The sequence below is a fragment of the Leptopilina heterotoma genome, unplaced genomic scaffold (assembly GCF_015476425.1).
Source record: "Leptopilina heterotoma isolate Lh14 unplaced genomic scaffold, ASM1547642v1 Lhet_90, whole genome shotgun sequence".
In the NCBI taxonomy this organism is placed as follows: domain Eukaryota; kingdom Metazoa; phylum Arthropoda; class Insecta; order Hymenoptera; family Figitidae; genus Leptopilina; species Leptopilina heterotoma.
Genome location: NW_025111194.1, coordinates 1 through 226,935, shown reverse-complemented (window position 1 = coordinate 226,935; position 226,935 = coordinate 1). Strand labels below are relative to the sequence as shown.

General features: G+C 29.2%; 25 protein-coding genes across 51 annotated transcripts; 12 read left to right on the top strand and 13 right to left on the bottom strand.

The window, feature by feature from the left end:
- Positions 1 to 874: 874 nt before the first annotated feature.
- LOC122511808 (synaptogenesis protein syg-2-like) lies at positions 875 to 30,999 on the top strand. Of its 2 annotated transcripts, none has more exons than XM_043627296.1 (15): positions 875 to 1,977; positions 5,851 to 6,305; positions 11,928 to 12,060; positions 19,065 to 19,273; positions 21,146 to 21,256; positions 21,550 to 21,753; positions 22,952 to 23,097; positions 23,181 to 23,331; positions 23,435 to 23,565; positions 23,900 to 24,059; positions 26,053 to 26,349; positions 26,783 to 27,103; positions 29,432 to 29,722; positions 29,967 to 30,076; positions 30,435 to 30,999. In XM_043627296.1, the coding sequence occupies exons 2-15, from the start codon at positions 6,131 to 6,133 to the stop codon at positions 30,546 to 30,548; spliced, it is 2,553 nt and encodes an 850-aa protein (XP_043483231.1). In that variant the 5' UTR covers positions 875 to 1,977; positions 5,851 to 6,130; the 3' UTR covers positions 30,549 to 30,999. The 2 variants fall into 2 exon arrangements, with proteins under 2 accessions (XP_043483231.1, XP_043483232.1); XM_043627297.1 differs by having other exon boundaries at positions 5,848 to 6,305.
- LOC122511809 (mediator of RNA polymerase II transcription subunit 6) lies at positions 28,942 to 35,022 on the bottom strand. 4 transcript variants are annotated; one of them, XM_043627299.1, is made up of 6 exons: positions 34,882 to 35,022; positions 34,370 to 34,529; positions 33,887 to 34,067; positions 33,391 to 33,637; positions 33,125 to 33,249; positions 28,942 to 29,082 (listed from the first exon to the last, which is right to left on the bottom strand). In XM_043627299.1, exons 1-5 carry the CDS (start codon positions 34,907 to 34,909, stop codon positions 33,170 to 33,172), a joined length of 696 nt encoding a protein of 231 aa, XP_043483234.1. In that variant the 5' UTR covers positions 34,910 to 35,022; the 3' UTR covers positions 28,942 to 29,082; positions 33,125 to 33,169. The 4 variants fall into 4 exon arrangements, with proteins under 4 accessions (XP_043483234.1, XP_043483236.1, XP_043483235.1 ...); XM_043627301.1 differs by lacking the exon at positions 28,942 to 29,082 and adding an exon at positions 31,138 to 31,454; XM_043627300.1 differs by lacking the exon at positions 28,942 to 29,082 and adding an exon at positions 31,685 to 31,922.
- A 328-nt stretch (positions 35,023 to 35,350) lies between these two features.
- Positions 35,351 to 37,441, top strand: LOC122511894 (transcriptional adapter 3-B). The gene is made up of 3 exons (XM_043627449.1): positions 35,351 to 35,850; positions 36,049 to 36,685; positions 36,772 to 37,441. Exons 1-3 carry the CDS (start codon positions 35,662 to 35,664, stop codon positions 37,326 to 37,328), a joined length of 1,383 nt encoding a protein of 460 aa, XP_043483384.1. The 5' UTR covers positions 35,351 to 35,661; the 3' UTR covers positions 37,329 to 37,441.
- A 3,050-nt stretch (positions 37,442 to 40,491) lies between these two features.
- On the bottom strand, positions 40,492 to 44,399 carry LOC122511893 (ATP synthase lipid-binding protein, mitochondrial). The gene is made up of 5 exons (XM_043627448.1): positions 44,332 to 44,399; positions 43,775 to 43,850; positions 42,635 to 42,748; positions 42,350 to 42,455; positions 40,492 to 41,436 (listed from the first exon to the last, which is right to left on the bottom strand). Exons 2-5 carry the CDS (start codon positions 43,814 to 43,816, stop codon positions 41,273 to 41,275), a joined length of 426 nt encoding a protein of 141 aa, XP_043483383.1. The 5' UTR covers positions 43,817 to 43,850; positions 44,332 to 44,399; the 3' UTR covers positions 40,492 to 41,272.
- Positions 44,400 to 44,691: 292 nt separating this feature from the next.
- LOC122511892 (juxtaposed with another zinc finger protein 1) lies at positions 44,692 to 48,322 on the top strand. The gene is made up of 5 exons (XM_043627446.1): positions 44,692 to 44,903; positions 45,434 to 45,610; positions 45,694 to 45,790; positions 47,384 to 47,515; positions 47,734 to 48,322. The coding sequence occupies exons 1-5, from the start codon at positions 44,804 to 44,806 to the stop codon at positions 48,119 to 48,121; spliced, it is 894 nt and encodes a 297-aa protein (XP_043483381.1). The 5' UTR covers positions 44,692 to 44,803; the 3' UTR covers positions 48,122 to 48,322.
- Positions 48,323 to 51,809: 3,487 nt separating this feature from the next.
- Positions 51,810 to 68,317, bottom strand: LOC122511890 (AN1-type zinc finger protein 6). 4 transcript variants are annotated; one of them, XM_043627444.1, is made up of 5 exons: positions 68,043 to 68,317; positions 58,949 to 59,088; positions 58,459 to 58,837; positions 53,893 to 54,061; positions 51,810 to 53,782 (listed from the first exon to the last, which is right to left on the bottom strand). In XM_043627444.1, exons 3-5 carry the CDS (start codon positions 58,741 to 58,743, stop codon positions 53,634 to 53,636), a joined length of 603 nt encoding a protein of 200 aa, XP_043483379.1. In that variant the 5' UTR covers positions 58,744 to 58,837; positions 58,949 to 59,088; positions 68,043 to 68,317; the 3' UTR covers positions 51,810 to 53,633. The 4 variants fall into 4 exon arrangements, with proteins under 4 accessions (XP_043483379.1, XP_043483377.1, XP_043483380.1 ...); XM_043627442.1 differs by having other exon boundaries at positions 58,459 to 59,088; XM_043627445.1 differs by lacking the exon at positions 68,043 to 68,317 and adding an exon at positions 66,164 to 66,313 and having other exon boundaries at positions 58,459 to 59,088.
- A 421-nt stretch (positions 68,318 to 68,738) lies between these two features.
- Positions 68,739 to 70,985, top strand: LOC122511889 (vacuolar protein sorting-associated protein 72 homolog). Its single transcript, XM_043627441.1, has 4 exons — positions 68,739 to 68,979; positions 69,120 to 69,523; positions 69,669 to 70,029; positions 70,166 to 70,985. Exons 1-4 carry the CDS (start codon positions 68,846 to 68,848, stop codon positions 70,398 to 70,400), a joined length of 1,134 nt encoding a protein of 377 aa, XP_043483376.1. The 5' UTR covers positions 68,739 to 68,845; the 3' UTR covers positions 70,401 to 70,985.
- Positions 70,986 to 73,145: 2,160 nt separating this feature from the next.
- On the bottom strand, positions 73,146 to 76,679 carry LOC122511888 (ras-related protein Rab-11A). The gene is made up of 5 exons (XM_043627440.1): positions 76,335 to 76,679; positions 74,576 to 74,771; positions 74,202 to 74,476; positions 73,803 to 73,959; positions 73,146 to 73,364 (listed from the first exon to the last, which is right to left on the bottom strand). Exons 1-4 carry the CDS (start codon positions 76,372 to 76,374, stop codon positions 73,823 to 73,825), a joined length of 648 nt encoding a protein of 215 aa, XP_043483375.1. The 5' UTR covers positions 76,375 to 76,679; the 3' UTR covers positions 73,146 to 73,364; positions 73,803 to 73,822.
- A 675-nt stretch (positions 76,680 to 77,354) lies between these two features.
- LOC122511876 (serine/threonine-protein kinase Tao) lies at positions 77,355 to 89,794 on the top strand. Of its 5 annotated transcripts, none has more exons than XM_043627419.1 (11): positions 77,355 to 77,675; positions 80,418 to 80,864; positions 80,969 to 81,317; positions 81,618 to 81,793; positions 81,879 to 82,041; positions 82,229 to 82,575; positions 83,533 to 83,778; positions 84,008 to 84,235; positions 84,422 to 84,661; positions 84,738 to 84,995; positions 85,071 to 89,794. In XM_043627419.1, exons 2-11 carry the CDS (start codon positions 80,571 to 80,573, stop codon positions 85,446 to 85,448), a joined length of 2,679 nt encoding a protein of 892 aa, XP_043483354.1. In that variant the 5' UTR covers positions 77,355 to 77,675; positions 80,418 to 80,570; the 3' UTR covers positions 85,449 to 89,794. The 5 variants fall into 5 exon arrangements, with proteins under 5 accessions (XP_043483354.1, XP_043483358.1, XP_043483353.1 ...); XM_043627423.1 differs by lacking the exon at positions 77,355 to 77,675 and adding an exon at positions 77,683 to 78,127 and having other exon boundaries at positions 82,250 to 82,575; XM_043627418.1 differs by lacking the exon at positions 77,355 to 77,675 and adding an exon at positions 77,684 to 78,127.
- Positions 89,795 to 90,054: 260 nt separating this feature from the next.
- LOC122511887 (protein NipSnap) lies at positions 90,055 to 92,322 on the bottom strand. The gene is made up of 5 exons (XM_043627439.1): positions 92,170 to 92,322; positions 91,783 to 91,965; positions 91,320 to 91,488; positions 90,865 to 91,132; positions 90,055 to 90,457 (listed from the first exon to the last, which is right to left on the bottom strand). The coding sequence occupies exons 1-5, from the start codon at positions 92,235 to 92,237 to the stop codon at positions 90,309 to 90,311; spliced, it is 837 nt and encodes a 278-aa protein (XP_043483374.1). The 5' UTR covers positions 92,238 to 92,322; the 3' UTR covers positions 90,055 to 90,308.
- Positions 92,323 to 92,555: 233 nt separating this feature from the next.
- Positions 92,556 to 107,849, top strand: LOC122511886 (putative protein FAM10A4). The gene is made up of 5 exons (XM_043627438.1): positions 92,556 to 92,800; positions 93,239 to 93,502; positions 93,595 to 94,007; positions 107,231 to 107,431; positions 107,598 to 107,849. Exons 2-5 carry the CDS (start codon positions 93,247 to 93,249, stop codon positions 107,838 to 107,840), a joined length of 1,113 nt encoding a protein of 370 aa, XP_043483373.1. The 5' UTR covers positions 92,556 to 92,800; positions 93,239 to 93,246; the 3' UTR covers positions 107,841 to 107,849.
- LOC122511877 lies at positions 95,018 to 102,680 on the bottom strand. The gene is made up of 11 exons (XM_043627424.1): positions 102,063 to 102,680; positions 99,108 to 99,197; positions 98,961 to 99,040; positions 98,728 to 98,881; positions 97,705 to 98,526; positions 97,383 to 97,640; positions 97,134 to 97,250; positions 96,886 to 97,058; positions 96,632 to 96,823; positions 96,296 to 96,559; positions 95,018 to 96,204 (listed from the first exon to the last, which is right to left on the bottom strand). Exons 1-11 carry the CDS (start codon positions 102,133 to 102,135, stop codon positions 95,824 to 95,826), a joined length of 2,604 nt encoding a protein of 867 aa, XP_043483359.1. The 5' UTR covers positions 102,136 to 102,680; the 3' UTR covers positions 95,018 to 95,823.
- Positions 104,972 to 107,222, bottom strand: LOC122511879 (UDP-glucosyltransferase 2-like). Its single transcript, XM_043627426.1, has 5 exons — positions 106,675 to 107,222; positions 106,166 to 106,585; positions 105,738 to 105,969; positions 105,298 to 105,523; positions 104,972 to 105,232 (listed from the first exon to the last, which is right to left on the bottom strand). The coding sequence occupies exons 1-5, from the start codon at positions 107,149 to 107,151 to the stop codon at positions 104,986 to 104,988; spliced, it is 1,602 nt and encodes a 533-aa protein (XP_043483361.1). The 5' UTR covers positions 107,152 to 107,222; the 3' UTR covers positions 104,972 to 104,985.
- A 2,354-nt stretch (positions 107,850 to 110,203) lies between the features above and the next one.
- LOC122511881 (UDP-glucosyltransferase 2-like) lies at positions 110,204 to 113,256 on the bottom strand. Its single transcript, XM_043627432.1, has 5 exons — positions 112,636 to 113,256; positions 112,050 to 112,472; positions 111,515 to 111,746; positions 111,207 to 111,432; positions 110,204 to 111,101 (listed from the first exon to the last, which is right to left on the bottom strand). The coding sequence occupies exons 1-5, from the start codon at positions 113,041 to 113,043 to the stop codon at positions 110,816 to 110,818; spliced, it is 1,575 nt and encodes a 524-aa protein (XP_043483367.1). The 5' UTR covers positions 113,044 to 113,256; the 3' UTR covers positions 110,204 to 110,815.
- A 310-nt stretch (positions 113,257 to 113,566) lies between these two features.
- LOC122511882 (UDP-glucosyltransferase 2-like) lies at positions 113,567 to 116,656 on the bottom strand. Its single transcript, XM_043627433.1, has 5 exons — positions 115,923 to 116,656; positions 115,031 to 115,453; positions 114,329 to 114,557; positions 114,007 to 114,232; positions 113,567 to 113,927 (listed from the first exon to the last, which is right to left on the bottom strand). Exons 1-5 carry the CDS (start codon positions 116,337 to 116,339, stop codon positions 113,651 to 113,653), a joined length of 1,572 nt encoding a protein of 523 aa, XP_043483368.1. The 5' UTR covers positions 116,340 to 116,656; the 3' UTR covers positions 113,567 to 113,650.
- LOC122511885 (lipase 3-like) lies at positions 115,318 to 134,804 on the top strand. The gene is made up of 9 exons (XM_043627437.1): positions 115,318 to 115,414; positions 129,256 to 129,316; positions 129,556 to 129,760; positions 132,114 to 132,228; positions 132,348 to 132,591; positions 133,541 to 133,699; positions 133,867 to 133,954; positions 134,030 to 134,175; positions 134,504 to 134,804. The coding sequence occupies exons 1-9, from the start codon at positions 115,407 to 115,409 to the stop codon at positions 134,654 to 134,656; spliced, it is 1,179 nt and encodes a 392-aa protein (XP_043483372.1). The 5' UTR covers positions 115,318 to 115,406; the 3' UTR covers positions 134,657 to 134,804.
- Positions 122,188 to 160,669, bottom strand: LOC122511880 (UDP-glucosyltransferase 2-like). 4 transcript variants are annotated; one of them, XM_043627429.1, is made up of 9 exons: positions 160,533 to 160,669; positions 154,258 to 154,489; positions 126,279 to 126,392; positions 125,747 to 126,000; positions 124,906 to 125,243; positions 123,756 to 124,178; positions 123,400 to 123,631; positions 123,094 to 123,319; positions 122,521 to 122,812 (listed from the first exon to the last, which is right to left on the bottom strand). In XM_043627429.1, the coding sequence occupies exons 5-9, from the start codon at positions 125,191 to 125,193 to the stop codon at positions 122,536 to 122,538; spliced, it is 1,446 nt and encodes a 481-aa protein (XP_043483364.1). In that variant the 5' UTR covers positions 125,194 to 125,243; positions 125,747 to 126,000; positions 126,279 to 126,392; positions 154,258 to 154,489; positions 160,533 to 160,669; the 3' UTR covers positions 122,521 to 122,535. The 4 variants fall into 4 exon arrangements, with proteins under 4 accessions (XP_043483366.1, XP_043483363.1, XP_043483364.1 ...); XM_043627431.1 differs by lacking the exons at positions 154,258 to 154,489; positions 160,533 to 160,669 and adding an exon at positions 127,078 to 127,186 and having other exon boundaries at positions 122,188 to 122,812; XM_043627430.1 differs by lacking the exon at positions 125,747 to 126,000.
- Positions 136,072 to 139,228, top strand: LOC122511883 (lipase 3-like). The gene is made up of 8 exons (XM_043627434.1): positions 136,072 to 136,393; positions 136,658 to 136,856; positions 137,112 to 137,226; positions 137,343 to 137,589; positions 137,973 to 138,131; positions 138,220 to 138,304; positions 138,412 to 138,554; positions 138,630 to 139,228. Exons 1-8 carry the CDS (start codon positions 136,166 to 136,168, stop codon positions 138,804 to 138,806), a joined length of 1,353 nt encoding a protein of 450 aa, XP_043483369.1. The 5' UTR covers positions 136,072 to 136,165; the 3' UTR covers positions 138,807 to 139,228.
- LOC122511884 (lipase 3-like) lies at positions 140,353 to 145,170 on the top strand. Its single transcript, XM_043627436.1, has 8 exons — positions 140,353 to 140,632; positions 140,818 to 141,016; positions 143,525 to 143,639; positions 143,775 to 144,021; positions 144,223 to 144,381; positions 144,475 to 144,562; positions 144,699 to 144,841; positions 144,914 to 145,170. The coding sequence occupies exons 1-8, from the start codon at positions 140,465 to 140,467 to the stop codon at positions 145,079 to 145,081; spliced, it is 1,287 nt and encodes a 428-aa protein (XP_043483371.1). The 5' UTR covers positions 140,353 to 140,464; the 3' UTR covers positions 145,082 to 145,170.
- On the top strand, positions 147,617 to 169,470 carry LOC122511873 (low-density lipoprotein receptor-related protein 4). 7 transcript variants are annotated; one of them, XM_043627414.1, is made up of 26 exons: positions 147,617 to 148,094; positions 148,884 to 149,201; positions 153,152 to 153,376; positions 153,618 to 153,911; positions 154,936 to 155,192; positions 155,614 to 155,824; positions 156,099 to 156,228; positions 159,641 to 159,750; positions 160,069 to 160,231; positions 160,330 to 160,480; positions 160,551 to 160,755; positions 160,838 to 161,004; positions 161,077 to 161,229; positions 161,302 to 161,455; positions 161,528 to 161,737; positions 161,843 to 162,574; positions 162,698 to 162,859; positions 162,988 to 163,209; positions 163,311 to 163,597; positions 163,715 to 164,011; positions 164,076 to 164,570; positions 164,640 to 164,962; positions 165,027 to 165,492; positions 165,570 to 165,828; positions 165,903 to 166,333; positions 166,552 to 168,424. In XM_043627414.1, the coding sequence occupies exons 2-26, from the start codon at positions 149,126 to 149,128 to the stop codon at positions 166,639 to 166,641; spliced, it is 6,270 nt and encodes a 2,089-aa protein (XP_043483349.1). In that variant the 5' UTR covers positions 147,617 to 148,094; positions 148,884 to 149,125; the 3' UTR covers positions 166,642 to 168,424. The 7 variants fall into 7 exon arrangements, with proteins under 7 accessions (XP_043483349.1, XP_043483346.1, XP_043483345.1 ...); XM_043627411.1 differs by lacking the exon at positions 166,552 to 168,424 and adding an exon at positions 168,464 to 169,470 and having other exon boundaries at positions 147,621 to 147,910; XM_043627410.1 differs by lacking the exon at positions 166,552 to 168,424 and adding an exon at positions 168,464 to 169,470 and having other exon boundaries at positions 147,621 to 148,094; positions 148,935 to 149,201.
- A 3,278-nt stretch (positions 169,471 to 172,748) lies between these two features.
- Positions 172,749 to 175,033, top strand: LOC122511878 (jerky protein homolog-like). The gene is made up of 3 exons (XM_043627425.1): positions 172,749 to 173,467; positions 173,631 to 174,284; positions 174,360 to 175,033. Exons 1-3 carry the CDS (start codon positions 172,888 to 172,890, stop codon positions 174,782 to 174,784), a joined length of 1,659 nt encoding a protein of 552 aa, XP_043483360.1. The 5' UTR covers positions 172,749 to 172,887; the 3' UTR covers positions 174,785 to 175,033.
- A 124-nt stretch (positions 175,034 to 175,157) lies between these two features.
- Positions 175,158 to 182,679, bottom strand: LOC122511875 (sorting nexin-25-like). Of its 2 annotated transcripts, none has more exons than XM_043627415.1 (11): positions 181,677 to 182,679; positions 181,011 to 181,321; positions 180,611 to 180,780; positions 180,079 to 180,473; positions 179,538 to 179,961; positions 179,068 to 179,366; positions 178,565 to 178,822; positions 178,229 to 178,362; positions 177,805 to 178,053; positions 177,313 to 177,595; positions 175,158 to 177,227 (listed from the first exon to the last, which is right to left on the bottom strand). In XM_043627415.1, exons 1-11 carry the CDS (start codon positions 182,007 to 182,009, stop codon positions 177,141 to 177,143), a joined length of 2,943 nt encoding a protein of 980 aa, XP_043483350.1. In that variant the 5' UTR covers positions 182,010 to 182,679; the 3' UTR covers positions 175,158 to 177,140. The 2 variants fall into 2 exon arrangements, with proteins under 2 accessions (XP_043483350.1, XP_043483351.1); XM_043627416.1 differs by having other exon boundaries at positions 177,805 to 178,050.
- Positions 182,680 to 183,061: 382 nt separating this feature from the next.
- On the bottom strand, positions 183,062 to 188,329 carry LOC122511776 (protein transport protein Sec24C-like). Its single transcript, XM_043627249.1, has 6 exons — positions 188,177 to 188,329; positions 184,712 to 187,415; positions 184,444 to 184,638; positions 183,774 to 183,965; positions 183,434 to 183,627; positions 183,062 to 183,321 (listed from the first exon to the last, which is right to left on the bottom strand). The coding sequence occupies exons 2-6, from the start codon at positions 187,347 to 187,349 to the stop codon at positions 183,181 to 183,183; spliced, it is 3,360 nt and encodes a 1,119-aa protein (XP_043483184.1). The 5' UTR covers positions 187,350 to 187,415; positions 188,177 to 188,329; the 3' UTR covers positions 183,062 to 183,180.
- Positions 188,330 to 188,737: 408 nt separating this feature from the next.
- Positions 188,738 to 206,288, top strand: LOC122511777 (calcium-binding mitochondrial carrier protein Aralar1). Of its 5 annotated transcripts, XM_043627252.1 has the most exons (19): positions 188,738 to 188,902; positions 189,436 to 189,535; positions 189,774 to 189,841; positions 198,104 to 198,160; positions 198,769 to 198,911; positions 199,052 to 199,167; positions 199,304 to 199,443; positions 199,685 to 199,831; positions 200,062 to 200,203; positions 200,382 to 200,475; positions 200,937 to 201,027; positions 201,194 to 201,269; positions 201,437 to 201,555; positions 201,631 to 201,801; positions 201,886 to 202,026; positions 202,242 to 202,436; positions 202,598 to 202,700; positions 203,658 to 203,748; positions 203,872 to 206,288. In XM_043627252.1, the coding sequence occupies exons 3-19, from the start codon at positions 189,803 to 189,805 to the stop codon at positions 204,041 to 204,043; spliced, it is 2,037 nt and encodes a 678-aa protein (XP_043483187.1). In that variant the 5' UTR covers positions 188,738 to 188,902; positions 189,436 to 189,535; positions 189,774 to 189,802; the 3' UTR covers positions 204,044 to 206,288. The 5 variants fall into 5 exon arrangements, with proteins under 5 accessions (XP_043483187.1, XP_043483185.1, XP_043483190.1 ...); XM_043627253.1 differs by lacking the exons at positions 188,738 to 188,902; positions 189,436 to 189,535; positions 189,774 to 189,841 and adding exons at positions 194,381 to 194,497; positions 194,717 to 194,827; XM_043627250.1 differs by lacking the exon at positions 188,738 to 188,902 and having other exon boundaries at positions 189,486 to 189,841.
- A 3,582-nt stretch (positions 206,289 to 209,870) lies between these two features.
- LOC122511797 (venom allergen 5-like) lies at positions 209,871 to 213,719 on the bottom strand. 2 transcript variants are annotated; one of them, XR_006302556.1, is made up of 7 exons: positions 213,436 to 213,719; positions 212,119 to 212,240; positions 211,797 to 211,878; positions 211,557 to 211,713; positions 211,042 to 211,142; positions 210,746 to 210,840; positions 209,871 to 210,107 (listed from the first exon to the last, which is right to left on the bottom strand). XR_006302556.1 is itself a non-coding variant. In XM_043627281.1 (7 exons), the coding sequence occupies exons 1-7, from the start codon at positions 213,524 to 213,526 to the stop codon at positions 210,061 to 210,063; spliced, it is 699 nt and encodes a 232-aa protein (XP_043483216.1). In that variant the 5' UTR covers positions 213,527 to 213,710; the 3' UTR covers positions 209,872 to 210,060. The 2 variants fall into 2 exon arrangements, 1 of the variants encoding a protein (XP_043483216.1); XM_043627281.1 differs by having other exon boundaries at positions 209,872 to 210,107; positions 211,557 to 211,717; positions 213,436 to 213,710.
- Positions 213,720 to 226,935: the final 13,216 nt, after the last annotated feature.

Genomic DNA, 226,935 nt, shown 5'->3' with positions numbered 1-226,935 from the left:
CTTTCAAAAAGCGAATTTACTTTTGGTTCTTAGGGGCAATTTTAGAGGATAGTGTCTTTATATCTCTGTAGTATATAACCATCAAGTTTAGGATTTCTATACAATTTATTGCCTGTCAGAAAAAATTCTCCCCCTTTCAAATTTACGGTAGTTTTACTGAAAAGATATAAAATTTATAGCAAGGGGTTGCCTCTAAGCATGTGTGAAGCATTCCGAAGAAAGCAGGTACCTTTGAAGCTAATGAATTATAGGTTATGTTCGTGACAGATTTATTTTAATTAAAAGTTCTCTTTTAATTAGTATTAATAATTTACTATTCCTTAATCTACCGATGTAGATGGTTATACAAGAAGAAGATTTCGAAGTTTGCAGTCAAGTTAATTTCAACCATTAGTAAACTTTCAGTGCATTGTGGGTGGATTTTCCCTTAAAAAAATTGTAAACATAACCGAAAATATTTATGTCTTTAATGTAAAAGGTGCCTTAAAGGCAAGAAGTCCCACAAAAAGAGTGCTGTTTTAACTAGTGAAGAAAGTTGCCACTGAAGAAAAGTGGATGTCACTGAAGAAATCGGCAGATTTCTTACACTTTTCTTATGTTTTTTCTTATGACATACACTTTTCTTCAGTTGTTAAAACAGCGTTCTTTTTGTGGAACTGAAGTTGCCACTGAAGAAATGTTCCGATTTCTTCAGTAACATCCACTTTTCTTCAGTGTCAACTTTCTTCACTGTCCACCTCAAAAAAAGGCGTTCCTGGAGTTCGTCTATAACATTTTTTATTATTTAATATTTTTTGATGAAAAAATTTCAACAAGCACTTAGAAACATGTATTATTCGACGTTGACAAAAGATTTTGAATAAATATTTTTTATAATGTCAAAAAAAAATCGGAGACTCATTGGGCCAGCGCCTATCCGTTTAGAGAGTGGTTGTTCCTAACCTAAAAGTGTAACAGTTACCGACTGGGTAACCTGTACTAATTACAGTCGGTAATAATACTTGATAGCTTAGTTTAAATTTTTTCTTTTTTGCAATAATGGAAATAATTTTACAACTTTCTTTTTCAAAAATCGCAAATGGAGATTTTCTTTTTTTGAACGAAACCGCGGCGCATGGGGGTTGGAAACATGACGCGTTTCCACCCCTCACTTCTGCCCCCAACCCCGTATTTCGATTCCAACAGTTCGCTACCCCTTCGTCTAACGATCGGCTGTCGGAAACTGCCGAAGGCTCGGGAAATGAGCCGAGGGCGAACACACACGGTCCGCCAACTCTTAATTCGGGACGTCGCGACGTCGTGAACGTCCTTTCGACGACTGGATCGCGCGCGCCATCGTCTCTCTTCCTCTAAAATTCTCTGCCTCCCCTCTAAAAAAAAAAATAAAAGAAAGGGATTTTTTCCCCAAAAAAAGAGAAAATTCGTAATCAGCAGCTTTTCATTGATAAATCGCTCAGGACACGAAAAATTTCTTTTCCTTTAGTGTTTCTCAATTGAATTTCTTTTTTTCTTCACGCTCCTCTTGTCGTGCATTAGTTTTCTATATGGAACGCCCGGACGATTTTTATTGTCCATCCGGAAGTGCATTCAGTTTGGTTCAAGTTTCCTCCTCTTCACACGCGAGTCGCTCCCAGGACCGCGTCGACTCCTTCCTTCGGGAATCGTTGAGCAACGGGATTCTACCTCATCACGGAAATACTGATCGATTTCACGGAAAATACAAATAATTTCTAGCCTTCTTTCTCTTTTAGTGAAGATTTTTGTAAATTTGTTGATTTTGTTTATTATTCATCTCGCGCGTTTGTACGCATAGTGATGGTAATTGTTCGACGGGCTCTCAAATGAAGGGTAAAGGACCTTTGAACCGTGGCGTGAAAACGAGCATGGAGGAGGAACGACGGGATTTTATATGAAAGTGCCCTCAACGACGAGTGATGGTGGTTCATGAACTGAATCCGGCATTTAATGAACATACGAGTAAGAATTGTGCTCGAAAAATTATTTTTTGTCTGACCCCTTTTTTTGCGCAATTATTCTTTTATCTCTCTGCAATTTTCGAGGAGAAATTCATTATTATTATTATAATTGTTATTACCAATAATCGAAAAAAGAATTTTTTGCTTCTTAAATTTTTTATTATTTCGCTCTCGAGTGTTATTCTTTAGGATTATATAAAATATTAATATAATAATTATATTACGTGTTCTATTGAATTTGTAATATAGCTACTTTTGCCCCTTAAGCCCAAAAAACAGTCTAAATTTCGTTTTCGAAAGAAATATTTTTTTTTCAAATTATCAAATTTATTGAGAAAAAATTTTATTCGTAAATTATACACACAAAATAAAAAAAAAGTGTTTTAAAAACAAATCCTGAGTGTTGAAATGACTCTTGTTAAAAAAGCAAAGACTATTTTCTACGGTCTGCGTTTAAATAACAATTAAAATTATTTATGATATTATTCAAAGAATCGATAGGTTGAAAAATTCTAGGAAACATTTTACTTTTTTTCTATGAAAACAAATTTTTTTCAGAAGATAAAATTTCCTTTTTTCACAAAATGGTTTTTTTATTATATCAAAAAAGTAAAAGAAGAATTTCTTCAATTAATTTAATATGGAAAATAATAATAAAAATGATAAATAAAAAAAAATAAATAAATAATAATAAAATAAAAAATAATAAAAATATAAAAAAAATAATATAAAGAGGATAGAAAATAAAGTAATAAGAAAATAATGTAAAAGTAATTACTACTACTAATTACTTACTATTTTTAACCAAATTGAAAAAATATATTAATATTTTCATTATTATTTGTTCATTTATTTTTATGTTTAAAGGGACTTATAAAAGCTAAGAAATAACTTTATTATTATTTAATGAAAATAATTTTTATTATTTCTTCTTAATATAATTTTTTTAAAAACTAATAATAGAAGTGAATGAATAAAAATAGCAAATAAACTTAAATGGAAATATAAAAATTCGTATAAGGAAAATTTTAAAAATAGAAAATTCAAGGTAACATAAAATCGTAGATAATCTTTAAGAAAAAGAAGAGTATTTAATGAAATTAGTATTTTATATATATACAATAAAGAGAGACAAAATTTCCGTTCTTTGAATGAAAATTTTTACGAGTCGGTTAAAATTAAATCTTCATACTTTCTTTTTCTACCCTAACAATGTCTGATGAGGTTTTTTTTCTCTCTCTTTCTCTCTCTCTCTCACTTCTTCCCTCGAGACGTTTCAATTATTAAAATCTCTCCGCCTGACCGTACGCGACATTTTCTACTTGCAGTCACTTTTAGCGCCACTTCTTTGCTTTTAGTTAAAATTTAATTCCTCGAGCGCAAAATCGCAAAACGTACATCTAAAAAAATCTAATGGTTCTTCGCGGCTCAATAAATTTCTAAAATGAATTTTCAAAGAAAAAAAAAGAACGAACGAAATTAAAATTCTCTCCGCAATTTAAACTCTTCTAATTGTCATTAATTTATTATAGTTCTCTCCAAGGAATATGGAAAGATTTATATACCATTTGTCGTAAAAAGTTTTTTCAACTTATTAAAAAATATCTTTTCATATGTGGAATTTATGAAAATAATTATTTTTATAATATTATTATGATTATTTACATTATTATTATTATTATTATTATTATTATTATTATTATTATTATTATTATTACAATTTTGTTATTTGTTAATTACAATTTGTTACTATTTATTATTACAATTTTGTTGTTATTATAATTTATTGTTATTTGTTAATACAATTTTGTTTTTATTTGTTAATTAATTATTTATCATTACAATTGTGTTAATTACAATTAAAAGTTACTACTATTATTATTATTAGTTATTGAAAATATGTTACAACTATAAAAAAATGTTTAATATTCTGAAATTTGTAGGTTTTTCGTTAAGATTTTTTTCTTGTTATATTGTAAAATTATAAAATATAATAAATAATAATAATTACAAAATAATTATAATTAAAATTTAAACAATAATATAAATAATTATTGTCATCCTCTTCAGTCGTTTTGAATATTTCTATTTCTGTTATTAATTATTTACCTTATCTTTCTTTCGTATTTATTATACAAAAGGAAGAATTTCTATTAGGAAAATCAAATTTTCGAATATAATAATTTTTTTCCTTATCTCTTAAGAAAAATTGATTATATACGAACTTATTCAAATAAACCATAAATAATAACGATAGGGTAAAGTATATAAATTAAGGAACATTTGTTTTCTTTTTTTTTGAATAAGTGAGGAATTTATTTTTTCACTGCCCACGAAAGTTATTTTTTTTCAAAAAGTTTCGAATGTGCTTTTTATCAGCATAAAGTCACGTTTCAGTGCTTGACGGTTTTATATATATATGTATATGTACGAGAGAGGCAAATATATAAATGGGAGAAAGCTCAAGTTTCTCCTCCGGTGAAAAATTAGTGAATTAAATCATTCATGAAACACGAAAGAACTTTGATTTGAAAAATAAAGTACTCCATTTATAAATAAATTTTGTTTTTACCTTTAAAACTTTTAATATGTTTGCTTGTGTTTTTTTTCTGTTCGCAGATACGAAGTTGATTTAATAAAATTAAAAAAAAAAGAAAAAAATTTTTTTTTAATTGGAATTTGAAAACTTGTGAAACAATCGTATTATATTATTGTTACAATTTTTCAATATATGCTTGATTTTTAATTATTGTTACACATTGTTTTTTTTCACTATTTTTGCTTTTTTTATGTTCTTTATTTGACAAAAAATTCTTCATTATTTCGTTTTATCGTTTTTTCATGGTAGCGTTTTTTTTTATTATTTCATATCATTTTTTTTTTATTTCTTTTTTCATTATTTTAAATTCTGTTTTTTATTGCTGAATGGTTATATACAAATAATGTCAATGCGAATGAATATCTGAAAAAAAGTTTGAAAATTGTATTTGGAATTAAATTTATAAAAAAAACTGAAAGTGTATCAAAAGTTTTGTGGGTATCATTTTTAATTTCAAAATCATTTTGTAATTTTATGACAAGTAGAATAGAAATACAACATGTCCATTTTAATTAAATTTCTATCATTCCCCTTATTTAAAAATCAATTTTTTCGGGAGGAAAAAAAATCTTTTTCAAATTGACTGCATTTAAAATCTGCACAAATTTGCTTTTCCACATTAAACGAATAATTTATATACGATATTGACATATGGCAAAATTGTTATTTGGCATAAAATCAATCATAGTCTTGAAATATTGATCAACTTTTCCGAGCGAAATTAAATTTCGATATTACCTATCTTTTTTTTATTTGCAAAAAAATTTGTTATTATTAAATCACTAAATAAATTTAAATATAGTATAAATATTATTCTATTATTTTTATGTTGAAAAATTTATTCACAAACTCGAAATATAATCAAGAGAGAAAAATAAATTGTGCTTTAAAAAAAATTCTTTCAGCTTCAATGCGAAAATAAAATAAAAAAAAACATATAAAAGAATTTAGAAACTATTCACGTGTCTCTTTTATACTTTTGTTTACAAATTTATTTATCTCTTTTTTTCGGAACATCATTTTAAAATATATATATATCGAAGAACCATAAAAAATAACAGATTCAAATTATATTTTCGAAAGTATTGCAACAGATGCGAAAAAAAAAAAATTCCATCCAGAGAAGCAATTTGACACCGCGTTTTTCACCGCAATATTTTTCTAATTGCAAACGCGCGCAAGAGATGAAAGAATATTGTGAAAAGGGTTTTTTTTTTCATTTTGCTTTCCCAGCAAAAAAATATAATAATGTTTTTTTGATTTGATTTCAAGCAGATCTACACATGACTCATGAAACAACGGAGAAAAAAGTCTTTTGGAACCTGAGAGAGAAGTGAAAGAAAGAAGAAGAAGAAGAAGAAGTTTGGATGACTTTTTATAAATCTTTGAATGACTGGAGGAAATTTGAAACTGAAAATAGTTGTAATCATTAGAGTATAAGGATAGAAAAAGATGTTAATTTCCAAGGGAAGAGGCGAAAGCGTGGAATGACAATAAGGTTTAAGATAAAAGTAGCGAAGGATCGCGACTTGCGAAGAATAGGTTGTCTCATGTTATGTGCAAAGTGGATTTGAAACTTCAAGCCGGCCCCAGGAGAAGAGGATTTCGATCTGGAATGGCATTTGGAACACTGACAGTGTTTGCAGTGAGACTCGTCCTCAGCGCTTATATACTCGCTGTGGCCGTTTATGTCAACGCCACCGGCAACTGGGACAAGGACGACGACCTAGGTTTGATAAACTTCAATTATTTTTATCATTATTATACTATACCCTAATGTCGCTTATAAATATATAGCCACTTATACACTTAAAATAACTTGTATATGAAATTCGCGGGAATTTTTTTTTTCATCTAAACTATCAAATTTTTGCACAGTTTTCTTCAATGTATCAAATTGATATCGAAAATTTTGATCAATTTATGATTTGCAATTTGATACTTTTAAGTTAACAGTGTGGTCAATGTTTTCTTAATCATCTTTAATGAGATGCAGTAAGTAAACATCATAACCAATAAAAATTAAATAACAAATTTGCGGGAATGGGAATTGTTTATAGTAGAACACTCCGATTCCTATATAAAGTGTGTTAAAGTATGTTTTTATATGCTTTTCTGCAAAATGACACTACTTTACAGCAATACGGAGAATTTTCTGAAAGTTAAAATTATCTCTCCCCCTCTCTCTTTGACATTTATCAATAATAGATTCGCGAAGGCAAAATGAGATACAAACGGATCATATACTCAAAAAAAATGTTCTATTACTAATTTACGAATTTCTTCAAAAGTAAAATTATTCGAAAACATTGATAACCTCATTTTTAAATAAATAATTAATCTGTTAATCATTATTATTTTTCCATAAGAATTAAAATTTTTCAAAAGATTCAAATTCAAACCTTTTTGAAATTAAAGAACTTATAAAAATATTTGGTATAAAACATGAAGATATCGATTGCTCCGAGTCGAAGACTCGGAGTGATCGGTTTCTTCATGTTTTACAATAATTATAAAGATGACCGAATGATTAAATTATTATTTTATATTATAAGAACATCAATTATTTTTAATAATTTATAAAAAAATTTCTTTGACAATTTTCAAATCCATTTGTTTACAATTCAATTTTACGCGTGAAATTTCGATTATTCGGAAATTCTTCAATTAATTATAATCTTAGAAAATAAAAACTTTAAATAATTTCAAAAGAAATTCAATTAAACTTTTTGAAAAACATTAATTCTTCAAAATTGTTAGTAAAAAAGTTTGAAAGATTCAAATTTTCAAAGATTTTAATTTGAAACCTCTTTTCAAAATTCAATTGTTTCTAAAAGATCTCTTTATAACCCTGTTTAATATTTAATTATTATTTAAATTTTCAACTGAAATTTATATTTCAATCAATTTTTACTAGAAAATTTTACCAGAATTCAATTATTTAAATACAAATAAAATGCAAATAAATAATTTATTGAATAATTAAAAGTTTCTCAAAATTGAATTCTCATTAAAATTTTTTAAATAATTGACTTCTTTCAAAGAATTTTAATAAAATTTTTAGAATAATTACATTTTTCAAGCAATTTGAATAAAATTGTATTATAAATAATTAAAATTATGCCAAAAATTTTGTTAAAATTCTTTTAAATAATTGAATTTCGCAGAAAAATTTTATTATTTATAAAGATAATTGAAATTTTGTAAATTTTTTAACATAATTGAATTTTTGCGAAGAATTATATTATTTTTGAAAATAATTATGCATTATTCAGACGAATTTTATTAAAATTTCTTTTTAAATAATTGAATTCTTTTGTGAAATTTTATTGAAATAGTAGACATTGAAAATATATTTGAATTTTGACAAATTTTTGAAATTAATTAAATTTCTATGAAGAATTTTATTAAAATTTCTGAAAGTAATTAAAGATCAGCAAAAAATTTTGTTATTTTTAATTTATACAAAGATTTTATTGTATTTTTTGTAAATAATTGAATTTTTTCTGCGAACTTTTCACAGGAGTTTAATATTTTTTTGTGAAAAGTTTAATAAAATTCTTCGCAAAAATTTAATTATTTTCATTAATAATAAAACTTTTAGCAGAATTTGAATTAATTTAAATAAAATTTTAAGCAAATTCCTCAAAAAATGTAATTATTTTAAAATTATTTTAAAAGATATTTTTAAAATTCGCCAAAAGAATTCAGTTTGAAAAAATTTTTAATCAAATTCTATTCAAAAATTTAATTATTTTCATAATAAAACTCATAATAATTCCTCGAAGAATATAATTATTTTTACATATTTTTTTATAAATTTTTTTGCAAAAATCAATTATTTTCTGGAATTTTAATATTAAATTATTATCTAAAATTTCAAATTAAAATTAATTAATTTCAAATCTAAAATTTATTTTTAAATTAATTTTTATTAGAAAATTCGCGAAAATTCAATTATTTAAATACAAAAATAAATAATTTATTGAATAATTGAAAGTTTCTAAATACTGAATTCTCATAAAGAATCAACAAATTTTCAAATAATTGACTTTTTTCAAAGAATTTCAATAAAATTTTTAGAATAATTACATATTTTTCGAGCAATATCGATTAAAATTTTTGTATTAAAAATAATTGAAATGCTGCAATGAGTTTTATTATTTATAATAAGAATTGAATTTTCTTATTCATGAAAATAGTTGAATTATTGCGAAGAAATTTATAAAAAATTTGTAAATAATTTTAATTCCTGCGAAATTTTTGTTTATTTACGAAAATAATTAAATTTTTGAGTGAAAGTTTATCAAGAAAACTTTTTTTTAAATATTGCATAACCATTAGTCAAAAATGAAATAAGTTTTTATTCATTAATTAATAATAAAAATATTGATATTTTATTCTCAGTGGTCACTAAATAAACATTTCGCACGTTCGCATTTAATCTCGTAAATATATTCTTCTTTATATCTTATAAATCGCAAGTTTCTACCTATAAAATAAGGGGGAGATTTATAAAGGCGCAGTATTAAAGATTCTTTTGTGGCAAGTAGATTGTGGCTGCGAGGCCTCCTTGTGGATTAAATTTACGACTAGAAGTCGAGCGCAATTGCGATTAGGGGCTTTCATTAGTCGAATAAACGCTGAGAAGTCAGAGGCCGTGAATGGAAGTAAAGAGCGAGTGAATATATATAACGTCGCGAGGAGACTGAGGGAGCAAATATCAAGTTTCACGAATATTAGGGGTTCGGGAATGTCATGAGCAGACTGTTTAGTCGTACTTATCGTTTTGCAAGATACTCGAAGCGTATATCCCTTTTCTCAATCCAAATGATACAGGCGGCCGAAAGTAGTAACGGTAGTAATAGTAACCGACGAGCATGTCGAGACGCTAAAGAAATATTGCCTTTCAGGAGATTAGGAAAGTTATGATCAGACGCTCCCACCCCTTCTTCCCGACTCTTATACTCGGGATTACGATTCGTCGATTTTCCCTTCCCCCGCACACACTCGAGAGAAAAAAAAACTTTTTCGCAAACTTCGAGATATGTGCACGAGAAACTAAGAAATTTCCTTGTTTTCTCCTTTTTTTCACTTTTTCCCATCATGAGACAACTTTTTACTCTAAAAAATTGAAATCAAACATTTATATTATTAAATTCATGCAGTTTTTCTGCAGATATCGAATTAAGACAAAAAACTAATCAAAAGTGTTGCTTAACTGTGTTGTAAAAATAAATATATTTATTTTTCGCAGAAGAGAAAATATTTCAGAATCAGTAATAAATGATTTAGATGGGGAAAAAGCTTTGTAAATATTTCACTACTTGAGTCTAATAAATACATTAAATAAATATAATGTATTATCTAAATTATATACAATTTGAAAACATTTTTTTTTACATATTCTCTCCCCTATTTCATCGCCCCATAGCTCCCGAGAGATATTTTTGCTATTCTAAGTAGAAAAGATCCATTGTGGTCAGACGTGATAAAGGGGAGCCCTGTCAGTGGAAAAGGTATCTCTTTGGTCAGACCAGGCGAATCAATTTTTATACTTTCATACTAAAGGAATCATTTTTGTTCCACACTGTTTTTTATTCAAAAAAAAAAAAAAAAAATCTATCATAAGAAATAATAGACGATTATCAAAAGAATTTTTGAAAAAAAGAAAAACTTTCTATACTCATTTTATTATCTCAAACTTATTATTAAAACCTTCAATTTTTTCTATTACTGACAATAATTTATTTTTAAAGACAAATTCTTGAAGAATTTTCAAAAAATTATTTATAATAAATCATTTTACTTAAATATAAAAGTAATTCAATTTTAAAAGAATTTCGTTTACAATTTTCGTAAATAGATGAACTTCCAAAGGTTTTAATTAGAAATTTTAGAAAATGTCAATTTTAAATGAATTTAATTAAAAATTTCTAAGAACTTAGATTTTTGAAAAAATTTTCAATAATTCAAATTCTTCTGAAATTTGTTAAATTTGTCAAAATGTATACTTATACTTAATTATTTTAAAAAATGGATTTATAGAAGAATTTTAGTTAAAAGCAGAAAAAAATTGAATTTTGCGTATAACATTCGACTTTTTATTCTTATTTTTCAAATTTTTTTATTTTCCATTTAATTTTGCGCTAATGAATATAATTTAATCACTGATAAAATATAATTTTTAATCTGCAAAAATGTATAGAAAGTATTTTTAAAATAGAATGTGAATTGTAGGAAAATTATTAAATTTTTTATTGAGTAATGTTGAGTTCAAATTAAAAGTTTTTAATTCAATTTTTTAAAGTGCTTTTAAATTGCATTTCGTATATTATTCATTTTTATTATTTTACAAAAATGTTTTTGTAAAAACATTTTAAATTCATTACATCAAAACGAGATTTTAACTATGTATGCGCAGAGAGTTTTTCGTTTTTTTAATATTACTATATGTTAATCGCAAGTAAAAGTACATAAAGTAAAATTATAAAATTACGTAAATTTAAATATTAGATAACTTATTTAATTTTCACTTTATTCGGGTTTTAATCGATATTCTTTTTTTAAACAAAATTTTTCGTTTATTATATATATTCTTTTTTCTTCAATTTCTGTTGGAATAATTGAAGTCAATTGATTAATGTAACTGTTTTTTGTGTTTTTATTTAAAAATTCGTATAATATAATAATTATGTCACCAGACAGTTCTTTTTTAAAATTTTTTGTAAAAATGTATTTATAATTTATATGGAACAACGAAAAAGAATGTTAAATTTTTAAGTTACTCTGATTTTTATAATAGTATTAATAATGATTACCTATTTTTTATTAATAGGGAATTTTTATAATTTATAATTATTATATTATAATCTAACTCGGGGTGATCGATAATTTCAACTATTATTAAAGTTTTGCCGACTCTCTAAATCTGAATATGTGAAATTTCACTTATTGTACGTTATAAGTCGTCCTCTCGATCAATAAGTGCATATACACTTATAAATAAGTGAATTTTTCACTTATTCTGAGTGAAATTTCACTTATTATAAGTGTATATGCACTTATTGATCGAGAAGACGACTTATAACGTACAAATATGTGAATTTTCACATATTCAGATTTAGAGAGGAGTGATCATTTATATAATTATTAATAATAGTAAATAATTTACTTAGAGTTGTCATTATAGTATACTATTTTATACTATTATTTATTTATATGTAATTAAATTAAATAAGTAGCATTACGTTGTTATTAATGTTTTTTAAATAGTAGTAAATAATTATAAATATAATATAAATAATAATTGAGTGTAATTATTTTTAACTTTATAAAATATTGTGTTTCAGTCTCTTCAACGGAAGTGAATGCAGTTGTTGGACACACAGCATCTTTGCCTTGTGACATTGAACCGTCCACGCGAGAAGATCGCGTTTACATGGTGCTATGGTTTCGCGAGGATGTAGTCAAGCCGATTTACAGGTAAATCGCTTATCGGTTTTCCATAAAACTTATATTATATTATATCATATCCACCTAGTTGATAAATAATGGCTTTACCCTCATACGCTAGATTTCTCCACGAGATAACAAAAATACATTATTTTTATATTCATTTTATGAAAAAAAAGAAAAAGAAGGATTATATTAATCTTTCTTGAAAATGAAATATTCTTTTTTTCCCTACTGACATCTGTATTTTCGGACTCGTTTATATAATCATTCATATAAATGAAAGAAAAGTGGGAAAAATATCTATATTGTATAAAGAAGGGCGCTTGGGAATAGAAAAAAAAAATTACCCATTTTCTGTGTTGAACTTAAACAAATAATTTTCACGTAAAAAGGGACTTAAGAGGTGCCAAACAACGGGGAGAATTACTTGCACGCTTTTCTTCTCGACGTGAAGAGCTTCTGTATGAGTTATGAAAGCCTCGTCTTAAGGTTTTTTTTTCTAGTGGGAAATTGCTTTTTCCTTTTGATAGGCTTCCTGCGTAAAAATGCGACTTACGTGGCCCTGCGCGAAAAGAGAAAAGTTCTCATTACGTTCACTCCCCTTTTCGTTCTCAGCAAACCCTCTATTTTTCTCTCTCTCTCTCTCTCTCTTTTACACGACACTCTCTTGGCTTTTTCCTAGCTCACTTTGAGATTTTTTTTTTTTTTTTTTTTTTTTTTTTTTTTTTTTTTTCTCTCCAGTGGTGTATACATAGTAACACATGCATATATGTTCACGTATACACCGAAAAAGAGCTTAAAGCCCCTACCAGTTGAATGTCTACTTCTTTGATATTCAGAGCAAATGTAATCGTGTTTTGTAGTGACTAAACGCGTTCTCGTCAAGTCAACGCGACGACTGACGCCAGTTATATTGCATTCCGAGGGAAAATCAGTCGATCTGTGTAAATCGCATATTTCCGTTGTATAAAGACGTCGTTATAGGGGCAAAAAAAAAGGAAATACCGAGATGTATTTAATGGAATGTGTCTTTTTTTTTTTTTTTTTTTTTTTTTGTAGTTTGTAGTGTGTGCATAGCCTTAGGACATATTGCTACATGATTTATTTCTTTTGCGAAAAATAATGGTATTGTTGTTCTTTGATAAATGTGATTAATGATATGTGGCATAAGGGATCGTTCGGACAATTCTCGACTATTTTCATTTCAAATTCGAATCAACAGACCACTTTCTATTAATAAAATAAGATCTGGGAAAAAAATTAATCTTGGTGTTTGAACTGTAGTTGAAAATGTAGGGAAATTTTTTTATATTTGCTTAGTGGTAAGATGAATGTTATTTGCTAATTTCAACACAGAAAATACAAATCTAGAAAAGCTATTTTTCTCTAAATTGGATTTGTTTTGGTAAACCTTAATCATGGCTCGAACCAGTGAAAGTATTTAAAAATACGGACTTTACATATTTACATTATTTTATTTTTACATATTTATATCCTCCGAAATTCAATTATTTTCAATACAATTTTAATAAAATTTCTCGAAAAAATATACAATTATTTTTAAAAATATCATTTAAATTCAATTATTTTCAACAATTCTGATAATATTCTTTGAAACAATTCAATTATTTTTGTAAATAATAAAATTCTTTGTATTTTTCAATTATTTTCTAAATTATTTTAAAAAATTACATTATATTTTTTACGAAATTTAATGACATTCTTAAAAATTATTTACAAAAACTCTAATAAAATTATTTAAAAAAATTTAATTTTCTATAAATAAATATTTATAATATAATTTAATAAGAAAATTATTAATTATAATTGATGATAAACACAATTAAAAGAAAATGTTCATAAAATTCAATTACTTTCAAAATTTTCAAGAAAATTAAAATAAATTCTTCAAAACGATTCAATTTTTTTAAAGAATTTTAATAAAACTCTTGCCAAGAATTAAATTATTTTCAATACAATTTTAATTAAATTTTCTCGAAAGAATTCAATTATTAAAAAAAAATGATGATAAAATTCTGTAAATGAATTCAGTTATTTTTAAATTTTTGGATAAATACTTTGCAAGAATTCAATGATTTTTAGTATCTACATTAATTTTAAAATTGAAAACATTTAAAAAGAAAAATTATTATAAATAATATAAAATTTTAACAGAAATTCATTTTTAAATCAATTTTTATTAGAAAATTCTACTGGAATTCAATTATTTAAATACAAATAAAATGCAAATAAATAATTTATTGAATAATTGAATGTTTCTTAAAATTTAATTCTTATAAAGAATTTTATTAATAACTTTTTAAATAATTAAATTCTTTTGACGAATTTAAAATTTTAAGAATAATCACATTTTTCGAGGAATTCGATTGAAATTGCATTATTTATAAAAATAATTGAATTTCTAGAAATAATTTTATTATTTACGAAAATAATAATTTAATCCCTGTTATTATTTATGAAAATAATTGAATGATTGAGAAAAAATTTATTTTAAAAATTTGTAAATAATGAAATTCCTGTGAAATTTTTATTATTGTATGAAAATAATATTAAAGGTTTGAGTAGAATTTTATCAAATTTTCTTTAAATAATTGAATTCTTTTGGAAAATTTTATTAAAATAGTAGATATTAAAAATCATTGAGTTGAGAAAAACTTTTAATAATTGAAGGATTGCCAAGAATTTTAATAATATTTTTATTGAAAATAATTAAATTTCGCAGAAGAATTTAATTATTTCTAAAGATAATTGAAATTTTGACGAGAATTTTAAAAAAATTTTTGAACATAAATGAATTTCTGTGAAGAATTTTATTACTTTTGAAAATAATTCAATTTCTGCAATTATTTGTAATTTCTCTAAAATTCTCCAAATTACGAACTTTTCGTCTTTTCTCAATAAAATTGCGAACTTTACGGCCCTTTTTAAAAAAACCTGACTCTTACGTAATAGATAGTACTAGATAAATACTACGCTCTGATAGTATCTCTTAATAGCAGTGTTTAGATGTTGAGATAATATATCTCACTTTAAATTTTCTTCTATTGATCTTTAATAAGCTTTTTATACTTACGCCTAATTGACATTTTTGGTCTAGAATTCAAATTTTTTGAATTAAAATTGACAATTTTAATCTAAGAAAAAATTTCGTTGAATCATCACAAATTGTCAGAATTAACAACACACCTTCAATTTCACTTGATTTTTGTTTTTAGTTTGAGTTGGTCTGCTGCCTATTCACTCCTAACGTACCCTATATTTATTTTTGTTTCCCTCCTCAACCAAGGAAAAATTTCTTTGTTTTTCTCTCACTCTTATTTTTTCTTCTCATTTTTCCTTTTCTTTCCTTATTTTTCTTTTCCAGATACCAATTTCCTCTCTTGTTGATCACAATCTTCCTGTACATTTCTGACCCCTCCACTCTCAACCTAATAATAATATTGATTATTAATATTTTCACTAATATAATATCAGTGGTAGGGAAAAAAAATATTATGAAATATTTTTCTTTGCTTATAAAAACCAAAGAAAAATATTTCGTAATTAAGTAAAAAAAATTCTGAAATAACAATTCAAAAATTGTGTTTAAATTTTTTAAATAAATTGTTTTTAAGTAGGTAATTATAAGGAAAAAGAAAAGATTTGATTTGTTTGCATAGAAATTGTCAGTTATTTTCTACTTTATGGGATGACAAAAGAGTTTATATGTATATACATTTTTCCATGCATATATAATAGAAAAAAAATGCACCCTTTTTTGCACACTCAACTTCTAACTGTTGTGTATTTTTCTATATGAAAAGAATAAAGAAATATTTACTCCATTTTTTGGAGAAATAAAAACCGTGTGTGATATATGGGACATTTAAGAAAAAAATGAATGTAACAAAAATATCAATACGCGATTATTTCCCTTTTGAAATTTAGGAAGAAGTTATTTCTTGGGTATATTCGCTTTTCTGAAATAACAGTCATTATAGTTTTGAATAATAAAATACTTACACTAGCGGAAATTGAAACAATATTTGATTGCCTATAGAAGAATATGTAGAGACACTCTTTTCGAGTGGCGCTTGCGATTAGAATTGTAAAGTTTATTATATTAGTGCAGTTGGTGGAATGTGGAATGTGGAATGTCAATGTAGGTGCATATAGGGTAAATGCACTAGTAGTCGGACACTTAAGGATACAATCTTAAATTATGCTTTTTTTCTTGAAATAGCAAATATCTACTGTGTTTATAAGCACATTATTAATTAAAGGAGTTCTTCAGGATTAAAAATCATATAAATTTGTTACAAATAGTTGAGTATTTAATAAAATATAAACATTTTAATAAAAAATTACGAATGCTTTAGTAGTCGGACACTTTTTCCCCTTGTTTCTATAGTCGGACATCTGTCAGATATTTTGGATTTATAAAGTAAAACAGATAATTTTTTAATTGCTATCTGCTGGAAAATGGAATTAAAGCATATTAGAAGTTATTAATATAATATTTAAACCCTATACGTTTTAATATTTATGATTAATTATCAACAAAACTTTATGCCACTCATCGCGCTACTCGAAAATGGTTGTATCTATAGTCGGACACCATGATTTTTAAAACATTATATAAAATATTTTTTATTTAATTATTTTCGAAAATAACACTATTTTAATAAAATATAAACTTCACACATTCGTCTAGTATACTTTTTAAAGTAATTATCACAATGCATTATTATTTATTTGACAAAAAACACGAAAGTGTCCGACTACTAGTACTGTCCGACTATACCCGCACTTACCCTATGTAGATAGTCATCAATGAAGGTCGTTAATACTTTGTAAAAGTTAAATAAAACTAGTTACCTGTCTGATACAACCTCTCAATCAATAAGAAAGTAGGATCTTGCACTACAGTGTATATATATGGAAGAAGATAAATACCTATACCGACAGTTACAATTCTTTGACCTTTTGTTAACAACGATCAATGGATTCCAACTCGTGAGCTTTCAGGTCATGACCTAAAAGTACAGCTGTATGTTTTCCGAAAAAAAAATTCAAGTTTCATTGAAAAAAAGCAACTCTCGGACACTCTATATACTTCCCTTGAAAAGGAACACACAGACGCTACAGAATTTTTCCAACAATAGAATGGACTTTTTTAAACTGACAAATACACTAGGATAGTTTTTCTACTCTTTACTTTCTTTCTTTCTCTCGCTCTTCTTTTTTTTATTTTTGTTCTATTCGTGTACATCGGTGATAAACAGAAGTGCTTTTTTCAAAATGAAAAATCGCCTCTCAAGAGAGCCGGAAATATCAAACGGAAATTTTTGTCGCAATTTTGTATGCGTGATTCTTAGCAGTCGAGAAGAACGATTTTCGAAATTTTTTTTTTTTCGTTTTTCGTCTTTCGTGCCAAGAATTTTATAAAAATTTTTGAAAATAATTGAATTCCGGAGAAAAATTTTATCATTTATAAATATAATTGAAATTCTGTCGAGAAATTTTGTAAATTTTTGAACATAATTGAATTTCTGCGAAGAATTCTATTATTTTTGAAAACAATTGAATTATTGAGACGAATTTTATTAGAATTTCTTTTTGAATAATTGAATTCTTTTGTGAATTTTTATTGAAATATTAGACATTGAAAATAATTGAATTTTGACAAATTTTTCACAGGAATTTTTTTACAGTATTTCAATAATTTACAAATTTTTTATAAATTTCTTCGCGAAAATTCAATTAATTTCATAAATAATAAATTTTTTTGCAAAGATTCAATTATCTTCATAAATAATACATTTTTTATCAAAAATTCAATTATTTTCGTAAATAACACATTTTTTTACAAAGATTCAATTATTTTCATAAATAATATAAATTTTTTTTAGGAATTCAATTATTTTCATAACAAAACTCATCGCAGAATTTTTTCTTAATTTAATGATTTTCAATATCTACTATTTTTTGACAAACCCAAAAGATTTCAATTGTTTAGAAAAAATATTGATAAAATTCTGCATAAACATTCAATTATTTTTATAAATAACAAAATTCTTCTGGGGAATTTTATTATTTATGAAAATAATTGATTTATTGCTTAGAAATTTATAAAGAATTTGTAAATAATTTTAATTTCTGTGAAATTTTTATTATTTATGTAAATGATGAAATGTTTGCGTAGAATTTTATTCAAATTTTTAACTAATTGAATTCTTTTGAGGTTTTTTTTTTATTAAAGTATAGTAGATATTAAAAATCATTTAATTGAGGAAAAATTTTTGAAAATAATTAAAATTTTGCCAAGAATTTTATTCAAATTTTTGAAAGTAATTGAATTTTAGAGAAGAATTTTACTATACTTTTGAAAATAATTGAATTTCTGCAATCATTTGTAATTGTTTCAAATTCAATTTTTTTTAGTGTTCCTAACTGAAATGTTTCTATAAATTCATTATTTTTAATAATCAATTAAATATACATTAAAAAATTTAACTAATTTCAGAAGAGTTTTAGTTATTAAAATTTTTTTAAAATCTATAGGTTTTAAAAAAAAGAGAAAATTTCTAATAAAATTAATTTAAAATTAAAATTTTCCAAAATTTCAAATTAAAATCTTTTGAAGTTCCATTTATTTATGAAAATTGTAAACGCAACTCTTTTAAAATAATTTTGAAATATTTAAGTAAAATGTAATATTGAATTTGATTGGTTAGAACAAACGGTACCACATTTTTTTTTCCTCGATTTTTTTATTCCTATAGTCATATAATCCTCAATTGAAAGTTGGTCCAATAAATGCAAAAAGTAGATCAATTTCCCCCGTTTGGATGACAATTTAAAGTCTTGGGAAAAGTTTTTTAAGACTTTAAAAAGCCCCTCTCGTCGTTGGGGTGGGTGGGGAGGGGGGACTTTTGAAAAGTGAAAAAGGCAGAAAAAGGCGCAGAAGATCGAGGAATATAAGTTTTTCTTTAGTTTTGATCATAAAACGCGGCGATTTTCTTTTTCAGCTTCGACGTACGTGGAAGAGCTTTCAATAAAGCTCTGAACTGGTCGGAAAACAATGACGTGAAATCCAGAGCTTACTTCGTAACAGTGACGAAGCCGGCTACGCTCTCCCTGGAAAAAGTGCGACTCGATGACGAGGGCATTTACCGATGTCGGGTGGACTTTAAAAACTCACCAACTCGAAACTTCCAAGTGAATCTCACTGTGATCGGTACAAAACTTTTTCTTATTCTTCATTTTTTTTCTTTTGACTTTTTTTTAATTACTATTTTTAATTATACCAAGAAAATTATTTAAATATTTCACAAAATAATGTTTAAGGTAATTATTTGTAAGGAACACAATGGTCATAAAATAAATTCGGTCAAAAATTTTTATTTTGCTTAAAAATTGGTAGATTTTAAAATCCATTAGTAATTGCATTTTTCAAACTAAAAACAAAGTTAAAATTCAAAAAGGGTCAACATAGGTATTTTCTGACCGATTTTATTTTATGACTATTGAATTCCTCACAAAAAAACTAATTAAGTATTGAAAGACAATAATAATAGCAGAAGTATGACAAATTTTTCTTTTTAATTATTTGTCAGCTTTTTCTTTAATTATCAAAATTTAAGTAACTCTTGATATTATAAAATTCAGAGGTAATTATTTCCCACACATTTAAAATATCTGTCAAAAGGATTAAAAAAAAACTTGAAAAAGCTATGGCTTAATTAAATTCGAGACTTTTTTCAATTCAAGAATCCTTACAATTTTTCCATAAGGGAAATTGTTCTTTTTAGAGGTATCTTTAATCTTCTTTTTGACAAAATAGTATTTTTCTCATCTTTTATTTTATAAAAACATTTTTTCTTTCTCTTGATTAAAATTTATATATAGTTTGTTTAACAGAAATTTAATTTCGTTCTTATTTTACCAAAATTATATTTTTTTCAAAGAAATTTCTATTGAAAAATGTGTTTTTTCTCTTTTCATAGAAATTCTAATCTAAAAATAATTTTAATGCGAGAGAAATGTTAATAAATTTTATGAAAAAATATCAGGTACAAAGAAAGTTTTTATAAATAGAAAACAATATAAAAAATTATTATCTTCAAAAGAAAATGAGATTTTTTCAAATTAAATTCTATTAAATAATTAGATTCCTGCAAAAAATTTGATAAATTATGAAAATACATAATTCAATTCTCATAAATAATTTTATCAAAAATTTTCAATGGTAATTGAATTTCTGCAAAGAATTGTATTAAAATTCTTTATTAGAATAGGTAATTAAATTCCTGCGAAAAATTTTATAAATTACGAGAAAATAATTGAAATTTTGCAAAGAAATTAATAAAAATTTTCGAAAATAATTAAATTTTTCGAGGAATTTAATTAAAATTGCATTGGAAATCTTTCAATTTTTATATAAAGAATTTAATGAACATTTTTCAAAATAATTGAATTTTTGCAAAGAATTTCATTAAAATTTTCGAAAATAATTGAATTTTTTGAGGAATTTAATTAAAATTGTATTAAAAATATTTCAATTCTCATAAAGAATTTTTGCAAAGAGTTTCATTAAAATTGTTTAAAATAATTAAATTCCTGTGAAAAATTTTGTAAATTATAAAAATAATAATTGAAATTTTCCTAAGAATTAAAATTATATCGAAAATTTTTCAAAATAATTGAGTTTTTGCAGTGAATTTTATTAAATTTTTAAAAATATTTGTGAATAATTGCATTTTTTTCTAATTTTGAATCTAAAATTATTACAAAATTGAAATTAATATTTGAGAGTAAAAAAGTTTGTTTAATTAGCAAAATAATAACAATAATAATACATTATTAATATTATTAGAATGATTTTTCGAAAATAAACAAGTTCATTGTTTGAATTGTTTCGATATTTTTTTTTTGAAGAAGAAGAAGAAAAAGATTAATTTCTATCGAGTGTATCGAAAACCACATAGTATTAGATCCAATTAAAGATTATTTGAGATTTTTCTTTTACTTGGAGAAAAGATTATACTTGATATTTTTTTTTTATTTCAGAAGATAAACTTTAATTACTTGATATAATTCCTCTTTTCAGTTCCTCCACGTGAGTTGTTAATTTTCGACAGTTCAGGAGTCGAGGTGGAAAATGTCGTTGGACCCTATCGAGTTGGGGTTGAGTTTGGCTTATCTTGTCAAGTTAGAGGAGGTAAGATAAGATACAAAACCATTATAATTAAATTTCCAGGAAAATTACACCTTTATCTCATTTTATTATCTCCGTCTCACAAATCCAATTTCGGTTTCCTAATATTCTTGCGGCGAAATATTTTGCAAAGCCCCTTTTCATTAAATGCAAAACAAAGAAATTAGAGTTGAAATTTTCAATTTAAAGCCAGACAAATATTTTTTTAAACATTTTTTAAAAAATATTTTGCTTCTTTCTTTTGTGAATGTAGAAAAATTGTATTTTTATGAATTTGTTATTAATTTATTTAAAAGGAAAACCGACGCCAATCGTCACGTGGCTGGCGAATGGTAAGGAAACTGTTGGACTATTGAAGAAATCGGGAACGACTCTCGTGGTCAATGAACTGACAATTTCTCAGCTAAAAAGGGAGCACCTAAATACAACGTACAAATGTAGGGCTACTAACACGAATTTGATTCCTCCCTTGGAAAAGAACGTCCTTTTAGACGTATACTGTGAGTATATAGAAAGCTTTTCATATCGTCGGTTCAAAGAAACGTTCTCGACTTAAAAAAAAATTGCAAAAAAAAAGAATAAAAATAAAAAAAGCTTTACACGTTTTCCTATAGCTCGACTTCTTAAATAGCCCCGCGAGAGAGTCAGGTCCAGACCTTTATTCAACGAGAGACTTTTTTTTTTGTATAACACATTTCAGTCTCTCTCTCACTCAGATATGTGTCAACGAAATTCAAGAGATGCAAGCAAGATTATTTCACTTTGCAAGATTTTTATCGCTCGTTTTATAATTTTCTCCTGTACGTGACGAGATCAACCCTTTTTTTCCCACTGAGAAAATTGCTTCAAGCAGCAAATTATCTTATCGTGATTTCCCAGTGACTAAGAAAATTCTTTTTTTTGTCCTGCTTTTCATTCTTCTGTATTTACAAATTTTCTTGGTTCTTTTCTTATTTTATATTTTTTCGTTATTCTTTTCTCGTTTGTGTTTTTAGATATTTGCAATTTTTTTCACGGTTTTTGTTAATTTTTCGCAAAAAATTACTACTAGATTTATAATTTTTACTGGAAAATTAATTTGTGTATTTACTTTGTTCCGAATTAATTTTTTTTTGTTACCTTGACTTCATTATTTTGCAATTGAAAAGTTTTCTGCAATTTTTCTGAAATTGAAAAATCTATATTAATAATCGTTTTATTCAGATAATCTCTTCGCATTTTGAAGTTAGTTGTTTGCTTTTTTGTTTCCTAACTTTTTAAATAATTTTTCTTTTTTAATAAATTTTAAAATTAATATATTGAAAATCAATGAATTTTGTCTAAAAATATTCCTTACAAGAATTTTGCTGTTTATAAAAATAATTAAATTCTCTCTTAGAATTTTTAAATATAATAAACATTAATACCTAATTAATTATGTAACTAATAAGTGATTTTTTTTAAATTTTGAATCTAAAATTATTCAAAAATTGAAGTTTCTACCTATTTAAAAATTAAAAATTTTGTAATTTACAGAATAATAGAAATGAACAATATTTTCTGGAAATTGAAAAGTATTTTTATTTTCTCGTTTTTCCGAAACTGAAATTCTTTATAATATCATATTCTTTTAATTGAAAAACATTCGATTTTCTATATAAATTGATATTGAAGAAAATTATTTTTATCTGAAAAGTCTCAAGTTCGCTTTGATTTCAGTGAAGCCAATTTCGGTGAAAATATTGACGAAACCTTCGATCTTGGAAGCCGAGAAGGATTACTCGATTGCCTGTGAATGTATGGGATCTCATCCTCGAGCAAAAATTGTCTGGCTAGATGGACTTTTGCCCTTTAAAAGTGGAAAGGTAAGTTTTCTCTTTCTTGCGCTCTAAAACTAAATTTATTTCTCAGTATTAGTTAATACTTTTTATTGTCAAATGTACTGTAGGTAATAAACGGTGAGGGCTCAGCGGCTGTTTTAAGTACTTTGATCTTTTCTCCGATTCCTGAGGATCATGGGAAGACTCTCAAGTGTCGAGGGGAAAATCCTGAATTGGCCGGAGCGTTTCTAGAAGACCACTTTCTGCTCAATGTTGTCTGTAAGCATTTTCTTTTTTTCTCTATTCTGCGCTTTTTTCACTGGAAATAGTCTTTTTTTCTTTCGAAAAATTTCAGTCAGTAATTAAAAATTTTTATTTTCAGTTCCTCCCAAGGTTCAATTACATTTGGGCAGCACTTTAAATGCAGAGAATATAAAAGAGGGTGACGACGTCTACTTTGAGTGTAAAGTCCGAGCGAATCCTGAACATCATAAAATAACCTGGAGACACAATGTAAACATTTTAATTATTATTCCCCTTTGTAAATTAGTATTTCACTTCATATTTTAATTTTATTTTCTTCTTCTTTGAGGAAAAGAAATGTTTATTTTTTTCAATTTTATTGTTATTAAAATTTACTTTTATTTTCAAATTTTAATTTTAATATTTGTAACAAAAGGAAAAATTGGCAAAAAAAATAGAATGATAATTAATATTTTGTAGTTTTTTGTTGAAAAAGTGTTGAATTTGATTGTTAGCGAAGGGCTTTTTCCGTCTGTTAACGATGAATAAGAAATTTCATATTTCTCGTCTTTTTTTTCATTTTTCTTCCCTCGCCCGTGAAAAGGGAGTCGTCCTCGCTCAGAACTACTCGGCTGGAATAATAATGAGCACTCAAAGTTTGGTTCTGCAAAGCATTGGACGGGACAACGCCGGAAATTATACCTGTCTTGCCAGCAACGATAGGGGAGAAACTTCCAGTTCTGCTGTATCTTTACGAGTTCAATGTGAGTTCAATTTCCAATTAATCATTCACTTTAATTAATTTCAAATAGTCGATTCACAGAAACGGCTCTTACATTCCATTTTTTATTCGCATTTTTTATGAATATTATTAAGATATTAACAAAATTATCCGATTAAATTTTAATTCACTTTATTCACTTGAATAATTACAGGGTTACCACAAAAAAACCACAAAAATGATTAAATACTTCTTCTTTAAATATCTAAATATTTAATCATTATTATTTTTCAATTGGAATTAAGATGTTGAAAAATTTTTAATTTAAACTTTTTTGAAATTTAACAACTGTGGAAATTATTATAAAACATGAAGAAATCAATCTCTCCGAGTCTTCGACTGGGAGCAATAGCTTTATTCATGTTTTATAATAATTAAAAATGACCGTGTGATAAAATCATTATTTTATATTATAAAAGAATTTTTACATTCTTTTACTTTAACTTCGTCAAAATTAATTTCATTATTTTCATCATTTCAATTCAATTATTATTTTCTAGAATTTTTAACTAAAATTCAACTTGAAATCAATTTTTTTAATAATTTTGTGCAAAAGTTCTTTGAGATTTTTCAAATCCATCTGTTCACAATTTAATTTTATACGAAATTTCGATTATTTGAAAAATCTTCAGTTAAATATATATTAGAAAATAAAAACTTGAAATTTAATTTTTACGAAGAATTTTATTAACAACTTTTGAAAATATTTAATTTCTTTTAAGAAATTTAATTAAAATCTTACTGAAATTTATTATATTAAAAAATTTTATAACAATTTTTGAAAATAATTGAAAAACTTTTTGAAGAATTTTATTACAATTTTAAAAAAAAATTAAATTTCGTAGAAGAATTTTATTATTTTTAAAGATAATTGAAATTTTTTTTAACTTTTTAAATAACTGTTTCTATTAATAATTATAATTAAAAATTTTATTATTTTTTAAAATAATTGAATACTTGACAAACATTTTTATAAAATTTTTGAAAATAATTAAATTTTGAAGAAGAATTTTATTATTTTTAAAGAAAATTGAAATTTTGACGAGAATTTTAAAAAGAAATTTTAAATAATTGAATTTCAAAGAAGAATTTTGTTATTTTTAAAGATAATTGAAATTTTGACAAGAATTTTAAAAAAATTTTGAAAATAATTGAATTCTAGCGAAGAATTTTTTTTTTTAAATAATTGAATACTTGCCAAGAATTTTTATAAAATTTTTTTATTTATTTGAAACTCTGCGATGAAAATAATTCAAATTCCTAAATTAAATTTTATTATTTACGTTAAATAATTGAATGTTTTCGTAAAATTGTATCAAAATTTTTTTTTAATAATTAAATCTTTTGATAAATTTTATGAAAATAGTATAAATATTGAAAATTATTGAATCGCGAAAAACTTTTAAAAACAATTGGTTTTTGCAAAGAATTTTATTTAAAATAAATTTTAAATTCCTTAAAATAATTGAATTTCTGTGATGAATTTTGTTATTTATTGAGATAATTGCGTAAAAACTTTTGAAATAATTAAATAATATTAAAAAATTCATTCTTGTAAGAAATATAAATTTTTTTTAAGGTTTTGTATTAGAATTCGTGGTAGTTTCACAGCTTATGAGGCAAACAAAATAGATTCAAAAAATTCAGAAGTATTGTCAATTTTCTTATGAATTCTCAAAATTAATTTTTTTCCAGTACTTTTAATAAAAATCTCTGACTTTTCCTTGATTTCCCTGACTAATTTTCCTTTCCCTGACTTTTCCCTAAATTCTCCGATTTCCCTGACCTGTGGCAACCCTGAATTAAATTAATTATTGAAGAGAAGTAAATAATTAAATTAATTATTGAAGAGAAGTAAATAATTCAATTAATAATTTAATAAAGGTAAATAATTTAATTAGAGTAACAGAATTATATTTAGTTGGCGAAACAATTATTGAAGAGGCTAAATTATGAATTGCTAAATGTGTCGACAGATGCGCCAGTTTGTAGGACGAAGGAGGTGACGATAATTGGAGCATCCTTGGAGGAATCGGTGAAGGTTCGCTGTGAGGTGGACGCAGATCCAGCGGACGTCGATTTTCTCTGGGAGTTTAACAACAGTGGGGAAAATTTTGAGGGCGCATCGGCCAAGTATGACGGCAACAATGGAACAATGAGCGAATTAGTTTATACTCCAATTTCGGACAGGGATTATGGACCCTTGACTTGTTGGGGCAGGAACCCCATCGGAAAACAGGAAGCGCCCTGCATTTATCAAATTATCCCCGCAGGTGGATCGATATTACTAAGCACAATAACGCAATCAATTACTATTGATTCAACTTTACTTTTTATCAACTCTTCAAAATTATTATAAACACTAATTACAAATTTATAATTCTAATAATATAATTAGAATGCTAATTAGGAAATTCTAATTCTAATTCTAATCATGGAATTATAATACTAATTACTTAATTATATTATTTAATTTTCTACTAGTTATTTATTTCTTCATTGTACAGATTCCAAATAGGAAGTTCTTACAATTTTATTTAATTTTTACCAAAAATATTTTATAATAGAATAAAAAGAATTTTTTAAAATTCAGGAACAAAAAGTTTACATATTGCAAATTTGAAAAAAATTGCTTTAATTTAATTTAATTGAAGAATAATGTAAATAATTAATAATAATCGATAATAATTTTGTTCGCTTTTTCAGTGAAACCGAGTCAGTTGAGCAATTGTACAATAAAGGCCGCTCTGAATTTGAGTTCGGAAATTTTGGAAGTGGAATGTGTCCCTGGCTACGATGGAGGGATAAAACAAGAGTTTCGCTTGGAGGCGTTCGATGTCTCGAATGGCAAAATGAGATTAAATGCCTCGAGCGCTTCGACGGAAACCCCTATTTTTCGAATAGCCGTCGCTGATCTTTTACCCGCTACGCATTTTTATCTACGGGTCTTTGCAATCAACGCGAAGGGCAAAAGTGATCCGACACTCCTCGAAGATATTCTACTTCGAGATTCCGAGAAGCATCCAGGTAGGATATTTTTTTTAACATAATTCTTATTTTTTTATATCCAACAAACAATTTTTTATTCTTGGTATTTGTAATTTTAATCAGCATTTAAAATTATAATTTTTTCTGTCTTTGACGATAATTTCTTTTTAAATAACTTAATTCTTGGAGAACTCTATTATCAAATTATTACTTATAAATTATTTAGTAAATAATTTTACTTCAATATTTCAAAATTAATTGAATTCAGAAGGAGCTGCGTTTACAATTTTTATGAATAGATCAACTTCAAAAGGATTTAATTTGAAATTTTATAAAATTAGAACTTAGATTTTTGCAACAAATTTAAATAATTCAAATTCTTCTGAAATTATTTACATTTTTTAATATTAATTATTTAAAATAATGGACTAACAGAGGAATTATAGTTAAAAACAGTAAAAAAAATTGAAATTTGGAGAATTTACAAAATTGATTGCAGAAAGTCAATTATTTTCAAAAGTAATAAAATTCTTCTTCGAAATTCAATTATTTTCAAAAATTTCCCTCAATTCAATAATTTTTAATATCTACTTTTTAAATATAATTTACCAAACGAATTCAATTACTTAAAAAAATGTAAATAAATAATAATAAAAATTTCATAGGAATTAATCCTTCAATTATTTTCTTGAACAATAAAATTTTTTACAGGGATTTAATTATTTTCATAAATAATAAAGCGATGAATAATAATTGAATTCTCGTAGAATTGTATAATATAATTGATTTAAAAATAATTTTAGTTACAATTTTAGATAATAATTGAATTTTAAAAAGGTTTCAAATTAAAATCTTTGAAAATTTGAATTTTTCATACAGTTAACTAACAATCTCTGTTATTTAATTTTTTTCCAAAAAGATAAATTAAATTTCTGTTGAAATTATTTGAAGTTTTTATTTTCTAATATATAATTTATTAATTGAAGAATTTCTGAATAATCCAAATTTCACGTAAAATTAAATTGTAGACAAATGAATTTGAAAATTCTCATAGAACTTTGTCAAAAATTATTTAAAAAATTGATATAAAGAAGAATGTTAGTTAAAAATTGTAGAAAATAATAATTAAATTAAAAGTAAATTTACTAAAATGAAATAATAATAATAATAATAATATTCATTAAATTAATATTTGTTTGTATTTAAAATTACGAATTTATCAGAGTTTATTATTATTTATTATTATTATTATTATTTATTTATTATTATTATCACCATAGATGGAAGTTTGTTATAAATATTAATTTTATCAAGAGTAAAACTGTTTATCGTTCTTTAAACAATACTATTAATTATGTATAATTTCAAATTGTCAGAAAGTTGAAAAGAGAAAATTATTTCATTTTATGATCATTAAAGTTTTATTGTTTATTATTTATTCGTATAAACTTGTCTGTTTTTTTAGTACACATTATCTTAAATTATAACTATTGTAATTATAATATAATTATTTTTACACATAAATCTTATAACTACTTGATACAAATTTATAGTAATAATAAAAATATTAATTAAATCGAAGAATAACAATTGTAATCAAATAATACAGTAATTTTAAATGTTCTACATAAAAATACTTAAAATTCAAAAATACGAAAATAAACCTCTTTTTTATAATTCTTAATAATAGACGTAATATTTTATTTTCTGTATTTTTTTTTTATTTTCTTAATTAAAAGTATTGATTTAACTAAATTGAAAATGAATGAAAAGCGAAATTAAAAAATGAAATGAAACGAATTTAAACAACTTATAATTGATGTAATTAATACGACTTATAATTAATTATTAACACAATTAAAAAACTAGTGAGTAAAATTTAATTTCTTCCATTATAACAAAAAAGTAAGAAAGAAAATAATCAAACTTTTATCTCGATAAATGAAGTTATCCGAATAATAAGAATTCTTTTTTGTTCAGTCTTGTTTCTGAAGAGGAAATTTGCAGTTTCTCTTAATCTGTAACAAAAGAAAAATAATCGTTCCATTAAAATGTTATCCAAGTTTTTGTTTTAGATTATAAGTTAATTAATATTTTTTATTAAAAATAATGTTTTTTGTTTTAATATTTTTCTATTTCTTAATTTATTTTTATTTTTTGGTCTATTTTTTATAATTAATATTTATTTATTTACATCAAGAATAAAGGGAGCAGAATGCTTATTCGATTAAACAGTAATAGGAATTTTTTTCTCATATAAATATATACGTATAAAAATGGAAATGCATATTTTTGAAAAGAAAGAGAAATAAGAAGAAAAGATAAATTATATTGAAAAGTGAATAATGAAAAATTGTAAAATTTCAGACAGCGGTGTCAGTATGGTGCCATTAATTTTACTTCTCGTTGGATGTCTGATGGCTCTTGGAGTAACGGTGCTATCTGTGATGTTAATGATGTATCGAAGACGTGGAACGACGTCGCCCGTGCATATTGAACCGTACATGAAACAGCCAATAATAACACCGCCCGATTCGAGAAATAATTCAATGCTCGATGTCACACACGGTGATCATACCTATTTTGTCGAATACACACTCAAGCAGGTCGCCGATTATGCGCTTAATAATCAGCCCGATATAATTCAATCGCCCCAAGGTATATGCATCATTTATATCATTTATAAATAGCTAATGCATTTCAGTCTTCAATTATTCAACATTTTCTTTTCATTTTAATTTCATCATTATATTGTACATTTAATATATTTCTCTCTTAAATTATTGCATTTTCGTGTTTAAATTTAGAATTCAACTTATTATTTATTTGTGTTTTATATGTTTGAAAATGTCAATGGGAGAATCGAGAATAAAGTTTCAATAATTTTCTTTTCTTTTTTTAGATCACGAAAAAATCAAAAGGGAGCCGCAACTATTTTTGCCAGTGAGGCCGGACACTCTATTCGCACCGTATGATATTCACAAACAAGGCCTTCAATCAAACAGATGCAGTGTGAGCAAATTTTCTATTATCTTTTTCTATTTTGTACTACTATCATTTTTCACTTATTCATAAGTTTATAAAAAATTTACAAAAAACATAAATATCAGGGTTGCCACGAAATTTTAACCGATTTTCAAACAAAATTTTGACTTTCTTCCTGACTCAAAAGAATTAATTTTGATATAATTCTGTATGAGAATTAAATTGTTTTCAATACAATTTTAATTGAATTCCATTAAAAATTTAAAAATTTTTGAAAATAATTGAAATTTTTTTTTTTTTTTGAAAATTATATAAAAATAATTGAAATTTTGACGAGAATTTTTTTAAATTGTTGAAAATAATAAATGAATATGTTTTCCTTCAGCTGAATCCATTTTCCGCGAAATCGTGGGAGCCAATAAGTTTCAAGGCTGATCGCAACCTCATGAAAGAGATCATCATCGCAAATTCTATACCCGGTCCCGAGAGTTGTGTCTAAGGATCGCGAATGGAAGAGGAGGAAACATATCAGGAAGACTGAACGAGAAATCATCAGTCCCTAGCACATTAAATCATTCGACATCCACGAAAAAATCATCAACCTCATTTCTAGACTGTGAAAATATTTTTCATTTTTTATTTTCAATTTTTTTTGTATTTTTTTTTATTATATCTCTCTTTTGGGGAACCGCGTTAAAAACGCGCCTTAAAACGCAAATGATGAAGGAAAAAAACAATATTTTCATCATTCACGTTAATAATCGTTCGAATAACAGACTTAAAACAAATAAATAAATAAAAGCAAAAAAAAAAAAATCACTTTTGTAAGAAACTTACGCTAAGACAAAAGAGCATTTGACGAAGACTAATAATTCTCGTAGCATATTCTAACCAAACGCTACAACACAATGTATTACTCCGAGTTTAATATATTTTGTGTCAAGTCTTGACCACGAGTTTGTCTATTTCTTATAATATCGAACAATTTTCTTCCAGATTTTTTTATCGTTTCCGTTATTTACAGTTGTAATTTTACTCTTTTTTTCAACTAACATGTTCCATTGACATATTTTTTAAATTTTCGTTCTTGTTTCAATTTTTAGTGCAGTTTTATTTATTCGACATTTTTTCTTCCGTTTTTTCGTTTGAATAAGTCTGTTTTCCAACTTTTGTTATATTTATTTTATTTCTTTCGCTAAAGTACAGGAATTCTTCTCGTATAAGTGAAGAGACAGGAGCCATTTGAACAAAGTGAAACACCGAGGAGAACGCCGTAAACCAACGCGATCCATATAAGAAAACCAATGGCGAGAGCTGTGAGGAATTTACCAATTTTTTTCGAAAATTGAAACCAACGATTCACCGATACGGATGTATTTTGTTCATCAATGGGAAATGTCGTAACCTGGCGAGGGAGGAAAACAAGTCAGAAATTTGTAAATTTTAATTTTACACCTACAATTTTTAATAATATTTGATATTTCTCTTTTTGACTTTTGTGTAAAAATATTTTTCTAATTTGATTCTTCTTTTCCAAAAATAAGTTAAATTAAAAATTCTATTTTTATGAAAAACTGTCAAGTGTGCAATTTTTTAAAAAAGACACGTGAGAAAAATTGACTATTAAAATAATTGTTACAGATCTCGTGATGAGTCGATTTCGAAAATCGACGTCTTCCCGGCCAATTGCTTCAGGATAATTTGCATTATTTTGCACATTTATTACACTGGTTTGAAAGCTTTCTTCGCTTATTTCATCAGACAGTGAAATTAATTCCGGACAAGGTTCCGTGCACGTGTCAATTTGTTCGCAAGTGTAATAATTTATCGATTTACATGGAGCACATTTTTTTACAACTACAAAGTCCAGTTTCTGTAAAAGAGAAAAAAAGACTTTTTTTTTGCAAATTGTAAGTGATTCCTTTTTTTCTATTTCATTTTTCTTTACATTATTAAAATTTGTTGAAAAATTGTTTTCTAGAAAATTGGCAATTACTTTTCTGTTTTTGATATTTTTAATTTGTTGACGAACGAGATTCCATATTTGATATTTGGCTTGACGAATTTCGCTCTGGAATTCGTTACTGATTAAATGAGCCTCACTGACTATTTCTTCTAAATCGCGAATAAAATTTCCATTCTCGCAAATCATAATATATTTTCAAAAGGGAAAAACTTCACTAATTGCATATTTCACTTGTCAAAAGTGAACGACAGATCAGAGTATTTCTCCAACGGTTTGAAATTAATCTACAGTCTTTTGTTTTTGTCACTTATTTTTAAAAAACCGATTTAATCTTATAGATATTACTTTCGATATTTAGCATTATTAATTACTTACTTATCGTTCCTTTCCTCTTTATTATTTAAATTTTATTAATTATTAACTTTTCAGTATTTTTATTATATTCTCTCTTCATTCTTTATAAAACGTGATAAATTAAAAATTATAATCTATAATTTATTATTTAAATAGGTATTCGAATTCAGAAACATTTAATATTTCATGGAAAACAGAAAATACACAATTTCTGGAATTATCTAATGTATTAAACTCGAAATGTTGGAAAACTAAAGTTTAAAAATTCATTCCTATGGAAATTTTTAAACATTGTATTTGAAAATAGTTGAAATAATAATAAATCGAAAAAAAGAATTAATATTTTGGAGGTGAAAAAATGTATGTGTAATAAAAATATTTAATTTAGTGTAAATAATGCAGTATTTATATTTTTATATAAAAGTAAGATTAGTTACTTACAATTTGATTATAATCTCATAAAATCGATTAAATTTATTCATTTTTGAATAAATTTGATTAAATTAAATTTTTTATTTTTGTGATGTAATAAAATTCAAAGATTTAGTTAATTTTATACAAGTTAATGAAAAGTAAAGTTTGAAGAAAAAATTTGTTTTTTAAATTTAATATTAAAATCTCGATGTACTATGCAAATAATTTATGATTCGCTCTTCCTCTTTTGTGATAAAGGGAAGAAAACTATTTTCACATACAAAAGTGTAAAAATAAATTAAAATGTAAAAATGAAAAAAAATATTTACACAATCACTCACACACTTGATGATTAAAGCTGCACGTAATTATAATTTCACTCGTCACTAACTGATCCTTGGCTTCTTCTCAGGTGGTGGTTTCATATCTTTCTTTTCAGTCTTCGGTTCTTGTTTCACTTCAACAGCTGTAAAAATTATTATTTCAATTTAATTTAGCAATTAGCATCATGGTTAACTATTTCTCAATTGTGAAGAAACATTTTTTTTGTTCAATTAAAAATTAATTTATAATTAAATTAAAAAATAAGTTTAAAAATAATTCTTACGTGGTTCGACCGCGGGTTGAATTGGTTTTGGTACTGGAATCGGAAATTTTCGGGTCAATTCAGCAAGTAACATGTCGACTCTCTGTCTTTGAAATAAGGAACTTGGTTCTTCTCTCACCACCGTCTCTTTCTTTGTTGTGACGGTTTTTCCATTCTTAAAATCCCAAGAATAACCTTTACTGGGATGATATCGCGAACACGAACTAACTTCATCGAAAGCGCTTTGTAAATGATGAATTGTCGTCAACTAAAAAAGAGAAAAGAGGACAATTTTTATACACTCCATTTAATAATTTTTAACTTTTTTCACTTTTAAATATACTTAAAAATACATTAAATACACTTTTAAATAATTATTTTTTTTTACTGTTTAATAAAAATTTAATTTGAAGAAAAAATAAATAAATTTTGTTCAATTCGAGCGTTCAGAATTAATTAATTAATTATCCTAAAGGATCATTAATTTTAAAAAAATCAAATAATTTTATATTCTTACCAATCTTGAATTAATTACTGACGATAAATCCGGTGCCTGATAAACAACACCGGCAATAATATAATAATCAGCTAAAGGGGTGGCATCAGTGGGATTTGGAGAATGTCGATGTTGCTTTCTAATTACGTATAAGATAGGTTCCTGAACATGAAGAAGAATATATTCGATTCCCGTTAAATTTCTGTAAAATAAAAGATTACTTTCAATTCTCTTCTTTTCTTCCTAATTGGAATTTCGAATAAAGAGTTTTTTTTAGTCAGAGTAACTATGACTTAGCTATATCATCAATCGACTTGAATTTAAATCAAAACGATTTAAATTCGATATTGTCGGTCTTCGCCAATATGTTAATCATCATTCAATAAATAAAAATTTGAAAAAAGAAGAAAAAGTCTTTGAAACGTTATCGCAAAAAAATTGACAGTGTGGAAAAATAATAATTATCAAGAAGTAGATTGAAAATATTAATGAATTTCAGCTTACTTTAAATGTTCGGGACCAAGCCGTTGCATTTTAATGGTTTCATTATTACAGGTTCTATCGTAAAATGGATTGGTTCGTTCGGCAAAATAATCCATTATGTTTGTTGGATTCAGCATCGGAATCCAGGCACTGTCGTGCCATGATAAAGCCAGAAGATTTTCTAAAAACAGAATTTACATCAAAATAATTTCAAAACTTGAGAAGAAATTTTCCGAAATAAATTAAATTTAACATCATCTAAAATCGAAACGTGCAGTCATTGCAAGCCACATTTCTACGGAAAAAAAGTTACAAATATTTTCTGAAAATAAAATTAATTCAAAGCTTTCTTAAAGAGAATGTAAAATAATTCTTAAATCTTCAAATTCCCACTTTTAATAAATTATTTAATGCTATTTGTTGACATAGAAAAACAAGAAAAATAATTTTGAGGTTATGTTACACATTCGACAATTCTTTACAAATCAGGCTCTTGATGTAATAAACAAAAGAAAGAAAGAATTTTTATTTACCTGTTACCGGTGGACGTCCGGGAATCATTCTGACTTTAAAAAATAAGACTAATTAAAAGAAAAAACTATAAAAATTGTAAAAATTAGGAGTAAATTGCACGAGAATAAATTGACACGATCATCAAATCCACACGCGATGCTTTAGATGATTCGACGCATGCGTCAAAAGGGTCAAAGCAAAAAAAGTTCCACTGGAAAATAAACAATTATACCTGTTAAATATATCTAAACTTCAACTAATTTTTACACATCGAATTATTGCCTCTCTCATTTATTATTCGAATCCTCTACTTTGTGCTAGATTTGTAGAAAAATATTTTAAAAAGTAAACAACTTTAAATATTTGTATTTAAAAATTCGCGGCAAATTCTAAGTCAATCAAGAATTCGAAGTAGAAGAAACAGAAATCAATTCATTGGCTAGTAAAATCCATGGGTCGCACTCCGTTGACCAATCAATAATCATTGCATCAAGCATGCCCAGTTGCAGCAGCAACTTTGTGCATTGATGTTGTTCTTATCGAAGAGATTTTTTCACATTTATCAAGTTCTGTTAACCCTAATGATAATTTTTGCACTTAATTAGACACTTTTAATTGCAACTTTTTACTTTGTGCATGTAAAATGGATGTATTTTAACGCGCGAATCATTTACAGTGATAGTTTGTTGATTGTTGTTTTGACATAACCTCAAAAATTGTTGTTCTCAAAACTTGAAGTGCGCGTAAAATAAAAAAAAACTCCTTTTTTTATCGAACGGTCATAAAATCGGGAAAAAAATATGTCAGGAAAGGGTAAACAAAGTTCGAAGAAGGCAGTGATTAAAGTTCGAGAAGGTGGAAAATCGGCACAATCAACATTGAACAATGCAGAAGCGAGTCCTGAAACCGAGGATGTTTCGACATTCCTTTCAAATTTAAAAATTATTGACAAAGAAAAACAATTGCCAAAGTATTGTTCTATTCTACAGGTAATTAATTAACTATATTTAGATAATAATTGTACAATTTAGCTATTTTTTAAAAGCAAAATTAAGAATAGAAGCAGAATATTTTGTATTCTATTCAAAATAATGTTAAATATTCAACTCAAAAGTATTCTATTTAAAGTTAATTAATCTTTAGTGATGAAAATAGTTGTAGAGAAAATTAATAGTGGAAATTTTTAGCGATCTTCGGAGGAGGGAATTGGAATGGAAGATTTGGACGCACTGCAAATGGAACTTGAAATGATGCTCTCGTCAGTGGTGTTGAGAAGTCGAGCATTGCAGGAGGAAATAACGAGTTTTTCCTCGACCGACGAACGACGTGATAGACGTTCGAAAAGTGGGAAAGGACTTTCGCAGGTGGACAAAAAAATACGTGACGACAAAACTAAAGCCAAAGAATTAAATGTCAAGACACATTCGCCAGTGCCGAACAAACTTTTCAAGCAACGCATTCCAGGCAGTTCGCTGAATCAATTGGTGCCAAATCCACACGAATTGGTTCGAGTCGAAGGCAAGGACGTTCCAAAATTGATGCCGAAAAATGATACACCCAATAAATTTTGGGCCTCCGTCGATCCTTATTGCACGGACATTATGCCCGACGATATTAAATTACTCGAGGAACTTATTTCCTCACATTCGGATATTTCTGAGTTCAAAAAAATTCCCCCTTTGGGAAGACATTACAGTTTATTGTGGGCGCACAACGATTTGCTCCAAGAGGAAGACGCTTCGAATTCAAATCGAGAAAAGAAGAAACGATCAGACGTTTCACTCCTATTGGCGAAGGGCGAGAAGAAAACGAACGGAATCTCTGGTATGCTAAAAAAAAGAAGCTCATTTAAAATCTTTAATTTAATTTAATTAATTTTATTGATACAATTTTAATTTCTTTAATTTCAGGACCTTTGACACAAAGACTAGTGTCCGCTCTACTCGAGGAAAATGTCTACGTGGCGAATAATAATACGGACAACAAATTATTTCGCGACGGCGATCCGCCAGTATTGCGCGATCTCACAATACAAAATTCAATGAATCTCGAACTGCGAATGCACAAAGAACTCGTTGATCAGGGTATTTTGGAGCCGGACTCGCAAAAAAGGAATCCCGACGATGATGAAATTCTTGCGGAAATAAAACGTTGTCAACAGGAGCTCACTGCACTTTCTAGTCACAATGTTACGCAATTGAAACGACTTTTAAATTTAACGCAAGACGAAAGTAAACGACAATCGTTGAAGAGAAAAATTAAAACTGTCGATAATGAGGTGGTGGATCATTATAATAAATTAGTATTATCGAAACAGGGAAAAATGCCATTGTCAAGGAAGGAGCAGGAAAAGGCCTGGGCGTGCCTCAAGGAAAGGGAAAATCTTTTACAACAACTCGACATGTTACCTTCAAACAGTATCGGCGAGCCAATCAGAGTATCAAATGCAAGCAATCCATCCACGTAAATTGTGATGCGATTTTAATTATCGGACTTCTTTTTTGATTTTTTCTTTTTTTAAATCAAAAACGTTGATTAAATTATTATTATATTAAATAAAGTTTAAGTAATATTAGGAAAGGATTCGTTTTTCTTTGAGACTTCACAGAATATTAATTTTTAAAAATTTAAATTCAACAAATTCTAAGAATATTTATTAAAAAACATGAAGATATCGATCACTCCGAGTCTTCGACTCGGAGCAATCGTTATCTTCAAGTTTTGTAATAAATAAAAATAATTGAAGATGACCGAGTGATAAAATCATTATTTTATATTATAATATATATTATTATAATCAATTTTACGTAAAACTTCAACAAAAATTCAATTTTACTTTTTGAAAAAAATTAATTCTATAGAATTGTTAGTTAAAAGTATAAAAAATTCATATTTTCAAAAATTTTAATTTGAAACCTTTTCATAATACAATTATTTCTAAAAATTCACGCTAGCCTTTTAATATTCAATTATTATTTAAAATTTTAACTAAAATTCATAATTTTAAATGAATTTTTCTTAGGAAATTTATTTTTTTGAAAATTTTATTAGAAAATTCAATTATTTTCAAAAAATATAAAATTCTTGGTATAAATTAAAAGTAACGAAATTCTTTGCTGATCTTCAATTACTTTGAGAAATTTTAATAAAAATTTTCGCAAGAATTAAAATATTTTCGTTAAATAATAAAAATCTTTGCAGAAATTTAATTATTTTCAAAAATCTTAATAAAATTCTTCGCAAGAATTCAATTATTTTCATAAATATCAAAATTTTCGTAAAAATTCAAGTATTTTCAAAAGTTTTGATAAAAGTTAAAAAAAATTATTTCTAATACAATTTTAAAGAAATTTCTCCCTAATATTCAATTCTTTATAAGAATTAAATTATTTTCAATACAATTTTAATTAAATTCCATGAAAGAATACAAAATTTTTGAAAATAATTGAATTTTTTGCAATTAATTTTATTATTTATGAAAATAATTGAATCTCTGCAAAGAATTTTATTATTTATGGAAATAATTGAATGATTGAAAAGAAATTTATTAAAAAAATTTGTATATATTTGAATTCCTATGAAATTGTTATTATTATTTGTGAAAATAATTAAATGTTTGCGTAGAATTATATCAAATTTTTTTTTAAATAACACTGGGTTACAAAAAAATGGTCATATCGTGTTTATTCAAAGTTTCCTGTGATTATTGAAAGTTTAGGTGTCACTGAATAAGAATATACCAGTAAAACATTTTTTCATTCGGTCATTCCCTTAAAAAAACGAGTTTAAAGTGTCAAAAACCGTATTTTTAGCACTTTTTGAGGCAGCGTAACAAGAAAACGCAACATGATAAAAATCTCTACAAGAGCTTAAATAAAAGCTTAAACCTTCAACTTTGAGGCTCAGAACTGAAAAGTACTTAAATAATCAATAAAAACCTCCTTAATCAAGCAGTCGCTACCTGAAATTGTCAAAAAAGCTAGAACAGGAAGCAATTGGTAAAAATCGATTTCCTTAAGCGGATTCGGTTGCAACTTGTTACTTGAAGTTTTTTGAGGTTTCTAATGACGAATTGGAACTTAGATTTAAAAAATTTCAAAATGGCGGACTGAAAATAATGAATTCACTCAATTTTTCAAAATTTGCGTTGATAATTTTAAAAAATTGAGTCCGCCACTTTGAAATTTTTTAAATCTAAGTTCCAATTCGTCATTAGAAACCTCAAAAAACCTAAAATAACAATTTGCAACCGAATCCGGTTAGGGAAATCGATTTTTACCAAGTGCTACCTAACCCAGCTTTTTTGATAATTTCAGATAGTGACTGCAGGTTTTCAGTGCTTCTTTAAGTACTTTTCAGTTCTGAGCCTTAAAGTTGAAGGTTTAAGCTTTTATTTAAGCTTTTGTAGAGATTTTTATCATGTTGCATTTTCTTGTTACGCTGCCTCAAAAAGTGCTAAAAATACGGTTTTTTGAGACTTTAAACTCGTTTTTTAAGGGAATGACCGAATGAAAAAAAGTTTTTCTGGTATATTCTTATTCTGTGACACCTAAACTTTCAATAAACACAGTAAATTTTAAATAAACACGACATGACCATTTTTTTGTAACCCAGTGATAATTGAATTCATTTGGAAAATTTTATTAAAATAGTAGATACTGGAAATCATTGAATTGAGGAAAATTTTTGTAAATAATTTAAATTTTTTCAAGATTTTTTATAAAATTTTTGAAAATAATTAAAGTTCAACGAATAATTTTGTTATTTTTTAAAATAATTGAATTCCAGCGAAGAATTTCGTTAGTTTTAGAAATAATTAAATTCTTGCCAAGAATTTTCATAAAACTTTTAATAATATGTAATTGAATTCCAGCGAAGAATTTTGTTATTTTTTAAAATAATTGAATTCTTGCCAAGAATTTTTATAAAATTTTTGAAAATAATTGAATTTCTGCAATCATTTGTAACTTCTCCAAAATTAAATTTTTTTTTACTGTTTTTAACTAAATTTTTCCATAAATCCATTATTTTTAATTTTAGTTAAATATAATTAAAAATAATTAACTAGTTTCCGAAGAATTTGAATTATTAAAACTTTTTAAAAATCTTAGTTCTTTAATAAAATTCATTCAAAATTGAAATTTTCTAAAATTTCAAATTAAAACCTTTTGAAGTTGATCTATTTATGAAAATTATAAACGCAACTTTTTTAAAATTCATTTAATTTTGAAATATTGAAGTAAAATTATTCATTAAATTATTTCTAAGTAAAAATTTTATGATAGTTCTTGAAGAATTAAATTACTTTAAAAGAAATTATTGTCAGAAATAGAAAAAATGGAAGATTTTGTCTGATTAACGTATTATTTATATTCCCCGATATTTGGATATTTTTTAGTTTTTGTTTTTTAATTTTTTCTTCAGATATTTCTTTTACTTTAATATCTAGTCAACAAAATGATAAAAACGTTTAAAACTAATCGAATAACAAGTTTAAATTTTCTATTACATAATGTTTGAAGAATTGGACAAACAAAAATTTGTCCAATTGGATATAAAAATTAAATTTCAATTGAGGAAAATTTTTGATAGAACAGTTGTGAAATAAAAATATGAATAAAAGACAGAAATTAATTCTCACGACAAAGATGTTTATTCGATATCACTGTACAGATTCCTCGCCAAGAGTTGTCTTTAACAACGTGCGTACGCGACGGCACAACAATGATGAATCGCTCGAGTAACAAAAGAGTGTCAAAAAAAAAGAAGAAATGTGAGAATGTACTACTCGCAACGTTATTAGCGCACCGAGTAAATACATGCGCGCGCGTGTATGTGTGTATATACGGAAGAGAAAATGGAACTATGAATAGTGAGACAGTGGGGCCCCATTTTCATCTCTAACCAGTGAATTACCTATTTTTTCTCGTTTACATTTATTATTTATAACCATTCAATGAATTTTTTTTTCCTGTAACTTTTGTCTTTTCATTTTATATATATATATAACAATTGTGAATTTAACGCTACACGATTACAGTAGACCATGAAACAATTAAGAAGTTGAATTTATTTTTTCTAAAAAAGGGGGAATTCTGGGACGGTCTGACGACTTCTATTTTTTTTACATATACGTGTACGACCCCTTTTGTTTTCTAATTGTAATTTTTATTTTCAATTCTCTTATTTAAATTTGAATTTGATGTCCATTGTCACACCGTCGCTCCCCCACGGACCAGTGGTTCATCGGGTCTTCCTAATGATCTCATGAACTCCCGCGTACCCAGGAACAGCTGTCGTCTCATTTTGTCCCCCTGTTTTTGGATGTTGAGAAACGCGAGACGTCCACGCTGTGCCTTGGCAGTGACGCACTAAAACTATCGGTATTTGGTTATGGATGTTTTTGATAGCTTAGAAGGCGAAGAGGAGCAAGAAGGCCATCATAAGGCAGAAAAGACCCATGGCCTCGGACAGGGCGAAGCCCAAAATTGCGTACGAGAACAATTGCTGTTTCAAGGATGGATTCCTCGCGTATCCGATGATCAATGATCCGAATACAGATCCAATTCCAGCTCCTGAAATAGAAATTATTTTAATTTTTTGTTATTATATTTAATTCAATTAAAAACAACTAATTATTATTCGTCAACTAATCAATCAGGGTCGCCACGCTTTTGCTCTTTTCAAATTCCCCGACTTTTCCAGGCTTTTAAAACGAAAATTATTCAAAATTAATTTTTAAATTAATTTTTATTCGAAAATTCAACGAGAATTCAATTATTTAAATACGAATAAAATGCAAGTAAATAATTTATTGAATAATTAAATGTTTCTTTAAATTGTATTCTCATAAAGAATTTTATCAACGAATTTTTCGAGGAATTCGATTAAAATTGTATTAAAAATAATTGAAATTCTGCAAAGAGTTTTATTATTCATGAAAATAATTGAATTGCAACCCTGACAATATTAGTCAACTAATTAAAAATTAGAATTCGGAGAAAATCAAATTGTCTACGATTGATGATTTAAAAGGGTACTTTTTTTCGTGCGAGGATCCATCCAATGAAGATGAGAGGTTCAAAGGCAGATTTTGAAGGCAAAGGACACGGGAAGGATTGTTTTAAAGGGCAAAGAGCATGAGGAAGGCGATCATTATACAAAAAAGGCCCATTGCTTCAGAAAGTGCAAAGCCGAGAATCGCATAACTGAATACTTGGGCTTTCAATGAGGGATTTCGTGCGTAACCGATTATCAATGCGCCAAAAACGACTCCAATTCCAACACCTGTATAAATTATAGATTGAGCATAATTTTTTCTTAAAAATTTTTATTTTTCGGTTTCAATTAATTAGCAATAGAACAGTATTTTTCTATTACGTTTTAAAAATGAAACGCCATTTGTTTTCTTTTCGAAAGGACAAAATGATTATGTAAGGATTGCGTAATGATTTTCTTTTTTAAAAATGATTTTAATGGAAAATATACCTGATCCTGCAACACCAACAGTTGCGGCTCCAGCACCAATGAATTTCGCTGCCGTGTCAATGTCACGGCTGATCGAGGAAGTTTGGAAATTACGCACAATTGGTGACTGGAAAAAAAATTCAATTTTATTATTTTTTCAAGTTTAATAATATTTTAATTAATAAATTAATTTAATTAAAAAATAAGTTTTAGTTTTTTTAATTAATCTTTACTTTACAGCTTTCAACAATTTTACTAAAATGAAGTAAAATTCTTTTCCAAAAGTTTAATTTAAAAAATCTTTACCAAGGAGACACTGGTTGGAATCAGCCTTTGATTCTCCTGAACCGATTGACTTTGGTTGAGTTGCGCGACTGCGCTGCTCATCGGCCGAAGGTAACTCTTGGTTCCAGCCACTAACTGAAATATTTAGATTTTTAATATTAGAAAAAAGATCACTTAGAAAATTAATAAAAAACATGGGTAAAATACAAAATCTCTGACATTGACATTTATATCTCAGAAAAAGCTTCTTACATAAGAATCAAAAAATAAAATTCTCGGTTTATTTAAATTTCTTTTTTTTCAAATAATCCGAAAAAATCGAAATTAAAAAAGTTATAATACAAAAATTTAAATTATAGTTACAAACTGAAGAGCAAAAAAATTAATTGAATTAAATTAAATATTAAATTAAATTAATAACTAATTAATATTAAAGCAATAAAAGGAAATTGAAAAATTAATTCAAAGTATTAAAAATTACTAAAATAGTTAAAAGGGCATTACATAATTTCATTCAATTTCTTAAAATACAATCTGTAAACTTTAACATAAACTAAGAATTAAAAAAAGATAAAAAAGAAACTATTTTGAATTACAAGCATAAAAACAACAGTTTAACTAGTTAAAAACAAATTATTATCTAAGAATTGACATTACACTTGTAAAAAATTTTGTATTAAGAAATGTTTAAATCACGAGTTTCAAAAATGAAAAAATAAAAAAATACTATTAAATGGTAAAATTTTTGACCCTTTAATAAAAAAAAATCCTTTAAAAACACTATTTAAAGAATTAAAAAAAATGTGAGATTACATAATTATCGAGTTTTGTGAAATCAAGTTTTAATCAAAATCACAAAGAAATCAATTTACAAAAATGTGTCAATATCTAAAAAAATTTGTAAAATGTCAATAGAATAATAAATAAAATAAGAAAAAGATAAAAAAGCGAAATTGTAAGTCATAGAATTGGGAGATGATCTAAAAATTCGAAACTAGGGCATAACATATCAATCTCTGTATCAATTTCTGAATGACTTTTGATCATATTCCAAGGCAATGTAGACACTTCTGAAATATTCCTGCCATGATACCAGATAATTTTAATCCAAGTTTCAGTTAGAAAAATAAAATTAATGAAAGGTTATATAAGTTAACTTACGGTGGATCTGGCAACCGGTGCGATGAGTCGTGTGCAGTACATGATGAAGTTTAAAGGTCTGTTCACCTCAATTTACCTGTAAACGAAGACACCTGATTGTTTAAATGATTCGAGAAAAGCAATATTCTTATTGCTCTTTTCCTTTTTCTCGCCGAGAAAAAATCGACCGCTATGAGTTAAAAGGGGGAGTTACGTAACGTTCTCAAAATGATTCAAGGGAAATTCACACAGAACAAGAATATCGTTTTCTAGACACTGAATTCGAGGAATGCCCGATGAAAACGTGATTGACTCCGAAATTACAAAATTCGTGCACCAAATAAAAGAAGCTTTTTAGACCGGAATATACGAAGGCGAGGTCGAGGGGAAAAAATGGCCGTGTCTCAAGTTCCGTGCCGCGCGTCAACTGTATCATGAATATTCCCCGAGTTTCTTGATTAAAAAATGTCGAGTTTCATATGACGTGATTGCGATTGTCTACGCGCACTTGAAAAACACGGGAAAAGAGCTGAATTTCCAAAAAAAATTTCTGGTCAATTATGGAAGTCAGGACTTACCAATGAAGAGTGTGTCGAGAAGGAGACAAGGCTGTAAAAGTGACCCGGCCAGTGGAATGTGGAATCGGCGAGTGAACGAGGGTAGCCTATCACGAGGATCGTCGCGAAAATGGAACGGCGCAACTTCCTTTCCTGCTGGTATGGACTTCCTTTTATCGACCGACCGGATTTTACCGAGGGAACACGAGGTGACGCTTTTTTCGTCTGCAACGACCGCAATGCACTGATCAAAGTTAATTGAGTTCCTTGAATTTTCACCGACTTTTGGGCAAGTGGCCCGGGAATTTGTTTTTTTCGCGAATTCGAGATTGATTTTGCTTTTTCGTTTATCGTGACGGATTTCTATCGAAATCGAAAAGGTGGGATTAGAAAAAAAGTTAACGGAGTGAAGTTGACTAGAGTAGTGCGCCACCGGTCCCCTGCCGGTCATTCCTCCTTTCTCCTGGTCGCAGTCGGGATTTTCGTCAAAATTATGGCTGTTTTTATGCTCAACGTCTGTAAATTCAACGACTGCGGCCTCATCTTCAAGAATCTCGGACGACTGATACAACATATTGAAGAAAATCATATCGGTAGGCGATTCTCGCCCTCTTCGAATTACTTTTTAAGGTTATGTGTCACACCTATTGAGTTTGGGTTGGGTTTCACATTTTGCGCGATTTTTGAATTTTTCATTACATAATAATTATAAAGTACTCTCTGTATTATGTTATACAATATTGTATTTTTGTTTGTCCAAATGTATTTTGAAATTTTATTCTTTATTTTAGTAGATTTCTGTTGGTGTCAATGTGACTAATCCTTTTTCCTGTCACTTTTTTATTTTGCTTAATATTAAAAACGAAAAGTCAATAATTCTTTGAAAAATATGACAAATTTTTCGGAATTGTTAATTTTTGCCTACCTTTAATAATATTAATTGAGAAATTGTGAAATTTTGATGAAATGAAAGAAATTAAATTTGGAGAAATTAACATAATCCGATAATTTTGTTGTAATTTGTCATTTTTGAGAAAAAGTATACTTTTTGCTATATGTGTATAAATAGAAAAAAAATTTGGGAAAGGAAATAAGAATTTTTAGAATGGTCTCACGTGCTTAGACTATGATCCCCAAGTCGTGGAGCAGAAGGAGAGGCAGCAACCTCCGTGCGTTCCTCTGTCCTATGTTCTACGATTTTTTACGGATGCAGCTAGAAGAGAGGTCATGAAGCCTCTCCAGGCTCGAGCTGATATGTGTAATTCCTCGTCGGACCGAATTATAAGCGACAGTCCAACAGGTAAAACGATAATTCACAAAAAAAATTCCCCTCGAATATTTATAGCTAAAAAATAATTCTTTTTTTATTCTCCTTTTTTACAGAAATCGATGATGATTTTACAAGCGAGCCAGAAGATAGCAACGATTCTTGGACCACGACTGAAGATTTATCGACTGACTATACTTTAAAATATGCCAAGTATGATAAAAAAATAATTCTTTCCCAAAAATGTTCATTTTCTTCTATTTTTAACAAAATTTAGCATAATTCAGGCATCTACTAAAATTATAATCAAATTCTTTAAAACGATTCAATTATTTAAAAAAAATATCCGAACTTCAATTATTTTGAATATCCACTATTTTCATAAAATTTATCTAAAATTCAATTATTTTCATAAACAGTAAAACTCATGGAAGAATTTCAATTATTTTTAATACTATTTTAAATTAATTAATCGAAAAAATCAATTATTTTCACAAATAAAGATTTCCAGAAGAATTCAATTATTTAAAATAAAATTTTCATAATATTTATTATATTTAGAAAAAATTAATTATTTAAAACAATTCTTATATTTATAAAATTTATATTATATTATGTTTATTTATATTTATATAAATAAATAAATTTATATTTATAATTATATTTATATTTATATTATATTATTATTTATATTATATATTATATTATATTATTTATATTATATTATATTATATTATGTTTATAAAATTCTTATTAAGAATTCAATTATTTTCAAAAATAACAAAATTTTTGACAGAAATTTAATTCTTTTCAAACATTTTAATAAAATTTTTCGCAATAATTTAATTATTTTCATAAATAATAAAATGCTTTTTAATAATTCAATTATTTTCAAAAAAAAAATTAATAAAATGCCACACAGACAAATTTAATTTAAAATTTCAATTATTCTCATAAGTTTTAACAGAATTCTTTGTAAAATTTAATTATTTTTAAAAAATTTTCGCAATTCAATTCTTTTGAATATCTACCTACTATTTTCATAACATTTCCAAACAGAATTCAATTATTTCAAAAAAGTTGTTGTAAAAATCTTCGTAAGAATTCAATTCTTTTCATGAATAATAAAAATTTCTCAGGAATGCAATTATTTTAATTAGAATTTGCATAAAATTAGACGAAAGATGAAATCAATTATTTAATTTTTATAAAATTCTTAGCAAGAATTAAATTATATTTGTGACGCGTCGCGAAGAAAAGTACCTAAGAAGCAAAAATCGATTTTTGGATTACGATTGTTTCAGATAGATTAAAAATTATTTTATAATTATCTGAAGTCAAAATTAATTATTATCAAATACTTTTCTCAAATACTTTCCTGATAACGATTTAAAAAAGAGCAATTTGTGCTAAAAGTTGATTCTGTCTTTCTTTTTTTCCTCCTTCTGTAAAATTTACGTTATACTTCTTAGGTACTTTTCCTCCCGACGCGTCACATTTATAAATATTTAAATTCTTTCATGAATTGTAAAATTCGTTGCAGGAATTCAATTTATTATCAGGATAAGAAAGTAGTAAATATTTTTAATAAAAATTAGGAGAAAGTGAGAAAAATAAAAAATATGGAATGGAATTTTTGTCAGTTTTGTAAAGTGTCTAAAATGAATTTTTTTGGCCGTCAAGTTTAATTTTTTGATAGCTACTTTTTTTAATTTGAAAGCTACTTTTTTAAAATTAATTATCGAGTGCGAAGTCTGATAATTTTATAAACTCGTATTTTAATAAAATCATTTTTTTACTTTTCAGAAGCAATCGTAACACTAATGAGAAAAGCGTCCACAAAAAGTTCCCCTGCCCTGTGCCCGGTTGCAAAAAAAGTTACAAAAACGTGAATGGTATAAAATATCATACGAAGAATGGACACAAAAATGATGGAAAGTACGGAATTCGTTCCAAAATTCGAAAACAGATAATTTTCGATTTAAATAAAAAAGTTTTCATTTTTAAAGAACTAACATTTTTTAGTAAATTTGGAATAATTTCACAATTAACAAGATTCAGAGAAAAACAATTGTTTTTCTCAAAGGAATGTTGTTAATTGTAAAATTATTCCATTTCTCAAAAATAATCTCTACAATTATTTCTCTCTTTTCAAGGATGCAACGAGGATTCAAGTGTCCGTGCGGAAAAAATTATAAAACTGTCTACGGTTTAAAAAATCATGCCTCAGTACATCATGGGAATTCATTGGCCGAGACATTGAAATTCCTCGAAACCGAAATGGATATTGATTGCGTTAATCAAGAGATGAAATTAAATGAAGATGTAAAAAATTCCGCAATGGAGGATCATGTTTATGTGAAGCAAAATCGTTCCAACGAGAGAGATTCCGAGACTTTAGGAATTATAACGCCCGCCTCAACTCCGCCACTATCAACAACGCAAAGTGCAGCAAAAATCGAGACAATTCTTTATGATCGGCAAGTACGATCATTACACAATTATTTTGCCGAGGCGAGTTCCGATCATTCTTACAATAACTAAAAACTCTACAAAACAAAAAAAAAACTAGTCAGTTGATGAGATTATTATTTTTTATTAAAAAAAGCCAGAACAACAATTGTGGAAAACATTTTTTTTAATGAATTCAAATATTCTTCAAAAAAAAGATTTTTATACAATTTTGCAAAAAACTTTATATTTGTTAATTAGAAATCGCAAAAGAAATTAGTTACTAATTTTGTTAAATTAATAAATTTGTTAAAAAATAAAAAAAAAATCAAATTCTTTGAAAATAAATTATTTTTATTTATTTTTAAGTGTGAAATAAAAAATACAGGAACAACATTTTTTTTATATTCAAAATTTGAAAAAAAAAATTTCGATACGCAGAAAGACTGAAAAAAAGAGTTGATTGAATTTAATCGACTTTTTAAGTTGTTATATTAAAGAAAAAAACAAAAACATGGTCCACAGTTCTGGTGGTTACCTTGCCTTGAATTTTTGTTTTTCTCTTTTTTTTTCTCTTTTTAAAAGAAGCTGTTTAAACGGCATGGACTGAATTTAATAATCTTAGGCCAAAGACAAACGCTTTAAAATCGAAAAAAGCATTCAAAGCCTTTGCCAAGTACCTCAATAAAAAAAATCTAGTGACTGCTTAGTTGGTTAATTAGTTGTGTGAATCAAATTGTGATATAAAGGACTGTCAAAAGTTTTGTATTGAATAAAAGCAAACGAAAAAAATTTCTTGTTCTCCTCTTTCTCTTTTTTTTTAACAAAAATTTTGTTTTTCGAAAGAAATTTGTTTAAATTCTAATTTCGAATTTTTTTGTCGTGTTAATTGTTAAGGAGAAAATACTTAAGAACCATTGAGTTTGATTGTTTTTATTTATTTTATAAATATAAAATACAAAAAATTAAATTTTGAAACATAAGTATTTTCCATTCGCCAGAAAAAATGTTAATTTAAAGAAATTCTTAAATCACAGTTCATTTTAAATAATTGAATATAATTTTTTACAGTAGAAGAAATTTTTCAAATTCGAAAGAAGAAAATTTCAATTATAATTAAAATTGATTTAAAAATGTAATTTATATTCAATTATATTTTAAATTTCAAGTTGATAATAGAGATTTTAATTAGATTTTTTATTTTAGTTATAGATATTTTATTTTTGAAAACAAAATTATTTTTCAATAAAACTAAATAGTTCGTTATAGAGAGAAATTATTATCATAAATTTGTAAACAGGAAGAAAAATAATTTTGTTTTTTATACTCTTAATAAAAAAAAACTGCATGTTTGAAATAAAAATACTAATTTTGTTTTAAAGAATTTGTTTTAATTCAAAATTATTACTCATTATTATTACTATTAATATTGTGAATTATTATTAATATTATAATTATTATCAGTTATTATTGTAAATAATATTAATTACAAATATTCAATTGTCAATAAAATATGTCCATTATTTTTTATAAATTCAAAAATATTTTCTCCCATAGAAAAATGCGCATTAATATTATAGCAAGTTGATAAAAATTAATAGAATTTTCAAATGAGAAAAAAAGTGCCACCTGCGATATTTTTCTAAAACGCAAGAATAGATCGGCTTTTTTTTATGGTGACGAATTAATATATATTTCTCGTTTTTTTAAATATACATAAATATAGTCCACTATGGTTATATAAATGTCAAGAACTGTGTTAGAAGATTTTTTTTCTTTTTTTTTTTGTTTGTTTCTTAAAAGGGGAAGTAGAGAGTGGAGAGGTGTATTTACACACTAATTCCGATTTTTTTTTGTTCATCTAAGCCGGAACCTAAAGGCTAAAATTGAATTCGAAGGATAGTAATCGTAATCATATAATATATTAAAGTCGACGTTACCTTTAATCGCTTAATATTACTAATATCAATTTTAATAATTACAAGCATGTTACGTCCTTATGTAGTCAGCCGAATACAAACTTCACTGACGATTCAATATTTTTGTCACTCATATATATTTTTTTTAAATCTTGTATTCGTCATTGCATGATTGTAAATATATCTATGTAATGTTACTAAAATTTACTCATCTCGCCATTGTCTTCCACAGTCTCTCTCTTGAATCCCAAAAAAAATCCACGTTTATACTTTTTAAGATTTTTTTTTCTTCCTTTATTAGATTCTTCTTTTTAATATTTTTTTTTATTTTTCACACGCACAAAAAAACCACTCACACCCAAAAATTCGAATTGCTTTTATTTCCCTTCTTTTTCTTCACCTGTTTTTAGTTTTTATTCTTTTTTTTTTTTTTGTTCTTTTCCTAATCCGTCGGTTTGCTCTCTCGCTAGGCAAGATTACTCCGATATTGCGAATATATATCTTAGAAAAATATGCTATGCCTAAAATAGGATGAAGGCCTGAAGGCAATCTTTCCGTCGATATTATAACTTTGATAAATCACTCTCGTGCGTTGTCCGAATGTGATACATCGCGTAGCCTTTATTTTTTTTTGTTTCGAAATCTCCTTCATCTTTTTCTCTCTTGTAACCAGTATCGGAGGAGCGGAAATAAAAAGAAGTCGTGCAATATTGTCCCTAAAGCTTTGCCTCTAGTCTTCCCGTAAACCATTAAAATTATTGAAAAAAAAAGAAAAAACCAATTTTATAATTACATGAAAGATTTTTTTTTAAAAAAGCAAAATCATGTTTTTTCTCTAGAATAGTAAATTGAAGTTTACAATATAGCTTACGGGACGATTAACAATGCCTCGTAAGCTTCGCAACAAGAATAACATTGGGATTTATTGAATTTTCTCATAAAACTGAAATGAACGATTTTCGATAAAAAAAAAAAAAAACCTTTTTCTCTCATAGTGAAATTTTTACACTTTGTGTACTATTCCCTTTTTGTGATTCGATTTTTCAAAAAGAGAACAATCTACAAAAAAAATTAGACAAAATTACAATTTACAAAAATGTTTTCTTTCTCTATTCTTGAATAATTTTTATCCAATTTTCGTCTTAATTTTAAAAAAGATAATTGGCTATTAAATAAAAATGTTTCAAAAATTAGATAAAAATTAGACCAAGTTTTTATTTCTAAATTAAAAAAGACGGAATCATTTTTTGAAAAATAAAACAAAAAATTATTTTCAAGAGCTCGTTAATCGAATTTCATTAAAATTTTTATTCGCATGAGAATTTTATTTTAAACAAAAATATTAAGTTATAAATAAAACTTACAATTACTTCAATTAAAATGGAGATATTTAATTTTCAAAATAAAATTTTGACTTATATTAAAACTCAATAAGTTGATAATTTAATCGTTATTAAAACTTGAGAATTTGATGATTATTTGTACAAAAAACTTCGGAAGTTGATAAATATTAAAACTTTTCAAATTGAAATAAAAAAAGAACATTTAATTTATTATTGGTATATTTTAAATTTGAATATAATTGAAATTTTTCGATAACAAAAAACTGAACTTCATTAAAATTTACACTACAATTAAAAAAAAACTTTATAAAAGTTGTTCGCATAGAACAAAAAATTTCTTCATTTACTTATTTCTATTAAATTTTTAATAAAATTCTCATTTGTTCGTCACGAAAGGAATTAAAATTCCATTTTAGAAATCGTTCATTTCTATCTATCCTTCCATGGAAAGTTTCGTATCGAACAGCGATACAAAAAAAACCTTACAATCCCCCCGAAAAAAGAAAAAAAACAAAATCATTTTTCTTTTTTTCGCTCATTTTTTTTATTTCCCGGCCTCTAATCTTTCTACTAACCATTACTTATATAATATAAAGCTAAAATTGCATTGTCGGAATACCTCGCGCAGTTGGAAAAAAATAATTTTCTCACTCTCTCGCTCTCTCACACACTCACTCAAAAAGCAGCTGAAAATTTTCAATATTAATCCAGCTCTCTAAAAATTAAGTTTTTTTTTTGCGGACGGTTAGCGCAAAAATAAACAGTATTTCGAAAAACGTAATTTCAAACAGTATTTAATGAGTAATAATGCTCGTTATATTCTCGGTGAGATTGGACATAAACACACAGTACTACTTATACTTTATTGCATTACTTTTTATGAATCAATCGGCTAATATATTTTTAGAGGTTGTTTATTTTTTTTTCAATCATTTTTTCAAGTACCCTTGCAAACTTTGAACAAATTTTCGACAAAACTGTAGGAAAAGAAATAATTGTGCATTTCTTTTAAATATTTAAAGAACGTTTAACGCTCATTATTTGGTGTAAATAAAATTCTTTCTTTTAAAAGAGATAAAAATTAAAATTGTGTTACACAAAAATGTGTTAATGGAGAAATTCCCTACATTTTAAATCCTTTTTAAAAAAAAAGGAAAACATGTTACATTATAATAATGTTTTGAAATAAAAACCTTAAAAAATAACGAATAGTTCAATTGCTCGAATACTTGAATAAAAAAAAACCTCGTAATAATTATTAGACTAATCGTTAAACCTAGAATTGTGATCACCCATCAACGTCAGTCATCGCCTAAATAACACTCCTTTTCGACGATTATAATAATATAATAATAATAATAATATAATAATAATAATAATAATAATAATAATAGAATAATAATAATATAATAATAATATTAATAATAATGGAAAACAAAAACACTTACGCATCAAATTTGTCTACATCCGATGGATCGATTAACCGCCTCTTTTTCATTTCATTTTTAACAAGATACTTTTTGAATCGACTGACTGCACCAGGAATTCCGTTTTTTTTAAATTATTTATTTACTTCTTTTTTCATCTACTTAAACAGAAACTTGCGACTTTGCATTGTCCCTGGTTTTTATATTTTTGCGCAAATTTACTTTTTTAAGTAAATTAAATGAACGTAATAATAGAATAATTATAATAATAAAACCGTAATAATCAATGATAATAATAATAGGTAATAGTAGTAGTAAGCTGGCAGCAGTTAGTAACCAGATTTTTTTTCTTTTTTAAAACTCTCACTAGATGACAATCTGACATGGCACTGGCATTCTCGATTTTTTTCTCTCTCACACTTTTTCACCGAAAAAATGTCCATTCAATCATTAAATTTCATTTTTTGACACACACTTTTTAAAAGCACTCGCGCAAATACAGATTTTTTTCCTAAATTTTTTTACGTCGTCATAGACTTAAAATTTTTTCGTCTTTTACTATGCTTCTTCTTTTTTTTTTTTTGTTAATAATTATATTTATATATATTTATATATAGCCCGACGACTTTACGCATTTATCGAATTTACTTTTTCTCTAAAAAAAAGGCCATACACTCAAAATACAGGTATACGTTTTACATACACACGCACACGCTTGTATTGTATATATATATATATTTTTGTTGTTGTTAAATCTTTCACTCGCTACAAAAAAAAATCGTTCCTCGATGTGCAATCAGCTGCCAGATAATTTATCTCGTTTTATCTCCATGATTTTTTTATATTTTTGTTTTTGTTTATATTGTTATATAACCATTTTCTTTCCCCAACGATTTCTCTACACACTAAAAATTGTTCAAATTTTTTGCACTTTTTCACCAACAACAACTGGATTGTTACGTCGAATCTCTTGCGCGCCCATTTCTCTGTAATCGAATTTGCAGTCGTGCTTGTCACTGTATCGATGCACAGCGCAGAAGAGTCCACCACATCGACACTCAAATCCTTTAAATATTAACAAACAGAGGAAAAAAGAATTAATTTCAGATTATTTAAGAGAACAATTTTATTTTTAAAAAATGAAGACGAAAATTCGAGAAAGAAAAAATACACACCTGTCAGACCCACTTTCTTGCGACAAACGGCGCAACGGTTTTTCTTCTTTTTGGAGTCTTTATCAGTCTCTTTCCCGTCAAAACAGTCGTCGACATCCCCACTGCTAACCGACCCCTCAGTAGCTCCACTACTGTTTGCAACTTCATCTTCCTGATCGTCTCTGCTTATCTGGAAAAAATTACAAAATTAAAATTTCTCCTCCTCGAAGCAGATATTCAAAATTTAAAATCGAAAAAGTACTAATTACAAGTGTTTCTAAAGTTTCTACCAAATGAACGACTTTATTTTACTTTTTTCAATTTGAATTCTTTTAGAAAAAATTGTTTCTAATTCAAAAACATTAATTCTGAATTTAAATCAATTTCAATTATTTATAGTAATTTTAAATATTTGCGAAAAAAAAAATTTCGTTCATTTGAACGTTCGAAACTCTGTAAGAAAATTCCTACAATAAAAATATTTAAGAAAAAAAATTTTAAATTACTACAAATAATTGAAATTGATTGAATTGAATTATAAACCAATAAAAATTGGTCGGTAAATTTGTTATCTATAGAAATAGATTTAATATTTTCTTATAAAAAAGAAATATTTTCCTTTGAAAAAAAAATTGTATTGAAAAACAAAATAAATGGTATATATTATTCAAAATTTGTAAATTTGTTGAAAAGTACAAGAAAAATTTACTTGGAAATTTACTGGTAAATTACGTTTCATTACAGAAAGTGGAAAATAATCATTTTTTTCTTTTTTTTTTTTTTGGTTATAAGAAGAATTTTTGACAACAGTCCAATCCATAGACGTACCGTCACAAATTACGGATTGGCACTTGATGTCTGTCGCATTGTAATCTAATCGAAAGAAAGCAATTTACTCGTCGTTTCTTCACGCGTTCTTTACTGGATGATTCGACATGTTTCGAGGACATTATTCACTAAAAATTTGGCACCATATTGCCGAAACAAAAAAGAAAAATTAATTTCAATCCGTTGCCATAACAACTGAAACTGACAATTTATTCCAAAAATCGAAAAAAAAAATATTATCTCCGAAAAAAACTCTTTTGTCAATTTTTAGATTCTTATTTTATTCGACAACTCTCATTTCATTTTGCAGGTTACTGTGTCAATAAATATTGACAAGTCTTCAATTTTATGTGATTTTATGTATTGGAAAAAAATTCCAATTGTATTAAAATTAAAACAAATTTCGTCTTGAACTATGATAATTTTTCCAAATAAATTCACTGTTGCATGAATAATGCAGAATCTTTTCAACAAACACACTAATTAACATTAACAAATAAAAAATTTAAACATAATCGTGCTATCAATAAAAAAACAAATTTAATCGAAAAAAAGACTTTTCATTTTATCAACATAGAAGTAAATTTAATCGGAAAGAGACGTAAACTTTTATCAGTCGTTTAACTCGAAAAAAAAGTTTAAAGTTACATTTTAAAAATTATTGTCAAATAGTGCGACAACATTTCTCTTTGCTACACGTGAAGAATAATTTTTAATCGAGAAAATCAAATATCTACTCTTGTGACAATAAAAATTTCTAATTGTCATTATAAATTGAAATTCTATAGATTTCCAATAAATTGTTACAAAAATATATTGAGGGAAAAATTACATTTTCTATAAAGAATTATTTTCCTCTAATAAATTCAAGTAGAAAAAAATAATGAAATTATTAATATTCATAAGGTGTGGAGAAAATTTTTCAAATTCAAAACAATCACGTACAACATTTAGTTTGTAAACTTTACATTTTACGTACTTTTATATAAATATATAAAAAAAAAGAAATCTATACAAACAATTTTTTACTCTTAAATCATACACTATTTACATTGTTAACTTTATTCTGAAAATGCTTCACAAACAATTTTTTTTCAATTAATACTATTGACAGTTTTCAAAACTTGAATAAATACCTTAACAAATTTATAAAATGCTGAATTTAAAAATAAAAGGTTTTTCTAAACAGAAAATTTCAAGATTTTCACAGAAGGCAAAATTAAAAATTTTATGCATTTTAAGGGTCGATAAATTAATAGTGAATTTTTGAATATAATTTCCATAAATATAATTCCAGCTAAAATTATCTTTAAATTTTTAATTCATTTTGTTTAATTTCGAGAAATTGACTCATAAAATTAGATTAGGCCAAAGCATAATTTTTTTACATTTTGCATTTTCTCTATAAATTTAGTAAACAATATTTTGAAAATTAATAAATAATATGTATTATCTTTGATATTTCTTAAATAAAATATTAATTATCAATAATCGATAAATAGAATTGTATTTATAATAATATTTTATTAAATATTATGTTTATTTAATTGAAATATTATTATGTAAATAAGGAAGTAATTAACAAAAAGTTTCAACAAAAACCAAATAATAAAAATATTTCTTATTATTTCATTAAATATTATTATTATTTTAACAATTTGAAGTGTTCTTTCATATATCGAAGTGACCTGTTATTTATGGAAATTGGAGCAAAATATTATTTATTCATATAATTTATCGAAAAAATAATGCATTACATAAAATTGTTTTTTCATTATAAAATTTCTTCTCAAAATAATTACTTCTAAAAATAATACAAATAAATGTATCTAAATTTTGCCGCAATTAATTTTAATTCTATTTTTTGGAGCAGTGAAAACAACTTTCAAGTTTTGAGGTTATGTCATAGATTTGAGCGATTTGAGCATCATCAAATAAACTTATCAAAGAAAAAAATATGTGAAACTGGAAAAAATTTAGAATTTTTGGAAAACTCTATAAAGTTTCAATAATTTCCATTAATCATTGTGGAAAATAAAAAAATTCTGCATAAATTTTCCAAGTGACTTCCATGATTTATAGAGAAATTATTCAGTTTATAATGACTACTTTTCATTTACAATTTTGCAACATATAATATTTATAATTAGATGTGTAATATAGTTTAAAAATTAAGAAAGATAAATTATAGAAAAATTACATTTACATGTGTAAACAAAAACGAAAGAAAAACAGGGTTGCCACAGGTCAGGGAAATCAGGAAATTCAGGGAAAAATCAAAATTTAAATTATCTTTAAAACTAATAAAATTGTTTACCGAAATTCATTTTTTTTTAAATTTGAATAAAATTGTTGGCAAAATTTAAATTATTCTCAAAAATTTTCCTCAATTCAATGATTTTCAATATCTACTAATTCAATCAAATTTTCGAAATGAATTCGATTATTTTAAAAAGTTTTTGATAAAATTCTACGCAAACATTTAATTACTGTCATAAATAATAAAAATTTAACTGAAATTAAATTTTTTTATTTTTCGGAAATAAAAAATTTTTTTTTTAGAAATTCAATTATTTTCATAAATAATTAAACTCATAGCAGAATTTCAATTTTTTAAAATACAGTTTTAACCGAATTCTTCGAAAAATGTAATTATCCTTAAAAATTGTATTAAAATTCGTCAAAAGAATTGAATTATTTAAAGATTTGTTGAAAAAATAAAATTCAATTCTTTTTGAGAATTAAATTTTAAGAAACAATCAATTAGATATTGAATAAATAATTTATTTTTTTTAAATAATTATATTTTTGTAGAATTTTCTAATAAAAACTAATTTAAAAATGAATTTCTGGTAAAGTTTTAGATAATAATTGAATATTAATAGCATTATAGCATGAATGTTTGGAAATAAATTAATTTCGAAAAGGTTTTAAATTGAAATCTTTGAAAATTTGAATTTTTATACTTTTAACTATATAATTATTTGAAGTTTTTATTCTCTAATATTATATATTTAATTGAAGAATTTCCAAATAATCGAAATTTCACATAAAATTGAATTGTAAACAAATGGATTTGAAAATTCTTAAAGAACTTTTTCGGAAATTATTAAAAATAATTGAGTTAAAGAAGAATTTTAGTTACAAATTCTAGAAAATAATAATTGAATTGAAATGATGAAAATAATTTTGAAGAAGTTACAGTAACAATATTTTTATAATATAAAACAATGATTTTATCACTCGATCATCTTTAATTATCATTAATTATTATAAAATATTAAGAAATTGATCACTCCAAGTCGAAGACTCGGATTTATCGATATCTTCATGTTTTATAATAAATAAGTTGTTGAATTTCAAAAATGTTTGGATTCAAATGTTTCGAAAATCTTAATTCACATGGAAAAATAATAATGATTAAATATTTATTTAAAAATGAAGTTATAGATGTTTTTGAATAATTTTAGTTTGGAAGAAATTTGCAAATAAGTGTAATAGAACACTTTTTTGAGTATCTAATAATTTTTAGAGTGAATCAGAATATTCTTTAGGGTCAGGGAAAAAGTTAAAATTTTGTCTGGAAATCAGAGAAAAATCAAAATATTAAAGGTGAAAGAAGTTAATAATCAAAATATGTAAATTTTTATAGCAACCCTGAAAAAAGAAATAAAATTGCCAAAAAAAATGAAAAAGCTCGTATGTGAATGGATTGACATTCATCAAGAGTGAAAAAAAGGAAAGAAAGAAAATCCTTACTTCTTTTGGACCGGGCAGATCTGTCGTTGTTTGGGGTATGGTGGGAATGGTGGGCTGTGCGGTTGTTCCTGTCGAGGCGGGACTGCCGAAGCTACTTTGCAACGTGCCAGCGTTGCTGGAGACGGTCTGTGATGCTGAGACAGACGTGGCTGATACGGGGGGTTGTTGTTTCTTTTTTAAATTTTCCTTGAAACATAGCGAACAGAGTCCGTCTGTCGCTGGTGAACCATAGAACCCGCAGCCGCTCCGGCATAGAGCTTGCATAGGATTCGACTCGCGTTCCATTACTCTATGTATCGCGTCCTTCTCACTTCCTCTCACACTTTTCCTTCCTTTTTTTCTAGCCTAGTTGCTGTTGTTGTTGTTGTTGTTGCTCTTTCTATCATACACAACAACAATTCCTGTTTATTTACCACCTCCTTTCTCCGAGTCCTCGATTTTTTTTATTTAAGAGTAAAAAAAGAAGGAAATTATTTCTATAATGATTTACTTGACGTGTGTGTTGTCTTGATCACTGTCCTAACAAACAGTGATTATTCACAGTCAGCTCAGTACCGAGTGAGTGACTCTCTGCTTCCTCAATCTTCTTTTCAATTGCACCGTTACTGACGACTGTCACCACGTCTTCACCTACAAAAAAATTATTTTTATTATTATTATTTATCACACATTCATTGATTATACAATTTCAGAGAATAGTTACAGAAAATAAATTATATTTTTAAATATAACCAACTGTTATTATTGACAATTGAGATCAATTAACGTAATAGATCAATAATTTCAAGTACCTAATGTAATTCTTTTTTTCTAATTTGCTTACATTTTTAGATACAACAATTGTTTTACTTATTTTAACCATTTTTTCTATTCGTTTTGCTCCCTTTTAATCATTTAATTTTTCTTTTCTTCTAATTTTTATTAAATTATTTTAGTTTTCTAATTTAATGGTATTTTTAAAACCCCTTTTTTATTTTAAAAAATTTCACACTATTATCAGTATTAAAGAAATAAATTTTCAATATTTTCGGGAGTTTTTCCAGAAATGACATTTAATAAACTTTCTATCTTTTAGTACGCAAAATTATTTTAATTTGTCCTTGTTTTCTTCTTACAACTTATTTTGTACAAAAAATAATTCTATAGTTATTTTTTTCTTAGAAAAATTATTTTAGAAATCTAGTTCTTAATTTTTTTTTTGTAACAAGTGTCAAATGTATTTTTTATTACTAACCTAACTCATTGTTTTCTATCGCAATAATATTACTATACAGCTATTTAAATCATTTTTCTTTTCTTTTTCTTAAATTAATTTTCTTTCACCTATCGATTTAGTAAGGAAAAAGAAAATTCGAAACTAACAATTTTCATTGAATTTACATATTATGTAAATTAGGGGATGGTTATAAGAAATTTGTAAGGTAAACTTTTGAGAATCTCAATGCTATTCTATTTCTTGTTCCTTTGTTTGAAAACAAGAAAGGTGAACAATTTTCATAAATAATATAAACACTCCAGGTGCACAGAAATATAAATCACTTTTTTGTAAATTCAATTTTTACTCAATATGTTCAATATTATAAAAATTCAAACTGTCAAAGTGGAGGTTCATTTATTCCACAATGATTAACGACCTTCAAATATTTTTCAAACAAAAGTAGAACATATTTTAGTAGTAGTTTTTTTAGCGATAAATAAAACATTATTCAGAAATAAATTAATTTCACAAAATTATATATAATTCCTCTCCTTTTAAAAATAAATATATAACAATAAAAAACAAAATCTAACACAAAGTAGTAGACTTACGGAGAACAAAAAAAGACTCTACATTGTAAATAATTTAGTTCTCAAAAAATTTCACAACACAAGAAAAAAGCAAACTACTTAACAGAAAATTTAGAAAAAAAATCCCAAAAAAGAGAAAAATTTAAAGAAAACGATTTTATGTTTCTCGAATCATTCCGAATTCTTTAGTCTTTCCTGTATTTTAACATATATAAAAAAGATATTGATGATTCACAAAGTACAAAGTCGTGGTCACTGAACTGAAAACTGACAAGAAAGTGACAAAGCCAAAAAAAACGACAGAGAGAGACGGAGAAAAAGGAAGAAAATAAAGAATCAGGAGAGGTAACGTCATTAAACCTACTCATACTAAACGAGAGACATTGAAAATAATAAAACTTTAAGAAAATAGAAAAAATTGCTTGGAATGAAGAAAAAAAGAAAGCATTTATAGTAGAATTGAAAAAAAAGGAAAATATTTCTGGGGGAAGCAGAAGGAAGTGTTGCGTGGCGCGGAGGTTCATCTGGCAATTTCCGTCTCTATAAAAGTTTATCGCCTGACAATGGACATAACCTGTCAATTTTCCCGAGAATTCAGGGCGAGGCGAAAATCATTGAAACCCACGTAGATTAGATAAAATGATATCACACATCACTCACTTTCCAGCAGGCTTGTGTGTTGCAACCGATGCACAACATGGAGTAAGAGTGTCCCTCAGGCATTTAATGACTGGGTTTTGTTCCTCGGTTGCGTTGTCGTCGTCGTCGTAGTCCTACTTCCCCTCGTTATTCTCCTCGACAATATAACTTCACCCTGGGAGTTTTGTCTCGGGCGCACACACTCACAAAAAAACATCAAACACTCGAGAGTATTCCACTTTTTGACTAGGATGAGACTGTCGAATTTTTAACTCGCGAAATTTCTACAAGGAAAGAGGGAAATATATATGTGCGTTATTAAAAAGTTGGTTCTCCACTGACTTGTGGTTTTCGTACAGCACGCGCAACAATCGTGAAAGGCGACTGAATAATATGTTCGTTCGCTGCTTCTTGACTTGAGCGTGACTTGCCTTGTCTGGAGCAAGAAGCAGTAGCGTTGCTTGGCAATTCGACAAGAGTGGTGTTTGATGAGGAATGAACGAAAAAAATACAGGATTAGAGGAAAGCAGGGAGGACGGAAATGTTGGTCAGATAACGACGACGTCGACGACGACCGAATGTTTTCATGATGGCGAACCAGCGGAGAGCGGACTTTGGGCGGACGGACGAGTACAACAAGAAACAACGAGGCGACGGTGACGAGGTGACAAACGCAGTTCACACTCCCCTTGGCGACCGACAATTTCCCGTTCAAATTTACGAGTTTTTTGGGTAAAGTTTTTCTCGAAATTTCCCAGGGTCAAAGGGAGCTTTTCTCGGGGAAGGGGAGAGCGTTCGGCGCTTCGCGACTCGGTCCGTTCCTTCTTTTCAACGCCACCAAAAAGCTCCTCTCCACACAGTGAAAAATGAGAGCGAAGAACTCACGAGTCGAGCCGAACAGAGACTCCGAGTTTCCACGAGCGCCAGGAGTGTATCACGAAACCACCGGATCCCCCAGGGGGTTTATTGCTGCGTGACTTTCCTGTTATCTTCGTCTTCTTTTTTTTCCTCTCGTTTCATAAAACAGGATACTGCTGCTTTGATATTGAGGAATTTCAAAAAAACGTGATACAAATCGATAAAAGAGAAACATAACCTTTGTATTAGCGATTTGTTAAGTAAATTAAGTTTGTCGCGAGTTTAGAACTCGTTTCTCAGGGGAGTACGGACTTGGAAATTAGGGAGCCAAGGAGAGGGGGGAATTAATGACAAGTGAGTTTTAGAAGCGCAAAGGGCAGATTTTAGCCAAGAAGAAGAAGAAGAAGAAGAAGAAGAAAAAGAACATTAAGATAATCTCAAAGCCAACAATTGAATCTTTTTTTAGAAATTAATTCTATCGGTCATATACTATATTTCTTTTGATTTTTCTTTCCGTAAATAAATTCCTAAGATTTATTCATTCTTTAATCAAACTTTTATTTTACAGTTCGACAGTTCGAATAACTTTTACTTTAGAAATACAAATATGTAAATTTTAATCGTTTTCCCCCTGCTTTATGGCAATAAACTGACCTTTCTAGTTTGAGGTTATGTCAAGGGGTCAAACACCCTTAATATTCAGGGTCGAATTAAAATTTTATTTTGTAGAACAAAAATAAATAAATAAAAATAAAACTCGAAAGTTAAAAAATAAAAAAATTGTACATTTCTAAAATCAAAATAAAGGAAAAGAAAAAATTTCGCCTATTCTAAACAATTTCCTTTCAATAATTTTCAACCATATTTTCATTAAAAAAATACCAAAAAAAACGACCCCCCAAACTTTCTCATGAGAATTTTCAAAAGGATCTTCTACTCCATATGGACTACGAAGTCGAAATCTAATTTTATCTCAACTTCAAAATGAAGGATCCTCACGTTTTCACATTTTTTTTTGAAGTTAAAGGGAGACATCTGTTCCTAGATTCGTTACTGTAACTTGGTAAGGCGTATCCACTATCGCGTATTCGTCTATCCAACACTGAATTCAAACTAATACTAAAAGACAACTAATGATGGTGTGTTTTTGAGCCCATGAGGCCAAGTGAAAACACGCACAGAATCCTGTTTTCCCATTTTCACGTGTTCACCATTCTTCATTGTATATATACATACAAACACTGTATATAGATATATAAATGTAAAAGACACGTGTTTTCCATTCTTCAAGAATTGCGAGATAAAAAAATTATTTATTATAAAAAAAGAAAGAGAGAAAAGTTGTGACAACCACTGGAATGATAAATTACCAATAAAAATATAGTAATAATAAAAAAAATGTACTTCGGAAAAATTGATAAGACTATAATAAAAAAATGTTTAATGAAAGTAATTATTAAAGATTAATAACAATGTTTGACAAAATAATGATTAATTAGTCACAAGGTAGATAAGAAAATATTTTTAATATTTTTGTTTGTTCTTATTTCTAAACAATGACTGTTGATATTTTTCTAATAACAATTAGAGAATTATAATTTATTCATATTTATAATAATTATGGACTATCCAAATTGATAAAAAAAATAATTAATAAACATTCCATTTTACAAAAACACGTTGTCACGTAAACAATCGCGTAGAATTTGCAAATTGTTTTTCCAGAAGGGGGCGAAAGAGAGAGAGAGAGAGGGGGGGGGGGGGGAAATGAATTGTTTCTGAAAGTGGAAGTCCTCGGATCCTTTGTATTTGGTGAGTAATAAACGCTGTAAACGCTTAATGACATAAAAGGATGTTAGACGTAATTGCAAATAAAACGTGCTCCTTGTTTTTTTTGTTTTGCGATGTGATATCAAAATTTCATACTTTGTTAGAAATCTACGTGTGTTCTTGACGACTTTTGTGGTCTCATGTTATGCCAGAGAGGAATAGATACAAAGCACTTGCAAGGCTCTCTGCGCTGACGCAGTGACGCACTCCTCGTGTTTTCAGATAACTTATCACAATCTTTCTTGTCCCCTATTCATCAAGGCCTCATTCACATTTAAATTCACCTTGTTTCAACGAAAAATCAAAATTCAATATTTAGTCATTATCTTTTTTAAAAATGCAATTTTCAAACAGTTGCTGGTTTACAAAATCATTTTAAACTTGTTAAAATTGTAGAGAAAATTAACTTGTGTCATTGAATTGATAAAAATATTTTCTTAGCTGATTTATCATTTTTTGACAAATAGACAGAATATTTTGAGGTTAGGAAACAATTTCATTTGAATAGTGTGAAATTGTCTACGAGTTATTGTGTAATTACTACCAACAATAGAAAATTGACAATTTCCTAACAGGATTTTCTCCATTTTTAAAAAACCAGTTTCAGGAAATAAAAATTTCCTTAAAAAACTAATTGTTTTCTAATACAGTCCACATTGGAAAAAATTAACACGTTGTTCCACGTGTCCAATTTGCAAACAACTTTTGTTCACAGCCAAAGAATATTATTGCTTTCGAAAAAACGGAGAGGGAAAAAAGGAAAAATGAAGAAGTTATTTTACAACCAATAAAACCGAAACGTGTGCTTTTATCGAATAATTGTGAAATTTGAATGGAAATCGACGAAATAAAGACTTCCTTGTCTCTCTCCGCCCACAGAGAAATTTCAAAGAGGAGAATTTCAAAGGATCATAAAAATCACGCAAGAGTCCCATTATTTGGCAAGTGCATCGTCATGCGTGGGAAACCTGATTGCGGGGACAATGACACCCAGACTGCAATGACCCGACACAATATCAAAAAATCTACATTTCATTAAAAAAAATCCAATCGAATTCAAACCTCGCAGGAATTTCGTTCGATTCCTTCCAGACGACCTTGAAACGGGGACCTGTTTCGACCTTGATAAGAATTCTACCAATTCTACGAATGACGACAAACTCGCGCAATTTTTCTCTATACTCAAACTTCTATTAGGATAATAGTTGCGAATTTGGTACGAAAGAAAGTCAGCCAATATTCGTACTATATTCAAGACAAGACGAAATTCCCCAGTCAAAATGAGAGATGTTTGATTTCGAGGAAAGAAGAGAACGCGAATCGACCTTGCCGAGAACGCTTGCATCGTTTCCGCACGTGGACGAGTCATCGACACGTGACCACGGCCAAAGGAAGCACGGAAATACGCGCCTACTTTCCAAGAAATGGCGAGGAAAGGATTTCGGTTTCATTCCAATTCCTTTGTCTATAGAATCTCTTTTCTTTATTGTCTACAACACAAACGCGCACAGAACAAAGTATTTTATTAATAAACCACTATTTATTGCAATAGCTATATTCAACCGAGAATTGGGCACAGAATTCAAGAAAATCAGTCCAATTTCACATTTCTGCGAATTTAAATGAAAAAAACCAAGTAGGCAAAAAATGTAGAGAATTTTCGAACGATAAACAACAGAACTGTCAATTTTTGATTAAAACAATTTTTTCTTCGACGCCTGTCAAAAGATATTTATTTATTAATTGACAAATAGTTAATATCAAAATGTAATGAGAGTTTAACTGCTTTTTTACACACACAGTATTTTCCAGAAAACTTCGTCGATTGATAAAATCAACAAGTCTAGTGAAGTCATTAACCTAATAATTAATTCCATGACTTGAAAAAAGCGCAATTATTGTAAAATTAAAAAAATATCCGAGATCTGTTTTTAAGATTCTATAAATAAATACACGAGATATTAATTATAAATTAAAAATCCACTAAAACGGAAAAAGAAAGTACATTTCATCACTTTGTTTTTATTTACTTTCTATTTAAACGCACGTATTAAGCAACTCAAGGTCTCCTACGAATTAAAATACACATTTTCCAAATTGTCTATTTTCAAATTTGTCAATATATCCAAAAATTTGCCACAAACTTTGTCAATTTTTCCAAACTGGGAATTTGAATTTTATTATACAGAAAAAAAATATGTAAATTCTTTCTATATAAAAAAAGCAATCTTTAAAATACAATCTAAAACAAATTAATCTAATCTCAAATTATTAAAAAAAATATTTATTCTATTTATCGAAATAATATTTCTCAATTTGCAATAATAAAAAGCGATTTTAAAACAAAAACCCAGGAGTGCAAGAGGAGAAACTCAGTGGAATAATAATAAAGTGATTATATTGCGTGTAGTTAAGAAAAACTTCACAGTGAGTGAATTGATTACTTATTAAATTAATCGCGCTATGTATTGGCGAATTAACACGTAGTAACCTTAAAATATTTATAAGGAAATGTTGCACTCAAACAAAGGAGAAATTAAAAGACAATGCACAAAAAAATCAAAATAAAAAAAATTAGAAGCGTAAATACCGGACGAATCCAGAGTTTCTTGATCTGTGTGTAATTTTTTTGCAGGACATCAAAAAAAGTTCTCGAAAGAAAGAAAGTAAACAAAAGATGAAAAATTCCGTTAAAGAAAACTAAAGAAACACCAACTGGGTTCCTCTACACCTATACGTATACATGAAACTATAGTTGATTCTCTCAAGGAACAAAATAAAGAATCACAAAGGCGGAAAAAGAAGAAAGACCAACAAAATTAAATATATGAGGCGTGAGTGAGTTTGAAAGAGAGAGAAGAATATTGTGCGTCCTCCAATCGTCGACACTAGATGGCGGAATAGGTTTTTATGATAAAAAAGTGTGTATGTGGGGGGAGAAAAAAAGGGGGAAAGTATATAACCGCACGGTGTGTACACACGCGGGCAAGCGGGGGTGAAACCATGTGAATGCGTGTGTCATGCAAGTGTTGCTCTCTCTTCACTGGTTCTCGCTGTCGTGGTGCGTTACACGTCATAAAGGTTATAACGCAACAATGCAAAAGCTTCCAAAAGAAAAGCAAAGTGAAAGAACGAAATAGAAATTTCCAACATATACGAGAGTATCTGTATTCTACGTCATTACCAAAGAACGCAAAATCATCAAACTTTATAAATTTATCAAAAATCACAAACTAAAAACAAAAGTCGTGACGGTCGTGACGCATTTCGTTACCAACAGAATTCATTTTTCCCCGGCCCAAACTTCCTGGAAGGATTTTAATGTCAAAATCAATAACTCTGACTCACTCAATTAACTTTTATTTTCATTTCTTTTAAAAAACATCTCATTTTGCTTTCAAGATTTGAAAATATGTTAAAAATATTTCTGAGAAACGAACATAGTCTTTCGCTTATTATTATCCATTAAAAGGGGTATCATGGTCTTAAAAAAAAAGGCAAGGTGCGCTCCCCTCCTCCCGACCTAACCTCAATTGATATCGAAAAAGTGTTTTTTTTTCATTCCGTTGTGAAATTGAAACCCTCAATATCGATTTCGAGATAAAGAGGAATTTTTTAACGATGATACATAGAGAAATATTTTCAACAATAATATTCTAATTACAATTTAATAGCACTTGAGGCACTCGAGTGCTTAAACATTTTAGTATTGTAACATTAAAAAATAGCGCCTACAATAGAAGTCTCGAAAAAACTATTTAGATAATAGAAGTCTCATAATAATAGCAATAGTACAGTATTTTTTGTTTTAAAGAAAACAATTTAGAGATTACTTGATTGGAGTGTAGTCACAGGAAACTGGAATAAATAGATGCTTTGGAAATAGAAAATATTTTTTTAATAATTTCTATAAACTAATGAAAATGAATATAATTATTGCTAATAGGGAATTAAATAATAATGATTTTTAAGTGACAGTGACGTAACAAAACTAGAGAAGAAAAGTTTCCAATTGGCTGAAAACGGGTCCTTTCGGAAGGTTTACTTTTTCAAGACTCGAGAGACGAAATAATTATCAGGGGGGGAAATGAATAGGCGATAATGGTTGTGGCCTCTGTTCCATGGACACGCACTTGGCCCGAAATTGCGTCGCTTTCTTTGTTGATTCGTAGTCCGTGGCCCATTGCGAAGCATTCATATACATTCTATGCGAGCTCTCCTCTCTTTTTCAAGAGATCGCTGGAGTTGCGACAGCAGCAGCAGCAGGAGAGGCGAACGCGAGAGAAGATGACAGGAACGGAAGGAAGACGCAATGTCCACATGGAGTGTGTGTGGCGTTTGTTCAACTAAAGATCGTAAAATCAAAGTTGAAACAATCATGTTTAAAGACGGGATAGGACTTGCGCATGTTTTGATAAAAATAGTCATTGGGTTTTGCGAGGGACGATTAAAGTGATTGCGACACTTACCGAAGGCTGCTGTGGTGTAGCAGGACGCAATATGTCAGCTGACTTGACGTGTGGCTGATCGTAATTCCACGGCAATATCCCACATAATTTCCAAACAGGAGGTCGGCTGTTCTTTTTAAATGTGAGCTCCCCAAATGCAGAGTCTTTGCCAGTACACTGTTTTTTTCACAGGGCACAGAGGTATTGCATGGGCTAACTTAAAAAATCAACTTAAAACACCCCGACTCTTCTGCGCTACCGAACAGGAACCACTGAATACCAACTAATGCACCGAATGACTTGTGTAAAGTTGGTAGTCCCCACTTTTTACGTTACGTCGTTGCTAACCAGGGAACTGCGCGTGTGCGACTGAAAATTGCAGGGTACTGCCGCTAGGTGGCAGCACGTACAACGCGCCATTTTTAAATCTTCTCTCCGTCTCAGGGTTCGGTGCTCTTTTTCAGCAACTTGTTCTTACATAAATCTTACGAAAACTGTGAAATAAAATTAAGAATAAACCAGCCTGAAACTTAATACTCCATTTCAAATGTTTTACTATAGTAAAAAAGATGCTAAAACTAGAAAAATTATTTTTGAAACATTTACATTAGAGATCATCTACTGTAAAGTTACCCATCCCTGACTTAGGCGTCATTCATATTCCCCTTATGGAAATTGCTGCTTGCAATCTCAAGCTTGTGAATTGCACTTAATGTTTATCATAACCTAAAAGTTTTCTGATTCTGTCATCCAAACAGTGAAACAGTCAAAGTGTTTAATTAAATTTAATATTTACAAACAGATAGTTGTAATTATTAAAAATAATGGCGCTATCGCGAGATCGACGTTCTAATGCGGGAAGTAAAATGGCAAAACTCCTCAATGAGGAGGAAGAAGATGATTTCTATAAAACAACCTACGGCGGTTTCGAGGAAGCCGAACAAGACAATGATTACTTGTAAGAAATTGTTTATTCATTTATTTAATTCACCTTTGAACTAAAATTCGAATTTTTATTAAACTTGAACTCTTAGTAATTAAAAAACGAATTCGATTAAAAAAAATAATAATAGTAGATTTAAAAATAAATCTTTCTAGGGTCGAAGACGAAGGTGAGGACGAAGTGGATTCAGACTTCAGTATCGATGAAAACGATGAACCTGTTTCTGATCACGAACAAGAAGATCCTAAAAGGAAACGAAGATTAGTGACAAAAGCTTATAAAGAACCTAAAAGTGTTTCTACACCCTCACAATCGACTCCAAAAGAAAAGAAACCAAAAGCTCCGAAACAAGATCGAATGTCCATCGACAGCACCGAGAGAAAATCAATTCGTCGATCAACTCTAGCGAAATCGGCAGCGACACAAAAGCGTATACGCGAACGAAACGAAGATCAAAGGAAAAAGGTGAAAATTGTCAAACATGACGCTTGGAAACCAACACAAGAGGAACTATTAGAAGAGGCCTTAATTACCGAAAAAGCAAATTTAAAATCTCTCGGTAAATATAAAATAAATCGAATTGAATTAATTGAAAATCAATGTTAAGAAGTAATTTTTTATTGTCAATTTACAATTAAAAAAATTGTATTTCTTTTAAATTTAATTTAATCTATTGAATTAAAATTAATTTTACATACTTTTAGAAAAATATCAAAAATTGGAGAATGAAAAGAAAAATACAAGGGCTGTGCGAAAGACAAATTTAACGCCAATGATTCGCTATCAATCGTTCTCGATGCCAATAATTGTTCTCTCGGAGAGTGAAACAGCGGAGAAGGAGGACGAAAAAATAAATGTCGAGGAAGATGATGACAAAACAACAGAGGAAAAAATTGTCAGAACAAATGAAAAGGAGACAAATCCGAAAGAAACATTAACAGTCAAAACGAATGGCTCTTATGAAAGAACATTCATTACATTCGAGAATGAACAATTATTTAATGAGGCTTTTAAGAAAACTCCACCACCAAGACCCACATTAAAATCATTATGTGCAATCACTAGGTGAATTCCCATCAAATAAATTAAATAATTTTATTTTTATCAATGCTAAAATGTAATTAGGAAAATTGACTAAAAGTGTGCAGAATAAATATTTTTTATAAAATTGATAATTTGCAATGAAATATTTGTTTTTCAGGTTACCGGCAAAATATATGGATCCAATGACGAATTTACCATTTAGAAATGTACAGACATTTCGATTATTGCGCGATGTTTATTATCAGCAACTGGAGGCGCGTTCGGATATCAGTGATTCGAATATAAATCCGATTTTATTGCGTTGGCTCGAATGGAGACAGAAGAATAATAACACCTCACAGAGGAATCTCATTCGTTTGGAATCTGCATCCGCTCCAATTGCGTCCTCATAGCTGCTACTTTTTTTGAAGGTCCAGGATGATCTCTAAATTGTATCCTTTTTGACTCGAGAATTGAATTTTTTGTTTTTGTACATTAATCTTGTTAATATATAAATATTTCTTGTAAAAATATTTCTACAAATAACTCGTTATTAATCGTATCTGTACAGAAAGTGTCCAAAAAGTTCCTTGTTAATTAACTCAAATTAATTAATTAATTAATTAATTCTGTAAATTAATATTTACCTTATTATGAAAGTGATGAGCAAACATTATTTTTACTTGCGTTAATTTCGGAAGAATTAGGAATTATACACGAAAATAATTCCCATCTTTCGACGTAAATTTTGATTAATTAGAATTACATTTTCTTCAAAGATTTGGAACTTTTTGGACTTGTATATAAAATTAAAAAACTTAGCACTAGAATTAAATTAAATTTCAGATTGTTAAAAATCGAATACTTTCCAATTAAGAAAAGCTAAAAATCAAATTTGTCAATTACAAGTTAATAAAGAGTTTTTTATTTTTCGTCTTCTAAAAGACTAGATAAATTTCAAGAAATAATTTTGATTTTTGAATTTTTAATCACTTCTTCTAAAAAAATAAAATTTAAATAATTAATATTTTACAATTAATAATAATGGAGGATGAAAAGAATATTTGAAAGAAATATTTCAAAAGAGTTACTAGTTTTAAGATTAATATTTACATTATTCATTATTGTAAATTAAAATTAAAACTATAAGTTAGTTTATAACACGTATGATATAAAATTATTTTGTACTGTCTATTAAAGCTCTTAGCGATCAAGAGATGTTTATATTTAATAAATAAAATAAATTTTTAATAGATCTGTGCAGTTTGAATTTTCAATTCTTCGAAAATTAAAAACCTTTCAATTTAACAACTTTAAAATTAATTAATTGTACGAATTTCTTATTTATTTTTATTTATTATAAAATTGTTCCCAAAAAAAGTAAGATATATAAATTAATATAAAATTTAGAAAGAAAATAAAAAAGTAAGGGAAATTGAAGTAAATCATCTTCGCTTCAAAATTAAAATATTAAAAATTCGAAAATATCTTCAGTTCTTTTTTGTATGAAGAAAACAAAAAGTTCAAAATGGAATTAAAATTATTCAAAACTCTTCACTTCGATTCTTTTTTTTTTTTTTTTTTTTTTTTTTAATAAAAAACAGGAGTTCAGAGGAAAAATAAACTATTTAAAATTTTGTTGCATTCTTTAATATCAGTGAAATCACTTTTTACTTAGGAATTAAGTTAAAAATTACTAAAAAAAACAAAAACAGTTTTTTAACGTCATATAAGCCTCCGAGTCAGTGTTCTTTGACAAAAAAAAAGTTAAAAGACAAACGCTAATAGAGATAGAGAGACTCGAAAAATGGCGTGATTCATTCATTCCTTGACGTTTTTTTCTCGTACTATTTCTTCGTGTTTTTTTCATCTAAACGAAAGCGTGAAATGATAAAAAGTTTTCGTTGAGACAAAAAAAAGTGGGGAATAAAAATGAAAACGAGAAAAAAGATGTCTTGTAAAACTTCGGCGAATAACAATAATTTTTTTTTTTTTAATAATAATTATATTAGAAAAATTCCGCAAGTGTGTATGTGGATTCCACTCTTGATTTTTGTTCTTAATCATCAACAGTGTGTTCTTGTTTTTTAATAATTATTAGTCGTCCACATGTAATTAAAAGCATAATTATTAGTTTATGCCTCATTCGCCTCGTTTAGTGCACAAAAGCGTAAAACACCTCAATTCACAAATTCGTTCCTAAATTCGCGTTCTTAAACATGCTTTCCTTATTACATATTTGCTTGTTTTTTTATTTTTATTTTATTCTCATTTTTGTTTATTTATAATTGCGGTACGACTGAGGGGTCCTTTTGTTGTTGACGATCAAAATTGATCACATCAACACTGCTCGCAGAGATTATTTACTTTTTTTCATTTCTTTTTTTTATATATATATTTTTTTTTCTTACAAATTAAGGGCATTCAGAACAGCGTCGAATCGAATTAAACATCGTTATTCGATTCTTGGGATTTTTTCTTCTCCAAAGTTAATCCTAGAATAAACCTTCCCAATCATTACTTTCTTTTAGTATTATAATATCAATTTTCTAACTTTCTTTCCCTTTCATTTTAAAAAAATAAATTTGTCAGAAAAAACGATTTTTTTTCATTTTGAAAAAATAATTCTTTTTTTAAGTCAAAACGAATGGAATTTTTTCATAAATTTTTGTAAGAAAAAATAGGGAAATTAAATTTTTTGAAAGGAAAAAAATTTTTCTGAAGAAACAAATCTTTCATAATTAAAAAAAAAACATATTTTCTTCAATAATAATTTAATTTTCATGTTGGAAAAAAAATTTCTCTTTCCTTTGTAAAATAAAAATAGACGAATAGTGACATTCTACTCGATTCTTGAACCATTCACACTCCTAATTACAAAGAAGCGGCGATACAACATTTAATTATAGTAACAAATTATCCGTGTGTGTGTGTTTTTGTGTTTGTGTATGTGTATTTGACCAAATATGCAATTCGTACATGATTACACATAAATATGTAGATTTTTGTTATGGAGAGGAGGGAGGGCAGGGAGGAAATAGAGGAAGAATTAAAATATAAGATGTTAAGTGTATCTGTTTCGATGAGCGATCAAAGGATTTTTCGACGATCGTTTAAAATTCACAATTATGCGAAAGTATTTTTTTTTTTTGTCTTTCTTTCTATTAACTTGTTAATTTTTTTTAGTTAGCAGTCTGCGATTCCCCCTCACATCGATGGGGTTTTTTTTTTGCTTTTTCATTTATTAATAAAAAAACCCCCTAGCGTACGAGATTATAGGCCCCCGTACCCATAGTCTTAGTTCTCGTGCGATCACGCACCTGCTATATTTATCGCCGGTCACCACTTCCCTCCTCCCTCCCTCAGTGTAACTGCTTCTGCAAAAACAATTGGCATTCGAAATTCCCAAATGAAAATCAAATTCCTTTTCTCTTCTTTTTTTAATCCTTCTAGGAAAGAATCGATAATCTCTTTTCTGAGATGGCCAAGAAATTCATTTTTTATTGATGTTTAATTACGTACATCCAATTAAACTTATATAGTAATTAATTGTAATAAAGTAAAAAATTATAGTAATTGATTACTTGATTTAGATCTCTAAATTAAAAGGGAATTCGAGTCAGATCTACATATGTATAATTAATCCCAATTTCTTGGCATGATCTCATTAAATAATAGTATCAATAAAAATAATAAGAATTAATAATAATGATTGATAAAAATAATCTATATATGTAAAAAATAGTATAATACATGATTACTTTTTTTTGATTGTAAAAACTTGCTGAGCTTTCAGCTTATGCGGACACACTTACATGTTAAAGTGTGAGGAGAGTCACTGGCAGCATTGTTTGCGCATTCCGTCTGAACTCATTGTCGGTTTTACGTCGATTGGTTCTACATTCTGTGGTCGGATGGTGTCACCTTCAGGAGGATCCCTTATCTGCTTTTGCGAGACGATTCTATAAATTTCTGTAAACGAAATAGAAATAAAATCAGAAATTAAATCAGAAAAATAAGTTTAGAAAACTGTTTTTTTTTTAAATAAAAAAGACCTTTTTTCTAAACTATTTGACAAATTTTAAGTAAAATTTACATTGATTATTATATTTCACTTGACTTAAGAAAATAATTATTGAAAATTAATAAGATGGTAAAAAAAAGATCTTAAAATGGAGGTTCAAGAACAATTTTTCAAATATAAATTGAATTACCGGTTAAAATATTTTGAAAAGCCGTCTCGACATTGGTTGAGTCTAAGGCAGAGGTCTCGATGAATGAGAGGCCATTTCTTTCGGCAAATGCTTTGGCTTCGTCAGTGGGCACAGCTCGCAAATGCCTCAGGTCAGACTTATTTCCGACCAACATTATAACAATATTCTGATCGGCATGATCTCGTAATTCTCGCAACCATCGTTCAACATTTTCATACGTCAAATGCTTCGCTATATCATAAACAAGTAATGCTCCCACAGCACCTCGATAATATCTAAACAAAAAAACACATTCAAATTATTACTAAAATAATAATAATTCAAAAAAAATAATTAAGTAGAAAATTAAATAAAAAAATCCTTTTTTTACTTACGCGGACGTGATAGCACGATAACGTTCCTGTCCAGCCGTGTCCCATATCTGGGCCTTGATCGTTTTCCCATCAACTTGTATGCTACGAGTCGCGAATTCAACTCCAATTGTCGACTTTGACTCGAGATTGAATTCATTGCGTGTGAATCGTGAGAGGAGATTACTCTTACCAACTCCCGAGTCTCCAATGAGAACCACTGAAAAAATGACAAAAGCAAAAGTCTTAGATTTCGATGACATGAATGAATGTATTACACACATTTGTGAATCATGGATTACAAATTGACAGGAGTAACAAAGAATAAACACGTGCTTGTGTCAAAAGTTCAATTAGATGAGCGTTTGATCATTTAAATAAGATAACGGTACAGATAAAGACAAATTTATATATAGAGACCTTTTTCTTTCAAACAAACAAAAATTTATCATCCATTTTTTCCTTGTCATTCAGTTATTATAGAAAAGAATTAATATTCTATTGTTTTCATATTCTAGATGAATAAAGAAAATTTTTCTTTTATTCGTTAAACTCTAAAGAGAAATTATAATAAACTTTATGTGTCAATTGGAAAAAATTATAAATTTTGTAAAATAGAATTTGCTTTTAATTAGAAATTTTCTTCATTTCTCTTCTCTGTTCTTATCTTTTTCTCACAAAGTTATCAACCGGTCATTTTTAATGTTACTTTATCTTCGACCATTAGTTTCAAATTTTCTAATTGGCAATTTAACTCTTAAATTATCAATTTTTTGTCTCCCTTAAACAGAATGTGAACAAAATTTTTTTCTCCACTTTTCGAGTAAATTCAATTAATGCAAAAAGTTAAGAAAAGAATACTTAATGTCGAAAAACAAAAATTTGACTATTTGTAAATGTATTTTTTTAAATATTGCTTTCTAATTTATGCACAAGGTCGAGTAATAGTGCGACAAAGGAGAGAAAGAAGGAGTTAAAAAACAAATCGAATTATCTTTAACTCTTTAATTGCAAAATTAACTCAATGACAGAATAAAATCATTTAATCTAAAAATATAGATGTCAACTCATCAAGAAATGTAAATTGAACTGAAATTTAAGAACGTTCGATGGATTAAATTATGTTACATGAAGCGAGAAGAAAAATAAACAGAAAAAAAAGATTATAGTGATTTTTTCTTGAGGAACAAGACAATAATTATTATTTAATAGATATAATAGTGACAAGTGATTTTGTTTTCACAATCGGATTTTTTTTATCCATCAACGTCATTCTTACACGTGTCACACAATATACCTTTTAAGTTTGACAGAAGAGGTCGAGCTCATAATTTCGAAATTTCGTGTCAAAAAAAGGGGGATGAGAAACGATTCGCGAAACCGAGTGTTTAGTCATAAGTTGATGACATCATGAGAGATTTTAGAAGACAATTCATTCGTCTCGAAATTTAACGATATTAATGTAATGAGGAATAAATGTCAATGACAGGAGAGCATTTTCTGTCTACTTCGAATTATAGACAAGAGGACTTCCTCTACGCTTGAGACATCAACAAGCGACTAGACTAGAATCTTAATTATTTACATGACGATTAGTTTAATGCTCGCAATTATTACTTGAATGTGATTGTCGATTGCGACAATCTGCGCTTCAATGTCAACGATCTTCGTCAACGACCCGACGACGGATATATATATTTTTTTTTTGTCAAGTCCGTCAGAAAAAAATGGCCGATTATGAAAAAAGAAGGGTTATGGGAGAACATTAACATTAATTTCTTACCTTTAAATAAATAATCGTATTCGTCGTCTCGAGTGCCCATTTCGTCAACAGCAAATGACTCCTTGGGTATGGACGGTCTTGATCGAATATATATCGAGATCCGTAACTCTGTATTTATATACAAAAAAACGACAGGAGCCGAGTAAAGACTCCTCTATTTTTTTCAATTCACTTCCGTTCACGATCCTGAGATTATTAATCCACTGTTGATGACGCGAGAATTGAATAAAAATTTATATTATCGCGACTCCACAAGGGCACGATAAATTATTTTCTTTCTTTCAATTTAACTGTACAATATGGCCTCCTTTCTTTTCTATACGCCCCTCCAAACAGATGGTCCACTCATGCGCACTTTCCATCAGCTGCGGGATGTCAATTTTCCCGCCAGGGGCGCAATCGTCGTGTGAATTTTCCTTAAGGTCCGTTCACAAATATTCAATTTTCCAGGGTTGGGTCTCTTTTTCTTTGACATGTGAGACAAGCTTAAATTTATTTTGCCTGTGTTGTTAAAATCAAAAAAATGAACAAAAGAGTAAAAAATTGTAAAATATGGAAAGAAGAAAGGGAGCAAAGATTCTAGATTTATATATATAACGGATAATACATAACTCAAAGTATCCAGTTGGTTTTTCTTTTTTACGAAAACATGTGAAGCTGTCTTTAGGTTTGGTAACTTTTGATAATTTTGGAAACATTACCAAATAATAATTCTTACCGAAAATTTCTTAGTAAACTTTCGAGAACATAACCTCACTTTATAAGTTATTTTTCCATTATACTTTCAAATTTGATCATATTTACTGACGTATATCGGATTCATTGAGTAAATTTGATTAAAATCATCTTACAGTATTGTAACTACCCAAAATACAGTAAATATTTTTATAATTATTCTAAAAATCTGTCTAGCTATCGGTAAATTGAAAAATAGAAAATTCTGGTAAACTTCCCTGTTGAAGTTTCATTGAAGTTTTCTCGCCCGGTATTCAAGGGATCTTCTCTGCTTTTCTTATGAGTCCCTTGAGAAAAATTTTGTGTGCGCGAATTCTTCTCGAGCGTAATTGTATAGTGTATTGTTGGTATTTTGTTTGGTCGCGTGTGTGCGTGCATGCACGGCACGTCTGTACAGGGCGTGACTTTCCGGTGCTTTTTACTTTGCCCGACGGGAAATCAGGCGTGCGACTCGGAAGTGACTATGATCTCGGGCTTAAATTGAATTCAGAAATTTGTGAAAAACGTCGCTCAAAAAGAGAGTCGACTGGTGCCTCACAAGGAAGATAAGGAGGAAGAAGGAGCAGCGCGCATGCTTCCCTGCATGAGAATCTCGCCATTTTGGAGGTGAATATTTATTATTTCTCGGCGAGTTTTCCCGGCGACACAGTGGCCCCCAAAACACAGGGGGATGTCCGATAACGTTGAAAGACAACAGCTCGGGTGACGAGAAATCAGTCGATGTCGTTAAAATACTGTCTTCTGTTTGTGGAGAGCGACCCAACCCTCCTTACTGGACAGTCGGGGACCCGCGATCTAGCAAGCATTTAACGTGCCTCGAAAAATCAGATTTTCCATTCGCTCCATCGTTATAAAATTCTTCCAATAATCGTTCGCGCGATCTCGTTTTTGTGACAAGAGAAACCCTCCTGACAACATCCAACTTTCCCTTGATGCACTCTCGTCTCGTTTCATTGCTCGTATTCGCGAGTTCTCACAATTCTCCCGACAAGAAAATCCGCACGTTGCGGCTCACAAAAGTGTAAAGCAAAAGCAGCCAAGCCTATAGTAACTCCAAGGTATGTGTCACATTCGTACAAATGACGTGAGCAGTGCGTGACAACAACGCGAACAAAACGATCCCAGTATCTATCAGTGCAACTAGGAGGCTGGAAAAACTATTTTTCCATTTTCTCCCAACACTCATTCGCTCCTCTATCTCCAATCACTAATTTTATCCAATATCAAGACTTTTTTCCTCTTCCATTTCATTTTTTACTTCTACTTTTCATACTTTTTTCCCCTTGTTTTTCCCTTCTTGACTTCTCCTCGCTTCCCCTTTAGAAAACGATTGAGTGTTAAAAGACGAGGGTTGAATTACCGTGAAAAAGTGACTGTTTTTTTTTTCGTTTTTCTATTGTTGCCGAGGAGGCCAAGTGTAATTTTCAGAGAGAGAGAGATATAGTGGGGGGATTAGCTTTTTGTTGTGTTTAACTTCTTGACGAAAAAAAATATATGGCATTTAAATAACAACTTCTTTTGATGAAATTTAACACAGGAAAAAATGATTCAGTGATAAAAATTGTCGAGATTTAATTAGTGTTCTTAGTGGCATTACGTACGATACAATGGAATTTCTAGTAAATCTTTTTTAGATTCCGGTGAAAAAAAGAAATTATGAGAACGCTGAAATCAGGAGCTTTAGATTTCGCATGAATAAGGTTTCCTGTTTACACTTATTTAGACTAAATGAGATATCCAACAAAGCTATATGAGTAAATACTTTTAGTTTTCTGTTATAGGTTTTCTACACTTGCTTCTTTTTTTTATTTTCAAAAAAATTCTTTTCTTCAAAAATAAAAATTTTTAAATAGAAATTCTAAATACTAAATTGATTAAATAATTGGGATAGGATAACTAAAATTCTATCTTTCATATAGAAAATAATAATTGTTGATCAAATTGATTAAAATAAGTAATTATGAAATCTAATTAATTCTAATTAATTGTGTTAATTGCTAATACCAATTAATTGTGCTAATTACTAATACTAATTATTATTACTAATTACCAATTACAGACAATTAATATTTATTAAGTAATTAACAAAATTACAATTCTGTTTATGTTCTAATTCTAATTAATTCAAATTCGATAATTATCGTCAATATTTTTTTTTTAAATTGATAAAATAATTATCATCGATTGACTGACTTTTACCTTATATTCGTAATGTAATCATAATTATAAAAGAACAGGAGATTTAATAATAAGAAATAGAGGATCAATAAAAAATTAGTTTACTTTATTATGTTTGATTAATAAAAATTTAGAAGCCTAAAAATAAAATCTAAAAATCAATAAGAAACTACATTTGAAAAAGGAAAATTATTAATTCAAAAGTTAAAGATATTGTTTGGTAATTTCATTTTAGTAAAATTAAACATTAGGGAACATGAAAAATATATTGAATAATGGAATACTAATTTTTTATTTATTAATATGAATAGATACTATAATAATTTAATATTATATTAATAGAAAATCAATATTTTTTTTAAATTCTAATATTATTAGTATTACTTTTTTATTATATTTATTGTTTATAATATTTTTACGTTTATTATTAATATTTTAAGATTATTATTACTTTTTTTATTATTATTATTATTATTATTATTATCATCTAACTTTTATTATTTCTCCTTTATCATATTTTACCATTACAACAAACATAAATATTTGTATTAATATTGTTATCATTAATTGAAAATTATAAACTTAATAATTGTTATTATTTTAATATTACGTTTGATAAAAATTTTTCAAGAATGTAAAAATAATTAATAATTATTAAATTAATTATTGCATTTAAATTAATAATTTAATTAATTATTACATTTAAATTAACAATGTATGTAATTAATAATTAATAAATTAATTAAATTATATTTTTTTACAATTTATAACTAATAATACATAGTAATTATGACAATTAAAATTGTAATTTTTGTATAATTTTTTTATTAATTTCTAACTTTAGTGAAGTTTACAACGTTTAAAATCAACAATTGAAAGAAAAAAATATTTTCCACGAGAAAAACAATAAAATTCCGTATTTATAAAATTTTCCGTTTTTAAATTATTAATCAAGAAAGATTAATTGTAACAGAAAAAATATTGTTTATCCTAAATCATTGATTATAAACGTTGCGAAGTTGTTTTCAATTATTATTGAATAAATAATAGTAATAATATTGAATAAATGGATTGAAATTGAAATACATAATTGAATGAATTAATAATTAAGAATTTGATAATTATTTATAAATTTGTAATGAAAGAATAATAATGCTTTTTTGTTCACAGAAAGTAAGAGTAATGATTGTAAGGATGGATTGACAGATGCTGAAGAATCAGCGGTGTGGTTGAAGGAGGAGGAATCGGGGGAAGGGCGAGAGAGAGTGTGAGAGAGAGAGAGAGAGAGTGAGAGACGAGACGAACGGCAAAATCGCATTTACTATGAGGCCTGGCAGTTTAAAGGATCCCGAGATCGCTGAACTCTTTGAAAAAAATGATCCGGAAAAGATATTTGAGGACTTGCGCGAAATCGGGCACGGCAGCTTCGGCGCCGTTTATTATGCCCGATGTCTCCTCACCAAAGAGATTGTCGCTATCAAAAAGATGTCTTATCTGGGGAAGCAGACGATGGAAAAGTGGCAGGATATCCTCAAGGAAATTCGCTTTCTCCGGCAACTCAATCATCCCAACACAATCGAATACAAGGGTTGCTATCTCAGGGAACACACCGCCTGGGTATGAAAATTTTACCATTTTTACCTACTCTCATAAAATATTTTTTCTTTTCCTGTAATTTTTTTTGCAAGACAATTTGAAAAATGTTTTTTTTATCCAAACAGTTGGTGATGGAATATTGTCTGGGGTCAGCGTCCGACATAATCGAAGTCCATAAAAGGCCTCTAAAGGAAGACGAAATCGCGGCAATATGCGAAGGAGTGTTGCGAGGCTTGCACTACCTTCATTCCCTGGGCAGAATCCATCGCGACGTGAAAGCGGGAAACATTCTCCTCACCGAGAATGGAACCGTCAAATTGGCAGATTTCGGCTCTGCCAGTATTAAATGTCCAGCCAACAGTTTTGTGGGAACTCCGTATTGGATGGCGCCCGAAGTTATTCTAGCGATGGACGAGGGCCAGTACGACGGGAAGGTCGACGTCTGGTCTCTAGGAATCACCTGCATTGAATTAGGTAATAAAAATCAACAATAATTGAGAAATAAAATAAAGTACTCGCAGTTAACTCCAACGAAACTCATTAAACTAAATTTTCCAAAGTTTAGTTTTGAATTGAATTAAAAATACAGTTAACAGGGTTGCCACGCAACTTGGAAACCTGGAAAACCTGTAAATGTCAGGGACTTTTATAAACCTTGAAAAAACCTGGAAAAGTCAGGGAATTTGAAATGAGCAAAAGCGTGGCAACCTTGAATTAAGAAATTAAGAGTAACGTTGATGAGTTTAAGAAAATAAATTTATTTATCATTTGCAGCCGAAAGGAAGCCTCCCTATTTTAATATGAACGCCATGAGTGCTTTGTATCACATTGCACAGAACGACACACCAACTCTGAATTCTCCCGATTGGACAGACGTTTTTCGTCACTTCGTTGAAGTCTGTCTGACAAAAAGTCCCAGTGAAAGGCCAAGTTCCGGCAAATTATTATCGGTAATTATCATCGATAACATTTTTTCTTTTTTTATTTCAATTTTCAAAAAATTCAAATAGAGTAAATGTCATTTTTATTCAACAGCATCAATTCATAACGAGAACACGCTCACTGCAAGTTCTGATAGATCTGATTCAAAGAACCAAGGCCGCCGTTAGAGAACTGGACAATTTGAACTATCGAAAAATGAAGAAGATTCTGATGATCGACTCATGTGAGACGGAAAGCACCGTCGGCGATCCGGATGGTAATAAGAGAACGATTTTTTTTTTTGAAAATTTAGAATGGAAATGGATATTTGAATTAAAAATTAATTTAATATCAATCGATTTTTTTAAATAAAAAGAAAGGGAAATTAGATGTTTTTTTTGAATTTTTTTTCTTTTGGTAATTTTTAAGTTATAAATAAGTCGTTTATTTATTGTACTTGACAGACACTCCTGATGAACAAACAGGTGGCGATAGTAGTAAGAGCAACTCCATCACCTCGGAGCATTCGATTCACTCGATGGGCGTATCGGCGAGTTCACAAAGTTCCTCGACGAATAGTCTGCCGCTGCCGAATGCCGACTCCAATGATTACTCGACCGGTTCAGTGCGAAATCGGCACAACATCTCTGCCGGCGTTACTGCCAATCTCCTGGAGCATGGGGCAAATAATTTCGCCACCATAAGAACCACGTCGATTGTCACCAAGCAGCAAAAGGAGCACATGCAGGAGGAGATGCACGAGCAGATGAGCGGCTACAAGAGAATGAGACGAGAGCACCAGGGAGCTTTGGTAATTACTCTCCCTTTTCCTTCTCAAGTATTTCTCAATCTTTTATTTCGACTAATAAACAATATTCATTAGAATTAGAATAAATTTTAAAGAAGTAAAAAAAACTAATAAAAATGTAATTGTAATAATAATAATAATAATAATAATAATAATAATAATAATAATAATAGTAATCAAATTTGTGATTATATTTTAATTTAAGAATTTTAATTTGTGATTAAATTAAGTCGAATTAAATTTATGACAATAAATTAACTAATCGTGAAATTTGTGACAAATTGAGTAATCGCGAAATTTGTGACAATTAAATTAAATAGCAATACTAGTGTATAATAAAATTAAAGTATTCAACAAAATTAATGAGAGCAATTTCAGCAAAACTTGAAAAACATCAAATAGTATTTCTAGTCTACAAATTCTATTAATAATTAAATTAGTCTTATAATTGGTTCCACTGAAGGATTATAAAACAAAAGTACGATTTCGTAAACGGCTGGTAAACAGTGAAAAAACATTCTCGTTAACAATAGTGGACAAACTAATGATCCGTGAATGATTCTTTAGATAAAGAACTAAATCATTATACAGGAAAACAAATTCAATACTCTGCATTTAAGGCCACGCGTAAATTGCTCTACTCATGGTCAAAGAAATCACAGTTAATATCAAATCTACTAGTGTCATAATGCACAAAACTATTTGGAATTTTCTCAAATTGAATGAATGATTATGGATGTAATTTTTCTAAGTAATTTTTAATTAAAGGTGGAAGAAGTTAATTTTAATTACATAATTCTACTACCAATCCCAAAATTTAGATCATTGTTTTTATCAATAGTTTCAAAAAATTTAAGTCTTGAGTTAATGTCAATCTTAATTAGATAGTAAATTTTAGTTTGTCAATAAGTATTATTCTCTAATGAATATTAAAAAGATTTTTGTTTACAAAAATTCCAGGTGAAACTCGAGGAGCGTTGCAAATTGGAAATGGAGTCTCATAAACAATTGCTCGACAATGAGTACGATACATTGTTGCAGCAATTTAGCAAAGAGTTGGAGAAATTACAACTTAGGCATTTGAAGGAGTTGGAGCGGAAATTCAAACACAATCAAAATGCAGAGAAGAAGCTTCATAAAGAAATATCAAGTAGACAGGAGGCCGATCGTAAGGCACTCGAAGCTCAACAAAAGCGAGAATATAAAGTACGTTATCTTTCAATTCGTTTACTAATTAATTAATTGTTAAATATTTTTAATTATTTCCAATATTTTAACATTCTGAAAAATAATCATTTCTAAAAGAAAAAGAAACATATCTTCTAAAAACAGTTATGTACTTTAAAAAATGTTTCATTAGGAAAAACTTGTTTATTTGTTTTTAATTAAATTCGATTTTGATTTTTAACGGGTAAATTGACATTTTTTCGTTTAGGCGTACAAAGAGAGGTGGAAGAAGGAACTTTCGCAAGACGAGATGACGCCAAAGCGTCAACGGGACGCGACTCTCCAGAGTCAGAAAGAGAACTTGAAGCAAATGGAGGCGCAGGAGGAGCAACGACTCGCAAGAGGACAACGGGAATACCTCGACCTCGAAATCAGGAAATTCCGCAGAAAAAAATTACTCAACTTCCATACACTCGAGCAAGAGCTTCTTCGTGAAGTAAGTATATATTTTAAGAATCCAGAATATTTTATAAAAGACAGAATGAAAATTTCAGAAAATTGAATTATTTACCTACATTAAAGCAAATAATTGAATTATAAACAGAAAACACTTTTTTATTTGTATTTAAATTAAATTAAAAATCCAATTTGATTTTAAATTCACATTAAAATTCGATAACAGGAACTGAACAAAAGACAGCAGCAACTGGAGCAAGCGCACGCGATGTTGCTGCGACATCACGAGAAGACCCAGGAATTAGAGTATAGACAGCAGAGAGCGGTTCACGCTCTCCGAGAGGAACAAGTTCAACGTCAGCACAGCACTGAGTTGTGTAATCAGCAGGATTACATGAATCGAGCTGAGCGAGACTTACGCAAGAAGCATGCTCTCGAATTAAAGCAGCAGCCTAAGAGTCTCAAGGTGAGTACAAAAAAAGAAATAATTGAAATAATAATCGAATTTCAAATTATCTAAACATTCGAATTTTATTTCGCAGCAAAAGGAAATGCAGATTCGTAAGCAGTTTAGGGAGACGTGTAAAATACAGACGCGTCAATATAAGGCGTTGAAAGCTCAAATTTTACAAGCAACTGCAAAGGACGAACAAAAAACCGTGATAAAGAAGTTGAAGGAGGAACAGAGGCGGAAACTCGCACTTTTGGGCGAGCAATACGATCAGAGTATTGCTGAAATGCTTCAGAAGCAAAGTATCCGTTTGGATGAATCGCAGGAGGTTGAATGTCATCATCTCAAGGTTTGTTATTCTCTTTTCTGTTTCTTCTAAATTATCCTTGAACTCTTTTTCTAAATTATCGAATATTTTTCGCAGGAGAGACTGAATTACGAGCTGGAGATTCTGATGGCGTATCAATCGAAGAACAAAATGCAAGCGGAGGCGCAACGAAATCGCGAACGACGCGAATTAGAGGAACGTGTTTCAGTGAGACGTGCTTTACTCGAGCAAAAAATGGAAGCTGAAACACAGGAATTCCTCCAGGAGCGAAGCGAACGAATAAGACTCCTGCACGAGAGACAGGAACGTGAATTACAACAATTCGATGAGGAAAGCGCAAGAATTGGTTTCAGTGCATTGGCAATTGCCGAGGCATCAAAAGAGTCTTATCCAGACGACGACAGTCTCCGGGGCTCAATGTTAAGTCTCGCTCACAGTAATAGCTCGACATCTTTCCCCCCTAATAGTCTATAATCTTAAAACAAAAAACAAAAAATATATCATTCATCATTCGTGTTATAAAACTCTATGTCTGCCTGTAAACTGTGCATAACAATTTAATCCGACTCATTGTCATTTTTGCTATCAATCATGAAAAATGAAAAAAATAACAAAAAAAAGTAAATAAATAAATAATAAATAATTAATAAAGTCCAAGGTCCGTCGATTCATCTAGAACTGAATGAAATAATAATTACTACGCGATTTTTAATCTCTATTTTGTATATAAATAGATATACATATAGAAGAAAAAAAAAGAAAACAATGACTGATGGGTTCGAAAATATATCCTCTGGTAGATTTGTAATTTTATACTTTTGAACCCCCTGTCTATCGATTAGACTCGTTTTTTTCCTTTTTTTTTTTTTTTTTTGTCAACGGACTTTGAGGCACAGACTTGGACAGACTTGCGCTTAGGACTCAAATCAAAGAGACTTTCTTCGGTAATGCGTATTGGATAAGAATGTAAGATCTATTTTTTTATCATTTTTTCTATTACTATTATTATTTTATCAAATTGATGCTCTCTATTTAAGATAGTTTTATAAGCCACTACATTTCCTGCGAAAAGTTTTAAGATTGTTAGAAAAATCTCAAGATGAATTTAATTTTACCAAATGAAATTAGAAATGATTTTTAATATTATTTTCATATAAGTAGTTAATTGAAATTATTTCCAAATCATAAAATTAAATAACTTATTTTAGAAATTTTTAAATATGAATTGAAAAAAATTCTCTTTTTAAATTTGATATTTAAAAAAAACGTAAAGTCAAAGAAAAATTAGTTAAAACTTATTTTCGTGTTTTAAAAATAGAAAAATTTCTAGAATTTTGTGATTAGATTGAGAAGGAGGGCTGTTAATTATAATTTTAAACTATTATCTTCCCCACGATATTTTTTGAGGCAATCCTTAAAAAATCGGTTAGGAAATTTAATTTATAAATTTAGATTCATTTTTTTAGAAAATTTAAAATATTCTAGATAATTTTCTTAAATTATTTTTAATTGTAAATAATTTGTATTTCGTATTATAATTGTATGTAAAGAAAAGAATTGAAATTATTGTCTTGAACATTTTTCAAAAACTAGAAAGAGAAACATTTCTGCAGGAATTGTCGAAAATGATAAAAATTTACATTTTTTTTAAATCAAAAGTTATTGAAGAAAGATGTGTAATTTCGATCAAATGCCCTTGCGATATTTTTTTTTTGACTTTACGTCGAGTTCATTCATTTTTTTAATTTTCAGAAAAGTTAATGGAAAAATATTTTCAAAGTAAAGAAAATGAATGTCAACTCGAAGTATTAGAATAGTTTTTTTTTCCTTTTTTCTAAATTGTAAGAAATATAAAATAACACCGACGAAAAATTGTCACCAGTATTTTTTTTTTGCGGACAAATTTTTTCAAATTTATTTTGATTAAATTTTTTATTAATTGATTGCAATTTTTTTTCCATCTTTCAGTTGATTGTTATTCTAGATATTTTTGCATTGAACCTGTGATCAAATTGAAAACCAAGTTTTTTAATTTTTATTATCAAAAAGAAATGAATTTGGATTAGAGAAAAATATTTTCAACGATTGTTGAATTTTTAGATTTGAAAAGTGAGTTGTAAAAAGTTACATAATCGATATTTTTGGGAAAGAAAATTTCTACGTTCGTATCCAGTACACATTTATTCCGATGGAATGACTCTGAAATGCAATTTTTTCCCTTTCCTCGATTTTTTACAAATTTGTTACGTAAATTATATCTTATTGATAGTAATCAGTGTCACAAAATGTTTGAATGTAAGAGAATCGCAGCGGCTCCTTGAAAGGCTCCTATAACTAGAGAAAATATTTAGAAAAATAAAAAGAAAAGTCAAAGAAAAAAAAATGGTCACAAATAGAATCGACATATTTAGATAAATTTAAAAAAAAACAGTCCTTCAAGAAACTGATGCGATTTAATCGAGGCTTTCTATTTCTCACGATGAAGCAATGTAAATAAAATGAAAGAAAGAAAGAGAGTGAAAGAGAAAGAAAGAGCGAACGAAAGAGAGAGAATAGATTATGTTAAAAGTGTTTTTCGAAAGTTTGTTAGTGAAATCTGCTTGTTGAGTATATAAGGACGAATCGAAATTCTCCTTTGAATTATTTTCCTCGGGATTTAGTGTGAAATGTATGAATTTGTTGAAAATTCGTAACGGGCTCACTAAACAAAAAAGTTGCATTTTCAAAATATTTAATTAGAGTAAATAAAAGAAAATTGAATTTAATTAAATTTATGCCAATAATCAACAAAAGTGTTTAATTAAATTTATCCAAGAAAAAGAAGTTTAATTAAATTCATTATAACCAAATTGAGTTTAATTAGCTTAAAAAACAAAAAAAAATTTAACTTAATTCACAAAATTATTAACATATCTAAAATTGCGAAAAATAATTTAGTAACAAAATAATTTAATTGCTTTTGAACACAAATTTTGATGCAAAAGATTTTAATAATAGTAAAAAAATACTTTAAATAAATATGCAAAAAAAGTAAATAAATATTTAGAAAATATTTAATGCAAAATAACTTCTTAAATATCGAAACTTTAGTTTGAAGAAAAAAAATCTAGTTTCATAAAAAATTTCAACTATTTCATGGAAAATAGGTTGATTTAAAATTTCGGAAAAGAGTTTTTATAATATGATAATATTATCATTATGATAATTCAGAATTTTTGAAAATTATAGAAAAAAATCTAATTAAACAAATTTTTTTCTATTATAAAAAATTAATTTTCTCGAAATTCTTAGCCCGACGAATCGAAATGTTTCTTCCGTTCATAAAAAAAGTGTGTCTTATTTCTTTCTGCAGGGTGCGAATGAATTGTACCAAAACGCGGAACATTTATCTATTTTTCCCATCTCAACTATAATGACAGTAGGTGATTATTTTTTAATTTTCCTCTCAAAAACATTTTGTAAATATTTGTTCATTGTGTTCTCAGATTTTTAAATTGCGAAACTTATGATTATTATTAAACGAATAAGTAAAAAAAAAGAAAGAAAGAAAGAAAAACTGAAAAGTTGGCTAGAGCTTTGTAGACCAAACTCGTCGATATTCTCCAAAGTTAGAGCCGAACTCTCCAATCGATGGAATCAGAGGGGAAAAGAAGAAAAGAAAATTTTTTTTTTTTTTTGAAATCCCACAATTCTCTTCCCTCTTGTGCCAACGACTCGGTGTAAATGTAACTCGCAATGTAACGCAATGCAGGTTTTGGCTTTAAGTAGACGAACTGTAATTTGTTTTTTATTTTTAATTAGCGCTAATTGTTTTTTCTAGCAGACAAAATTGTAGAGAATTTTTTTTTAGAACTCATGACTCTAGAGAAGTAGGAGATTTTTTTCCTTTTTTCTCATCTATATTGGAAAAGAAAAAACTTGAAAAGGGATCACTTTAGCATTGCGATTGAAAAATCGAAGCCAAAGATAATATTGAAGAAAAATGAAGAAATATGGCGAAAATGGCGATTTTAGAGAAAACTTTTAGACAAGAAGAATACAGAAATAAAAATTATAGAAAATAAAATTCAAAAAGTGTAGAAAAAATTAATATTTAAGAAAAAAAGGGGAAATTTTTATTACTTTTCGTTTTTCTTTGAGAACTACAACGAAAGAAAATTTACCGTTTCTTTTATTTTCTTCCAAGGCGTTACAATAATTGCAATGCTAAAGTGTTACCAAAATTTTTACCCCAGAGTCACGAGTAATTTTTTTTCTTAAAATATTATACAAATGTCTACGAATTAGTGAGCAAAGATCTGTGGTCAATAATAATTGTGCTGCTCACTCGGTAGAAAAAAAAACTGGAAAAAATACAACCAACTCAATTATTAAAAAAAAGTAAATAGGAATATACGACTATAGATAAATATTCTCTATTATGATAAAGATATATATAAAAGTATATATATTATACATCAAATTAAACTAAAGAAAAACAAAAGCAAAAAAAAAAAAAAAACTGCGATACATTTGTAGCAAAAAAAAGTAACAAAGCGCAACACACGTATCGAAATAAAAACCAGACTCCTAATCGGTCTTAATAATTACGATGATAATTAATGGTAATTAATTATTTTTACCTTTTAAGTTTAGGTAGAGCATAAATACATTTTTTAACTAAAAAAAAGTGAAACAAAACTGATGGCTGGGGATGAGCAAATTTTGCTCTCGTTTGCATCTCGAAACGAGCAGAACTGTTCAAAAAAATAAAAAATAAACAAACAAACAAGAAAAAAACCTCTATGCTAATTAGATAATAAAAATTGAAATTATAAAAAGAATTTTTCTTTATTCCGAATCCTTCTTTCAATTGTTAGAAAAAAATCGTGAATCGTAACATTAACTATAGAAATAGTTGAACTATTTTTTTAAAAAGTGGATTTGAAATTACTTCATAAAAATGTGAATCTAAAATAAAACTTACAGAAAACAGAACGACAGAAAAAATTGAAAAATTCAAATTTATGAAAAAATAAGCAAAATCGAAATTTTCTTCTACCTCAAAGTGAAAGAGTTTTTTCAAATAAAAAAGAGTTAGTTACGAGTAATTTTTCGTATATGTATATTATGTTACATAATTATGCCACAATGCTTCAACAGCAACGGTGAGTAGGAAATTCAATTTACATAATTCACTTCATTTGTCATTCGATTCAAGTTTGTTTATAACTTTTTGCAAACTGAATTCTTATCATTTAAAATGAGCCCTAAGTTTTTTTTTATACAATATTACAGAAGTTCAGTTACTGTAATATAAAAATGCAAAGAAATTGACCAGAGTTAAACATTTGTTTACTTTGTTGGAGAAAATGAAGTCGGATTTAAAATTCGACTGTGCATTTCTCGAATTAATGGGACAGTGTAGGCGACACACTCGTCCCATCCTGGTGAACGCCATGCGCTCTCACGTGTCTCTTTTCGAGACTGCAAATCCTTGTAACCTAAAATTTTACACTATTTACTATCACAATTTTTTTTTAAAACAATCCTGCAATTCTTACATTCTCAATTTTTTGGAATTAATAGAGTTAGAATGGTGGCCACACTTTAATTTATCGAAATTATGTTAATTGCAATGAAAAAAGGGTCAATTACGTGCAGCTGAAAAATCACACCCAAGGGAATTGCAAACCTGAGAATTTTTCTCATCAATAACTCTCACCTTCTACACCTATAAAATCCAGAAAACTTTGAAAATGTGGCCACCTATTTCAAATTTTCGTCTAAATTTAATTTTTTTTACTATTATTTTGAAATATTTTTCTCTTGATTAAGAATAAATATAAAAATATTCCTATTGAAATTTTAATAAAAGTAAAGTAAAATCGAAGAGGAATATGCAACTTACACCAAATGTGGTGAACATTGTAAAGTCTTCCGATTTGGGAAAAGAATCCAGCGAAAGCCTCGTCATTATTGCGTCTGTGATTAATGGCTCTGGCCCAATTGTTTCCCCATTCGATCATTGTTCCCGGTTTTAAACTATAACTTCGAATTTCGTATTTATTGGATGGATCACGTTTGAGTATTTGCGGCCAATAACTGAACGCTAGAAGATATTGCAAGTGTCGTGATCTCAAGAAATTTCCACGTTCCTTCAATAATCGCTGATAGTCCTGAAAGAAAAATTTATTAGCTTCTACTCTAAGAAATTAGTTCCAATTTAGAAAATAAGTTCATTAAAACAAAACTAACTTTTATAAAAATTATATTAAATGAAACTAAGCAAAAAGAAAAATAAACATTTAAAGTTGAATTCAATTAATAATTGACAAAAATTTATAAAATTAGGCAGTTTTTTACAGCATCTTGAGAAAAGAAAAGTTGTGCTTTATCAACACGCTCGAAACCACCGGTGAATTGCCATAGATGAAGAGCTTGATCAAGATCACCAACTTCCACGGTCCATGAACCGACAAGTTCACAATTTAATTCCGATTTTTTCGAGTGGATAAGATTCACATTTTCTTGGCTGAAAATTAAAAGCAAGATAATTACAATAATAAAAGAAATAATAAAACAATGTCGAAAATATTCCAAGTTAAAAATTCAGATTCTTTCACCTACAATAATAATCAAATTTCAATTGTTAGAAAATTTTCGGAGCAGACAATTGTTGAAAAATTATCAACTATCATTTTTAATAAAAATTTAAATACAATAATATTCTAATTAAATAAGAACAATTTTAATAAACATAACAGAAACATAGTAAATTAAGAATAGAATATTCGAATTGAAAATAATATGTAAATAAAATACGCACTAGTTGGTGAGGTACTTGTCAATGGAGTCAGGGCGGATGTTGTGCGTGTGAAGAGCGTAAATGACTTCTTTGTCGGAAAGCATCCGCGAATGTGATTCTTTGGTGGGCTCGATTTTTCTTACGAGAAGTTTGCTAAGCCATCCTTCGCTAATGTCCTGTTGTGCCGATGAACTTGTCACGAATCTATATTATAATAAAAAGCAGTCGACAAATGAGCACGTTTCCAATTTGTAAACATGTCGCAACTTCAGGGCGTTCGGGGGAGTGGGGGAGTGTTGTTTTTTTTCTAAATAAATGTCACACGTACAAAATATAAACAGTGAGCAACTAATTAATCTATTTTGCCTCAATTAAGAAATGAAAATGATAAACCTTGCAAATGCCTACCGAGAAATCCTCTGAATTGTAAAATTTCTTGTTTTCGGAAAACACTTGCTTCCCAATGCGGCGGCCATTCTTATTGGATCTCTATGAACTGACCTTCATTTCTCCTCGGCCAATCATTCAGCGTCAGGTCAGCCAACCTTAAAATGCGCATATCCGTTCAAAGTTTCGAACTTTGAAAATTTTTCCCAGGAAATTTAAATTCATAAATGAGATACTATTTAGCAAAAAAAAAATCCACTCTTTAAATATTTGAATAATCGGCTATTAAATTGTTTTTTCCTTTTTGTAAAAAATCTTTATTGTTTACAAAGTGTTCTTTTTTTACAAACGACGACCGGAAACGAAAAAAATCGAAAACGAACAAGTTGACAAACCTGTTTGATGACAACTTCACATCGAAACTGTCGCATTATCATCATTTGCCAATTCTGTGTGCCGTAATTTGTTTTTGTTCGCAATAAATTAAGTCGAGAGAGAGTTTTATACAAGTTGAAGAGAGGAATTTTTGCCTTGATAATTAATAGATAAAAGGAGAGTGATTGCGAAAAACAGCTCAAGTGGTGGTGGTGGTTTCTCTCATTTATAATTTTTTACAAGTCACTGCTTCGTCCGGCGACTCCGAATTGAAAACGTAAGTATTTTTCATCTATATATACCGGTTTCTGATGGATAAAGAAATGATAAATATATTAAAGTATGCTAATTCCATTTAACCGCGATTGCTATTTTTATCACGCTCGCAATTTTCAATTGAGGTTAGAATTCCGGAAAAAATTCTTTTTTTTGTAAATCGAAAAAGAATCTTGTTAACAAGATTTTTTTTCTTTATTTCTAAGCTGTTTTCGAGAATTTTCGCCAAATATGTATAAAAATTATATTTTATTTTTGGTATTTTAATACAACTTTTTTAATTGTATATAGTAAATAAATGTATTAAAAAAAAAAATTTAGTGATGGGTAACGTTTCATTTCTTTTAAATTAAAATTTGAAAATAGGAGAGAATTTATTTAGGTATAATAAAATATAAAAACCAATATTTCTGGATTTTGAAAAGAGTTTTAATTTTAGATTGCAAAATGTCGCACCCTTTCAAAAAGGAGCAACTCATAGAGTTGAAATTCTTCACGGAGATGTGTATCAAAGATCCTGAGGTTCTAAATCTTCCGGAACTTTCGTTCATGAAAGATTTTGTCAAGCACTTTGGAGGTACAGTTCCAAAGTCTAGAAAAAACGAGAAGAAACCCGAAGAATTTAAAGCCAGTGAACCGGTGGTTGAATCTGAACCAGAAACTGAAGACAGTGATATCGAGCTGGACATGACTGGAGTAATAGGTAAATTTTCTCGACTACTTTATTAAAAAAAAAATTTTATTTTTCTGATACTGATGATATTCCCCCCCCCCCCCTTTGAAAAAATGATTCAGAACCAGATACAGACGCTCCGCAAAAAATGGGCGATCCAACGGCTGTACCAACAGAGGAGGAAATTTCCGAGTCGAAGGAAAAATGGCCCGAGGCAGTTTCCGCGTATGCAGAAAAAGATTTTGAAAAAGCCATTCAACTTTATACAGAGGCAATTATTTTGAATCCACAGAAGGCACTTTTATTCGCAAAACGTGGACAAGTTTATTTGAATTTAAATAAACCAAATGCCTGTATTCGAGACTGTAATCGTGCATTGGAACTGAATCCTGACAGTCCAGCCGCTCACAGATTTCGCGGACGTGCCTATCAACTTTTGGGCAAATGGGAAGAAGCCGCCAGTGACTTGAGATTCGCCTGTCAGGTCGATTTTGACGAATTAGCTCAGGAATGGCTCAAGGAAGTTACGCCAAACGTAAGTTTTTTATTCTCCTAAAATTTTATTTTATTTTCAGCTCCAAGAATTTTTTTTCAGACATTTAGGGCTCGAACTGGGTCCGTAAGTCAGTTTCTTTTAAAAAAAAGGTCAGTAAAGTCCGAAATTTGATTGAGAAAAGACCAAAAATTCGTAAATTGTACGATATAATACTTGGAGAATTTTAGAAAATTTTCAAATAATTACAGAAATTCAATATTATGTTCAAAATTTTTTTAAAAATTCTCTTTAGAAATAATTAAATTTTCATAAATTGGCAAAATTTCAATTATTTTCAAAAATTTTCTTAAAATTCTTGGCAAAATTACCAATTATTTTCAAAAATTTTCCTCAACTCAATGATTTTTAATATATACTATTTTAATTAAATTTTGTCAAAGAATTTAATTATTTAAAAAAAATTTTTATAAAATTCCTTTTTTTAAATTAAGGGATTGTATGTTTTCTTATCTTATTGATTTTATTAGCCAAAAAAATACTACACGAGATTAAAAATTATTCCGAGTTAAAATTAAATTAAGGGAGGTAATTGTATGTTTTCTTAATCTGTTTATTGTTTTTTATTAGTCAAAGAAAAAATACTATATGAAATTAAAATTTTCGGAGAAAAAAAATTAAATTGATTTTTAGAGGATTGGAGTTAAACTGAGAGACTAATTTGCGGAAAATATATATGTTGAACTGTATTTTTTTGGGAAAGAGTACAAGGTGATGCGTGTATATACGAGCAGCACTCACAGCACACTTATTTAAAATTAACGATTTCCTAAGTGACAAACAATCACTAACATCATAGAGGTAAACCTCGATTATCCTATAAGTCCTTAAATAAATCAGCTTCTTCAGCTCATGATTTTCGACAGTGGCACAAGATTCACAGCAAAAATTAAAAGTACGCACTTAAAAATATTAAAATTCTCCCCCCAGTAAATTTTCATACATCTATAAAATCAATTTTCAGTCTGTAAATAAATAATTAACTACAGACATTTTTCATTTATAAATAATTTTCTAAAATTTAATATTGACTTTTCTTCTATAAACTACACATAAACTACAATATTACATGAGTTATAATTAAATTTATATAGTAGAATATTAAATTTATATGGTAAATTTGTAAAGTAAATTTATATAGAGAATTAGAGAAAGTTCTCTAATTTTAATTATGTATATGATTTAAAAGTAGGTGTACAAATTAAAATTAAGTTTATAAATTAGCCTATGACAATCAAACATCACGTTTCTAAAAAAACATCTCAGTAGCTGATGTTGACAATTTCAAGTTGGACTCGAAGGGTCTTTGTAAGAAATAGAAAGATGAAACGATCTTCTTTGATTATTGAAGGAATAAAAGCTTTTTTTCGTACATCATGCACACGAATAACATTTTCACATCTCACAGAATGGAAAAAAAAATTAAATTAGTTACTCTAGATGTAGATTCCCCTTAGGAGAGGACAATACAGTAATATACTGTAAACCACTTTGTCGTCCTCAGAAAAATTCTGAACTCGTTTTATTTCAAAAATTTCTTCCATTAATATTATGATCGTTGTTTGAAAATTACTTCCATGAAAAGTCAATTACTTCAAATGGCAGTGTGAATAAATTATAAAATTTCCATGTGTTCAGAATTTAATCAGATTTTGTTCGAATTAGAGTAAATTTAGAGTTTTGGATAATTCGGTTTTTCGCTAAATACGCGAGATTGGCCCCACAAATTCGGGGTTTTTTCGCTCGCTTTGAATTGAAAAATTATTTTGTTTTATTTGATGGAAAATTTGTCGAGAGTTCAACTGGTGGAACCGGGGTCACTCTCGTTAATAGCGGCGTCAACGGTTTTCTTGTACTTTCCAACGAGTTCCGGAAGATCGTAGGCAATCGCGACGTCGAGCCTGTTGATTGGACAGCCACGGAAGTAGGTGCACGTGGAGCTGAGCAGAGGGAAATCGTAGAGAGCGTCAAGACGGAAAAAGTCCCGATAAACGTCCGGATCAGGAAGATCGTAGCGAGAGATATTTGTCAACGTACTGAGACCCTCGTAAATGTGATAATCCTGGGGATTTTCGACAATCTTGTCACTAATGTCCCTCTTGTTGCCGAAGAATGTCTTGTGATTGTAGTAGGTCGTCAGGTAGCAGTCCACCATTTTCGCGTGGTTGCGCACTCGCACCTGGTGAAAAGAATGATTATTAAATAAATACTTTTTTGTTTTACATTTTCTTTCAGTTTGGAAAAAAAAGAAAAACAGGATTAAAACTCACTGCGAATCTTCTGGCGCTAGCGATTTTGTGCTCGACTCTTTTATCAATGGCGGAACGTAAGTCTCGAAGGAGAGCTCGTTCCTGGGCGTAGAGCAATCTGGTCGGAGCTCCGGCCTCGTAGGGCATTGACCAAAGAGACGTTGAGTACATTACCGGCGGTTCTGCACTTGACATCAGGGGCGAAATGTTCCAAATCAAAGCCCCCTGGACCCTCATTAGTTCCTCTGGTTTCACCTGATCTGCTTTGTTCAAAATTATCCTCGTCTGGAAATAATTAATTATCTAATCGTTTTAAAAGAAACGAAAAAGAAAATTTGCCATTGTCGAAATACTAACCTGGTATTCGCGACCCTTCAGTTGATCGAGAATGGCCTCTGTCTCGGGTCCAACGTCCAACTTTGAAGGATCGTAGACCAGGAAAATAATATCTGCTCTATCGATAAACCACTGGCACGCGTCGTTAAACGGAAAGAGACGCTGTACTTGTTTCCGAACTTCCAGAATTCCGGGAATCTCGACAATATTAACCTTGAAGATAAAAAATTTATTTTATTAAAATCATAAATATTATCTGACGTTGAGATTCTTACCTTCTCTAACAATTTGTTTTTCAAACGAAGACCCCGAAGACGATCGAGCAAACCCTGCCCGAATTTTTGCAGTCCAGAAAATGTCCAATCGGCTGCCAATTGCGTACCGTCTAAAACTTCCTCCTCTTCGCCGTACATCAAAATATTGAAATAAGCCGGCGATGGTTCAGCTCCTATTTCATTTTAATAGTGAAAATATTTGCAAAAATATTTATACAAAAATATCTACACTTTTCCTCTAGTTTTACCTGTTCTCAAGGAAGACATTTTGTACTCATTGTCCAGAAGATAATTGATAATTGACGATTTTCCTCCACTCCAAGGTCCCATAAACAGCACAAGGGGTTTCGAAAATATTTCCGGATCTGTAAATTAAGAAAAAATCTATATTATCTAATAGGTAATCTTTTTTTATAATTAATTTTGTACTTAATAAGTGAATTTTTAAAATTTAATTATGAAATTACTTTAAAATTTATATTTGAAATATTTCTAACCTCCGAAGTGTCTATTACTAAGATCTCTGTATTTGTATAGCGTCTCCAGAGGTTGAATTGCATTGTCATAGACTTTTTTCAATTCCTTGAGTATAATGTCAGATACTTTTTCGATAGCCTTCTCTTTCACTTCATTGTCTTCATCTAATTTCAATATTTGACTAATGTGATCTCTTGGTCGTAAATTCTCCGGAATCTCTATTTCCTGAATTAATTCCTCCTCTGGCGTGGAGTCTCCTTCGTTGCTTCCGTCGCCTTCTGAAAATTTATTTTATTAAATAATAAATATAAAAAATAATACTTTTTTGTTTTTAGGACCTACCGCCTTCTTTGCTTGTTTCGTCGGATTGCTCGACATTTTCGCCGACTTCTCTTCGACCACGAGATTTAATTTCTTGTGAATCTACTTCTTCCTTTGAATCTTTAGTTTCTTGTGAATCGTCTTTACTGTCGGTTTCGTTATTTTCTTTACTGTCGATTTGTTTGCTTGCATCTTCCTTTGAATCAGTTTCGGACTTTCCGTCTACTTCTTCGCTTTTTTCTCCCGAGTCTGCTGCATCTTCTTTACTCGCAACTGATTTATCATCGTGAGCTTCTTCCTTAGAATCCTCTTTCACATCTTCCTTTGAATCTATTTTCGAATCGTCTTCATCCTTTTTCTCTACGGATTCGTCCTCGATTTTCTCTGCTCCTCCTGCAGCCTCGGCGCTTTCTTTCGAAGTCTTGTCAGCTTCTTTGGAATCGATATCGTCTTCTTTAGAGTCCTTAGTGTCATGTTTTGAATCTGTATCTTCTTTTGATTCTGTGGCATCTTCCTTTGAATTTGTATCACCTTCTTTTGAATCTGTACCGTCTTCTTTTGAATCTGTACCATCTTCTTTAGAATCTGTACCATCTTCTTTAGAAGCTGTACCATCTTCTTTAGAATCTGTGCCTTCTTTTAAATTGGTACCATCTGATTCTGAATCAGTCTCTTTCGAAACTTTGTCTGCTGCTTCTGTCGAGTCATCGGCAGTTTCTTTCGAATCTTTCTCAGCGTCCTCCTTTGAAGACGTTTCGATCTCTTCTTTCGAAACTTTCTCAGCTTCCTTCGAGTCCTCGGCAATTACTTCGATTTCCTCCGGCTTTTCTTCCGATTTTTCATCTACAAGAATCACTTCATCAGTCGATAAATTTATAAATACCACAAAAAAATTAAGAATTAAAAGAAAAAAAATTAAAAACATTAAGACAATTTTCTTATTTACTTTATAATTTTTCAAACCAATTTTTAATTTTATTAATTACTTTTAAACATTTATATTTATTGAGAAATTAGAAAAGATCTGAGAATGAAAATTGTCACCTTTCTGTTCAGCAGTCTCGTCACTGTCGTCCGTTTTTTCGGCGGATTCATGTTCGACGTGAACCTCTTCGCTTGGGAGATCCACTACCTCTCCACCGCCACTGTCCTGGTCAGCTTCCTGAGATTCGTCATCTTTGCTCGCTGGCTCATCGTCCTAGAGAAGATATTATACTCTCATCAGCAGAGAATAGAGAAATTGGTGGCAGGGGGAATTATTCAATTTTATCAATTACTTGCACGCTTATCTCCTCGTTTCCAGTATCTTGAAGATTGTCCCCAGCCTCGACTTCGGCACTGGTCTGCTCGACAGATCCTTCAAATGAAACATTCTAAAGATCGTTGTGCTCCATTCAAGCACTCGCAAGTACTTCTAGAATTACCTGTGCCAAGATCCTTTAACGCCTTTTCAATGTAGGGTCGACACAAGTCTTCCGAGGGCACCGGCTCTAGCTCCTCTTCACCTTGCACCCCTGGGAAATGCAATTTCACTTACGTCAAACTTTATTTCCACAATTTTTCTCTTTCCACATTATTTCCGTTTTATTTTATAGTTCTTTTCATTTTTCAGGGTTGCCACAGGCCAGGGGAATCAGGGAAAAGTCAGGAATTTTTATTAAAACTACTGGAAAGATAAAATTAAATTTTTGTGGCAACCCTGTTAATTTAATTAATCATGAAAATTCTATTTTTCCATCATTTATCAGTAATTGACTCATAAATATGAGAAAAAATATTTTTTTCATTTAAGGAGAAACAAAAACTTTGAAAATTCATTTTTAACGTAAAGAAATGCACAAAAAATTAATTTCGAACAATTTTGGAAAATCTAGTGAGCACAGAAAAAATTATGTCGAGTACCTTTCGATAAATGTTTGAAATAATTTTTTTTTTTCATTTACGTTAAAAATTATTTTTTAGTTTTGAAGTTATGTCAGTTATGTCAGTTTTAAAGTTAGTTTAAAAGAACGCTAAATTATTTTCTACGAAAAAAATCCACGAATTAGTGAATTTATTTTCCAGGGAGGAAAAATAGTAGTTTGGAAATTTTTCCAGTTTTTTTTCTTTTAGACATACAACTTGTTTTAGACAATGTGTATAAAATTTGCCAATAATTTTTTGGCGAGTGAAAATGACAATTTTCTCTCTCTCTCTCTCTCTTTTTCTCACTTAGGACCAGGGAAGGGATCGAATTCTAAGTTTAACTTCGGGTAGGCGGCTTGTGGCCCAAGAAAGTTACACTCGGGAAATATTTATATATTGAGCGAGGGAATAGCGAGGGATATTATTTTTATTGGGTGGCAAATTTGGAAAAATTGTCAAATTTCAAAAAGAAATTTGTGTTGTGAATTTCTTTTTTAATACCAAATGAGAATTCTAGTTGTTTTCAGAGGAAAAGTTTTCCCGTATTCATTTGGACTTGTATATTTTTCGGAGAGCAGGATTTTCCGGAGCATTTAATTCAAACAAATTGTGGAGATTTGCGAATCAAGAAAGAACTCGAATCTAATGCCAAATGCTTGGACAGATTCCTGACATGACTTGCGATGTCAAGTTAAGAATTCTTTTTTCTTGTTCTTGTCCGTCAGAGAATTATCTTTTCGCACCTTTCTTTCGTCTGCGCCCTTGAGTCTCTCTTACTCGCTATTTTCATTGGGGATCTGGAGTAATTTAACGAGTTGCCGATGACGGAGATTTCGGTTCATACGAATGTCAAGGTGATGAAGAATTGATGATGAATTCTCACTAGTGAGAAGTGGAATTTATTTTTTTTTGTTTTTATATTTTCTGGTTATTTTATTTATTTTTGCCTTGTTCATATTTTTGTTTTTTGTTTTCAGTTTCTTGTGAAATTTCTATCGGATTCTTGTACCTAGAGATGAAATTTGTAGATTTGCGACGACTTTAGAATTGGAGAATTTAGTGATTTTTGAAAATTATTCACTTATGATCCGAGAGATGCAGTTTTATGCAAATAAAAAATAACTAAATCTATTTCGGTACCTTGTTCAGCAAAAAGGAGGAAAAAGAATATTGCATAATGCAGAGAAAGAATTATTGAGACAAATCGACAAATTTGAAATTTACAATTATTGTTTCTGATCCTTTGATGAAAAAGGAAAGATTCGGTTTGTTTTAATTTTGAAGAAATAACCAAGCAGCTGAAATTTTTAATACAAATTCAGAAAAATGAATCGAGGTTAAAGGAGCGTTGGATTCAAAATTCAACAAAAATTTTTCGAAAGAATTCTCTAAAATTCAATAAAATGTGAATTTATTGAATTTTTAGTGTAGAATCGTTAATCCAATTATTAGTATAGTTTTTCTGTTTAAAATTCAGTCTTCTTAACAACTATCTGCACGAAAATGGCAGACACCTGTCTTCTAAGTGCAGTTAATGTCAAGTAGGTAGTAAAATACCAACTGATTTTTTTTCAATTCAAAATAGCCTTTTTGGTTCTTTTTTTTTCTTCCTCGCCTCCATTTCAGATTATTTCTTTCTTTCCAAAATTGGCGAAGTCAACGTATTGCCAAAATCTTTTCCAATTTCTTTCCAGAACTTCTTTTTTTTTAAATAGTAATTTTTCAAAACTTGTTTGGAATTATTTTTAAATACAGCGAAAAAAAATTGTATTGATAATTTGAAATGTTGGGCATTTTCAACAAAAGTTACTAAAATTAGGAAACATTTTTACATTCACAAAAATTACTTTTTATGTTGTAGGTGAAAAAAAGGAAAAAAGTAGTAATAGGGGTCGTTAATCGAAACTGGTTGTCTTCTTCTTTTTTTCGGAGGCAAGTGACTTGATGATGATGGTGAAGACCTTACGTAACATTGACCTTGATGTTTGGTCGACGCTCGTTCGTCAGCGACACAAGCGTCTCTGATCCGGGGGTGAAGAACTGATCTAATTTTAAATACCGACCACGCGTTTTTTTTTTTTTTTGCTCCTTCGAAATTTCACCTCAATTCTTTTTCTTTTCTTCTTCTCTTCATATCTTCCGTCACTACTCCATGTTACCAACATTTTGCAAAAAGTTTTACGTAACGCACTTGAACTAAAATAAAAATAAGCGTGACAAACGCTTTGACGTTATTTTAATATTTTTGTCTCAGGGACAGGGAATTTTTTGGAACGAGTAATTTTTTTCTCTATTTACAGAACACGGAAGATTTTCTTTTTAGAAGGTTAAAAAAGTTTCTCTTTTAGAAAGAATGAAAATTTGAGTATTCGGCAGAAGACAAAAATTGGAAAGCAGGGAAATAATTGATTTTTGGTCTGATTTTTTCGTTTCATGGAAGTGGGAATTGTTATCGAAGGATTGGAAAAACTTACCCTGCAAGGAAGCGGCTAGGAGGCCGAGGAAGAGGCCGACGAAGATCGCGGGTCTTAACCGCGAGCCCGTCATTTCGGTTCACTAAGCACTGTTCACGATGAGCCGAGCTGGCGGGCCTCGATCACTCTCTCGTTAGTCGCGGTACTCGGTTACAACTCGCACTCGCGAGAAACTGTCGTCGAAACGACGATGAGGACCTCGGCCAACCCCTCTGGTCCCTCTTCCCTTCTAGTTTCGAGTCTATCTCGTCATCGTCTTCTCTCCCTCTTTTTCTTGTCTCTCGAACTATCCACAACGACTACGATAAGAAGTTCTTCAAATTTCCTCTGGAGATTCTCTCCTCAAGGCGAAGTCTTGACCTTGACACAAAGGCCTCCTGAAAATTCCTCAAAATTATTTCCCCTATTTTTCAATTTAATATAAAAGTATATGCAGGAGATTTTTCAATTTTTATATGATTTATCTCGTACGTGGTTCTAAATTTGTCCCAACGTGTTCACTCTTGAGAACTTGATGTGACGCCCAATACATATTTCGGTCAAGTCTGAAAAATGGGAATTTAGATCGTCAAGAAGTGAATAAATTTTCTCGATGGACCTTTTTCCAGAAATTTGTAAATTTAATTTTCTTTTTCAATTTTGTATTTGGAGTATTTATTCTTTAGTTTTTTGAAAGTCACTTTTGTGATTTGTGCTAGTAAGTCAAATTCGAGACTAAAAAATCCGAGCTGATTATTTGAAATCACTAAATAGTTTGGCTTTAAGTTTACAGCAAAATTGTGAGTTAAAAATATCCAGTGCGACCTGATTCCTAGAAATGCAGAATTCATCTGCTTTGACCAATCTAAAAGTTCAAAAGGTCGATTAGAAATTTCTTTCTTTTTTTTCATTTTTTCTTCCTTTTCAGAAATTGAAAAAAAATCTTTTCGTAAAACTACATTTTGCTTGCAAAAGCTGCAAGTTTTGAAAAATTATTTCAAAATTTAAATTTTAAGAAAATAATTTATTTTTTCGGGGGGGTTTTTGGAAAATTTTCTCTCACTTTTGCGAGGGAAAATTGAACTTTGCCAATATTTAGAAACAAGTGAGGTCGTCCGTTAAGACAAAGATTCAGGAAATTGAAATCGCAGGTAATTGGACGTGAATTTCAAAGTTTCAATGCTCACTGCCAAACGACTCCTGACGGGAAAGTTGTAACTATTTGTACGGATGATGTCAATATTTTTTGAATAGAAAAACCTTGGCCCCTTGAGACGGAAAAAAATATATTTTTCTTAATTTTGATTATAATTAACGTCAAAAGATTTTTTTAAGTTTCTTTTAAATTAAAAAAAATGTTTAAAGAATTTTAATTTGAAATATTTGTCCTGTGTTTCGATCCACAGCAGAGTAATTTTTTCAGTTTTAATTTTCAACCTTTAATGCATTTTTTAGAATAAAAAAATTTTTTTAACGATTTTTTATTTTATAATTTAAAGAGCTGATGAAACGATATTTTGTACCTAATACATAATTATTTTACTGAGAGATCTAATTATAATTCAGAAAAAATTTATCCATTTCTATAATTAGTAATTTTTTGTTAAAAAATTTTTCTTCTTTTCTTCCGTCCCATTCAGAGGAAAAAATTCTTCATTCAGTTTATCTGCCGATAACATTTTCTTGCGCACCTGCAACTTGAATCTTTTCACAGATGGCTCTTCAATTCATTGAAAACGATATTGTTCCCGTAATTAATTGTTTCGAAATTTTATTAATTTTCCATGTTTTCAATACGATTTTCATATTATTCATTTTGAATAAAATTCTCGTTAGAATTTGGCGAGTTATTTTCAATCAAAATTGCTCCACAAGATAAATTTTCCTCAACTTTGTATTTTTCTCTAATTTTTCCTCTCTCTTTTTTCTCTATAAATAAATACATTTATTTATATTTATAAATATTAAATAATATTTTTGTATTCATTAAATTGTTTATGAAAATTTGTTTCTATCGAATTTTTTTTTACATTAAAATGTCGAAATGTTTTTTTCAATTTTCACTAATCTATATTACAAAAATTATAAAAAGTGTTACAAAATTTAATTTTGTAATTTAAAAAAATTTCTCTATTTGATATAAAAAAAATTGCAGTATGTAAAAATAAATATTTTTCTTTTAAAGAAAACGAATTTTTAGTTTGGACAAAACGAAATTTGTCGTTTCCTCTTTTACAATGTCTTCAAGAAAGAAAAATTGAGTACAAAAATTATCATTAGATTAATAAATGATAAAAACAACTCCTAAATTTATTGAAAAATAGATTTAATAATGTTTTCAATATTTATTAGGAAATCAAGGAATTAGTAAATTTTAATTGGAAATTGACTTATTAAAAATGAAATTTGAAAAAAGGGAAGGGCTTGGGGGGCATTGCTTGATAGGAGATCATTGCACCAGGGAATTAATTTAAGAGACTGCATTTCCCTACTCTTATCTGGTTGATGAGATTTTCCGTGAGATTTCGAGTCGGGCAGAGGACTGCGTCGCGGTGTCGGGCGCCTTTATATTTAGACGTCCGGGCCGCCGCCGTATAAGGTGGCTCCTCACAGCTTTTAACGTCTTTAACCCTTCCCCTTTCTCCCCTTTATCGTCACTCCTTATTCAATTTTGGCATTGCCTTCCTAAGAAAAGATGCACCCTATTCTGTTTTCTCGATAGGCAAATTATTTTACCGTAATTTACTTTATCAGTCAGAAAATAAAAGATTGTTTTCGAAAATATTCCCCAAATCCCTTTTTTTCAACTTCCTTGACAAGATTTTGTTTACTGACCATGAAATTATTTTCGGCCTTTTCAAAATCAAGATTGATGTTTATTTCTGAATTTGTGGAAGGTTGATTTTTTTTAACAAAATTATTTCTCGAAATTTTGAGATTTTTTTTATAGAAAAAAGTTTTCAATTTTTATTTTTTTTAAAATTAGTACAAATGAGTAAATTAATGATAGAAGGAAAAATAGTAAAAGTGCGTAAATATCTAAAAGTTCGTATTGATACCAATCGAGGAAAATTGTAGGCGATTTGAATGATTTTGGTCCATCGATTATGTACTCTATCCAGTAAATTGCCGTTTCTTTTGCACTTGAGGGACGATCCTTGAAAATTTTTGACCATCGTTTCGCTTGTTGGCTGAAAGGAAAAATTTAATTTTTTAATAGCTCCTTTTGATTGTATTCGAAAAGATTTGCGTTTACCTAATTATTTTCACATTTAAAACAATCGTCAAGGCTTCGTTAATTTTTGGTTCGTTGAGATCCTCGAAATTTATCTCAAAGGCGACGAATTTCTCAACAAGACTTTGTAGATTTTGCGAATGAACCAACGAATATGATATACCGATAATAGGAACGCCAAAATAAAGTGCTTCTTGAAGGGCAAAATTTTCTCCCAGCGTTATAAACGCTTTGACATTTTTATGAGCTGACAAAAATGTTGCAAAAATTTCTTATTCCAGTCGATTAAATTAAACTTTTATTAAAAATTAATTTATCAGATTACTAATGATTTAATTTAGTCACAATAATAAATAAATTGAGAAAAAAATGTCAGAAGAATTTAAATTTAAAAAATTGTTTATATCAGTAGAGTTGAAAATTTTCTTAAAAATGCGAATTCGAAATGAAATATCGAATACCTAAGACTTGAATTCTGGGAATGTGTGCACATGCTTTGACATTTCTGGGAAGTTCGAGGGGAAGTTTCTCGACATCTTTCACCCTCAGTAGAACTTGGAAGGGTTTTATTTTGGCAAATGACGCCAAAAAGGCGATAATCATTTTTCTTGGTAAATTTTCAAGTAAAATTTTTGGTCCCAAGTCAAAATAAACGATTCCTTTTGTATTCTTATCCATCCAGCGTTTTAGTTTCTGAAAAAAACAATTGGAAAAATTAAAGAGAAATTCCTTTTTTTAAATTAACAGTGATAAAGAATAATAAAAAGTTAATAATCGAAATTAATAATAATATTTAATAAATTAGAAATAATTTATTAATTTAATTGATTTAATTAATCTTTAAATTTTATTCTCAAATTTGAATTTAGTTAAAGAATGAATTTTTTACTGATGATAATTTGCTTTTGTCTTCCGCAATATGTAATCCTCCAATTTGAACAAAAGCAGATGTCAAAGGACGAATGGAATTTAGACTGTAATGAGAATTTGATAAAATTAGAGAAACATTTTTTTCCATTTGTGTAATTTCCGGCAATTTTGGATCGAGATATTTTCTCATGATTTCCGTTTGCCTCTGTGTATAACGGTAAAATTGATAATTTTGGAAAAGTATCATTAAACTATTTCTCAAACGAGTGAAAATATTACTCGCTTCACTATTTAATTCCTTAAAACAATTTGTGATGTATATCGATTCTGGATTTACAATTGATTCCTCAATCCAGGACAATTGCACTTGATTTGAAATCAAAATCACTGGCGCCTTCAAAAATTCACCGAGTCCAATGAAACATTTCGCGCCAAAAATCTGAAAAATAGAATTTTATTGTTCGATAAAATATTTCGTAATTGATTCGGATAGGAATATAGTAGCAAAAATTATAAAGACAATTTTACCTCCATTAAAATAATATCGTACTTGAAATTTTCTCTCAAGTTACGAAAAAGTTTTTGCATCTCCTTATCGCCGAGCATGTTGCAAAGTTTATTGCCAAATTCCTCTGAAGTATACCAAACTGGATCAGATGTAAATTCACTCGACGAACAAGATTCCGAATAATCGTCAATTTCATTGAAATTTAACAAAAATGTATAATTTCCTAACGAATTTTCCACATTTTCAATAATTTCGAATCTTGAGATGAGATCCACGTGATGTCCTCGTTCCAGTAAAATTGTCACGAGTGCTTTATTGGAAATATCCCCATCATGTCCAGGATTTGGGAAAATCGCTAAAATTCTCGATTCCTCACTGAAATTAATAGAAAAAATGAAAAGAGAGAGTATGACATATCGACGAATGAACGTCATGATAAAAACTGGTTGTTCTTTATCTTGCTTTTTATCTTTTCCTTTTCTAAAACTGTATAACATTAAAGAGTTTGATATTGATAAGACGTATTATTTTGTTTTTGTTATCTCATGTGTGACTTATCGTGTGTGTATTTTACAGGCGAGAAAACTCGAAGAGCACAGAAGAAAAAAAGAGCGCAAGGCATCGGAGAAGAAGGATCGCGAACGTCAAGAGAGATTGAAAAAAGCTCAAGAAGCTTGTTCCAAAGCTCGCGATGATAATACTCGAACTCCACAGACCAATTCTGATGGAGATTTTTACCAATTTTTGAACGATCCCGACGTTCTTCAATCTTTCCAGGTATGTTTTTCTTTCTGAAAACAAAGTTACTATTATTTTTTTTTAATAATTAAATCAAAATTGTAATAAATCAGGAAAAAATTGAAAAAAAATTGCAAAAGTAAAAATAAAAACAAAATTAAAAATTAAAAAAAAACGATTTTTTATTACTCTTTCTTTTTTGTAGGATCCAGAAGTGGCCGAAGCTTTTAAAGACATTTCGTCGAATCCTGCAAATATGTTCAAATATCAGAACAATCCGAAGATCATGTCGTTGATAACCAAGGTCGCGTCGAAATTCGGAGGTGCCGGAGGAATGGGAGGAATGGGAGGATTCCCTGGAATGATGGGTGGAATGCCAGGATTTCCTGGAGCTGGTGCGACGCCTCCGAAACCTTCTGCTCCCAATGATGACGTTGGTCTTGATTAATTTCCAAAAGTGCGTTTCTTTATCTTTCTTTCTTTTTTTCACCTCTGGAATGCTTATTAGTTCTGGGAACTTTAATTCTTGAAGTAACAAACCAAAAGAAGATGGATAAATAAAAAAGAAAATTAAAGGGGAAAAAAATTAAAAACAAAAAGAAACTATGTAAATGAACAAGTTAAAAAAATTAAGTAAAAAGAAAACTTTCAACATTCAGAAAGTATTATTAACTAGCAAATGTTATGCACGCTAGCGCGCAGAACGTGATATTCAATTTATTACTATTATGCAAATTACAAAATTTTTTATTTTCAAATATGAATTTTTGAATAATTTCAGATTCAAACTTTAAAAAAATTCAATTATTAACTAATTTACTAATTAATTATTCTTGTTTATTAATTTCAAAAAAATTTCACGAAAGAATTCAATTTTTTTCTTAATTCCTTATAAAATATTTCGAAAAAATTATATTATTTTCTAAAACTTTAATAAATCCTTCAAAACAATTCAATTATATTTATAAATAGTAAAATTCTTTGCAAAAGTTCAATTATATTCCATAAAATTTCACGAAAGAATTCAACTTTTTTTTAATTCGTTATAAAGTTTTTCAAGATTTAAATTTTTCTAAAATTTTAATAATATTCAGTAATTAAATTTTCAATTTCAATTAGCAACAAACACGATTATTTTAAAAACTTGAAAGAAATTGTTCATAAAATTTAATTATTTACAATATTTTTAATTAAAATTATTAAAGAAACTCCATTATTAAAAAAAAATTCAAAGAATTTCTTCAAAACGAATTTAATTAAAATTTTCAAAAATTTTAACAAAATTTTCAAAAATTTTAACAAAATTTTTCCCAAGGATTCAATTATTTTCCCTAAATAAGAAAATTCTTTGAAGGAATTCAATTATTTAAAAATTTTTTGACAAAATTCTTTGCAAAAATTCAATGATCTTTAATTTGATGGATTTTAAATTTAAAATTAGAATAATTTTCATTGAAAAAAGTAAAAACGAAAGTTTCAAGGTTTATTTTCGAAGACCTTCGACAGTATTTACGATAACGTTTAAACAAGTGTAACATGACGTGTAATATTTTGAATTTATTTAAATATATAAGCATAAAATTTTAATTATAAATAAATTTAAATATTTTGCGAATTTATTTAAATTTAGCCACAAAATTTTTTTATTGTAAATAATAAATTTAATTTTTAATTAATTAATTTATTGTATAAAATTATTTATCATTTAAAAAACTAACATCTAAATGGGGCATTCTCCGTCAGATTTTTACTCAAAATTTTTTTTGTATTAAAACAATTTTTTTCGAATTTTATATGAAAAATAAGTAATTACGTGTTTTTTTATTTTTTTATTTGATCAAAATTATAAAAGTTATGATTTTTTTAAATTTAACATCTTCGGAAGCAAAGGATTTTTGAAACACTTTTAACTCCGTTATACCAAAAGATAAAAAATAATGTAATATATGAAAATAACTTGTTTTTTCTTGAATATTTCAAATATGTAATAAATAATAACTTTAATAAAGCGAAAACATTAAATAAATTGAAATTTCGTCAAAAATGTGACTTTTCTCAAAAGCGAAGTAATTGATTTTCGATTTTTTTCGTCCATTACAACCACTGATAAATATAGAAATTTTTCCCACTTATGCCAAAGTGGTGTTCTTTAGGGTTCAAATTATATTTAAAATTATGTCAGTAGTTGCACAGAGTTTTATTCGATTTTTACACTTTTTAAAAATTTAACCTTCAAAAACAAAAGAAAACGAATGTTTAGTGGTTAATTTCTTTATTTCCTTCTGTAAAATCTGTGCAACGACTGATATAATTTTAAATATAATTTGATCCCTAAAGAACACCACTTTTGCATAAGTGGGAAAAATTTCTTTATTCATCAGTGGTTGTAATGAAAGAAAAAAAATCGAAAATCGATTACTTCGCTTTTGAGAAAAGTCACATGTTAGACGAAATTTCAATTTATTTAATGTTTTCGCTTTATTAAAGTTATTTTTTATTACATATTTGAAATATTCAAGAAAAAACAAGTTATTTTCATATATTACATTATTTTTTATCTTTTGGTATAACGGAGTTAAAAGTGTTTCAAAAATCCTTTGCTTCCGAAGATGTTAAATTTTAAAAAATCATAACTTTTATAATTTTGATCAAATAAAAAAATAAAAAAACACGTAATTACTTATTTTTCATATAGAATTCGAAAAAAATTGTTTTAATACAAAAAAAATTTTGAGTGAAAATCTGACGGAGAACGCCCCAAATATTATTTTTAAAATAAAAATACTATAATCAAATTTCTTTTTTTACAGAAACAATCAAGACTCAAGATTCTCAAGTTTTTGGACCTATTTTCCTGGAGAAGTGAAAAAAAAATTTTGCGACAATTTTTATTTTATTTTAAGAAGTTTAATTATTCTTGTCGACTAATTCAATTAATTTTTCAAATAGATTCAATCAATCCGTGTTGATAAGTATTTTACGCACTTGATATTACTGAAATGTTTATAAACATTTTTGTTTTCGACTTTCTTTTTTTGATATATAAAAAAGATACACTTTCCTTTAGAATCGTCGTTTTAGAATCGAACAACTATTTGTAAATGTCGATGAAATCAGTAAAATGAAAATTTTACTCTAATGATAAATTTTTACAATATTAAAAACTGCCAAAATGTGTGAAATGATGCAATTAATTTTTTTTTATATAATAAATTTATAATAGTAATGACACATTAAAGTAGAAGTCTATGGCAGTTTCTTACTTTTCTAAGAAATTATATACAAAAAAATCATTAGTTATTATCTACATTTTATATATATGTATATGAAATATATAAATGTGGGAAAAATTGAATAAAATATGTTCTACTAATATTTTCTAGCTACATTCTTTATCTTAGATTTAAAATTGAAATGTTAATTTTACGAAAACTTTTCTTTCCGTCTGTTGATAAATTTCTTAAAAGCAACAAGTTTGCGAGAAATAATTTTGATAATTAAATAAAGAAGATAGATTATTAAAAAGAAGAAAAATAGTAGAAAAGAATACACATCTGCTAAAGATGCTTGCCACCAGTGTAAATGAATTGCCGGCGATTTTAGAGAATCTTTTCCATTTCTCAGAATGTATTCAATCCAAAAAATTGCCGACTCCATCGGTTGTAATGGTCGATCTTGAAAAACTTTTGACTCATATTTTGCTGCTTCCCTAAAAGAATTTTCAAATTTATTTGTAAATATAAAAGTTATTTTATTTATAAATATAAATAAATAACAAAATTTTCAATTCTCTTCTGAAAAAATATTTCTTTACCGATAGGAGGGATTATTCAATATCCCCTCTAAAGCGTTATCCAAACTTTTTTCCGTAATCTCCCCATAGTCGATGCGAATTCCCATATTTTTTGTGACGAAAATTTGCACATTCCGAAATTGATCCGAGTGAAGGGGAATTCCAATGATGGGAACGCCGAAATAAAGGGATTCCTGGAGACCCAGCAGGCCGCAGTGTGTTATGAAGGCTCTTGTATTTTTGTGTCCTGGAAAAAGAGGTGAATTTGAAATTTTAATACAATTAAACTTTAATTTTTACAAAAAGAATATTGAAAAAAGACAAAAAACCTAGAACTTGTATTTGTGGAAGCCATGGTAGAATTTTCACATTTTCAGGAAGACCCGGAGGAAGAAGATGTTTATCCTTGATCTTCATTAAAATTCTCACTGGTGCGATTTTTGCGAAGGAGGAATAGAAAGCGAGAATTGTCTCCTTCGGTAAAGTCTCCACACGAATTGCAGTTCCAAATGAAAGGTACACAACTCCACTTGTACTCTGTTCCATCCAATTTTCTAATTCCTGAAATTTTTTTCAGGACAAAAAGTAATTTTATTTTTATATAAATAAAAAAATATTTTTTTACAAAAATTTGTATAAGAGAAACGAAATCATTCAATTATCTTGATTAATAATAAAATTCTTCCCAAAAATTTAATTATGTTTTGAAATTTTAATAAAATTGTTTTTAAAATTCAATTATTTTCATAAATATCAATATTAACGATAAAAATTCAATTATTTTGATAATTATCAAAAATTTTCGCAGAAATTCAATTATTTTAAAGAATTTTTTATTTTCAGATTCATTGATGAAAAACTCACGGGGCTTAATTTGTCCTCATTTTGACCAATGTGAATTCCTCCAACTTCAATCACATCAGGAGTGATGGGATGAATTCCATATAAAGAATGGAAATTATTGGTTACAAGGAGACTAATTCCCTTTTCGACTTCTCTGATGGAGGGTATTTGAGGTGAGAGATATTTTCTCATTGCTTCAGTTTGCGGCTTATCGGTATACCAACAAAATAACCACAGGGCTATGTACTTAGACAGAGTATTTTTCAGACGATCCGAGAATGTTTCAATAGATCCAATGTCCATCATTGTACTTGGATAGAAAGCCGTGGAGAATGGAAGAGCCATGGCATTCATTGCCCAAATGGGCTCTGGAATCGAGATAACGGCCACGACAGGGACTTGAAGAAAATTCCCGATTCCAAAGAAGCAAGTGGCTCCAAAAAACTAGAAAGTAATTCATTTTTTTCAAATTTATTTATTTATTTTTCAAATTTATCTTACGTCACGCTTTTTAATGTTTTTATCAATTTGGAATTTGGAGTTTGCATTAAATGCAATTAAATTCTAATTAATGTTAAAGATTAATGAACGACAGATAAAAACTCACCTCACTGATGACAAGATCGTAAGAGCGTTCCTTGAGAGAATTTTGTAAAATATTTTGCATTTCTTCAGATCCCATCAGTTCGCAAAGATCATTTCCGAACTTGGTGGAAATAAATTTAATAATATTGTCATCAAATTCAAAAGCTATTCCGATTTCATTGTCAACCACTAGTTGATTTTCAAATTTACTCAAATCCAATATTCGCGTTAAATTCTCACCCGAATATCGTGGTTCATAATGAGAAATTACATCCACCTGATGTCCAGCTTTTGACAAACCCTTCATTAGAGCCTCGAAGAAAATATTATGACTTCTCGCTGCAAATGGAAATATGCCAAGAATTCGATGTCCCTCAATTGCCGACTGACAAAAAATGACAAATAATATTAAATTTCGAAAAAATTCCATTTTTCTTGCTTTTTATTCTTTACTTTTATGAGATATTTTCACTTTTCATACTATTTTTGGTTTATTTGCAAGCTTTTTTTGAGTAAACTGTTATAGTTTTTAGAAAACAAAATTGTGAGACAATTTACAAAAACTGTACGCAAACTTTTTTATCTTTTTTTAAGATTTCTATCTCTATATTTTATCTAAAAATTGATAACAAAAAATTTCTAATCGACTACTGTTTGAAAAATGCTTTTCAATAATTGGGACAAAGTATTTATAAATATTTAGTTGCATCATCAAAAATTAAAAATCGTATGATTCTTAATTTAATTTTAATTTACTTTTTAATTTAATTTGTTTTTAAAACAAAAGTTGTCTATTTTTATAAAAGCTAATCTCCTTGATTATTTTTTATATCTCTCGTTATTAAAAAAAAGCCATTAGTAATGTGAAAGAACAAAAAATATTAAAATACAATGTATGTACAATTAAAAAATAATTATTTACTTGTGAAATGTATAATTACTATTGAACTACAAAGTTTTTATTTCAATCAAATGTATTTGAAAATTGAAACAAGTCCTAACAATTAGGAAACAAGCCCAAATTTTTAAAAGAAAATTCAGTTTGTTTTTTTCTTTTTTTTCTCGGTCTTATCCTTATTTTTAAGATTAACAACTATTCGTATAATTTTTACGCTGACGTATAGAATCAAAATAAGTAAAACTATCGAAAATAGATAAACATCTAAAAGTTTATTTTGAGCCCAGTGCAAATTCACTGCAGGAGATTTTAAAATTCCTCCATTTCTCAGGACATATTCGATCCAGAAAATTGTTGTCTCTTCGGGACGTGATGGCCGATCTTTGAAAAGTTTCGAAGCCTTTTTTGCAGCTTGTCTGGAAAATTAAAAATTCAAATTATAGAAAATTCGATTATGGAGCTTTAGTCAGGGTTGGGTAGCTCAGAACCGATTACCTGTACGTTGAATTATTAATTAAACTCGTTAAGACTTGACGAAGAATACTTTTTGTAATATTATTCAGATTCAATTTTACGCCCATATTTCTTTGAACCAATTTGTGCATATTTGAAAATTGATCTACAGCCACGGGAATTCCCACAACTGGAACGCCGAAATATAAAGCTTCCATTGAACTCAAAAGTCCACAGTGTGATATGAAAACTCTGGTATTTTTGTGTCCTAAAAATCACAACAAATTATACTTAATTATTCGGCACTTGATTTTATAATTAAAAAAAAAAAAAAATTAAATATAAGAGGAAAAAGTAAATATACTTAAGACTGGAATTTGTGGTATCCATGGCAGAGTCTTGACATTATTTAGAATTTTAGGAAAAATATTCACATTTTTAGCTCGTATTAAAAATCTGATTGATTTCAATTTTCGAATTATGTAATAAAAAGCACGAATTGCTTTTTTCGGCAGTGATTCGACAAGTATTATTGTTCCCATCGAAAAGTAGACAACACCATCTTCACTTTCGTCCATCCATTTTTGCAATTCCTTCAAAATAATACAAAATTCGTTACACTTTCAGTTTTTTTTTATTCTTTATGAAATGCAAGACTGCGTTCCCGATTGGCTGGTAACTTTCTCGGAAGATATATACAGGTAACTGCTTGCATGCCGTCCTTCCGGTTTGCGTATAAATTTTTTAAAACAGTGCCATTTCTGTCACAATGTTATTAGTTCATGAATAAAATGATAAATAAATTTGCCATGAACTAATAACAATGGTAGAAATGCAACTGTTTAAAAAAAAGGGTGTAAACCGGAAGGACAGCATATATGCAGTTACCTGTATCTTCTCCGAAATATGGTCATATTTCGGAACCAATCAGAAACGTAGATAGTTTTCTCAGGCGTCACTACCCAACCCTGCAATTTCTTTTCTACATTACTTTTCTTTTATTTCTTTTATAAAAAAAAGCTACATAGAAATTGACTGACACTAAAAATGATAAAAATTATCTTACAGGCGTAAGTACGTTGTCATCTTGTAAAATGTGCAATCCACCGACTTCAATTAAACTTGAAGTGAATGGTCTTATTCCATTAAAACTGAAGTAAGTGTTACTTAAAGTTAAAATCGGACTCTTTGATAATTCACTAACTGTTGGTAAATCGGCGCTTATATATTTTCTTATAATATTCGTTTGTATTTTCTCCGTGTAGTGATAAAATTTGTATTTTAATACAAGTTCCTCCACGACATTCTGCAGACGGTCCCAAAATGAATTAATTTCTACTAACGAAGAAAGTATCACTGGATAAATTGCAGCCGACGATGGATTTCCAATTGCATCTTCCACCCAGGGATATAAAGTTTGTGCCGATAGAATTATCACTGGAATGTTCAGGTAATGTCCCAATCCCATGAAACAATTCGTTGCGAATGCCTGAAACGTGTACAATAATTAATTACCTTACATTTAAATTACTTAATTTCATATTTAAAATTCTTTAATAATTTCGGTATTTTCGTTTTGTTTGTAGTTTTTTTCGTTTATTTAATTGTTTCTGTAAAGAGAGGTTAAGAATATTTTTTAGAACCCAGGGTTGAGACGTTACAAGTTGCAAACTCTTTGAAGTTTCTAATTGGCTCGTAACATTCTTCTAGAAATTTTACCAACCAATCAGAAACCTAGGAAAAGTGTTGTTGCCTTATTACCTAACCCTGTTTTCTACTATGTAATAACAATAACGGTTTTCTTTTTAATAACTTATTCCTAAACTCTCTTTTTAGAATAAAAGTTCTTTTTAAAATAGAAGAATATTGTTCTGACAGATAGTTAGCAGTGCCTAAAGTGATTTAAGAAGAAGGAAAAATAATAAAATTGAAGTTATTTAAAAGTACAAAAATAGTACCTCAGTGACCATAAAATCGTACTTTGTTTTCGTTTTGAGTTCTTTGATGATTGTCCGAATTTCCTCGTTGGCAAGTATTTCGCAAACGGCATTTCCAAATTGGTCTGCTATATATTTAATAGGATCACTACTGTATTTAGTAAACACCGTATCAATTGTTACGTCAGCTGTATTATTTGGTGCAATTTTCCGAGTATCATAAAGAACCTTATAATTTGGTGGCGTATTTTCCAGTGCTCGCGACGCAATAACGTCCACCTGATGACCACGTTTTGCCAAAACTTTCATCACCGACTGGCAAAAAATGTTATGACTCTTTAGAGTTAATGGAAATACTCCCAAAATCTTATAACTTTTGACAAAAACATTTAAAAATGCAACCAAAACAAATATCGTAACGTTTGATAAAAGTTTCATTTTGTCTTTAAAAAGTATAAGTACTGTTAAACTAGAATATATTCATTATAGTATTAAACACGGTATTTTTATTTTTATCTATTTTTTAATTCTCTTTGTAACCACATATTCTCCTTGTACATATTTTCCTTCCTGATAGTGATAATTATAGTTTCTAACTTAATTGTCAATAATTGCTTTTTCCTCCTTTTTCTATACACTTTGCTATACTTGAACATTTTCGAAAAAGAATAAAATAAATTGATGAGTTAATTTTCATCGTAATTATAATTATGTAAACTAGCGACATATACCTCACTCGCTAACGCTCATTCGGTTGTATTTAAACTTATTTGTTTTTACTTATTTATTTTTATTTATTTGAACTAAGTAAATATTTACTGGACATAAATATTTCAATTTATGGTATCAAATAAACAGTTATTTGAACCAAATACAAATTAGTTAAGTCTAAGTTCTTAAGTTCTTAATTTCTTATTCTTAAGTTTTTAAATATAATAATTTAATCTAATAAATATTGCTTTAAATCAATTATGAAAATTACTTGATTCAATAATGCATAGTTTTTAATTAAAATAAATATTTATTTGCATTAATAAAATAATTTTTTTGAAATAACTAAACTTAAAAGGTTAGGCTTTGAATGTTAGCCTGATTCTCTGGATAATTAGTAAGAAAAGGGCGAAGATACGTCTATTCTTTTCTTACTAACAGTTTGTGTTTATTTATTTATTTATTCAATACACGGGTAACAATTTACACCCTTTATAATAGAAAATATAAAAATGATTAATGCTAAATGCTGTGTGAACTTCGCAATTAATTAAATTAATTATTTTGGTTAATATAAATTCGAAGGTCATGAGTAAATCTTGACTTAAAATTATCGAAAAAATCAATACTTTTAGCATGATTTGCTTGACGGCAAAGACGCACAAGAGGTGAGTTACCACCGAGAATAGTTCGACAAAAAGGCACTTTAAATACAGGACCACTCCTCAGAGAGATGTATGGAACTGTCAATGAGATACCGGGCAGCAGTGCCGGACAATCGATAACACCGTTGAGTACATTATAAAAAAATTGCAAGTCCAGTTTTAAGAATTTACTCTGAATAGTAGGTATGTTCATTACAGAACGCAACCCAGCATAGTCATGACTTAAAAAGTCATAAGGTATGCCCAGCTGCCTTGCTGCAAATCGCAAAAACCTATTCTGAACCCTTTCCAATCTAACGATCTGATAATTATATAATAGAAAATAAACAATAGAAAGAAACTCAAGATGTGGCCTTACCAAAGAAAAATACAAAACTTTAAAGACACAAAGATTATAAAAAATTGAGCAAGATCTCACAATCTGACCAAGAATATTCAAAGATTTACCAACAGCGTGATTAATGTGATCTTTATAAGAAAGAGCAGGGTCCAAAATTAGTCCTAAATCACATTTATATTTTAAACAATTTCTCTTATCGCATTGAAAATCTTTAAACATAAATTGTTATAGGGGAGCGTGGGGGAATTGGAGCCCCTTAAGGAAAATTATTAAAAAAACCAACTTATTTTTATAATAATACATTGTTTTCGTCATTTTCTACTCATTTCGTTATTTATCTATAATTATGTTTAATTAGAAACTTAAAAAGAGAAAGTAAATTAAAAAAAAAATTTCAAAAAAATACATTTTTTGCCATCGCCCAATTTGTGGGGTATTGGGAGCTTTCACTTGAAATAAAAAAAATTTCTATTTTTTAGGAATATTTTTTGTTTTATAATAGAAAAAGTGTTAATACTTACAATGAAGCCAAAACTTTAGACTTAGAATAAACTTTTTCCTGAATTTTAATTGAATAAAAAATTTTTGAAAAAAATTTAATTTTTTATTTTTTCCACGAAAAATTATTTTTTAATTAAAAGTTTTTTCATAAGGTGATATCTTTTACAATTTTGAAAGAAATAACGAAAGCCGTAACATAGTAACGAAGATTCTTTGGGCTGACACTAATTCTCCCATTACCCCACAGAATTCTTACAGGCCAAAATTTGAATAAAAAAAAAATATAAACAAATTTTATTATTATCTCGATTTTTATACAAGTATACATATCTACACATATTCACCTATAATATAATGAAAAAGCATAACAAAGTAATGCGATTTTAACTACTTATGGTGATGTTTAGAAATATTTTGCATTTTACAACGAAAACTCAAAAAATACATTTTCCCTTGTCTGTACTAAAAATTTGTCAAGAATGTAATCGTTTGTTTTGGAATGATATAAACAAAGGTTGTAGAAGATTGGCAACTGCTAGCACTAGTTACGAACGATATTTTTCATAACAAGGTGCAAAAAAGTGACCTTTTTTGCACCGCGTTATGAAAAAGATATTTCAAAAATAATATTTGCCCATCTTTTAGTACTTTTGACCCATTTTCCCCTAAATTTTTTATTAAAACCAGCCAATATCGTAGGTTTTAACTTGTCCAAAATGTGAATCATCTTAAAATGCTATATGGGGCGTTCCATGGCTCTATGAACCGACGAAATTTTGGTTTTGCTTATACCCAAGCAGCACGGAATATAACCTTAAAATGAAGGAAATATTACATTTCATATTCGGAATATTCTAGGGATCTTAAAGTAATATTAAAATGTCCGCCCCACAGAAATATTCCAAAAATAACATTGAGGGAATGTTCCACGGTAATTTCGAAGTAATATTCCAGGATGATGTTGAGGCAATGTTCCACCGTAATATTAATGGAATATTCCAAGGTAATGTTGAATGAATATTAAGGGAATATTCTCAGAATATTCCCTGGAAATATTCAAAAATTTCATACTTTGAAAAAATTTGACTTTTTTTCTCTTTATCTTCTTTCTTTAGTAAAAACGATTTTCAATGGTATTTTCAACATATTTAATATTATCTGGGAACATTCCCTCAACATCACCGTGGAATATTCCATTAATATTACGGTGGAACATTCCTTCAACATCATCCTGGAATATTACTTCAATATAACCGTGGAACATTCCCTAAATGTTATCTTGGAATATTCCTGTGCAGCGGACATTTTAATATTACTTTAAGATCTCTGGAACATTCCACTGGAATATTCCGAATATGAAATGCAATATTCCTTTCAATTTAAGGTTATATTCCGTAATACTTGGGTACTTTGTAATTTGATAGTGTTTAGGGTCCTAAATAAGTGTGTCAAAAAGTTTTACAAAATTTTTAATATTTTGCAAGATATTTGCAAGGGAGCGTTCATAAATGATGTCACATTTTTTTAGGGGGAGGGTGGAGGGTCTCTACTAAACGTGAAACAATGTATTTTTACATGTGAAATTGCATGAAATTTGTTTGACAGGGGGAGGGGGGGGGGTATAAAATCCCGAAAAATTGCGTGACATCATTTGTAAACGCTCTTCAATCAAATAATTTCAACACTTTTTTTCAGGAATTTTTATCTTGTAAACTATATAAAAATGCTGTTTTATTAATTTTTTTGGGAAATGTTTTTTTGAAATTTTTACTGCACTATTCTTACGCACGTCACCGTCACCAATATTGTTACAATATATATTGTAACAATATTGTTACGACAAATTTGTCTAGACTTTGGGTTTTTGCAAGTCTAGACAATATAGTTGTATAATTAATATAAATTTTTCTTTCTAAACCAGAGTTTAAACATTTACAAAATTAAAACCTTATAGTGGTTAGAAAATGTAAAAAATTATTAATATTTATAAAAATATAAATTATTTTATTTAAAATCATTGTGTAATAAGATAAAAATTATGAAGTGACATTTTAAAAAATTGTCATTGTACATTATACGAAATGTTATTTTTACGTATTCTCTTACTAAATCTTTCATTTTCGTCCGCTATCCTGGATTCGCCATTTTGTATTTTTAAAAAGTGACTTTGGATTCATAATCAGTGGAATTTTACTGAAAATCAGTTAAATAGTACTAAAATATCAGTCATTCTTCACTGATTGTTATTTTATTGTGATTTATTTATTATCGTAAATTTCTGTCAAACAAATAATTTTACTAAAAGTCAGTTGAAAATTACACTTACAGATATATAAGTCATTTTTCACTGATTATCCATCGAAAAAATTATTGTTGATTTCTGTCAAACAAATTTAATAAATAAGTAAATACACAAGTAAATAAATAAGTTCCCTTACAACACAGACAGCGCAGTATTAGCGAGTGAGGTATTTACGTATATTTAAAAAAATTTCAACAGACACTAAGTGCATCAACGAACCTTAAAAAATTCAACAATTTATATTGTCAATTGTTTATTAAATCTATATATGTAATTTGTGTATATGTAGGAGTTTATATCTGCATATGAGTCAGTATACATGTGTATGTAATTGAGGAGCTGGGAAGAAGAACTCACCGAGCGCTCCAACGCATGCGTTAATATCAGTCGGGAAGCAGTGACAGGCCCAGAGGCGCTCACTGCTCCCCGACTGATATTAGAGAATACGTTGGCGCGCTCGGCGAGTTCTTCTTCCCGGCTCCTCAATTTATGTACATGTGATTAGTGTATATGTGTGAGTATACATGTGTGGGTGTTTCGCGCGCATGTTAGATATTCATAGAACACTACTGCGCATTCCTGACATTAATAGAACACTACTGCGCATGCGTGACATTGATAGAGAACTACTGTGCATGCGTAACATTGATAGAACACTACTGCGTATGTCTGACATTAATAGAACACTACTGCGCATGCGTGACATTGATAGAGAACTACTGCACATGCCTGATATTTATAGAACACTACTGCGCATGCGTGACATTCATGGAATACTACTGCGCATGTCTGACATTAATAGAACACTACTGCGCATGCGTAACATTGATAGAACACTACTGCGCATGCGTGACATTTATAGAAAACTACTGCACATGTGTGACATTGATAGAGAACTACTGCGCATGTATGACATTGATAGAAAACTACTGCGCATGCGTAACATTGATAGAGAACTACTGCGCATGCCTGATATTCATAGAACACTACTGCGCATGCGTAACATTGATAGAACACTACTGCGCATGTATGACAATGATAGAGAACTACTGCGCATGCGTAACATTGATAGAACACTACTGCGCATGTCTGACATTAATAGAACACTACTGCGCATGCGTGGCATTGATAAAGAACTACTGTGCATGCATGACATTGATAGAGAACTACTGCGCATGCGTGACATTGATAGAAAACTACTGCGCATGCCTGATATTCATAGAACACTACTGCGCATGCGTAACATTGATAGAACACTACTGCGCATGCATGACATTGATAGAACACTACTGCGCATGTGTGACACTGATAGAATACTACTTGATAGAACACTACTGCGCATGCGTGACACTGATAGAATAAGGTAGTTCAAGTTGGTTGGGGGAAATCCAATATGGCTGACATCAGCTGATTTACCGGAGGACAAACAATGCATTGAATTCAATGGGACAAATCAGTTTTTTAACCATAACTTTTTAAATATTTATTTTTGAACCATAGTGTAATGGAAAATTATTCTTTATTTATCGAAATCTATTTTTTAAAACAATAAAATTTAATTTTTTGGTTTTATTGTTTTAAAAAATAGATTTCGGTAAATAAAGAATAATTTTCCATTACACTATGGTTCAAAAATAAATATTTAAAAAGTTATGGTTAAAAAATTGATTTGTCCCATTGAATTCAATGCATTGTTTGTCCTCCGGTAAATCAGCTGATGTCAGCCATATTGGATTTCCCCCACCCAACTTGAACTACCTTATACTACTTTGCATGTGTGACATTGCTAGAATACTACTATACATGTGTGACATTGATAAAACACTACTGCGCATGCGTGACATTCATGGAATACTACTGCGCATGTTTGACATGACATGTATGTGTTTTGTGTATATGTGTACATACATGAGTAAATGTTTTTTGGACATGTGTGTGAGTGAAGTATTCTAATAGATGTTAGACAGATAGAAAGAGGTGTGAGTCGGTCGGTCGGTAGTACATACATTAACTTAATATAATATAGAGGATTTGTTCTAAAATAAGTGAAAGAGAGATTATTTTCGGTTCCTTTATTTGAAACGGTATAGTTAAATTAAGAGAAGAAATGATTTTTTAATTATTTTTTTTCTCCATTCTTTTAGATTTGTTTTTGAGTTTACAATTGACAATGATTTGAATAATTTTCATCAGCATATAAAGAAAAGAAGTGAGTAAAAATAACAAAAAACCATAAACATCTAAAAGTTCTTTTTGTATCCAGTGCAAATTTATAGCTGGAGATCTCAAAATTCCTCCATTTCTCAGGACATATTCGATCCAGTAAATTGTCGACTCCTCTGGATTCATAGGACGATCTTTGAAAATTTTAGAAGCAATTTTCGCAGCTTTTCTATGAAATTAAAAAATATTTTTATTCTTTAACATAAATGGCAATATTTTCTTTCATAATGTCAAATTTACTACCTTTTCGGTTTACTACAAAACTTTGTTATTTTAATTAACAAAATTTTATCTGAATTCTGATTGGTTGGAAATATTACCGGTAATATTACGCACCAATAGGAAAATGTTTGGGGCCATGTTGCCGAACCATATTCAAAAACTACTCTCAATAGTAATTTTCTTTCAAACTTTTGTGCTTATTGAACTTAAAATAGTGAAAAACGTTACCTGTATGATGAATTACTTAAAATTTCCATTAGTACATTAAAAAGAATTGTCTCCTTAATGTTATTCAGATCTAATTTAATCCCCATATTTTTTTTCACCAGTGTATCCAAATTTATAAACTGATCGGCAACTATTGGAATTCCGATAACAGGAACACCAAAGTATACAGCCTCGAGTGAACTCAAAAGACCGCAGTGTGTTATAAAAACTTTGGTATTTTTGTGTCCTAAGAAAAAAAAATTGTTATTTGAATTCAAAATAAATTAAAATTAAATACAGAAAGCAAATAGTAAAGGAAAACAGTACTCAAAATTGGAATTTGTGGTATCCAGGGAAGAGTTCTAACATTGTCTGGAATTCCAGGAGGAAGATTATCTTCATATTTGACTCGAACTAAAAATTGAATCGGTTTCAGTTTTCTCATGACTGAATAAAAAGCATGAATTGTTTCATTTGCCAATGAATCGATGCGGAATATTGTTCCAAGGGAAAAGTAGATGACCCCGTGATTACTCTCGTTCATCCATTTCTGCAATTCCTTGAAATCGTAATAATATTTTCTTGAATGATTTTTAAATATTTCTTTGTCTCCGATTGACTCGTAATATTTCGAAATTTTACCAGCCAATGAAAGAATGGTAATAAAAAAAAAACTATCTTACAGGTGTCAACTTGGTTTCGTCTTGCAAAATGTGTAGTCCTCCGACTTCCACTAAAGCTGGAATTGTGCTCTTAACACCATAAAAACTGAAGTGAGTGTTACTAAGTGTCAAAAGCGAACTTTCTGCCAATTCACTAACAGTCGGTAGATCTCGATTTATATATTTCCTTATGAGTTCCGTTTGTATTTTATCCGTAGAGTAATGAAGTTTATACTGCATCGTGAGTTTTTCTAACGTATTTTGTAAACGAACCCAGAAAAAATTAATTGCTAATAAAGAAGAAAGAATAGTTGGATGAGTTGCAGATGATGATGGATATCCTATTGCATCTTCCACCCAGGGATACAAATTTTGAGCCGACAGAGTTACTAATGGAATATTCAAAAAATGGGCCAGACCCATAAAGCAATTCACTCCAAAGGCCTGAAATTATTCGAATATTTAATAATAATACCTCGGACATCAAAACAATAAAACAAAAATATAAGCTTTTCGATTTCTATACACTTAAATAAATTTTATTTGCAATACAGTAAAACCTTGTTAACACGAATTGTTAGGGGGACATAGAGTTGTTCGTGTTAACCGGAATTTCGAGTTAACGAGGGAAAGAGCCCCCCACTTAACACAAATTTTTTCGGGTTAACTGATTCAAAATAAAATAAGAAAAAATGTCGTCTGTTAAAAGTCGTCAATTATTTTTTTTAAAGAAAGATGTTATGCTTGTTTGAGTTTTAGGATTGCGCGAATACATTGCACATTCAAATGATATAGAATCTAAACAGCTTATAAATTTCGTGGAGACGAATTTTGTTTCTAAATCGATTGATGTTTGTTTTCTTTTAGACATTTTGATGTTAACGACTTCGAGACCGAACTGTGACTATTATACTTGTTGATAATTCTTATTATCCGGGTAATAATAAAAGTGGGGGACCAAATCGACTTCGTGTTACGTGTAAAGCGGGATTTTCGTGCTAATGAGGTTTTGCCCCATACTTGCCTATGTACTTCTGCCGGGGACAGAGATGTAGTTCGTGTTAGAGCGAAATTCGTGTTAAGCGGGTGCGTGTTAACGGGGTTTTACTGTATTAAATAAATGTTCTTGTAGAAGAATTCTCTTTTATTCACAAAAAAGAAAAAACTATACCTCAGTAACTAAAAGATCGTAATCGGCGTTTGTTTTCAATTTCTTGATGATATCTTGAACTTTTCGGTTGGCGAGTAATTCACAAACGGAATTTCCCATCTCGTGAGATATAAATTTAACAGGATCCTTAGAGTAATTAGTTGATAAGTATTCAATTGTCACGTCAGTTACAATATACGGTACAATTTCCAACATATTATAAATAACTGTATAATTTTCCGGCGGATTTTCCGGTTCATTGATAACAATAACGTCCACCTGATGTCCATGTTTTGCCAAAGCTTTCATTACCGACTGACAAAAAATGCCATGACTCTTTGCAGGTACAGGGAACACGCCTAAAATTTTATATCCACTTATACCACTTCCTAATGCATTCATCAACAAAATTATTGCAAATTTTGCTAATGAAATGTTCATTTTTTCTGTTTTAAATATTCGTCTTGCTTGACTTTTGGTACTTGCTATTATGTTTTGATACTATTTTGTACTTAATTATATTGTTTTGTGTTTAAATTGTCATTATTTTTCTTTTCTAAATTAGTGTAGTGTAATCATTAGACGAGTATTTCGTGCAGAGGTAATTATTTGTATCTAGTTCATTTATAATAAACAGGTTTTGCAACAAAAACAAAGTTTTGCTCTTTTATAAATGTAAACATGCGATAGTAAAACTTTCATGTTATTTGTTGCTACAATAACTTTTATAATTTGTAATAATTATCTTCAACGTTGTAGGTATTGAAATTTTAGTATGTTTCAAAGATATTTTCCGAGTTTTTAATTGTAAGAAATATGGATTATGAATACAGTATCAATAGAATTAAATATACTAATAGACCTTTATGTTTTTCTCAGGTGTGTTGTTGACAATTGCTAACAATTGTTTACAAATATTTCTTGTAGTTGTAGTCAGCAGTATTTAAGTTTTCATTTCCTAAAAATTTATAGTTTCCTCACAAGGTTAAAGATAAAATTGTAAACATACTAATTTTGATACAGTAAATTTGTTCACTTTTCGCCGTATTTACCATATGTAGTTATTATAGCTTTTTATAATTTTGAAACTAAGTAGGGCTCTATGGTCTTTATTCCCTAAATAAAGAAAATAAAAATTTAGTAAAAATCGGAGATTCTATTAGGAAAGTTTAGAAATGATTAATAAAAAATTAATAACAAAACGAAAGTTAAATGAAGAAAACTAAAGAATTTTAATTAATTCGAATTCCATGCAAGATTACACGTGCGGCATTATCGAAAATACATTTTCGACGAGAGAGAATTTATGTTCTTGTTAACAGAACAATTGACAAATTGAAACTGAGTTGAAAATGTATTTTCTATTATAGAGGTATATGAATTTCAATTGTCACCGGTTATGATCTGCTAATCGAACCAAGTCCCTTGTTCCCAAATGAACGTCATCACCACATTGTCCTCAGAGAATTAAGCGGAAGAGCCATAGAACCTCCGTTTTGTTGCACTTCCTGCGAAAAAGTTAAAAGCACAAATTATTATCTCTAGAAGCAAAACAAATTTTTATTTTCAACTACTGACAATTTTTTCATTTTTAATATTTAAAATAAAGTTTGGTTCAATTAATGATAAAATGGATAAAATATACGTTAATGTGACGAGCAGACGAGCTCTGAAGAAAGGTACCTAAGAAGCAAAAAATTGTAGGTTATCATTGTAATTTTTGAAATAAAAATACATATTATTTTTTAAGTGTTCATTACATCTAAAATAATAAATAAAAATCGATTTTAGTTTTACAATTAAGCAGAAAATTCCATTAAATTGAAAATAGCGCAAGCTATTAAATAAATGGTTTCTTCTTCTGTACTTTTCTTCAAAGGGTCAGGATTCAGATTGCATGGCAATTGATAAGGTGCAGCTTCAAAAGTAAGAGCATACACCTTCGAAGATTTTAAATGAAAGTAATCGAAAAAATTTAACTAAATAAAAAAATCTTTTTGCACTTCACGTTTCTTCATCAGAAATTGACAAAAAACGAGTCAAGGCAAAAATTAAGTGACTTTTTTTTATCGTGTGATGAAAATTTAATTGTGATCAAGATTTCTCGGTAACTTGATGTCTGCGTAAAAGAATATATCTTCCTCTGATTGTACATTTTTGTAATACCCACAAAGAAGTACTTTAATTAATTACCCTGCCTAAATCAACTTTTAATGTTATCGTGAGAAAAAAAGTCTTGTTAGCAACACACACTTTATTATTGGTTATTAAACAACTACGGAATTATTAAAAAAAACTCCATTTTTTTCCATTGCAACCCAGGCGGAAATTTCCAACCGGCGCGGATCCTAGCCCGTACTGACGCCGGTGTAACTGTACTGGCTCGGAACCGCCTGCCAACCGAATGTGAACGGGCATTCTACCGAATAGTGACTAGGCCAGGAGCGCGCTGGCAACCGGCTCGGAACTGGCATTCTACCGCCCGCTGACCGGCCGGGAGAAGCCGTTCCGTGTATAATTCAACCGGCTGGGACCTGGCACTCTACCGACCGTGGATTTTTCATTTAATAGCCAGCCGAGCGCTGGCATTCTACCGACTGACAACCGGATCGGATCCAAATGATAATTTTAACAAATATCAATAAAAAAAATAATAATTAATTGCAAAAGATAAATACTAATGACAATTCATTGACAGTTCACTTTACACATTTTTTTTATTTTTTTATACACTTAAACGCAATTTTTTATTACATAGACATTTGAAAAATCCTAACGCTTGGGGGTACGGAACCTACGCCTAACCGAATATTTACGCACCGAAATCTCGCACGCTAACCACTATGCTACGCTCGCATGGGACTCTCAAATCTTAAATACTCTCAAGTGTCACAAGCTGAAAAAAAACTTGTAGAATTACTACGCGTCAATGATACCGCTATATTTTTAATACTTTATTGAATGTATATTTAGGACTATTTCAATATTTCGTTAAAAAAGAAACTTGTTATATTTTTATTATTATATAATACATATATTGAATAATTGTTTTTCAATATAATAATATTAAACGTAATAATATTAATAATTTTAATTAATATCTCAATAATAATAAATTTATTATTATTAAGATATTATTAATTAATTTTATATATTATTAATTAACATTAATATTATTGAGATTTAATAATAAATTAGGTATCAATATTAATATTAATTAATAATATATCAATAACCATAAATTTATTATTATTGAGATATTAATTAAAATTATTAATATCATTACCTTCAATATTATTATATTGAGAAACAATTATTCAATTATTATTGAGATATTATTAATTAATAATATATAATATTAATTAATAACGAATTTTTTTAATTATTTAATTTTTAAAAAAGTCTCAATAAATAATTACTTAATATATTGATTAGATTAATTTATTAATAATTATTTTCTAAAATAATGCAATTACTTGTAATAATTATTTAATTTATAATGTGACAATAAATGACGAGATCCGCAGTCGGATCCGCCCCAGTACCGAGCCAGTACAGACTCAACATATCCGTCATTCTTCCGACGCCGCAGAAGAATAAGATCCGCCGGCGGAAGAAATCCAGTACCGAGCCAGTACTGACAATAGTGGGAAGACGGTTCCGACAGTCGGAGCATAATCTGTACCGCGCCGGTTGCTTTTTCAGATCCGAATCGGTACAGACCGTCGGTACTTGCGGTCTGTACGGGCGCGGATCCCAGCCGGTTGTAAATTCCGACATTCGTCCGACTTTTCCGCCTGGGAATATTTACAGGAAAAAAAACCTATTTCTAAACCTCTAGTTTCAGTTTAAAGGAATATACATAAAATATAATAAATTCAAGAAGAAAAAAATTCTCGAAAGTTATGCTTTTGCAAGTGAAATAGGTGTGTGGGGTTTTTTTTTGAAGGAGGGGAAAAAAATTGAAAACTCACATTCTGACATGAATGATTACTTTTCTAGAATGAATGATGAAAATTGGGTGCAAAAAAAGGCGCAAGTAAAAGGAAAGATTGTAGTGGATGGTCGAAAGACCGTGGCCGATTTTTCTAACGTTGTTTCGAGGATTTCAATGTCCTTGCAACCGTTCACAGAATCCCTCATAGGTAAACGGCCGGAAGGATTATGGTGGGGAAAAAGAGCTCTCTTGGATATTAATCGGAAATAAACGAGTGATTTGTAAATCGTCTCCGACTCTCGACGGGTTGGTAAGGGTCGCGCGGAAAAACCGTTTTCCAAATTTTCTTTAAAGAAAATTCGCGACAAAGTTTTTCTTTTTTTATTAAAAATGAAATTATTTTTTCAATTTTTTCTACTCTTTCTCTCTTTCAGCCTTTATCTACAACTTGGCTGCTCTAACTTTGACACTCATCCTGATGTTGACCTCAAGACTGTAAGTCTTTTTTTAAACTTCTTTTAATTAATTAATTTTTTTTTAATTTATATTTCGTTTACTAAAAATTTTCTTTTATTTAAATATTTTTAAAACTTAAACTCTTATTTGTTTGGAAGTAAATCTTTTGAAAATAATTTTTTTTTATCTTTTATAAAACGAATGAATTTTTTTATCGAAAATTTGTTTACTTTTTTAAGAATAGAAAAAGGAGAAAAATAAAAAAAAAATTTCTTTAGCCAGATCTCGTGAGGAAATATGGATATCCTCTGGAGATTTATAATATTGTGACGAGGGACGGTTACATTTTGGAGCTCCATCGAATTCCAAATAGTCGGTTCAATAAAAATAGGCGACAATTAAAAAAAAAGCCAGTTCTTCTTCAGCATGGTTTAGCCGGAAGTTCTGCAGATTGGGTTCTAATGGGACCGGATAAGTCACTAGGTGAGTTAAAGAAAAATCAGTTTACGCAAAATTCAATTTTCCCTCAGATTTTCAAAAAATATTTCCACCAAAAAGATTTTTTTTCTAAAAGGAAAAATTGTTTTACTACAAAAAAGTTTTTTTAATGTTTACAAAAAGAATAAAAAGAAAAGAAAAAAAAACATAAATACAAATTGAAAGCAAAAAAAAGCAAGAAAGGTAATTAAAAATATACTTAAATTTCCATAGAAAAATAAAGATTAAAAAAAATTAAATTAAAGTATATATGTAGATAGAAATATAGAAAAAGTTAAATTAATAAAAATACAAAAGCATTGTAAAAAAATGAATGGAAATACTCCTTTGGCAAATGATGGGTCAAAAACAAGAATTTCTTTTTACAATTGAATAGAAAGGAAAAGTGAAAATTCATTTATAGCAGAGAAGCAATGATGAAAAAACTGAAATAAAAATTGATACTGTGGTCTCGGAGGAGAACGTTCTACTTTCAAGCTGACAATGAGAAAAATGAATTCGATCTCCTCACGTGCGAGCGCAAATTTATGTTTGTATATAAAAGTCCCAGTCTCGTTCTGTAGCAATTTTAAAAGGACTTTGCGTTTTCTATACATATGAAAACTTACAATAAATCTGCAAAACTCTCGCGCCAAAGCCGGAATGGAGCATTAAGCAATATCATAAATGCCAGTTCAGTTTATATACTCGAAGATAGTTTTTAATTAATAATCGGTTGTTACAATTCATTACCTTCCTTGCAACGAAAATTGTGATGCAAACATTTAATACCGTAAATCAAAGAAAAAAAAAGTTGAAGAAAGATACTAAGATTTTTATTCTTCAATATAAAAATTTAGTTTTCGATTTTTAAATTTATTATTTACTTTGAAAATATATTTATATTTTGTTTTGTGTTTTTTTTCATTTATTATTTTCTTTTTACTTTTGCAGGGATCGAATTGCAGAAATTCAATTATTTTCAAAACTTTCAAATAAAGTTCTTGGAAAGAATTTTTCATACTTTTAGATGAAGTAGATTTAATTTTTTTTGAAAAAGTTTAATTGAATTTTTTATTTTTTACAATTGAAGAATTTCCGAATAATCGACACGTAAAATTATATTGTAAAGAAATGGATTTAAAAATTTTAAAAAAGATAACTTTTTCGAAAATTATTAAAAATAATTGATTTACAGAAGAATTTTAGTTAAAAATTTTAGAAAATATAATTGAATTGGTCCGTAATAAGTCCGTATTTTTAAATACACTGAAAAAAATTCGGTCGAAATCTTTAACTACTATTACCTAGTTGAGTTGAAAGTTGTCAAATTAATTACTTTTTTAGTTTTACTAACAATTTTTGTGTAGTTGATTTTACTACTTTGAATATAGTTGAAGAATAATAGTTTATATAACTAAAAAAAGTAGTTAAATTGCAAAAACAACTACAAAATCTAATTACATCAACTAAATTCTTAGTTCTTTTTACTACTTTCGGTAGTAAATATAAATTTTTAAATTCAGTTGAGGACCTATTGAATCACTCAGGGTAGTTAAAAAGTAGTCAAATCTACTAGTTTTTTTTTTGAGTGTACTTTCACTGGTTCAAGCCCTGCTTATTGCTAATTTTTTATTTTTTTTAATTAAGGAAAATAAAAAAATAAAGTAAATTAAACATAATATTAAGATTACTTTTACTTTCTTGATTTTCCAAATTAATTTTTTAATTAAAATATAGAAATAATTCAGTATAATTTTAAATTCGTCCTATTTTTAGAAGTTTATTTTATGATTCCTTTTTCTTTCTTTTTTCTAAATTTATTTCAATTATTTATCAAATTAAAAAAAATATGAAAAAAATGAAATGAAGAAATGAAATTAATTTTAATAAAAGTTGTTTTATGAAAAAGTACGCAATTTGGGGGAAATGTGAACTTTTTTTTAAGTTGGAGCCATTGAGTATGAAATTAACACGTGTGATTCAGAAAAGAGAATGTTATTGTACGTGCACGGTGCACATGGAATTGATTAGCCGCATGCTTCTTTGCGACGTTTTGCGGTCACTTGAACGGCATTTGTTAATGATCTCATGCGCAATCCCCTAGAAAACAATTCTTTGATGCTTACATGACCTTCACTCGAAACCATCTTTTTTAGAAGTTGCAAGGTCGAGTTTCAAAATGATTTCACTTGTCATCGAATCGTATGACAACTATTCGATAAGTCCAACAACTTACATCCTATATCAAAACAATTTAATTAAAATTAAAATTAAAAAAGTCAATTTTTTAAATTAAATCTTCAGAAATGAAAATTTTTATTCAAATTTAAAATTAAAATTATCTCTTTTTCAAAAGGATTTTTTCTCGCTGACGCCGGTTTCGACGTCTGGCTAGGAAACAATCGGGGGAATATTTACTCCAGAAACCACACGTTCATGACACCAACCGACCGTTATTTCTGGGACTTCAGGTGATAAGTTTTCAATGACAATATTCATTTAAATAAATTCAATGATTTTTTCTCTCTAAGGAAATAATAAAAGAAATCAAAATGTTATTGTTGAACTAAAAAGAAAAATAAATTTTCAGTTTTCATCAACTTGGAATGGAGGATTTGCCGGCAATGATTGATTTTATTTTGTCGCGAACCGGAAATGAGAGGCTCTTCTTCGTGGGACATTCCCAAGGGACGACCCAATTTTGGGTGATGGCTTCAGAAAGGCCCGAGTATAATTCGAGGGTCATCCTGACTGTCGGCCTCGCGCCCGCAGCCTTCACCGGCAATCTACGCGGTCCGGTTAGAAAACTAACGAAGCTGACATACTTTGGTGTGGTAGGTCGCGTCAACCAATTCCAAGTGTCAAATAATCGAGAGCTAAATGCCAATAAATATACAATCTCGACAGATAAGCATTTTTTTTTTCGAGTGTTGATAGTTGCCCCCATCATTGTGGCAATTTTTTTTTCTTCCTTGTTCTTCATAGATTCACTATAAATCAGTTTTTTTATTATTATTATTCTATTTTAAAAGAGGACAAACATTATTCAAACATTTCTTGAGGTTGGGAATATTTTTAGTGTAAAAAAAGAAATCTGCAATTTGTTTTTTAGAATAATTTTTATCCGAATTAAATAGCCAAGTGTTTCCATTGGCTCGTTATCTTTCCGGAAATATTACCAACCAATCAGGGAAGAGGGCACAATTGTAGACTCTAGTTATCCAACCCTGCTAGCAACGGGATAAACCTAACTTACTTTACCTCTTGTTCCCCTGGGCATCTCTGGGTTTTTTTTTCATCTGTTAATTATTTTTAAAAACAAACAGTGTTTTTGTAGAAAAATTGAAAAGACAAAATTTAACAATAAAAGCTTTTCTCGGCTTCTTTGTTTGAAACAAAATGAGAAAAAACTACTGTCCTTTTCATCAGATATAAAACCGAAAATATAGGAATAGACAAATCCCATGACCTCGTGTCTACTGAAATTTTCTCATAGTGTAATATAGAACTTGGGTAAAAGTGATCGTATGTGAAAATTGAAAGTCTGAATTCGGAAGTCGTGCACAGATCTTGTTTGGAGAACGTTGGTCGTCCTTGAATCTTGTTCAATAAATAATTGCAAAATTATCGCTCTACACTTGATAAGAAAATTTTGATTGATCGCTTTTTTTTATTTTATTATTAAAATAAAATATTTGCACACGGAAACTATATACATATATTAATTTTTTTTCTAAAGAAAACTTTTCTTCTTTTTACTTTTAACATCTAAATCTTTTTCAGTGGGTCGGTGAAAATTTTGGTTATCCAGAGTTCGGATCACGTACCGCTTGGGCAAAGTTCGTGTCCAACTTAGTTTGCGACAGTAAAGCACCAACACAATTTATTTGCAGTAATTTGTTATTTTTAGTCGCGGGTTTCAGTCATGGGGAATTAAATATGGTGAGATTTATTCTTTTTCAATATTTATGCCAAAAAAATATAATTTCTATTATTTACAAAACCTCCTTATAATATATTTTTAATTAATTTAGAAAATTAAATTGTTTTAAAATTTTATTTTCAATTTTTTAAAAAGGAATTTTTAAAAATAAAAATTCGTCTTTTAGGAAAATTTGACTGTGATTATTGGTCACGTTCCAGCTGGCGCATCCTGGAAATGTTTTATTCATTTCGGACAAGGATTCATCCATCCAGGTTTGAAATTTTAAATTGAAAAATTTTGAAAGAAACTTCTTTAAAATTGATTAAAATTTGGCTTTTCTTCTTCAGGACACTTTAGACAATTTGATTATGGAAACACTCAACTTAATATGAAAGTTTATGGCTCTCCTTTTCCTCCAAAGTACTCTTTGGAAAATGTAACAACTCCAGTTGCTTTATTCAGCAGTGCAAATGATTGGCTTGCAGCGCCTTCGGTAAAAATTTACTTTTCTCAAATTTTATTAATTAAAATCATAATTTATAATAAGAACAACACTATAAAAATAAATTCTTTACAAAATAAAGAAACAAGAAAAAAACAAAGAAATAAACATAAATAACATAATTTATTATTATTCTTTAAATTTATAAAAAAAATCATTTTAAAAATAAAGAATTCTAAAGTAGGATTCTAAAATAAACTTCCAGACGTTACTTTATTCAATTATATAAAATTGAATTTGAAAATTAGAATTGATAAAAATTGTTGAATTAAAGAAAAGTTAATTAGTACCACAAAGTAGATGAAAATTCTATTTTCAGGACGTGGAACTGCTTCAAAGTGGACTAAGCAACGTTATTCTTAATCACAAGATTCCGATGAACAATTTCAATCACTATGACTTCATTTGGGGAAGAACTGCTGCACAAATGATATTCGAGCCAGTTCTTCAATTACTTCGAAGTTATGAATAAGAAGCTACTAATCAGTTTTCATTGATACCAAAGTTTAATACGAAACCAAAAAGTTCAAAACATTTCTAATAAACTTACCGTTTTTTAAAACCAAAAAAGTAACACAATGTTACTTTATAATCTAGTCACTGAAATAAAATTTACACTCTCCACAATTTTTTCACTTTTAAAAGAAAAATTCTTCTACATTTTTTAATTAAATTTTTTTTTTCTTTTTTAAAAAGAATTCTCTTTTAATTAATTACATCTTCTTTCATAATTAATTAAATTTATCATTTTAAATTTCTAAATTTATTTTTTTGTACAAGTTTAAAAATTCCAGAAGCTTTAAATTTAAAAAAATGTTATCTTCTTTTTTGATAAAAATCGAAAGTATGCTTTTTTATTGACCAAGAGAAAGATGCGGAAACATTGAAATTAAATTTAAGTGTGATTTACCCACTATTGTTTACTTGTTTACTATCTGATTTCGAAATAATTGATTTTGTCAGAAACGTGCTCACCTAAATATTCTCACACTTCAGATCAATATGATTAGATTCATAGATGTTTTTCATCATTTTATTTTATAAAAAAAAAAAAAATAATAATCGATGTCGTAACTTGAATTTCAATTACAAAAATTCTGAATGGATTAGTGTTTTGTCAGTTTATATAAAAGATAATTTTTGTAAACATCGACTTTTTATCAAATTACTAGATATTTGTGATTCAAATCTTGACAATTTTCCGTAAAATAAATATTAAAAAAAAGTTACAAAAATGCTACTAGGTCAAGAAACTTCTACTTGTAAGCAACGTTTTCTTTTTTATTTACTAAAAGAGGCTGTAAATTAAATTAAAATTAAATTTTTCGATAAAAAATTTTGTTTTAAATTATCTTTTCGAGGAAAATCGCTAATTTCTATAATTATACTTTGTTATAGTAAAATTTATGAATTGTTGGATGTACACGATAAAGAATTTATCAAAATGCATATCTGTTTTAACCTTCACGTCAACATTTCAAAGATCCCAAAATTTTAGACTTGATCCGAATCGATATTAATCTGGATGCAACAAATCCTTTATATCTGATGATTGTACTTTCATTATTAATTGTTTTAAATTATAACAAACAAACAAATTATTTAAAAAAGTTAAATTTCTAAAATAAATTCTAGAATTTTCTATGTGTTCAAAATAAGTTTTTTTTTAAATTGAAAAATTTAAAATTTAAGAATTAAATAATATTGATAATTTTAGAATTTCAGAAAGTGGAAATTTTCTTCGATTTTTATCGTTTAATTATTAATGTAATTGTATAAATTATTCATGTTCTCAGAGTTTGTGTATATAAAGAGATGATTGAGTAATCGGTTAAATAAGGAATAAAATTAAAATTACCGAACCGCGTATCAGTCATGATGATAAAAAATATGTTAAAGATTAGGAATCAAAAATATTTTAAGATTAGATGAATATTTGTTTGATGACAATCATTACAAGGAGTATAAATTTAATTGCAAAATGTTTGTCACATTTAGTATAATTTTAAATTTTCTTTCCTTTCCCCTATTAATAATGTTGAGACACGGTAAATTATTTCCGGTTACCGGCGTTCTCTTTCTCGTCATTAGCTTGACGAGAGCATCAGTGTTACCGGAAATTGAAAATTTTTCACTTTTCAATGACATCGACGAGAATGCATTCGCCGATGCATTGAAGAATCCCAGTGAAGACGCTTACCTCTCAACTGTAAGTTTTCACTTTTCTGTTTATTCAAATTTTATTTATAATTAATTAAAGAGTAATAACTGAACTAATGAAATTTTTTAATTCAACAAACCATATATTTATTTAAATAAATTATTTCTATCCTTAATTATTTTTTTGAAAATCATTTTTCGTGTTCTTTTTTGTCAAACAATTATCAAAACGAATCAAAAGTGTTCGTTTTGATAACTGTATGTAAGAATAAGAGAATGAAGAAGAAATAAAGGTAACATTATTTTTGTGTAGGTGGAATTAATCGGCAAATATGGCTACAATGCCGAGTCGTACACAGTTGCCACTTACGACGAATATATTTTGGAAATGCACAGGATAACTGGACCGAAAATAAATCCGGATCCAAAGGGAAAACCAGCGATACTTTTAATGCATGGAATCGTTATGAGTTCATCGGATTGGATAATTTTGGGTCCAGAAAAAGCACTCGGTAGAACAAATTTCCTTTATTTTCTTTTTATAATTAATACAAATTAAAAGCATTGTTTGCTATCAATAAGTATTTACTTGAATCAAGTGATTCTTATTCAAATCTTGTATTTGAACGTCTATAATTTCAGAATCTGAAGCAAGTGCAATTCAAATAAAAAACATTTGATACAACTAAATATTCATATAACGGATAATTTAAATTAATTTATTTTTTTTGAAAATCGTTATTTTGAAGATGAAATAAATTTTGTAGGCTACATCTTAGCGGATGCTGGATACGACGTTTGGATGGGAAACGTTAGGGGCAACACTTATTCACGAAAGCATTTGAAGGAATCTGTTGTTGACAATGCTTACTGGCAATTCAGGTCAATATACCTACGCAATTCAAATATTTTTTTTAATTTACAAAAATTAATATAAAGAAATTCGATTGCTTTTATAGTGAAGAAAGATGATAAGAATGTATTTTTGAATTTCACAGTTGGCATGAAATTGGTTTACGGGATCTACCGGCAATGATTGATAAAATTTTGGCAAGTACTGGTCTCGAAAAAATTTCCTACATTGGACACAGTCAGGGGACGACAATTTTCTTTGCAATGGCCGCTGAGTTGCCCGAATACGCCAACAAAATTGTATCAATGCATGCTCTCGCACCTGTTGCATTTTGCAAGCACATGAAAAGTCCCCTCCTCAAATTTATGGCCAAGTTCAGCCATTCCCTAACAGTGAGTTCACTTCTCTTTATCAATTAATTTCAATGATTTCAATTTACATGAAATCTCTAACTTCTCTAACCTTTGTTAAATCAAATCAATTTTATTTAAATTAAAACTCATTAAATTTAGGAAAAATTAATATTTTCAGATAATTTCAATTTTTACAATTATAATTACTATTACTAGTTAATATTAATTGAACTGCCGGATCGTAGAAGAGCATATAGCCAATGTAATTCAAATTACGATCCGGCGGTTCAATTATTATTTATAATAATAAAAAGGCCTTTTATTAGAAAATAATCTAAAGGCGGTTTAAAAAAGCAAATATTATAGTGTTTACCTTTATTTAGGTATTTGAGACTAAGTTTTATTCTTTCTAAATTTCCTAGACAGTAACAAAATTCTTCGGCATTAACGAACTTCGCTTGACTCAATCATTTTATGATAAATTCACTTCAAAAGTCTGTGACGTGAGCTCTGCCCTTCAACCATTGTGCAGTAATTTATTGTTTCTGATTACTGGTTTCAGTCCAAATCAATTAAACATGGTGATTATTGTTCAAAATATTATAATCAACACAAGAATATTTATTATAACCAGTTTTAATTGAAAAGAACATTTTCTTTTAATCTTAGACAATGCTTCCCGTAATTTTGGGACATGTGCCAGCTGGTGCATCTGTGAGACAAGCTGTTCATTTCTCCCAACTCATGAACAATGGTATTCATTCTGCGTTTATTTCTCATCTTTATTAATTAAAAACAGTTTACATACTTTATTTTTATTTATTTATTTTAGTTATAAATATTACTTTTTATAAATTGCAGATTACTTTCGACAATATGATCTCGGATTTTGGCAAAACTTTCGAACGTATGGAAAATTCAGTCCTCCGGATTATGATTTAGGACGAATAAAAACACCTGTATCCCTTCATTACAGTGTCAATGATTGGCTCACGCACACAAAAGTGCGTATCATTTTTTGCAAATTAATTAAATTAAAAAAGCTTTTTAAACAGAAATTAATAAACAAATATTTTCAGGACGTGCAAAAACTCTACAGCAAATTGGGCAATCCAATTGGAAAATTCCGCGTCCCACTGGACGAATTCAATCACTTGGACTTCCTTTGGGGAAAAGATGCGAACATTTTACTTTACGACAAAATTTTAAGTCTGTTGTCACGCTATAAAGATGTTGCAGTAAAAAAACAAAAATAAATATTCAATTGTAATTTATTTCTATAATGTATTGTGATTATTATTTTTATATATTATGATTATGAATATATATAATTTTTGATAAAAATGTACTGAATTTTTTTCTCTTCTTATATTTAAACTTCTTTTTTTATATCCTTAGAAAAAAATTGTTATTGAAACAAAAAATTATAATGAAATTACTTCTTTAATTATTGTATTCTTCGGTGTATGTCAGGTTGCATATTTTGTACACTTTTTGTCAAAATTAAAAAGAAAAAAAAATTAACAACTGTGATGCGTCATGAAGAAAGGGACCTAAGAGGCAAAATTTTACAGGTTGTGTTTGTTTTCTTTTTATCTTTAATAAAAATTTCTTTTTTAATTTTGTAAAATAAAAATTTATTTTATTTGGATAAATAAAAATACTTCAACCTTTGAAATCTAGTGCATTCATTGAATTACTCTTTTCCAATGACATTTTTGATTGATGAAAATCTTTTAACAACGGTAATTAACTGTGATTCGTAAATTCTTTGTAATAAATCCAATATGCCTATTGACATATGAATAATCCGCATCCCTCCAACCCACGTTTTTTTAAAAATATTTTTCAAGATTAAAACTCGCGGCCTCTAATGGTAAAAAAACTAAAATTTTCTACTGTTTTTCACCACTTTAAAAATTTGTTTACTCAATACTTTAAAAAAATTATTCATGAATAAATAATAAATAAAATAAAAACAAACAATAAACGAAAATATAAAATAAATTACTGAGGTACTAAACAATAATAATAATTATTATAATTATTATTAAGAATAGTAATAATATTAACTAATTAGTAATAATTAACTTCTTAATCAAATATTTCTTTACTCATAAAAATAATTATTTAATTAATTGTTAATTAGTGACATAAACATTTATTCAGCAATTACAATGTTAACATGTTGTATTGCAATTAAGATTGTGCTTTATTATTAACTTTATATATTTATAACAATTCGATTGATTTTTTTCACCGATAATGCATTAATTATTATCTTGAACACCTGCTACAAATTTATCAACCATTTCCACATAATTATCTAAATTATCCGATAAATGAAATGTCCGTCGTCTCAGATTTTTCTTTTTCTTTATATAAAACATTTTTTTATTACCAATAAAAACCTTTTTATAAATAGAAATAATTTAATGAATTAAGGTTATTTGTATTAAAACTTCTTGAAATTTAATTTATTAATTGAATAAATAAATCTAATTAATTAAATTTAAAAAAATAATTTTTCTTTTTATTAATTTAAAAGAAATTAATGTCTATTCTATTGAATGGAATTTATTTTACTCGTGTGAAAAAAATGAAAAGTTAAACAATATTAAAGAAAATAAACAAAACAAAAGGAGTCAAGTCATCAAAGATAAAGAACAATTTTTTACGCCTCATTAGGTGTGTAATTGCTCTTCTCTTTTTAAAGATAAATATCAATTAATACAGAAAAGGGAATTATCGATATTTCCACGGATTATAAACAGTGATGAGTAAAGAGTCTTGTCGGATATATTAATTTGTCATTTGAATAAATAGGGGCGACACACAAATCTATACAGTTTATTAAAAATTGTTCCTAAAAGTATTTTTTGTCAAATTTAATGAATTTGTGAAGTTGAGAAAAATGTTGCAATACAATAAAAAGTTAATTTTATTCATTTTTCTTTCTATATGTTCTACTAGAGCAAAAGATATTCTAAAGTTCAATCATCCCGATTTTTTGGATGGAGTTAATTTAAAAGCTGTTGCTGAAGCAATGAAGAAATATAATCCAGATGCTTATTTATCTGTTGTAAGGAAATTAATTTAATCTTCAAATTATGTCAGTTTAGTTTCAAAACACAGATTTTCTGCAGATATCAATTTGAGAAAAAAAGTTGCTTCGCAACAATTTTGATACGTTTTTTTTCTCAATTTGATATCTGCAGAAAATCTATGAAACCAAAGTAGGAGATTTTTGAAAATTTTCTTTTACAGACTGAATTAGTTACGAAATATGGTTACAATATTGAGACGCATAAAGTGGTGACAGAGGATGAGTATATTTTAGAAATGCACCGAATAACTGGAACTAAAAATAATTCTGATCCTAAAGGAAAACCGGCCATCTTCTTGATGCACGGACTTTTTATGAGTTCTACCGATTGGATTGTATCTGGTCCAGGCCGAGCATTGGGTAAATCAATATGTTTAATACTATCATCAAAATCAAGAAAAAACACACCAACTAAAACAAAAAGGGACCCAAAACTCTTTATTTTTACGTAATGACCAATTAGATTTATGATTGCAATTTTTCTAATGAGATTCTTTCATCTTCTTCTTCCACTTGTTAAAAACCAGTTCAATAAGAAAAGCAAACACCGATGACAAATAACCAGCAGTAATTATTCCAGTCAACAAGAGTCGTATCTTCCAAGCATCGTCCGACTTCTGTAAGTCATCATCTTCCTCCGACTTAGCACCCAATTGACGCAGTCTGGTTGCATTCGGCACTTGCGTCATTCTCCATCTCTTCATTATTGCGAATTCCGTCAGTGCCCTGTGTATTTTTCGCATCTTCTCCACATAAGGTGATCCAGGTTCCAAATAAAATCCAATTCCCACAGACATTATATACTCTGGCACAACTTTCACGATATTCTGCTCGATATAAAATCCGGCGAACCATTCAGCCTGAGTCAATCTCATAATGCAAGTTATGTTCTTGTGCTCCAGCAGCAACTCCATGCACTCTTCTCTTGTCGTTGCTCGAGCATTGGTCAGCCAATTTGTAAAATCACTCTCATTAACGATGTCAGGCATTAGGGAAATTTTATTCTTCTCCGAACTAAACTGAAGACCACTAGTTATCAAATCATCTAAACTCTTTATCTCCCTCTCCTGATCCATTCGAAAATTAAAGTCAGTCAACATTTCAAAGACGTTGAATGAATAGTAATAATACATAATCACCAGGCAAATGAAAAGAATCCTCTCCTTCAATTTTCTAGGCTGCAAATCTACTGAGACCCCAAATAAAATTTGTATCACAACTGTCAAATTCCATATATTTCTCTCAAATTTCATTTTTCTTATCATTATCCAACTGATTATGGTAATTACAACAGTCAGCAAAATCGAAGAAAAGAAGGTTGTTCCAATCATAATTGATGAACTTTTCGACTTTAGATTTGGAGTCACAGCAACGTAGTGATCCAGGGTAAAAATTGCATCCTCCAATATGTTGTTCTTGCAAAAATTCCTCGCACTTGATATCGTTATGGGAATCAGTTGGATTATATTCTTTTGAAGTAAGGAATAAAGACCGGTTATTTTATCTATAACACAGTACAAACTACCCAATCCTTTAGTCGACGGAACTAATACTTGTCTGTAGTTCATCATTTTAGCGAAGATTTTTCCAATTTCCGCATCTGGACCCGAAATATCAACAACATGCCTTGACGAATTTCTTATTAACTTTATGTACGGCTGTCTATCCAGTACGCCAATCTTCAGTGGGTATCCGTTTAAATTTTTAAGTTTGTTAGGAAACAATGATGTTTTCCCAGAAAAGGGTCTCGTTTTGTATGAGGCAAATGGATTAAACTGGTGGATGACTGCTCGTTCTGCGGTAACATCAAGAATAGTGATGTCCAGGAACAAGTCTTGCCACATCTTTTGCATAAATCTGGCGTATTTCGAGGTTTGACTGGAATTCAAAAAGCGTACAATCAGACATTGCGGTCGAATGCGAGCGGTTGACAATTGTTTGATGAAAGACATTATCTTCTCGATTCGTTCTGTGCTGTTTTTGTCTGGAGATTCGACAAGAATGAACAGTGTTGTATCCCTTGGATTACTCAAAGAATTCCTCTTCTCGAGTTGCTGAATTTCTTGTTCTAAATAGAAGTCAGTGAAGTACAAGGTTGGCAAATGTTCTTGCAGTTCTTGAACTACTTTCAAATTATCAGCGTTTGCATAGTTAGTTAGCAGCATGATCTGGTAAATTCTAGGATCTTGTTTTATTGTCCTTATCACTCTTTGGGACCACTTAGAATTACTCTCTTGTTTCTTTGTGAGAATCTTAAACCCAGTCACATTCTTTTGACTAATTTTCAAAATTATCATTGCGATAAAAAGAAGAATAGTTTGTAACTTCATTTTTTGTCTATTTTGAAAATTTACGACTATCCTTTAGTTTTATAATTGGAAAATTGAAACTTCCAACGCTAATTGGCATCAACTCTCTAAACTCTACTAATGCTTAAACTTCACTACCAACTTGTATTCAGTGTTTCTTGTTTGCTACTTGGTATCTAAGCGATGACAATTTCAAAGAATAGTTTTATTTTTCTCTTATTTTACAGAAGGTCAGACTTGATAATAGGAATTACATTCCTTTTGTTTTTTATATTTTTCAAATTGATTTTTTACAAATAATGAAACAGGCTTGTTTTTATAAAATTCTTCAAAAATGCAAGTCTATAAAAAAGAAGATAAACAGTGGACTAACTGTAAATGATAATTTATTTTATATAATAATAAAATAATGAATAATTATATATTTATCTTTTACACAACATATGTGTGCTATAAAATATCGTTTTAAAAAAATTAGATTTGTTATTTATCTGTGTAAATAGATTTAAATTACTTAAAGGGTACTAATTAAAAGTTTCTATAAATTGAAAATTAAAAGGCTATATTTTATCCGACGCGGGTTACGATGTGTGGATGGGAAATGCGAGAGGAAATACTTTCGGCAAGAAACACATGAAATATCCAGTTAATACGAAGAAATTTTGGACTTTTAGGTATTATAAAAGACAAATTATTACATTCTAATTAAAGAATTGTTCGCTTTTTAAAAATTGATTTAGAAAATGAAGATTAAATTATAATATAATAGTTATTTAAAAAATGTCTAATAAATTATATTTATTTTTCAGTTGGCACGAAATTGGAAGGTATGATTTACCAGCAATGATTGACGTGATTTTAAATAAAACTGGCCATAAAAATGTCACCTACATAGGTCACAGTCAGGGCACGACAAGTTTTTTCGTAATGGCATCAACTTTGCCCGAATACAACAATAAAATTAAAACAATGCATGCTCTTGCTCCAGTTGCCTATTGTGGACATATGATTAGTCCCATCTTTCGATTTCTTTCCCTAATCGTTAAAAAAGTGCAGGTAGTCTGCTTGTTTTGTATATAAATTCAGAAAAAATAGTGTGTTTAAAGAAGCGTGCGCAGTATTTTCTTAATTTCTATTACCAAAGAGCGCAGCTAATTCTGGTTCTAAGATTCAATATTGCCTAAAATAATTTAAGAAGAAGAAGATTCAATATTAAAAAAACAGATGTAAATAATGTTTAATAATTAATCATTCTAGAAAGTAATGGACTTCTTTGGACATTATGAAGTAGCATTATCGCCACAATTTTATAAAAGATTCACATCAAAGTTGTGCGATACTGATTCCGCTCTACAACCAGTTTGCAGTAACCTACTGTTCATGTTTGCTGGTTTTAGTCAAAGTCAAATGAACTTGGTATAATATTTAAAAATCAATCTTCTTTTCTCCTCAATTTCTTAATCGCTTTCATATCATATTTTGAATTATTAAATCTGAATATTTTTTTAGACAGAATTACCTGTTCAGTTGGGTCACACACCAGCGGGTGCATCCATTTTTCAACTAATGCATTACGCTCAACACATAAATAATAAAAGTAAATCTGCAGTCTAAATTTATTCAAATAATTATATAGATATAGTCAACTAATAATTTTATTTTCAAATTTTCGACCATTTTTACCATTTCTATCAATTTTTAATTTATTTAATAAGAATTTAACATTTTTACAGATTACTTTAGACAATTTGATTATGGAGTAGTTGGGAACCTAAAGAATTATAAACAGTTATCACCTCCTCAATATGATTTAAGTTTAATAACAACGCCTACAATTTTCTATTATACATATAATGATTGGTTGGCTCATGTGAAGGTTTGTAATTTTTTTGTAATTTTGTAAATTAATTTAACTGATGAGTTTTACTTTTTTACACTAAACTTTCAGGACGTTGACAGAGTTTACAGTGAATTAAAAAATCCCGTGGCTAGAATTCGAATTCCTTTAAAGGATTTTAATCACTTGGACTTTATTTGGGGAACGGATGCCCGCAGTCTGTTATATGACAAAATTTTAAGTTTTCTCTCTCGCTATGAGAAGAATGTAAATTATTAGGAAACAAAATAATTTAGATGATAAGTTTATATTAGTGTAATATTAAACATATATTTTTGTACAATTTTTAATAAAACTTAAAATCTTTCTATGTGCTTCATAATTTATTAACAAAACAGTAAAATTTTCTACTACAATCTTTTCTTTAAAATATAAATCGAATATTACTGAATTAGAAAGTAGAAGTATTCAATCTATGTGGAAGTATTACGTATCTAGAATTTGCCGAAAATCATGTGGTTGGGATTTTTCAATGTCAAATAATTTCCCAATTTTTAAGTTTAAAGTCCAACATTTCTGAATTTTTGCTTCCATTTAACAAGCATCAGTTCAAGAATAAATAAAAGAAACGATGATAAATATCCAACAATCATTATCCCAAGCAACAAGGACCGTAACTTCCAATCATCAGCACTGTCATCCAAATTATGAAATTTATCTTTCGTTGCGATACCAAGTTGAAGATACCTTGTTGCATTTGGTATTTTCGAGATTTTCCATTTTTCCAAAAGTCCAACTTCCTTCAATGATCTGTGAATTTGTTCGAATTTCTCGACATACGGAGATCCTGGTTCCAGAAAAAATCCAGTTCCTACAGATGCAAAATACTCTGGAATGAATTTTACTAGATTATTTTCTTTGTAAAATCCAGCGAACCATTCAGCATGTGACAATTTCATAATGCAAGTTACGTTCTTGAACTCAACAAGAAATTCAATACACTCTTCTAAGGCTAATAATCGTCCTCTTTTCACCCAAGCTGTGAAGTTATCTTGATTAAAATACCCAGGCAAAAATGCTCTTGTATTTATTTCCGAACAGAACTGAAGACCGCTTTTCATCAAATCATCAATGTTATTGACCTCTTTCTCTTTACCCAGTTGAAAATTGAAATCCGTCAGAGATTCCAGAATGTGGAAAGAATAATAATAATTCACAGCAAAAAGGCATGTCAAGAAAATGCGCTCTTTTAATTTCTTCGACTGCATTCCTACTGAAAATCCAAATAAAATTTGGCAGATCGCTGTCCAATTCCAAACGATTCTGTCAAACCTTAAGGTCTTAATGATTATCACACCGACTGCGGCAATCAATAGAGTTAATACAATAGAGCAGTAAAAGGTTTTTCCAATCGTAATTGAATAATTGTCTGACAGCAGAATTGGAGCAACTGCAATATAGTGATCAAATGCAAAAATTGCATTCTCAATTACTTCCTTCTTACAAAATCTTCTGACTAAAGCACTCGTCACACAAATAAAATGGATTTCCCTCCTTTGAATCAAAGAGCAAACACCTGTCATTTTATTTATATTACAAGAGAAAGCACCAAATTCTTCTGATTCTGATGGTACCAACACTTGGCTGTAATTCATCTTTTCGGCGAAAATATGTCCAACTACTGAATCGGGACCAGTAATGTCAAAAGGATAATTTGTCGAATTGCGCTTTAATGTTACATAAGGTGGTCTGTTGATATAAGCCACCTTCAATGGATATCCGTTTAAATTCTCAAGTTTGTCAGGAAACAGTGATGTTTTTTCAGAAAATGGTTTCGTTTTGTAGAAAAAAAAAGGATTCAGCTGGTGGATGACTGCTCGTTCTTCGATAATATCAAGAACAGTGATGTCCAGGAACAAGTATCGCCACATCTTTTGCAAAAATTTAGTGTATTTTGAGGTTTGAGAGGAATTCAAAAAGCGTACAATCAGACATTGCGGTCGAATGCGAGCGGTTGACAATTGTTTGACGAAAGACATTATCTTTTCGATTCGGTCTGTGCTGTTTCTGTCTGAAGATTCGACAAGAATGAACATTGTTGTGTCCCTTGGGTTACTCAAAGAATCCCTTTTCTCGAGTTGCTGAATTTCTTGTTCTAAATAGAAGTCAGTGAAGTACAAGGTTGGCAGATGTTCTTGTAATTCTTGAACTACTTCCAAATTATCAGCTTTTTCATAGTCAGTTAGCAGCATGATCTGGTAAATTCTAGGATCTTGTTTTATTGTCCTTATCACTCTTTGGGACCACTTTGGATTTCTCTCTTGTTTCCCAGTCACAAAATTCTTTTGACTAATTTCCAAAATAGTCACTGGGATAAAAAGAAGAATAGTTTGTAACTTCATCCTGTGTCTGTATTGAAGAATTCTTTAGATACAATTGTTGCGCCTGCTGTTCAAAACAGCATTAACTTTCATTCTCAATTGTTTGTAGTAGCTTAGCAAGGAAAAAAAGGAAATTTTCTCTTTTCCTTCTATTTACCAAATGTCAAATTTAATGATTAGGAGTGAAAACTTGAGGAAATTTGCAATTCTTGTACACTGTGTTTTTCTGACTTCGATTTATCATAAAAAGTAAATTTCCTTCAAATAGAAAATATCGATTTTCAAGCTGTTTGTTTCAAAAGATTTTCTAGATACATATATGAACAATGAAATTAAAATCGTAATGTGAGAAATGAGACTCGGAAGGAAAAATGATCGAAATGTAAAATTGGGGAAAATGTTGACTCCTAAGGAAAAATGATGATTTTTAGAAACGATAAAATAGATTTATCAGGAGGATGCCGCCGCGGTTGACATCCTGCGGACGTTCGGATTTCTTTTTCCATTATAAAGTGTCCGGTCCTTTTTCTCGACCTCTTGCAAATATATTTCCATGAAAAGCGCCTGCGTCAAATCCCGGATTCATCCGTCGAGAATCCTCAGCATCCAGTGTAGCTCTGTTCTTAGAGTTGCTCGCGTCGGATAATTCTTTTTTTTTTCTTTTCACATATACTCCGGGGGTTGAAAATTTGCACCTCCTTGTGTAACTCCACATACCGTTTTAAACGTAATTTTTCGTTTCACATGTAGTCGAATGTAGTCGCGTAAATATATTCTTTTCTTTTCCATTAGAGTGAGAGTCATCAACTCACGGGAAGGATTTCTTTTTTTTTCTTTGGTTTTTTAATGCGTTTCGAAAATATTGCTTTTCAATGTGATTTTTCGATTTTTATAGATAAAATGTAGTCAAGGTATATAAAAAAGTGTAAATCCATTTTAAATTATTGAATAAAATCCATAAAGATAGTATGGTGAAATAAATAGGTTAATCAGGAACATAAAAAAGAAACTATTTAAAAATTGATTTTTCGCAATTGCAGTTGTAAATATTCCAATTAGCTCAGAAAAATATTTCAAAAATTATTTTCATAAAATAAAAAATAAAGACAATTTTATCATTTTAAAGACAAATCGTTAAAAAAATAGTAAATTGATTCCTATTGCGAATTTGAAAGATAAAGTCAATTTTTTTCACATTTTTTTCAATTATGGTCGAATACTTTTTTAAGAATTATACATTTGTTATTCAATTAAAAGTTATTTTATAATGTCATTTACTGAATTTTTCTGTATGAAACTTTTTTAATTGAAAATAGATTCTTTATATTTGTTCCACATAATAAATAAATTAATAATATTTTATTACAATTATCGCATTAATAATTAATTAATTACTCAATTAAATAATAGACATAAATATTAAATTGAACATTAAATGAAAAATAATCTAAGTAACAATAAAATAATTGCAAATCAAATATTCTAATTTTTTTTATTTATTTACTTGCAAAAATATACAGAAACAAGTCTTTTATTAAAAATATAAGTAAAAATCAATTTTATGTGCAAATTTTAATATAGTTTCTTTTGTAGAAAAATAGTATGAAACAAAACAAAATTTCAAAAGACGAAACTATAATACTCCGAAATTTGTTTATAATTAATTGAATTTGGAATTATTATTATTATTGTTATTATAGAGAAATTGAAGCAAGCTGTAGTGCAAGAATGAATGAATGAATTGAAAACAGTTTTAGCGTGCGGGTGAAATTTGAACAATGAATAGTGGTGAATCGAGAGTGACCTTGACGTATGGGACATCGTCAATTCTGGGCTTGAAGGGTTCGTAATTAAAGCCGATAAAGGGTGTTAATAAAGAAGAGGAGCCCTAGGGGTGCATCTCGGCCCTTAAAAAGGCCGAGATAGGTGTCCCAAGTGCAAAATGAGGTCGAACCCTTACGACCTATCGTGTCGCAATTTCCCAACTCTCTTCTGCATCATCTGTGCTCTATGTGCAGGTAATTTGGAAAAGTTGCCTTTAAATCATTTCGTCTTTTTACTTTTACTTTTACTTTTCATATTTTTCATTCATTAAACAATTTTTATTTAATATTATTAATTCAACACCATCGCAACTGGTAATACCAACATACATTATTTATTTTCTATCCTCTTTTAATATTCATTAGTTTTTTCAAAAATATTTCTATCTTTTTATAAAAAATATTTCAGGAAAAAAAATGAAATATATATAGGTACACTATGAAACCAAAATAACCGAATGTAGGCTTTTTTAATATAGAAACTAATTACAAAAAACGTACTAAAAGAAAATATAAAAAATAATATTTATAAATGATATTTATATAAATATAAACTTAAAATATAAAACTTAAAAACATTTTATTCTTAAAATTGTTTTTGTTACAAATTTGTTTTGCTGCAAATGTTGTTAGTTTACATTTTTAATATAAATATTTAGAAATTATAAATAATAAATAATTTTAAATTTTAAATTTTTTGAAATTAAAAAAATTTAACTATTTATGTAAACAAATCAAAATTAATTTTAAAAAAACTATTAAAAATTCATAAAAAACGATATAAACTGCAATTTGGATAATTGTAATAATTGATAAACTCTTTGTGATTAATGAAAAATAGTGATATAATTAATATTATACATTTGATCGTTATTATAATTAATACGTATGTATAATACCAAGAATATAATTAATATTATTTCTACAGTTAATCTTTATTAATTACTTTTAATTAAAGATATAAATATTCTATATTAGACAATACTTTTTCAGTTCGATGTAAAAAATTATATCAATAACTGTTATATAATAACTATAACAAAGTATCGTCCATAATAAACCTTATGTAAAAGATGGTTTTTCATTTATTTTCATTGGCTCTGTTTTTAATACTATTTTTTACTTTTTTACTACTTTTCAAATTTTTATTATTTTCAATTAACTATTATGAATTATTACATAAGTTTCTAACAACGAGTCAAGATACCAAAAATACTTAATTAGTTAAGAATAATTTTTTCAATATTCAATTTTTATTGGAAGTGAAAAAATTTCAAATTTAAATTAAAAATAAATGTATATAAAACACCAGTATAAACAAAAAAGTGTTATTCAAATTTATTTACACGTTTAAACAAAATTAAAGTCGATAAAAATATTTACATTAAATATAGATGCTTGTGATTTATGTACCTTTTTTGAGGTGTTTTTTTCTTTAAAGAAGGGCGCGTATGTAAGTTTTTTTTAAAATCCTTTAATAGGAAATCGATTAAGTTGCCCTTAGAGTGCGAATTTAAATTCCACGTGAGAGATTTCTAGAACCGATGAGCTTTTTTTCCTACATTTATGGATCAGTGACTATAAAATTTCATGTTATTATTATAATATTTTTCCTTTTTCTTTTTGTTAAAAAATGACCGTGAATTTCTCCATAATTTGCTATACTTATACGATCGATTCGCAAATTCAAGGTTTTCAACAGAGGAAAGAAAATATTTTCAAGTATTTTTCTATAATTATAATAACCTAGATATAAAAGGTCCTTTAATGTTTTTAATCCATTTTCATATGACCGAAGAATGATTTTTTATTTGAAAAAAAGACTAAAGTTTTGATAGCAGTAATTTTTTTTTTGCAATTTTAAAGTCTTTGAAAATTGGATCCATTTGGCTATTTGGCGATTTTCTATTTGGAATCCAGTAAAATTACAATAAATAAATAAAAATTTTCAAAAAGCTATGTGGGGATTCGAACGCACGACGACCAATGTGCCTAAACATGCCCCCTAACGACCACGACCAAAGTGATATTCATTTTTTAAAAACTTAAAAAATTACTTTCACCCATTACTGTAGAATATAATGCGGGAAATTTCGAACACTAGAAATTACCAATAAAGTAAAAATTATAATTTGTTTATAATGATAACATTTGGTGTAATTTACCAAAAGGATGACTAATTTCGAGATTTGAGAAATAAATGTGCATTTTTAGTTTGAAAACCCAAGAAAAGTTTTCTTCTTCGAATTTGGACAAACCACGAGGTTTTCTCTTGCCTCTGGACCACCTTAATCCGTCTGCACTCCCACCCCTTCAACCCTCCCGGAAAGGGTGTGTGCCGTTGTATATCGATTGTTATCAAAGCGCAAGCGTTGGCAAAGTGAATGAAATCTCTCGACTGCCTCCGCTTCAGCCTCGAGTCATTCATAGAACGATATCTCTCATCCATCAAAATTCATTTTCACTATATCTATAGACATCTCGATTCATAACCAATCAGGCCCAAAATGAGTCTGCATCTGCAGTACAACTTCTACTTCATCGAGTTCACTCACTAAATCTACTTTCAACTTGACCATTTTTTAAATAAAAAAGTATAACAACGAGAATTACCTTAAAAATAAATAACAATAAACTTCTTTTTTTGGTAAAATTTTGATCATTTTTTTCATCTCTTATGTATTTAAATTTATATAATAAAAATTTTTCTTATGTTATTTTATTCATATTTCGCAATATTTTGATTGCCTGCACTGAGAAAAAAATTTTTTTTTTAATCCAAAAATATGTAGCCAACCAAAAAAACATGTTTGAATTAAACACATTTTATAATTTAATTAAACATAATTTTTATTAAATCAAACTTATTATGCATTGAAAAGCTCCAAATTGATGAAAGAAAGCCCAAATTTAATATTCGACTCTAAAAATTGTAAAAGAAAATATCAAGACAAGAGTCGTTTTTTAAAACAAAAATTTTTTATAAATCGGAAATAAATTCTAATGATCTTCTGAGTACCTCCGTGTTTCGGAAAAAGCTTTTCTTTAATAAAAAAGCTCCAATTTGATGAACAAAAGACTAAATTTGATAATCGCCTCAAAAATTGTTAAATAAAAATGTCAAAACCAGCATCGTTTTTGAAGATACAAATTTTTTCTGAATCGGAAATAAATTTTAAAGAAGTTTTTAGTACCTCCGTGTTCTGGAAAAAGTTCTTCTTTAATAAAAAAAACTCCACTTTGATGTAAAAAAGCTTAAATTTGATTTTCGACTCCAAAAATTGTTTAAAAAAACTATCAAGACCAAAGTGAAAAAGCTCTTTCTTGATAAAAAAGCTAATTATAAAATGAAAGAAATAATACTTCATTTTTTATATTTTTATAAAAAATTGGGAAAATAAATATTTCGTTTCTTCTATTCTATTCTTATAAAATAGAAAAATAGAAAAATTATATTTTTTATTTAAGGCGTAAAATTCTCTCTATTAAATTTGAATCAGTTAAAAATCTTTCGTTTAACTGACAATCAGTAACTGACTTTTTGCTTCTGAACCAATTAAAAATAACTGATTGTCAATGAAGAAAGACTGATTTTCAGTAAAAAGTAACTGAAAAGTTAGTTAAACTTGACTATTTGAATCAGTTAAAAAAATATAGGGAAACATCAGTTATTTTTAACTAATAAGTATAAATATTACTATTTGAATTAGTGACTAACTTTTTGTTTACACAGTTTATTAAATTGAGACAAAAAACGTATCAAAAGTATTGCGAAGCAACATTTTTGATTCGTATTTTGTCTCAATTTGATATCCTTAGAAAAACTATGTTCTAAATCAGTTATTTTTAACTTTTTTATATTTAGAGAGTAGAATTATTTTGCTTTCATGTTTTAGTTTTAAAACTTCACTTTTTTTATACAGTTCCTTATCAATGTTATACCTAATGATATACGTTTGTACAAGGTAATATAATATATATATAAAAAGATTTCAGAAAGAAATTTACTTACTGAAAAAGCTTATATTGGCTTCCGCACTACACTATATAGTATAGCAACTAAAATATATCTATTATGTAAAAAGTATTTATATTCATATTATATTGGCATTTCTTTTCTTCTCTCTTTTTATGGATAAATATAGAAACATCAATTTCGGTGGAGACTTCGACACACCAGACGGTGAATAGAGGAGCGGCTAGGCAAATATACGGAAGTGGAAGCTTGAGACAAACCGGAAGTAGTCCAATCCTCGCGGGAACAACCACCACTCCGTCTTTGCCAAAGGGCAAGGAAAAGGAAGATAATAAAAACTCTATTCGTCAAGAGGACAAACACAAAGCCCATGAACATCGTCCTGAAGTTGAAGGTAACTCGATTGAGCACAACTTTCATTCCCTCTTTCTTTCTATTCAAATTTATTTTTTTCTTCTCCATCAAAATTTAGTGATATAGATCAATAGAAGAACAAACTCTATTTTTTGAATGTTTGTTGTAAAGTGTACAACTTAAAGATGCCTCAAATTTAAAAATTTCCTGTTTCATCAGTAAAAACTAAAAAGTCCCAAATGTATTTTTAATTGTTCGTTCTTTTGCATTTGTATTCACAGAGTACCCTTACGAAACACATGGGGGCTACGGCTACGGCAGTGCGATTGGGCGAACTCACCAGAAGACGCAGTCACAATTGCCCCCGGGTTTCTTGGAAAATGCGAGATCGCCCATTTTCCCACCAGACCACACTCACTCGGACGATCTGCCAAGTTTCAGAAATGGAGCGCCAGTTAATGGGTTAGGAGGTCATCATCCGGGACGGGGTGGTTTTTACGGACCGTACGGCGTGGGACCCGGAGTCGGCAGGGGAGGAATTCGGGGAATATCCTACAGAGGCTTCGACACTGGAGGTATTCTATTTACGCAATAAGAGAAAGTTTCCTTATTTCCCCCGGCGAATAGATGACGCAACATTTCTGCCGGCCATAAAGAACTGGATAATTTCCGTACAAGTTTTTAGATGTCCAATTAATGTTCAACATCAACATTTCGTTCGAATACAAATGTGTGCACAGTTTTTCTAAGGATATCAAATTGAGACGAAAAACGAATCAAAACAATTCTAATATGTTTTTTGTCTCAATTTATTGATATCCTTAAAAAAAACTATTTGTGACATGAAACGCAATGCAAATAGCAAAGAAAAACAATTATAAATTAATACTAAAAATTTGAAAAGTGTTATTGTCAACTTACAGAAGTCAGTCACAGCTTGCATCCAAATTCCAAAAGAGTTGTTCTCCTACATCTTAAGAAGTAGAAACACACTTATTCGCGGTTTTAAATTACGAACACTCCCGAAGTCATCAGGAATAAAAATTTTGAATTGAGGATGATTTTAGAAACACGTGAACGAATGAAATACGCGGCGAAGATTTTGCAGAATTTTCCACATCTTCTGGCACTGTGGATCATTCGTTTCTTCTTTCTGAAAAATATAAATAATTTCGATTTAAATCAGGGCTCGAATCAGTGAAAGACTTTTACTTAAAACTACAAATTCAATTATTATTTTCAAGAATTTTTAACCTTTTTTTAAAAAAAAACTGACTTTTACTGACTTGAAACAAAACGGATGAATCCATTGATTCTGTGGATATCTGAAATCGCATTTTTTTCAATCAAAATGAGGGATCTAGTATGATGGATAAATTTATAAACACGGAACAACTTCTGGGCAAGCTACAGTGCGGCAATGTTCCATATCAGAATTATTTAAAATCGTCTTAAGATAATATCTCCCACTACGTATCCTAGCTGATGACAGATTAATAGACATTAGTAGGCTTAAAGATTCAAAAAATGTTTTTCAACCCAATAAATACAATTTTGATTTTGATTTGTGTAAATTTAAAAGAACCTTTTTTCTTTAAGCGTACGAAACAGGAGGCTACGCGGAAGTCGATCACAGTAGGGTTCGCAGTGGCTTGACTCGCGGTGGATCTGGGTCAATGTGGGATTTCAATAAACGCCTTGGTCAGGATCAAAAAACCCTCATTCAAGAATTGGAGGACGAGAGCGATATGAAGGATGCCCTTTCCCTATCGTGCGCGTGGCTTTGCAATCGGGATCAATTTCTCTGTCAGAATTCTTGCACTTGTATCAGTCTCGAGGCTCGTTGCGATGGTCAGGTAATTATTAAATTAACTCCTTCAAAAAACTTTCACCCTCACATCAATTACTAATAGAATTATTGTCATTTTAAACTCGAGTAATAAAATTCAATAAAATTCAATAAAATTAAATAAAATTTTAGCACAATTCAATTATAATTTTAAAAAAATGTGTGTGATGGTAGAAAAGCTGTGTTAAAAATGAGAGAGGATTAATTAATTTCCATTAAAATCGAATATTTAAAATTCTCCCTTTCTCTCACTCTCTCATTATTAAGAGAGTTAATTTAAAATTGGATTGATACTTCCGGCGAAATTGGCGTCTAGCTGCGGCTAATTTTAGTTGTTTTCTGCGCGCATCCGTTCTTTAATAAAGATTTATCGATTTGCAAAAGGGAGAAAGAAAAAGGCGAATTATAATCGAATCTATTCTACTTAGACGGATTGTGATGGCTCCGAGGACGAGATTGATTGCGAGGATATTTTAGAATTAAAAACTTCCAATGGAACGTGTTACGGCGAACGCAGTATTCTTTGCCCGGCGACCGGAAGGTGCATCGCCGAACACTGGCTCTGCGATGGCGACGACGATTGTGGCGACTTCTCCGACGAATCTCATTGCGGTTCGATTAAGCCCGGGTGGAAATTGCGTAATGGCTCTTTATAGATTCTACCTAGAGTTCCCCTTTACTAATTAGGTTCTAGTTTGTAAATATATTGCTCTAGCCACGACCAAGATATGACCAAGATTGCTTAAAGTATATTCCAAGCTAGGACCACTATAGACCCAATAATATTGGCATGCCTTGGCAATTTCCACACGGGTTGACAATAATTTCATTACTATTTAAATTATTTTATTTAATTGAAAAATTATTGAACTATCTATCAAAACCAAATGGGAAATAATTTCCTTCTCTATAGGAACCGTCATGAATTGCACCGAGGATCAATTCGAATGCAGAAATGGACTTTGCATTCAGCAATCATGGCGTTGTGATGGTGACAACGACTGTAAGGATTTTTCCGACGAAGACAATTGTGGTGGAAAAAGGTAAACAAATTAATAAATTTTAACATATTGAGAAACAGAACCAAAGTTTATAAAAGAATTATTATTCTTCTATAAACTTTGATTCTGTTTTTCATTCAAATATTTAATTCATATTCAAACCACGTCAATTATCCACCGTTGTATACTAATTTTAAAAGGAGAAATAACACAAAAGAAATGAACGTTCGATAAAAAAAACCATAAACAACTTTTAGTTTCTCAGTATAACCCAGTTCATTTAAAAAAAAATATCAAACTTTTTGTAATATTGTTTGTATACGTACGATGAAAGGCAAAAGAAATGACGAAAATTTTTTTTTTTTTGTAAATGAAATAAATAAAAAAGATCGACGAACGATTCTCTGCAGAACGCGTTCAATACCCACGCAAAATCCTTTGCCATCTTGCGTGGGCGACTTTCCCTTAAAAAAAAGTTCTCCTTCGAAAAAAGGGAAAAAAGAGAAAAGATAAAGGAAAAATCACCGATGGGCAATAAGACGAATATTATAGAAAAATGCGAAACTTATTTTAAAAATATGTTATTCGCAAAAAATGAACAGAGGTTTAAACTCTGTCTATAAATAAAGGACAAAATTAATCAATTAAAAATACAAAAAAAGTTTAAAAAGTCATTTATTTAATTCATATGCTAATGTGTCACAAGAATTTTATTTTGTATTTTCCTTCCTTTCCCCTTTCACTGATTTCTAAATTCAGTTATTCAAAACTTGAATAATTTTGTTCAGTAAATATAAATATTATACTTTTTACACTTTAAAAATCAAAATAAGTGGCATTTGGAAGAAAGGGCGAAAATGTTGCAATTTTTTAAAGTAAGTCGAAAAAAGTCGCATTTCTTGAAAATAGTCGAAAAAGTCATAATATCCGAGGCCTGTGATTGAAAAAAAACAAATAAGGCCGAAGGGTCGCCAATCAAAATGTTAACCACTCAGAACATTGCTTAACCCTCTTGCTCCTAAGCCAAGGCAATTTACCACCAGGTTTTTTAAAAATTCATTCATTTCTTGAGGAAAACATTTTGAAAGATAAGAAAGTGTAGATTGGGAGCAGGGGAAGGAAGTGGAAAGTCTAATGACTCGACTTATTTGGCTAGTGGATCTTGAGAACAAGTCAGTATAAAAATGTTGAAGAGAGGTTGGGGTTTGGGGCAAATCAGCAGGTGGGGTTTCGAAAAAATGAGTGACTGAGGGGTCGGGGTAGTGTGAGATATTCTCTGATCCAGGCCGCGGGGGTGTGTTGCTAAGCAACACTGATGGTTGCGCGTTGGTGGCGCGTGGTATCGACCACCTGGAAAGCTGTTAGGTTGAAATCAGTAACATTTTTGGGGTGTGAGTCCCTTCAGAGACACCATCTTTATATTCCTTTTTATAGCAAAAAACATTTTAATTAATAACATTTTTTTCTTTATTTACTATATATTACTATTTCTCTCTCTTTGCTATTTATTCCTGAGACTATATCTCAATTAATTTTCTGTCCAAAACTTTATTCTTTCCAAACACAAAAAAAGAATGGCAAAAAAATGTTATTATTATTTAATTTATAAAAGAAAGATGCAATTTACAATTTTTATCCCTTCTGTTTTCCCGAAGAAAATACAAAATCAGATTCAGTATGTAATTTAATATTTCCTGGGCGTAAAAATAAATATTTGTACAATTCGATATTTCAGCATATAAAAAAATGTTGCAATTATTTTTTCTCTATAAAAAGGCTTTTTCCAGAAGGTCGTGCTTTTAATATTCCCGTTGATTTTCTCCCCATGCAAAATGAATCTCGACGTGTACATATATATATATATATATATATAATACAATATGTATTATGAGGGTTGCTGCTAATAAAAAAAGAAGAAAAACAAACCTTACTCATTCTCATCTCAACAAACAAATTCTCAAATGGAATGAAAATAATTAGAGACAACTTTCAATAAAAAAAAATCCGTCCCTATTTTTCTCAATAGAATTCAGAGTCGAAAAACATTAATTAAAGAACAATAAAACTTCTTTATGAATAAAATCTTTTATTAATAAAAAAATACAATTTTTTAGAAAGACTTTGTTAAATCGTTTGGTATTTTAATTTTAAATTTAAATTATTTCACTAATAAAATTATTTTTATTTAATAAAAATTTACTTTTATGCAACAAACAAATTGACCGTGAGTTTATGTTATTCATGCGAATGGAAAATAATATTCGAAAATTAAATTTTCGCATTTGAAATGAGGAGGAAAATTTATTGATGTTCATTTTGCAGAAATGAAAGAAATTGTGTATAGAGAAATTCGAAGGGTGAGTTTAGTAGATAGTTTGAATGAGTGGGACTTGAAACTATATCACAAGATTGATAAGAAAAGTATGAATCAGTCAAGTGTCAGAAGAAGGAATCATGGTTCATGGTCGTCGTCGATAAAATGATGTTAGGTGAGGTCGCGGGGTGAAATTGCCAAGGGGTAGAAGAGTATTTCTTTATATCTATATATAGGACTATACACATCACTCCTTTTTTATTTCATAGGATTAAGAGAAAACTTTTCCACTACAGAAAATTCAACTCTCATAAATAAATATAGAAATCTCAATATCGCCTTGAAAATTACTTTCTAATAATAAAATAATCAACTCACTCTCTCTCTCTCTCTCTCTCTCTATCTCTCTCTCAAAATAAAACTATAGAAAAGAATATATTTTGCAAAAAGAGGAGAAAAATGGAAACGAAAAAATTTAGACCTCGATTCGAAAGAAACAAACAGTATTTAGAATTAGAAAAAAAAATCGAAAGAAAATAAATTCAAAAACGTACAATAGATAAAAACTTGGTTTATCCCGACTGAGAGTTAAATTACTCCCCCAAAAAACACACTGTTAGAAAGTATATATTTAGAGATAATTTGAAGAAAAGTAGCATCATTAGAATAAAAATTTTCTGCATATTAGCAAAAGCAGGTTTTTTTTCGCAATTTTATGAGTTGACGGCTTTGTTAAGACTTCTCGGGGAAATAGGGGGTGCTCAAAGGGGAAACAACCCTCGGGAACAGATGGTCTACTCAAAATCATCTCATCAGCCTCGTACATCACCTCGGGCGAATTTTTTTTCACACTTGGCACGTGTCAAGAGGCTTTATTTTTCTGCGAATTCATTTTTCAATTTTGCAGAGAAACAAAAAATTTATTTTACAAAAAAAATATCTATTCCTCCAATTGTGAAAAAAAACACTTCACTAAACAATTCTCTCTTTAATTGAATCAGTAACTCTACACAAAAAAGAAAAAAGAAAATTATTGTAATAAAGTATATAATTTGGATTTATAACTTTTTACAGAAATATTAATTTATTCGTTATAATGAAACTAATTTCTAATTGAAAAAATTTTATTTTTCTTTCCAGGAAATGTAACGATAATGAATTTTCCTGCATGGATGGAACTTGTATTTTAAATAACTATCGATGCGATGGGGAAAATGATTGCGCTGACGGCTCAGATGAACTCAAATGTGGTGAGATAATATTTCCGAGAAATAATAATTTTTAAATTAAACATTTTTGAAAATGAAAAATTTATGAAATTTTAATGAAAAATTCAATATGTTTAGAACAAAGTTTTATTTTTAAAAGACAATTTTTCTAAGGATATCAAATTTGAAATAGAAATGTTTGAAAAATTGAATATTTTTATCACGAATTTTGAATATTGTTTTTGAAAAATAAAATTGAAAATGTTTGAATTGTAACAAATTTATTACCTACATTTTTTATTAATTTATTAAAAATTTGAAAATAGTTTTTAAATTTGTCAAAACAATTATTTTGTTCAGAGATAGTTGAAGTGAATTGCAAGGAGAATGAGTTCAAATGCACTTATCCGAGGTGCATTTCTCAAGAATATAGATGCGATGGCGACGACGATTGTGGGGATCGAAGTGATGAAGATAATTGCGAAAATCTTGTTGGAGTCAGTTGTAACGCCAACGAATTTAGGTACAATTTGTTTTTCTCTAGTTTTACGTTTTACCAAACGAAATATTATTATAAATAATAATTTACTTTGATTAATAAAAAATATAATCTTCTACTAGATGCAACAGCGGAAAGTGCATAAGCAGAACGTGGGTTTGCGACAAGGAGCCCGATTGTCAGGGGAAGGAAGATGAAGATATGTGCGAGCATCAAACGCCAAAGGAATGCTCCCAGGAAGAATTTACTTGCTCAACAGGTTCCTGTGTACCCGTGAGTGTGGCAAACAATTATTACAATCTATTACAATTAAACTTCCACTTACCAAACTGGAAACTTGCAGCGTTTGTGGGTGTGTGACGGAGTACCAGACTGCATTAATGGTGAAGACGAACAAGGCTGTGCCGTAACTTGTGATGCTACTCAATATCTTTGTAAAAATTCCCAACCAGGAAACGATTCTCATTATGTATTCCATCATTATCATCGTGACTGCATTAGTGTCAAGCATGTTTGCGATGGAGTGCCGGACTGTCCTGAAAGAGATGGTACAATCATTAATCATACAATTTAAAATCAACTGCAGAGACTTTATTTTCTAAATTGATCAATATTTCTCAATTCTTACAGATGAGATGAACTGTCCTCAAAAGCGTAATTGCACGACTGAAGATAAATGTTCGCAAAAATGTATTTTAACTGTAGATAATAAAAAAGCGTGTGCGTGTGAACCTGGATTTATTTTGGGAGCGAACAATCTCACTTGCTACGACATCAACGAATGCGAATTCGAAAAGGTTTGTCATCACTTTGAAGATTTTGAAAAACAGAAAAGTTTAATGTTGTCTAAAAATAAAATCGTTTTGCAGGATCCGGTTTGTAGTCAAGTGTGCAAAAACACAATAGGTTCGTTTGTCTGTAGCTGTCTGCCGGGTTACGTTCTTAGACCAGATTTAAGAACCTGTAAAGCCCTAGGGGCCAATCCGACATTATTGTTCGCAAACAGAGTCGATATCAGACAGGTAATGTTCTGTTTTGACCTTTCGACATCTACTATTACCTTCGCCACTAACACGTTTGGGTTAATTTTCCAGGTGAGCATGACGGGTCCAAAGTACACATCAGTATTGAAAGGTCTTCACAATGCCATAGCACTGGACTATCATTACAAGAGAAGCACTATTTACTGGTCTGACGTTTCCATGGACGTCATACAGAAAGTCTTTGTTAACGGAACTGGCACTGAAGGTTTTCATTTTCTTCCATTTTCAATTTTAGTACTCTTCTCACGTACTTGTTTCAAGCGAAATATTCTTCTAGATGTGGTTCGATGGGGTCTCCAGTCAACGGGTGGAATTGCCATCGACTGGATTCACGATCTGCTCTTTTGGACCGACTCCGGGACGAGAAGAGTCGAAGTAATTACTCTGGACACAAAAGTGAGACATGTGCTCATTTCGAACGATATCGAAAAACCGAGAGCTATCGCAGTTCATCCGAATTTCGGCTACGTCTACTGGACCGATTGGGGTGAGATATTTTCTCAAACTCCACAAATTCCACACTTTCGAAACACTTTCGAAACACTTTTGAAACACTTTCGAAAATTTGAATCGTGCTTTTTAAATTATCTAGGTCTGAATCCTAAAATCGAACGAGCAAACATGGATGGTTCGGACAGGAGAGAAGTAATAAAGGAATCAATTTTCTGGCCGAACGGATTAACGATTGACTACACGACTGATCGAATTTACTGGACAGACGCCAAACATCATGCAATTGAATCGTCTCATCTGGATGGTTCGGACAGAAAGAAGATGATGAGTAAAGGTCTGCCTCATCCTTTCGCCATCACCGTTTTCGAAGACCAACTCTACTGGACCGACTGGCACCTGAAGAGCATCTCCTCCGCCAACAAAGCGAGTGGCAGGGGATTCAAAACTATTCACTCAGGTCTCCGCTTCCCGATGGACCTTCACAGCTATCATCCTCAGCGACAACCGGACTATGTCAATCATTGCGGGAAAGATAATGGCAAATGCTCCCACATGTGCCTTCCCAACAACACCGGTTATAGTTGTGTTTGTCCAGTGGGGTTGAAAATCAATCGAGACGGAAAGACGTGCGCCAATGTTCTCGATAATATTCTAATTTTCACTAGAAAGAAAGATCTCAGAATTATGCCAATCGAGGAATCTGCCAGAGTCTACGACAACGTCATTCCCGTCGATCATGTTCAAAGTGCCGTCGGTCTTACCTGGGACTCCGATGAGGATATGATTTACTGGAGTGATTTGGACGCCAACACGATCAGCAGGGCTTTCCTGAATGGCACCAATCAAACTGCTATTATTAGCCACAATTTAGGTATATCTACTATGTGCCACCTCAAAGTTGCATTCTGCATTTTTACTCATAACTACCGTTTTTTACATTCCCATCAAAAATCATCAAGTCTTGGATTTGTGCAATTTTTTCTTCTATTTTCAGAATCACCAGCTGGACTGGCGATAGACTGGATTACCAGAAAGATTTATTGGACGGACGCTGGAACGAAGAGGATAGAATGTGCGAATCTAGATGGAACCATGAGAACTCTTCTCATTCACGAAGGTCACGACAAACCGAGAGATATTATTCTGGACCCAACTAGTAAGTTTTAAGTTTTTCGAATTCTAGAACAAAGAATTTGACATTCAGACAAAGATTCTTTAATGTCTTCGTTTGTCTTATTATTAAAACCACTTGGATGTTAAAGACTTTATTTTAATTCTTTCTAGCCGGACACATGTATTGGAGCGATTGGGGCGAGAAGGGAAAAATAGAAAAAGCATCGATGGACGGCACTGATCGTAGAGTCCTCTTTGGAACCGACCTAACTTGGCCCAATGGATTAGCTATCGACTTCGATAAGAAGAGACTCTACTGGACGGATGCTGGCACTCAGAAAATAGAATTTTCAACACTCGACGGCAAAGGCAGAACCTCACTAATATCTTCCAGTAGGTCAAATTAAATTTCTCTTATTAAAACAACATTTTTTAGTTAGTCTTGCGATAGATTGATTTGTACGACTAAACAAAACATGCTTCAAAATTTCCAGAGGAAATTCTCCTTCATCCGTTTGGACTAGTTGTGCACAAGGACAAGATATACTGGACCGATTGGAACACAAAAAGCATTCATCGAGCTGATAAGGAGACGGGAAAGAACATCACGACTATCATATCGAGCATCTCGAGTCTCATGGACGTGAGAGTCTTTCATAGAAATCGAAGAAGAGTGAGCAATCCTTGCAAGAACAATAATGGAAATTGTTCCCACTTGTGTCTTCTCGCAACAAATCCTAAACGTTACAAATGTGCTTGTCCTACCGGTCTCGTCTTAGGGGTAAGAACAAAAGAAATTATTCTTTTTCTACTAAATAAAACAAAAAAACATGACAAAAACATGACAAAAACAACAAATAATAAAAATGCTAAATAATTACCTGATAAATGTTAACAGCCGGATGGAACTACTTGTCCAGACGTTCCAAATAAATTCCTCCTAATGGCTCACCGGGTGGACATAAGAATTGTCTCCTTTGATGTGAATTACGTACTGGACGTTGTCCTCCCAATATCCAATTTAAAGAACGCCAGCGGTGTTGATGTGAATTTAGTGAATGGCGAAATCTACTGGACTGATCCTGGAGAGGATGTTATCAAGAGGACAAACTTTAATGGCAGCTTTGTGGAAACGGTGATTAATACCGGAATAGATGTTGCCGACAGTCTTGTTGTCGATTCAATTGGCAGAAAGGTAAATGTATAATATAATTTGTAAAACTTTAGAGAATGGAATCAACAATGAACGACTGTTACAGCTCTACTGGACAGATGCTGGTTTGAACAGTATCGAAGTCTGTGAACTCGACGGAAGAAATCGAAAGGTTCTTATTTGGTCGGGGTTGGATAATCCCAGAGCAATGGCGATTTACTATTCGGCGGGTCTTCTGTTTTGGTCAGATTGGGGACACAATGCGCGAATAGAGAGAGCCAATATGGACGGTGAGAAACGGATGACGGTGGTTACGGAAAATCTTGCCTGGCCTAATGGTCTGTCGATTGACATTGGAAAGGGCAAGATCTACTGGAACGATGCCAAGAAAAAGGTGATTGAATCCGCCGATCTCGATGGACGAAACAGAAAGGTTCTGATCGAGAAAGCGGGACATCCTTACGGTCTTGCCGTCATGGGAAACACCATCTACTGGAGCGACTGGCAGGAGAAGGCTGTCCTTCAAACGGACAAGAACAATGGTTCCGCTAAAGTATTCATCGATAAAATCGAGGGCGTCATGGACTTGAGAGCAGTTGTCGTAAGTTGTCGACAATGATTTTTTTCTATTTACAAATTGAGAGATTAAAAATGTTAAATATTGTTACAGTGGTCGGATCTTACACAATCAGAAAACGTTTGCGAAAATAATAACGGCGGATGTTCGCATTTGTGTCTGCGAAATCCCTCTGGCTATTCTTGTGCTTGTCCAACTGGTATCAATATTAACGATGACAGAAAAACCTGTAACGTTACTCCAACTAATTTCTTACTCTTCGCTACCAGAAAGACCCTAGAGAGGATATCTCTAGACACTCCAGAAATGAGGAGTGTTTCCCTTCCTATCGACGAGGTTCACAATGCCTTCTCGGTCGATTTCCATTGGCAAAAGAAACTGATCGTTTACACCGATGTTCATCTACGAATTATTAGGTAAAACATCAGAAAAATATTCAAGTTCCCCACTCTCAAGAATACAAATAATTTTTCTTTTCAGAACTGTCAACATGTTTAATCTATCGGACACAAAATCGATAATTTTTGGTTCTAATATGTCGGCACCTTTTGGGGTAGCAGTCGATTGGATTGCTGATAATCTTTACTGGACCGACATGAAGAACAGTTTAATCGAAGTCTCGAAACTTGACGGTAGCAGAAGGAAGAAATTGTTAGATAATCTGAAAGATCCTAGATCAATTGCCTTGTTTCCAAAAGAGGGTTATATATTCTGGACCGAGTGGGGAGATCATCCGAAGATTGTCCGAGCCCTTCTAGACGGTTCTATGAAAAAAACAATAATCTCTTCTGATCTACATTTTCCGAATGGATTGTCCATTGACTATACGCACAGGAAACTGTATTGGGCGGATGCTTTGAAGGACAGAATAGAAGTCTCTCATCTTAACGGTCGTTTTCGGGTTGCACTCATTCCGGATGCTACGAATCCATTCGGTTTGACACAAGTACGTGGATATTTATCAAATTTTTCATAATGACCATTTTTTGGGTAAAATGAATTCTAAAAGAATTTAAATTTCAGTATGGAGAGCACATCTACTGGGCGGACTGGTCTAGAGAAATAATCGAACAAGCTGACAGGGTTAACGGTCAAAATAGAATTAGATTTCGTCACGCCTTGGGGAGTGTTACTGACGCAAAAGCCGTTTCTGCTGATCGACAAGTCGGATGGAATCCTTGTGCAATAGAAAACGGACACTGCAGTCATCTTTGCTTCTACACGAGGGGGAGTTACAAATGCGCCTGTCCTAATCAACCCGATTCTCAACCCTGTTTCACATGTAAGTTTATTGAAATTTTCTAAATGCAATCACAACTATAAACACCATGGTTGATAAATAATTTTCTTAAACAGCTCCACTAAAGGAAGTGCCACTCCGAAAGCCAGGAACGGAAAATGACACAAACTACGATGAGATAGATGACGAGGAGGAAGAGGAAGAGCTCAGAAAATCCGATGTCGTGACAAAGACATCGACACGAAATCACGGAGATGATAAATTTAAAGATCATAAATTTAATCGAGAGAAGAGTTATAGTCTGAAAACTGTCGTTATTACAGTGGTGATAATGTTGAGCGTCACACTAGCTATTGTCACACTAATTATTTATCTACTCTGTCAAAGAAAGACGAAGCAAAAAAAGTATCTCTACGTGAGCAGAAGAAATGTTCTCACATTTTCGAATCCAAACTATAATGCTTCAAGTGGAGAAATTGGTCCTTCAAATCAACAGCAGGACAAAAAGTCTTTCATATGGAAAAGACTCAAATACGACAAATCTCAGGTAAGTTTTTAAAATTCGATATTAAACTAATTCTTTCACACTTGTTGAGAAAAAGTTATTAGCTTCTTGTCAACAAGAATCTGCACCAAAAAAAGGAACCCGTCGTCTTAATCTCGTGCTGTTTTTTTCCTTTTCTTAAAAACATTGAATTATTGAATAATCCGTCGTGATTTATCGTGATTTATCGTGATTTATTTACAAATTAAAAATCTTTATAGAAAGCTAGTTCTTCAAAAGTTGAATGCCCAATCAAATTGCAGCATCTGCCGCTTCACTTTATACAGATGAATGAAACAGAAACTACGTAGTGCCTAAATTTAAAAAAACTATCTAATAACTTACTGATTAACAGTGAAAAAAGCGAAAAAAGCAAAAGAAAAAGAACGAGAATTAACGAATTTTAACATCATTCTAATCGTTATTCTATAAGACAAAAATTATATTCTAAAAAATTATTCTGCTCGGTTCAAGACTATACTATATATTTAATATTTGAGCAGATTCTTTATTCTCGTATTCCATTTTTTTATACTTAGATTTATTACATAAATATAAAAAATTCAAGTGCACGTGAAGAGTTTTAGATTTTTCAGATTAGATTACAAATTGAGTACAAAATGAAAGATTAATTTTGATTCATTTCTGATTTTATAAAAATTAAAAAACTATAACTTTTTTGATTAAAAAATTATAGTTGACACGATTTTTGTCTTCAGCATTTTGACACGACATTGAAATTAAATTTTGCGATGAAATTTTCACGTTCTGAGAGTTGAATGTCATAAAAGACTGCCACTTGGTCTGGTAGCCTAGCGGTAAAGTACTACGGGAATGCATTAAACTCTAAGTCACGCGTTCGCTTCTCGTCAAAGATGGATTTTTTTTATTTCACATTTTCCATAATGTCGACAATAATTATTACAATTTATTATTAATAATTGCTTGTTATTGTTCGTTATTATAAATTGTTATTAATGATTGCACTTTATTATATATGTTTAAACTATTAGAATTAATAATATGTTAATAACAATTATGTGTTGTTAATTTTATTATTATTACTACCATTATTATTAATTATTATTTTACATATTATTATTATTATTGACATTGTTATTAGTTTTAATTGTTATTGTTGCCATTCTTATTATTATTATTTTTACTAATTATACATATTATTATTGTTTATTGAAAGTATGTTACGATGACGTAACAATGTTTATTGCTAGATTCAATATAAATAATCAAAAACTTAAAAAAAAAATCACTTTGATAAGAATCGAACCCTAGCTGTGAAATATACTTGAAGGCAGTACCAGTACTTTACAGCACTAGACCACCAGTTCCGTTGAGAACTAAATTTACATAAAAATGAAATGAAAAAGCAGTGCCTATATTTTAACAATAATTTACACTTATGAATGAATTTTCAGAATCGAAAATCTCAACTCAGAATTTTGCTGCACTGTTTTGCCTTCCTCGTGAGATAAGATAAATAAGAACTAAAAATTGATGTTCGATAATAGGCACTAATAGGTTTTTGAATGAATTGAATAGATTCAAGTTTTCATTTCTAATACAAATTTCTTTACATGTAAAACTTGTTTGTTAACAAAATTCTAAAAGTAAAATTACTTTTTTAGTTTTTAATAATTATTTAAAGATTGTAATAAGATCAAGATTAATTAAATAATTAAGAAATTAACTAAAGAATAGTTTCAAATTAGAGAAACCTAACTTTTCATATTTGTGACGCGCACTGAAGAAAGAGCGCTTGTGTCCCTTTCTTCAGCACGTGTCACATATTTAAATCGTGAATTTCAAGTGACTGTGAAATAAATAATGAAAATAGTTGAAAACGTGAGATAATAAAAATATAATTAAAAAAAAGCTTGAAGACTGCAAAGAAAATAGGAAGTAAAAAATATTATATTGTTATGGCTAGAGAGGCTGTACTCAATTTGCTTGGGCGATTATATAAAAAACGAGATTGAAACGAGAGATTGCTGTCACGAAAAATAATGGGAGTTGAAAAACAAAAGAATAAATAAAAAAATAATGAAAGAAATAAAAGAAAAAACTTACGATGATAAGAAAATAAATGCGGATCAATAATTCATTGTATTATAGGAGAGAGTGTACGAAGATAATGGGCAGACGTCGAGCCCCGAAGTTGTATCACTGATTCCCCCTTTGGCAACCCCAAGTAGCAGTCGTGCAGCATCCGTCACTCCCAAGGAATCCTCTCCATCCATGGCACACGTCACACAACATTCAGACAAAAAAACAAAAAAAAGTAAGATCGGCTGTTCACTCAATACTAGTTACTTTTAATACATGCGTATTTTTTAAAACAAAAGCGATTTCATTTTTAAGAATTTTCAAAACGTTCAGAAACGAAATTCCCCTCATCACCTCCTCTTTTGTGAGTGACACTAATTAGGAAAAACTTGATTTTGCTGTTTGATTGAAGCTTAAAAATTCCTCGCTTCTAATTGATTGATAAAATTTTCGAATGAATTTGTCAACTAATTGTCTCAACACAATAAGTTCTTTAGATTTTTAATTGTCCCTTATTCAAACATTAATTTATAGATTTTACCAAAAAGTAAAAAATTGTTTTCGCAATTAGTGTCAAATACGCCAATAACGGTGAAGAAAGGAACCTGAACGTCGTGCTCAGTCGCCATCTTTCTCTACCTCACCCCTAATTAGTGGCACTGTGTTCTTTCGTTAATAATCGCGGGAAATTCGAATATCGACTTTATTTATTTTTAAATTGCGATTGTAAATTGCGTTGCGCCGGCGTCGGAGAATAAATTATAAATTAACAAAAAAAGTATATACAAATATATACATATTTTTAAAAATTATCTGTAGTTTGTCTTAGTAAATTAAAAAGAACAAAATCTGGAAGAAACGATTAAGAAAAATAATTGAGTGCCAAAGAATATTTCCAACTTTGCCTTTCTTTTTTACTTTCTAGTCAAAAAAAAAAAAAAAAAGAAATTAAATGTACTTTAGTCTTTATCTATTCGTATTTTTGTACTCGCTAAAATATATTTTTTCTACTACTTTAGTATTGCATTCGTGAGAATTTGTGATTCTATGGCACTGGATGCTGTGAATATGAAAAAGTAAAGGAAAAATTAGAACATTGTTCCAGCTGGTTTGGAACAGTTCGACGTCTGCGCAATGCGCTAATTAAATGGAGACATAAAAATTGACACCAAAACGATTCAGTTTGACTAGGAAAAAAACGAAAACAAAATATTGCTAGTTTTTTCGATTTTAATTTTTAAAAAATATCATCTCTTTAAAGTGACGAATGCGGGGTTATGAAAATTATACTCAAAAAGGATTAGATGAAAAATAAGTCCAGAATTTTTGTGATTATTGTTATTATAATAATAATGCATGTTGTTATTTAAATTTTTCATCTTAAAAATCGCGAGAAAAAAGTTGCAAACAAACCAAATAAATAATGTGACGCGCACTGAAGAAAAGTATACTTAAGGTAATGTTTGTAATTTTTTTAATACACAAAGGGAATTTACTTTCCATGTAAACCACGAATGCTTAAGTATTCATTACATCTAAAATAATTAATAAAAACTGCTACGGTTTTAAATTATAAACATAGAAACTTTTAATTAAAATGACACAAACATAACCTTAAAATTCTTAGGTACCTTTCTTCGGAGCGTGTCACAAACGAACATTTTTTCAGATAAATCTAAAATTTGAAATTTTTCTGAAAAATACCGAAGATGTGAAACTTTTATTTCCCAAGACAAGAATTCAATAATTATTATTATTGGATGTTTTCAATCAATATATCTATTCCCGTTCAACAACGTTACATTGTTGTAATTGTGTGTAATTTACAAACGAAAAGACTGTACGAGATATCCGATGTTCAAGATTTTCCAAAAACTTGGATATTTTTTAATGTTTTTACTAATAAATAAAAAAATAAGTATTAAATTTAAGAAATAAAATTTTTTTACTATTTTAATAATTAAATTGAAAGTTTTAAATAATTGAATAAAATTATTATAATTTATTAATCACTCAATATTGTAAGCTACTAAATTATATTAAATTAATTAGTAAACATTGAATTATTTTTCTGTATTTAAACTTGTAGAAAGGGTGAAAAAGACATTTTGCGAGGTTTAAAGCTCAGATAAACCAAACAAACTGTCAAATTTGATTTAAAAATACATTCCAAGAAAAATTTGAAAAGCTTTTGGAAAATCTTGCAGAAAAGATTGCAATGCGCAATTAACTGTTAGTGTAAATGGTATAAAAAAGTAATTGTAAAAAATTGAAAACTGAAATCGACCAGGATGTTATAGAGAAAAAAAATCACTCAAGAGATCGAGAATCTTAAAGTGACTTGAGACTAAAATTTCATACTTAATATTATACCGCAAACTGTCCAGGAACGAGCTGAGCTCGTCAAAATGTTAAGGAAGTTCCTCTTTTCACACAATCGACAAAAAAAATCTTCTGATATTATAGTTATTGTAAAATACAAAATATGCAAAATTTATAATTTACAGTTAAATTGCAATTCACAATAATTGTAAATTTAAATTTTTTTGTAAAAAAAAGAGAAATTTCAATACTTATGTAATAAACAGAAAAGAAATAAAATATAATTTATTAAAAAAACGTTAATTAAATTTCACGCAGTTTGAAGGGAAAAAGCCAAAAATTTCAGTTATTGAAAAATTACTTCAAGAAATATATATTCTCTCGGCGTTAATTATATTAAATATAATCGCAGTAATAAATTTACAGATTTTACTATTTTTGTCTAAACATTTCATTCTTATGCAAAAATATTTCTTTGTTACTTTTTCTAATTAGGTAAAATCGGTAAAATATGAATTGTGACGCGATCTGAAGAAAGGGACCTTAGAAGCAAATCATTTTAAGGTTGGGTTAGAGTTACTTTTTTCTTGTTTGAAAGTTTCTTTTTACTTATTTCGAATTAAAATCAGTGTTTATTAAATATTTTAGTTTTAATGAAGACTTAAACATCAATGATTTATATTGACAGTTGATCCTTTTTTTGTATTTTCATTTAAAAAATTGCAAACATAACCTATAATTTTTTGCTTCTAAGGTCCCTTTCTTCAGATCGCGTCACAATTACATATATTTGTACGTAAAGAAGAAAAAAGAAAAGAATGAAAAACCTCATCAATAAAATTGTTTCCTTGTGTTAAAAAATGAATAAATCGTAAACTCAGTCAGGTTGTAAGGTCAATTAATTGGCGTTAGAAGGACCCAATTGAAATTTGTTCGTCAACTGACATTAAACAAATATAGAAAATAAAGTTATTTTAACTTTCATACTGTGTGAATACGAAAAAATATTCTGTTGTCGTTCAGACTTTTTTTTCAAATGAAAGAAAGAAATATAGTGTCTCATTGTTCCAAAGGTTTGCTTGAAAAAAAACTATTTTATAAGAAAAAAAACTTGAATTATAACAGTTCTGATGGAAAAGCTATGAGGAAATAAGCAAAGTCTACATTATAAATGTGTAAATAAACGTACATTAAATGAATAAATACGACAATTATATATTACGATAAAATAGTAATTAAGAAACATTACCTGTAATATTTGTATAGAAGTTGCGCGTAATTTTAGATAATTGTTTATTATTATAAACGTATTTGTACGTCTTGCTGCCTCACAAGACGTGGAAATAAAAATAATCTAAATCCTATTCGACTTTTATTTTTTCTTCTATTTTCTTTTATCCAGATTTTCAATTGTTCACACATCGCACTTAGTTTTAAAAGTCACCCGCTTTGTTTCATCTCAACAGGTGGAAACCGGTAGAATTTAAAGAGAAAAATTGTAGTCGTACAGTCCATACAAAAAGTTAGTAATAATGTAAAATTTTCGTTTTTTTTCTCAGAAAAAAGGCGAAAGCAAAACATCTAGTAAAAGAAATTAAGTCAACATGTGAAGGATTTTACTTTTTGTACTTTGAGTAAATTAAAATTTTTATTTCATAAGACAAAGACTGAAAAATTCACTTCATTAAAATTGGATCAATTGGATCTAGGTAACATAACCTAAAATTTCTCACAAGTAACAATCCATGGATTGTGTCAAATTTTTATAGAATAATTGAAGATTTAATGACTCAAAGTATTGAGAATTTAATTAATTACTCTTTCACTAAAAACGTTATTTTTTCTTCGCTCTATACGCTTTTTATACAAAAAGAAAAGCATAAAAACAAACTAACTTTTGATTTAGACGGTATTCGCACGTAAAGATTCATCCACAATCTCTGTCCAAGTGCATGAATTAAACATAATTTGATTGGTCAACTTCTGCCATTCCCCTAGAACCGACCAACAAAATTTCATACAGTTCATATTTACCAAAGAGTGATCACACCATAAATATCAGATTTCTACAGAATCTACAGAATTAAATTTCACAATGGCGAACAACGAATCAACGATATTTGCAAAAATGTTGTTCCTTCAGAGTTTATTAAAGTGCGGAAAATTTTGAAATGAACAATCAACGTAAATCACATGTTTTTCTTTCGATACGTGACAAGTTAGATATTGTTAAAATTGTAAATAAAGGCGAAACAATGACAGAAGTGGCAAAACAGTATAATATTTCAATAGCGACAGTAAGTACTTTGTTAAAGAAGAAAAAGCAAAGGCTCAAAAATGCGAATACTTGGAATGAACGAGTTTTAAATAAAAAGAAAGTTATTAAGCGAGTGCGTAATGAAGAATTAGAGAGAGCAATTCTTATCTGGTTTAAAGAAAAACGCGAAATTGGGGAAACAATAACAGGTCCAATGCTCTGCGAAAAGGCGTTAAAGTTTAATCAACTTTTAAATGGTTCGGAATTTTTTAAAGCAAGTATTGGATGGCTAGACAGTTTAAAAAAACGACATGGAATTCAATTAACGACAGTGGGTGAGAAAAAGTCAAATATCGAATTTGCGATTGAATTTTGCTTTCAATTTCAACATTTAATTGTCGAGGATGATTACAATTTAAGTTTGATATTCAATGCTGATGAGAGTGGTCTTTTTTGGAACAGTCTACCAGGAGGAATGAAACTTGGTAGTTCAGGTAAACTGAAATTAAATTTACCTTCAATTTTTCGTAGTAAATATGAATATTTTAATAAAAAAATAAAACTTTAATTTAATTAATTTAATTTTAATTTTTCCAATTATTGTATTTTTTCAATTTTAATTTTTATCAATTCTCCAAGATTGAATTAATATTTCAGACTCAGAAACTAAGGACATGGTGACAACCCTATTTTGTTCGAATGCTGATGGTTCCTTTACCTTACCACTATTACTAATTGGAGATGATCTGGATTATCATTCCAAGAACACGGAATTACCAGTAATTTACAAAAACGAGCCCTCGGCTCATATGAATACTTTTATTTTTCTCGATTGGTATATAAACACATTTATTCCAACAGTGGAGAAAATGCAGGACAGAACGAAAAATTATGGCAAAGTTTTGCTATTAATTGACAATGCGAAATGTCATCCGTCGAAGGAAATTCTCGATTCAGTGAATGATAATTTTAAAGTTGAAATCATACCGTCTAATATAACGTCATTAGTGCAGCCAATGGGTCAGGGTGTATTTGAAATGACAAAAGCGGCTTATCGAAAAGAATTACTCACATCGTTATTAAATGCAGACGAAAGAAATTCTGTCGAAGAATACATAGAAACGTATTCATTCAATGATTTCTGTTCCAAACTTTCAAGTGCATTTAAATCTATCCGGCAATTTGACTTGCAGAATGTTTGGAGTAAACTTTTAGGAGTATCTCTCTTGTCACCCTTAAATGACGAAGACATCTGCCACGATTATGAATCGGTAGAAAATAAATATTCATATTTACTACGAAAAATTGAAGGTACATTTAATTTCAGTTTACTTTATTCAAAATTTACCTTAACTTATTTTATTAATAATCTTACTGTCTTGATAGGTTTCGAAAAAATTACATCAAAAGATGTAAAAACGTGGTTAAACGCAGATCAACAGTATCCAGGATGGAGACCATTCACAGACAGTGAAATTATCACATCTGTCACTAATTCAGAGGATATTGAAACTATGGAAATGATAAATCATGAAATGTTGATCAACGAATCGGAAGAATCGAACAAAAACAACGGGAACGAACTTTCTAAAGTCAGTCAATTAAATACGAAAATCGTCGACTCAGAAAAACCGATTAAAGTCTATACGAAAATTTTTAAAAAAGTTGATCAAATACCATCTAGACAAGAAGCGGAAGAAGCTCTACGAATTTTTCACAATTGGTGTAAACAATCCAAGGACTATACAAAAACAGATTCTCTTCTTTTTCAAAAATGGAAAAAATTACTTGAAGAACAAGAAGACGTATAAAACTTATCATATGAACAAACATTTTCTCAAGACTGATTTTTATTGTATTTTCAAAGATATAAAATGTTGTTAATAATAATAATTGCTGCAAAGTTGCTTTATATTGACAAATTCGAAAAACAACCTCAAAGTTTCTGAGTAATAATTGAAATCTGATAATTAACAGAAAATTGCTATCTCCAAAGTAAACATGATTTCACTGTGATAAAATTCTTCAAATGAAAAATTAAATTTTCAACTAAAATAAAACTTTTTGTTAAAAATATTCATTTTTCCCCTAACTTCTTAATAAAAAAATTTAAAATAGGGGGAATAAAATAGAGATAAAATGAGTGGCGAATTATAAGAAATGTTTTAAAAGAATAACATTCAATTAGGCTGACGTACATTTATTTCAGTTCGAAGTAATATTGACAGAGCCAATAGTACAATATTTATACTTTGTGCACAGATGCAATTACATTGCACAATAAATACACATTCTGAAGAATCATACCCTCCTGCTTCAATATTTATATAATATATATATATATATTTATTAAAATTAGTTAATTAATTTATTGCTTTCTTTTTTCATGTCGAAAAATTTGGCACTCTTTGAAAAAACGAATTATCAAATTTTTATTTATTTCTTCAATTTTTTTCCTCGTATTGTAGAAATTGCAATTATGCTTGTATAGAAATTGGAATAATATACACACTTTTTTATTATTTGTTGTAATTAAAAAAAGACTGTAAAAATATAACAGGATTGGTATTCATCGACAAAATGCTTTTCGAGTTCGTTAAAAATTAAAAACTAGATAGACTTTTACCTAGAAACTTATCAATAGCCAACAGATATCGCTCGCTCTCAATATTACCTATTTATTTATTTAATTTTTTTTCTTATATCTCTTGGGAAAAATATCACCACGTACACAGATTAATTTCGACAAAGATTCAACTTCCATAGATCGAACACAGAGTTTGATGTGTTGCCATTAATCTGACCCTTAATGACGAACGTTCAGTTTCTTTTATACATTATACAATAGAAAACGATTCAAGTATAAAGAAAGGAAAATTTTTTGCAAGTGCAAAAAGTGAATTTTTATATAAATAAATTCTATAAGAAATTCTTTTTTTAAATCAACAATGATCAACAGAGGATAAAAACTAGAAATCTATTAACAGTAATAGTTATTAGTTTTCTTTCTTTCCATTTAGTCAATTCGTACATGCGACAATTTTTGCCAAAATTTCAATCATTAAAACTGAAAAATAATTCTTTAAACCATAAAATATATTTAAAACTAAAATATAAAAATAAAATGAAATTTCCCCATAAATAATTAAATGTTAAAAAATAAGTTACTACTTATAATGAGAATATTTTTTACATTCAGTTTTGGCAAAAAATGTTGCTAATAAACATTTTTAACACACTTTTTTTAATGGGAAACGAAGAATTTTCATGTTTCAGAGGAAAAAATAGAAATCTATAGGGAGGGCTCTTGGCAAATCCTAAATCTAACAAGTCTATTAAGAGTAAACACAGATGAAATCATTATCAGATTTGATCCTGCACCTTGTGTTAAACTTGTCTAATTATTAATTATCTATTCACAGTGAACTGAAGACAATTATTTCATCATCAAATTAATAGTAATAGTAGAAATATTAAAATAAATCAATAAAAAAATTAGTAAAATGCATGTTTTTTTTCGTAATGAGCAAAAAAATATCCGAAAAAAATGTCTAATTTCCGAAGATACTCGGAATTATCTTTGGTACTTAGCACCGAGTTTTAGAAAAAAATAAATTTTTACAATTTTCCGCAAAATAAAAATTTTTTTGTATTCTATAGAAAACAATTTATCGACTTTAAGCCCATTTGTTAATAACCTAAAATTTAGCTAAAATGCCCTAAATCTTTCTCTCCATTTTCTCATTCTTTTACAATTTTTTTTCTCTCTATCCTTTTTTAGAAGAGAATAATTTTCTATATCGATCACATTAAAATTTAACTTTTAGTACTAATTTTAACTTTAGATTTTTTTGGCTGAGAAAACAAAATATTCTTACCTATTAATTTCGTCCAGCTTTGTTTTCTTTTTTTCTATTTTTTTTTTTGGTTTCGCAACGAGAGAATTCCATTTTGAAAAATACACTTCTCATTCAAATTTGATATATTGTCACAGTAAAAACGCTCGAGATCCTTTTTTTTTTTTGTTGAATTCAATCAAATTGAGAAACACATTGGTCCATACTGATTCGAGAAATACTGTTTCTGAGAAAGCTGCTCATAAAATTATTTATATATATTTATCAAAGATATTTTTTCAGTCGGAAAAAAAGGAATCCTCAAAACTGTTCAATCATCGTGAAATTTAAATGTATTGAAACCTCGATTTTTTTGTAGTTCTGGAAACACTTCGTACATTAATACTTCAAATATATCCTGAAAAATAATGTTTTTCATTGTTAATAAAATTAATAATTATAAAACGGAGATAAAAGAAAACGGTAAAAATAAGGTTACTTACGTAAAATAGTTGTTTATTGAGGTTGACATTTTGCAAAGTGTCAAAGATTTTGGTAGCGCCACGCTGCGAATTTTGGGCTCCAACCAAATTCGTTAAAACATCAGGTACATTATTTAAGAATTGTCTTCTAGCCTCGCCTCGGGTCATTAATTTCTCCTCGTCGTTTCTGACAGTTGTTTCCGAGACCAGCTGACCGTTCGGCCACCAGGATTTCGTGAACAGTGTTATGTAGTAATGCAACATTGGTTCACAGAGCAGCCAAGTCACCGTATCTCGTACTTGCCTTTGAAAATAAATTTATATTTATTTCGAATTATTTCATTTTACTATTTTTTAATATCACTATAATTATTAATATTGCAATTTATATTTTTCTTTAAAATAACTAATTTTCATGAAAATAAAAAAAGAGAAATGCAAATATAATTTTCAAAATAATAATGATAATATGAATATTTTCAGAAATAAAAAAGAGAAATATGTCTGACTTACCTATTTATCGTTCTGCCGTACGTGATTTGCACAAAAGTGATGAGCGATCGCCTGAGCCAGCGAAACACTCCCTTCAGGTCGAAAACTTCCCCGAGAAGAGAATAGAGAGGTTCAACTATCGCATCTTTTCCTGGACCAAGAAAACTATCAGTGACAGTTCTTCCAGGTTCGTTATCGTCAAAGAAACATGAATAATCTTCCTCGTCCTCTTTTTCTCTAGAATCGCCACTTCCGCTCGAACCGCTGCTGCTTTTCTCGCAAAAAATTCACAGTCAGACAAAATAAACTCATGTTCATTAATTAATAAATATAATTAATTTTATGGATCAAAAAATTAATAAAATTAAAAAAACCTTGGCATGGATAAAAAAGAAACATCATTATTATTAACAAAAAATAATAATATTTGATTATTATTGGCTACCTTTTGAAAAGAGTCGAGAGAAAGAATCGCGATTTTTTTGGTGAAGGTGCCGTGTGCTTCAAATGCTCGGAGCTCGGACTCAAGAATGCGTAAAGAGCTTCGCTCTGATTTAATCTGTCGTCCTCCAGAACGAACTGAAATTTTTCCAATATATGACAAAACGTACCAAAAAGCAAAAAAAAAAAAAATTAAAAGAAAATTTCACACAAAAATTGTATCAAACATTACACTTTCGTCACTTGAGAAAATAGTTACTATTTTTTAATTTAACACTTCAGATGTAAGGATAAATTTCCAAAAGTGTAAATATTTTTCTGAGTAAAAATGAATACTTACATTTAAGTATTTTTGTATTTGCGCTCTCGCTTTGTCAATTGTATTTTTGTCTGATTTACCGAAGAATTTTAATGGCTGCGAGGGAAGTTCGAGATTTTTTACGCTCGAGCACAATTGACGTAATTTTCTATTAAGCTCCTGAAATTCCGTGAGTTTCCTCAAGACAACCCAACCGGTTGATATTTTGTCCTCACTCTCCTCATCCGCTGCCATGTGAACCACAAGAATAAATTGCGGTGGATCCCCATTGTCCGGAACCTTTTCAAAATCAATTCAATTTTAAATTCAAACATTAAGTTTAATAATTAACATTAAATTTTCTTTACCTAAGATAAAAATAATTTAAAATTCTGCGAATTAATGTTACAAAACAAGAATAAAAAACATTCTTTAATTTTTAAAATAATTAAATTTGCAAAAATAGAAGAATTTGTAAAAAAAAATTTGAAAATATTAAATAAATTGAGATTTGACAAAATGGTGATTAAAATTGTTTTATTAACCTCGGCGCTTTGAACGTCAGCTCTCCAGTGACCCAAGTGCTCGGCCCACATTTCCGTGTGAGTTAAATGCGCCTCCAATTGCCTCTTTTCTCCCTGGAGGTATTCCACTTCCTTCCCTAAAATACTAAGCACCCGACTCTCCGGTTTTAATGACGATCGCAGTGCCTGTAAGGCCTGCATTTTATTATTGAGTTTCTCCTGCAATTGGTCTAGTTTACTGCGAGCGTAATTTGAATGCTCGCCGACTAATAAAGACGTATCGTTGATTGTTCCGTCAATTTGACGATCCTCAACGAGACCTGAAAATTATAACGTAAATTTAATTTAATATCTAATATTAATCATTTAATAAATTAAATAAAAATTTACGTGAAAATAAAAACAATAAAATAAAACAACAAATAAAAAAATAAAAACAATAATTATTTAAAGAGTTAATAAATATAAATAATTGAAAAATTGTCACCAACCGTCGACTCGTTCATTAATGAGAGCCTCTTGCATTTTTTTATATTGCTCGCTAACAATAAAGGACGGATAATATTTGTCCTGCAATGTTTTAACGACAGTTTCTTGAACCTCGTAAAATGCGTGCGGCCCATTGTCACCCATGAGAAAGCTCTCCATTCGTTTACGCATATTCTTATCTACTTTCATTTCGGCAGTTGGCGATTTAATGTAAGTGTAGAAAATCTCCGCTCCCAGTTGATGCCAACTGGACTTTTTTGCCGCACGCAATTCTTGAACAGCGGCCCAGTAGCCAATCAAACCCTGACTTGACACTTGCTCCAAAAATTGTGACAAATGTCGTCGACCAATTACATTCTCCAAAATATACGGCAATGGCAAAATACGTCCCTCACCGATAGCACTCGGATCGGACAAATCATTTTCCTACCAAAGAAAGAAATATTAACATCAATAGAATATTCTTTGTTAATAGAAAATTGTTCTCAATTGCAATAAAATAAATAATAATAATAAATAAAATAACTGAAGGGAAATTAATACCTGAATTAGAAAACCGTCCCAACCTAAGGACTGCATATGGCACTCGCAAGTATTTTTTGCATACGTGAGTTGACTAATGTAACGCTTAAGTTTTCTGGCTTGAATCGCATCCGACTTCCCCAACGAATTACTCTCGGGATCTAATCCCTGTGCCCTCTTCACATTCTGAATAGTCGTCGCCTGCATAATCTCCGTAACAATATTATATCTGATATGTTTGAGAACCTCGAGATCACGTGAACTTTTAATCATTTGAATAAAATCCTCAAAGGACTCTGCGTACTCGTAGGTTTTTCTGTGCATCGCCTCCGTCATTTGTTGCTGCTCAATGTACGAGAGAATTTTTTGATTTATATAATCCGGATCTGTCACCATGTCGATTGCCGGTTTTAAAACTAGTAAAAGGGGAAATTAAAAAAATAATTAACATTAGAAGAAATTAATTTAATCGTGAAATTAAATAAAAAACAATTTAATTAGTATATTCTTTTTACCTGGATAACATTTTTTTAATAAAAGAATTTAAGCTTACTTTTGCAAGTAACAATTTCCCTTAATAAAAATTTCGTTGGCGTTAAAGAATAACTTCCGGGCAGAAAAAGCATAATGCACAGTTCGCTGACTTTTCTCAAATATTCCAATTCTGCTTCACGTGTCATCAAATGAGGCGATAAAATAAAAACCGGATCCAATCCCTCTGATCTGAAAACAAATTAATTTATTACTCCAAAGATAATTAACTAAATATTACATGAATTATTATCAGGGTTGCCACGCTTTTTCTCAGACTTTTCCAGGTTTTTCTCAAGGTTTATAAAATTCCTTGACATTTCCAGGTTTGCAGGTTGCATGGCAACCCTGATAAATTAAGAAATAAACAAAATAAGCGAAAGGAAAACTGAAAGAAAATCATTTCTTCTTCTAAAACTTACACAGCTGCCTGAGCAATTCGGATTTTCTCGAAATGAAATGTTACTCTATTGACAACACTACAAGCGACCAATTTTGTAGAGTCAATGTGCGCCAATCTCTCGTGAAGACTTTGTATAGCACCCCAAACATCCTGCTTCATACTGTCGATCAACTGATCCGATTCAAAGGATAAATCATTCAGCCAAGCACCGACAAAATCACGGAAAGCCAAATCCAAAAGATTTTGCAGAGCACCATCCACCAATCTTGTAAAAACAAGTGGATAACGAAGTTGTTTTTTACTACTAATGGATTTTGGCTCGTAGTTTTTCTGCAAAAGAATAAAAAATTAATTCAATGGAAAACAAAATTTAGTCTTCTTATTTCAGTAAAAAATAGAAAAGAAAAAATAGATTACAATAAAAAGAATAAAGAAAATAAAACTGTCATAAAATTCAATTAAAATGTGACACAATGTTTTATACGTTTCATATATCAACAGGTCAGAGCATTGAATTATTGAGTAAATCGTGTGATATAAATAGAAATTTAATCTGTCAAAGATGGAGCTCTTTTTTCTTTTAATCAATATATAAATGTGGAATGCAACATCCAAAAAAATGTACCATCTGTTATTGTTAATTTTGAGAAAATTTTGAAAATATAAAAAAATTCTTTTCACTTACCATGAGCATATTACGAAAAGCATCAAGTTCAGCAATTGTTTTACTGGTATTACGTCCGGTTTCATGTTTTGGTGATAGAGCAATGTGTACCATGATAACAATCAATGGTCCCAATAATAAACACGTGAATGTTAGAACACCGTACGACAATATCCATAATAAATTATTGAGAAATATGAAAAGAAACGAGACAATGACAATTAATCCGATTATAACAGGCGGAAGCATCTTTTGATGCTCAATTATTGCCGTGACGAGGTTATGTTTAGCAGTCATAAGGAATTTCGAAACCGAGTCTCGAGCAATTTGAATTTTCGACCCCGGGATATGCATCTGATTAATTAATTAATTAAACACTATCATGATTCATCCCATGTTTACCAACATTTTTTCTTCTCGTCAAATACACGCAATTTTCTTTAACCGACGACTGACAACACTTCATAAACTCTGTGACTCTGTTTTTAATTGCAAAATAGTTGCGATTTTTTTTCTTCACTGAACAAAAGATATTATCGTTGTAAATTAACATTTCTATCTAATTGTTTGATAGATTTTTGCCATTATAACTGCAAATTTTCTTTACATTCTTCAGAGTGTAATTTTTTTAAAAAATGTCACTTGACAATTTTTCACTGCACTTGAGAAATTCGACGAGAATTTCGAACTTTAATTAAATGAGAAATGTATGTTTACATTTATAATTGTAAATCAGCAATTGTTAGAATGTGTGAATCAACAATTAGGAGTTGTCATTCGAGAATCGTGGGGATCGTGGGAGTTGCTAATTTTGTGCCTTCACTTTTTTACACTTTGTGAATGATTTCAAACGATTTTTGAGTCTTATCTTTCCCCGTAACTAATATAATTATTCAGATTCATTATCTAAAATATATTGAGATTATTTTTTTGCCGGTACAATCGCGAAATGTTTTTTGAAAATTTGACAATCACTGTCACACGTCAAATCAAACGTCACAAAAGAATTTTGAGGTTATTTTCGACATTGTTGCGTTTTTTGCGCAGAAGTGCAATAAAAATTTATTACGCGGGAAATTTATAAACATTTTGAAAATTAAAGGGATATTTTAATAATTAAGGATGTGTGACTTTTAACATAATTATTAAATTAAATATTTAGAAACGTAAAAATAAAGTTACAAAGGAACCAAAAATTAAATATCGAAAAAAGGAAGAAAATAAATTAAATTAAAAAATAACTAAAAGGTTACTAAAATCTACAATAAAAAATAGATTGTTAGAAATTAAATTTTTTTTTCTAAAAAATATTTACATTATATTATCTTATATATTATGTATAATATGTATATATTTATTATAAGCAAAATAAAATCATATTCAATATTAAAAGAAGTTTTACTTTCAGTTGTAAATAATTTTTCTCTTTGCAACGTAAATGATCTCTCTTTTTCTCTCTCTCTTCGATTATAGTATAAAATTCAATTATTTCCTTAGGAAATTTTATAATACATATATTTAATTTTTAGCTAAGAAGTCCTCGTATTTCTTTATGCATATGACAAAGAAAATCAACGTAACTTGCACTTGCATCTGTTCCTTTATCCTCGACAAGAAAATGTCGAAATACCATTTCCAATTTATCTCTCTGTCTCACCATTATCAACTGTAATTTAATTTTTTCTATTAATTTCTATGCGTATGTAATTTATTTAAATAATAAGAATTAAATTTTTTCCTGATTAATCAATTTTTTTAAATTAAGAGAAAAATCTTACCCTCATGCGGGGATGTCGTTCATCATTTACTCGATTAATTAAATCATTGACTTTTCTATTGAGTTGAGAGTCGAGAATCGGAATTTTCGGGCGATCCGTGTCAATTTGAACGACAGACGGAACTCCGAAGACTTCTTGAACCCATTGGGAATTGAGTCCCAGTCCCAGCCACAAAAACATATGAACTCCATTTTCTGTTTGACAATTATATTTTTATTAATTTTAATTCTTAGATGCAAATTTGGGGTAATTTGTTATCTCAAGAAAAATATAAATTACGTCTTTCTAGGTTTAATGTTTCGCACATGTTTATTATAATGTTTGAGTTTGAAAGACTTACCAATTAAATAGCATCCATCGTCAGTAATTTTCTCAATAGAACAACGTAACGTTTGCGACAAATCTATCTCCTGCATATCCAATGTGTGCAAAGAAAACATTCGGGGATAAAAATAATTTACTGATGTGTGAACAGGCATTTTGGAAACTACCTGCATTTCGTAAGATTTGTCATCAATTGATATATCCGCACCTGAAATTCGAAAAAAATCATAATTAATAATTATGTTGCTACTCTTTTTGTATTCGCACTCCAAACTCTACAAATGTAAACTAAATCTTTTTGTTTTTTAAATCTGTCACTTTTACTTTATTATTACTTATATCAATAACTTCATTTTGGAATAAATATTTAGTCAATATTATTTTTCCTAAGTAATAATTTTATGATAGTTATTGGAAAATTAAGTTATTTAAAATGAAATTATTGTGAGAAGTAGAAAAAAATGAACGTTTTGTTTTAGAATTCGTGGTAATTTTATAGTTTAAGAGGAAAACCAAAAGGACACAAAAACTCAGAATTTTTTTTCGCATTCTAGACATGACATTTCTCTGATTTCCCCGATCAATTCTACTTTTCTTGACTTTTCTCTGAATTTCATTTTGTGAATCACACTGTGAAAAATTATTCACTGAAAAGTGAAGTTACAGGAAAATTAAATCCAACTCACCACCAAAAATCGCGTGGCTCTTCATTAAACAATTGACATACAAAGGCAAGAGTTTCATACACTCTGGGAGAATCAGCTGCGCTGCGCTACTGGGAGCAGCGCAATTTTTTCTATAGGCAGCCAGAATATTCGCACATCTTGCCATGAGATGTTCCTTCACTGCTTTTGGTGGGTGCTCCAATAGTTTGAAAACAGCTGTAAAATAAAGCAAATTATCAAGTATAGACTAAATTTAAATACTCTAAAATTATTAAATTAAAATGAATACCTTCTTTCGAGAAGAAATTAACCATGGCATCAAGATCACAGGCGCGATAAAGTTCGGCCATTTGGGACGAAGTCCTCAGGCTGAGATTAATAATTCTCAACCGTCTGATACCGCTGCAGGAAGTGTAGAGAAGAGCCGCTTGAACGAACACTCCCTCCTCCTCGGCGAGTTTGTCGTCGTGCTTGACTTCAATTCCAATCGCCTTGTCGCAGTCGATGCTCGCCAATTCCACGTCGGTCGTGTTCGACATGTAAAAATGCCCATAAAAGTCCGTGGGCCTCACTCCGGTCGAAGTTCGAACCCGCATTACGGCATTGAAGCCTATCGGTCTGCTGACGTTGTTGACAATGTCCGCAATTAATCTCTCACTGTCGATGTCCGCCTGGAAGTAGGTGTACTTGTAGACCTCGCCGCCGGTGAGTCGGCACACTTGGCCTATGGTCGCGACGTCAATGTAGGAGTTGTTCACGAGGAAGAGGTCCACACTGCACCCAGCGGCGACGCAGTCTTGGCCCAGGGTGTTGTAGACGTTGTTCTGCGGGGCCAGGACCGTTTTCTCCTTCTCCGTGCCGAGTAGTTTTCTGTCGTCGCGGTTTTTCAGTTTGCCGAGAGCTTCCGCGATTGGGAGGGAGGAGTGAAAGACCATCAACTTGCCAGAGCATTCGGAGGCTTTCAGGGCTTCGAGACCGGCTTGGATGGCCGGCGCCAGGATCGTCTCGGTCTCGCGGGTGTCTGCAAACATGTTCGGTATTTGGTTCATGAGGCTGTTGATGACCTCGAGACTCTCTTCGGCGTCGCAGAGGAAGCCATCGAGCAGCGGCATGAAGACGTCCTGAACATCGCCGACGACCATCATCTGCGGCTGGGCCAAACAGGATTTTATGTTGTAGAAGTGCACCGTGTTGTTGTAGGTGATAAAACCGACTTTCATTCTGGTTCTCGTCTGGCCCACGTCGATCGGCAAGTTCCTGATGATGTTCTTCATCTCCGAGCAGATGAGATTGACAAGACCGGATTTTATCGTATTGTAAGTGACGTCGATGACGAAAATCACTGCCGGAGGGTTGGGGAACTTTTGCTCCGGGCAGTAGTCCTTAGTGGCGATGAACTCGTAACTACCCAACATCAGCTCGGGCCGTTCGTAGCGATCCATTCGCTGACCGGTGTGGTCCAGGTGTTGAAAATACTCCGCCGGAACTTCGGTAGTGGCTTTGCAGAAATTGCACTGAAAGCGGCGACCAGAGTCGATGAACTGCATGAAGGGACTCATGTAGGCCTTGCAGCGGATGCAGCGCACGGGGCCGATTTCGCCCATGTCGACGATTGGGGGTTCGTACTCGCCTTCTTCGACCCGAGCCATGGGGCTCAGGATCAGACTGAAGGGGACGCTCGTTTGCTTCATTATGTCGGTGTTTGTGGGGACGGTGTACATCGTGGAGCGCACGAACCTCGGGGAAGCGTTGCCCTGGTCCTGGACGGTGAAATTGGTGGTCACTAGGGGCGGCACCAGGCCCTTCTGATTGGTGATGAAGCTCCCACTTCGAGTGTTCCTGTCGTCCTGGATCACTTGAATGGGACTCGGCATGTGGTCGGGGTCGAGTCTCCTGGCTTGCTGCTGCTGTTGGTACCCGTAGGGACTTCTTTGGTTCGCGTACATGTCTGGCGGGTTTTGGTAGCCCTGTCCCGACATGTACGGAGCCTGATTGTTCGCCAAGTGGAGCTGCTGTCCCGGATACTGCTGTCCTGACAGATTCTGTCCTCCCATCGGACTGGGGAAGTTCTGTTGTCCTGGCATCGGTGGACCTGCCATTGGACTTTGCAGACTAGGTTGCCCTCCCATTGGGGGGCCCGCCATTGGATTTCGTGGAACTGCCATCGGACTTTGTAGATTTGGTTGCCCTGACATTGGAGGACCTCCCATCGGACCCTGCAGGTTGGATTGTCCTGGCATCATAGGCCCTCTCGCACCAGGCATCGGGGGACCTGACATCACAGAATGATTGTGCTGATTTTGTCCCGGTGGTAGTAGGCCAGAAAAATTCTGTTGCCCCGGCATTGGAGAAACTGCTGGATGTGAATTTTGTTGTCCCATTGGAGGTTGTCCAGGTCCCACCAAATTTTGTGGTGCTACTGGCGAATTATTTGACTGTCCAGACAACAAGTGGACAGGTGGATTTTGTTTACCGGCTGCCATCATCATTTGCGGATTCGAAAAACTTGGTGGAAATTGATTTTGCGGACCTGAAGAATTCACTTGTCCTGGTAGTAAATTAGGATATTGCTGTTGCGGTGGTCCAGAAGAGTTTGCATGTCCTGGAATTGAATTCGAAGGAAATTGATTTTGTTGAGGAGCGAAGGAATTTTTCTCTCCTGAATTTAAATTCGATGAATATTGATTTTGTTGAGGACCGGGATAATTTACTTGTCCAAGCATTGAATTTTGATGTTGAATTTGTGGATAACCAGGAGAGTTTGTTTGATCCAACAGCGAAGATGGTTTTTTTAAAAGCGGCTGTTGTCCAGGATATTGATTTATCTGGTTTTGTATTTGTTGATCATGAACTTGAGGACTCGAATTGACAGTCTGGCCAGGAAATGGAAGACCTTGAGAGGTTGGAAGCCCTTGAAGTTCTGGCATCGTTACTGTGAATTATGCTTCAGTAAAGGCACTCTTTCTCCCAGCGAATGATCTCCGGGTTTGTTTCTGTTTTACGAGAAAATTTTCATTTTTCTTTTATTTAGAAATAAAATAAAATTATTAAAAATGGTAAATAACAATAATCTGCATTTTTAAAGTTTATACAAACAGTAAACAATCTACTTATATAATTAATTATTCAATTTTTTAAATTATTAATATTTCACAATATTTTTTTAATATTTAATTATTTATAAAATTCAATTCATGAAAATAATCAGAAAATTAAATTTAACGAACAATTAATTAATATAAAATTACATCTGTTCAATGCATTAGAAAATATTTGCTTTCAGTAAATAATAACATATGGCACAATAATGTCACTAAATTAACATTTCCAGGAATTGATTTTCAATGCACAAAGAAATAGCAATAAAATATATTAACATTTTTATATTATACAAGCAAATGTACGTTTTTTTCTAAAAATAAATCTAATTTTTTCTTTTGATAATAATGAAAACTTTCCTCATTTAAAATTCCCTTTCACTCAAACCAAATTCCTGCAAAATATTCAAATATAATAAAACTTTGTTTCAAAAGACAAAAAATATGACAGTTGAAATAAAATTTTACAATAATTTTTAACACATTTCTCTTTAAATTTTGTTTTTAAATAATGTCAAAATAAATAAAATAGAAAATCAAATAACAAGTATCAATATGACAGGTTGATCATAACCATAATAAAAAATTGAGCACATAATATAAGGAGATTCTATAAATTTAAATAAATATCGAAACAAAAAAATTGATGTACTTACAAGAAATATATTATTATTTTTAAAGTACCATAACAAAAGTAAACGTCTTCTTTTTAAATAATTAAATATTAAAAAGAAAATTAATTTGCTGCCGGAACTGTAACTGCAGTTGTTGCCACAATGCCACGTAAGGCTGCACTGCGCATGCGCCTGCTGCACGTTGCCAGGACACGTCATGTGAATAATTGGTCGGTCATTTAAATCTTTTTTTTAAATGTCAAACTAATAGTAAAATGGGTTTTTTACTGGTTCCCAGTTTATTTAGATAAATTTTTACTGTGTCATTATGTTCAGTGATGTATTGCAAGTGGCTAGGTGCTGTCATTTTTGGTAAAATGTCAATTGAAAAAGATAGCAGAAGTCGAATTGCACTTGCACATTTCAATCAACAGCTGTTGTCGGTAAAACAGATTTTGCGAAATGATTCAAATGATTGGTAAATTTATTTCGTTTTACGTTGTCGTGTGCAATTTATATAAAATATCAGTGTTTATTTATTACTACTCTGCGAGTTTTATTTTCTTTTTGAATCTAAACACGATTTTAATTCAAAGGACTAAAAGATTCATGAACAAATTTTGTTAAATATATCAGTTGCAAGTATAAAAACTCAGTGTTTACATTATAGAAATTTAAGAAAACAAAAGATTAATTCTCTCTCTAGGGGAAACGATAATTAAACAAAAAAGCATTGTTACAGATTTTTTAATAACAAATTAAACAATGGTAGGTGAAAGTTATGATATTAAAATAGCCATTTAGTTTTATAAAGTGAGGTTAGAATTCTGGTCAAATGTGCTTTCGTCTAGAGATAGAAATAGAGATTCATCAGGGGCAAACAATAAATATTTGCTTATTAAAATTTAAACATATTTAACAAGTTATTAATTTTTACTTGCAAAATAATAATTTATTGTTAGAAAGAAATTTGTTAATATAATAATACGAAAAATATTATTTAATATCAAATACCTAATAATTTTAAATCAAACAATTTGAAGAATTTCAAAATATTTTTACCTTCTTTTTTATTAGAAAATAGTTAAAATATAATATTTATTTTTCATTAATTGAAATTATAGTTAATAAAACTTGAATTCTATAAACAGAAGATATTTTTAAATATTAAAGAGAAAAGAAAATATTTTTTAACAAAACAAGAAATTGATTTTGATTTGTCAGAAAAATGGTTTTGTAAAATATGTCCTCAGAGACTATTGTATATTACCTGTCTGAGAGTGAAAAAATTTCATTTTTAGAATGGTGTAAGTCCTCGTGGGAGATGGCGTGTCAGTGAAGCAGTAAGTGCAGTGCAGTTGCGCCTGTCAACTAGTAGCCATTTGACTTCCATGTCGTAAGGTATATTGTTTTTTTAAATTTTCTACCCTTCTAAGAAAAGAGAAAACGCGATTCATAATTTATCAACAATACAGGAGAAATATTCTTTGAGAAAAAAAAAGCAAAAATCGTTACCTTCATTCGTTAAATTCAAACAGAGCCGAAAATCGCGAGTGTTGTTTAATTGCATCAAAAATAATCGTTTAACATATTTCTTCATATCAAATACACTTTTTTGAAAAAAAAATTTCTTCCGAAGGATAAAACCTAAAGGTAATCCTACTGGGAATGTTGGACTCTTTTGTCACTCGAGCATCTAGCCAAGAGGTGGGTAAGTCCTTTCTTTATTCTTTTTGTAATTTTCCAAATTAACATAATTTACACTTTATTTTATTTTAATTTACTTTAAATAATTTAATTTATTATATTATTATCATCGTCAGATTAATATATTTTCAACAAATAAATAAGTAAAGAAACTATTAAACAAGTAAATAATAAATTTAGATGAACGTAAAAACGAATTTTAATAAACAAGAAGAATTTTTTTCAAGAAAAATAATTTGATTAGTAGAAAAAAATTATTTAAAAAATAAAGACACGGACATGAAACTTAAACTGTCAGATATAAAAAAGTTTGTTACAAATACACGGATTAGTTATTTATATTTATTGTTATTGGAGACGAAAAATTCATTACGTGTTATATGTATGTGTACACGTCATTAAGAATGTTTTTCTTCTCTTTTTCTGTTTGCGACAACATTTCGTTATTTTCAATTATTATGCAAATTTTTCCATCACTTTCACGTTACATATTTATATCGAAATTTATTTCTTACAAAAAAGAATTTTTTTCCACTCGTTGTTAATAAAGAAGTAAATTTTAATTGTTTTTTTTAACTAGAAATAGGATTATATAACACAAAATATATTTTTTTCTTGAATTTTCCTTTTTACTTTGTTTTTATTATTTTATTGATACATATTACAATCATTGTTTTTATTATTATTAGAATTATTACACAGGAAAAAAAAAGTCTGACTCCGTTTACACCTTAAATTCAGCCCATGTATTTCACATAAGTCTGTCCTTATTTAACGGGGCTGACTCCGTTTACATCATAAATTCAGCCTCAAAAAGAGGCTGAAAGTAAAACTTTTTTTTTAGTGTGTATTACTGTCATTACATAGCAATGGTTTTTTCTTTATTTTTCAATTTGACATTATTCGTTGGAGGATTTTATTTATGAAAAAATCAACATTAAGTAAAGTGATGGATGGATTTGTTATATTGTCGATAGTGTGGGGGTGGGATTATTATCATTCTTGTTGTTATTATTTAATAATTGAATCGCGGGTGTGGGATATATCTGCAGTGGTGAGAAATATGGCGGTTGTGTTATTATCGATCTTGTCTATCTGACAGTTCATTTTGAAGCTGGCTTCGTTTCGAGGTCACTGGGACCTGGAAAGACCCCTCACTCTCGATCTCGTTGTATTTCATCGATGAACTTCCCTTTTCCCCTATATATGTGTATATGAAATATGACACTGTTTTCTTAGGGTCACCACCCCAAAAGTTCTTTTTACATATTCAAGTGACCCAATTTCTCTTCTCACCTTTCTGAAAATTTCTTCATTAGAAAAATTATTTTTTACAACCAGGAAGGAGAATTAATTAGTTCTTCGTTTGCAAAAAGGAGAAATTTTTTTTTGACAAATGAGTGTAAAAAATAATTTATCTAATTGAAAAATTAGCAATAAAAAAATAATCAATTGTAAACAAATAGTTAAAACAAATGGCAGAATCATGAATAACAGAGAGTTAGACTGATGTAAACGGAAGTCTCATTTTAAAGAGAGCTTTTAATGTTATCTTCCGATCGCTTTGGATTGCCGAACAGGATGCGATAATAATTGAGCGCGCACAGTCGACAAATAGTCCCAATTTATCCAAATTAATTGCAAAATAATCCTTCTCGTTTTAAATATAAAATTTCATTTTTGCATTTCATTGTTTTTATAGAAAAATTTTTTCAATTTTGCAATCTGACTCACTGTCATGATAAAATGGTTGCATCTTTTAGGAGCTTGCACCAAAGATTGTAAATTAAATAATATAATAAATAATAAATTATAATCATTTAAAACAGAACAAAATTTTTTTTGTAAAATTAATTAAGTAGTAAAGAAAATTGTGTAGGAATTGGATTATTAAAAATGAAGTTTTATATACTATTGTGATTGATCCAAATGTCGATAGGCGCCACGCCACCTTGACCGGAATTTACCTCCGGGTGTAAATAAAGAATAAAGAAGTTCGGGGGACCACTGTGAATCATGGTCCACACAGTTATAAATACAAAGGAGCATCACAATACAAATGAATTTCTTTTGTTCCCATGTATGTGCACGCAAAATAATAATTATTAATTGCCAATAAATAAACACGTGTCACTCCATTATCCACGTGTGTCTCAGAATAATTTTTTCTTGCTTCACTAAAAATAATTTCAACTATTTTAAGTATTTAAATTTTTTTTTTTATTGCACTCTTATTCCTTTTACTTTACTATCAAAAAGAAATCGTGATTTAAAAAATGCTTCTTTACATATTGTTTCTTCTTTAAAATTATTCTTTACAAAAATGTAATTTTCGAAAAATATGTTTTCTTGAACTTGTTATTTTGAATTTTGAATTTTGAATTATTTTTTGCGCCTACTCACACAAATACAATGCTCTGGCTATAATTTGTATTTTATTACGGATCATACGATTTTAATACCACTGCGTGCGAAAAATATTTCTCAATCACTGACAGACGTTTCTCACACTCACACATGTTGAGTATTTATTTGTTATCATTATTATTGCGCTAAATGAAAAGATCTCTCCTCCTTCTTATTCATTATCTTGGCCCCCAAGAGACTTTTTTCGTCATTCACGATTATTGCAATTTACCGCGATACTCTAACAGACAAATATGTATTAAAAAAGCACGTTATAAAATATGTTAATGGAAAACACATATATTTTGCATTACAAATTTTTATTCTTCAATTCTTCGTAATCAATTACGTTGAACTTTATTATTTGTATACTAAGAAAATGGATAGGACAATCGTACTATTTTTCTCCTCTGTCAACTAGTTTGAATCGAAAATAAATAAAAATAAAATAATATTTTTTTAATCCCTCTTTAGTAAAAGAGGTTTTGTTTCACTAAATTCGATTGTTATATGCAAATAGTTATTTATTGGCATTATATAAATATCATTGAAAGGAATCTTGGCTCCGAGTGATATTAAAATCGTTTTTGGACCAGATATTTAATTTTATTTCAGGAGTTCCTCTTTTTCAGTGCATAATGTTTCACGTGTTGTTAGAGGTTCTCTCTCGATCTTTTTCTCGTGAGTGCGAGACACATTTTCCCTCTTTTTCTCGCTCTACGATTAAATCGGCCCCACCGCCAAAGAGAGCTAGATTTCCGCGAGGTTCACTTCTCGCGGTATGGTTTCTACACGGAAAAAATAAGTTCAGCAGATTTTACGAAACTAATTTCGCACTAGCGGATATTTAAGATTCCTTGACGAAGTTTTTCAAAAACCCAGAAACTTTCACTACTTTAAGCAGAACAATTGTCGAGAAACTGCAACCAGTGTTGTAATTTATAAAACAAGCTTGAATGTAGAAATGTTTCGTATTTTCTGGTGAACATTTTATCAGAAAATGGTAAAAATGTTTCGTGCAATCTAAAAACGCGTGGTTTGAGTTTCCACTTCGCTGTCTATCGTGAATTCTCGAACACAAAGTTTCGTAAAATTCTATACGGGGTGTACCAAAAGTCGCGTTATAAATAGATATGTTGAAGCTTGTCTCGTCGCGTCGGTATTAACTTGTCTGCTGTATATAGAGATAATATGTGGAAGGAAAAAGAGAACTGCTTTACCTGCCGGTAACATTTGGATAATTGTTTTCTTTTACGTATTTCACATTTCATTGTTCCAAATTCGTAACATTTTTTATGTGCTTTTGTAATCCAAACTTTTAATTATTATTAATTTCTTTTAATTTACAGTCCAATAAATTTTATAGTTTATCATAATATTTACCGATGACAATATATATATTAATTTCTCAAGTTTTAACTGTTATTACTTCAAATTTTAGACAATTTAATATAAACATTTTTTGAGTTTGAATTTAATTTTGAAAATTTTTTGTCAATTTATTTATAATTTAAAATTAAGAATAAAATTATTTTCTAAAAATTGAAAAATTTTATAGAGATTTTATAACTAATTATAATCAAAAAATGTTATTTTAAAAACCATAAAATATTTTGTATAACTTTTAAAAAAATGATTTTTTTAAAAATTAATATTCAGTATATTGACATTTCTCACAAGCGCAGTTTTAATCTCCTCAGTTAGTATATAAAGAAACTCAATTCTTTCATCTACAAGTGCGAGTTATATTGTATGTGCGTTGCGTCAGAATTCGTTTATATGTATGCGTATTTCCGTTAAGTTAGTGTCAGAATAAAATAAGCCAATCCAAGCGAACCATTGCGTTGTAGAGTGCAGTCACATGTGTCGAACCAATCATCTATCTCCTATAGAAGACGAGAAAAAATGGTCTTGAGAGCTCATTGGTACATTAAGAAATTCTTTTTTCTGCTTTATTCGTTTTTTTCTCCGTGAATAGTTTTTTCCGTGGCGCATGCGCTTCAGGCTAAACATTTTACAAAACTCTTGAATTAGAACGTCCAACCGATCATTTGTGAATTCCATAGAATTTTTTTTGAGTTTTCGAGAAACGCAGTCATCATATATTACTATTGATTCTGTTTTATCTTATACTAAACTCCTCTCCGTATCCGCTATTCCAAAATTAGTTTCGTAAAATGTACTAAATTAATTTTTTCCGTGTATCGTAGCTTCCTGCTTTTAGTCTCTTGTGGTCTCTTGAATGACACCGTAAGTCGTGGACCCTGTAATAATTTATTACAGTTCATTAGAAATTTTTCAATCAATTTTAATTTCTTTTCGGTACAAATTTTTAATCAATTTTAATTTCAAAATAATTCATTTTCGATTTCTTCTTTAAAAATAAAATAAACCAGCTAAGATTACTATTGTTAATTGTAATTAAAAAAAAATAACTTGTTTTCCTTTTATTTTAAACAATTTCTGCAGGAAAAGTTAATCGTGGATATTAATTAGTGAATAACGATGAAAAATTTGTGTGAATTTTGAAAAAAGTTGACTCCAGAAATGGTTACGAATAGTAATAATTTACAACCTAAGGTCAGTTTTAAAAATTCAATTATTGGATAATTTAATTTATTTCGCCATAAGGAAAATTATTTCAATTTTTTGAAATTATTTTAATTATTTATATCATCGTTTGTTATTATCTTTGAGATAATATTGTTTGATTCAACATTTTTTTATGTTTTATCTTATTATCTCGTTATATAACTATTTATTATAAAATTTTGTACCATTTTTTTTTATTAATATTTACTTTAAGTAATAGTTTATTAATTTTTATTTCAATATTAGAAATTGCTTCCTTAGAGAGGAAGTATTTTTTTCTAAATTTACTTTTTTGTTTGTTTTTCAAATTAAGTATTATTTACCAGCTATTATTAAAAAGATGACCAAATTGCAAAATTGGTGGCTTAAAACAACAATTGAAGTATCTAAATTATATTTTTGTTTGTTTAAAATATTATCGAGACGTTAAAGAATTTTAATTGATTGTATATCGAGCGAAGTAATAATTAATCTTTCATATAGTCTCGGTTTTTTGCAAATATTTTCTTTTGAAATTAACACGAGATTTAGCAGGGTTTAAGTTCATTGCAGCTTATCACTTATTACAAATATACATAAAGTCAAGAATAAATTGTGATTAACATCATCATTTGCTGCTGTTCATAAACTGTCAATCACTTTAGTTAATTTTTTACAGATGATTATGAAATTAAACACACGAATTAGTATTTAAGTGTGTTATATACTACAAATTTAAAAGAAATTGAAAATTTTGTTAATACTTTCTGTCTTTTCGTAATTCTTTTAAACTTTTTTTCTTTTTGTGGCTAGAAAATAACGATGAACAAAATACAAAAAGTGAACTAAGATGATTGAAACTAAATTTAAAATGTGAGCTCCTTGTAACAAAATAGTGTTTACTGATTCACGAGTAATAGCGTATTTAATTATACGAATTACAGTGATTGACTTTCTAGAAAAATTGTTCGGAGCGTCAACAATAAATACAACAATACAACAATAAAAAATTTTTCAGGTTAAGAACGAAATTCCGTGACAAACAAGAATGCCAACGATGCCAACGATGCCAACAATGTAACAAAAAAAAGTAAAACAACGCCAATGGCGGGAATTTTAAAAAATTGGAAATTTTTATCGTAAATGTGTTTAGATCCTCCGCTAAATCATTAACGGAATTAAGTTTGCAATTATTATTTATCGATATTTGAAATATTTATAACAAATGATGTTATTTAATATTCGATAAATTTTTTTTTCGGTTTAATTGGAGAATTAGAAAAGAAGTGATCACCCTGTATATCGGAGTTGTGAGAGAGATAAACTTAGACAAAAGATAAGGACAGATATTTTCCTTTAAGAGAGAGAGAAGGGGAGAAGTGAATGAAGTGACCAGGGTCCTCGTTCATATCGATGCGTGAATTTAATATCAATAGTTCCATTTCAGTGAAGAATTTATATCGTATTCTGAAAAATTTATTAGCAAAATTTCAATTCGTGATATGTGCTGTGTGTTTACATTTTTTTATTGAAAGTTCTCTCTTTTCTCTCTAAATGACACGTGTAGAATAAATAGCACGTGTTTTTTTCCTCCCACGATTCGTCACATTGAGCATCACTGGCTTCTAATTCTAGTTACATCCGACCTGTTTATTGTACGTCATGCCATATACAAGAGTACGTTTTTTTCAGTGACATTTTTCAAAAAAAAAAAACAAAAACAAAAACAAAAACAGAGAATACAAAAAAAATTTAAATAAATAAAAAACTAAAGTGCGTAAAACTTTTTATATATTTACTGTTGTTAGACAAAAAAGGCAACAAATTACGTAAAAAACAACACGTGACGACCCACTTGTATTGTTTTTTAATTATCGAGAAAGTGGAACACGGAAATAATCTTTGAAATTGAAACATTTATGTTCTCTATTGTTTTTCATTTTTTTTTTCACTGTCATTTTTATTATTTTGCTATTGACAAACGAATTTCATTGCAAAATAAAATATTATTGAATAATAATAATAATATTAAATTATTATTATTAGAATTGAAAAAAAAATGTTAATAATGTTCCTAGAAAAATTAAAATATAAATAATACATAATTATAAATTATTAATATAATATTTTCAATTAACGATTCATATATTAAAAAAATACTTAATATAATTTATTTTTCTCTTTTCTTTTGCATTCGTTTGCAAAATGAATTGATAAAAAAACAATTCAAGTTTTTATCACAATATCGAGAAAGTAATTAAATTATCTTTTTTTCTTGTTAATTATTGCTTCTCATCTTGATGATGCTGATGATGATGATGATGATTGTAACACTTATTTGAGAAACACTGCGACCTTGAGATTAATTATTACCAAATATTTTTTTTATAATTTTTTTACAAAATAATTTTATTCACAAATATCAACTTTACAAAATATTTGTATTCTTTTGTCACTGTAAAAGGTATAGTGTTTATAGAAAAAATATTTATTTTTGATGTCGTAAAAAATATTAGACAAATTTGGTCTAAGAACCACGTGGTTAGCACGTGATCGTTTTTCTTCTGAATACCATTGTGATGATGAGACTATACATTTTTCTCAAATTAAATATTTTTTGTAATATTTTTTTTATAAAATTCTTTAACTATTGAAAAATAAATAAAAAAAATTTTTTCTGAGATTTAATTTTAATTGATTGTTTTAAAAAATGAATTATTTGCAGAGTAATTTATTATTTATTTATTTACAGAATTAAATTTTTTACATCTATATTTAATTTTTTTTAAACACAATGCAATATCTTTGATTGTCTTTCAAATGTTTTATAGTTAATTAATTTATTTAAATATTTTATAAATAATATTTATTAAAAACTTTATTACTGAAAATTATTTAACATTTTAAAAGAAAATTTAAGTTGTACTTTAAATTTTTAAATTGTCTCGTGAGTTTGAAAGTTTATAAGAAAAAATAATTATATTTAAATTCGATGCAAATTCACAAAGGAAATAATTAACGAAATCCAATTATTTCGACTTTTGACAAATTCCACAAATTACAATTTTATTTTCTTTTTTATTCTTTTCTTTTCTTGAGACAAGGCAAGAGTATATAATTTACAAGTGTGAACCTCGAGAATGTTTTAATCTTCTGTATAAAAAAATCTCTAATTTTAAAAATACATTTTTTCTTAGAAAAAAAAACAATAAAAGAAAAATATATTTTTCTTTTTAATCTACAGATTATATTTTCTGAAATTTAAAAAATAATTTTTTGTTTCAGGGTTCCGGATATTTGAAACGAGCAAATAGTGATCGGCTTAATGAAATCTTCAATCAGGTAATTATCAGGGAATTAATATATTTCATTTGTGCAAAAAAGATCAATTTTATATCCAATTTGTCATTATATAATTACTCTTAGCGTAAATGTGTTACAAGATCTTTCACGTAAAAGTGAATCCTTATCAAATGGCTTTTAGGTCAATGTGGATATTTTACGTCTTCTCGAAAACAATAATAAGTCACTAATTTTTCATACTATTAAAATTTTTGTTTTATTTTAATGTAGTAAATTAAATTAAATTAAATTTTTTATGTAGTAAATATTTCATTTCGTTTTTATTCATTGAGTGCTTTTTCTGTATTTTTGTATGTAAGTTTTCCCTTTTTGGTTGATTTAAATAAATTATTTAGTAAAATTAATTTTTTTCTAAATTTTATATTAATTTATAAATAAAAACATTAATTTTTGAACTGCATAAATAATTAAAATCTGATAACAATTTACATCAATTTTATACTAAATGATTATAATTTAATTTCGAATAACATTTTTATGGAGTTTGGGGGTAAAATGGTGAAATTTGTGAATTTTTGAAAATAAAAATAATGGATATTGTTTAATTTGGCGAATTTTAATTAAAAATAGTTTGGTATTTATTGCAGTATGCCACGCAAGAGAAGAATGGCGAGAGGTTCATGACTCCGGCTGACTTTGTTCGGAGTTACCTTGGCCTTTACACTGATGCCGATTTCAACCCTGACTCTGTCAAGTTACTCGCTGGTATCCTTGATACCAACAAAGATGGGTAAAAAACAACTTTCTTTAAATTCTTTAGACTTCCTTAAATTTTCAATTTCTTTTTAAATTTTTAATTAAAAAAAAACAATTCAATTCGGTTTGTAGGTAAAAAATAAAAATTTAATTTAAACATTTTCTTTTTCTTAGACTCATCTCATTTGCTGAGTTTCAATCTTTCGAGGGCCTTCTCTGCGTGCCCGATGCACTTTATAAGACGGCCTTTCAACTCTTTGACACTAATGGAAATGGAATGGTTGCATTTGGTGCGAAAACAATCAATTTTCCTATTCAGATTTCTGTTATAATTATTATTTATTATTTTTATTCGTTTTTTTATTCAAGGAATTTTAATTGGAAACAAATTAATTCAAATAATTTCTTTTTTTTTTGTCTAAACAGAAGAGTTCGCTGAGGTGATGCGAAAAACTGTTTTGCATCAGAAGATGCCTTTTAACATGGACAGCAGTTTTATAAAATTGTACTTTGGAAATGACAAAAAGAGGCTCATCAGTTATGCAGAATTCAGTCAGTTCCTACATGTGAGTTTACTTTGTTTAAATTAACTTTCAAAGTTAAAATTAAAGTTTAATTTTTACAAATTTTTTTTAGAAAAATTTTCTTTTACTTTTTTATAAACTCTAAAAAAACTAGAATTAACTGCAGAAACTAATTAAAACTTAAAACTAAATTATTCAAATAGTTTAATTTTTAATTTCAGTTTAATTCACTTTTTTACTTGATTAAAAATTTTATTTATGAAAATTAAAAAATTATTTGCAGGATTTCCATGAAGAATATGCCACTGAGGCCTTTAAGAAATTCGACAAGGACGGCAGTGGTTTTATAACAGCTCTAGATTTTCAGGACATTATGCTAAGCATAAAAAGTCATCTCCTCACTAAGGACGTTAAAGATAATTTAATCACGGTACGAAATTTGCAATTAAATATTTTAATTCTAGTCCACTTTAATTCAAAAATATTAATATAAAGGAGGTTTTACAAAAAAAATATTATTATAAATTTTCATTTAATTTATTCAAGTATTTATTTAGTTTATTTGATTAATTCTTATAATTCTTTAAATTAATGTATTTTTTAATTGGATGGAAAAATGATTAAAAATGTAATTTATTCGATTTTATTTCTTTCTTGCAGGCAGTCAGTGCTGGACACACTTCGAAAAAAATAAGTTTCCCTTATTTAATGGCTTTCAGTTCTCTCCTTAATAATATGGAGTTGATTAAACGAATCTATTTGAATGCAACGAATGGTCATAGAAATCAGGAAGTTACGAAAGGTATGGCTTGTAATTACATAATTAAAAGAGTAGTTTATACAAATTTTCAATTTTCAAATTCCAATCGAATTGAACAATCATTTTTTCCAATTTGTTCAGTTCTATCATTATTTTCTTCTAATCAACTTTTAGGATCTTTTCAACTTTTAATTACTACTCAGATTTTTTTTCTTTTTAGAGGAATTTCTTCATTCTGCACAAATGATGTCTCAAATAACACCATTGGAAGTCGATATTCTATTTCATCTTTGTGATTTGCTACATCACACGGGGTAAGAATTGCTTTTAATAAAATTTATTCTTGGTAAAAATTGCAATCTTAATCATTGAATTTGTCATTCAAATTTTTCGTTGCAATTTCTCATCTTGCATTCAATTTTTTCACTTCATAAAATTAAGTTCTTTTAATTGCGTTACGATTTTTTTCTTTTGAAAATTATTTTTTCTTTTTAAAAAAATGTATGAAAAAGATATTATATTACTGAAGAAAAATTTATTTTTCGTATTTTTGCTGCTCGCATCAGCTCTGGAGAAGTTGCTGAGAAATTTAAACGATTTGGGTGCGTCTTGTTTCTCCGAATATTCTCGTTTTGTTATTTCAAAATAACAACTAAAACTTGTTTCAATTATTAGTATTATTATTTATTAATGTATAATCTTTACTTATTAATCGTATATTTTAATTTCTTTATGCATTTTAAAAGTTTTCCAATTTTTATATTTACTTTTTCAGAAAGATCGTTTACAACGACCTTGTGGCAATTACTCCTGAACAGTATTTCAAGCAAATAACTAAAAGACTCGCTGAAATTAAAGCCGTTTCCGTAAGTATTCTGATCATTATTTATTAATAAATAATTTTATAAATTTCGACTAAGAAATTAATTTAAAAAGAAATAAATTACATTTTAATTTTCTACTCTTCGTTATTTATAAAACGAAATGAAATGAATTTAAATAAGAAATTAAAAGTAAAAACAACAATTTCAGAGTCCGGAGGAGCGTGGAGTTCTAGTGCAAATTCTCGAAAGCAGCTACAGGTTCGTCCTTGGATCCATTGGTGGAGGTGTGGAATAATTTTATCAATACATATTCTATTTTTTTTAAATTCTCAATTTAAGAAGTGAAAATAATAATTAGTATTATAAAAATTCATAATTAATGGTAAAAATTAATTATTAAATCAAATTAAGTTATTTTATAGAGAAAAATTAAAATGTAATAAATTTTCAGCTGTGGGTGCGACGGCAGTTTATCCCATTGATTTGGTGAAGACACGAATGCAAAATCAAAGAACTGGTTCATTCATCGGTGAATTAATGTACAGGAATAGTTTCGATTGTTGTAAAAAGGTTCGAATCGAAAATTACATCTTTATTTAATAATTAGAAAATTGAAAATTTGAAACTAGAATTTCTTTTTGATAGGTGATAAGACACGAGGGATTTTTTGGACTCTATCGTGGATTGGTGCCACAGTTAATGGGAGTTGCACCTGAAAAAGCCATTAAACTCACGGTCAATGATTTTTGCCGAGACAAATTTAGTGATAAAAATGGAAATATTCCACTTATGGGAGAAATCGTTTCTGGCGCTTGCGTGAGTTTATATTTTCTTTTTTTATTTTCAACTTTTCTCAGAAGTGAGATTTTGTTTTTTAAAAATAATGTTCTATAATTTCAGGCCGGAGGCTCTCAAGTAATTTTTACAAATCCTTTGGAAATCGTGAAAATTCGTTTGCAAGTGGCTGGAGAAATTATGGGAGGACAAAAGGTCAGGGCCTGGGCAGTTGTTAAGGAACTGGGACTTTTTGGATTGTATAAAGTGAGTAGAAAATTTGATAAAAATTTAAAAATATGCAATATTAAAATTTTTTGGTATTTCGTAGGTAATTGCTAATTTTATATTTTTATTTACTTTTTATTTTATTTTTTTACTCTATTTGGTAACTTTTATTTTATTTATTTATTTATTTATTTATTTATACTATAAATTAAATTTACAGTATTTAATTTGTTTTAAATCGCAATTCTTTTTAGGGAGCTAGGGCTTGTTTCCTGAGAGACGTGCCCTTTAGCGCCATTTATTTTCCAATGTACGCTCACACAAAAGCGAGAATGGCCGACGAAGGAGGATACAATACACCATTGTCACTCCTTATATCGGGTGCAATTGCTGGTGTCCCTGCTGCTGCTCTTGTTACCCCCGCTGATGTCATCAAAACACGTCTACAGGTATTTTTTTAATTATTCATTTCAAAAATAGAAAATTTCTACAATTTCTAATTTTTTCTCATAAAACGTAAACTATTATTATTTTAATTATTCAAATAGTTTTTCATTTCTAAAAGTATTTATTAGTGATTTTTTTATTTGCAAAATACTATTTTTTAAAGGTCGTTGCAAGAAAAGGACAGACGACCTACAATGGACTAATGGACTGTACGAGAAAAATTTATCGAGAAGAAGGAGCGAGAGCATTTTGGAAAGGGGCGACAGGTAAATAAAAAAATAATAAACAAAATTCAATAATTTATATGCCAAAATTCTTTTAAAATTAGAAGCTGCATTTTTTTTATATAGATATTTGTATAATTAATTTCTGTATTTATTTTTAAAATAGTAGAGTGAAGCATTTAAGAAATTATCGTTTCCGCCCTGGTATAGTTAGTAATATATTTTGATTTGGTTGATTTGTGCACGGGTTTATTTGACCTGTGACATCTATCGACCTTTTTTTCTCTTTTACATGACCCGGTGACTTACTCATCAGTAAGTAGAAAAAAAAAATGTTTCACGCTGATTTTCACTTTTGTTTTTTTCCTTTCAATGAATCATTCTCTAAAAAAATAACCGATATTTTTTCTTCTGCACTCAGTATGTTGTTTTTTCAGTTTTTCTGTGTGCTATAAATAATTTACGAGAAAATATCTAATTAAACAAAATTATTCGAAAATAATGAAATTAATTTTGATATTTTGTGCAAGCACTTATTTTTTCACTTATAGTTGTCACGTAATAAAAATGCATATAACTATATTAATTTTCACTTTTCTCCCGTCATTAGTAAAAATATTGAATAACAAAAAATAATATTGTTCTTAAATAATTTTCGTTTCTTAATGAATAATGTTCATTACTTCGTTGTTCAAAAAATTTCCATTGTATTGCGTTCATTGACTTTATTGTATTAATGAAAAATCCCCATATATTCATTTTGTTGAAATTGAAAACAAGTATTTTGAAATTAATTTTGCTCGCAACTGAAAATTTCAATTTCTTTTTTAGAAATTTTGTATTCACTTGATGAAGTTAAAAAAATTGTTTCCACATTTTATATTAATAAGAAAAGAGTGATAAATGTGCCAATCACCTCAAGTCTTTATTTCGACAAAGGACACAAAAGGAGCTATTTTTCTGAATTTAAATTTTACGTTTGAATTTTTAATTTTACAGCCCGAGTGTTCAGATCGTCACCGCAATTCGGAGTCACGCTCTTTACGTACGAGCTTCTTCAGAGGTTGTTCGTTGTCGATTTTGGAGGATCGTGAGTAAAACAATTTATTTACACTAAAAAATGCAACTCTTTTCTTATCTGCCAAGCTGTAAAAGAAAAGATTGAATTTTCGTTTGTCAATGATTCTAAAAGTAATTTTCATTCCCCCTCTAGACGACCAAGTGGATCAGAACTGAAAGTTCCGTCGACGGGTGTTGCCGATGAGATCCGATCGACAAATCCTGATCACATAGGCGGTTACGAAGTAGCGCTTCCAATTTTCACTGGAATCGAGTCGAAATTTGGCCTTTGTTTACCGAGGTTTCAAGCCTTGAGTAATAAATAAATTTTTAAAGGAGGAAGAAAATATGCAGACACACACACACTGACAAAGTAATCCAAAAGTAATTTTCTACTGTACAGAACCAAGTTCAACTAGCCTGCTCATTCCTGCGAGGCTTTCTAGTTAGTCAAAGAATAATAATGACATTTTTTTGTGTCTGTATTATATATAGGTACATAGATAATGATAAATGATATTCGGAAGATTGTAATTTTTTCCCAAAATCAATACGCTTAAACGTAAAAACTTGAATTTCAAAAGTCTTATGATGGCTTTTTTTGAAAACAAAAAAAATAATGTCAATTTTGAGATTTTCCATCAATCGGATTTTGGAATTCCTTTTGCTTGACTTTATTTTATTTTCTAAATAGTTGCATTTAAAAATCTCAGTTCAATTTCTTTCCCCAGGGATATTTTCTTTTAATTAAATTGTTATTAAATCGAAGAAAAAATCTCTCGTTAAAAGTGTCGTTTGCCAACAATTTTAAAAATTAATCAAAAAATAGTTCATTTTTACGTATTATGTAGAGATAAGAGAATATTCAAAAAAATTAATTTCTTAAAAATTACATTTTTAAAATAAATAAATAAATAAATTTTAGAAACAAAAGATAAATTTAAAGAAAAATTGTTAAAAAGTTTTATATATTAGATCAAAAATTGAAATAACTTTTCGAATAATTAATTTATTATGAAAAAGAAATAAAAAAACATTCAAAAATAAGACAAGTATTTTTACACTTTCATCGAGAGAGTTATGAAATACCCCAAAGTTCAATATCAATAATATTGCGTCCCGTTTTGTGTTAGTTTTGAAATTTTCTTTTTTTAAAAAAGAATTTCTCGTTCGAACTGAGTGAAAATAAGGAAAGGCTCAGGTTGATAAAGGTTCAACTTTCATTCCTGATTGTAAATACGAAAATATGTATAAATATTTAAAAAAAAAAAAACAATGAAGCACACGATTCACAGATATGTATTATATTAAGATCGAGAAAAACCGTCACTATGATTTTTTTTACAATCGACAAAAAATTAGTTATTGATGTTAAAAAAGCACCTCTAAGTCTTCATTTCCTGTAGATCTCGCTTAGGGAAAATGCACAATAGGACATTTGAATTTTTCTCTCTTTTTCCTTTTACTAAAATATATTTTCATTGAGAAAAATACTGTATACTAGTTAAAATTTTTTTTTTTATTATTTTAAACAGATTTTAAAAATTGGTATATTATTTTAGGTAAATTGATTGAACACAGTAAATAGATGATAAATAAATTAATAATGTAGATAAACAAAAGACTTAAATAATAAATATAAAAAATAGTAATAAAGTAAATAAATTTTGTTAACTTTATTAATCTTACTATTTAATATTATTTTTTTACTTTTTTATTATAAAAATTTATGAATTAAAATTTATTTCGAATTGAATGATTGTGAAACTTGAGGAAAATTCAAGCGTCTTTGCAGCACAAAACCATTGAAATATTCAGAGTCGTGATATTTATAATTTTACAAATGAAATCAATTTGAGCAGAAAATTAAAAATCTTTTCCATATATTTGCAATAATTTCTATCTATTACAATTATTTGTTATTATTCTTATTTTTATAATTCAAAATTCTAACACAACTTCATTATTTTTAATAATACTCAATTTTTGTCACGACTCGAGTTTTCTTCAGGATAGTTTAGATTTAAATAAAAACATTTTTATTCCTTAAAAAAATAATTTTCACCAATTCAGAACAAATTTCTGAATTTCAAAGTTTCTAAAGTGTTCCGAAAAAAGAAGTTTCGTCCACTTCCGCAAAATATTACAACATCTACATAAAAAGGATGGATGTTTTTTTTAAAATGAATTTTAATGTCCAAATTTATTAATAGCTTTTTGTGAATTTTTAAAGATGTTTTAGAATATGAAAAAATGTTTTATATAGACAGAAAAAAAGTGTTTTTTAGATGATAACAAATTTGATAACTAGATAGATTTTACAAAAAAATCATGTTACAATTGACTCATGTATGTCGATATTTTTAGCCCTTTATTAAGTCTATCTGCCGAGTTATGAGGTCTTTGTTATAATTTATCAATATTTTATCTAAAAACTGCGGATTGTATTTGTATAAAACAATATTATGTATATCTATATATCTGTAAATCAAAAATGGAACACAATATTGTCGAAATTATTATGCGATCACGCATCTATTTTAAAACGAAAATAAAATATTTCGACGAAAACAATTGTATTTTGTTTATTGTTTTAAAAATTAAAAGATGTTAGATTGTCAGTTATATATGTATAAAAATTGTTTTTCTGGAAATTAAAATTTTCTTTCTAAAAGAATATCGAAAGTAGGTGGAATATTTCTTACCTCCGTAGCGAAACGAAAGAAAATTAACCTCTTCAGACTTTTGGAAGAATTTTTTTCCTCTGGTACTTGATCTCGACATTTTTCTGCATTTTGTTATTTTTATATTTTTTTTTATTAAAAAAAACTACTTGTGTTGTGTTGTGTAAACAATGTAAAAAGCAGACGACAATCGAATAGTTCGATAGGGTCGATCAGGTCGATATATGGAATCAATAGTCACGTGATCAATTGTTGCATACTTCATCCGCTTGGCGTCACTCAGCGCTAGTGTCGCTCCCGAATTTGCAGTCTTTGCAGTCTACTCTAGATTTTTTTTAATAAAAAAAACAGTTTTTTATAACTATAAATTTAATTTATAAAGCAAACAAAAGTGAATTACAATATTCGCTGCACTACCAGACATTACTGAAGCAGTATATCAAGTATTTTAGTGAGTAAAATCAAAACATGTGATATGCATGTAACCTAACCTTAAAAATTTCAATTCGTCAATCATTCAAAAATCATAAACAATTTTAAGTAAAATATAGTAAATATTTTTCAAATTAGTTTCGAAATATGTATTTACAATTACTTAAAGAAAAATTTGTAATAGACGGCCATTTAGTATCAGAAATACAAAATCTGACATTTTTTCGCTGAATGGAATTTTATTGGTGGAAAAATGTTTGTGAAATTATCAGTTTAAAGGTCCTATAGATTCCCAAGTTGACAGTGTGGTTTGTTCTGGAATTGTTCTATCACTTTCTGTCGCTATGTGATGGGAATATATTTCAATACAATTATTGGAATTAAATTTTCAAAGTTATATGCTTGATTGCATCAAAACAAAGGAAACAATGTTATCTTAATATAATATTACAACTCAAACGTTGTGTTTACATTTTGTTAGTCAAATTCAGTTCAAAAAAAGGCAAAAGGGTAATTGGGACTGATTGCGATGACTCGTGCATGAATTCGGGAATGTTCAGTTTTTACATTAAATCGCGATCGTTAAATTATTAAAAAGTAGTTTTTTTATGTTCGGGAGTGTTAAAATATTCTTTTAAATCGTCTTTTTTTTCTTCTAATAGAACATGTGATTCCGGGAGTTTTTCGAATTATTTAAGATCGGGTTTGTTTCTGTCAAATATCAGCAACGCCTATTGTTATCATGGTCATCATCATTGGAAATTAAGGTTAGTTATTTATTTTATCAAACAATGGAATTTATTATCTAACAATATATTGTAATTCTCTGTTTTTTTTTTCTTTTGAAAAAGAATATTTGACTTTATCGAAAACAAATTCTAATTTAGGTGCGATTCCATGGGAGATTTTAGTTTTTTCGGAGTAAGTAAACCAATTGCAATGAAATTTAGGAATTTTAATCTACACATAAAAAGAAATATTTCCACCAAATATTACGTCAAAATATTCAGTAGTTTTTGAGATGTCAAAATTTTGGAAAAATTTTGAAATCGTTATATCTTCTTTCCATCTCAACCAAATCACTTAATTTTTTTTGGAGAAAATTCAGCATAAAAAAACGAAAAAGTTTTTTATATTATGTTTATACAATATTTTTATAAACAAAAAAGTTATTAAATAATAATTGAATAACTTTTGAATAGCTTCACAGAATTGAATGAAATAAACACTAAAATAATCTTACCTTTGATTTCTTTAAGATTCCGAAAAAAATGCCTGGCAACGAGATTGTCTTCATATAATATTTTTAATATTTTTGTTCACTTTTGAGCGTAAACATTAGAAGTTTCTGCTACTTTATGTGCAAATTTAGGTGCGCGCGCAGACCTCTCTTTCTAATCAGCTGCTAACTTCCGGTTTTAGAGAGAGAGGTCTGCGCGCGCACCTAAATTTGCACATAAAGTAGCAGAAACTTCTAATGTTTACGCTCAAAAGTGAACAAAAATATTAAAAATATTATATGAAGACAATCTCGTTGCCAGGTATTTTTTTCGGAATCTTAAAGAAATCAAAGGTAAGATTATTTTAGTGTTTATTTCATTCAATTCTGTGAAGCTATTCAAAAGTTATTCAATTATTATTTAATAACTTTTTTGTTTATAAAAATATTGTATAAACATAATATAAAAAACTTTTTCGTTTTTTTATGCTGAATTTTCTCCAAAAAAAATTAAGTGATTTGGTTGAGATGGAAAGAAGATATAACGATTTCAAAATTTTTCCAAAATTTTGACATCTCAAAAACTACTGAATATTTTGACGTAATATTTGGTGGAAATATTTCTTTTTATGTGTAGATTAAAATTCCTAAATTTCATTGCAATTGGTTTACTTACTCCGAAAAAACTAAAATCTCCCATGGAATCGCACTTAGGTTATATTATTATTTGTTGGCTTTGTGCCCCTAAACAAATTTTTTATAATTCAATTTTTATTTGTTAATTTGAAACTTAACATTGGGTTTTTAATTAAATAAACGTGACGCGTTCCGCGAGCTACTTATGAGTTAAATCATTTTAGGTTATGTTTGTCATGTTTTTATCTTAATTCACATTTTCTGTTTAATTTTGTAAAACTAAAAACAGTTTTTATTAATTATTTTAGATGTATTGAATACTTAAGCATTCGTGGTTTAAATTGAGAGTTGATCTCGTTTGTGAATTTTCAATAAAAAAATTACAAACATAACCTAAAATTGTTTGCTTCTGAGGTACCTCTTTTCTGAGCGCATCAGAAATTTATTTACAATTGAATTTTTTTTTCTATATAATTATTAGCAAGTAAACACATTTTTTAATTGTTGAACAATAAGTATATTTTGTAATAATTAGAAAATGTTACTACTACTTCTTATCAATATCATTATTTTTCTTCTATTGCTTTTCTATTGTATTATTATTATCATTACAACTATATTTCTTATTACTTAGTAAAATTATAATAATATTATAATTATTATTATTAATATATATATTTATATTTTTCACAATAATTTTAAAAGTCGTTAAATTCGTGGAAATTAGTTTTTTATTTTTTGATTGGAAAATAATTACACTTTTATTAAACTATTTCTTTAACAATTTTTTCTACATGTTATTAATTATTAAGATAATATTTTTAAATAATAATACAATTAAAATTTAATAACAGGAACTTTTTTAAACTTACAATTTTAGTAGTAAAATTAATTTAACAAAAAATTATCTCTAAAGACTAGAAGCGCTTGTGGGAAGAATATTGCCTATTGTTTACGTCTATACAAAGAAGGAAGAGATAAAAAAATAAAAAAATGGTTTCTTTCAACTATTTCAGAATAAAAATTGTTTTTTCTAACATTTGAAATTAAAAGCTGTTAATAATTTGTATTTTCTAAAACAGTGTTATACCTAAAAAAAAATTTTTAAAGAAAATAGTGTAGAAAATAACAAAACGAAAAAAGTACAAAAAGTTGATTAAAAATAGTAACGTAAATTTTGTAATTTTTCTTTGTTACAAATTTTTACTCTTTTCCTATTAGTGTTTTTTGTTATCATTTCTTTGTGCGACTACATCCAAAAGACTTTTACAAAGTAAGATTTTCTTTTTCATCTTGTCTTAACGAAGTTTGCTTTGATGTTGAACCATTCCAAGCGACTTTTCTGCTCGATTTCATGAGACAGAATTTTTCTTTAACCGTAAGCGCAGTATGCTCCTAAATGGTAGTAAGATCCGTGGGCTACAATTAAATAATTAAATATTATTAAAAAAAACATTACACACGAAAATTTAAATTTCTAAAATAAACTTTTTACTCTTTCAAAGTTAGTATTTAATTAAATTACAATTGGAATTGATTGGAATTAAAAATATAAAAAATTATACATTCTGATTAATGAGTTTGTTTTAAATTTGATTAACCTTTAATAGAGGAAAAAGTATATATTTTAAAAAATAAATTTATAAATATTTTACTTCCTATAAAAATGAATTGGACAACAAAAATGAATTAGTGACGTGAAAATTTCACTTTCTGCTTAAAATTCGATTAAAAATTGAAGATATAATATTTTTTAATTTAGAGAGCGAGATAAAAACCGGTCCCTCTTTTTTTTGTGACACAGATTCAGGAAGTACTTGGTCAAGATTTAAAAGCAATACAAAGTGAACGTCAATTGATACTTTATATTCGGAAGTCTACAAGTCATTAACACTTTGAACCAATAAAATTTCAGGGTCAATTGATAGATTATTAAATAAATGAGTTTTTATAAAAATTTGGCTTATACAATATAATTATATTATCCAATTATTGTAAAGTAATCGGTCAATTATAGAAAATTTGTAATTTAAAAATAAAAACTCGAAACTACTTACAACAAAGGCCTGAATATCGATTTGAAAATGACATTCCAAAAGAATTGCAAGCCGGCTCTCCAGATTGATAAGGTTTGAATCCTAAGACATTGCCACTGGAAGTAAATAGTAAATTATAAATTTAGGATTTAAAAAAATAGTTTTTTTCATATTTTATAAAATGCAGTAGAAAATTCCAATTGATATATATGAAAAGAGTAGGGGGAAAATGTTTCCGTACGTGTATGTTAAATTAATAATAAGTAGATTAGAGGTTTTGAGTTTAGACGATTGTTTTAATTAAATTTTTAATTAACCTTGGACCGTAATTGCAGACGTAGTTTTTGGTGTATCCTCTAGCTGGGTCATAGTAAAAAGAATATCCACAACCGACGAGAAAAGTTTCACTCCAAACGAGCTGAAAATGAAGTAATTAATTTTTAGCATCGCTTAATTAATTTTATAATCGAGTCCGCTCTCTTATTTCTTCTTTATAATTGTTATACTCTGGGATTCTCTTGAATATCTGTCGAGCCAATTGTAACTCTGATTTAATGGGCAATTGAGTTGTTAATTACAACATGGAAATTAGAATTGTAACTGAAATTCAGTCACTAATTTAAGGGGAATTGAGTTGTTAATTACAATTGGAAATCTGACACTAATTTGTGTGCATAACTTAGGGGAGTAATATTAATATATAGAAATTTAAAAGTGGTTTTCTATCTTTCTTGTCGTATTTTAATCATTTTTTTTCTAAAAACAAACTGTTTAGTGGAATTTAGAGAGAAATGGATCGTATTTATAAATATTAAGAATTTTTCTTAGTAACCTGTGTGTAGTGACCGGTAGAGCGGCTAAAACCAGTATTATAGTGTTGCACCTCATTGAACCAGCCGAAGATTCTTCGCCTCCAGTTCGGCTCCGAGTCATAGGGTCCTGGGGGTCTCGTTGTCCAGGTCCTTGCAATATTTTGTCCAACAGCAAATCTGCCTGTGTGTTTAATTTTTTCTTCAATTTCCTTAATTTTAATTGAAGAGGAAGAGTTTTTTATATAAATGAAATTACTCACGAACATCTCGAGATGTGTCATGTGTTTCGGCACAACTATCGGCCCATTTTTGTGCAACTACTGCCAGTTCATCATCCCAAACCTAAAATTTAAGAGAAATTAATTATAAGTTTCGTTACAGAAAATGAGAAAAATTCTTGTTTGGTGTACCTATGTAATTTGTTAAAATACCTACATCATTTATTGTAATGAAAAGGCTCTTTTAAAAAATTGACTTTCAAGGAGATTCCGATTGAGAGGCTATGTAATTATTTCGAGACAAGCAGATCAATGAGTCACAAGTCAAAAAGAAAAAGAGAAATGAAATCAAAAAAGTGTTTACCATCTCCATCATATTAACTGCTCCAGGTTGACCATGAATTTGCCCCAATGCCACCATCTGACGAAGCCGATTATGTTCGTCTAGAATGGTTTGCTTGTCCTGGCAGGTCAATCCTCCAGCTTCTGTGTAGTTTTGCAAAAAAAAAGTTTTATTATTATTATTTCTGATACTAACAACTATTATGTACAAATGAACCGTAAACACACCCACATTGGATATTTAGTAAGATTGAATATATAGAACATTGGGAAATCGGATTAAGGTAAAGGGAACAGCAACCATTGAATAATTTCGTTGCTTAAGATCCGGAGTGGTTTAGGGGTTCCTCTAAATTTGCCTGGCCAAAGCAAATACCATTTTCTCGTCTTGGCCAGATATATGTATATACATATTGAGATGGCGGTGAAACTTGTCTGATTTTCCACCCCAATTCACAACTATAAACTACATATCCCTGGCGATTCAGATTATCCATTAAATATTGCATCAAACATGTTTATCAAATATAAATAAATGTCTCATGAATATTAATTAAGTTATACAAGTTCACTTAATTTTTCGTTGCTTTTTTCTTTTGCTTCTAAAATCAAGTTTTAAATTTGATATTGCAAAAACATAAAAGTGGGGGAAATTAGAATTTTCCCACGAAAAGTAAATGGAACGAGAGACACTGAAATGTTGAAAACCAAAATCAGATTACGTCTAGTGGACCAAGCCCCTCTTCATTTCCGGTGTAAAAAGAAAATTGACGTTTTCAGTCATACAACTCATTCATTCGGTGAATTTTTTTTCAATAGACCTCCATTGAAAGGTTGAATAGGTGAGGCTATCGGTTGATTAATGAGTGTCCGTGAAATGTAATACTTCATTTTACTCTTTTTTTTCTTTATTCTTTCTTACCCTATATTTATTGTTGGATGTAGGGGAACTTGCAATTTTATTTTACTCAACAATTTCTTTAAATTTTCAATTCCTCTAAATTAATTAATTTCTAAAAATAATTTTCCTTCTCATTTTAGTTTACTGGATTACGTTATAACTGCATTAATGTTATACTTTTATGTATAGTTAAGAATAATTTAATTTTTGCGGAACTTATTTAATTTGAATTTTATTTATTTTAAATTTTAGTTAATTATTCAACTAGAAAATTAATTATAGAAACTTTAATTTAGATTTAATCCATAATAATTTTATTGTAAATTTTGTATTATGCAACTATATAACTAAATTTAAATTAAAATTTCTAAGAAAATCAGTAAAATCAATTTTTTATCGATAAGTTTGAATTTAATAAGTAATTAATTATAGGCTTACTGAGCATTGTCTTTCCGAGGCAGGCGAACACATTTCGCGCTAAAAACACGTGGAAATTGACAAAAACAAGATAAACACTGAGTCTCGACATGTTTGGAAAAGAAATTATGTCAGTTTCTTGAAATTGAAAAATATGAACTTGGACCGGCACCACCAAATTTCGAAAATCGGAATTCGATAAAAATCGAGGATAATCGAAAGCGCGCGCGTACCGGTCAATGAATCTGGTGGACTAATAGTTGCTCACTGAAACTACCACGATTTTATATATTCCCTATGTCAGACAGATCGTCAAGGTTGAGTAACACCAAAGCTATAGAGGGAAGGGGATTTGTAATGAGAAGCTGCACTCGCAGGAGAAAATGATCCTTTGTTTCTTGCCCCGAAAGATCGGAAATAAAAGATTTTGCTCGATAACAATATTTTTTTTATTTTATTCATTCTTTTGTTATTAATTTTCTTTTACGAAAATCAAGTGTTTGTAAATAAGTTAATTTCAAAGTATGTGAAAGCAGTTGTATAATCAGTAGAAGAAAAATTAGAAAACTGGAAAGACTTTGCTGGGCTAAGAAAATCAAAATTTAAGAAACTGCAATTTCTTAAATTTTGATTTTAATTTGTTTTAAGTTTTAATTTGTACTTTTATATTAAGAAAAAATGGTATTTATAATTCGTGCCAAAAGAATTAGAATGTTTAGTATAAAGGAAAAACTTGACTAGCAAAAGCAAGTATTTTTAGTATTGAAGTGCGATTTAGATGTCACTGAGTGTATTCAGTAATTTAGGGATTTCCCAGCACAGAAGATCTATGCGCATGCTCACGAACAAGTACCAACCGTACAACAAGGAAATTCGGAAGACCATTAACGTAATAAGGCGGGAAATTCAAAAATCCCATTTAAAAATAATTTCATAACTAAATCTAAATTTTTAGAAACGTTCTGCGACAAAAGTGAAACATTACTATTACCTGAAATCCGGCTGCAGTCATTGTTTCTTTTATATGGAAAGAAAGGACCACGAGTCCTTTTTCCTGGGATTTTTCATAAAATGAGCGCCACGAGAGAAGCATAATGGTAATGGAGTTGCGATGGCGGAATACGTGACGTCAAGAGTAAGGTGAACGGTCTTCGGGAACCTCGCAGTCTGGCCCATCGGTTCAGTCGGCGAATAAAGCGAATAAAGCGAATAAAGCGAATAAAGCCAAGTGACCAGAGTCAGAGCCAGACATCAAGTCTCCCCAGACAGCCTTTGAGTGAGTGAGAGAAAGAGTCTCGAGTCTCGACGACGATAACCTCCAGTCAAAAAAATTACTTGCGGCGAAGGAAACTATATAGGAAGAGAGGCTCCTTGCCAAGAAGCTGCAAGAAGCAAGAAGAGTCAGATCCTATCAACAGGTTGTTACATTGCTACAACGAAAGCAAGGCTACCACATCGCAGTGAGTCGCGACTAGTGCAAAAAACCGGATTACGAACATTGATTATGAAGCGAAACTCCTCTACATATAATTTACAGTCCCGACCTTCGATTCGACGTGTATCGTTCCGAAACAATTTTTCAATTTTCTTTCTTCATTTTGTCCATCAGTTTTCTTTTTTTAGTTTACTTGACTAAAGTTCAAATTCTGCAAAATAATACTACTTTCTACCCCACGCTCGTATTTTTCCAAATGAAAAATTTCTTCCACAAATTATTTCTTAAATATTTTTCCTGTGAATTTCATCAGGGATGAAACACTGCTTGCCTTTTTCTTTTTTTCATATAAATAAGGCGAATTAAAACTAGCTAATACTAATACATTATTCACTTTAAATAATCTTATTAAAATTGCCAAGTATTTACAGGGTTGCTACAGCTCTGGGAAATCAGGGAAAAGTCAAGGATTTTTATTAAAAGTACTGGAAAAAATTTAATTTTTAGAATTTATTAGAAAATTCTGAGTTTTGGTGTCTTTTTTGTTTGCCTTATAAACTATAAAATTGACAAGAATTCTAATACAAAACCTTACATTTTTTCTATTTCTGACAATAATTTATTTTTAAATAAGGGAGCATTCACAAATGATGTCACGCAATTTTTCGGGATTTTAGACCCCCCCCCCCTCCGCCCTGTCACGTAATTTCATGCAATTTCCCATGTAAAAATACATTGTGTCACGTTTAGTAGATACCCCCAAAAACGTGACACCATTTGTGAACGCTCCCTAACTTAATTCTTCAAGAACTATCATAAAATTATTACTTAGAAATTATTTTACTTAAAAATTTCAAAATTAATTGTATTTCAAAAGAGTTGTGTTCACCATCTTCATAAATAGATAAACTTTAAAGGTTTCAATTTGAAATTTTAGAAAATTTCAATTTTTAATGAATTTAAATATAGAAATTTTAATAACAACTGATTACAGAAATTCAATTATTTTCAAAAGTGATAAATAATAATATTGTTCTCCAGAATTCAATAATTTTTAAAAATTTGATAAAATTCTTATAAAAATTCAATATTAAGAAATATTCAATTATTTAATAAATTATTTATTTTTGTATTTAAATAATTGAATTCTCGACAAATTTTCTAATAAAAATTGATTAAAATAAAATGAATTTCACTTAAAATTTTAAATTATAATTGAATATTAAATCCATTATAACGTGAATTTTTAGAAATAATTGAATTTTGAAAAGGGTTCAAATTAAATAAATCAGAATATTCTTCAGTGTCAGGGAAAAGTTGTTCTATAAATAATATATATTTTTTTGTAATTCATTTATTTTTTTAAATACCTACTTAGTAAATTCAACAAGATTTTTAAAATTGTAAATTTTATATCAAGAAGAGGATTTAATAACTTAATAGACATAAATATTTAAAATCTGCAAATGATAATAATAGAATTTAATTGTACGTACTTTAGAAATTGAATATCAAAAAAAATTAAAATAATGATTTAATAACTATTACATTAATAATGATTGATAATAAGATGGAATAAGAGAATATATTATTTTCATTTTTATAGTATTTAATAGCTACAATTTTTTAAAAGTTTAATATATTAGCTAGTTTTAAAAAATTATAAATTTAAAATTTAAAAAATTAATAAAATGATAAAGCACGACTTTTTATTAAGAAATAGGATTTTTTACGAATTCATGGAGTTGCGATAGTAATAGGCAACCCGCAGTACATGTGTGTTGTCTTACTCAATTATCATTAGAAAGTTGAATAAAATTATTCATAATAATTGTTATATTAAATTATTATAAATATATTACTTTTATTAAAATTATTACTAAAGTAAAAATATCATTACTTTTTAAAATGTTAATATAAAAAATGTAAACAATTTAAGAATTTATTTAACATATACTGCGAAAGAATTAAATTTTTTAGACACGAGGATAATTATTATTATCAAAAAGGCGTGAAATTAATTAGTTTTAATTTGAAGGAACAAATTAATTAGGTACTTATTAAATTCTTGTATAATGGTTACTGATTAATTGGTAGTGAAGCTGCAACCCTCAAGTATCTACATTTAATATTCATTAACTTTGAGAACCAAACACGAAAGGGTTAGAAGCAACAAAGCACTTACAATGTACTGAATATTCAAATTTTCGAAATATTAAACGCATATTGATACTAAACATTATATTTACATTGTACACAGAGTGCATTAATTATTAGAAAAATTATTTATTTGGAGTTTAGAATGAAGAAATAATATCTATAACACCAATAATATAAATTTTATATTATTTTTAAATTAATTAGAGTAATTGGAAGTGATTTAGTGATAAAGTGATAAAAAGTACAGAAAGTAAAAGGAATGAATTTAAAAAAATTATAATAGGAAAAATGAATGCAATTTCTGAAGTAATGTTTTATAGTGAATCAAGTTTTGCATATATTTAAATTGGAGCACAATTTAACATCTTAAAAAACTCTCTGAATATTGACCTACTCTACTAATGATCCGAAACTCTTGAAAATTTAAATTAAATCCTACTTATATTATAAAGAGAAGAATAATATTTATTGCTGAAATTATAAATTTAAATTTTTTAAATTATTATAATTTTCTTCTTTCTGATATTTTAATCATGTGAATGTCAAAATGCACTGGCTCGGTGAAACTAGCGACCCGCCGGCCGCCACCCATCAGAAGAATCCATAGGCGCCGACACACATAGTAGCGCGGTGGCCCTATACGGTTCAATCAACGCAAAAACAACGTACGCTAGCTATTACAGTTTATTAAAAATTATTTCAATTGTCACATCTTGAAGAGCAATCATCCCCCTTTAATTTGCGACCAAGAAACAAAGAATTGGTCAAAAATTATTCGAGTTATGAATTTTTTTCCGATTTTTTTCCAATTTTCGTTTTTCTGATACGGGCGGGTGGGGACGCTGACTATCAAAAATTTTTTAAATAAATTCTAATTGGTCACATATTAAGGACTATTAATCCCTCTTTAATTTGCGACCAAGAAACAAAGAATTGGTCAAAAATTATTCGAGTTATGAATTTTTTTCCGATTTTTTTCCAATTTTCGTTTTTCTGATACGGGCGGGTTGGGACGCTGGCTATCAAAAGTTTATTAAAAATATTTTCAATTGTCACATTTTAAAGAGCAATCATCCCCCTTTAATTTGCGACCAAGAAACAAAGAATTGGTCAAAAATTATTCGAGTTATGAATTTTTTTCCGATTTTTTTCCAATTTTCGTTTTTCTGATTCGGGCGGGTGGGGACGCTGGCTATCAAAAGTTTTTTAAATAAATTCTAATTGGTCACATATTAAGGACTATTAATCCCTCTTTAATTTGCGACCAAGAAACAAAGAATTGGTCAAAAATTATTCGAGTTATGAATTTTTTTCCGATTTTTTTCCAATTTTCGTTTTTCTGATACGGGCGGGTGGGGACGCTGACTATCAAAAATTTTTTAAATAAATTCTAATTGGTCACATATTAAGGACTATTAATCCCCCTTTAATTGCGACCAAGAAACAAAGAATTGGTCAAAAATTATTCGAGTTATGAATTTTTTTCCGATTTTTTTCCAATTTTCGTTTTTCTGATTCGGGCGGGTGGGGACGCTGACTATCAAAAATTTTTTAAATAAATTCTAATTGGTCACATATTAAGGACTATTAATCCCTCTTTAATTTGCGACCAAGAAACAAAGAATTGGTCAAAAATTATTCGAGTTATGAATTTTTTTCCGATTTTTTTCCAATTTTCGTTTTTCTGATACGGGCGGGTGGGGACGCTGACTATCAAAAATTTTTTAAATAAATTCTAATTGGTCACATATTAAGGACTATTAATCCCTCTTTAATTTGCGACCAAGAAACAAAGAATTGGTCAAAAATTATTCGAGTTATGAATTTTTTTTCCGATTTTTTTCCAATTTTTCGTTTTTCTGATTCGGGCGGGTGGGGACGCTGGCTATCAAAAGTTTTTTAAATAAATTCTAATTGGTCACATATTAAGGACTATTAATCCCTCTTTAATTTGCGACCAAGAAACAAAGAATTGGTAAAAAATTATTCGAGTTATGAATTTTTTTCCGATTTTTTTCCAATTTTCGTTTTTCTGATACGGGCGGGTGGGGACGCTGACTATCAAAAATTTTTTAAATAAATTCTTATTGGTCACAATTTGAAGAGCAATCATCCCCCTTTAATTTGCGACCAAGAAACAAAGAATTGGTCAAAAATTATTCGAGTTATGAATTTTTTTCCGATTTTTTTCCAATTTTCGTATTTCTGATACGGGCGGGTGGGGACGCTGACTATCAAAAATTTTTTAAATAAATTCTTATTGGTCACAATTTGAAGAGCAATCATCCCCCTTTAATTTGCGACCAAGAAACAAAGAATTGGTCAAAAATTATTCGAGTTATGAATTTTTTTCCGATTTTTTTCCAATTTTCGTTTTTCTGATACGGGCGGGTGGGGACGCTGACTATCAAAAATTTTTTAAATAAATTCTTATTGGTCACATTTTGAAGAGCAATCATCCCCCTTTAATTTGCGACCAAGAAACAAAGAATTGGTCAAAAATTATTGAGTTATGAATTTTTTTCCGATTTTTTTCCAATTTTCGTTTTTCTGATACGGGCGGGTGGGGACGCTGACTATCAAAAATTTTTAAATAAATTCTAATTGGTCAGCATATTAAGGACTATTAATCCCTCTTTAATTTGCGACCAAGAAACAAAGAATTGGTCAAAAATTATTTGAGTTATGAATTTTTTCCGATTTTTTTTCCAATTTTCGTTTTCTGATACGGGCGGGTGGGACGCTGGACTAGCAAAATTTTAATTAAAATATTCTAATGGTCACATATTGAAGTAGCTATATCACCCTCTTTAATTTGCCGATCAAGAAACAAAGAACTTCGGTCAAAAATTATTCGAGTTATGAATTTTTTTTTCTCCGATATATTTTTCCAATTTTCGTTTTTCTGATACGGGCGGCGTGGGGACGCTGGACTAAGCAAAAAAGTTATTTAAAATAAATATTCAATTTGGTCACAATTTTTGACTATTTAAGGACCTATTTAATCCCTCTTTAATTTGCGACCAAGAAACAAAGAATTGGTCAAAAATTATTCGAGTTCTGAATTTTTTTTCCGATTTTTTTTTTTTTCCAATTTTCGTTTTTCTGATACGGGGCGGGTGGGGACGCCGACTAATCAAAATTTTTTAAATAAATTCTTATTGGTCACAATTTGAAGAGCAATCATCCCCCTTTAAGTTGCGACCAAAGAAACAAAGAATTTGGGTCAAAAAACTATCGAGTTATGTAATTTTTTTCCGATTGTTTTTCCAATTTTCGTATTTCTGGATACGGGCGGGTGGGTGACGCTGGACTATCAAGACATTTTTTAAACTAAATTCTTACCTGGTCCACAATTTGATTAGGAGCCATCTACTCCCCTCATTTAATTTGCGACCAGAAGACACAACGAATGGGTCAAAAAATTATTCGAGTTATGAAGTTTTTTTCCGATTTTTTTCCAATTTTCGTTTTTCTGATACGGGCGGGTGGGGACGCTGACTATCAAAAGTTTTTTAAATAAATTCTAATTGGTCACATATTAAGGACTATTAATCCCTCTTAATTTGCGACCAAGAAACAAAGAATTGGTCAAAAATTATTCGAGTTATGATTTTTTTCCGATTTTTTTCCAATTTTCGTTTTTCTGATACGGGCGGGTGGGACGCTGACTATCAAAAGTTTTTTAAATAATTTCTATTGGTCACATATTAAGACTATTCATCCCCTTTAATTTGCGACCAAGAAACAAAGAATTGGTCAAAAATTATTCGAGTTATGAATTTTTTTCCGATTTTTTTCCAATTTTCGTTTTTCTGATACGGGCGGGTGGGGACGCTGACTATCAAAAAATTTTTTTTAAATAAATTCTAATTGGTCACAATTTAAGGACTATTAATCCCTCTTAATTTGCGACCAAGAAACAAAGAATTGGTCAAAAATTATTCGAGTTATGAATTTTTTTTCCGATTTTTTTCCAATTTTCGTTTTTCTGATACGGGCGGGTGGGACGCTGGCTATCAAATTTTTTTAAAATATTCTAATTGTCACATTTTGAAGAGCAATCATCCCCCTTTAATTTGCGACCAAGAAACAAAGAATTGGTCAAAAATTATTCGAGTATGAATTTTTTTCCGATTTTTTCCAATTTTCGTTTTTCTGATACGGGCGGGTGGGGACGCTGACTATCAAAAATTTTTTAAATAAATTCTAATTGGTCACATATTAAGGCACTATTAATCCCTCTTTAATTTGCGACCAAGAAACAAAGAATTGGTCAAAAATTATTCGAGTTATGAATTTTTTTCCGATTTTTTTCCAATTTTCGTTTTTCTGATACGGGCGGGTGGGGACGCTGGCTATCAAAAGTTTTTAAATAAATTCTTAATTGGTCACATTTTGAAGAGCAATCATCCCCCTTTAATTTGCGACCAAGAAACAAAGAATTGGTCAAAAATTATTCGAGTTATGAATTTTTTTCCGATTTTTTTTCCAATTTTCGTTTTTCTGATACGGGCGGGTGGGGACGCTGGACTATCAAAAATTTTTTTAAATAAATTCTTATTGGTCACATTTTGAAGAGCAATCATCCCCCTTTAATTTGCGACCAAGAAACAAAGAATTGGTCAAAAATTATTCGAGTTATGAATTTTTTTCCGATTTTTTCCAATTTTCGTTTTTTCTGATACGGGCGGGTGGGACGCTGCTATCAAAAATTTTTTAAATAAATTCTTATTGGTCACATTTTGAAGAGCAATCATCCCCCTTTAATTTGCGACCAAGAAACAAAGAATTGGTCAAAAATTATTCGAGTTATGAATTTTTTTCCGATTTTTTTCCAATTTTCGTTTTTCTGATACGGGCGGGTGGGGACGCTGACTATCAAAAATTTTTAAATAAATTCTTATTGGTCACATTTTAAGAGCAATCATACCCCTTTAATTTGCGACAAGGAAACAAGAAACAAAGAATTGGTCAAAAAATTATTCGATATGATTTTTTTTCGATTTTTTTCAATATTTCGTTTTTCTGATTGAGCGGGGCGGGTGGGACGCTGGCTACAAATTTTTTAAATAAATTCTTAATTGTCACACTTATTAAGGAGCAATCATTCCCGCTTTAATTTGCGACCAAGAAACAAAGAATTGGTTCAAAAATTATTCGAGTTATTTTTTTTTTTCCGATTTTTATTTTTTTCCAATTCAATTTCGAAGGAGACTTATCAAAAATTTTTGAAATAAAATTCTTATTGAGTCACATGTTGAAAGCAATCTCGTCCCGGTTTAATTTGGTCAAAATTATTCGAAAATTATCCAATTTTTCGTTTTTCTGATCGAGTTATCAAAAAATTAAATTTTTAACATGAAGAGCATTCTCCCCCATATTAAGCACTACGGGCGGGGCGGGTCCCTCTTTAATTGCGATTTCCCCTCCTATCAAAAATTTTTTAAATTAAGGCGCGGTTGAGGACGCTGGACTATCTAATATTTTCAATTGTCACATTTTGAAGAAGAGCAATCATCCCCCTTTATTTAGAAACAAAAGAATTCGTCAAAAATTTTATTGAAATCCCTCGTTTTTCTGATATTTGCGACAATTTTGAAGAGCAATTACCCTCCTTTAATTGCGTGCCAGACACAAGAAACAAGAATTGGTCAAAATTATCGAGAGTTATGAATTTTGTTTCTGATTTTTTTCCAATTTTCGTTTTCTGATACGGGCGGGGTGGGGACGCTGGCTATCAAACATTTTTTAAAAAATTCTTATTGGTCACATTTGAAGAGCAATCATCCCCCTTTAATTTGCGACCAAGAAACAAAGAATTGGTCAAAAATTATTCGAGTTATGAATTTTTTCCGATTTTTTTTCAATTTTTCGTTTTTCTGATACGGGCGGGTGGGGGACGCTGGCGCTATCAAAAATTTTTTAAATAAATTCTTATTGGTCACTTTTTGAAGAGCAATCATCCCCCTTTAATTTGCGACCAAGAAACAAAGAATTGGTCAAAAATTATTCGAGTTATGAATTTTTTTCCGATTTTTTTCCAATTTTCGTTTTTCTGATACGGGCGGGTGGGGACGCTGACTATCAAAAATTTTTTAAATAAATTCTTATTGGTCACAATTTTAAGGACATTTATCCCTCTTTAATTTGCGACCAAGAAACAAAGAATTGGTCAAAAATTATTCGAGTTATGAATTTTTTTCCGATTTTTTTCAATTTTCGTTTTTCTGATACGGGCGGGTGGGGACGCTGACTATCAAAAATTTTTTAAATAAATTCTTAATTGGTCACATTTTGAAGAGCAATCATCCCCCTTTAATTTGCGACCAAGAAACAAGAATTGGTCAAAAATTATTCGAGTTATGAATTTTTTTCCGATTTTTTTCCAATTTTCGTTTTTCTGATACGGGCGGGTGGGACGCTGACTATCAAAAATTTTAAATAAATTCTTATTGGTCACAATTTTAGGACCATTTATCCCCTCTTTAATTTGCGACCAAGAAACAAAGAATTGGTCAAAAATTATTCGAGTTATGAATTTTTTTCCGATTTTTTTTCCAATTTTCGTTTTTCTGATACGGGCGGGTGGAACGCTGACTATCAAAAAATTTTTAAATAAATTCTTATTGGTCACATTTTGAAGAGCAATCATCCCCCTTAATTTGCGACCAAGAAACAAAGAATTGGTCAAAAATTATTCGAGTTATGAATTTTTTTCTGATTTTTTTTCCAATTTTCGTTTTTCTGATACGGGCGGGTGGGGACGCTGGCTATCAAAAATTTTTTAAATAAATTCTTATTGGTCACATTTTGAAGAGCAATCATCCCCCTTTAATTTGCGACCAAGAAACAAAGAATTGGTCAAAAATTATTCGAGTTATGAATTTTTTTTCCGATTTTTTTTCAATTTTCGTTTTTCTGATACGGGCGGGTGGGGACGCTGGCTATCAAAAATTTTTTAAATAAATTCTTATTGGTCACTTTTTGAAGAGCAATCATCCCCCTTTAATTTGCGACCAAGAAACAAAGAATTGGTCAAAAATTATTCGAGTTATGAATTTTTTTCCGATTTTTTTCCAATTTTCGTTTTTCTGATACAGGCGGGTGAGGACGCTGACTATCAAAAATTTTTTAAATAAATTCTTATTGGTCACATTTTGAAGAGCAATCGTCCCCCTTTAATTTGCGACCAAGAAACAAAGAATTGGTCAAAAATTATTCGAGTTATAAATTTTTTTCCGATTTTTTTCCAATTTTCGTTTTTCTGATACGGGCGGGTGGGGACGCTGACTATCAAAAATTTTTTAAATAAATTCTTATTGGTCACATTTTGAAGAGCAATCATCCCCCTTTAATTTGCGACCAAGAAACAAAGAATTGGTCAAAAATTATTCGAGTTATGAATTTTTTTCCGATTTTTTTCCAATTTTCGTTTTTCTGATTCGGGCGGGTGGGGACGCTGGCTATCAAAAGTTTTTTAAATAAATTCTAATTGGTCACATATTAAGGACTATTAATCCCTCTTTAATTTGCGACCAAGAAACAAAGAATTGGTCAAAAATTATTCGAGTTATGAATTTTTTTCCGATTTTTTTCCAATTTTCGTTTTTCTGATACGGGCGGGTGGGGACGCTGACTATCAAAAATTTTTTAAATAAATTCTAATTGGTCACATATTAAGGACTATTAATCCCTCTTTAATTTGCGACCAAGAAACAAAGAATTGGTCAAAAATTATTCGAGTTATGAATTTTTTTCCGATTTTTTTCCAATTTTCGTTTTTCTGATACGGGCGGGTTGGGACGCTGGCTATCAAAAGTTTATTAAAAATATTTTCAATTGTCACATTTTGAAGAGCAATCATCCCCCTTTAATTTGCGACCAAGAAACAAAGAATTGGTCAAAAATTATTCGAGTTATGAATTTTTTTCCGATTTTTTCCAATTTTCGTTTTTCTGATACGGGCGGGTGGGGACGCTGGCTATCAAAAATTTTTAAATAAATTCTTATTGGTCACATTTTGAAGAGCAATCATCCCCTTTAATTTGCGACCAAGAAACAAAGAATTGGTCAAAATTATTCGAGTTATGAATTTTTTTCTGATTTTTTTCCAATTTTCGTTTTTCTGATACGGGCGGGTGGGGACGCTGGCTATCAAAAATTTTTTAAATAAATTCTTATTGGTCACAATTTTAGGACCATTTATCCCTCTTTAATTTGCGACCAAGAAACAAAGAATTGGTCAAAAATTATTCGAGTTATGAATTTTTTTCCGATTTTTTTTCAATTTTCGTTTTTCTGATACGGGCGGGTGGGGACGCTGGCTATCAAAAATTTTTTAAATAAATTCTTATTGGTCACATTTTTGAAGAGCAATCATCCCCTTTAATTTGCGACCAAGAAACAAAGAATTGGTCAAAATTATTCGAGTTATGAATTTTTTTCCGATTTTTTTCCAATTTTCGTTTTTCTGATACGGGCGGGTGGGGACGCTGACTATCAAAAAATTTTTAAATAATTCTTATTGGTCACAATTTTAGGACCATTTATCCCTCTTTAATTTGCGACCAAGAAACAAAGAATTGGTCAAAAATTATTCGAGTTATGAATTTTTTTCCGATTTTTTTCCAATTTTCGTTTTTCTGATACGGGCGGGTGGAAACGCTGACTATCAAAAATTTTTAAATAAATTCTTATTGGTCACATTTTGAAGAGCAATCATCCCCCTTTAATTTGCGACCAAGAAACAAAGAATTGGTCAAAAATTATTCGAGTTATGAATTTTTTTCTGATTTTTTTCCAATTTTCGTTTTTCTGATACGGGCGGGTGGGGACGCTGGCTATCAAAAATTTTTTAAATAAATTCTTATTGGTCACATTTTGAAGAGCAATCATCCCCCTTTAATTTGCGACCAAGAAACAAAGAATTGGTCAAAAATTATTCGAGTTATGAATTTTTTTCCGATTTTTTTCAATTTTCGTTTTTTCTGATACGGGCGGGTGGGGACGCTGGCTATCAAAAATTTTTTAAATAAATTTCTTATTGGTCACTTTTTGAAGAGCAATCATCCCCCTTTAATTTGCGACCAAGAAACAAAGAATTGGTCAAAAATTATTCGAGTTATGAATTTTTTTCCGATTTTTTTCCAATTTTCGTTTTTCTGATACAGGCGGGTGAGGACGCTGACTAGCAAAAATTTTTTAATAAATTCTTATGGTCACATTTTGAAGAGCAATCGTCCCCCTTTAATTTGCGACCAAGAAACAAAGAATTGGTCAAAAATTATTCGAGTTATAAATTTTTTTCCGATTTTTTTCCAATTTTCGTTTTTCTGATACGGGCGGGTGGGGACGCTGACTATCAAAAATTTTTTTAAATAATTCTTATTGGTCACATTTTGAAGAGCAATCATCCCCCTTTAATTTGCGACCAAGAAACAAAGAATTGGTCAAAAATTATTCGAGTTATAAATTTTTTTCCGATTTTTTTCCAATTTTCGTTTTTCTGATTCGGGCGGGTGGGGACGCTGGCTATCAAAAGTTTTTTAAATAAATTCTAATTGGTCACATATTAAGGACTATTAATCCCTCTTTAATTTGCGACCAAGAAACAAAGAATTGGTCAAAAATTATTCGAGTTATGAATTTTTTTCCGATTTTTTTCCAATTTTCGTTTTTCTGATACGGGCGGGTGGGGACGCTGACTATCAAAAATTTTTTAAATAAATTCTAATTGGTCACATATTAAGGGACTATTAATCCCTCTTTAATTTGCGACCAAGAAACAAAGAATGGTCAAAAATTATTCGAGTTATGAATTTTTTTCCGATTTTTTTCCAATTTCGTTTTTCTGATACGGGCGGGTTGGGACGCTGGCTATCCCAAGAAGTTTATTAAAAATATTTCAATTGGTCACATTTTGA

Coding starts and splice junctions, on each gene's coding strand:
- LOC122511808 (XM_043627296.1), top strand. CDS start 6,131: ATGTGCAAAGTGGATTTGAAACTTCAAGCCGGCCCCAGGAGAAGAGGA. Junction 21,257..21,549: donor ATCTTGTCAAGTTAGAGGAG/GTAAGATAAGAT, acceptor TTTATTTAAAAG/GAAAACCGACGCCAATCGTC. Junction 26,350..26,782: donor TTATCAAATTATCCCCGCAG/GTGGATCGATAT, acceptor TCGCTTTTTCAG/TGAAACCGAGTCAGTTGAGC.
- LOC122511809 (XM_043627299.1), bottom strand. CDS start 34,909: ATGATTCCCGGACGTCCACCGGTAACAG. Junction 34,530..34,881: donor CGGACGTCCACCGGTAACAG/GTAAATAAAAAT, acceptor TTCTGTTTTTAG/AAAATCTTCTGGCTTTATCA. Junction 33,250..33,390: donor TCAACCCGCGGTCGAACCAC/GTAAGAATTATT, acceptor TAATTTTTACAG/CTGTTGAAGTGAAACAAGAA.
- LOC122511894 (XM_043627449.1), top strand. CDS start 35,662: ATGTCAGGAAAGGGTAAACAAAGTTCGAAGAAGGCAGTGATTAAAGTT. Junction 35,851..36,048: donor AGTATTGTTCTATTCTACAG/GTAATTAATTAA, acceptor GGAAATTTTTAG/CGATCTTCGGAGGAGGGAAT. Junction 36,686..36,771: donor GAAAACGAACGGAATCTCTG/GTATGCTAAAAA, acceptor CTTTAATTTCAG/GACCTTTGACACAAAGACTA.
- LOC122511893 (XM_043627448.1), bottom strand. CDS start 43,816: ATGTACTGCACACGACTCATCGCACCGGTTGCCAGATCCACC. Junction 42,456..42,634: donor TTCCAACCAGTGTCTCCTTG/GTAAAGATTTTT, acceptor TTTTTTTTCCAG/TCACCAATTGTGCGTAATTT. Junction 41,437..42,349: donor TGTTGGTGTTGCAGGATCAG/GTATATTTTCCA, acceptor TTTCTATTTCAG/GAGCTGGAATTGGATCTGTA.
- LOC122511892 (XM_043627446.1), top strand. CDS start 44,804: ATGGCTGTTTTTATGCTCAACGTCTGTAAATTCAACGACTGCGGCCTC. Junction 44,904..45,433: donor TATTGAAGAAAATCATATCG/GTAGGCGATTCT, acceptor TCACGTGCTTAG/ACTATGATCCCCAAGTCGTG. Junction 47,516..47,733: donor GGACACAAAAATGATGGAAA/GTACGGAATTCG, acceptor TCTCTTTTCAAG/GATGCAACGAGGATTCAAGT.
- LOC122511890 (XM_043627442.1), bottom strand. CDS start 58,743: ATGGAACGCGAGTCGAATCCTATGCAAGCTCTATGCCGGAGCGGCTGC. Junction 54,062..58,458: donor ATCTGCCCGGTCCAAAAGAA/GTAAGGATTTTC, acceptor AATTTTTTCCAG/ATAAGCAGAGACGATCAGGA. Junction 53,783..53,892: donor CAAGAAAGTGGGTCTGACAG/GTGTGTATTTTT, acceptor TAATATTTAAAG/GATTTGAGTGTCGATGTGGT.
- LOC122511889 (XM_043627441.1), top strand. CDS start 68,846: ATGGCGCTATCGCGAGATCGACGTTCTAATGCGGGAAGTAAAATGGCA. Junction 68,980..69,119: donor GAACAAGACAATGATTACTT/GTAAGAAATTGT, acceptor AAATCTTTCTAG/GGTCGAAGACGAAGGTGAGG. Junction 69,524..69,668: donor AGCAAATTTAAAATCTCTCG/GTAAATATAAAA, acceptor ACATACTTTTAG/AAAAATATCAAAAATTGGAG.
- LOC122511888 (XM_043627440.1), bottom strand. CDS start 76,374: ATGGGCACTCGAGACGACGAATACGATTATTTATTTAAAG. Junction 74,772..76,334: donor ATACGATTATTTATTTAAAG/GTAAGAAATTAA, acceptor TCATTTTTTCAG/TGGTTCTCATTGGAGACTCG. Junction 74,477..74,575: donor TATCGTGCTATCACGTCCGC/GTAAGTAAAAAA, acceptor TTTTTTGTTTAG/ATATTATCGAGGTGCTGTGG.
- LOC122511876 (XM_043627419.1), top strand. CDS start 80,571: ATGAGGCCTGGCAGTTTAAAGGATCCCGAGATCGCTGAACTCTTTGAA. Junction 80,865..80,968: donor TCAGGGAACACACCGCCTGG/GTATGAAAATTT, acceptor TTATCCAAACAG/TTGGTGATGGAATATTGTCT. Junction 84,662..84,737: donor AGCAGCCTAAGAGTCTCAAG/GTGAGTACAAAA, acceptor TTTATTTCGCAG/CAAAAGGAAATGCAGATTCG.
- LOC122511887 (XM_043627439.1), bottom strand. CDS start 92,237: ATGGCCGCCGCATTGGGAAGCAAGTGTTTTCCGAAAACAAGAAATTTT. Junction 91,966..92,169: donor ACAATTCAGAGGATTTCTCG/GTAGGCATTTGC, acceptor ATTATAATATAG/ATTCGTGACAAGTTCATCGG. Junction 91,489..91,782: donor GACAAGTACCTCACCAACTA/GTGCGTATTTTA, acceptor TTTAATTTTCAG/CCAAGAAAATGTGAATCTTA.
- LOC122511886 (XM_043627438.1), top strand. CDS start 93,247: ATGTCGCACCCTTTCAAAAAGGAGCAACTCATAGAGTTGAAATTCTTC. Junction 93,503..93,594: donor GGACATGACTGGAGTAATAG/GTAAATTTTCTC, acceptor AAAATGATTCAG/AACCAGATACAGACGCTCCG. Junction 107,432..107,597: donor ACGTTCTTCAATCTTTCCAG/GTATGTTTTTCT, acceptor TCTTTTTTGTAG/GATCCAGAAGTGGCCGAAGC.
- LOC122511877 (XM_043627424.1), bottom strand. CDS start 102,135: ATGACGGGCTCGCGGTTAAGACCCGCGATCTTCGTCGGCCTCTTCCTC. Junction 98,527..98,727: donor CGAGACTGCTGAACAGAAAG/GTGACAATTTTC, acceptor TGATTCTTGTAG/ATGAAAAATCGGAAGAAAAG. Junction 97,251..97,382: donor TAGTAATAGACACTTCGGAG/GTTAGAAATATT, acceptor CTTAATTTACAG/ATCCGGAAATATTTTCGAAA.
- LOC122511879 (XM_043627426.1), bottom strand. CDS start 107,151: ATGTTATACAGTTTTAGAAAAGGAAAAGATAAAAAGCAAGATAAAGAA. Junction 105,970..106,165: donor ACAAAAGCAAATTATCATCA/GTAAAAAATTCA, acceptor TGTTTTTTTCAG/AAACTAAAACGCTGGATGGA. Junction 105,233..105,297: donor TTAAATGTGAAAATAATTAG/GTAAACGCAAAT, acceptor TTTTCCTTTCAG/CCAACAAGCGAAACGATGGT.
- LOC122511881 (XM_043627432.1), bottom strand. CDS start 113,043: ATGGAATTTTTTCGAAATTTAATATTATTTGTCATTTTTTGTCAGTCG. Junction 112,473..112,635: donor ACGATCTTGTCATCAGTGAG/GTGAGTTTTTAT, acceptor ATTACTTTCTAG/TTTTTTGGAGCCACTTGCTT. Junction 111,102..111,206: donor TTGAATAATCCCTCCTATCG/GTAAAGAAATAT, acceptor AAATTCTTTTAG/GGAAGCAGCAAAATATGAGT.
- LOC122511885 (XM_043627437.1), top strand. Junction 129,317..129,555: donor CTGATGTTGACCTCAAGACT/GTAAGTCTTTTT, acceptor AAATTTCTTTAG/CCAGATCTCGTGAGGAAATA. Junction 132,592..133,540: donor AGCTGACATACTTTGGTGTG/GTAGGTCGCGTC, acceptor AATCTTTTTCAG/TGGGTCGGTGAAAATTTTGG.
- LOC122511882 (XM_043627433.1), bottom strand. CDS start 116,339: ATGAAACTTTTATCAAACGTTACGATATTTGTTTTGGTTGCATTTTTA. Junction 114,558..115,030: donor ATGACAACGTACTTACGCCT/GTAAGATAATTT, acceptor ATTATTTTGAAG/GAATTGCAAAAATGGATGGA. Junction 114,233..114,328: donor ACCACAAATTCCAGTCTTAA/GTATATTTACTT, acceptor TGTGATTTTTAG/GACACAAAAATACCAGAGTT.
- LOC122511880 (XM_043627428.1), bottom strand. CDS start 125,325: ATGAACATTTCATTAGCAAAATTTGCAATAATTTTGTTGATGAATGCA. Junction 124,179..124,905: donor ACGATCTTTTAGTTACTGAG/GTATAGTTTTTT, acceptor GAATAATTTCAG/GCCTTTGGAGTGAATTGCTT. Junction 122,813..123,093: donor TTAAGTAATTCATCATACAG/GTAACGTTTTTC, acceptor TTAATTTCATAG/AAAAGCTGCGAAAATTGCTT.
- LOC122511883 (XM_043627434.1), top strand. CDS start 136,166: ATGTTTGTCACATTTAGTATAATTTTAAATTTTCTTTCCTTTCCCCTA. Junction 137,590..137,972: donor AGTTCAGCCATTCCCTAACA/GTGAGTTCACTT, acceptor TAAATTTCCTAG/ACAGTAACAAAATTCTTCGG. Junction 138,132..138,219: donor GTCCAAATCAATTAAACATG/GTGATTATTGTT, acceptor TTTTAATCTTAG/ACAATGCTTCCCGTAATTTT.
- LOC122511884 (XM_043627436.1), top strand. CDS start 140,465: ATGTTGCAATACAATAAAAAGTTAATTTTATTCATTTTTCTTTCTATA. Junction 144,563..144,698: donor TCAACACATAAATAATAAAA/GTAAATCTGCAG, acceptor ACATTTTTACAG/ATTACTTTAGACAATTTGAT. Junction 144,842..144,913: donor ATTGGTTGGCTCATGTGAAG/GTTTGTAATTTT, acceptor CTAAACTTTCAG/GACGTTGACAGAGTTTACAG.
- LOC122511873 (XM_043627411.1), top strand. CDS start 149,126: ATGAGGTCGAACCCTTACGACCTATCGTGTCGCAATTTCCCAACTCTC. Junction 153,377..153,617: donor ACATCGTCCTGAAGTTGAAG/GTAACTCGATTG, acceptor TTGTATTCACAG/AGTACCCTTACGAAACACAT. Junction 164,963..165,026: donor GTTCATCTACGAATTATTAG/GTAAAACATCAG, acceptor TTTTCTTTTCAG/AACTGTCAACATGTTTAATC.
- LOC122511878 (XM_043627425.1), top strand. CDS start 172,888: ATGAACAATCAACGTAAATCACATGTTTTTCTTTCGATACGTGACAAG. Junction 173,468..173,630: donor AATGAAACTTGGTAGTTCAG/GTAAACTGAAAT, acceptor TTAATATTTCAG/ACTCAGAAACTAAGGACATG. Junction 174,285..174,359: donor TTTACTACGAAAAATTGAAG/GTACATTTAATT, acceptor CTGTCTTGATAG/GTTTCGAAAAAATTACATCA.
- LOC122511875 (XM_043627415.1), bottom strand. CDS start 182,009: ATGCATATCCCGGGGTCGAAAATTCAAATTGCTCGAGACTCGGTTTCG. Junction 180,781..181,010: donor CGAATTGCTCAGGCAGCTGT/GTAAGTTTTAGA, acceptor ATTTGTTTTCAG/ATCAGAGGGATTGGATCCGG. Junction 179,367..179,537: donor CATTAATGAACGAGTCGACG/GTTGGTGACAAT, acceptor TATAATTTTCAG/GTCTCGTTGAGGATCGTCAA.
- LOC122511776 (XM_043627249.1), bottom strand. CDS start 187,349: ATGCCAGAACTTCAAGGGCTTCCAACCTCTCAAGGTCTTCCATTTCCT. Junction 184,639..184,711: donor TAATTTCTTCTCGAAAGAAG/GTATTCATTTTA, acceptor TTTATTTTACAG/CTGTTTTCAAACTATTGGAG. Junction 183,628..183,773: donor CGATGGATGCTATTTAATTG/GTAAGTCTTTCA, acceptor ATTGTCAAACAG/AAAATGGAGTTCATATGTTT.
- LOC122511777 (XM_043627252.1), top strand. CDS start 189,803: ATGTTGGACTCTTTTGTCACTCGAGCATCTAGCCAAGAG. Junction 199,168..199,303: donor AAATGGAATGGTTGCATTTG/GTGCGAAAACAA, acceptor TTGTCTAAACAG/AAGAGTTCGCTGAGGTGATG. Junction 202,027..202,241: donor GACTTTTTGGATTGTATAAA/GTGAGTAGAAAA, acceptor AATTCTTTTTAG/GGAGCTAGGGCTTGTTTCCT.
- LOC122511797 (XM_043627281.1), bottom strand. CDS start 213,526: ATGTCGAGACTCAGTGTTTATCTTGTTTTTGTCAATTTCCACGTGTTT. Junction 211,718..211,796: donor TGACACATCTCGAGATGTTC/GTGAGTAATTTC, acceptor TTAAACACACAG/GCAGATTTGCTGTTGGACAA. Junction 210,108..210,745: donor TCGATATTCAGGCCTTTGTT/GTAAGTAGTTTC, acceptor ATTTAATTGTAG/CCCACGGATCTTACTACCAT.